At 34.6% G+C, this 229,002-nt stretch overlaps 31 protein-coding genes, 4 long non-coding RNA genes, 3 other non-coding genes and 3 pseudogenes across 75 annotated transcripts; 23 read left to right on the top strand and 18 right to left on the bottom strand.

The window, feature by feature from the left end:
• The first annotated feature begins 3,734 nt into the window (after positions 1–3,734).
• Positions 3,735–7,096, top strand: LOC140817112 (BEL1-like homeodomain protein 1). 4 transcript variants are annotated; one of them, XM_073176708.1, is made up of 6 exons: positions 3,735–3,913; positions 4,133–4,208; positions 4,282–5,152; positions 5,533–5,906; positions 6,014–6,074; positions 6,159–7,096. In XM_073176708.1, exons 3-6 carry the CDS (start codon positions 4,286–4,288, stop codon positions 6,867–6,869), a joined length of 2,013 nt encoding a protein of 670 aa, XP_073032809.1. In that variant the 5' UTR covers positions 3,735–3,913; positions 4,133–4,208; positions 4,282–4,285; the 3' UTR covers positions 6,870–7,096. The 4 variants fall into 4 exon arrangements, with proteins under 4 accessions (XP_073032809.1, XP_073032832.1, XP_073032819.1 ...); XM_073176731.1 differs by having other exon boundaries at positions 3,736–3,899; XM_073176718.1 differs by lacking the exon at positions 3,735–3,913 and adding an exon at positions 4,001–4,045.
• Positions 7,097–11,205: 4,109 nt separating this feature from the next.
• LOC140817134 (E3 ubiquitin-protein ligase PUB23-like) lies at positions 11,206–12,677 on the top strand. The gene has a single exon (XM_073176743.1). It carries the CDS (start codon positions 11,293–11,295, stop codon positions 12,529–12,531), a length of 1,239 nt encoding a protein of 412 aa, XP_073032844.1. The 5' UTR covers positions 11,206–11,292; the 3' UTR covers positions 12,532–12,677.
• A 576-nt stretch (positions 12,678–13,253) lies between these two features.
• On the bottom strand, positions 13,254–14,648 carry LOC140817145 (syntaxin-121-like). Its single transcript, XM_073176756.1, has one exon. The coding sequence runs from the start codon at positions 14,430–14,432 to the stop codon at positions 13,518–13,520; it is 915 nt and encodes a 304-aa protein (XP_073032857.1). The 5' UTR covers positions 14,433–14,648; the 3' UTR covers positions 13,254–13,517.
• A 1,168-nt stretch (positions 14,649–15,816) lies between these two features.
• Positions 15,817–19,195, top strand: LOC140817151 (uncharacterized). 3 transcript variants are annotated; one of them, XM_073176769.1, is made up of 12 exons: positions 15,817–15,949; positions 16,040–16,060; positions 16,177–16,277; positions 16,683–16,740; positions 16,874–16,917; positions 17,021–17,101; positions 17,332–17,402; positions 17,742–17,852; positions 18,192–18,274; positions 18,397–18,613; positions 18,745–18,828; positions 18,965–19,195. In XM_073176769.1, the coding sequence occupies exons 1-12, from the start codon at positions 15,922–15,924 to the stop codon at positions 19,032–19,034; spliced, it is 969 nt and encodes a 322-aa protein (XP_073032870.1). In that variant the 5' UTR covers positions 15,817–15,921; the 3' UTR covers positions 19,035–19,195. The 3 variants fall into 3 exon arrangements, with proteins under 3 accessions (XP_073032870.1, XP_073032879.1, XP_073032886.1); XM_073176785.1 differs by having other exon boundaries at positions 15,862–15,949; positions 16,163–16,277; XM_073176778.1 differs by lacking the exon at positions 16,040–16,060 and having other exon boundaries at positions 15,836–15,970.
• Positions 19,196–19,541: 346 nt separating this feature from the next.
• LOC140824442 (transcription repressor OFP6-like) lies at positions 19,542–20,320 on the top strand. Its single transcript, XM_073186032.1, has one exon. The coding sequence runs from the start codon at positions 19,600–19,602 to the stop codon at positions 20,176–20,178; it is 579 nt and encodes a 192-aa protein (XP_073042133.1). The 5' UTR covers positions 19,542–19,599; the 3' UTR covers positions 20,179–20,320.
• Positions 20,321–25,030: 4,710 nt separating this feature from the next.
• Positions 25,031–26,220, bottom strand: LOC140824443 (transcription repressor OFP13-like). The gene has a single exon (XM_073186034.1). The coding sequence runs from the start codon at positions 26,114–26,116 to the stop codon at positions 25,340–25,342; it is 777 nt and encodes a 258-aa protein (XP_073042135.1). The 5' UTR covers positions 26,117–26,220; the 3' UTR covers positions 25,031–25,339.
• Positions 26,221–27,275: 1,055 nt separating this feature from the next.
• On the bottom strand, positions 27,276–29,931 carry LOC140817162 (ubiquitin-conjugating enzyme E2 variant 1C-like). Its single transcript, XM_073176796.1, has 4 exons — positions 29,770–29,931; positions 28,877–29,016; positions 28,132–28,257; positions 27,276–27,715 (listed from the first exon to the last, which is right to left on the bottom strand). Exons 1-4 carry the CDS (start codon positions 29,801–29,803, stop codon positions 27,575–27,577), a joined length of 441 nt encoding a protein of 146 aa, XP_073032897.1. The 5' UTR covers positions 29,804–29,931; the 3' UTR covers positions 27,276–27,574.
• A 644-nt stretch (positions 29,932–30,575) lies between these two features.
• Positions 30,576–32,656, bottom strand: LOC140817170 (ubiquitin-conjugating enzyme E2 variant 1D-like). 2 transcript variants are annotated; one of them, XM_073176807.1, is made up of 4 exons: positions 32,489–32,656; positions 31,412–31,551; positions 31,012–31,137; positions 30,576–30,896 (listed from the first exon to the last, which is right to left on the bottom strand). In XM_073176807.1, exons 1-4 carry the CDS (start codon positions 32,520–32,522, stop codon positions 30,756–30,758), a joined length of 441 nt encoding a protein of 146 aa, XP_073032908.1. In that variant the 5' UTR covers positions 32,523–32,656; the 3' UTR covers positions 30,576–30,755. The 2 variants fall into 2 exon arrangements, with proteins under 2 accessions (XP_073032908.1, XP_073032914.1); XM_073176813.1 differs by having other exon boundaries at positions 32,459–32,636.
• Positions 32,657–34,886: 2,230 nt separating this feature from the next.
• On the bottom strand, positions 34,887–35,556 carry LOC140824444 (uncharacterized). Its single transcript, XR_012116348.1, has 2 exons — positions 35,279–35,556; positions 34,887–35,114 (listed from the first exon to the last, which is right to left on the bottom strand). It is a non-coding gene; the product is annotated as an uncharacterized lncRNA (long non-coding RNA).
• Positions 35,557–43,169: 7,613 nt separating this feature from the next.
• On the bottom strand, positions 43,170–43,885 carry LOC140817185 (small ribosomal subunit protein eS17-like). The gene has a single exon (XM_073176823.1). It carries the CDS (start codon positions 43,795–43,797, stop codon positions 43,369–43,371), a length of 429 nt encoding a protein of 142 aa, XP_073032924.1. The 5' UTR covers positions 43,798–43,885; the 3' UTR covers positions 43,170–43,368.
• Positions 43,886–44,510: 625 nt separating this feature from the next.
• LOC140824445 (casparian strip membrane protein 1-like) lies at positions 44,511–45,721 on the bottom strand. The gene is made up of 3 exons (XM_073186035.1): positions 45,220–45,721; positions 45,006–45,129; positions 44,511–44,919 (listed from the first exon to the last, which is right to left on the bottom strand). The coding sequence occupies exons 1-3, from the start codon at positions 45,459–45,461 to the stop codon at positions 44,698–44,700; spliced, it is 588 nt and encodes a 195-aa protein (XP_073042136.1). The 5' UTR covers positions 45,462–45,721; the 3' UTR covers positions 44,511–44,697.
• Positions 45,722–46,205: 484 nt separating this feature from the next.
• On the bottom strand, positions 46,206–56,224 carry LOC140817195 (probable UDP-N-acetylglucosamine--peptide N-acetylglucosaminyltransferase SPINDLY). The gene is given in 18 exon segments (XM_073176834.1): positions 46,206–46,950; positions 47,063–47,190; positions 47,346–47,563; positions 47,687–47,822; positions 47,930–48,024; positions 48,416–48,610; positions 48,799–48,997; positions 49,452–49,516; positions 49,831–49,925; positions 53,071–53,152; positions 53,246–53,314; positions 53,398–53,517; positions 53,755–53,883; positions 54,383–54,458; positions 54,556–54,731; positions 54,833–54,994; positions 55,796–56,104; positions 56,106–56,224. Coding segments are annotated over 18 exon segments (2,802 nt in total). The 5' UTR covers positions 56,199–56,224; the 3' UTR covers positions 46,206–46,495.
• A 3,448-nt stretch (positions 56,225–59,672) lies between these two features.
• Positions 59,673–59,752, top strand: TRNAL-UAG (transfer RNA leucine (anticodon UAG)). Its single transcript has one exon. It is a non-coding gene; the product is annotated as a tRNA-Leu (tRNA).
• Positions 59,753–59,808: 56 nt separating this feature from the next.
• On the top strand, positions 59,809–62,171 carry LOC140817212 (uncharacterized). 4 transcript variants are annotated; one of them, XR_012114746.1, is made up of 4 exons: positions 59,809–60,868; positions 60,958–61,195; positions 61,353–61,782; positions 61,888–62,171. It is a non-coding gene; the product is annotated as an uncharacterized lncRNA (long non-coding RNA). The 4 variants fall into 4 exon arrangements; XR_012114745.1 differs by having other exon boundaries at positions 59,809–61,195; positions 61,353–61,485; positions 61,651–61,782; positions 61,888–62,028; XR_012114742.1 differs by having other exon boundaries at positions 59,809–60,097; positions 60,397–61,195; positions 61,888–62,028.
• Positions 62,172–64,311: 2,140 nt separating this feature from the next.
• On the top strand, positions 64,312–66,697 carry LOC140817202 (small ribosomal subunit protein uS11x-like). Its single transcript, XM_073176846.1, has 6 exons — positions 64,312–64,458; positions 65,239–65,358; positions 65,440–65,485; positions 65,935–66,020; positions 66,101–66,230; positions 66,432–66,697. Exons 1-6 carry the CDS (start codon positions 64,456–64,458, stop codon positions 66,497–66,499), a joined length of 453 nt encoding a protein of 150 aa, XP_073032947.1. The 5' UTR covers positions 64,312–64,455; the 3' UTR covers positions 66,500–66,697.
• Positions 66,698–67,642: 945 nt separating this feature from the next.
• LOC140823977 (kinesin-like protein KIN-5C) lies at positions 67,643–72,547 on the bottom strand (annotated as a pseudogene).
• A 2,283-nt stretch (positions 72,548–74,830) lies between these two features.
• On the top strand, positions 74,831–80,935 carry LOC140824446 (uncharacterized). Its single transcript, XM_073186036.1, has 3 exons — positions 74,831–75,722; positions 79,912–80,080; positions 80,226–80,935. Exons 1-3 carry the CDS (start codon positions 74,835–74,837, stop codon positions 80,672–80,674), a joined length of 1,506 nt encoding a protein of 501 aa, XP_073042137.1. The 5' UTR covers positions 74,831–74,834; the 3' UTR covers positions 80,675–80,935.
• A 5,039-nt stretch (positions 80,936–85,974) lies between these two features.
• Positions 85,975–89,135, top strand: LOC140817223 (rho GTPase-activating protein 5-like). The gene is made up of 5 exons (XM_073176869.1): positions 85,975–86,639; positions 87,390–87,510; positions 87,584–87,703; positions 87,958–88,188; positions 88,305–89,135. Exons 1-5 carry the CDS (start codon positions 86,242–86,244, stop codon positions 88,839–88,841), a joined length of 1,407 nt encoding a protein of 468 aa, XP_073032970.1. The 5' UTR covers positions 85,975–86,241; the 3' UTR covers positions 88,842–89,135.
• Positions 89,136–89,934: 799 nt separating this feature from the next.
• LOC140817232 (uncharacterized) lies at positions 89,935–91,943 on the top strand. 4 transcript variants are annotated; one of them, XM_073176882.1, is made up of 3 exons: positions 89,948–90,147; positions 90,745–90,826; positions 90,927–91,943. In XM_073176882.1, exon 3 carries the CDS (start codon positions 90,935–90,937, stop codon positions 91,676–91,678), a length of 744 nt encoding a protein of 247 aa, XP_073032983.1. In that variant the 5' UTR covers positions 89,948–90,147; positions 90,745–90,826; positions 90,927–90,934; the 3' UTR covers positions 91,679–91,943. The 4 variants fall into 4 exon arrangements, with proteins under 4 accessions (XP_073032979.1, XP_073032983.1, XP_073032975.1 ...); XM_073176889.1 differs by having other exon boundaries at positions 89,995–90,011; XM_073176878.1 differs by having other exon boundaries at positions 89,935–90,011; positions 90,745–91,943.
• Positions 91,944–92,578: 635 nt separating this feature from the next.
• Positions 92,579–95,811, bottom strand: LOC140817257 (F-box/kelch-repeat protein At1g57790-like). Its single transcript, XM_073176899.1, has 2 exons — positions 95,589–95,811; positions 92,579–93,888 (listed from the first exon to the last, which is right to left on the bottom strand). Exons 1-2 carry the CDS (start codon positions 95,615–95,617, stop codon positions 92,769–92,771), a joined length of 1,149 nt encoding a protein of 382 aa, XP_073033000.1. The 5' UTR covers positions 95,618–95,811; the 3' UTR covers positions 92,579–92,768.
• Positions 95,812–98,956: 3,145 nt separating this feature from the next.
• On the top strand, positions 98,957–101,350 carry LOC140824447 (uncharacterized). 2 transcript variants are annotated; one of them, XR_012116350.1, is made up of 4 exons: positions 98,957–99,205; positions 99,960–100,617; positions 100,706–100,815; positions 101,008–101,350. It is a non-coding gene; the product is annotated as an uncharacterized lncRNA (long non-coding RNA). The 2 variants fall into 2 exon arrangements; XR_012116349.1 differs by having other exon boundaries at positions 99,960–100,815; positions 101,008–101,349.
• A 755-nt stretch (positions 101,351–102,105) lies between these two features.
• LOC140824448 (uncharacterized) lies at positions 102,106–103,193 on the top strand. Its single transcript, XM_073186037.1, has one exon. It carries the CDS (start codon positions 102,175–102,177, stop codon positions 102,826–102,828), a length of 654 nt encoding a protein of 217 aa, XP_073042138.1. The 5' UTR covers positions 102,106–102,174; the 3' UTR covers positions 102,829–103,193.
• Positions 103,194–106,476: 3,283 nt separating this feature from the next.
• On the bottom strand, positions 106,477–111,979 carry LOC140817266 (cell division protein FtsZ homolog 2-2, chloroplastic-like). Of its 4 annotated transcripts, XM_073176913.1 has the most exons (9): positions 111,788–111,979; positions 110,675–111,404; positions 109,709–110,008; positions 109,113–109,203; positions 108,318–108,442; positions 107,661–107,753; positions 107,254–107,319; positions 107,007–107,166; positions 106,477–106,733 (listed from the first exon to the last, which is right to left on the bottom strand). In XM_073176913.1, exons 2-8 carry the CDS (start codon positions 111,302–111,304, stop codon positions 107,053–107,055), a joined length of 1,419 nt encoding a protein of 472 aa, XP_073033014.1. In that variant the 5' UTR covers positions 111,305–111,404; positions 111,788–111,979; the 3' UTR covers positions 106,477–106,733; positions 107,007–107,052. The 4 variants fall into 4 exon arrangements, with proteins under 4 accessions (XP_073033014.1, XP_073033021.1, XP_073033028.1 ...); XM_073176920.1 differs by lacking the exon at positions 106,477–106,733 and having other exon boundaries at positions 106,834–107,166; positions 110,675–111,420; XM_073176927.1 differs by lacking the exon at positions 106,477–106,733 and having other exon boundaries at positions 106,834–107,166; positions 110,675–111,435.
• A 1,813-nt stretch (positions 111,980–113,792) lies between these two features.
• On the bottom strand, positions 113,793–115,607 carry LOC140817292 (protein ABSCISIC ACID-INSENSITIVE 5-like). Its single transcript, XM_073176938.1, has 4 exons — positions 114,426–115,607; positions 114,273–114,344; positions 114,146–114,181; positions 113,793–113,939 (listed from the first exon to the last, which is right to left on the bottom strand). The coding sequence occupies exons 1-4, from the start codon at positions 115,422–115,424 to the stop codon at positions 113,832–113,834; spliced, it is 1,215 nt and encodes a 404-aa protein (XP_073033039.1). The 5' UTR covers positions 115,425–115,607; the 3' UTR covers positions 113,793–113,831.
• A 1,414-nt stretch (positions 115,608–117,021) lies between these two features.
• On the bottom strand, positions 117,022–118,197 carry LOC140823978 (uncharacterized). The gene has a single exon (XM_073185582.1). The coding sequence runs from the start codon at positions 118,195–118,197 to the stop codon at positions 117,022–117,024; it is 1,176 nt and encodes a 391-aa protein (XP_073041683.1).
• A 1,297-nt stretch (positions 118,198–119,494) lies between these two features.
• LOC140817300 (transcription initiation factor TFIID subunit 12) lies at positions 119,495–124,612 on the top strand. The gene is made up of 9 exons (XM_073176945.1): positions 119,495–119,910; positions 120,342–120,506; positions 121,223–121,738; positions 122,317–122,391; positions 123,124–123,202; positions 123,277–123,341; positions 123,487–123,522; positions 123,729–123,879; positions 124,252–124,612. The coding sequence occupies exons 1-8, from the start codon at positions 119,575–119,577 to the stop codon at positions 123,843–123,845; spliced, it is 1,389 nt and encodes a 462-aa protein (XP_073033046.1). The 5' UTR covers positions 119,495–119,574; the 3' UTR covers positions 123,846–123,879; positions 124,252–124,612.
• A 604-nt stretch (positions 124,613–125,216) lies between these two features.
• On the top strand, positions 125,217–126,207 carry LOC140817359 (uncharacterized). The gene is made up of 2 exons (XR_012114752.1): positions 125,217–125,424; positions 125,543–126,207. It is a non-coding gene; the product is annotated as an uncharacterized lncRNA (long non-coding RNA).
• Positions 125,848–129,931, bottom strand: LOC140817311 (uncharacterized). 11 transcript variants are annotated; one of them, XR_012114750.1, is made up of 8 exons: positions 129,657–129,930; positions 128,525–128,683; positions 128,375–128,452; positions 127,149–127,214; positions 126,953–127,048; positions 126,244–126,878; positions 126,117–126,175; positions 125,848–126,031 (listed from the first exon to the last, which is right to left on the bottom strand). XR_012114750.1 is itself a non-coding variant. In XM_073176981.1 (7 exons), exons 2-6 carry the CDS (start codon positions 128,621–128,623, stop codon positions 126,246–126,248), a joined length of 972 nt encoding a protein of 323 aa, XP_073033082.1. In that variant the 5' UTR covers positions 128,624–128,683; positions 129,657–129,930; the 3' UTR covers positions 125,848–126,031; positions 126,244–126,245. The 11 variants fall into 11 exon arrangements, 9 of the variants coding, with proteins under 9 accessions (XP_073033082.1, XP_073033058.1, XP_073033071.1 ...); XR_012114748.1 differs by having other exon boundaries at positions 126,117–126,878; positions 129,657–129,929; XM_073176981.1 differs by lacking the exon at positions 126,117–126,175.
• A 741-nt stretch (positions 129,932–130,672) lies between these two features.
• Positions 130,673–135,038, bottom strand: LOC140817364 (monodehydroascorbate reductase). The gene is made up of 10 exons (XM_073177020.1): positions 134,860–135,038; positions 134,298–134,369; positions 133,573–133,624; positions 133,109–133,189; positions 132,890–133,008; positions 132,570–132,789; positions 132,331–132,449; positions 132,108–132,233; positions 131,229–131,369; positions 130,673–131,126 (listed from the first exon to the last, which is right to left on the bottom strand). The coding sequence occupies exons 1-10, from the start codon at positions 134,908–134,910 to the stop codon at positions 130,803–130,805; spliced, it is 1,305 nt and encodes a 434-aa protein (XP_073033121.1). The 5' UTR covers positions 134,911–135,038; the 3' UTR covers positions 130,673–130,802.
• An 8,185-nt stretch (positions 135,039–143,223) lies between these two features.
• On the top strand, positions 143,224–150,947 carry LOC140817373 (double-strand break repair protein MRE11). 4 transcript variants are annotated; one of them, XM_073177028.1, is made up of 23 exons: positions 143,224–143,360; positions 143,559–143,629; positions 143,758–143,893; positions 144,233–144,390; positions 144,745–144,835; positions 145,287–145,406; positions 145,499–145,567; positions 145,655–145,746; positions 145,885–145,987; positions 146,072–146,179; positions 146,302–146,364; positions 146,434–146,505; positions 146,665–146,742; positions 146,859–146,921; positions 147,005–147,065; positions 147,928–148,010; positions 148,305–148,418; positions 148,575–148,652; positions 148,963–149,034; positions 149,132–149,391; positions 149,510–149,630; positions 149,721–149,921; positions 150,624–150,945. In XM_073177028.1, exons 2-23 carry the CDS (start codon positions 143,613–143,615, stop codon positions 150,654–150,656), a joined length of 2,193 nt encoding a protein of 730 aa, XP_073033129.1. In that variant the 5' UTR covers positions 143,224–143,360; positions 143,559–143,612; the 3' UTR covers positions 150,657–150,945. The 4 variants fall into 4 exon arrangements, with proteins under 4 accessions (XP_073033129.1, XP_073033136.1, XP_073033146.1 ...); XM_073177035.1 differs by lacking the exon at positions 148,575–148,652 and having other exon boundaries at positions 150,624–150,947; XM_073177045.1 differs by lacking the exons at positions 149,510–149,630; positions 149,721–149,921; positions 150,624–150,945 and having other exon boundaries at positions 149,160–149,382.
• Positions 150,948–151,385: 438 nt separating this feature from the next.
• Positions 151,386–153,011, top strand: LOC140817395 (protein BUD31 homolog 2). The gene is made up of 4 exons (XM_073177057.1): positions 151,386–151,558; positions 151,938–152,039; positions 152,204–152,391; positions 152,708–153,011. The coding sequence occupies exons 2-4, from the start codon at positions 151,946–151,948 to the stop codon at positions 152,861–152,863; spliced, it is 438 nt and encodes a 145-aa protein (XP_073033158.1). The 5' UTR covers positions 151,386–151,558; positions 151,938–151,945; the 3' UTR covers positions 152,864–153,011.
• A 423-nt stretch (positions 153,012–153,434) lies between these two features.
• Positions 153,435–158,300, bottom strand: LOC140817401 (dnaJ protein ERDJ2-like; annotated as a pseudogene).
• A 279-nt stretch (positions 158,301–158,579) lies between these two features.
• LOC140817409 (1,4-alpha-glucan-branching enzyme 2-2, chloroplastic/amyloplastic-like) lies at positions 158,580–176,578 on the top strand. 9 transcript variants are annotated; one of them, XR_012114761.1, is made up of 26 exons: positions 158,580–158,766; positions 158,907–159,071; positions 159,352–159,396; positions 159,495–159,649; positions 160,350–160,798; positions 161,000–161,098; positions 161,222–161,264; positions 161,869–161,928; positions 162,252–162,332; positions 163,276–163,392; positions 163,824–163,907; positions 165,745–165,866; positions 166,028–166,147; positions 167,378–167,507; positions 167,605–167,715; positions 168,708–168,836; positions 169,145–169,248; positions 169,777–169,921; positions 170,547–170,694; positions 170,814–170,914; positions 171,809–171,886; positions 172,298–172,453; positions 172,949–173,023; positions 173,184–173,323; positions 173,467–173,543; positions 176,435–176,578. XR_012114761.1 is itself a non-coding variant. In XM_073177089.1 (25 exons), the coding sequence occupies exons 1-24, from the start codon at positions 158,706–158,708 to the stop codon at positions 173,289–173,291; spliced, it is 2,886 nt and encodes a 961-aa protein (XP_073033190.1). In that variant the 5' UTR covers positions 158,580–158,705; the 3' UTR covers positions 173,292–173,323; positions 173,467–173,567. The 9 variants fall into 9 exon arrangements, 7 of the variants coding, with proteins under 7 accessions (XP_073033190.1, XP_073033182.1, XP_073033199.1 ...); XR_012114758.1 differs by having other exon boundaries at positions 173,184–173,543; XM_073177089.1 differs by lacking the exon at positions 176,435–176,578 and having other exon boundaries at positions 173,467–173,567.
• Positions 176,579–176,598: 20 nt separating this feature from the next.
• On the top strand, positions 176,599–179,544 carry LOC140817459 (uncharacterized). The gene is made up of 4 exons (XM_073177155.1): positions 176,599–176,842; positions 178,814–178,924; positions 179,034–179,114; positions 179,232–179,544. Exons 1-4 carry the CDS (start codon positions 176,600–176,602, stop codon positions 179,310–179,312), a joined length of 516 nt encoding a protein of 171 aa, XP_073033256.1. The 5' UTR covers position 176,599; the 3' UTR covers positions 179,313–179,544.
• A 3,061-nt stretch (positions 179,545–182,605) lies between these two features.
• Positions 182,606–185,612, bottom strand: LOC140817452 (protein PSK SIMULATOR 1-like). Its single transcript, XM_073177144.1, has 2 exons — positions 185,349–185,612; positions 182,606–184,738 (listed from the first exon to the last, which is right to left on the bottom strand). Exon 2 carries the CDS (start codon positions 184,674–184,676, stop codon positions 182,976–182,978), a length of 1,701 nt encoding a protein of 566 aa, XP_073033245.1. The 5' UTR covers positions 184,677–184,738; positions 185,349–185,612; the 3' UTR covers positions 182,606–182,975.
• Positions 185,613–193,190: 7,578 nt separating this feature from the next.
• On the top strand, positions 193,191–193,263 carry TRNAA-AGC (transfer RNA alanine (anticodon AGC)). The gene has a single exon. It is a non-coding gene; the product is annotated as a tRNA-Ala (tRNA).
• Positions 193,264–199,923: 6,660 nt separating this feature from the next.
• LOC140817465 (glucomannan 4-beta-mannosyltransferase 9) lies at positions 199,924–204,776 on the top strand. Its single transcript, XM_073177168.1, has 9 exons — positions 199,924–200,673; positions 200,765–200,863; positions 200,958–201,210; positions 202,320–202,430; positions 202,856–202,992; positions 203,133–203,246; positions 203,339–203,538; positions 203,874–204,068; positions 204,227–204,776. Exons 1-9 carry the CDS (start codon positions 200,353–200,355, stop codon positions 204,390–204,392), a joined length of 1,596 nt encoding a protein of 531 aa, XP_073033269.1. The 5' UTR covers positions 199,924–200,352; the 3' UTR covers positions 204,393–204,776.
• A 4,106-nt stretch (positions 204,777–208,882) lies between these two features.
• LOC140817472 (serine/threonine-protein kinase CTR1-like) lies at positions 208,883–218,267 on the top strand. Its single transcript, XM_073177181.1, has 16 exons — positions 208,883–209,660; positions 210,835–211,136; positions 211,221–211,365; positions 211,719–211,822; positions 212,021–212,229; positions 213,689–214,117; positions 214,207–214,247; positions 214,440–214,508; positions 214,607–214,707; positions 214,779–214,863; positions 214,995–215,093; positions 215,790–215,858; positions 215,948–216,079; positions 216,606–216,700; positions 217,170–217,365; positions 218,015–218,267. Exons 1-15 carry the CDS (start codon positions 209,034–209,036, stop codon positions 217,279–217,281), a joined length of 2,619 nt encoding a protein of 872 aa, XP_073033282.1. The 5' UTR covers positions 208,883–209,033; the 3' UTR covers positions 217,282–217,365; positions 218,015–218,267.
• A 1,383-nt stretch (positions 218,268–219,650) lies between these two features.
• Positions 219,651–219,731, top strand: TRNAL-AAG (transfer RNA leucine (anticodon AAG)). Its single transcript has one exon. It is a non-coding gene; the product is annotated as a tRNA-Leu (tRNA).
• A 1,380-nt stretch (positions 219,732–221,111) lies between these two features.
• On the top strand, positions 221,112–222,335 carry LOC140824449 (uncharacterized). The gene has a single exon (XM_073186038.1). It carries the CDS (start codon positions 221,322–221,324, stop codon positions 222,219–222,221), a length of 900 nt encoding a protein of 299 aa, XP_073042139.1. The 5' UTR covers positions 221,112–221,321; the 3' UTR covers positions 222,222–222,335.
• A 1,624-nt stretch (positions 222,336–223,959) lies between these two features.
• Positions 223,960–226,832, bottom strand: LOC140817479 (trihelix transcription factor PTL-like; annotated as a pseudogene).
• Between the last annotated feature and the right edge of the window lie 2,170 nt (positions 226,833–229,002).

Raw genomic sequence — 229,002 nt, forward strand, 5'->3', positions numbered from 1 at the left:
CACAAATACTTAATGAACAAATATAGAGTTGCTTCTGAGTTCTGATTGAAAGTGTAACAAAAGTTTCTATTCTCCATTCCAATCCAAGATCTCGATTATTAAGAAAAATAGTACTATTTATCCGCGAACCAACGAGCTTAATTAACTGATTGTGAAGGGCCAAAAAATAATTATCAATGTGGTAGATAGCACCTTTAAGCGAATAATTTGTTGGCAAAAGCTTGTGTGAGATAATCTCACATGTCGTATTTTATGAGACGTATCTCTTATTTGGGTCATCCATGAAAAAATATTACATTTTATTGTGAATATCAGTAGGGTTGACATGTCTTATAGATAAAAATTTGTGAGACCGTCTCAAAAAAAAACCTACTCCAATTTGTTTAACCCGTTTTAAATATATCATATTTTTTCTAAAAATCCCGAGTAACACAATTTTTAACATGACACATGTTTATAAGTAATTCTACATTTCTCATGGTGTATTTTTTGTTAAAGATGTTTGCGATATGTCGATTCAAAACAATTATATGAATTATGACACATCATTACTTTTGTTTTCAAATGAGATGTTTTCGCAAACATCTTATACAAATACGTTAAAAGTGTCTATCCCTGATTTTTTTATTTTTTGAAAAAAAAAAGCCAAGTATATATCCTCTAATTTCAAGTAAAAATATAACAATTAAATTAATAATAAGCTAGTTATTCTCACATGTTTTATACGTGTGGAGTATCATTAGTGAGAAAAACGATAAGGAATTGGAATCCATTAAATTAGGAGGATAAAAGTTGAGCGATTTAATCTCTATGGGTGTGTTTGGTTGAGTGGATTAAATAAGGATAGATTAATAGTCAAATATTTATCGTTAAAATTTTAAGTTGTTTTAATAATCATTTTGATCCGGTTTAAGATCCAATTTTATGGGTAACTATTTGATTAATAAATTTGGATATTAAACCGGGTCAAAATGATTATTAAAACATCTTAAAATTTTAAAGATAAATATTTGACAATTAATCTATCCTTATTTAATCCACTCAACCAAACACACTCTATGCGGATGAGATTGTGGCAAAAGAAAGAATCCCATGATATATAGAGTCAATAGCCACTCTAAATGATCGAGGAAAAAAAAGGAGAGGACCCACATGAAACTTCGTGAATCCTTACAAAAAGGATCTCACTAGATCAATCATAAAAATAGCATCCGAAAAAATATTATGAACAGTCTGATTCGTTGATCTTTTTGAAAAATAAAATTATGTTTTAATTTCTACCGATATTATATTGTAGAGTATGGAGATAAAATATTAGTTAGTTCACAAAGCATTAATTAATGAAATGAAGATCATAGTGAGGTGATTATAATTATAGTACAGAAAAACTCATGTCAGACAGTCTCGCATATCAATTTTATGAGACAAATATTTTATTTGAGTCACGTGTGCAAAATATTATTTTTCATTATAAATATAGGATATGATTGAACTGTGTATTGCATATAAAGATATATGAGATCATTTTATAAGAGACTTAACGATTATATTGGCCATATTGACAGGAGAATCTAATGAAGTGAGGGGTCATTTTGAAATAAAACAAATTAAACGTGATTTTGATTTAATAGGAGGACGACAGGTGACAAAGCAAAGCCAACATCAATAACCTTTAAATAAAGTTCTTATTAAACATAACATATATGTATATATTTTTTGCGTTAAAACAATTTATATACCTGGTGATTTAATTATATATAAGTTTATATTAAATTACTAAAATTTTACCATTAGATTGAATGTAGTTTAGAAAATCATGTTTTTATGCAAATGATCTTCATGGAATCTATGGATTTGAAAACATAAAATATTAATTAATTTTATTATATATTGGAAATGATTTTATAAGAAAAAAATTAATTAAATAACTAGATGAAAAGATATTTCATCCATATTTTAAGTCCAAAAATTCATCACGTGTATACGTCAATAATTTTCCCAAATACTTGAAAGTTATGTATATTAATAAAATCTTTTTCATTATACTTTTAGGTGCTATTTTTATCGATTACAATATTTAATATTTCAAATGATTTATCCTAACTTTTTCCTTTGTAATATTATATTAATTTATTATGTAATAGAATCATCGTAAGAATATTAAAACAATTTTTTGAAATAAAGAATATTAAAAAATTATATATAGGACAAATTTTATTTGTAAGTATGAAAATGGGCGAAACCTAACAAACCAAAGGTTGCTTGTGCAATTTCGTCTCTTTATTGGTATTTTTGAAGGACCATTATTCCCTTATTTAAAGTCATTGACCAATGAACAAGGAAATGGGGTCCTCCAATTATGGTTTTCTTTTTAAACTTTTTGGCGAAACCTAAAGTCTAAAATTACAAATTATCATAATTAAATTCATTAAATTTAAAATAGCCTGCCTTTTCCCATTATATTTTCTTGCATCTCCTTGTTATTTTTCAATTAATCAACCATATACATACAATAAATTAATTAGTCTATCACAACCAATGACTTGATGCGAACGTTATTAGACAAATATTCTATTTTATGAGACAAATATTCTATTTTCATCACCAATGAAAATATATTACACTTTTTATACCAAAAATATTACTTTTTATTGTAAATATAGACACAGTGTCTCGTCTCACAGATAAATATATGTTAAACTGTTTCATAATAGACATAATCTTAAATTAAAGTATAGAATATATATTAATGATATAACCTTGTGCATTCTGCCGTAAAATTACATTATAAATTTATAATCCAGTTACATATGGACAGATGAAATGCAAATATACATCTTGGAAGACAAGATTGTTGAATTTTTTTTTTAGGGAAGGGAATGAAATTATCAACTAATTAATTGGCACTTTCCACACAATCTTCTAACTGCATCCTCACACATCACGTTAATTTATTGGAATATTTTCCATGTCTGGGTCTGATATATTAATTGAAGTATCGAAATTCTGTGTTGTTCAGAGACTATCCACGCTTGACAATCGACACCAATGGAAAAGGAGACATGCATGCTCTGCGTCAAATCAACGAACTAAAGTTCCATTTAGTACTCGATCGATTGAATCAACAAATAAAAAAGAAATGTAAATCGAAATGAATCACCTCTACCCGTGTATACTCAATCTGTCCCAATTAAGTATATTTCATTGTTCTTTTGTTGTTTTAAATATATAGTTCAGTTTATATTTTTAGTACCATATTTTTTTAATAGTCCTAGTATATTCATATAAATTAAATATTGAGAAATGTGCAACAATTTTTTAAAATTATAAAATATTGAAGTAAGGTCATAAAAAATAAAAAGAATATGTTTGCCCTTGCTCTCTGGCTACGTACGAAAGATAATAAATGTGTGGATAAATGAGTGAATTATAAATGTGAGCATCTTTTTTTCAACCATGCTTTTTCAGAGATATTTGGGAGAATAATTTTTGACAGACTTCATTTTAAAATATGACTTCAAATACAATGTTTTTTTTTTAAAAAAAATATATATTTTGACCAATGTTAACTACACCACTTTTCCATATATCTCTCGTGAAAAGGAAACGAGAGTTTGAGAGTTAAATGGTTTCATATCAACAAATTATTTAAAGGAAGCACCCACTTGTAAATCACTATTTTAATTTATATAAACAAAATCACTTATATATATATATAATTATATTATATATAAGCTCTGTGGAAGCCTGCCTGTTTCTGTTTTATGATATGATGTGTGCCTTCTATCTTTTTCATGTAACTTAATATTCTCACACACTGCTGCTTGCTCATGATAATTTCTCCCAAGTTTGAAGATCACTTTCAATATTGATCTGCAGATGACGATGAAGAAGCACGTGTACGCTCTGATTGGTACATATATCACCAATGATACTATATATATATATAAAGAAGTAATTTATTATTTATTTTAATAGTGTTTATAGGATTCTTGGTTTTCCTGATAGAAGGTAGCAGCTCCAAGGGGTTGCAGAAAAGTAGATTGTACAGTGTGTTGGGCTTTTTGGTAGAAGGGTTCTTTAAAGGAATAATAATTTATTCATTGTTGTTATTATTTTCTGAAATTTTCAGGGTTCATCCCGCCGTTGCACTGATTTCGTCTTTACTCAATTTTCATAGATTTCAGGAACAGAAATTTCATCAACAGGTACGCGCGAGTTTTATATATTTTTCATGTAAATTCGCAGTTGTAATGAACAGTGTTTATATTCTTCTCCAAGATTGATGGCTACGTACTTTCATGGGAATTCGGAGATCCTAGGAAGTGGCGATGGATTACAGACCCTTATTTTCATGAATCCTGCCTACGTTGGATTCTCTGACAACCAACCGCCAGTAGATGAAAAAAGCAGCAACTTCGTATTCCTCAACCCCAACTCATCGGGGAACTCGCTCCCTTTTTCACACGCGCCGCCGTCACATACTCAACATTTTGTCGGCATCCCCATCCAGAGCTCCGATTCAACCGCCGTAGCTGCCATGTCAACCCAACAGCAGTCTCAACAGCCGAATGTGTCGGCGCTCCACGGACTCCTTCCGGGAGTCCACTACAATCTTTACAACCAGCATATCGACCTACAGGAGGCGCGTGAGGTTTCGCGCTCTAATCAAGGACTTTCTTTGAGCCTGTCTTCCCAGCAGCAGCAGCATCCGCCGCCGATGGTGTATGGTTCTTTCGAGCAGGAAAGAGAGGTTCCCACTCAAGCAGTCGTGACCACCGTTTCTACTCCACGTGGCGGTGATTTTAAGGGTGCTTCCGGAAGATCGCCATCCTCAACTTCCGGCGTTTTCGCCGGCGTGAATGGGGCGCAGAGTGTACTGTGGAGTTCCAAGTATCTGAAAGTGGTGCAGGAGCTTCTTGATGAAGTTGCTAATGTTGGGAAAGGAGAAAAGAGTAGAAATGAATCCGACAAGGGGATAAATGGGCAGCTAGAGACTAATGGAAAATCAAAGGCTGCGGCGGCCGATGCGGCGAATGAAGATGGGCTAAGTGGGGGAGAGAGCAGTGCAAAACGTGGGTCTGAGCTTAGTACAGTAGAGAGACAGGAAATTTCGATGAAGAAAGGGAAACTTGTTAACATGCTGGACGAGGTAGACATATTATATTTCTGTTTTCGGTTGTGTAAGAATATATGATAAGGAGGCTTTTAAAATTTGAAGTTGAATCTAAAAAATTAAAGGGTTACCATCATCTGATTTTCATGTCAGGTGTGTTCTTTTCCAACAGTTCTGTTTTCATTATTACAAGAAAACTTGATTGCGATTTCTATTTCTTTTATTGAGGCCTGCCAAAAAGAAATAGTACTTTCCACTGCAATTCCGTATTCAAGAACATGAAATCTGTTCAGTCAGAAACCAAATTTCTTCTTTTTTAAGTGTTTTGAATACTGTCTTCTTTCATTCAGCATATAATTATCGATATTAATCACATCAAACTTCTAAAGTTAACCATGCAAACATGTGTTCTAAAGGTTGAGCAGAGGTACAGGCAATACCATCACCAGATGCAGATTGTAATTTCTTGGTTCGAACATGCAGCTGGAATTGGCTCTGCAAAGGTTTACACAGCCGTCGCTCTTCAAACAATCTCGAAACAATTTCGGTGCCTAAAAGACTCAATCTTGGGCCAAATCAAATCTGCAAGCAAAAGTTTAGGTGAAGAAGACAGATTCGGAGTCAAGATGGAAGGTTCGAGACTCAAATATGTTGATAATCAGATTCGGCAGCAAAGGGCTTTGCAGCAACTGGGAATGATCCAGGAAAACGCTTGGAGACCCCAGAGAGGACTGCCAGAAAGATCTGTTTCTGTACTACGCGCCTGGCTTTTCGAACATTTCCTCCATCCGTAAGTTGTTTCGAGATTTCTTGAAGTACCTCCTCTATACTTTTCTGCAAGGTTTATGAGTTTTCTCCCATTGAATTTGACTGAATTTGATTGCCGTTGGTGTGTAGTTATCCGAAGGATTCAGATAAGATCATGCTTGCTAAACAGACAGGACTCACCAGGAGTCAGGTACAAGTTTATTCATTCCGTAAGATTCTTGATCATTTCTTTACTTTATTTTTGTATTTGTATATAATCTATGTCATTTTACAGGTGTCTAATTGGTTCATAAATGCTCGGGTTCGGCTGTGGAAGCCGATGGTGGAGGAGATGTATTTGGAAGAAGTTAAAGAAAATGAGAAAAATGGATCCGAGGATAAACATCGCAAAAGAGAACAAATCGATGAATCGGTCTCTAAATCTCCAGAAACGATCCCAGGCACCAAGAAACCGAACAAAAGCATCATCTCAAGTCAAGAAACACACCAACCATTAAACCATAAAACTGCTTCAACAATGGCAATACCTACAAATTCTACGTCCCAAAGTGGAGCAAACATCAGAAACCAACCAGTTTTCAACCTCGTTGCATCGTCCGAAAGGGAAAGAATCAACCAACCGAGTCCCAAGAAACCAAGGAATCCTGAAATAATAGACTTTGCCTCCAAGACAACCGATACCGGGCTGATGTCCCTAAAATTTGGCACCGAAAGGCAAACCAGAGATGGTTTCACATTTATGGGGGCTCCCACGAATTTCATTGGAGGGTTTGGCTCGTATCCAATGGGTGAACTGGAGAGATTCGGGTCTGAGTCATTCCAAGCTCCATATTCCGGAAATGGCGTTTCACTCACCCTGGGCCTCCCCCACTGCGAAAGCCTTCCCATTACGGGATCACATTCAACATATCTCCCAAATCAAAGCATACAAATAGGAAGGGGAGTTGAAATCGGTGAAGCAAACTTCATAACTTCTGAATATTAAGTTCCTTTTACACTGGTATGGAGAAGGAAGTAGATTCATATAGAATAGTATATATATACATTTCGAGTTCTTACAGATAGGCTAGGATCTTCAAAAGGGATATATATGGGTGGTGATTGTACATTAATTTTGCTGCTGCAGATAAGTAGATGATTGTGATACTGAATATGTAGACGCCTGCAATATTGGGTGGTATAGAAGAATAAAGGGTGAAACTTTTATATATATATATATATATATATATGGATCATTTCATCATGTAAAAAACAATCGGAAATCGTGTATAAAGATGCAATATTTTTCTGATTTGTTCAGTTGATTATGTGTTTTTTGCTCAATTGGCAATTGGGCATGCTTTTCCATGTCCAGATTCTTCTTTGTTCCATTTCAGGGAGACCGATATATTAGCAGAAGCGAGAAGCTAAAATGATAAATAAGACCCTTTAAAAAAAAAAATCAATCTAACAAGTACGATCGAAAGAGATCCATTCATGATCATGATATCCATGGGAAAAGTGGTTCAATCTTACAAGTAATTTCCTAGCAAAAAATCAAAGTTTATACATTAATTTGATTTTTTTTTTTTTTTTTTTGCGTTCGCTAATTTTATAATCACGTCCTTGTCCATTTTGTAGAAAATGAATTGGGAATGAAAAAAAAAAGGTCTATGGCACAATGAAAGTTACACACGGGATTATAAAGTGTATTTGAAATGACAAAACTATTTTAAATTTACCAAATAAAATAATTTTGTAACATAATTTGTAACCGACATTGTATATAACATTTTCTTAAAAACATAGACTACAAGTTCAAGACAATATATATTGATTCTTTGCATACTGAATAGAACGACAAATGTTTCTGCGAATAAAAAATCCCAAAAAAGAATGGCTGCTTGTATGAGCGGGAGATTTACTAGACTAACTTTACAGCTTTATCATTTTTAATCGAATTCCTGCGCACCACAGGAGAGTGAAGACCTTATCTTGTAGAGTTTGCTCCAATGTATGTGGTAAAGAGAGAACATTAGAAAAATGAAAAGAAAATAGCCTTTTGGTCCCAATAAAAGATTATAAGATGGCTAGAAGTTCCTTGAAAGATCAGTCAAAACGGCTGCCTTTCTTCAACACGATAATTCTTGAAAAAACCATGCCGTATATCAGACTTTATATATTACTAGCTAGTTAGGTCTGATCAGTATTAAATATCTTGCATCTGTGTTCATATTAACTCAAATTATTAAACAAATGATGTATGAATCATATGGAAATACATTGTCTTTATACGTACGATCCGACTGTCCCAACATAATCGAGGCTCGTGTTTAGTTATGTCGACCCTATGACCCAGGAATCGGCCGGCCTTCGCTTTCCGGATCGATAAGGAGTAAGGACATTATTGAAACAACCACGAACATGCCAATAGCATCATCTGGAAGAATTTGACATCGTTTTGAGATAGTGTTTTTCTCTTATTCTGAATATAAGTCCACGAACGAGTTTATATTATATCACGAGTTCTATTTCCGATGTGTTTGTATAAGATGTTCGTGCGAACACTTCACGGTAAAGTAAGAAATACTGATAAACCCTACATTTTTTTTTTTTGTTTTTGTCGAGATATTCATCTAAATATCTTGTACAAAAACAAAAACAAAAACAAAAGAAACTGAGATAGCTACTCCTGAGAGAGCATACGCTCACTCATACATTGTTTAGACGTTATGGAATCGGCTCTATTTTTATGTGGTCGAGTCCTTCGGTCTTAATAATACTGTTGGGCCTCCTAACGCATATTATTACCCGAGCAATATTCTAAGAAGCCCACTGTTTTAGTGGAGGCCCAATGTTAAGTCAGTTTAAATTCCGATCCCGACACGAAACGGACTTTCTCTTTATTAAAAAACAAAAAATTTGAACCTGCTACCGTTATTTTTGTTATGATTTGAGTAAATTCAAAAGATCAATACAATATTATGCAAACAACGATTATAATATAAATTACACACGTACAGATCCTATACAACAGACTCAAAGATGAGATAACAGAGTTAAGAAAAAATTGAACTTCTAACATAGAAACTCACCGTGCTATACCATCCAAGGTACTTTGGACGAGGGCAAAAACTTATGTGAGACGGTCTCACGGATCGTATTTGTGAGACGATCTCTTATTTAGGTCACCCATGAAGAAGTATTACTTTTTATGCTAAGAGTATTACTTTTTATTGTGAATATGGATGTGATTGATCCGTCTCACAGATTATGATTCGTGAGACGTCTCACATGAGACTCACTCTTGGGCGAGACTAAATTGACTATTGAACCGAGCAAAGCAGGATTTATACTGAAATAAAATAATGATACATTATTGTAAAACACTTGTCATAATGGTTGCTAATATGGGTTCATATTTTTTTCGAGCAAGTTAATATTTTTGATATAGATATTTACATTTTATACATTATGAGTTGAGGTAGAAAAACTGAAAAAATAAAAATAAACGGAGAAGGTGAGTAATTCTTCACGAAAACTCGCATGAGATCTCAAGGATTAAGTGTGAGATGAATATTTTATTTGGGTCATGAATGAAAAAGTACTACTTTTTTGTATAAAAAATATTGCTTTTTACTCTAAAATATAAAACGGGTAAAGATCTTTGAAGCTGTCTAAACCTACTCATAATTCTTATGGTCTAGATTTATTCATACATGATCAATTTGTACGACATTATCATAAGGTTGAATCATAAGATAACATTAATAAAGCAGGGTTTTTGTGAAACGGTCTCACGAATATTTATCCGTGAGACGAGTCAACCTCATCGATATTCACAATAAAAATTAATACTATTATCATAAAAAATAATATGTTTTCACGGATGACCAAAATAAGAGATCTGTCTCGCAAAATACGACCTGTGAGACCGTCTCACACAAATTTTTACTTTTAATAAATCGAGATAAGCCAGGTTGAAGAAGATTTTATTAATGTGGATGTTAATTAATAATTATACAGTCTATTTTTTTTTCTTTTTTTCCCCAATTTAAACGTGATGTTGTCATATCGACCCATCAATTCTCTTGATCAATTTGACTTATTTAAAAACACAAAATTGGCCAAGTTGATGTAAAAAAATAGTCAAATAAATAAAAGTAAATGAAAATTAAGCTATTGCAAATTGCGTGTGCTTCGTGCCACATGCGTATAGGGTTGACCAGGAGGGCCCAGACAGTGAAGGTTTAAGCAGCCAAGTACGAAGTAAGTTGTTTGACATAGCAAGAATTTAAAAATACATAATAATAAGATTTGTTTGACGAATGAGTCTCATGTGAGACCGTCTCACGGGTCATAATCCGTGAGACGGGTCAACCCTACCCATATTTATAATAAAAAATAATAATTTTAGCATAAAAAGTTATACTTTTTCATGAGTGATCCAAATAAGAGATCCGTCTCACAAATACGACCCATGAGACCGTCTCACATAAGTTTTTGCCTTGTTTGACATAGTAAGAATTTAAAAATACATAATAATAAGAGATAGCAAGCAACAATTAAGCGAAGATATGCCGATGATGATGGATTTTTATTAATAAAACTGTCTTTTCTTTAAAAAAATATTTAGTCCGAAAAGATAAAAGTAAGCATAATGATGATGAGATGCTAAGGGGAATATGAGTAGGTCTCTTGTGAGACGGTCTCACAAATCTTTATATATGAAACATGTCAACTCTACCGATATTCACAATAGAAGGCAATACTCTTAGTATAAAATAATATTTTCTTATGGACAAACCAAATAAGAGATTCGTCTCACAAAATACGATCTGTTAGATTGTCTCACATAAATTTTTGTCTGAGAACATAGTTTCTTAACCTAAAGGAGTTGTTTCTTGATATTTAATTTCGACCCATGTAAACTTTTGTTATATTGAATTTTATATTACAATAATTAAAAGTCAAAAAGGAAGTTGCTTACAATTAATCTACGAATCTAAAAGTTATTAGTACACACAATAATTGAATATATAAAAGGGTGTGTGATTAAATGCACAAATGCTCTTTGACCTTTCTTTCTTGGATAATTTAAGATAAAGTCAAAGCGTCGGTGGCAGACAACCCATTCCAGCGCATAAAAATTTCCACAAATTTATTACACATGACAAATTAGAAAAGTCTAAGTCCAAATCCCCAAAATATTTAAAAATTTAAAAAATCCTTATAACTTAATTCACACAAACTACACACAATTGCGTGTGTTGACTTTTGAGAATTTTGACTTCCCACATATAAAACCGATTCTCCAATACCTGAATTTGCAAAACAAAAGCAAATCAACGATTACAAGATTCCATATTCTCCCGAGTCCTAAAGCGAAAGTTCGATAATTCTTGATATATAATTTTCAGAAGAAATCAATGGCGGAAGTTGAAATTCCTCCATATTATCTGTGTCCCATTACTCTAGACATGATGAAAGATCCGGTGACGATCTCTACCGGCATCACATTCGACAGGGATAGTATCGAAGAATGGATCTTCACTCACGAGAACAACAAATGTCCGGTCACAAAGCAGCTCCTTTCCGACTCGGAATTGACCCCAAACATCACCCTCAGGCGCCTGATCCAATCCTGGTGCACCATCCACGCCTCGCATGGCTTCGAAAGACTCCCCACACCGAGATCTCCAGTCAGTAAGTCTGAGGTTCTGAAGCTACTCAACGATGCCGAGTCTCCACAAATGCAGATGGATTGCTTACGAAGACTTAAATCCATCGCTTCACAGAATCTGACCAATAAAAGATGCATGGAAGCAGTCGGAACCGCAGAGTTCCTGGCGTCGTTGATTGTAAATAAAACCCTGGAAGCTTATCGCGCTGATAACGACTCTGCAGATAAATCGGAATCGAAATTGATATGTGAGGAGGCTTTGAGCATTCTTTGCAGTCTCCATCTGTCAGAATCGTGGTTGGAATCAGTTAGCAACCAAGAATTAGTCGAATCCTTGACCAAAATTATGCAATTTGGTAGCTACGAATCACGGGCTTATGCTGTCATGCTACTAAAGTCAATTCTTGAAGTAGCCGATCCAGCTAGAATCATCATCAACCTAAGTTCCGAATTCTTTATTCAATGTGCACTAATCTTGAATGAAGAGTTCTCGAAAAAGGCTACAAAAGCCACGCTCAAAGCGCTGATCAACGTATGTCCGTGGGGGAGGAACAGGATCAAAGCAGTGGAAGCAGGCGCGGTTGCTTTATTGATCGATCTTTTACTCGATTCGTCGGATAAAAGGGCTAGTGAAATGATGCTAGTGGTGCTGGACATACTGTGCCAGTGCGCGGAGGGGAGAGCCGAGCTGCTGAATCACAGCGCTGGAATAGCCGTTGTTTCGAAGAAAATACTTCGGATCTCTCAGGTGGCAAGTGAGCGGGGTGTGAGGATTTTGCATTCGATTTCAAAATTTTCGTCTACTCCCGGAGTTTTGCAGGAAATGTTGCAGATTGGCGTGGCGTCCAAATTGTGCCTAGTTCTTCAAGTGGATTGTGGGAGTAAGTTAAAGGAGAGAGCAAGAGAAATTCTTCGATTGCATGCTAGGGCTTGGAGGAATCCTTCATGCATACCTCCGAATTTGATTTGTGCGTACCCATCTTGATCCGATGGGAATTAATGCATTTTTAGAATATACAATAATTAGTCGGCCGGAAATTTTTATTTTAGCTAGAAAAATACAAGGTCAACCAGAATATTGGAGCCCTTATAGAACAATATTTTCTTAAAAAGATTTAGTTTGCATTTAAATTTTGAAGTTTCCGAACTTATTGTTGGTGTCACTCCATATATACGTCAATATAAATCATGTGTTTGCTACATTAAATTAAACAAGTCGAGTATAACAAAAATTGGAATCTAAACAATATGCGAATTATATGTACAATTGATTGGCCACAATCCAATTCTAAGATGTCAATGTAACATATACTGCCAGCCTTCGGAGACCCTATATTCGATCCTTACATTCAAATGAGTTTTCAATTTTCTACGGGCTCTTAATTATACCTCTAACTACTATTTTTTAAATTTTCATATTTAAATTTTGTATCGTTAAATCTCACACAAGTAATTTCCATCTCTATCCCACATCTCCTCTCTCTATATAGATAGAGCTCAGCTAGCTTTGCACGTTCCATATCTTTTTCTAGGCAGACCAAAACCCTTTGTTAATTAATTAAAGTTTAATTATCTGTCTTTTTTTGACTGGCCACAATCTTGCCCGCAAGATACTTTTAGTCTTTATTTATTTGTTTTTTTTTTGTCTAGCTAAATGGAATCACTGGTTTGGTACATATAAAAACAAAGGACGTTTTAATCGTGGCATAAAAATTATCTTATTGTTTGTATCGGAACAATTACTTCGAAGTTTGAACAAAATTCGACAAATAATGAGTTACAGATTAACATAAATATAAGAAACCATCCGAGAGATTAAATCAGGCTTTTCCTGATTCAAAATCTCGAATGAATAGCTAATTTCCCAGAATGAACAAAAACAAATATTCAAGCAAATACAACAAAGAAAAAGGTAATGATGGTCTAACAAAGATAACTTGTCAAGATTGAAACTCAATGATCTGTAATTGATTACTTCCATGGCCGAATGGATAGAACAATGATCAAGATGATAATCAGCAGCAGAATAATACCATAACAAGCCCATTTCCTTGAACTCTTCTGATGTTTCCTAGCAACCTCGAGTTGCTGAGTCCCACCTCTCACAAAAGAACTAGCCCTATTCACCTGGCTCTCGATATCATCAAGCTGTTCCCCCTGGCTCTGCACCAGAACCGCCATGTCCAAGAAAACCTGATGCAATTCCCGCAGATTCTTCTCTATTTCCTTCACCGCATCGTGCCTCTCTTGAATCTCCATTATAGTATCCATCACCTGTCCTCTACCCTGCTGCTCTATCGCCTTTTGTAGAAAGCTCTCGCTCTCTCCTGTTTCTATCAACTGATCCAAAACTCTCTCATCCGGATTTTCACCGGTCACCGTGTAGTATCTCCGCTGAACAGTTTCCCTGTACTCGGATCCAATCTTCTGTCTCAGGTCGTTGAATCGGGCCATGGTTTCCTGGAGCTTCTTTCTCAGGCCGTTGACCACGGATGTTCGAGTCCGGTCGGAGGAGCTTCCTGGGCCGCAGCCGTGGATGCTCCGGTTGGCGGCGTTGGATCGATCCAGTGCTTCTAATCTGACTTTGATGATTTTGGCTTTCTTCAGAGAGGCGGAGATATTAGCCTCCATTCGTGATCGGAGATCTTTAATGGCTTTTGCGTTGTGCATAGTCTTGGTTTGCTCGTGCGATGCCTGGAGCTGGGCGAACAGAGATTCCAAGTCTTGGAGCTCGTCTTTGATGGCTTCCACATCCTCGAAAAACTTGTCGAGATTGACTCCGCCTGTGGAGCCGGAGTTAGTCATCTCGATTGAATGTGAATTTGGTGGCGGGGATTGATCTTGCTCCCGGAAACGAGAGAAGGATCCTGAGAAAAGATCGTTCATTTCGTAGAATCTGTGTGAATGAAAAATAGAGTTTCTGATCAATTTTGTACTGCAAATTTATGACATTCAGGAGTGGGGAACTGGTTCTGTTTCAAAACAATGGAGTGATGGATTGGCGACGAGAGAAGGAGGTTTAGAGTTTGATGCATGGGCAAATGTACCAAGAAATGGAAAATTTGGTGAGATAAGATGAAGAGGAAGATAAGAGTTGACCAGGTATTTTGTCCATTCAATACATTTTATGTAAATTGAGTCAATTTTTAGATAGTACTTTTTAAAATAATAATACGAAGACCAGAAAAAATTACTTAAAAAAAATAATAATTACAAAAGCACATTTTCACTATATATCCAAACATACATTACTTATATATACATAGAGTGGGTCTCATGTGAGACCGTCTCACGGATCTTAATGTGTGAGACGGGTCAACCCTACCCATATTCACAATAAAAAGTAATACTCTTAGCATAAAAAGTAATATATTTTCATGGATGACTCAAATAGGAGATCCGTCTCACAAATATGATCCGTGAGACCGTCTCACACAAGTTTTTGCCATATACATAACACTGTTACATAAAATATTTTTCTTAAAATCAACTTTAGATCATATGTAAGATAACAAAAACTTATGTGAGACGATCTCACGTGTCATATTTATAAGACGAATTTCTTATTTAGATAATCAATGAAAAAATATTATTTTTATGCTAAGAATATTGTTTTAATTGTGAATATCGATAGAATTTATCCGTCTTATAAATAAAAATTTATGAAATCATCTCGTTTAAGATAACATAATATATACTTTATCTAGCAATATACTATTGAATTTAAAATGAGAGATGAGTACACGAGACCGGTCATCATGGAGGCGGGCTGGTTCCTTGCACCACTGTCCCCACCCAAGTCAACGAAAGCTAAAGATTTACAAGATGTAAATTACATATACATTTAATTTGACATATATAAAACATTAGTAAGAATCAAATGAATGATCTTGGCCAAAAATTTCTTTGATCCAGTGAGATCATATATTCATCCATTTTTATTGTATTAGAAAAAATAGAGATTTGTTAATATATACGACTTTTATACAAATCTAAGGAAAAAACGAAGAGGAATATCTAATTATTTCAAATGTAAAAACTTGTGTGAGACGATCTCATAGATCGTATTTTGTGAGACATAATAAGGATTATTTATAAAAAAATATTATTTTTTATTGTGAATGTTAATTTATTTTATTTATTTTTATATAGATGGCAAAAAGCGTTTCGCCATGAAGAAATTATGAGACTGGGAAAAATAAATATTTCGTTTTGTGGATTACTTTATAAAACGTGTACTTAAAATAGAAAACACGACTTAGACGACTTCTTCAGGAATTATTTTTTTTAAAAGAAGAAAAATCGCTGATTACTTCCGTTCAACCTGTCCTTTCACGGACATTTTCACAGACACTTCTCTCTGAACATATTGGTCATGACAAGCAGCAGCATGAAGATGATAGGCACGTAATTTCACCTTTTCTGTTCTTCTATTTTTGTTCACGACCGTTTTTTAATCCAATTCGCTGTTTTTCTGCTTGTTTCGATTACAGATATAGCCGTCAATTTCACAGGTATAAATGTGCGATTTCGTTTTTCTTTTCTTGTCTTTCTCTCTCTTTTTCTAATAAATCTCTGTAAGCAGTCTTGATTTTTTTTAGTAATAAAATTTATAGAAGAATAAATGCAGATGGTATGTTCAGAGGAATGTATAATGGGAAGCATTATCATGTAGCTGATATTTCCACCGTGCTCAGCAGGGCTTGGAACGCTGGTGTCAATCGGATTATTGTATATTTTTCAGCCTATTATTTTATTTTATGGATTTTTTTCTGTAATTGGTTTTGTTGCGGAAGAGCGTTAAATGTCAAATGAATCGTCGAAATCAAGTTCTTCGGGGATAAATTTGGCATTTAAACGGTTTGAGTGGTTGCCAAGAGAAATGTTGAGCGAACGAAGGTTGAGAAATGAAAATCTTTGGCTTAATTATAATCTGTGGTGGTATGAATATCTATAAATCAAAGTTTCTGCGACGTTAATGCTGACACTTCAAAATATTTTTGTCATGTTCAACTGCATTTTCTGTTTGAGAAGTGATTTTTAAATTTTAGAGTTGAATCAGGTGAGCTAACGACAAGTCTTGTGTTTTCATCTTGGATTTTCTGAAAATGTATGATTCTATGATTGCTGATTCAGGTCACTGGAGGATCCCTTGAGGAGTCAAAGGAAGCTCTTGCTATCGCCGAAACTGATGGTCAGCTCTTCATATTCTACTTTATAACTTTACACTATATAAGTGCGGTGTTGCTGATTTTTGCTATTGTCGACTAGTTTTCCTCTTCGTTATACTATGCTTGCTTATATTGTGAATATGCATGTCTTTACAGCAAGACTTTTCTGCACTGTTGGTGTGCATCCAACAAGATGTAATGTGAGATTCTATACCCGCATTTATGTGTCAACACAAACCAAATATTCATAATCATAAGATTTTATCTTCCTGAGATTATTTAATCTTTGATTCCTCCCATTAGGAATTTGACGACAGCGGTGATGCAGAGAAGCATTTTGAGGCTCTTTTGTCTTTGGCAAAAGAAGGAGTTGAGAAAGGCAAAGTATGTTTATGCGAGCACTGTGAATAGATTTTCATTCCTAGCTTTCACAAAATAAAAATAAAAATCACGCCTTTAATTAAATTACTAGTTTGAGGTAGCCTATGATCTTTATTGCAACTGGTGCTACATTATTTGATCAGCACTGTGAGTCATTCCTATTTTTAAATCATGTCATGATTAATGAAGAAGTTGTTGGTCATTTCTTTGCTGTCAACTTAATTTCAAGCAAGGTGGTGGCAGTTGGAGAATGTGGATTGGATTATGATAGGCTTCACTTTTGCCCGCCTGAAATTCAAAAGAAGTATGTGCCTTCCTCTGCTCTTGCATTTGGATTTCTATTTTCGAACAACTTGCTTATTATTGTTTTTTTTTAGTTCCTTCCTCTGCTCTTGCATTTGGATGTCTAATTTTCGAACAACTTGCTTATTATTGTTTTTTTTAAGTTTTTTTTCTAATGTTGTTCTTTTTCTTCCTCTGATCTTGCATTAGGAGGTCTGAGTTGAAAGAAGTGGTAGTGAATCTCTGGGAGTTTTATTTGTGCATGTGATATATAATCTTATTGTTTCTTAAATCTCTATTTTGTACATATCATTCTTTTTCTAGTGGCAAATCTTTCTGTTTTTGAAATAGTAAAATTCAGGTACTTTGAGAAGCAATTTCAATTAGCATATGCCACAAAGTTACCAATGTTTCTCCACATGCGAGCTGCTGCTGAAGATTTCTGTGGCATTCTTGAGCAAAACAAACATAGGTAAGATTTAAAACTGACTGCAACGTGTTAATAGCCATTTCCGCCGCTAATAATACAGTAAATGCAAATAATGATGCCTCAGTGTCATGGTAATCATTAAAAGGTGTCTGTTGAGATATTTTTTTCATTTACTTGTTGAGAAACCTCGAAAAAACTCTCATATTTAGAATACCTTATCCTCTATCTCTTGGTGTCAATCAATCTTCTAATGTTTTTCATGTTGCTATAATAAAAAGTATGAAAATGCCAAGCAGTTGCTGCATTTTAATTTTTAATGCCAAATCCAGATCTGTAGTTCATCCATTTTGTCTTTTTAAAAAAAAAAAAAATTCCTGGCAGTTTCTGCTCTGGGGTTGCTCATTCTTTTACAGGCAGTGCAGAAGATCGTGATCAGCTTCTTTCATTTGACAATCTATTTCTAGGTGAATTCCATATTGATTCCGCATTGGTTGAATTTTGATATGTCCCTCGGCATCTTTTAATGTATTGAGTATCGATTTTTTTAAGAATTATTTTTTATCTTATTTGATTCTTTCTTTTGAAGGTGTAAATGGATGCTCTTTGAAGACTACTGAGAATCTCAATGTTGTAAAGGGGATTCCTCTTGAAAGAATGATGATCGAAACAGATTCTCCTTACTGTGAAATCAAGAATACACACGCTGGAATTAATTTTGTGAAATCTTTATGGCCTTCAAAGAAAAAGGAGAAGTATGATCCCGAGTGTGTTGTCAAAGGTCGCAACGAACCATGTTTAGTACGGTGAGTGGAAAGACATTGAAATACCCATGCATTTGATTCTGTTCTTATCCCGTTTGTACAAGAGACTTATTTTTCCCTCAACAGTCTCTATGTAATCGCACAATGTCGAATAATACTGTTAACTTTTCCAGGCAGGTGCTTGAGGTGGTTGCTGGCGTTAAAGGTGTTTCGGACATTGATCAAGTGAGCAAAACCTTGTACCACAACACTTGCAGGTCGCATACTTTCTCGTTTTCCTCTGTAAACGAGTATAATAAATTGCTAAACATTTTCATCATAGTATTGGCTGATCATGATGCTGCTGCTGCTCCGTTCTGAAAGCATAATGTGTACGGACTGGTTAATGTGCAGGGTGTTTTTCCCCCAAGACCTGGACTCAGTAGCTGATGCGCTTCTCGCTAGTGGCCCAAGGACCGATTGAAGCCCAAACAAATTGGACAGCATATATCGTTGCCAAGAATTGTAACCTTATATGTATTAGCATTTTTAAGATTAAAATGTGATTTCGTAATTCATGAAAATCATCATATCCTATGTCTAATTAATAAATCGTAGCTAAACTTTACTTGAGTGTGCATTTGGATATAAAAAGTTATTTTTATCAAAAATATCTTTTAAAAAAGGTATTTATGGAGAAATAAAAAAGTACTGCTTTGATGCAAAAGTTGGTTAAAAGGCTGCTTAAGCAAACACGAGTTTCGAATTTGTCTTTTAGGCTTCCGCTTCCATTTTGTAAAAAAAAAAACCCATATATTGTATCAAATTTCGGATGGAAAAATGGAAGAAGTCTTTTCAATTAATATATATATATATATATATATATATATATATATATATATATTCCTATGTGGTACAAAATCAAATAATTGTGTCCAAGAGGATAATCAATAAAGTTTGCTACAAATAGGCCCTCACATATATATAATATTCACACAGACAACAAAAAAACCATATTTTATTTTCTTCCGCCTCTGTTCATATCTGCAATGTCTAAAATCAAGAAAAACTTCATTCTCAATTCAGTCACCGTAGATTTAGGCTGCATCAGCACCTGCAGAAGGCCCAAAATCTCCTCCATACTCCACCAAAACCCAAAAATCTGTAGACCAAAGAACTCCTCCTCCTGCTCCGGCGCTTCCCCCAGCTCATGGAGCACCACCACCACAACCTTCTCCTCCGTCTTCAACACCCCTCGGTCACTCTACTCCTCACCCTCCGACACCGCCTCAGAAATCAAGAGCCTGAAGGCTGTTCAGGGCTTCGGCAGAATCGGCGGGGAGAGTGTTGCGGTGGAGAAAGATTCCGACGACCCATATCTTGATTTCCGCCACTCCATGCTGCAGATGATCCTGGAGAAGCAGATTTACGCTAAAGATGACCTGAAAGAGCTTCTGAACTGCTTCTTGCAGCTGAACTCTCCGTACTATCACGGGATAATTGTTAGAGCTTTCACAGAGATCTGGAATGGGGTTTACTCTATTAGGCCGAATGCCTCTTCGTCTCCAAACTTGCCCGGGACGTGGAAGTCACGTGATACCCCGGAATTTCGATTTCGACTAGATTAATTATCTATGAAAGATTCTCATGCATGCACGATGAAATCGTCTAAATTATTTAGAATCTAGAATTATTGCAGACTATCTGTAACTGTGTTTGATGTATATTGCTATGTATCAGTTGCTCCTTACGAACTGATTTTATAATTATAATTATCCCTAATATTATTATAAACTCACTCCTTTTAATTTAATTTAAAGACTGTTCATATTTTCTCACAAGTTCACTGAATAAAACAACAAATTTATGCAAAGAATCCCTAATTATGTAATTTGAAATCAATTATTCTATTTTTTTAAAGAAGATATACATGTCTAAACATCGGAATATGAAAATTTAATTTAGGGTTTGAAAATGTACTTGTTGCTTATTCAAATTCAAAAAAAAAAAAAGTAGTGTAGTTGCTGTACATTTTAATGCAATTTAATAAGGCAATCAATTAATTAGTCCTATTGATACGACTCGTATGTCCAACTTATTAATTGTCCTTTCTCTTATCCGTGATATCTTTGATTGTTCTTGGTAATTTAATTTTATATTAAATCAAGTTGATATAAATTTTCAAATATTTAATAATACGTCTCTTGTGAGATTGTCTCACGGATCTTTATATTTGAGATTGGTCAATCCTATTGATATTCAAAATAAAAGTAATATTCTTAACATAAAAAACAATAATTTTTCATGGATGACCCAAACAAGAGATTCGTCTAACAAATACAACTCGTAAGACCGTCTCACACAAATTTTTGTCATATTTAATAATACGCGCATGTATATTTATTGTCTTGTGATATTATATATATATTCTTTAAATATATGAAATTTCTGATCAAAATCTACTTTGGTGTTAAAAATAAAACCATATATCGATCGATCGATCTCAATTAACTGATCTTTTGGGATTATGAATTTTTTTAAAAAAAACAAATTCTCAAGTGTAGGTTTTGTAAAGAAATTACTATGTACTTTAGTTTTTAATTAATGGGAAGTGAAATTGATTGAGGCGATGTGATATATAGGTGTAACAGTGGCTGATCATTAAATTACTGATCGATCCTCATTTCATAAGAAAAGAAATTGTCCATTCTGCAGCAGTCTGAGTAGTACTTCACTCACAACCCCAAAAATTGCGTGCCAATTAATTAATTATCGATAAGTTCATTAATTATATAACTCAGCTATAGCCTTGGACAGGCAAATACGGAATTTATTTTAAATGCGTGAAATTATTACCTCTTCTTTTTTATACGTTACTTATTCTTTGTTCCTTACTTTATATGCACGTTTTCGGAGAGACTTGCTCACTCGCGCCAATTGATTATCAGGCATTGACGGACGTGATTTCAGTCGATGTTCACGTAGATTTGCAAGATGAGTGTTCATCGTATCAAATTATCATGGTTCCTGATCGGATACAACTTTGTCTTCCTGTTGATGTTGTCATATTAAGATTGAGACTTGTACTTAACTCAATCCCAAAAGTTAGCTCAAGAGAAAGAATGATTGTCTAAGTTCATACATATATAGTCTCAAAAATTTGATCTAATTGACGTAAGACAACTACCAATTAAAGATCATAGATTTAGGCAATATTGATAATGATTCGATGTTGAAAATATTTAATTGCTACGCAAAAATTGGGCTGAGTCTACTGTTTAGATCTTGTCCAATATCAAGGGCAAAATATATTTTTCTTCCTGCCTTGCAATGTTGCTTCTGTCCAAAGAACACTAATTAAATGCTTGGCAGGGTTTAACTTTTATAACACTCGATCAGCTTCTTATATTTTCGAATCCAAGAAATAAACTATAAATCGCCTATCCTTCAAATATTTCATCAAAAATATAATTCGTAAATCGAACATTATAAAAAAAAAATGGTCGATTTTGTGGCGGAGGAGCAAGTTCTTTGTGCTCCACAATATTAATAATTCATGATTTCAAGAATGTGGCCATTTTCAGCTCCTTTCTCGAACTAGAATTGTGTTATTACATTAAAAAGGTTGAAGTTAGGTTGAGGTTGAGACAGAAAAGACCGAAACCATGTGAACAATTTTAGAGTATTGTCTCAGTGGGAGACATCTTTTTATATGTTACGAAAGAAAACACCGAACAATTGCATAGCAGAATTATGATCAGCATTATTATATCATGGGACCGATTTTTGTTACAAAAGGATCAATAGTTTTCTAACAAATAAAAACTATATTTTTCAGAAATAGGCTAAAAATTAGATTTATTACTATTATTATAATCAATATTCGTTATGTATATATATTATAAGAAATATAAATAGTACAAATTCCTTGCCAAAACGTGCTTCTTAACGATATATTGTATGGTTGTTTAGTGTCATTTTATGTACTAAATGATGGGTTCTTATCACATCGATATCTTTTATCTTAAAATTAGATTAGGGGAAATGCTAATCTTGTTGGCCAAAAATTGGACATAAAACACAGATTCTTGAAAATCAAACGATTAGTAAAATCAAGGGACCGAAGCAACTTTTTTTTTTCTCCCAATGAGTTGAAATGTTTTGATTTAAAGCATCAAAATTTGAGGCCTCCATTGAGTTGTAAAACCTTTTGATCTGTCAACTCTTGTCAAACACCAAAAATCACTTAAATTTATCACTGCTCGCTTAGATACGGGAACAAGCGACCCCCATTGCTCCAACCTTTTCCACATACAAAAGGACTTGCCTCATAGAAAAATTTTCTCGCTTTTTTTTTAAAATTGTAACCCTATTTTATACATAATTTATGATAACTAAAAATTAAATTTGTTCGTTCGAAATATATATTCAAATAATCGATGTTTTTTTCTAGTTAATATTCTTGAGCTCATGCAATTGAATTTGTTCAAAAGTAACTACACCTAACTTTTGTAATGCAATTATTGTCTCTTTGTAATGCTTTCAACTCAAGATTATTTAATCTGTCGTTGTCACATTAATTCTTGTGCAATAGTCTTAATTTGTGATATCTCACACTTAAATGTAACTCTTATATATATATATATATATATGAAAAGATGTGGACTGAAATCAAAGTACGTATGGACAATTCATGATTAAAGTTTAAAATCAATGGACTTTGGAGAAAAAGACATCCACACACTTTATCGTAAGTTTTTCTAAAAGATTAATTTATATGTTGGGGATATTTCGAATTCGAGAATTATATTTTAAATTTAGAATCGGCTCGTTTTTAGTCATTCAACATGATTTTTAGTTATTTCCAATCGAGATTGTAGAAACTGTTACGTTGCCAAATAATATTATAATAAAAAATTAATTAAATATTTTAAGTCATACTACAACTTAAACTTGTTGATTTGACTGTTGCTCCTAATAATTTTTCTTTTTCGAAATTTTTTTATCAACTTGCAATTCATCTAATAACAAATGCTGACATTTATAATAATAAATAAATTATTTGTGATATGGAACGTGTCGGTATATAGGGAATTCATAAATATATTCCTCAAACATGCGTTTTGTGTTTGAAAATTACATTTAAATGTTAACATAAACATTTTTTTGGGGGTTAAATTATTAGAGACTTTGGAATACTTCATACTGAAGGTGTCAATTTGAGTGGGTTGGATCATATTGAGCATTAATACTATTAAAAAATTATTCAACTTGAACCCAACCCGAATCCGAGTCAACCCGAAAACTCTCAATCCGAATCCGAACCCGAACCCGAATCAACCCGATTTTGAATTTTTTTAAAAGAAAATTAAATAAAATAATAAAATTAATTTAAACACATGATTTAAATTTGAAAATCTAATTGTAGAAAAATAAAATATATGTACTAAATCAAAATCAAATAAACAATTGTTTTAAAATCAAAATAAATATTAAATTATGAAAATTTATTATATAAATATACAATAGATATTTTTTTCATATAGACAATATATAAAAATGTAGACAATATTTATTAATTATATATATATTTTTTAAAAAAATTAAAATTTTCGGGTCAATCTCAACCCGGGTTGACCTAAACTCAACCCAATCCAATCCAACCCAACCCAAATCAATCCGATCATTTTTTTCGGGTCAGTTATTAGATTCAAGCCTATCTGATCCGAACCCTAAAACCTCAAACTCAAACCTGATTTTTTTCAGATTTAATCGTGTGGAGTTGATGAAACATTGATTTAACACCCTTACTTTAGACACCCATTGTGACTGGGCCTTGGCCCATTATTAAATGCTACCAATGACCTATAAAAAAACCTTGGGAAATGATGTTTTCACTTAATTTTCTATACTAAAAATAAACCAGGCAACACAAGAAAAAGTACGCATTACTCAATGTACCATCACTTGAACGATATTAGAATGGGTGTAAATTGTAATAGATAAATTTTTGATCAATAATCAAGAGTTCGTTCATCTGCTAAATTGGTTTATCAGAATAATATGATTTACATAATATTACATTATACGAAATTTACTCAATATACATCGAAAAATCAAAATGTAACAGCTGTGATTCTAACCTCATAAAAAATGAAAAGATTCGCTGGAATTGGTTTGTACAAAAACGGTAGCTAAGCCCGACTAACATATATAATTGAAATATACGAAATCTTTACGTGTGATTAAGAGGTACATGCATGCACATGTAGTTTTTCATAGACTCCAAATCTTATAATCCCAATAACTATAATCTAAAAAAATTTATATAGCTCATCCATTCGTCTTAAATTTTCAGTTATTTTGTTAATATTAAACGCTTATCACAATAAAAAGTAGGCAAAAAGTAATACTCTTAGCATAAAAAATAATATTTTTTCATGAATGACCCAAATAAAAGATCCGTCTCACAAAATACGACCCATGAAACCGTCTCACACGAGTATTTACCTTCACAATAAGCTAGTTAAATAAAGATATCATTAATTTATGGCAAACCGGCGAAATTTCAACTGTCTTCTTCATCGTCATATTTCATATACGCCGACGAGCAAGTTCCTCCAATCACCTTTTCTACAGTACTGTTAACTCCGATGCCAGACCAAACACGAGGGTTAACAAAATAAACTGCCACTAATTTTCTGAAACTAAATATTTTAAGTATATTTTTTCTCCTAATATAATCGATATACCTAATGATTTAAACATTTTTTTGCCCTGAATATTAATCTAATCTTCATTTTCCAGGGAAGACAAACATGGGCTGGCTGATGAAGAAGTGGAAGAAGGAACCGACATATGAGAAGTGAAAGAACAGTACTGAGTAGCATTTGAAGAAAATGAGCAGCGTTTATCGATGATTGCAGGATTTGAAGAAACTCTAGCTGAAACAGCAAGATTTTGAAGATGGAGCAGCAAATCCACAAACGCTCTGATGATATAACCATGATTACTTCTGCAATTTACTCTCAGATAGTAAGCCAAGAGCTCCTCCAAGCAATCCCAATCATCTTTCAAGCCACAAACTTCCACCATTTCCTCCATTGAAACCCTGAAATCTGTGAAAGGGTCCCTGGAATCCATAGCCAAGATTTTTACACTTTTCATACGTGGGAAGACGCGGGTTTTGGCTTCTTCCAGGATGGAACTCGTCTCTCCAGGTTTGAAGAACAGCCTGTTTGACTTCAAACCTTGAACCACCGCAGTAGCTGCAGATGCATCATTGCCGTTCGGATTCTGCTGACCAATGATTGAAATTTCTGAGTTAAAATAGGCAGTGGCGCTGAAAAATGAATCCGGGACGTTGTCGATAAATTCAATGTTATTCCTATCATGGTCTTCGAAATAGCTGGTTGAATTCGTAATCTTGTAACTGCTTTCGTTGGAGTTGGAACGGAAAGAGTGGGTTCTGGGGTTGTTTACACAGGTTGGCCATAACCAAGGAGAGGCGGCGGCGGCGTTTTCTGTGGGTTTGAGCGTAAATGGCAGCTTCATTTTCTTGCTCATTTGGGCTGGTTTTCTACCAAGTTTTGTGACAGCCAGGAGAGAAATCTGGTTGGGAGGATTGGTGTAACGTTTTTTTTTTTCAAGTTTTATTAGTACGATGCATTAAAAGCTTGGACAGGGTTGGTTCAACGCCAACGGGAGATTTTGACATCAATATTCGATTGTAAAATGTATTAAAAAATAAATATTTTACACAATAATTACAAAATTAGGTTCCAGAGAATTAATGCAATTTGATATGTATATGATCGCAACGAAACTAAAGGGCATTGATTTCAATACGAGTTCTTTCCTTGCTATGCTTAAAATTAAATAAATGCTAAACATCGAAGCACACGCATATATGATCTATACTTTTAATTGCTGGAGGCTCTACTCCAGAGGTTTGGTATGGATACAGGACCATATATATATATATATATTATTAATTTTCTATTTTTTTTATCTTTATTTAATCTTCACCTAATTAAATTGTCTGATCACCAGACCATTTAATACTGGTAGAAGTAGAATGAACGAACTTGTTGAGGAATTTGAAGACGTTATTTATTAAAATCTGTGTCCCATCACATCGACCTAACAGTGGTCCAGTTTAATTATATCAATTTTTCATGATTTTTTTGTTTGTTTAGGTGGGATTATATGACATTTAATGACTAAAAACTATTGTAAAGGCTAGACTACTGTCTAAAAAGCAAAGGGTTGTATCGATACCCGACTCATGAATAAATATTATTTTTTTATATCAAAATATTATTTTTCATTTCAAGTACGATTCAGATACTGACCAACTCACAAAATGCTTACTTTAAGTTTACTAATTCAGTTTATTTAAAATTGGATTTTTACCCTGTCAACGTTGATTAGTAGAGTGCCCGCTAATTAAGTTTACTTCTTTATCATCACATATTAATATCTAAATTACGTGTTAGCGATTTTTGACAAGTGATATATGTATGTATATTAAATTTAAATTTTATGTGAAATATTTTTTTAGAATATAATAATACTGGTATAATTTTTTCTTTATCTAAAATTTTATTTGCAAATGGCATGACAGTGTATTACGACATACAAAGCATAGTCCGTAATGTGAAAATAGCTTGAATATTACCATTAAGCCAAACAATTAAAAGGCACCTTAAGGCTATGATCGCGGTAACAACAAACAAGAGAATTGATATTATTACTACTTTTGGAATTCTAAGGCATTAACCTTCGACCTAACCTCAACGGATCAAGTCCCAAGTTGAAATGTTGATACAAATTACATTTGATCATCTTAAGCAGAAATTCCATTAACCAAACATACCAACAACACAGTTTCCCAAATGGGGTGCAGCAGCGGCAGCAGCAGAAGAATAAATCATGAATCCATGAGAGTTGATGAAATCCCCTTGACATCTTAATCCAATTACTACACACAGATATTATGGAGCCTGATTCGGTATCTTTACACTAGAAATAGGTACCTTCGGGGGGCTGGACCAGCTTACGGTTATGAGGGGCAGCCATCTCTTTCTTCAACTGAGTCAGTAAGTCTTCCATGGTGTACTCCCTTTGCCAATTTGATAGAAGTCCAAACTTTTTTGCTTCCACCTATATGGTAGAGATCACACATCAATAATTCCACTTGTATATGCTTTGACAGAGCTAGGAGTTGCAAAAATACGCTTAACTTGATGAGAATTTAATAAAATGGTGTTTCGTGGAAAAATCAACATAAAACCCAGGGGAAAAAAAGGTTTCAAGATAGTTTAGAGCTCAAAAGATGAGATTTTATCCCCATATAGATTGAAGTGACATTAAAAAACAAGAAAAATCATTAACTCCATCTTACACCTAGGCTTGTCTGTATGCGAATAACTATGATACAAGCCTTGATGCAAGTATAAGGCAGAATAAAATTTAAACAAACTAGTCTATTTCTATATTCACAATCTTAAAACGATACAGTGACAAGGTCTCTCTATGACAAATGTATTGAGATAGATATGAGATAATTGTGTTCGTACCGCTCCATTTTCATGGTTTACGCATGTCATGTTAATCCGAGAATGGAAACGGACTGCAGGAGGCTTCTCTGGATAATCTTTGTCGCAAATGAGCTTCAACTGGTATATTCGCCCGTCATGTACAGACTAACAGGAAAAAGATTTCAACGCATTCAAGTTATTGGGACGGATTAGGTGAAAAATATTTAGCAAACTACAGTCAGCTACTAAGCTCAACATTTAATGGGGGCAATATGCATTAGAAAATTTATATTCTCTCGAGAAATGAAAGCACACTTGCTGAAATTAGAGCCATTCTACTGAAACATGATCACAATCTACAACTAAAGTAATTACAGTGCAAAATATTTATAAGGAGTCTATAAAAGTTTGTAAGATGAACGTCAAGTACTACCGCAGCGCTGTCATCTAATGTAGCATTAAAATTTTAATGGGATTCATCCCAACACAAAAGGATAAATTCATATCCACTGAACAATCGCCACAGGCAATGGCTTCTAGCATTACTAACTAACATAACTTAAACCTACAAACAATTCCACTTAACATAGATGAAGCAATTCGGAAACCTTGTATCCTTAATCCTCACACGGTAAAAGATATATTTATTATAGTGTCTATGGAGTACTAATCATCTATGAATTCTCTTGTAAAAGATAAAATGTATAATGTACCGATGCACAAGAAAAGGTTTGAATTCACATCACTGCCCATCAAATGAGATGACATGCAAGAAGATGCTCACATTGTGAGGACCTATTATGGTACCAGTCCAGGATCGCATATAAATGTCATCTCCATCATCCATTCCATAGCTTACAGCTCCATCTCCAATTCCCTTTTCTCCACGTTCGAGTTCCTCAAGCAACCTGAAGTTTCGAGGGACTACAAAAAAGTATTAAGTTTTCAGATGTTAAATTACAAACATATCACGCAAACACTTAAACGCCAAAAGGAGTAAGTTCAATAAAACCAAGTACATGTTTCCTGAGCTTATAACTGGAGATTTGGTTCCCATGATATTCATGAAATGAAAAATCTAAATGAAACCATCTCAATCTTTTCCTCACTAGTCACTACTACTCGAAGAAGCAGTAATAACTGTGACATTTCGCATATAAAGTAAACATTGTTAATAAACACAGTGCCGTCGATAACACGCAGAAACAATCAAGCGATTGAGAAGAAATCAAAATTCTAGCGCGCCTACAAATATTCACAGGATGATAAATTATCCAACAAGTCATCCATTAAAAGTAAAGAAATCAAATAGAAGCTAGATTAATCAACTCCATCACAAAATACGCGTTTCTTTCAATAACAATTTTCCGAAGATACCAACACAAAAGGGTTTAGATAATCAACAGAAGCATAAATTAATATCCATAGGCACAATCTGATCAATCAACTCAAAAAGAACTACCAGCACATTTAAAAAAAATCCAGCATTTTCACTCTTATACCAATTGTTCAATATAGTGCGCGCCAGCGCACTATTACTATTTTTCACAAAATAAAACAACCATTTTGCAGGTTAACCATGAAAAATCGACAAAAAAAAAATTCAGAGAAAACAAGAGATTGAAAAATTAAATAATTTCAAAAAACTTTTTCTTCGTGAACGGAGAGAGAGCTGACCCACGATGCTGGATCCTCCCGAACAGGGGGTCATGGCGTCTATACGAGAATCAGGATATGAAAAGAGATCGAAGCTAATCGCAGCAAGAAAGATATTTTGGAGAAGACGGGTTGATATAATCTTTTGAGATTTTAAGAGAGATTAATATCTGATGGGGACTTAAAGGAGTGAAATCTTACAAAGAATGAGGATGTAATGGATTTGAATTTTTTAAAACAATAAAAATATTTTTATTATTACATTTATATAACTTATTTATAAATTTTAAATTTTTTTAAAATTTTCTATTATTATCAATTCACACTATTATACATACATATACATATATATATATATATATATATATATATATATATATATATATTTGAGAAAATCAAATAAATTTTTGTATATTTAAAAAAATGTATAAATTTTTTTTTAACTGATAACTTCATTTTTAATTTTATCCCGATAAACTTTATATTTTTCATTTATTAAAAAAGATATTTAATAAAAATACTTGTTATATATGAGTATTTATAGAAATATTATTAATAAAAAAATAATTTTCAAAATAACCAGTACACTCATCAGCTACTGTTGTTCAATTTAAATTATTTAACGTAATATAAAATGAATTTGAAACTCAATTAAATTTAGTCAATCCAAATAAGTCTTAAGATTTGAAAACAAATCCATCATCAGTCCAAGCGAAACATAAAACCTTCACTATCCAAGACAAACTTACACGAAATACAGCTATAACCAATAGAGAAATCACACGCCGTGAAAGATCAGAGGAAAAGAAACCGAAAAACAGCACTCGTCAACAGAAAGGTTTATATAATAATGTCATACTTGTAATTCACAATAAGAAATCTCAAGGACGAAAAAGGGAGTTGCAGCAGAGAGAAGGAATCCAAGAGAGTTGATAGGAAAAAGCCTTCATGGACTTTTCCTTTTACATTTTAATGCCGAACTACCCTATGTTTTGTAATCCATTACATTAAAAATACGTCCCTTCAGGAGGCTGGACAAGCTTGCGATTATGAGGAGCAGCCATCTCTTTTTTCAACTGTGTCAGTATGTCCTCCATTGTGTACTCTCGCTGCCAATTAGCTAGAAGTCCAAATTTCTTGGGTTCCACCTGGACCATAAACAAATAAGATGGTCACTATAATATCCTCACTCGACCATAGTTGCATATTCTTGATAAAAAATCATAATATGAAAATAGACAAAAGAGATAATCGTGTTCATACCACTCCACTATCATGGTTTACAGAAGTCATGTTGATCCGAGAATGGAAACGAACACTGGGAGGCTTTTCCGGATAATCTTTATCACAGAATAGCTTCAACTGGTAAATACGCCCTTCATGTACGGACTGAAATTGGAGAAAAAATTCATTCAAGTATTTTTCATCGACATGGCAAATGTTCAATGAGCAAAACTGAATGTACATGGAGTACAAATAAAATAAACAAGGGATAAAGCCAACATGTTTCAGTTGTATCACTTCTACAATAATTTCACGACCATAGTACTCAGATCAAAACACTCCATGAGAGTACAAACACTTGATCTTGAAACAGAGGAATGAGGTGTGTGTCTGTGTAACTGAACAATGAGGTTAGATGAAATAAAAACAGGATACTCACATTGTGAGGACCTATAATAGTACCAGTCCAGGATCGCATGTAAATATCATCTCCATCATCCATTCCATAGCTTACGCTGCCATCCCCAATTCCCTTTTCTCCACGTTCAAGTTCCTCCAACAATCTGAAATTTCGAGGGACTGCACAAAACTAGAGATCTTGAGATGCTAAAACTTTCCATAATAATCAAGCTACGACAATTAAAAAAGCAGAGACTCTGGCAACTAGAGTTCCATTTATCATAACTGACTAATGCCAAGTGTTAAGAGAACTGAGCAACAAAAATGTAAATAATTTGCATTTACTCAAAGAAAAAGGAATATCATATAGGAAGTGAAGTCCATACTGCATGATATAACTCGAACTTGATTTACCAACCACCAAGCCAACATAAGTCATGGGAATAAATTCAAAATCATGCCACTAAACACCATTTTCAAGATTTTTTCTTGACTTCCTAGAACAAACATATATTTAATAAAAATCACTATCTATGAATTTTTAAGTCCTTTTGAACTTCTAATAACAATAAATACATAACACAAGTACACAAGGAAATACTACTTTTCCTTCTGAGTGCCAATCAATAATCTCAATGGTGGACCAGTTCAAGATTTAGGTTAGTCTTTAAACGAGGAAATATTTAGCTTCATAAAACACAACACTCGGATTGAACAAAAGAACAAGCAGTATATGAAATAATCCGTTCACCCTACAAATAAATAATCAAATTATTCACCTAAACTTTTTAAATCAAGGTATTCCGTCAATTCATACCAAAGACAACAGTAAACACATTCAATCAACATCTCCCTTAATTTCTAGTCGATATAGAAAACCACGGATTCAAGCATGAAACTTGAATTACAACCTGAACCGTATAATTGTGATATTCAACTTAACAAGAACAACACGCAGTTAGTATCCAAGAATTGACTCTTAAACCACGAAATCCAACAACCCATTCGCGGATTTGCCTTTAGAATAACTGAAATCGATCAAAATATAAGAAATCACAAGATTGAACGAAACAATAACACTGGAAACCTTCTTTCCAAGAGATGAATTAGTATTTACCCACGACGCTGGATCCTCCTGAACCGAGGGTCATGCTTCGATATATGTATCGGGTTTCGGAGCAGATATCGATTCGATGGAGGATGAAAATTTGGTTGAAGGCGATGCGATGGCCGCAGATTCTGAACGCAGACAGGAAAGGATAAATTATTTAGTGAAAAAGCCGAATAAAGCAGATACGAAATAAATTATTGGAAGATATTTTTTTTAAAAAAATTATAATAAAAATTACTGTCACTTCAATGTATAAAGCAATTTTTTTTTAATTAGTTGGGTCACTTAATTTTTTTTAATAAAAAATAAATTAATAGAATCTGTATTTGAACTATAAAAGATAAAAACTAATTGAGTTGTATCAAAGAATATATTTTCTAAGTTGCTGAAATGGAGTACATGGAGCCATGTTTTTGCCAAACTTGTGGGATAATGCTTCATCAATCCATTGATCAAATAGCTTTATATCATTAAGAGCACTGCGAAACCAAATTTTTTCACAGGGTACATTTCCATCAATTATTTGATGAGTGCATTGATGAGATATCTTGTTAAGCGGTTCGTGCTTGCATCAAGAAATCAAAAGCCATTGCAACGAAAGAATCTCGAAGATTTATAGTCGACTTTTTCGTTTCAATCCAGTGATATACATGCGCACGTCTTGGAACACCAATATTTGGATGGGCAACACCGGCACTATGCTTTTCATTTTTGCTGCTTAAACAGATGGCAGAGGATTCTTTGTTGATGAATTTACAAGTCAAGAGGTGGATAAGGATTATGAAAGCTTCTGTCTGCCATTTCCCATCCTATTTAACATTACCTTAGACTCATCTTGGAAATTTATATGAGGTTCGTCAGTTTCGTAGTTGTGCCTATGTTGTATGAGTGCAGCTGCTGCTGAGGTTCATCGGTTTTGTAGTTGAGTTGGTAAATAAAAGTATCCCGTCATATATTTACAATCGTGGAAATAAGAACAAATTCACCTTATTTCATGATTTCGTTCTATATGAGAAAAATTTATTATTTAGTTTAAATTTGGCCATATCAAATGAGAAATAAATTTGTATCTCGACCCGATTTCAAACCGTATATCGTTTTTAGTTTACTTGAACAACTCGAATGTAAGATCGAACGTTTACCATTTTACAAAAAGTTATAACTAATAATGACGGTGTAACTCAACTCTTTTAAACCGTATAACATCTCAAGATCTCAAGTATCACGGTTCGATCAATCTCATGACAAGTACAACTCTTATAACAAAGACAATTATTTTATCTAAACGTAAAAATATATTAATTTTCTTGATAGATTTAAGCCAGGGAATCGAAAATAATAGCTGATTTATAATAGTGGAATTTGGAGTGATTTGTAATGGAGGAAAAACTGAAGATTGCTTTTAGTGCCAATTGGCGCAAAAACAATATAAAAAGTAGGTGAAGATGAGCATTGAATGGGAAAGATAAGGAAAAAATAGTTTCCATTGAATTCAAGTTTGTATTTTTAGCATATGATGTAATAGCTTCATTTTTCCCAACGGTCTCAATTACACTTGCATTTATTTGGTATTAATGGTTCTCAATCTAATACGCCACACTTTTCTCCTATTGTGCAATTACAAAATCATCCTTCCTCTGAATGGATTAAATTGACAGAATTCGTGTTAAACTAGTAAACGTTGCGGTGAATGAACTTTTAGAAACACAAGCTAGGTTAATGTTATTGCATCGATTGATATAGCTTTGCATTCAAGTTAGGTATCACATCAAGCAATTTTAAGGGGGCTTAATTTTTCTCATTTTGATATACTTGTTCTTGAAAACGGATCGGTGCTTGGACTTTTTTTTGGCTTGTGTGATGCTGTGATTCGGTGAAGAACTCAAGCATGTCTTGAAATGAAAGGCTTTAAAAAATGAGGACCAGAAATCACACAACATTTTGATAAGAAAAACTTTGGTCATGAACATTGTATTAAGTAAGAGATCATTAACACCACTGCTCGACCGGAACAACTTCCTCGACTGCTTGAAAAAGGAGAGAAACATAAGCAAGGGAATCGAAGAAAGCAGCACCATAAAGGCTCCACTCTTTTTTCCTTTTTTTTTTGCGCATACTGAACTGGAAATGGAGCATCAATGATGCTACTTTCTGTATACTTGAAGGTGGGGGAGAACTACCTAGTAATTATACTAATGACAGAATTTCAAGATTTTGATCATTCTTTGGATTTCTAACTATTATGTCTTGTTGGTGGTGAGTTTCTTATCATGGATTATGTCGAGTAAAACAGTGCTCTTGCATTTGGGGCATCGAGGATCCTCCTCTGCCAGCATAATATACATGAGGCACCTCGGGCACCCTGCCAGCATCATGGATGTCGCTTCTGGGCTGGTGGAGTATAGGAGGCCCTCTTCTTGCTGGTTTGTCTCCAACGACAAGCATGAGCGAGTTGGAGAAGCCGGGGATGATTGGCTTGGGGACTGGACTCGAGGACTGCTCACTTTTGGTGGGGACAAATTCAACTTCAGATCGAGTTTCGGCCCATTCCTTTGACTCATGGCTTCCAAGATTGTTGATATGAACGTAACCCTTTTTCTTCTCTTTGAAATAGTATATTCCAGCTGCACAACTTATTACAACAAAAGAAGAAACTGGTGAGAAAAAGATGTCTGAATTACAACTGAGTTCTAATATTAACTTTTCTGATCAGACTGAGGAATAGGATTGATTAGCTCATGTATTTGCATATCATATTTGAATAAGGCTGTAATTGCACCAGCAACATGAACTTACTTGCTGAAATATAAGTCTTACTTTGTTGGTTTTGGACCTCAAAGAGCCATTATATATACACACACACACACACACACGAGAGGGTTGAAGAGAGGAGAGATGGGATTTGCTTTAAAGTGTATATAATTATGATGAGAGGTGGAAGGTGTAGAAAAAACAATTGTGTGTCAAAAAAGTTATTGAATGGAGTTGGAAGAATGGTGGGTAAATTGGCTGTGGCACTCCTTTTGTTATTTTAAATTGGTTTGCTAAATCTATGTGCTTAAAAACCCTACTTGTTTTCTATATTGATAGCTATACTCCATGTGTTTATATATATATTTTTGTGTTTTGTCTGCGATAATTATTTGTATTTATACATTAAACCAACTCCAAATCAGGATTCTCAAAATTGAAAATATCCATATGAATATCATCAACCATTTCTCGTTTTCAGATAGATTTATGGTCATAAATTTTTCATCTTGGCACAAGAATTCATTTCGAGGGGAAAAATTGGCATGCAAGCATTTGGCATCCATTTGACATGTTGCCCTGAATGCTATGGTCGCATGTTAATTCAATAAATACACGTAGGATGAGTATCATCTCGAATTTGTTTGATGTTAGATGAGTTATGAATCATCGACTATTTGTTTTTTTTTCCACACATATAATTGTTAGTTGTTTCTATTTTTCTAATGCAGTGTGTATCCTACGTGAGCATTTAAACTTTCAAGATTTCTTAAATAATTTAACTGTATTGTTGATTTGTTTGTTCTAAAGTCATGATTTTCATCAGTGTCATTTATTGTTAGTTAATGTGTAAGTTGAATTACGAAATATTTTTGGAGGAAGTCAATTTGTTTAAAATGCGGTCTCAGTAGGTAGTTAGTTACTTATGAAAATAAGTTATGTGCATCGCAATTGTCGAATTTAATAAGATGATGTCACGAGTCGTTAGTTAAATGGGAATTTTTAGAAAATATATGTTGTAAAATCATTGAAAATTTTTTTTATTGAAACATATAAAACAATTTTTTCATCTTCGTCTTACGATCGATCGATTATAATGAGTGATACCCCATAGATGAGTTCGTTAGGGTTAAACCTAAACCGGATGGGGGACTCCTGGCCCATCCTCAACTAAAGTGGAAGGTCTGTCAAGGGCCTAGGTACCCTCCTATAAATATTAGGTTTGAGTGTTCAGTTGATTCATTTAATATGTTATTTTTTAGCATAACCCTTAGCTACTCCCCCTTATATCTTTAAAGTCTGACTTGAGCGTCGGAGGGACTACGTCAGGACACCCTCCAGGCCTTCTTCTAACCGGTCTTCTTCGTGATTTCAGGCTCATGACAAATTCGAAATTTGTGTCTGGACTGGTGACACTTGCTGGAATCGGACTCTAAATTTCCCGTGAATATCAATGACGATAAAAAAATCATCATTACTTCAAAAAAAAAAAAATTATATACATGTACACCATGTAGAGCTGGTAAATAAATAGGTTAGGTTCATCCCGTTACATAAAATAAGTGAGTTTGAAATGTCAATTTTCAAAACCATCAAATGTAAACCAACTCACCTAATCTTATAGTTAAAACTCTCGAAATAGATTAAGCTTATCCCGTTTTATAAAATACGGGGTTTATGTATGTAATTTCCGACCACCAAAATGGCGAGACGGCCCACCTCGTAGGCATGTTCCGACAGTAGTGACAGCAAAAAAAAATTATGTACTAACATCAATATTTGAATGGTCGTAAATTTTTATGATTTTTCGGAATTTAAAATCCGTCGTCGCTATTAAGCATAGGAATAACGATCGAGTGGAAAGGTTTGAAACTAATTCTCAATTTTGAATTATCTCACAAGTGTGTGTGTATACCAATATATTTAAATAAACTTCAATTTTGACGTGCATGCACTAAAGAAATTATCATGTCAAAACGAGGGCAAGGCTTAATTATGGCATGCTTGGTCCAATAATACCTGAATTTTTTTTTTAAAACATGGTCAATATTTGGAAGTGGAGGTTTCTTATTATTAACGGTACATCCGTGCACGCAAGTTCGTGCAAGCGTTGCGTGCATATATAATTTTTTTTCAATTAATTTTAAAATAAGAGTCATATCATAATTGTAAAAATTAATTGGAGATTATAATATAATTTGAGAAAATTAATATTACAAATAAGTTACATTGATTTTTTTGGAAAAAATTTTTTATTATAAAGATAATTTGAGAACAAAATGTTGGTATCTTTTTCGTCGACATATTCATTATATATAGTATAGATTATTATTATTTAATCCAATTATTGTAATATATTGTTTTGGGATTAATCTCAAGATAATTTCGTTGACTTTGAATGTTGATGACATTAATACATCATTAAATCATGTCCACCACAATAACTGCCGATATTAGTGAGCTAAATTTTAAATAAAAACTAAATTAATTAGGGGATAATTGGGGAAAAAACAGAAACTAAAAGATTGACCTTTAAAATAATGTTCAATAATTTTAAAAGTGGTATGATTTCAGCTCAATAGAACTTTTATTTAATAGTCAAATAAATTTTTGAATTTTTTTTAATTACAAAATAAAAAGAAATTAGTTTTTTTTCCAGTTAATAGTTTTGAAATTATGAATTCATATAAAAAGAAGAAAACAAAGTGAATTCAAAGTACAATAAAAATTTGTAGTTTGCTGTCCCAACCAAACCGCAACACAAGCTGGTCAAATTAAAGAAGAACAATCAAGTTAGATCGTGGTCACCAGTTTCTTCATGTGACATTCATTTAAGTTTCTATGAAAGGGAAACCAAAAAATGCTAGTTTTTTTTTTTTTAAAAATAAATAATAAAAAATATTTGTTTTTAGAGCAAGCCGATCTGCAATTAATTTCTTGTTGCATTTTCCTATGAGTGCTTTTATTATATGTTGATCATGCGAGGTGGTCCAACTAACATGTAAATGAGTCGAGTCAAATAGTATCAGGTTTTAGCTTAGTTTGTTTAAAATATGTATATGTTCGAGCTCGATTAGAGCTTTTATCATGAGACTCGAGCTTGAATCATTTTAAAATAATTAAGTTCGCAAATGACTCGATCTCGACTCGTTAATAGTTCATTTATCATGTTTAACGAGTCTGACTCAGGCTCGACTCGTTAAGATGGTTGGTTTTTAAACTCGTTAAACAAGATCATTTTAATATGATGGCTTGTATTCGAGGTGGTCCATCGTTGTCTAGATCTAAATTTCTAAATATTTCATCGGCTAGGGTTTGCCTAGTGCGGTGTGTGGTTTATCCGATTAATATAATTTTCAGATTATTATATTAAGCTCGAAAGTTTTTCTGATGCACACTCAAAAAGTAACTATCGTGAATTCTCCGTCTAAAAAATGAGATATAACATAACATATATATATATATATATATACACACACACGCGTTATATCTCAATTTTTAGACGGAGTACACACACACACACACACACACACACACACACACACACATATATATATATATATATATATATATATATATATATATATATATATATATATATATATATGCGTGTGTGTGTGTGCGCGCGCGCAATTTTTCTATATTTCATCACATCTAATGAGTGAGTGACACCTCATCGGTGCTCACATAGGTGTGCACGGTAGGTGTCCATATATATATATATATATATTGATTAAAGAACGTACATTTAGTTGGATTGAATAATAGAATCCATTGTCCGGATTACATGTACATCAAAATTTGGTTGACTGAATTTATATTTTCATCCAGTTCTGGTGGATATATTTATTTTATAATGTGTAGAATTTTTTAAAGCTGTTTGAATAATTACAAATCAAGTTTAAAAAAATAATTTGTAGCATACAACATGCTATCACAAAATAAATAAACTCATTAAGTGCAACCAGTACAGTCAAGCTTCTTAATGAGTAGACAACTCTTAATTAAAAACTATAAAATGATCTCGAAACTAAACATCCAATAATTCACACTAATTGCACGTTTTTCCTTGCATTTTATGCTTGATCAAGTCAAAACCATTTTTAAAACGTAACTATATATATTTATCTTCACTCGCTCATATCAAAATTTTTAAATTCGGTGCTTCGATTTTGAAATTAAACCTATGGTTCGATGGTAATCGACTTGAGCCAACTAATCAGACTCATGAACCCGTTCGACTCAACTTGGACATCCATAGATTACATCTTATATAAGTTGTATCTGGTTGGTTATATGGATAACTTGTGATGCGACAGTTGAAATAAATTTGATATGTAAAAATACTAACGTGATGATTTAAAACTGTCAAAACGGACAAGTGAGGGGAGTCTGATCGGAACCCACCATCTCGCCCACTATTTGAGTAGGGTGGAAGAATTACTCAACCAAACTAATCCATTTTCACTTATCTCCGTTTGTTAAAACAAATATTATGCAGTGGATCGTAATACGTTTTTTTGGTCAAATAAAAGTACTTTATTTTAAAGATTAAAGAAAACTTTTTGATGGGCTCATATTTGCCATTATCGGACCAATAGCTTGCGACGTTTAAACTTTGCAACTCGTGACTGTGAACAACGTAGTCCATGGGCCAATATGTTTTACCGGCCCGTCTGATCCAAATTAGATGCTCCAAAAATCTGGATCCATACATGAATTGGGCCATGCTTCATTTAATAAACCAGAAAATGGCAAATTGGAAGTAACCAGGAGTTTGGAGAAATGGGCAAAATTCTGGATCATTGTCTTCCGCCACTGAACACCGTTTTGCTTACGCTTCCAGGTTTCCTTCTTCTCGAATTCCAAAATTTTTTCGTTGCATAGCTCCCTCTTTTGTGTGCTTATCTGTATTTGATTGATATGTTAGTCCCCTTAAGTTGATTATAAGAGCGTTTACTCATAGGGAATTGGAGGACTTGAGATCGTTCTTTGACTCACTCGTGCGTGCCCAGTCACAAAGCAATGGAAACTACGTTTCTCCTCCAGCTCTAAAGGTGCATTTTGTTCTTCTTATGCTTACAGTAAGCTGATCTTTTAGCACGTGATATATAGGAACACACACAGGCCTATATTGGGATTGATGGGCTTCTCGGGGATAGAGTATTTTACTTAGTTTCGAAGAAGTGGAGGGAACAAAAGCTTACTTTTGAGGACCTGGTTATTGCTAAGGGAAATTTAAAGCATTTTCATTTATCTGCTAACATTCCTGTTTATTGTTGCATATCAATGAACAATGGATCATCAGCTACTGTTTCAAGGAAAAAAGAAAGATTTAGTTCTGCTGCTTTTTGCCACTTTGGTTTTAAGCAATTTTTCGAAGCTTACATGAGTGGATATGGTTATGATTCGATGCAGAATACTTAAAGAAAGCATGATTAAGTTAAAACTCAGTGAAGATTTCGGTTCTTGTGGTTTACATTGACTTTGGAGATGGATCTTTAGTGCTACCGTATGTGGAAAGTGATAGTAGTTGAAGATTTCAGAAAACGGTGTGCCTTTCTGCCATCAGTCTGGAAATTTCTCTGCAGTTTGCTGATGCTATTCGATTTAGGTATCTGGTTTTGTTTCCCCTTTTTTTATTATTAATTATCTATTTTATCAAATATGACAATCATGTAACCTTGACTGACTACTGGTTGTGGAGTTTCTCGCATGTTACTTCTTCTTGGTAGGTTCTCAAATTCCACAACTACTGCATCAGGATCACATTGATCCTAGTTTGATAGTGTTGAAGAAGGGATATGCTTGGCACTTTGGAGGAGCACTGCCCCCATATGAACTGGAAGAATGGAAGCTTTTGTATCAAAGTGTTGTTCATGGTTTAAGTTACAGTTTGGTAATACACCACGAGTATCTACGATGAAAGTAAATTTGCTTTCTTTATGAGCACGTTTGTTATGTTTGTCATCTGGATGTCATTTTAGGGCTTGAGATTCTTCATTTACATGTGCTTGATTTGTGTGAATACGAGCTTGTGATGTGAGAGTTTGTCACACTGTATTTTTGTTCATAGGAGTAAATTTTGTGAGATCGGATGATCCGTGGGCCAAAATATAATTGAGATGACTAATTTCTTGCCAGTACACACGCGCTGACATTGTTTCTTTCATATACTTGTTTCTGTAAGATCAGATTCATGGTGTAGTCTTTCTTTTAGTCATTCCCAAATTCACTAGTGCCTCCGTGTACTTTAGTATACTTACTGATTTGTCTATGCTAGCCGTTGCAGATAGGAATATTTAGGCATATCTGTTTTTCGTTTGTGAATCCTGTAATTTTTTTTCCCAGATTTCGGTTGCTGCTACTTTCTTTTAATAAGGCGGAATGGGTAATTGTTCAAATTGAACTGCAGACATGATGGACCAACTCTGTGGATCATTAAAGACTAAGAAGGTTACACCTACGGAGGCTATGCTTCTCAGCCACGGGAAATACGCGGTGATTTTTTTGGGGATATGAAATATTTTATTTTTCAACTGCACCCAAAGGCTTCAATTTTCCAACTGCAGCAAATAACAACATACAATGGGAAAGTCGTAAAAAGCAAAATCCAGTTCTAGTAGAAACATATTGTTTTATGGTCATCATAATCTTAAAATCCTTGCATTGGCAGTGTGCTGTGAATTTCAGTTCGGACAGAGGGCGTGTAAATCATTTTGGATTGTTCATCTCTGCAAGCTTCGATCAAGGCCATACCTTTCCCTGCACCACATTTGACAGTCTATGTCTATCCAAAACCAATCGTGTATACCCCAGAAGTGATAGAATGCTGGGGAGTGATTCCAAGAAGGGCAGATCAAGATAGGCCCGAGCTGTTGAAAAGGTACAGTTTTTATGCATACGCATTTTGTTTTGTTTGAAACACAGTATCACTCTTAGAAATTTTCACGACTTAATAAATTTGTGTCCTCATTAATAAGAGCCTAAAAATAACTTACTTTTGTCAAAGACACTTGTTTATGCAAAACATATAAATGTACGTATTATTTAATGAAACAGTGCCTATATTTCTTGACTACTGAAACAGTTGTTACAGCGATTATGCGTCAACATCTGAAGTTGACCGCCGGTTTCAATGGATTAAACATAACGCATTGTGAGTTTGGTCGAGGAAGTTCAAAGCAAAATAACGAGGTTTTTTGGGTTAAAGAAAGTGTTGGAAATCTTGTACGGATTGAAATACAGAGTGGATCCTGAAACAAGATTTCCAAGAATTTCAACAGTCAAGGAGGAATTCATAGTGACTCGAATTAACAAGTTTTCGCATAATCCCGAACAAAATAATAAATAAACAAGAATAGAAACAAGATGTGGAATAGACAACAGAATTACAAATTCAACACAGTAGTGAGAAGAAACCTATTATTTTGAGCAAAAACAGCACATTACAAACACATACACCGTAACCATGAACCATTACAGGCACACAAAGGATCCGAGTCCCCTATCTTGCAGTTGTAAATGAAGTCCCTTACTGGACAATAATTAAGTAATGATTTTCCTTTCAAAAGACTAATCAATTCGAAGTTATCTCTTAAACATGAATTGATCCTGGATCAAAACAGAGCTGACACACACACAAAACAAAACACGAGAACAAGAATTATCAACTCCAAACTCAATGGGTAATAATACTCCAAACTCAATGGGTAAATAATCAACTCCAAACTCAATGGGTAAATAATCAACAACTCCGAACTCGATAGGTTCCAGCAGGATAATTAGCATAGATGCACGTAAAACAATATCAAGATTCCGGCTTCCAGACAAAAATTTTCGCAGTGTTGCAGAATAACAAGCAATCAATGTCACTATTGAACAAAACATATGAAAGTTCAAAGCTACCGGATATATTTTGAATTAAAAAAACATCTCCAAGCAATATGAGAAACTTAATTATAGAAAATATAAAAGGTAAAATATCAAACACACACCAAAACACTAGTTTCAAATTCCCAGAATGCATAGTCTGAAAGTAAATGTCTTACACAATTTCGCAAAATTAACTGTAACCCATCACCGAATAACAATTAACATAAAAGAAACCTCCAAGAAAAGACTTTTTCTTCCTCTCAGTATCTCCTTCCACCACCACGGCCGTAGTTCACAGGTGGCGCAACATTGATGGGCCCCTGATCCTCCCTGAGCACAACACCTGGGAGCTCCTTCATCCCCATGGACTCCAACAAATCAACAGTTTCCTGATCAACCTCAATGCGGTCAAGCTTAATTGCTGATTCTTCGGGCACGAAATCCATTCGACGCTCGCGCTCCTCCTCCTGAAGCTTCAGCGAGATACCACGAACGGATCCCTTCTGGATACGCTTCATCAAATGGGTGGAGAAACCAGCTATCTTATTGCGTAGGCGCTTCGAGGGGATGATGGCGACCTCCTCCAGAATCTTCTTGTTGGTGTGGAAATCGAGGGTCATCTTCGAATAGTACCTCTCGATCACTTGCCGTGACGACTTCTTCACTGTCTTCGTACGAACACGACCCATTTTCGACGATGTACTGCTGTTGAGAGTTACCGCCGCCGAGGGTCGAGAAAGGTTTAGGGTTTGTCCAAAGGTACCAGGAAAGTGTGGATCCAACTATATATCACGGGGAAAAGGGCAACGTTAGGGTTTAATGACGGTAATTTACAGATACACCCTCGTAGGTTTTTTATTCGTTTTTAACCCCTTGTCTTTATAATCTTTTCAAAGGTTATTGTCCTGTTACTGTAACCTTTTTAAACTAATAAAAAACTATCTATAATCACCCCCTTAAAATCTAAAATTTGATTACTCCAAAAAAAAAAATTCTAAAATTTGATGATTTTACATGAACTGCGTAGTATCAATGCCGAAAAATAGCATAAATTATTCAACATAATTTGATATGTTGTGAAGTTGCTAGCTATGTCACTCCCCTAACAAGGCAAGATAGGAGTTGGAAACATACTGGGAAGTCAACTTTAAGCGAAACAATTTCGATATTTAATGTATTTGAAGATATAATGGCTTAATTTCAAGTTACTCATTACTATCTTAACAACTAGATGATAATCTAATAATTCATATTTTGTCAAATTATTAACATTAAGTCGACATCGAATCATTGAAAATCATAGAAGTTCATGCACAAATTTTGTTGATTCACACGTTATGCAGTCGCCAAGTATCTATAATATGTACCTAAATGAAATCCAAATAAATATAACATTTTGAAATGTACAAATGAATTTTACAATTGCTTCATTCATTATATATTTCCCGCGAACAAGAAAATAAAAAGCAACCACTACCAACCAATTATGCCACCAAATAATATTTGAAACGTAAACGAAACACCACCTTAATCGGTGCATCAATTCATGGTGGCGATAAAAAAAAAATCAGTCACGATCAGCAACTTGTTTAATTTTTCCTGAGAGCCAGAGCAGATAGCATCACCAAGAAAAGTATCAGAACTACCGCAACGAAAGCCGCTACCATCGCTCCGCTGGCCCTCTGGCAGAAATCGCTGAATTGCGGGCATACCGCCAGCCAGTTGGCTTCCGAGTTCCCAGTGTGAGCCAGGTACACTATCGCTGCGGAGGCGGAGGCGGAGGCGGCGGAAATAGCCAATGTAACTGTCAGCTGCAAAGAATTTGACACAATTACAACCGAAATAATCAATGTTAATCAAAAAAATATTTACATTTTAATTAGAGATTAAAACTCACTGTATCGCAAACGATTAACAGGACCCTTGGTGCAGTAGCGAGAGGCCGTGCGACGCATACTACAGCGAAAGGGACGGATAAAACCAGATATCCGGTGACTATGGACATAGCTATTACAAAGAAGCTGCAAAAATCAAGAATCTTCTTCCATCACGTACTTGAACTTGAAAATAATAATCACTAGTAGAAACAAAATAATAAAAAAATTACGTACGTGAAAGCGGGAAGATCATCATAACTGGCTTGAAACTGGAAGAACTGGGTGAAGAATGGAAGGGTCTGCTCTGTAGTTCCCATGGTGATGGTGGCCGCCAAAGCCGCAGTGGCCGCGCTTATACGGAGGACAACATCGAATATTCCTATAGCCCTTTTATATGATACTCCCCTTGAATTCCCCACAAAGGGTGCTTTCCCTTTGCTCACCCTCTTTGTTTCTCCAATCTCCATCTTCTCCATGTATACGGATCTCTCTCTCTTTGATAAACGTGATCAATCGGGCTTGTGATATTATGAGAAAAAACGATCATCAAAAGGGAAGAGGCTCACGAGTTAAATAGCGATCAAGCAAGATTTGATGAATTCCAGTTCGAAATTAAATATGAGATGATGGAGTAAGAATAGTTGTTGCATAGTTGATTCAATGTTTTATGAATCGATCACTTCTTTTTTTTTTGTTGTATATAAGAGTTCCTTTCGAGAATTAACGTTGTTGGGGCAGTTAGGCATGGAGATTGGATCAATTCTGGTGAATTAAAATATACTAAATAAGTCATGTTTCTTGGATTAATTCTCCTGCGCCGCACCTAAACACGACACTTCCACCTCTGGAGTCTGGCCCGCTCATGATGGGTCAACGGGATAATCATAAAATGATGGGTCAACTAGAATCATCATAGAGAAATTAAAGTATATCATAAGTACTAATATTATTTATGAGTATTTTTACATGATCATTCAACTAATAAAGTGTAATGTGTTGAGTCTATTTTCTGATCCGATCCACTAGTAAAGTGGAGCAGTGCATTTATAATTGGTTTTTGTGAACAATTCATAAGGCTGAGACTTAATTTAATTTCCACATTACTTTTAAAAAAAGAAGACATTTAGCATAATTGGTAAATATAAAACAGACGAATGAGAAAATAAAACAGAAATTGGTGAGCACAAAAGACGTTCAAAATGCAGAAACCAGACATCACAACCCAATGTTGTGACTTAAATAATTTTTAAAAAATAAAAGCACAGCTTTATACATTACAGAAACCGGCAGAATTGCAATAATATATCCCAGTAGAAGCCCTTAGCTCTAAAACTTTCATGTTCCTGCACTAAATTTATATCTTGACCAAATACAAATATCTACTTGAGTAATTCCTATCAATCCCTCAAAGCAATTTCAGCCCAAATTCTACCACATCACCATCCGAGATATGGTGCGTTCATAATTCACAGGTCATCTTCAATTCAAGGAATTATCGAACATTTGAAGGTCAGCTCAACTTGCCTGGGTTACTGGTTGTTTTTCTAGACAACACATTTTCTTCTCGATTTGAAGTGCTGAAGGAGGAAGATGGCTCCATGTTAAATCCATTGGCCTTGATGGGTTGTGTAAGGGGATCATTTCCAGAATTATTTATCTTCACTGGGTCGGTGAATCTGACATCTGGATCTCCCCAAACATCTTCTTGTGTATGGATGTGCTGTTTCTGTTGCATCATATCCATTCGCCTCAAAGATGGCACGTCGCCCTTGCAGTATCTCTGCCACATGCACCGGTAGGCTGACTCTAGGCCTTTTGTAAATTTTGATCCATCACATAAAGGAGATTTGAGCATGAGATTTCGGAGACTCATTCTCAAGCTTGAGAGGGACTGTATATCAGAGGATAACTGTAGAGCCAGTTTTACGTATTCCCCTTCATTCTTGGCGACTAAATTGCTCAATCCTGAAAGTATTAATCAACACACAACCTGATTTATCCAACCAATTACAACATTTTCAAAGGGTGCTAGCCTGCTAGGGCTTGCATAATCATGTTCGAGTGGAGAAATACGTACCAACTGTGTTGAGGAGACTTACACCAACATTATGAGCATGTACATCACCTGCCATTGCAATACATGGAACTCCCATGTATAGAGACTCGCATGTGGTAGTTGTCCCCGCATAAGGAAAGGTATCCAAGCTAGAAATAGAAAGAGTTTGTCACTAACATCAAGAAAAATGTGCAATTCATTGGAAAAAAATCTAGCAATAGAAGCTAGAGTAGCAAGGAGTAAGAAGCAAAACTGCAAACTTAATTATCACCGCTATCATATGGCAGGAAAAAAAAGATGATACCTGATGTCCATTAAAGAGTATGCTTGCATATGATCATGGTTGAGAAGAATTAAAGGCAGAAGATCAACCCGTTGTGATTCCAGACCTAACTTTTCCAACAATGAAAGAAATTGAAGCCTCACGCTTTCGGAGCAAAAGGGCTTGCACTTCACAATAAGCCGTGAATTTGGAACTGCACATAAAATCCTTGCCCAGACTTGAAGCACTCTAGGTGTTATCTGGTGTATTTGAAAATTTTTGAAAAATGAAAAGAGAGAGAAGACGTGATTTAACGAATAAATGTGAAAATGTGTATTCCACTTTTACCAATAGTGAAACACTTGCTCCAGTTTTATCAATACCTTCGCAAGATTGTTGAAGCTACCAAAAGTAACAAAGCCATTGGATTGGGCAGGAGTTGGACACACTGGCCCTGCTTCTAGTGAAGGAGTGTAACAAAGGAAGGACTCTTGTAATCGAACTAACTCTTCAACATGTCTGGCATCCATGGAAGAATCGCACAGAATTTTAATTCAACTAAAACAAGGATTCGACTTCGGAACCAATAAACAGAAAATCAAAAAAAAGTTGACAAAGCCAGTTACTTTTGTTTTGTATCAGGGGGGTCAGCAAGACCATCAGTGATTCTATAATCAATGGAAGGCAAACCAGTTGTATTCGGGTAGCCAATCCAAGTCACCTAAAGAGCCAAGGAATTCAGAATCAGAGAGTCAGAGTAAATAGAAGGGAATAAAAATAAATCATGTCAAAACCTAATAGTTGGTCATGTTATACTGGTCACTAACTTTCATCACGCTAAGATTGCTATATGAACATCTTTAAAAAGTCAGAAGCACGATGCATTTAGTAGAAGGGACTGAAAAAGTTAAGGAACTACAGCATTCACCAACTTCTGACTTAAACAGGTCTAACAGAAAAATTTTCATTGATTATGATTCTCAAAATGTATGAAAAACTTATTCCCATCCATGAAAAATCATATTACCTAAAGTTCTCAAACTCAATTTTGAATAAAAGTTCCCCAAAACCATAAAAGCAGAAAAATGGAGTCAGCAATTGCTCAGAGATACCTGCACAGGCGCAGGTCGGCAAGCCATCATCCCCAACTTGTTGTTTGCAGTATGGCCAGTAAGTTCCACCAAGATATCAATTTCATCTTCCCTAACCAAACTCGCAACTTTTTTCTCATCGATACCATAAATGTCTCTCCACTTCCCTCCATGCTTTAGGACTCTGTCTCTGAACCTGTTAGTTTTTGCGTCTGCCTGCATCTCAACAAAGGAATATCTCAAAAGTAAGAAACGTAACTGAGAATCTAGATTTGCATTTGAACTGTTAGTACATAAACAGAAACTAATTGACCATCGGAAAAAACCAACACACTACTCTATTCGGCAAAAATGACCAGAAACTCGGATATTTTGAATTAGGGAGTAAGGTGAAGTAGCTATACCTTTACAACTGCAGAGTAAACAACCACCTTGTAGTTCACGTAGTCATGATAAATCAGTGGTGCTTCAATGAAATATGACACAGAATGGGTAAAATAATCAGGAGACACATATCCAATCACAATTGGCCTTTCTGGATCCTTAGGGTTGTCCCATGATGTATACTGTGGAAACAATCTCATAAAGCGCATACCCCAATCCCTGCAATTGCACATTTCAAATCAGAGTACCCCAAAAATAAAAATTGTCCATGCTACCAAACACCAAAAGGATAATCCAACCTATCACGGTGTTATCTAGAGATATATGTCCACTCTCATGTAAAAACGGTATCCATACAGCAAAAATGCATACATCCACACATGTGTGCCAACTACACTTGAATAAACACAAAGGTACACATCAATGCAAGGTCATGGTACAAATGATTGAAAATTGCTGAGAATCAGAAAAGACCGCTGTAATTAAATTATTATGCATCTATCATCAAATCAAAGATTAAATAGTTCTTACTACATCGTCACTGAATTAATACACACCCCACAAAAAATGAGATACTGAAAGATTAACCATTTTTTCTGCGACCACCATTATTTCTACAAATACTGTACACCAGTGCGAACATAAATTATAAAATTATGGTCAGATGTTTTACCTGTGAGCTTCATATAACGTGTCATCGCTACTCTCATTTATGTAGTTCATGGCAAGCAGCCGATTCTGAAAGATATGTGTAAAGGTGATGTTAGGAATTCGATTGGCTGAAGCAATAATAGATCAATCGCAAATGTAACCCAAGCAAGCAGTAATTAACAACTATTTTGAATGGTCAGTGTAGAAAGAACACAATCCAAGTACCCAATAACAAGTCAAAACAAGAAACAATCAGAACAGTAGTATACGGACCACCAGACAAAAAGAGCCACATCTGATGCTAGAAAAAAAGATAAAAAGAGCATAAATTGACCCATGACGATCACATGCAAAGGCTCACCACATGATTTTACTAATTACTAACAACCTAACAGAATAACCTGTCCAGCATTCCGTGAATCAGGATCTATTTTGAGGCAATGCTCATATGCTTCAATTGCCAGAGATATGTTCCCAGCATCTCTGTAGAGAACCCCTGCAGAATAAAATTACAAATTTAATGCCACGCAGCAGTATGGCTAATAAGAAAGGGATTCCAAAATTCCCAAAAGGAAGGTAATAGATTCCATACATGAATGAGTCTGATGACCAACTAGATAATTCAAAGCATGATTCTGTTTATAGCTCTCTCTCTTGAATATGAAAAATGCTAGGTGAATACCAACCAGGCATATCTAAGCACTATTGTATGAGTAGGTTCTTTTTTCCCAATATCCACTGACGCAAATACATAACAAACAATGACAGTACACTGTTATGTTCGCCTGAATGGAACCGAACAATTAGGAAATATCATAAAAGGGAAATAACAACTCTTGTTACAACCACTTTCTCTCACACTAACAAACTGTTAGTGACTCACTCAATCTTTATCACTGAATGCCCTTCTAGTTTCCCCCCCTCCTCTCTTTATACATTTTCCTCTCGTATCCCCCCCTTCCCCCTTCTAACGTATACATTTATAATCTTGGGCCTAGACTTATTTATCTCTTCTACCAATGGGCTGGTTAATCCAGTAGCCTTTGGGCCCAATGTGTTTGGGTCCATAACATGCCCAGCTTCTTCAAGATTCGCCTTGTCCTCAAGGCGAAACTCTGGAAATTGTGCTGTGAAATCTTCTTTGTCTTCCCAGGTTGCCTCTTCACTGGTTCTTCCTTTCCATTTTACTAATATCTGTTGGCACCACTGTCCCTTTTTGTTTTTCGTTCTTTCGGCTAAAACTCCCTCGGGTTCAAAAGTGAGGAACAAGTCATCGTCCACCTCTCTTGGCAATTTCACTTCATTCGATCCCTTTTCATCTGAATCCACTTCACAGTTACTGTATTTGATCCATTTTTCATGGATTCTTGCTTCTAGGAGTTCCTTGATTGGATCCCCCTTTAGTACCACTGTTTGATAACCACAGCTAAAGCTCATCTCCATCTTCCTCCAATTTAACAGAACATCACCTAGAGTTCGCAGCCAATCAACTCCCAAAATAAGATCAATCCCTCCTAATTCAAACAAGTACCCTTCGATCTTAATCTGACATTGTCCCATGTCCACCTCCAACCCCCTGCATACCCCTTGACATGACACCCGACAGCCATCCCCTAGACACACTCCAAAAAACACCCTCCTATCACATGCAAGTCCCAATTCAGCAATCAATTTTTTTGAGACGAAGTTGTGGCTCGCCCCACTGTCAACCATGGCTACCACTTCTCTGCTCGCCACCTTTGCCCTCATTTTCAAGGTTTGCGGATGGTTGATGCCATTAACAGAATATAATGGCAGTTCTAAAGTGTTATATTCAACGTGGGGTTCTCCTTCATCCCCTGTTTCCCGTGCCGCCTCGTCCTTGTGCTCCTCTAACTCGACCTGTTCCCACTCACCATCTTCTCCTTCCTCCTCCGCCAAGATCGTCACCCGCAAACTTTTGTTGACACATCGGTGCATTGGATGGTAAGGTTCCCCACACTTAAAGCACAATCCCTTTTCTCGCCGGTGTAAGAACTCTTGATGAGATACCACTCTACCATCTCGATTTTTTTGATATGGCGGTACCCTCACTGCCCCGCCACCGCGATCACCTCCACCACTTCCTCCGGCGACACCTCGCGACCCACTACCGTAAGATTGCTGTGTAAATGGGCTGCACATCCGTTGTTCGCCTGGATTAACAGCCCCTGTGTTAACGTTGGGCTGTGAGAAATTTTGTGAGAAATTTTTAGTGCGGTCCCGATCATGCACTGGGCTTTGATTGGCCCAGCCCATGTTAGTCACCGCCTTCTGTGTATATCCCAGGCCCGATCCAATCCTATTTTTTCCCCTATCCACCGTCGTCCCATACAATTCCTTCTCCAATCCCCTTGCCAGCATCATTGCACGATCCACCGTCCGGGGGGCATGGACGATCATCCTCCGCCTTATCTCCTCCCTCAACCCACTCATGAAATAGCCCAAACACTGATCCTCCTGGACATCTCCCAGCTGTGCTACCAACATCTCAAAACGCTCGATGTAAGCGTCAATCGTCTGTTGGCCTTGGTTTAACGACGCAATGAGTTCGAAAGGATTTGCGTCGTATCCGCTATAACGCTTGATCAGCTCCTCCGCGAACCTATCCCAATTCAAGTTCGGGATTCGCACCTTCATCCACCGGAACCAGTGCACCGTGGTCCCTTGCATACAGATGTAAGCCAATTTGAGCTTACACTCCACGGGTGTTTCATGGACTTCAAAATACTGTTCTATCCTCCCCAACCATCCCAACGGGTCCTCTCCTTCAAACCCAGGTAACTCAATTTTTTTCAATGCTACCTTCACTTCTTCCGCCACTTCCTCCCGTCCCCCTACCTGGCGCGCCACACTCTCATCCTTCCCTGGCATCTCACTTCCTGCCGCATGCTGCTCGCCACCTTCGTCACTCATTGCCGCCGCTCTGCCTTGTGCCTTGATAATATGTTCCATCATCTCCTTCAGGCTCAATAATCCTTCCACAGCCTTGTCGATTTTTTCCAATCGGCCATGCACTTGCGTCATGTTGTCTTGCATCCCTGTCAATGTTTTTTCCATGCTATCTATCCTTGCTTCAGAACGTGTGCTGGCCATGTATTCTTCCTCTCTATCGGATCCGGCAGGTCGGACCAATTGTTATGTTCGCCTGAATGGAACCGAACAATTAGGAAATATCATAAAAGGGAAATAACAACTCTTGTTACAACCACTTTCTCTCACACTAACAAACTGTTAGTGACTCACTCAATCTTTATCACTGAATGCCCTTCTAGTTTCCCCCCCTCCTCTCTTTATACATTTTCCTCTCGTATCCCCCCCTTCCCCCTTCTAACGTATACATTTATAATCTTGGGCCTAGACTTATTTATCTCTTCTACCAATGGGCTGGTTAATCCAGTAGCCTTTGGGCCCAATGTGTTTGGGTCCATAACATACACATCGCCCATACAAATCCAAATTCTTATTTCCCTTTCATGGGCGGTATAATTCTAGAAGTGTCAATTTTTCGGTGATATCATCAAGCTCCCAAAATAAGCAACAGACTTAATACGATGGCACAGTTAACCAAACAAAAAATTATGCACTTCATTCAAGTAGAAGAAGTGAAGATGGAAAGGGACCTAAATTATTATATGCTTCTGCATAAGTAGGATTTGCAACAATAGCTTTCTCAATCATGCTCGCAGCAGCATCCATTTTGCCCTGAATATAGTCATAGAGGTACAGTTTTACCAACCAGGCATGTTCTCCATTAAAAAAAAAGAAAAAAAATGAAGAGAACTACAGATACAGAACCTGGACAGTATACACTACTCCAAGATTGTTTAATGACTGGGAAAAGTTCGGTTTGATTGACAATGCCATCTGTAAATACATGTGTATTAGACCAATAAAAGGTAAGCATGTGAGATATTTCATGAAGAAAAAAATGCAGGAGCCAAACTTGCCTCATAACACTCTACTGCTTTATCAAGGTTATCTCGATCTTTGTATATCACTCCTAAATTGTTACATGCCTCTGCACAATGGGGATTGAAGTGGAAAGCAAGTTCATAAAATACAATGGCCTGCATAACAAGGATGTTTTACTTATAAACATAAACGATAATCAGAAGATACACCACTCATTATAAATCAAAAAGCTAAAACAACAATGCTCAAACAACAAATATAAAAAAAATCCAAGAGATGTGTCTTATAACTTATTCAAGATTATCATCTAAAATTAGCTGCCAGTGTTACAAGAACAATCGTCTGTCGGCATTAAAAGGGTAAACTTGTCCATGTATTTTATTTTCTATTACCATGTCAAACTTCAGCATTTCTCCATATGCAACTCCAAGATTGTACATGGCATCAGCATAATGCCAGTTGTAATAGAGAGCTTTCTTATATAATGCCACACCATGACTGATGTCACCCTCCAATTTAACCTGCAAAGTAGCAACCTCCAAATAATCAGAACAAATGTTCTTAAGGATCTTTGCTGAATTCATAAATAGTATAGTATGTTTAACTGATATGCTAGCTCTAAAGTGCTCAACCAGATAGTATCAGTTAATATGCGGCCATAACAGCTTAATTCAAAGACTCCATTTGATTTAGAGATACATAACAGGAACTGAAAAACAGCCTTGTGAGACCCGACTCCCGAGGCCCTAAATGAGAAAATATTTTAACATAAACAGCAAATCATGACACATAATGCCAAATGGAATCAAAAAAGTTTCAGTTGGCCAGAATTTTGACATCAAATATTGAGGAAATATAAGATCATCATGCTTCAGTTAAGTGCTCAAGAGATGGAAAAAGAAAAAAACAATCATTTAGGATGAAAGGATGATGAAAAAGACCGACTAATTATTTAAATTTGTAAAATATTTGTTGGACTTGATTAAAGATGTAAATGAGTAAAAAATATCTAGAAATCACCTTTGTGCCTAAATCAGTTAATGCAATAGCCATGTTGTTTTTTGCAATCTCAAAGTTTGGGGAGACAGCCAGGCACCTGTATACAAATTAAGAAATAGAATTCAGTGCATCATTTGGAGGAAAGTAAAATTCAGCAAATAAATAAAAAAAGATGATAATAACAATCTGCGAACCTCTCATAACAAGCAATAGCTGACTCCAGATCCCCTCGATTTTTGTAGATAACACCCATATTGCAATATGCTTCAGCATACATGGGTCTCTCAATCGCAGATTTTTCATAACAGCTGAGGGCTGTGTCATATTGCATCATTTCTGAATAGACTACACCCAGATTATAATAAGCTGGCTACACATGAAAAGGGGGCAGAGTTAATATTCGAATGCCCGTGCAGAAAGATCGAAATTCATTAGAAATCACAAAATGGAAAACATGAAACATGGAATTACAGCATAGTGTGGATCAATTTTGATAGCTTCATAATACTTTTGTATTCCCGCCTGAGTGTTACCAGCCAGCTTCAAGCTTGTTCCAAGATCTGTTAGTACGATTGCCAAGCATTCTGTGGCTAGCTTGAAGGAAGGGTCAGCCTTTAGAGCTTTCTGATGCATCTGTATCGCAGACAGCTTATAAATATGAAACAAGCCTACTTATTCACAGCTTGAGGCAAGCTCCAATTGCAAAGACAATGACTACAGGCTTTTCAAAGTAATGCTACAAACATCTAGTAGTTATCAGGAGCTTCCCAACTACAACTCAAAAAGAACATAATTATGCAGTTACACATGATCGAGAATGATGTTCCTAGGGAATAAATTGGGAGAAAATTAATTTTCAATTGAGATAAAGATACGAAATCCATTTGAGTGCATTTATTATTAATCACAAAGAGAGTAGAGAACATAAAGTATAAGGTTCTAAAGAATAAAATTATAATAAATGTTTGTATACTGGAAGTGACTGAAAACAGGTGGATTCGACCCAAGAGGGCAACAAGGACATTGATCCCACCAATTGGGAAGAAGAAATGCCAACTGGTTCCAAACGCCCATGAAAAATAAAATACTTGGGAGGAGAAGCAACTGAAACATGGTCTCAACGTGGGACAAAGATCAAGATTGGGGAATAAACATTGGGTCACAAGTTAGCATAAATCACAAGTTTTTACTGTGCCTATCTCATAATTTGAAAATATAACGATTCAATTTTTTTAGAACTAATCCATGTTTACACTGAGAATAAATTCTCTCTTACACCAATTAACCAACATGTCTACCAAAGATAGAAAATTTTAACACAAGTTTAAGATTTAAGCAAGATCAGCATCGACATTTAATATGGGCAGCCAAAACAAAATTGGAGAAGTGATATGTTGCAACAGTCAAGTAGCACCAACAGTTGAGATTTCATACCTCAGCAGCCTCCACCAGTCTACCCTCGTCTTTAAACAAAATCCCACAATGTGTGAGAGCAAATGCATTTTGGGGTTCCAATCGAATTGCTTCGGCAAAACTTTCATGTGCAAGGCTACCCAAGTTCTGCATCTGCAGGCAAATTCCTTTGCCTATGTGAGCTTCAACATTTTCAATGTCCTTTTCCAACACACTCTCATAAACAGCAAGTGCATCCACAAACTTATTCCTAGAGCGGAGAATGTCTGCAAAAGATAATGCATTTTCCCCTTCGATACTTTTTCTGACAGGGCCGTTGCCCAGAGGGCATTCTGATTTCAGGAAAAGGCTGCGGTGGAGAAACCTGGCCATTAAGTGGTTCTTTACTTTTTTCCTCGCCAACATCCTTTTCAGTTGACCCCATTCAAGTAAATAAACAACTTCAGACTCCTAAAACAAGACACTGAACAGTAAGAAACGGACAAGGCTATGACAAACCATTACAAAAGCTATGTTTCCTAGATACAAACTCAAAAAATATTCCTCCCGCCGACGCCTGAAACCTGCAACTGGTAGGTAAGCACTCGGTTAATAAACTTAAATCTGATGAGTAATTTTAAAAAGTCGGTAGCTTTTGCACCAAAATAGATTTGATAGCCTCCTCAGTAAACAAGAGACATCGGATTTCATGCAGTTCAGTAGAGAGGGTGAGGGCCGTCGAAAATTAAATTATATTTTCTCAACACAATCATACATCATTTTTTTAGTCGCGCCACCCATCTCACTTGGTCGGCGTAGAGTTTCACCAACGAAAACAACTTCTACTGAGCATTAAAAATCGAGCACTTTCTCCTTACCTAAATTAATAGTGCCCAAAGTAGGTTTCCCCTTCACTTCCCAACACAATGAGTGCCCATTGGCTGCATAATTGGGTGGAAGGGGGAAGGCGGCATAGCAAGAAGTGATTAAGGTTGGTTCAGAGGACGTAAACTTTCCTTCAGAAAATTGATATCCCAAAGCAATCACTCCATACCATCACAAGCGGTTGCTTCCATTTTATTCACAGACAAAAGGGCTGCGCATAAATCAGACTCGGAAGCAAAGGGTTTCGTCCCCGGAACAGCCAAGATTTTACTTTTGTGGATCAGACCTCTCGAGTATGACAAATATTTGTTCCCGTACCTGACCAATACAAGAAAAGGGGGGAAAATATACAGAGAATGTAGCTCAACCGGAAACCATAAGATTTTCACTCAATAATTGGAGAAACCCGATTTTCACTCAATAATTGGAGAAAACCCCATGGAAGAAGCTGCAAGGTTTGTGCCAATTTATATGCATGATATTATTATTTTACTGAAAACCGTCCGACGGGTTTTGTAGTTGGCCCATGTGATAGCGGCAAATGGGCCTATCGTGTACCGAAGATCGGATTTGGGAGTCAAAATTGGTGACGGGATTGTAAATGTAAAATCCTTTTTGATAAACATAGGTAGTATATTTGAACTCACATAAGATTTCAAATCCATTGTAATAAATCTAAAATGGACGTGTGTTTTCCGGTATATGATATCCTACTTATATGAGCACTGTCACTTACCTCATTTCAACTAGTAAGACCTTGCTACATATACAATTTCAAAAAAAAAAGTTTGTCCTATATATGTGGGCAAATCTTGATCATCCATCTTATGATTGGGACAATACCTACATGAATGGATGAAATAAACCATGTTTTCCATTCATTTCTCTCACATATTAAATACATCCAAGCAAAACAAATCCTTACCTTCACATCGAAACCACAATACCACCAATCACTAAAGCCCACTAAATTCTAACAATATTGGGCCTTTCTCGGGCTAATCAGGCCCACATATTCGACCTAAAACTCAGTCTATATAACAAAACCACTTCCTCTTCTCACATCGCCACACTCATCAATCCCTGGAAATTAGGGTTTTCATTTCTCAGGTTCAATTATCTTCAATTTTACAGTAAGCGCAGCCCTTAAGATCGCCTTCCACTGTATCCCATGGAAGCGTTTTGAGTCATAGCCGCGCTATATCAAACATCTACGCGCCCATGCGCATGAAATACGCACGTTTTGTTCGTACGAGTGTGCTTGTGCGTTTTTGTATGGCGTTCTTTCAAGGGTTTTCCTTCTTCAGAATTCCATTTTACCACATCCTGTTTTTTAACGAAGCTATTCATTTCTTTCGGATCTCTATTCCTCTCTGAAATTTCGATCCCCCGGGATAAATAGTTATGCCGGTGCCTCGAATTACATGATTTTTATTGATCCGAAGTGGTTCTATCCTGAATGCTTCTGATCTACAGGCTGGTGACATGAATTGTTTGCCAAAATTGTTTCAATATTATTATTTCTGTGGCAAGAATGACGAGAAAATTAGATGTATGAGAGGTGAAATGAATCACCTCTTTGAGCTGAAATACGAGGCTTATTGATATGCTGACTTGCCCTTTTGAATCAATTTTTTTGTGCTTTTTGAGTATATTGAATCTTATTTTGTTGTATTTTGATTTTCATTAATATTTTTACTTAATATGTGACTCGGTTTTTTTACTCTGACTTGTGGTCCGATGTTAATCAATCGGACCTCGTCGAGAATTTATCATTTATGCTTCAAAATTCTCAAAATATTTTTAAAAATTGGAAGAAATAAACAGCTCGTGAATTTTATTGTCTATTTGAAACTATCTAAATATACTAGCTCTACAAAAAAAATTCTATTTAGCGACTGAGCTACAGAACTTAAAACAGTAAAACCGTGAAGTCACCGTGTGATGGGTTTTCGAAACTGTCGTTAATTAACGACGCAATTGGTTTTAACTAGCGATGGTTTTTGTTATATTGTCATATAATTTTTTTTATATAAAAAATATGTTTTGTCATTTTATAAAAAAAATTACAAGTTAATAAATTCCATGAATAGTAACCAACATTCAGAAATTTATCAGTTAAAGTATTGACTGAAATTGTCTAAATTTATAGAAAATTTGCAATGGTCTTTTTAAAAACCATTTTTAATTATATTTATCAAGAATTGAAGCTAAAGTATTGACTGAAAATGTCTAAATTTATAGAAAATTTGCAATGGTTTTGTTAATTATAGCGACGGTATGTTGTTAATAATACTTGAAAATGCATCTGCGACGAATGTGAGGTTTAATCCGGCATATTTGGAAACACGTTTTGGCACCAAATTCTTGATTGCAGCATTTCCACACCTCAGAAAGATCTGTAATGCTGGTTTTATGGTGGATGAAAAAGGCAAGAACTCGTATATACACCCTGAGAGAATGGCATCCTCGACCCTTTATAAATCCCGTGGACGGTGGTCCATACTTGTAATACCCGAAACCTCATTTCTCGCTAATAATAATATATTAAGTTTCACCTTGCCACAGAGATGAAAGATTGGTAGTAGAAGGATCCGGCCATTCTGATATCTTGATTGGCCCTCAGTGTAAAAGTTTTTTCCATACATCGTAAACCATATCAGATTGGAGGAAAAGGAAAAGAAAATGATTTTTCCAATTCCGAACATATGTAATATGGATGTAGTCATAGCTGCCTACTTCATTCGTTGTAAAAAGATGATGCAGTACATTGTGGTTGCCTGTACATTTCATCTTATAAATAGCAAATAATATGTGAAGTATAATTGCTTTCCGAGTAATTCCTTTTTCATTAATTTTTTTTTTTTTTTTTCATATGACCATTTTATAAGGATGATCCAATATATGGACGTTTTTCAAATATAAATTTGATATAATTTATAGAATAAAAATAGTTAACACAGGTTGGAATTGTTGTGTACTGTAATCTTTATATAGTTATAAATAAATTAATTCACAAAAAAGGTCCACAGCAGACAGTTTGGCCGAGTGGTCTAAGGCGCCAGATTTAGGCTCTGGTCCGAAAGGGCGTGGGTTCAAATCCCACAGCTGTCACATTCATATATCCCTTAAAATTTTATTTTAAAACATAAATTTGTATTTTCTTTCTATCTTCCAATCACCGTTAATTCCAAAATCCAGCGGAATCAGCGAGTAGAAAATGTGGGGAACAATAGCCATAACCGTTTTTACTCGCCTTGTTCACCTGTTGATCGCCGCTCCGGCACTGGTCCGCGACCACTGCCCTTGAGGAATTCAAACCCTAGTCTTTGAAGAGATCAAAGCCACCCCCGGAGAAACCACACCAGTACGCGGCGTTGATACTTCACGGCCTCCCCGGATCCGGTCGAAACTGGCGTTCTTTCTCACGCTCCCTTGCTGCGTCCCTAGCCCCCGCCCGTATGTCCATATTTTAACTTCGATCCTCATCTTTTACATACTATTCTGGCCGAAGCTTCATGCAGATCTATAATTTTTTTTTGGCTCTCGTTTTTATTACCTCGAACATAAAAAAAAAACTCATCAATCACTTGAAATAGAAGGCTTATTAAATTTTATTACGAGAACTTAATTACTTTCTGCGCAAATATATGTTGTTAGAATCTTATATCCAAAGGTTATGGGTATGATGCCTTACAATGCTGCTCAAGCATTTGTATCAAAGTTTCTTATCATTTATTGTGATTTTTAAATTGTAGGGTAGTTTAGTACCAGAATCATGAGTGCACTTGTGGTATTGTGACAAGATATGTCATTGCTCAATAAAACAATTTGAACCAATCTGCATGATTACAAATTCACGCGATTGAATACACCATTGAATGGTTTCTCAGGCCTTTATCATATCCCGAAGACAATAGGATTGGGAGGAAACAATTAGTCAATGAGTTTTGACGTGTTGTTGAGTTTTGACGTGTTGTTAGTAGTGTCAATTGAATCATTATTTTTTGTGAGACGGTGTAAATAATAAATGAACTTAAAAGATAATCCAGGGGTTTTTGGCATGTCTTCACCCTGACTACATTTTCAATTCAAAACAGTTCTCAATGATGTATCATGAATTGATGATGCTCTCACTTTTGAATGCATTGGTTATGTATATACTTGTCAAGGACTTATGCATTACATGACTGTGGTGTAAATTTTGGAGCATGTGGATAACCCAAGAAGGCAAGAACAGAGGAAATAATCCGCATTCTCAGAAATGGTTGTTCATTTAGTTTCTACATTTATGAATTAATAGCTAGTGATATGAACAGAATGGAGAACGGTGCTTGATGATTTGACGAACCATGGGAAGTCAGCTGAACTAGATGGATTTTTGCCCCCATACAATTTGGAAATGCGGCAAAAGATCTGGCCAATTTGGTGAGATCTCAGGTCTGGGATTGGCCCGATGTTGTTGTCGGTCATTCAATGGGTGGAAAGGTAGCTTTGCAGTTCGCTCAAAGTTGTGCAAATGGAGATTACGGGGACATTGATGGCTTGCTCAAACAGGTAATTCCTTCTATGGACGCAGTAAGTTTTGCATTGTGGAGTATCTTACCCAAAAAAAACATTTTTTTCTTACTTACGTTTTGTATATTTTAAAATCTTGATTTTCTGGATAACTCTGAATTTTATATTGGCTAACTGTTGTGTGAAACTGTTGCAGAATAGCTGTGGGTATTAAACTCTTTGCCTGGTCAAGTAAGCCGAGAGAACAATGATGGTGAGGTGGAGAGAGTATGGCGAACTTTGCAGAGTCTACCTTGCTGGGAAACCTTAAGTTTTTCATGGTTGAGAAGGTGATTTGTTTTAGTTTTTCTTTCTGTAGGTGAAGAAGGTGGGTTGAGTTGGCGTTACTGATATCAAGTCTCACTTCTGTCAAATAATTTTTTGAATATTTTAACAATCTATATATCTTCCCCCACGTGCTGTGGTCATGAAATTGGACGTGTTCCTGGTTTAAGGTGGCTGGTAGATCACATGCTCCAGCTTGGGTCTTCGTCGCATTGGATTGAAAGCAACCTTAAAACATCAGGAAAAGAAGTTACTTGGGCTTTTAATCTCAGGGGAGCTGTCCAGATGTTTCATTCTTACGGGTATAAAATCAAAATCGAGTCTTGCTGAATATCTTTAACTTGTTTAATGTTGATACAAAACGTACCTTTTTCTATGTACAATGTTTTTTCTATGTACAATGTTAGAGAAATGAATTACTTGGCCCTACTGGAGAATACACCCTAAGGTATGGAGATAGCCATTGTGTGTGCAAAAAAGTGCGACAGATGGAATGCATAAGTTATAAAGCAACTAAATAATCTTTCTTCTAAAAGGATAAACGAAACAGGAGGGAAAGTCTCGGCTCATGTTCTTCCGATTGGGTTCAAGTTGATAATGCCAAGGGACTTCTCGAGATTGTTGCCCCCAAAGTTGCATCGTTTGTTTAGCCACCGCTTCTTCATAGTTCAGAAGCCGGTTCGAGAAATGACCTTCATTCTTATTATTTTTTTTTACAGCTGAAATCTTGTAATTTATTAAGAAGAAGGTAGGTCCGCAATTTACAAGTTTAATCAACAACAAAGGAAAAGATCCATGCTCCCAAACAAAATGAGAGGAGGATGAAAAAGCAAAAGCATCAATCGAGTGAGCCACCTGGTTAGCCGATCTTTTGACATGAAAAAGATGAGGGCTCTCGAGTGCCTCCATAAGTATGCTAATATCCGTAGCAATAAAACCCATATAACTAAGATCCTCTTCTGGCATTGTGACTGTTTGCACTGCAAGAAGAGAGTCCGAGGTGATTTGATGAATTTGAATGTTGTGCGGCCTAGCGACTTTCAAGCCAACCTGGATGGCAAGAAGCTCGGCCATTGTAACAGATTGGGCCTTGTCAATCAATTCTCCGAAAGACAAAATTGGTTGTCACTCGTGATCACGAATAACTCCACCAACTGTGCAACTAGGATATCCCTCTTTATAAGCTGCATCCACATCCAACCGGAATTGGTGAACTAACGGGGCAGACCAAGAGCTTTGAGAGCTGATCAAAGTTGACGTTGTGCCGCTCATAACTGAATCACGTGCCGCACGAAATTCCCGGAGCAGATTTTCACACCAATCGGCATCCAATTCTCGAGCCTTGCCATTACATTCATGAAGATAGCGAAGCCTCTCATTCCAAGTGGCCCAAGTACGCATGATACACAGTTCGAAATCAGGTTTACTCAGTTTCTCCTTCATCCCTAGAAATATAACAAATATGTCTAAGTAGCGAAGCTGCTTAAGAGACGACCAAATCCAGCTTCTTTTCCAACAAGATTTCACAGCCGGGCAAGAAAATAGGGCATGACTGGTAGTATCCCAGTTAAATTGACACAATGGACACCTTCCAGTAACCGGAACATGATGTGTAAGTAGGTTTTGTTCCGTTGGGATAATATTATCAAGCTCTCCACCAGAATATTCTCACTTTTGGAGGAATCGAAAATTTATTAAGAAGAAGGTAGGTCCGCAATTACAAGTTTAATCAACCACAAAAGAAAAGATCCATGCTCTCAAACAAAATGAGAGGAGGATGAAAAAGCAAAAGCAGCAACCGACTGAGCCACCCGGTTAGCCATCTCTTGACATGAAAAAGATGAGGGCTCTCGAGTGCCTCCATAAGTATGCTAATATTCATAGCAATAGAACCCACATAACTAAGATCCTATTCTGGCATTGTGACTGCTTGCACTGGAAGAAGAGAGTCCGAGATGATTTGATGAATTTGAATGTTGTGCTGCCTAGCGACTTTCAAGCCAACCTGGATGGCAAGAAGCTCGGCCATTGTAACAGATTGGGCCTTGTCAATCAATTCTCCGAAAGCCAAAATCGGTTGTCCCTCGTGATCACGAATAACTCTACCGACTGCGCATCTAGGATATCCCTCCTTATAAGTTGCATCCACATCCAACCGGAATTGGTGAACTAACGGGGCAGACCATGAGCTTTGGGAGCTGATCAAAGTTGACTCTGTGCCGCACGAAATTTCCGGAGCAGATTTTCACACCAATCGGCATCCAATTCTCGAGCCTTGCCATTACATTCATGAAGATAGCGAAGCCTCTCATTCCAAGTGGCCCAAGTACGCATGATAAACAGTTCGAAATCAGGTTTACTCAGTTTCTCCTTCATCACTAGAAATATATCAAACACGTCTAAGTGGCGAAGCTGCTTAAAAGACGACCAAATCCAGCTTCTTTTCCAACAAGATTTCACAGCCGGGCAAGAAAATAGGACATGACTGGTAGTATCCCAGTTAAATTGACACAATGGACAACTTCCAGTAATCGGAACATGATGTGTAAGTAGGTTTTGTTCTGTTGGGATAATATTATCAAGCTCTCCACCAGAATATTCTCACTTTTGAAAGAATCGATAATGATCATAAGAACTTCCACCAGCCCTTTTGGAGAGAGGCCGAGCACGACCCTCATTCTTATTATTAAATTAATATATGTCTAAGTAAAATATATACCTTTTTCGAATTTTTAATTTCAGCTTGTATTAAGTAAATATCATTTAAAATAAGAAAAAAATGGTATCAAAACTAGATCGTTTAGGTAGGTTTGGCAATTCAAAGAAAGTCAGGGGTATTTACGGTATAGCACGTCTATATGTCCTCCCAACCCTAAATATAAAAATGAATCACTCAGTTGCCGCCTCTCGCCATCAGGGTTTTTGTGAGTATCAGAAGCGGCGTAGCCCCGTCATCCTCCTCCATCACCACTGCAATGGTAAGCTTCTCTTTTTGCTCCAAACGAACCACACACAAGAACGCAGGTTGATGTGAGGCGAATTGGCTATCCACTCATATGATTTTGTTTTTTTTGGTCTTTAAAGATTTCCGCGGTGCTGTTTATTCTATTTTTGCACATTGGATTGCAGAGTGCGTATATCATCGTCGAATTAGTCTTGTTTCTTTTTCTTTTCTTTTCTTTTTTTAATTTATGATGCTTTATTTTTTAACGTTATTTATTGTAGCCCGACTTAGAAATTTCTGCCATGTATTTGTTGGATTCATAGTGAATTAATGAAGTTGCAAAATTGCTCTTTCGACGGCTGAGATTGTGTATTTGGGCAATACTTTCTAATCGGTGTTTTTTGTGAAAGTATTCTGGAAATTTCTTCGTCGGTAATTTTTTTATCCCGTGGATTGATATATGGAACTTCAGCTTCTTCATTTATTTCCTTCACAGGAAAAACTTTACTTCCCAGTTGAATTTTCTGGTTGTAATTGTTGTCAAAATAGCTATCTAAAAATATGTTTCTTCATTTATTTCCTTCACAGGAAAAACTTTACTACCCAGTTGAATTTTCTGGTTGTAATTGTTGTCAAAATAGCTATCTAAAAGTATGTTCTTGTCTTATTATCTTATGCTTGTGGGTTTGATTATCTCTTTAGGCATGAGAAACCTTGGATTTTAATTTTGTGATCTTCTGCTAATATCTGGTCTCTGGCTTATTTATTTTGCAATTACCGCATTTCATTCACAATCTTCACTTTGGGTTGACAGTCGAAAAGAAGGAACAGAGAGCCCAAAGAAGAGAACGTAACTCTTGGACCTGCCACCAGGGATGGAGAAATAGTGTTCGGTGTGGCGCACATCTTTGCCTCATTCAATGATACCTTCATCGTGAGTATATCGGCGAACTGCCATTTTATGCTTTTTTTGTTGTTTCGAGTGCTTCTACTTGATCGATGTTTTTCCTTGCAGCACGTGACGGATTTATCTGGAAGGGAAACATTGGTTCGAATTACAGGTAACAGTAACTTTTGGTTTTCTTGTCTGTTTTATTCTTTTATCAAATTATTTCTCGAAATTCTTCCTATATTATTTGAAGTCACTGTTAAATTTTATGATCTTGTTTCTGTTCATTGTTTTCCGTTCAATATAATGCTTCTAAATGTAACTTTGGTGGTCACGATTCTGCTTGGTAGGGTAAATGTGATACAATGTATTTTGTTATACAAATCTCTCAAGATCGGTGCTTTACACTCGAGGTCTGTGTAATGAAACAAATGCTATAACTTATAAGTAGCTTCTTAGGAAAACTTCAATATTAGAGTTTTTATGCTGAAAATCTGACGATTTCATGTGCAGTCACTTTTATAAATAGATAGATGAACTAAGTTACTGATGCACTTTCATTGATAATATTTGTCCTAGTTTACGATGCTACTGAGAATTACTTGTGACTGCCTATTACAGGTGGTATGAAGGTGAAGGCTGATAGGGATGAGTCCTCTCCTTATGCAGCCATGCTTGCAGCACAAGATGTTTCTCAACGATGCAAGGTTTTAGAATTTTATACCATTGTCATGCAATTGTTGTTTATGCTGGGTTATTGTCAGTTACTGATGCTTTTAATCCTCAGGAACTGGGAATCAATGCTCTTCATATTAAGCTTCGTGCTACTGGAGGCAACAAGACTAAGACTCCTGGACCTGGTGCTCAATCTGCTCTTAGAGCTCTTGCTCGCTCTGGCATGAAGATTGGTCGGATAGGTAAATATTATTTCCTTAGATTCAGTAAAGACTGGGTTACTTTTTGCATTTTATGGTTTGATCTCTTCACAGTCACGGTGCATACCTATTCCATGCTTGATGTTGATTAGTATGTCTGCTTCTCATTGTCCATGATAAATTGTTCCTTTCTGTTACTTCTTCCATCTTCTGTCTATTGAATAATTTTACTTTTTGTATCAGAGGATGTGACTCCAATTCCCACCGACAGCACCCGAAGAAAGGGTGGTAGAAGAGGAAGGAGGCTGTAATGTGTCATATGTCGCTTCACTTCTTCCAGCTATTTTGGGATCTTTTTGCTAAATTACAAGTTTCAATCTTTTTTATTTAATGTTTGAGCTATTTGTAGTTTGAACATGAGTTATTTCAACGTTTAACTTTTACCCTTTCAAGCTTTGGAGACGGTGGCACAGTGATTTTGTGGATTATTGCCATATTACCAACAACTATTTCTGTTTGCTTTCTTTTATCAATTCCTCGGTTGTTTTGCTTGTAATTTTTTTGTTTTTAGTTGCATGACTAGTTATAAGACTAAATTGTCATTTTCTTACACCGTAGTATTTTTACGAGATTTCTCGGGTCATGGGAAGATTAATGTTTGCCTCTGTTGCCTATGGAATGCTAAAGAGGATTTAATACTTCCCTATATAGATTGCCATTCTTCTACTTTGTCAGCTGCTTTTCATTTCTTGCAGTTGATTTTCATGGCTGGTACAAGCTGTTTTTGCTTTTCATTATTGTGATTTGATAAATCGTTAAATCTTTCAAGGTTCGTAAGTTAGGAAGTTTAATTTTGTAAGTTAAAAATTCTATAAACAGAAAAAATTGAACGCAATTGAATAAAAACGTGTTTAAATCTCCTTTTATTTCTCAACGGTGTATAAGCATTTTTGACCAATAAAATTAAATCGTAGCAAAATTACAATGCGAGAATTTTTAAATCTGAAACAATGTGAGAATTTTTAAAAATCCCCGACAGGGATTGCTCAAAACTGTATTATCTTTATAAATTCACCTATTGAATTTACAACCTATAAACCAACTTCGAATTCGAATATTGATCCGACGTCGGGTAGATGCACGTATGACGACTACAAATACAATGAAATAGATAAAATCGGGGTACTACATCGCAATTACTAGTTAATCTGTGAAAGAGGGGCCCGAGGAATCAGAGATGTCTTTATTTCCTTTACGTGGAATGATTCGAACGTATTGTTCTCCCGAAATTCTTCTTGAAGAACTTCCATTGGCATGGCTCGAAGGGACTCGATGGTGCCGTTTTGGGGAATGTTAGGCTCACTTCGAATTGGAGTCGTCCCGGTCGGCTCATAATCCTGACATCGGAAAATAAATTGAATTACATTGCGAAGGGGTGTATCCACCAACAGTTACTACACATCCGAGTCAGAATTCAACATACCAGTATATTTCTGCCTGAAAGTATCAGCAGCATGTTGTTCAATACATGATGATTGCTGGGAATGATCTCTCTGAAGATTTTCAAGTGTTTTTGAATGAGATTCAGAAGTAATCAGAATTTCAGAAACAGATGTTCTCTCCTGCTCTTATAAACCTGTAATTAAAGAAATACAGCTTGAAAATAAGACAAAAGCGCCTCATTAAATACACACACATCATCAAAACATGTCTGGATCTCCTTGGCCATGACTGAGAACCTTCAACACGACTACACGAGTGCGAGTAATTAAAACAGGAAGCTGTTGAAGCAATGCACAACTAACCATCAAAATATTGAATTATATCTTCACTATTTGTTTTGATATCTTCTTCAACAGTCATTCTCTGCAGCTTCGATTTCATCATTATGTCGTTCATTACCCTCACATATGTTCCTGAAACATGTGTTTTAAAATATAAAAATGTATTTTAGCTTCGATCACTCCTAATAAGATTAAAAAAAGAGCATCCGTCAATGAACATCTGAGCTATATATCTTCCTTCCAGGTAGTTAAGTTAGCATATGGCACTCATAATTTTAACACTCAGCCAGACTGGAGAACAAAGGCTCCTCAGAGAACAAGCAATTAGGTGGTTGCACGTTTGTATACGATGGCCAGTGGGAATCACAATTGGACAAGGCCAACAGAAATCAACAAACCTAACATTTCCCGCAATTACTAAGGCGTGTTGGCTTCCCATATCGCATAATGATTCTTGTGTTTTTTGCCACCGCTTCAAAGCAGAGTCAGCATTGTTGAAGCTGAAAATTAAGAGGAACAAATTCAGGAGTTTAAAAATCAGGAGTAAAGATGCAAATAATGCTCAAAATTGAACAACGCTGTTTATCATATTGACACAATTAAAATAACCGCATTAAAAGTTTTTCTGACCATTTCTGTAGAAGCAACTCCATACTACAATGCTTGGCTGCAGAAAAGTCGGCATTGTCCTTAAAGTTGGTCTCTGCCTGTGTAAAAGAATCCTGCCATTTCCTTTTTAAATCTGTTGTAATGACATCCATTGTTGAAACATGTCCTTCCAAAAACAACTTGTTTCCGATTACAGTTTCTTTTAGATCACAAAGCCTCGCATCCACCTATCAGCAATCCATTAAGGTATTTACATAAGCTTACAAAGAGAAAAATACAAATAATGTAGCATCTAAGAGCAAACCATCTCTTTCTGATGGACGCATGCAATCAGAAACAAGAGTAGGTCACATCAGTAATGAGCTTCTCCGTAGCTGATCTTGATTGATCCTGCAAACTCAACAAAAATTCCATGTAAAACCAAAAAAAATTCAATGTAAAACTAAAATAAATAGGAGTTTGAAATTGACATAGAATTTGACTTGTAAACCTCGTAGGATTTCTGAAATTAACATAGAATTTGACAAAGATGCAGCAAGCAAGTTGCCAAGAGACCCCAGCTGCTTAGCAAGTTCAGCTTGAAAACTATTCACAATAGACCTGTTATATGAATTTAGTTTGTCCTCTCTGGCTGTGAAAGTAAAAATTAAAAGCAATGAGTTGCACCCTTCATGGTTAATTGTGTTGAAAATAATAAATGCCAGAAGAGATACCGACCCATTTTGAGGAATAGCGAGGAGTTATCCTTGTGGGATTTTTCCAAGTCAGCACGCAAAGCACATGCTTGATGAGCCAGCGCATTTTCTGTTTTCACTCCAACATAAATTAGGTACCACCAGAAAGGTAAAAAATCTTGTACCATAGAAGCGATACAATACCAGATTTTTTTTGTTCCAATATGATGAAATCTCTCTCCTTAAGAGAATACTGGCATTGACGTAATTCATCCTCAGTGCTTTCCAACATCGTGCAAGTATGGTTCATAACTTTCTGCAAACAACTCCGAGTATCGAGTAAGAACTTGCAAATCAACTCATTATGAGTACACCATATATTGAAGATAACTTGCCTGTGTCTCCTCGAGTTTGTTGCTCAAGTCAGAGCATTGTTGGACCAGACCATTATATTTGCTATCTAATTCCTCGAATTTCTGTGTAACATGACCAAACAGATTCATCATTTGTACATAGGCATGCCTACATTTTACTTTTTCTTTTTCTTGTACAGAGCCTCTCTTGAACTGACCTTCTGTTGATTCTCGATTGTTAATACCAGTTGTTCAATTTGATCAGCCATAGCCTGAATGGAGCAAATTATTAAGATAAGAGGAAATTGAATGCTAGTTTTTAGATAATGAAAAACAATGCATCTAAAAGCACGCCATCACTACTCTAAGTCCTGTGAAGAAGTCATTTGACATATGAAATCAAGAGTTAAGAAATCGATATTAGACCCAAGGTTTAATATGTGGCTAGTACCTTTCTCTCTGTCTCCTCATGATAATATCGCTCTTTGGGAATGTAGACTCCATTTTTCTCTCTTGCGGCATAAACCTCTACATGGGAAGAGAATGAGACACACAGAGACTCAAGATGCGAGAAGCTCAACTTTTGAAGGCCTATTGATAAGTCCAGATACACATCCCATCATAACCAGAAAACCATTACCTCCCTTAAGCCGCTCAATTTCACCATATAGATCTTTAATCAGAGTTGATTTCATCATCTTCTGAATTCTGATTCACCTACAATTTCAAAGAAAATATCTTAAAAATTCTGAAGTTCAAAACTGCATATGTTTTGGGAACCAACGCAAGGACAACCACCATTTGAATCAATCTTTACATTTATGAGATTGATCAAATAGACTTATTGATCACATTCCATCAATTAATCATCATAAATGATGGCGATGTCTGACAAGAAAATAAAATAGTGAAGAAAGGTGCATGAAGAAAACAAATTTAGGAAACATTCAACAGCAAATAAATATGTAAAGGACTTCAATAGAACCTCTGGCTTATTCTTTATATTCTTAGCCCTGTGAGCATAATCTAAAGTACTAAGGGTCTCCTCGAGACGATGAACTGCAGGTGACACAGTGGCAATGATGCAGGTCTTGGTTCTTCCCCCCAATGAATCACGAAGTAATCGTGTGAGCTTGCTGTCCCTATCAAAGGAATTAGCAGAGAGGATCAAGAGATCAATATTGCACAACCAAAGATATTTGAAAGAAAAACTAAATTTAATAAGTCGAAATTTAACCTGTATGGAACATGTCCAAGATGCTCGACAAGTGCATTTATTACCCTTCCTAGTGTAAGCAAACTTTTATTTATTTCTCCAGCTTCCCTTGCCCTACCCTGCACGTATTCAAAAGATATTAGGAAAATTATAAATTACAATGACAAAGACAAATTTCAAAACCAGGAAACCTACTTTATGCAGAAGCCAAACTAACCTCCCTAGCACCAGAACGGAGACGTTCTCTGAACCAGCTAAATCAACCAGATTCAACTTGCCACATTTAATTAGTTCTTCACCTTCTGGTGTAGCTTCCTTTATATGTATTGTTATGGAAAACAGAGAATGCGATCGACTGAAATTAAAAAGGAATTGCAAAAAATATTTTTTTGAGAGTTTCGAAACTCTATCACACTAGAAGCAGAGAAATAACAGTAACCTTGATTGCTTGTTCAGTAAGGTTTCAGCAGTTCGGCGTTTAGCAGATCCCCGTTCAAGTAAAGTGAAAATCTCAAATGCACTAGCTACGATCTCCTCTTCTAGTCCTCTAACAAGAACGCCCCCTTTCCCATCTTCCATGAGTGGCAATAGCTTTTTCTGCTTGTCCTCCATGGTAACTCTAGGTATATCATCTGGTGCTAACAAGTCTGTTATTTCTTCATTATACAGCTCCAAGAAAGTGACTTTCACAGTGTATTCTGCGTTTTGACTCTCTAAAGTGTCAAATATTTGCTTTACTGCACGCTGTATAACTCCTGCTTCTGGAGGCAATTCTCCATTTGGGTCACTCTTCAATCTAAAGAAACATTGTAAGTTAAATTCAAGAATAGTCCAAGTGGTTCAATAAAACCCAATGTTGATCGGTAAAATGATAACAAAATACAGTACCTTTGACCTCTTACATTCACCCTCCATAGTATAAGTTTTTCCTGTGCCAGTCTGTCCGTAGGCAAAGATTGTACAGTTAAACCCTTCCAAAACCTCGTTAACTATGGGGACAACTGCTTGTTGATAAAGATCACTTTGTTGGGCATTGGGACCGAATACCTGAACAACAAAAATATATCAAATTGTCCAGTTAAATGCATCTTAAAAAAGCGCTTATTGTATGCAATGATTTTTATGCAGTAAAATTCAACACTCTAAATAGTGAATTAACTTAAAAACAGTTTCTCTACCCACACACACACAGCAGTTTTCAATGTAAACAAGAAGTCTAAATCACCATCACTACAAAAATATTACGTGTTTATGAATCCGCACAACCCATATTAATATAAATGTTTAAAGAAGCACTGATGAGAAACTTCATATCCAGAAACTAAACACAAAATCACCTTATCAAAAGTAAAAACCCTATCCATGTGTTTCTCAGCGATATTCTGCGAAACTGAGACATCTCTTAAGAAGTCATTGCAAGTCACCACCTGCGGCGCGTTATTCCGCAACTCCTCCTCACTGAAAGGCCTATTAAATACACCAAAAACCAACACAAAACTAACACTAATACATAAAAATTAATACGAAAAGTAATAAATTCAAAAACTATTGCATCAAATCAACAACACATTACCTGCAGCGAAGCAGCACCTGAACATTTACGCTCTTTTCTTTCTCGTGACGATTCGACATCCTAGAGCGTATGCCTGTGAATGGAGAGGAGCGGGGTGTATTGGGGGAATGAAATTTGAAATTTTGAGGAGCCGTTTCGGAGAGCCAGCTGTTTATATTTGACCCGACGATGAAATTTGGATCTTGAATGCCACAATTCCATGGGCTTGTTTAATCTACCCATATTTGTTGGGACACCTGGTGGGCCCTTTTTGGCCCAAACCAATAGAATTGAAATTAAGTTATTAGCCCAATTTCAATCAAAAACTTAAATTCTAGTAATAAGAAACTCATCTAAATATGATGAAGTATATTAAAATTATATATTTAATAGATAATTATCACAATATTGGTGGGCACAAAAAGATATATATGTATTTTTTAATTCGAGACATCATCCAAAATTTGTGATTTTAGTATCAGATATATTACAAGTAATCAATCGTGAGTTAAGCGTTTTTCTTTTTAAGGAATGAAGCCGTACTTGTGTTCGATCGGGCCTGAAGTGAAATTTTAAAAAATGGTCCTCTTGTTATGATAAATAGTGCAAAAATTAAGTTAGAAATAATAAATACAATAAATAATACATAAATACACAAGAAACAATATATTACATAAAAAAAATCAATAACTATTTGAAATAATTACATAATACTGATCTAGCTCTTTATTATATATATCAAATTTTTATAATCTAGTTTTCGGATCATTTCTTTGTCGATAAAAAATATGATTAACTTATTTAATCTATCTTGGCATATTATTAATCGAAATAAATTTTTATTAACTTCAACTCAATAAATTTATTTATGCTTAAACAACTGTTACTGGTATGATTAAAAAATATCTTATTGGCAATACAATTATCTGAAAATAAATTATTCAGTTTTTTCAAACATTTTAGCATATTCAAAAATGTTGAAATTCTATACAATACTGCACAAGCGAGTTAAATGACTAATTCTTTAACTTCTCCAAACTCAAGAAATACCCTAAAGTTTATTGATATAAATTATTCAAACCGAACTTTAAGAAATATCGAGTTTGATCAATTATTATAAACAAAAAAAAATCAAATTAATCTTTTTTATTTAATATTAGACCAATGTTTTTTTTTTTCTTTCGATAGGCCATCAACTCAAAATATAGATGTTGGGCTCTTTCCAATATCGAGCCCTGAGGCAAGAGTCTCTTTGGCCTCATAGAAGGTAAGAGAATAGTTTTGCATTTGTTTAAGAAGTGGGAAAGCAAGTTTTTTGAAAGAAAACCAAGATATATAACCCAAGTTATACGTAACCAAGAACGTGGGCATCATCTAGAGTTTTTTCACATGATTTGGCAACCAATTAAGCAACAATGCTCGTTAATCGACTATCGTCGAGTTGAAATAGATGTCTAATCATATCTTTTTAAATTAATATACAAATAAAAAGTTGATGTAAACATAACATATGTAATTAGACATATTATATTATTTAGGAGCATTGTTATAAGAAATGGTAGGCGTGCGGCCACCCATCGCTTACCGCTTATGTACTTCTCACTTACACCATTTTTTAACTTAAATACATACAAAAAAATTAACTATGTATTTCTCCAAAACTCGTCTACAATATATTCAAACTCAAAATCAAAGACATATTTTTTCTTTATACGTCGTAAATTGATCGAGAAATATGTCAAACAATTTTTTTAATTATATATTATATCAGAGAGCTTCTAAAAATCAAGACGACAAGCAACCGTCTATCCACGTAGACGATATTTGCGATTTGCGAGGTTACAGGCAAGATATTTTTGACCACATATTGCTGAAGCTGGTCCCATTCCAAAACAAATTTTGGTACATATACTTTTCTTCTTCTTCTTTTTTATTCCGTTTTCCAAAACAATGTCGACGCGTACAACTATTGTATGTTTAGGTATAATTTATAAATTTGATGCTTGTGGGGCTTTAGGATTATGTCGTCGAATTAGAATCATTTCGGACTAGACAGTTCATATGTCTCATTTATTAAAATCGTTTACTTGCAACGTTTTTCTTGTATCAGTCGAACATGGGCGACCTGATTTATCGTACTTTAACTCTGACTTTTAATCCATGTTATTCATGCACCGACGACCCATGCATGCACCATAGCTGTCCGACAACAGTACGTAGAATGAAATTTCGGTAAATCCGATGGTGTACATAGAGGAATCATTGAACTTCCTTTAACAAATTCTATACAGAATCGTCAACGTTGTATAATCCTCTAAAACATTATATACACAGGATCTTGAAAATGATAATGAACCAATATTTAATCTCTCACGCGATATTTATTTTTTGCATTATTATAAGCAAAACAACAATATTTATAGACATAGCGCATGCCTGGTTTCTCCTCCCATTACACATGCACCAGCATAGATCTTATCATCTTCCTCAGTACTCCTCAAAATGCCCACAGCCGCCGATCGTCGCCGACTTTTACAAGCTAGCTAAAATGGCCGGCCTCAACTATGACAACACAGAAAAGATTAATCCAAAATCCCGAAGTCTCAGCGACACCGAGTACACTTGGTGCCGCGCAGTATCCTCGGGCACAGGCAATACTGTGTTAGCACTTCAGATCGCTGATAGATCACCCTCAGAAATCGCATCCCTACACAAAACAATCCACGAACTTCAGATTTCTCACCCTCTTCTCCGCTCCAAACTACACTTCGATCCCAGTAGAAAAGAGTACTCGTTCCACATACCAAGTAGTCCCCATGTTCAGATCAATTTTCACGACTATTCATCGACTTCACAGATCATACGAACCCTGAAGACACATCAAAACTCCGGAATTTCCGATTTTCATTTAATATTCGAACACGAATTGAACAACAACAGATGGGTTGATCCTTATTCATTCCCATGCAACGGGATTGAAGTGTTCTTCTCTAGCGTGTACATGTTGTCCGAAACAAAGGCAATGGTCGTGCTGAAGCTTCACGCCGTGGTGTGCGACCGGACCACTGGGGTGTCGTTTCTCAGAGCGATGATGGAGGAGAGTCGAGAGGCTGGAGGGGTAGAGAAGGGAATAATGAATTACGGGGAGGGTGATTTGGGGATCGAAAGTCTTGTTCCGAATGGGACGGGAAAAAAGACGATTTGGGCTCGTGGGAAGACAATGTTTGGGTATTCGTTAAATTCATTGAGACTGACGAATTTGGAGTTCGTAAATGCTAAGAAGCCCCGATTTTCCGAGGTTGTGAGACTTCATCTTAGTTCAGAAGATACCACCCGGATTATTGACGTAAGTGGATTTGGTTTTTTTTTTTCCCACCTCGTAAAAGTTTTGTTCCTATATATATTATTAAACCAAGCATCGGACATTAATTATTTTCAATAATTTCAAATGAATGATAAAAGAAAAGAAAAATACTCTTGTGATCTTCACTTGATAATATATATATATATATATATATATACTAGAAGATATGTACGTGCGTTGCACGTGTGGGACTTATAACAACCGTAATTTTTGAAGTTCTCATGATATATTTTGAATTTATAAAGATCTATACATAAATCGCGTCATTGAAAAAATTAGCTACAAGTTATATTGTATTCATCGAAAGAAATTTGATAGGACATAAAGCATGAAGATATTGTAATATTTTTAGAACTTTTTTTTTTGAGCAAAAAAAATATTTAAAAACATCAGTAAAATATTACAAATCATTTTAAGTAATTATAGATGTAAGAATAATTTGTTTCACATAAAAAGGATTTGAATAAGTTAAAATATTAATCTTTCACTGTTATTTAGTTTTGTTGGGTTAAGCATGCACGAGTGAGAGTAGTACATAGATGAATGAAGTCTTAGGAAGTTCTTGTGCGTACTGCTGATATTGTGTCGCTTACTTTAAATTTCATTAAAGATATAATATTTTTTAAAAACAATTGACTATAATCTTATTCCAAAATAAAATTTCAGTTTTCTTTAATTTATTGTAAAATTAATCAATACATGCAAAACAAAAAAACATGTATTTATTAATACTATTTAACGAAAATAAGGGCATGCATGTAAATTCACAAAATTTACGTTATTCATGGATGTTAATTTGCTCAAAATAAAAATTAAATTGTCGCAGAAACTCATATGAAGATGTTTCGTGGGTCAATTTTGTGAAACATGTCTCCAATCCGACCTGAATCATGAAGAAAAATATTGATATATTATGATATATATCAATGAAACTGTTTCACAGAAGACCTGCTCGAAAATTGGAGAATTATAAAATTTTGAAGAATATTGTAAACTTCATCTTTTTTCGATTTATTTTAAAATGCATTAACATTATTCAATAAAAAATGTCGACTCGTTTTAGAGATATATCTACTTGATACTGTCTTACAGAAGACTTACTCAAAAATTGGATAAATATAAAATTTTGAACAAAAACGTAAACTTCATTTTTATTCTATTTATTTTAAAAATTATTAATTATTGATTAATGAAAAATTTTAAATCAAACAAAAGGACATCCTAAAAATAGAGTTACAGTTCACAAATCACACAAAAAAGGAGAGATACATAAAATAAAAATAAATATTTTTAAAATAAGAATATAGTTCATTTAAAAAAATGAACGTAAATTTCATTATTCTTCGATTTATTTTAAATTTAATTAAAGATATTGTTTTTTTAAAGAAAAAACATGGAGTGTAAATTTCATTCTAACACGTGGTGACTGAAATTTATTTTTCTTCAATTTATTTTAGAATTCACTAATAGATGTGAGAACAAACCAAAAAATGTATTTATTATTAAGATTATTTTAAATTTTATTAAAGATACATATATTTAAAAAAATTGAGTGCAAATTTCATTCCAAAAAATGAAAGATAAATTTAAATTTCATTCTAAAAAATGGTAGATAAATTTTTCATTTAAAAAAAACAATAGTTAAAATTCATTTTTCTTCAATTTATTTTAGAACTCATTAATGGATAAGGAAAAAACAAACAAAAAACATATATTTATTATTGTTATCAATGTGAATTTCATTAAAGATATAATTTTCAAAAAAAATGGAGTGAAAATTTCATCACAAAAAATGGAGGTTAAATTTTATTTTTCTTCAATTTAATTTAAATTTTATTAATTAATACATAAAAAAACAAATAAAGTGACATGTATTAATGAATATTATTTCATCAATATAAGAACATAGATGTAAATTCACAATTTAAAGTCATATATTTTCAGTCGTAACAATAATAATAGTAGTAGCTAGGAAAAAACATACAAAAAATTATTTTTATTATTGTTATCATTTTGAATTTCATTAAAGATATAATTTTTTTAAAAAAATGGATTATTACTATTATTTAAAATTTTATTAAAGATATATTTTAAAAAAAATGGAGTGCAAATGTCGTTCCAAAAAAATATAAGATAAATTTAAATGCCACTCTGAAAAATGGTAGCTAAATTTTATTTTTTTTCAATTTATTTTAAAAGTCATTAATAATTATGAAAAAACAAATTAAAATATATATTTATTATTTTTATCATTTTGAAATTCATTATATATATAAGTTTTTTAAAAAAACGGATTGCAAATTTCATCACAAAAAATGGATGCAAAATTTTGTTTTTCTTCAATTTAGTTTAGATTTTATTAATTGATAAATGAAAACAAAATAACCAAAGAGACACGTATTAATGGATATTATTTAATGAAGATAAGGACATAGATGTAAATTCATATATGGATGAAGTCTTAGGAAGTTTTTGTGCGTACTGCTGACATTGTATCGCTTACTTTAAATTTCATTAAAGATATAATTTTTTTATATAAAAAAAAAATTGACTATAAATCTTATTCCAAAATAAAATTTCAGTTTTCTTTAATTTATTGTAAAATTAATCAATACCTACAAAACAAAAAAACATGTATTTATTAATACTATTTAACGAAAATAAGGACATACATGTAAATTCACAGAATTTACGTTATTCATGGATGTTAATTTGCTCAAATTAAAAATAAAATTGTCGCAGAAACTCATATGAAACTGTTTCATGGGTCAATTTTGTGAAACATGTCTAATCCGACTTGAATCATGAATAAAAATATTGATATGGAAAATTATAAAATTTTGTATTAATGGATATTATTTAATGAAGATAAGGATATAGATGTAAATTCACAATTCAACTCATATATTTATAATAGTAATAAAATAATAGACTATTTAACGAAAATAAGGACATACATGTAAATTCATAGAATTTACGTTATTCATGGATGTTAATTTGCTCAAATTAAAAATAAAATTGTCGCAGAAACTCATATGAAACTGTTTCGTGGGTCAATTTTGTGAAATATGTCTCTAATCCGACTTGAATCATGAATAAAAATATTGATATATTAGGATATATATCAATGAAACTGTTTCACAGAAAAACTGCTCCGACTTGAATCATGAATAAAAATATTGATATATTAGGATATATATATATCAATGATGTAAATTCACAATTCAACTCATATATTTATAATAGTAATAATAGATAATAGATATCATTTTGAAATTCATTATTTATATAAGTTTTTTAAAAAAATGGATTGCAAATTTCATAAAAAAAAAAAATGAATGCAAAATTTTGTTTTGCTTCAATTTAATTTAGATTTAGATTACATTAATTGATAAATGAAAACAAAATAACCAAAGAGCCATGTATTAATGAATATTATTTAATGAAGATAAGGACATAGATGTAAATTCACAATTCAACTCATATATTTATATATATATATATATATATATATATATATATATATATATATATATATATATATATATTGTGAGTTTTTGGATTGATTTTACACCAAAATAATTTAATTAAAATAAAACGTCATTTGCTGTGCGCTGACGAATTCTGTCTTTTCCGATTAAAATTATTTTGATCATGCCGAAGTTATAGCTGCACGATGATTGAGAAAAACTAAATGTTTAAAAAACATTAACATAAATTTAAGGAATGCAGATACATGGTAAAACTTCATTTTGAGTGTGGGAATAATTAGATATATATAATTGCTTTAAAAAATTTAAATATAAAATCTGATGAATTACACATGAAATTTTGGAAATTTGATCTTTTGATCAATAAATTAAATATTTTTATGAAAATTAATTTAAATTTCAAAATTAAAGAAAATATTGTTAGGTAAGGCGCCGGATTGGAGTACAAGCATGGAACTAATATGGCAGTGACTACATATGATATTTTCCCCGTTTCTACTCGTTTAGTATTTAGTTTTGTCAATGGACACTACAAGAAAAGACTATACTTCCCAAATAGTGAAATTTGCACTTGCCAAACTCAAAAGAGGATAAAGCAAACCTTAATGTATATATCACCATCAGTTATAATTCCTGTGGAAACTGCTTCATTGTATTGAACTTGTATAAAATCTGTGCAGGGCTGCAAATCTAGGAGGATTAAACTGTGTGGAGCCCTTGCGGCCGCTGGATTAATCGCCGCACATTCTACTGAATTTCAATATGATCAGCTAAAGAAGAAATATGGAGTGGTTACTCTGGTTGATTGCCGCTGCAGTCTTGAACCAGCTCTTTCGACTCATCATTTTGGTAAACATACATCACACGTTAAATTAACCTGACCTTAAGCATTAAATATACGCAAGTTAATTAAGGGTATGCTTATTGTTTACCAAAAAATGTAGCTAGGATATCATAGATAAGATTCTTGTCTAAATCCTGTTAAACAATCCAGGGTTCTACCAATCTGCAATCCTTGACGTACAAACCGTAAAAGGGAACGAAAATTTCTGGGATTTGGCCCAAAGTATCTACTCCAACTTCGCTGATCACAAGAAGTGCAATAAACATTTGACAGACTTATCTGATATAAATTATCTTATGTGCAAAGCCATGGAAAACCCGAGCCTGACCTCGTCATCTTCACTCAGAACTTCTTTCATTTCAGTATTTGAGGATCCTGTGTTTGATGATTCCGGTAAATTGAAGCAAGATCTTGGAGTGGAGTGCTACATGGGGTGTGCTTCTGCACATGGAGTTGGCCCTTCTGTCGCTATATTTGACACTATTCGTGATGGAGAGTTGGACTGTGCTTGTGTTTATCCATCACCATTGCATTCGAGGGCACAGATGAATGAGCTTGTTGATCGTATGAGAAGAGTGCTGATTGAAGAGAGTGATTAAGATGCAAGAATCAAGAACGCTTGACACCAAGATTAGCGGATTGAACGTCTTTGTTCATGTGCTATGATATTATTATTAATGCTTAAGAAAATTGATTATGGATTTTTCTTTTACGAAATTTTACAAATTTGTAAAGAAAAAGTGATCCATAATTTTAACCATTTGAAAACTCTACCTATAATTTTATACATATACACTAGTACTTGTGGCACACACATTATATTTTGATAACTGCTTAAATAAAGAATAAAAATTTTATTTTGGCTAATATTTTAATTTTGTAAGATCTCTTTGATATAATTGAGAATTTATACACAGGAAAGAAGTTTGGGAAAATTAAATAACATATATATGTTTGATTCTTAAAAGTGAAAAAGTAAAATTATAATTTTTTAATTGATTGAATTTTGAAATAAGAAAATGCAATATTTGGAAAATAAGATGTTATTTTAGAAAAGCTACATTTGGTGAATATGGATCGGATGGAAAATGGATAATAACATAAAATAAAAAAGAAACAAGGATTGTTTTGTTCTCGTATATGATTCAAATATGGTTAGACAGGATATGGGCTTATAATTAAATGGTCTCATCCCTAACCAGATTAGCCATATCCCCAGGTTCGATCTCCACTCTTTGCGTGTGTTTTAATAAAAAATATGGTTAGACAGAACTAATGTTTTCACATATCTTATGATAAAAACAGGCGCTGAATATATAGATATTTCTTAAAAAATACATATAGAATATTTCTTCAATATTCAACATAAACACAATATAAACAGGAAGATCGAAAGCTTCGTTGATGAATTAGATATCTAACATTACAGTATTCATTTATAACAGAATCATTTTCAATAAATGAATGATAGTTTGATCATCCCAATATTAAATTACATCATGAGAAATGAAAATTAATTTATTTGAGATCAAGTACAGATTAGTTGATTTTTGTTGCTCTTCCAATTGGGCACTCCGGGCAGAAGACCTCTTGTCCAACCACTCGACAACGTCCGAGAACACGGTGTCAAGATTTTCCGGTAGCATTCCATATGTCAAGGCAACTTGAAGGCCTTGTCCACTGCACGAGCCGACTCATACAAGACTTTGTTTACGGATGGATCGGTCATCATATATATCATCTTCTCCGTGCAGAATTAAGAATGGCAATGAAACCTGCATGTTAAAGGTGAAACCGGAAACACTTTAGCCTAAGAAATACGTTTTGGTATAGGATATGGTAATTTGAAAATAACTTTTTGGTACATGAAACCATTTTTTATGCACTGTAAATTTGTATTTAGCAACCTTTTCGAGTCTTTTCTCCAAATCCAGGCGGACTGTATATAGTTGGTAACCAGACGTCTGTGTACCGATTGGCTCTGACCTGTCATGGGTGCCAAATTTCATAAGTTTAAAAGCCATAGTACTCAAGTTGTCATAATTATTCCATGGAAAAACAGCAAAGATTGAGTTGTCTAGCTAAATGCACGCAACAACTTTGGAAAACTGATATAAAAAATTATTTTAAAAAATTGAGAAAGAAGCGTAATCTACATAATTTTTTTCTTCACACGTGAGAATTTAAAACAGTAATATTTTTTCATGGACCAATTCGAATAAGAGATTCATATTATAAAATTGATCCGCAAGACCGCATCATAAGGTTTGTTTTGAGTAGGTCTCTTATGATACGATATCATAGGACTATATCTTTGAGATGGATCAACTCGGTCTATATTTAGATAAAAGAAATATTTGTGGCAAAAAAATAAAAAATTCATGACATGTGTGCTGAGTGTTGAATCATTGTCACTCATCTATACATCATGGTTAAATGAATAATTATAACTTATCCACTTAATACATATATACGGAGTAGATAAAGACACTACTCGTATGAATAACACGAAGATAACCAAAAGATTTATCTTGATAACCACATGATTTTGTTTTATGTCATCTGCCATCTATTTTATTTAAATTCATCGTAAGGCAAAGTCATTTATTGTCGAGTAATTAACAAATTATTATTCCAAGAAGTCGAATATACACGCAATGAATCAATGATTGTAATCGAGCGTTACTACTAGTACTATCACTTTTGAAAATATAATTTCTCCTTACAAGTTTAAAATATAATAAAAATGTAAATTTTAGACCGATATATATTTTTAAAACGAGAAAAAAATTGTTACAGTTGGATCTTAAATCGAAATCTTATTTTAAATGTAGATTATTAGTGTTAGATTAACTATAATTCCTCCAATCACTTGTCTTTCGCAATTACACAGCCATACTCAAGACCATTCCAACAATCCTGGAGTCTTGTTAGATTAATAAATTTTTCGAAGTTAATAAATTTTTCGAAGTTTAATTTCCTCCCCCACCTTGGCGATCAAAACGGCACCGTCCCAAAATTCTTGCTTCTTCCCATCATGTAGACGTAGAGCCGTGGCCTCTCCCGTAAGTCTCGTTCAAGTCCCGAACTTTTGAATCGATTATTTCCTGTCACGACTTGAAGGATGTCGAGCTTACTGTTTTGTAGGTTAGCGTTGAAGCTCTTGAGCAGCAGGTTGTCCGAACACAATCTTTGGAAAGTACTAAGTCGATCTTCATTGTCGCGCTGTAGATCTTCGATGCAGAAACTGTGGTGATCTTTATGTTCTATATATGTATCGTTCTTGCAACTGGCGGGTAGCTTGTTTACAGATTTGTTATACCTTGCGGTATGTATTGAGAAGGTAGCTGAAAATAAACTACTAAAAACATCAATACAGTAAAATAATCGACTCTATGTTAACGTTGTACATCGTAAAGCTAGTGATAAGATTTGCATAGAATTCATCTTTTTTATTGTTGGGATTTAATTTTTTTTAAATGTATGAATGGGATTGATTCATTTTTACGTCGTGGAAAGAAACCAATATACATGTCTTTTTGGGCTATTTTTGCTTTACTTTGTCGTTAAAAAAAAAAAGGAAATAGTCGTTGTAAAGATAAACAAACACGTCTTTTTATCACACCTTAGTTGATAAATTATCAAAGCGTCATATAAAAAGTTTGCTATATAGTAAAAATGTTAAAATAACCCAATGTCATATATATTTTTTTCTTCTTCTTCTTCTTCTTTCTTCTTCTTCTTCTTTTTTCTTCATAATTTAAATATAATCAAAATCTCATTTTTTTTTTAGTTTTAGGTGTATTCTGGAGTTTGACCATTGATTAATTGCTGTTGGTTATTACTTTGAATTCATACATGCATCACAATTTCTAGTGTTTTAAATATCTACAATATATATTTTATTTGGCAAAATTAATAAAACGATTCGTAAAACTTTTAACTGATTCAATGCATGTATATATTAATTAAGCTGATTCGCACGTAAATTCACTTTAAGAAATTATTATAAATAAAGTGTACATGTTATGTGCTTATGTTGTTACAGATTCTCATTATTCTTTTTATACGTACAAACAAACAGCACATCATCATAAAATAAGTTTTTTTTTTGGTGCATTTCGCAACCGATAAACTTCCACGTTTACTAGATAAACTCACTAGTTAATATAATAAGATTTTAAATCATGCTAATTAGATAAACCGTCTTGTATGACAAACTCGTCCAAAAATGTGATAGTAAGAAAAATCGAACATCTAACTATTTATCAACCACTCATGTACTCCATCAACTCTAACAAATCTTTGAAACTAAAATATTTTGTTTTTTAATTGCACGTGAAGTAGGCCGCAAACATAATTTTTTAATGAGAATGTATATTATATGAACGTTTTTTCACAACACGAACTGATACTTTTTTAACATGCCAGATAGAATATAACATGAAAATATGTGTTTAGACGAAAAAATAGAATATAGAAAATTTATAAATATGTAATCCATATATAGTAAAACATTAAGGTGCAAATAATATTATACATATAAATGCAAAATCTCGAGTCGGAGGCTTATCTTTATAAGTAAATTAGGGAGGCAATAATATTTGTCCGTATCATTATTCTTTCTTTTTGAAAATTAAAAAATAACTCATTAGTATTTGTTGTATAATTACTGGCTAGCACTGATTGATGGGTTTCAACTACTCCATTTTCAAGAGATGTACAATTACACACACATATACCCAATTGATATTTGTCAATAGCCCAACAACTCCAACGAGTTAATCTCATCTGGATAAAATATGTTCGGCAAAAACTTATCTGAAACGATTTTACGGATCGTATTTTATGAGACAAATTTCTTATTTAAGTCATTTATGAAAAAATATTACTTTTTATGCTAAGAATATTATTTTTTATTGTAAATATCGGTAGAGTTGACTCGTCTCACAGATAAAGATTGATGAGATCGTTTCACAATAGACCTAACTCAATATGTTTATATCATACGTACATGTACAGCTACTTTAGCGCATTGTGTGTTTTTTTGGACAAATATACATAAATCTTTACATATATAAATTCTACAATCATGTCAAATTTAAGTAAATTTAAATCATGGTGATTGAATTATATGGTTCCATATAAATTATTGTTATGCATGGAAAATTGTTATGTTTCAATTATGAACATTCTATGGTGCATCATCTAAGAATCGTGTCCAATTTTAAGACAAATCTTTGCACAAAGAAAGGTATACATGCTGTCCTTAGATTAAGCGAAAGCTTACACATCCTAAATTACTGATATCACGCGCATTTCAAGAAGGGTCCCCCAGCACACTAACTTATGCTCAAAAAATGAAGACAAATTACTCGTTTTTTTAGTAAGAGTGCGATGATACTCGAGCTAATTCTGGATTTTAGGGTGGAAATTTCATGAGCTGACTCTCTTTTAATTATTACTGCTATTAAGTATAATAAATATATATTTTCAAATATCACGTCAATAAAAATTATTTGAAGATATAAATATGAAAAATAACCCTGCTGATATTTTCAAATATCACGTCAATAAAAATTATTTGAAGATATAAATATGAAAAATAACCCTGCTGATATAATGATCTAAAGTAACTAATCCCTTAATTTAGCTTTAAGTGGATTATTTTATAGTTAAATGTTAGGATTTGGATTATACGTCAACTTTCATAAAAATGTACGAAAAAAAAATCTCAATAGAGTAATAGTTTTTTGTTAAATAGAAGATCAAGAACATTGCAAGAATATTTGCCAATACTGATTACCAATTATGTGGTAAGATTTACGGAATATTGAAGCTAAGTTTGCCTTGAGAATACCGAAAGTATGAGAAATGGAGATATATTAAACAAATGAAGGAAAAGGAGAGATGATGATGTATGATTCTCACCTTCCACGGATCTTTACTTGAATCCGACTCCACTCTTAACCAAATTCTCAAGCATTCACATCCTATACCAAGAAACCCCCCATTAATTATCGTCTTTCTCCTCGTCCACCAACCGATCCCACACTAAAGACAATACCAGGAACCCCTACACCTAACGAATCCATTCCATTTCACCCCTTGAAAATATAATCTTGTAACACACTGTACACGAGGTTGCTATTGAAAAAGGTTAAAAATGACAGTAATATTGCCTTCACACTCAAGCTCCATTACATGTGTAGCACCTATAAACAATGATGCTTTGCCCCAACAAACTTTTCTTAACCCTGTAGCTTTGTACAGGAGAAGTATTTGTGACGAGGATAACTATAATACTGGTACACAAATACTCGGAATAGAAGGAGAAGAGAAAGGGAATCAGCTCTCTGTTCTGGCAGTTCTGGTTACTGTTTTCAGGAAATCTTTGGTGGGTTGTCGAAGTACAAGCTGTGAGCTTGAAGAACAGATAATGGAGATTGGGGTGCCTACCAATGTAAGGCATGTTGCCCATGTTACTTTTGATAGGTTTGATGGGTTTCTTGGTCTCCCGGTTGAGTTTGAACCTGAAGTTTCGAGAAGGCCACCTAGTGCTAGGTCAGTCTTTTTCCATTTTCTCTTTGTATATTGATTTTTTATTTTCTTGAAATTCATGTTTTGGTTTTTTCATGCGTGCCATTTGTTCTACAAGATGGGGTTTCGTTAATTTTTATCTATGTTCTGTGTGGCAGAATATACACGTAATGTAAATCACTGCATTTTTATCTCTCTTTTTGGGAAATTATATTGGTGAATTGGGCAAGTTTTAAATGCTCATCTGCATGTTCTTTCCTTGTATTTGTTACAACTGGTTGTTGATTACTTTTTTCTTGCAGTTAATGTACAAAGCATTGAAATTATAGAATATTTCAGTATTTGGTCTGAATGGTTCAATAACGGGTCATAGTATTACCATTTCCCAAAGTTTAGACTTTGAAAAAAATTTCTTCATAAATTTTGCAAGGCCTGCTGTAATTTAGGTGAGCCGTCTTATAACATCGTGACTACCCTCTTTTTTTTTTTAGTTAAATGGGACATCCGAATTGAGTAACTGGAAATCAAACTCTATAGTATCGTTTGAAAAGTTCTGGTTTCTTATTGTTTCCTTCATTAATATAGTTGTTTTCCAAAGAAAATAGCAACAAAGGAGACTGTGGACTATTTTCTACGCTTGTCCCTGAATGTATTCTGATAGTATATTGTACAAATGATGGGATTCATAAATTATATGAACAAGACAAGAGAAAAGAAGAAAGTACCTATGATTATTCCATCAGATTGACTACAATTTGATATCACTGTGTACAGTACAAGGGTTTTTGGAGTTTCGACGGAGTCGATGCAGCTTTCTTTTGACTGCAGAGGTAATTGTGTTCCAACTATACTCTTGATGATGCAAAGACGCTTGTATTCACAAGGTGGCTTGCAGGTATTTTGTTTCCCTCTGTAGTACACATGGAAAACCGGAGAAAGTGTTATATTATTTATTCCAATTTTCGCAGTCAGAAGGAATCTTCAGGATTAATGCAGAGAATGGTCAGGAAGAGTGTGTTCGGGAACAACTAAATAATGGAATGATTCCAGAAAACATTGATGTGCATTGCTTGGCAGGCCTGATCAAGGTACCAATCCTTCATTTTGTTTGCTTTTACGTTCGGTTTTGGAAATTTTTAAACGAGCTCGAGCTTAATCAAATCCCCAACTTTAAATACCCATGCATCCGGGATTTGCACTTTTCTTTCTTCTTTCTTTTTGCCATGTCTGCCCATTTCTCTCTTTATTTTTGTGTTTAAATCTGTTCCTTTATGTATTTATGAAAATATTGAGTTTGTATTTAATTGGATGTCATTAATTCTTTGCGGTTTTTGCTATTTAGGCTTGGTTTAGAGAACTCCCTAGAGCGGTATTGGATTCCTTTTCGCCAGAAACTGTAATGCTGGCTCAATCAGAAGATGATTGCGCTCATCTTGTTAGTCTCCTTCCTCCAACAGAAGCAGCACTACTGGACTGGGCAATTAACCTTATGGCTGATGTTGCTCAGCTAGAATATCTCAACAAAATGAGTGCACGGAACATTGCCATGGTTTTTGCACCCAATATGACTCATGTAAGCAAGAAAAATTGATGGATGGGCTATTTATGTTTTGCATTATTTGTCCATCTTAACTGGTGCACTTTATATAGTACTGGGATCCAAACCTGACAGTTATATGCCACCTACAGATGTCTGATCCAATGACAGCATTGATGTATGTTGTCCAAGTTATGAATTTCCTCAAAACACTCGTCATGAAAACGTTGAGAGAAAGGGAAGATTCGGTACCAGATGGTGGTTGTGCACTGCATTTGAAGCCTCCAGATGAAGATGCCCATCATGGCTCGTTGGGGCATGTATTTCTTGAAGCCGAAGAAGTGAGTGATCAGGATGAACAAATCCGCGTTGGAAAAGAACCATTGTCAGAAAACTACAATGCTAACTCTACGTCCCCAACCAAGCCAGAAACTAGCAATTCAACCAATTGTTTCCTTGGTTCTGTCGAGAGCATTCTAACTGATGGGTCTGATAACCTTTCTGCAAACAGACTTGAATGTGAAAAAGCTGCTGTTGGGAATGGAAGAACACAGCAAAAGAATTGGAGCACCGAAAGAAAATCTAATAATGTGAAGAAAGAGTCCCGAAAACCTGCTACAAAAAGCAAGGAATTAAGCATTACTAGCCGGTTAAATTCACAAGCTGAAAGGGAGGAATCCTGGAGGTGAAGTTCTTGAAATCATTATATTTAGGCAGACAAAAAAAGAGAATCACATGCTTTGTATTTAATTTTTATTTGGAGGAAAGCATTGTTCATCTTTGTATTTAAATATCAGACACGTTCTTGCCTATATTAAAATTTTGAAAATGTTCAAAAACAAATTCAAGTTGAATACAACTTGACTCAGGGAACGAGTTCAGTAGAGTAGGATGAGCTTGATCCTTGATCAAACTATATTGGGGATCTTACAATTGTGGTTGGGAATTGAAAAGCAAGTCAGTTGAGTCGAGATCCTTAATTTTGGATGCACTTGTATCACAGAGTAACTTGTGATTTGGATAAGCATTCCATAACTCCCAAATTTGTAGTGTAAAAGATATGTACTTTATCCACTCCCATGCAAAACAGAACATAAAATCAACACAAACTATAACTGAGTACTGAAAGTTGATCTCAAAGATACAAAGAAAAACTTGAATTCAGATTTGAATAATGATACAGAGAAATCTAATAATGATACAAGATTTGAATAAGATACAGAGAAAAATTTGAATCCAGATTTGAATAATGATATAAGTTCAGAGGGATTTCCAGCTGCTGATACAGAGAAAAACTTGAATTGAGATTTGAATAATGATTTTCAGGTGGATCGTATATCTTCAGACCTCGCAACGTGAATCAAGGTAAACCGGTTTTGATTAGATCAAACCAAAAAGATGTAGGAAATTCGCCCCTGTTTCTGAACAAAATCTTCAGGAGCAGTGGCTGGTGCAATCTTGGCCATAACCAGAAAATGAGACAGAAATGAGGACCGGATTATGTTGGTTCACATTTATAATTTATACTGTATTTTTTTTAAAAAAAATATTAAATCTCATTAACTCACTTTCTTAAAATCTAATAATAAAAATATTTTACAATATCACATCTTTTTGGTAACCATCTTGATAAAAAGATTTTATAAAATTTTAAAATAATACTTCACAATTATAAGCTAATGAAACAGTTCATAAGACATAATATTTATAAATATTTTAAATAAGTTCTTTAAAAAGGAAATTATTTTATAAATATTTGATTTAATGATTTTAAACCAACTCCCAAATTTACATTGAACATGTAGTTAGACATCAAAGATTCAAAGTCTTGGAAATGTTTGCGCGCAGTCTCACTCGAGGTAAATACAAATTCGATTCGTCTCCAAATTCCGTTCGGCGATATACTCTTCGCCACCAATGAGTCCTAAAAATATTGTCTTCCTCTGATCTATTCAGTCAATCTGCATCTTTTACCCAATTATCACTCAAGATCAGGTTTTTCTCTTTTATTTTTTTGTCCAGTCTTACAGTTAGTAATGATTTTGGCTTGTTATTGCTGGTGGGTTTTTGCTGTATGTCGGTAATTTTTAGTTTAAGGCGGCATTTATGCCTGCTGTTTGAAGAATTGAGGAAATTTGAGGGCCAAATTAGGGGGTTTTTTTTTAATGCATTTCTTCACTTTATATTATTCTAACTAAGTTTTAACGGTTGTACTTTCCCTGAAATGTAAAATGCAGTAGATTTGACCTCTGTTGTTTTGTTTGCTTCTGTACAATTAACCCATTGATTGGCGGAAATCCATAAGTTTCGCGTTCACGACTCTGGAGTCACAAAATTAATCTTCTGTTAGAAATCTTGGTCATGCCAATGCAAGTACAGTACAGAGTGAGCTATTGTATCAATGGATTTTGCACTGTGGTTTATGTTATTTGCAAAATGCTATATCATACTTAAGTTTCGATGCTACTCCTTTACCAGTGTGTTGTAGTTCAGCATCTTTTGTTTCTTCTGTCAAAAGGTGTCTCTTTCTGCGTTTTATCCTGTGTGTGGAAGAAATGTGAATGTCAAATCTTATCTTTAAACTCAACGCAGAAGGAAAATTTATCAGACGCCAATGAGTGGTGCTTCGACATCTAGTAGTGTACGAGCCGCTTTATCCTATTGTGTTCAACAAGTACGAACTTATGATTACCATCACTATCTTTGCCTTCTCGAACTTCCACCTTATATGCGAAAATCAGCTTTCACTCTGCGTGCATTTAATATCGAAACAGCAAAAGCTATGGATGTCGCTTCTGATCCTAGAATTGGTCTGATGCGTCTATTATGGTGGCAAGAGGCCATTGACAAGATATTTTCAAATAAGCTAATCGAGCATCCAGTAGCTCAGGCACTTGCTTCGGTTTTACATGATCACAGAATTAGCAAGATTTGGTTGAGACGTTCTGTGGAAGCTCGGATCAATGATGCCAAGAGAGATGTTACTGATATCCCAAAAACTGTGGGAGAGTTGGAGCAATATGCTGAGGATACTATCTCAACCATTTTTTACTCGACACTTCAAGCTGGTGGTATTAAGTCTACAGTAGCAGACCATGCTGCATCTCATATTGGCAAGGCTAGTGGTCTTCTATTGCTTCTGAAGTCCCTGCCTTACCATGCAAACCGAAACTGCCATTTTCGTTATATACCCATCAAGGTGGCAGAAAAACATGGACTGTTGGTAAATGAAGGCGGGCAGCTGGCCGTTCAGATTGATTCTCGTGAGGGACTGCGTGATGCGGTATTTGAAATGGCTTCTGTTGCCAACTCACATCTGCAAAAGGCTCGCGAATTGGCTGGAACAGTCCCTGCTGAGGCTCGCCCGGTGCTGCTGCCAGCTGTGCCGACGCAGGTCATTCTGGACACCTTAAATCGTGTTCAGTTTGATGTGTTTGATCCAAAACTGACACGAGGTGTTTTAGGGGTTCCACCGTTGTGGTTTCAGTTGAAACTAAAGTGGCATTCGTGGCGAGGGAAATACTGAAACTCAGGTAGCATTAGTGTGACTGCATTTGCCCGAAGGATACACAGTATTGAGCAATGGCAGTATTGAGCAATGGATTGAGTTAGGAAAAATAAGACTCAAGGGACACGAGGACATCCATGTTCTCTAATTTTTACTTTCCCAATATCCTTCGAATACAAATATCGTACTTCTTTTTTGTTTGAAAGGAACGCTTCAACCTATGTATTTGTCCCTTTAAACTTTCAGAGATGAAATAATGGAAACAAATGTTTTAAATAATTAAGACAGTGTAGTTGTTTTTTTTTATTATTATTAAAACTGGATTAACCGAATTAAATACTAATCAAATTGAAATATGTAAGAGAAAAAGAGTTTTTCGCTCTGCGTTTGGTTTTATGCAGTTTTGATTTGGAAAAATGAATAAAAAATAATAATCTTACCCATTCACTATTGTGGGCATCTATTGTTCTAATCCAATATTTATATCTGTAAGCAAAATTGTCTCTTTAACCCAAAAAAAAAACGTGGATAAATAAGAATCGGAATATTTAGTATAAAAAAATGAAATCATATTTTAATAATTTGATTTTCGATAAAATAAGTAAATAACAAGTATAATAGCAATTGGAAGCCATAGTGTCATGTTTGGACACTACGTATAATTTGTTTCGAACTTGAACAAGAATCAAGAAATTGCTCATAGTCAAATTGGAAAATACTTGAAAATAACTGTTTGGTTCTTATGTGTCGTTGTTCATCGAAATATCAATTAAATGTGTTTAAATGTTGACTTTATTCATAAACTTAGTTGTGCATCTATGTGCAACAGGTGTGCATTCCACGTGCATTTTCCGAGTATAACCTAAAATATGGAAAAATTATGTCCGAAAACAAATGAATTTGGATGTTTAGACCAAACATACCATATAGAAGAATTATTTTTTAAAAGTTAAATGAAGAAAGTCAAGCTGCTCCTAAAAAGGCAGAAATCAGTTCCAGATGTAATATAGAGACCACAGATCACCACATTGTAGAATAACTCCTTGTTTTACAACTAAGCAGAACAGATGAAGAAAGGGTGACATTGTAGTCCAACAATTTACATGCATCAAGTGATAATACCTGTGTCACCCCGTTCATACAAGAACGATAGGTCTCCCGGGGCTTCAATCCAAATCCGATTAAAGGTGTCGTTTTCCTCCCAATCATTAAGCTTCTTTCGGGGGAAGAATCTCTCTTCAGCCAGAGAATATTGGACGCACCGCTTGCCATAGTAGAGAACCTTAGGGAAATAGACACTATTCCTCATCGTTCCAAGAAGATCCATCACAGCATGGGATGAAAAGAAACTCACAAAGAGCGACATGTTTCCTAGAGTTTGAATTCTGATCCATGCCATATTTGTCTCGTCTAACTTGAATATGAGCGGGTCATCATGAGAGCTACTGTTTACAAGGTAGACATCTCCAGCATGCTCTGCCATGAACTTTCTGCTATACCAAGATTTTGAAGATGAATTCAGGGGCCTCTCAGGTAGGGGTACATGATGAACAGTCCAAGAACTTCTGCTGGGATTATAAAGCCCAAGAAAGCTGCTATTGCACAAACAACAGAAATTGCCCTTGGAGAAAACAATCTTATCAAACATACCGCAGTCAAATGACGGATGGCTTTCGTAATTAATAGTTGTCCATTCTTTATCACCAGGACGACATGTCCTAATTTCAACGATTGAGCCTACAACTCGCCTAACTGTGAAAAGAATGCAGCTAGGAGATGTTGGCGCAGCCGAAAAAGCAATCATGTGAAGTGCTAACCGTCGCAGAACAGGCAATTTTATCACCTCTCTCGTATAAGGGCAAAAAAAGAACATGTTTAGAGGTCTAGGGGTCATCATCAGCAACCAACCATCCTTGGCATAGCAAAGTCTAGAGTCTTGCAACTCCGGAAACTTAAGCCCATATTTCTTGCGCTCAGAGGGATCATAGAATTCATACAAATCCCCATGTTTTGGCATATACATTAACCAGGGAGGCTTATTGGCTTGTCGGACAGAGATTGCAACAGCTAACCATCTCTTGCAAACTGCAGATGCACGGATGTTGTCTTTTAAGTTTAATTGGGAAAGAAATTGTTCCAAAAGCTCAATTGGAAGCGCGGACCATGTCTGTTCCTCATCCGAATCCACACTTGAATCTCTGCCCTCTTTTTTTATTGTATCAGCCAACCTACAAGAACAAAAACCGAGGGAAAGAACAACAATATCAAATCGAGAAATGCTATTGCCGTAGTTGCACTTCTTCACTGTTGGTTAAGAATGCTGCTTGAAAATAAACAAATAGAACAAATATCATATGCAGAAACTATAATGGTCGATTCGTAAATCAGTAAAGAAATTCACATGTGCTTAAATGCAGTAGAAAAATTCTCAGAAGTATAGCCATTCAAGATGCTTATTTAATGTGACAATTCAGCATGAGCAAAGATCAGCAATGAGACTGTACAAACTTGCAATAGAGAACTTTGGTTATTCTTATTTGATTTACCGTGGTCAGACCAGAATGCATTTATATCACTGTTTTTTTACAACTAGTTATCTGAATCATCTTGCTCTAGGATCTAAGAATTTGAATGAGATGTAGCCAACCGATTATGCACTCAAATTTAAATTGCAACCTCTTAATTCGGTCCACATCCTATTCTTCCCAATGCCACTTTACGGAAGGCTTTTTGGGGGTTGTACTGAAATTCATGAAATTCAAATAATATCACCAGAATTATATTCCAACCTTTTGGCTTATTATACACAAAGTAACAATCACACATGCATACTTATTAATGATGATCTCAAAAATTAAGTAAGGAAACTACGTCGTTTAGATCAAACACAGGCAGCAAAAAAACAGGCCACGGGTTTGAGAATACGTGTCAGCAGCAAGGCCGTTAATTAATTATTGTTTTAAGAATATATTGATCATAACTGCATACATAAAGAAACAAACTCAAACGCTTAATTATTAGTGATGATTCGGAAACAACCAAAACTACTAATGAAGGGGGTGCCATTGCAATTAAAGAATTGCAAAATTGAAACATGCCACGCCTTTTGCAACATGTGTACGCGGCAAGGTCGTTGTTTTCACAATTGAAATACACCACGCCTCTTGCAACACGTGTAAGAGGCAAGAACATTGTTTAATGATTGTTTCTGAACAAACCAAACTGAACAACTGAATCATTCCAGCAGTCATCAAATGCTTAGTTTTCTTTAGTGATTGGTTTCTAAATAAACCAATCCCGTACAACTGAATCTTTCCGATCGTTATCAAACCATTGGTTTTCATTCTACACGATGGAATCTTTCATAAAAAAATATTGTCATTACAAATTATGAAATCACCCTTGGCTCCCATTTTTCTTTCCTTGGATTCGATCATATATATATATATATATATATATATATATATATATATATCGACGCAGCAGATGCAATCACAGGTATACATCCTTAAATTCCCAACTTAGTTTGTGCTAGTCCCAAATCCCAATAATGTTGATTTCAAAAAAGTTCGAAGGGAGAACTTTGTTAAATTCTAAGCCTACCCAGATTTGATAAACCAGGGAGTAAATAAAACAGTTTCGCTCACGGCTTACAACCAATCATACTTTCTTGGATCCCTCATCATTCGCTAGTCATTTTCTTCGGAACCTTAAAACTGAATGAATGCCACAAATTTCCATTTCTTTCGCTAATTCAGCATAAAAGACTAAACCTTTACTTGTCTACAAACAATAAATCTCAATCTATGTAAAGCAAGAACATAAAGCATAACACAAAACCCACAAATCTAGTGAAACGGAATCCCAAGAAATGCGCAACAACATGTAAATTGCTAAATGTAGTATACACGGGCTACAGAAAACTCACAACTTCATCCTTTTCCTCCCCCTGGCCATAATTGAGAAAACTCAGATGGGTTTGCACGGGAAATTTTGTAGGGAAAATTTCTTTTTGTAAGAGTGCGAACTCTCAAGTGAAGCGGCGAAGGGAATAAGAACTGCTGTTCAGGTGACCTGTTTGCATGACACGTGAAGATTCGGGGTGTATGCCCGATGGCCATTTTTCTTCACCAGAGTAAAGCCAATAGATAATTGCCACGTCTACATTATTAGGGTACAATAGTAATTTGATATTAATTACCATTTTTTCAGTTTTCCCCATCAAATTTACTCGGAATATTTTATTAAAACGAAGCCAAGTTTGTTGAAAATTGAAACAAACTATTTATGGTTATAGTGACGCTACATGTAAAATTATATGGAATATCAATTTCATTTTTAAATACTTTAATATATCGGATTTTTTAAGCAATTTATAGGTCTACCGTCTATGAAAATTGAGTACGTTTATAATTTTATTTGTGTATTGTTGTTGAGGGAAAAATAAGCAAGAAAATATATCATGAGATGATAATATATCTTTGTTATATAGCTGCAACTATGTCTTGTAAACAAGAAGATGAACACGTGAATAAGCAACGGAGAGGTGTTCGGCGTGACTACTCTGATACTTAAGTCAGCAGGAGAAAAATGAAGAAGACACATGTAGCTTCTTCCGAGAAATAAAATGCTACTGGTGTGTATAGGTGTGTATATTTGTAATTTGTGAATGAATTAAATGCAAAGCAAACATGTTATTTATAGGAAGGAAGATCGTGATTTTTTCTTGTTTTCAATCTCTACTTACCACTTACAGTCACGTACATAAAGTTCATGTCACGTCGTCTTGAATTTTCAATTATGTCCAATCAGTAGGATTCTTGTCAGACACACTTATCGAGATAAGATATCATATGCTCCCGCAATCGAATGCGATACTTTTATCGAGACATCCCGGGTGGAGAATCATCACCCGGGAATACACCCGAGAACTCGGGCCTCTGGATGCCCCAATAAATGACGTCCCGAACACTCTTCTTACCATGATCCGGTTTGTTCATTTACTATCCTAGGTCATCCATAACTCGAGCTTTCTCGAGAGTATCACCAAGGAGCATAACACACACGGTATTAAAATTCTCACAATATATCGAATAAATCACTATATAATAATTATAAATATTGATATAATGATATGTAGAAGTAAAACACAAGTACGTACGTGTAGCATATGTGTCTATTCTAGATTTGTATCATACCAGGAAGACGTGATTCTGTCAATCAAGGTCCGAATACCAGATAAACAAGTAGATTTGGATTTCGACCACAGATTCACAAAAATTCACTCAAATTCAAAATACATGGTTTGAAACTAAAAGCCACATTAACCAACCGAATAGCCCAGTTTGACACGACTCACTTGACACCAAAATAACCTACCCACTAGCTCAAAAAGCAAAAAATTAAAAATTAAAATAAAAATCCATACCTATGTATAAATTAGTCATGTAAAATAATAATAGTCATGTAAAAATCATCGCTAAAAATTATTATTATATATAAAAAGTTCTAAATAATTTATATATTAATTGATTTAACTTCAAAATTATTATATATTAAGAAGTGTGACCGATATAAAAATAATATTTAATATTCTCTCATAAACACAAATAATAATAGTTGTGACGCATTCAATTCAATTCGTAAAAGAGATCATTGTTTTTTTTTTTTGGTTCATTTCATATATATTTTGTTCATTTCTATCATTTTAATTAATTTAGTGGTTTTTTGGTACCTTTTCAATTTATTTCAAGTTTTATCTCTTTATTCTCATTTATTTATTGTGAATGCACTGTTTGCGAAAAAACGAGAACTAATGAACAAGATCGTGAACGAATAATCGCGTCATTTTTAATTGAGTTCGGTTTAATAATTCATTGCACGAATATTTAAATTTGTATATATTTAATGGTTGAGAATGAAAAAATAGAGAATTTTATAATAATTAAAGAATATGTCTCGTAGAAGATTTTTTGAAATAAAGAATAAAAATATCTATTTGAAGAATAGATGACGGAAAAATGGAGATACCCTCCCTAAAGGCTATGTAGTATGAAAGCAATATGACAATTGTGTGTGACAAAATAAACAATGATCAATTGTTTTCAATCAAATCAATTAAATGATTAATCATCCCTTTTGAAATGATTCTATTTATATACAGAAGAAAAAAACTCATTGAGTAGTAACCCAAATTCGAACGAAACAATTCGTCAAAAGAATCAATCGTATGTTTACCATGAACCCACGAGTAGTTGAATGAATTCTTTAACGTTATTTTTCAATGCATGGTGAGTAAATTGTCGAATTGACGTAATAGTCTGCAAATCATCGTGTTAATCAAGTAAACAAGATAGACTCCTCCGTAAACACGTTTGGTAGGACAACTGATTTATTGTATAATCTTATTTATATTTTATGTAATTTGCATGAATGAATCAAGATATGATTTGATATCAGTATGTTGGACTTGATCATCTACTCATCAATCACAATTAGGGACTGGTCTGTATTAATTTGTGGAAACATAATCATTTCGAAAAATAAAAATTAAATTTAATTAATAGAAGTGGATGAAATTAGGAAGGGTAAAAATGCAAAGCTAATAAAAAGCAAGCAACCCCCTTCTTCACTTGTCATACCAGAAGCGCATCGCATGTAAAAAATTATAGATTTCATTTATTAATGAATATATGGATTAAGATACAAAATCAGATTCTTCAGTATATGTATTTAAATGGACGAAGAATCCGAATGAATTTAATAAATATACTCCAAAATTTATATATCTAAATAAATTAAATTAATATAAAAGATGACAAAAATTTATGTGAGATGATCTCAAGGTTGTATTTTGTAATATAGATCTCTTCTTTGGGTCCTCCATGAAAAAAATATTACTTTTTATGCTAAGAGTATTACTTTTGATTATGAATATCGGTAGGATTGATCCGTCTGACGAGGATCCAATCAATTTGTAGATTGTCATAAGCAAGAACTAATAGCTTGTTAGCTCGATTATTGATTTGTTGGGTTGTGGAAAACTAGGTTACATCATAAATTATTGAGACATTATTTTAGACAAAATTGTTGAAGGTCACACGCCATTATTGAGCAAGTATTTTATCACTTTCTGGGACCCCCAAAAACTGAAAGTGTAGAAGATTTTATATATAAATATCTCTACTATTTTATTAAATGTGAGAGGCTTATAAAAACTACCCTGCGGACACCAATTTTTCTTCCCCTTTTGCCCTTTTGCTTCAACCCGGTAATATATATATCTCTCAAAATATTTCCAAATCTCCAGCAAAACCGTTCCATAAAATTACTCCGCACGATTCTCTCATCCTCAACGATTCTCTCTGCATCATCTTCATAAATTAACCTTCCCTCACACCGACTCTGCACAATTCTCTCAGATATTGTTGCTTCACCTTCGTAGAGTCCGCTTTCGTCTGCACTATCTCCTTCAACAGATAAATTGTTTTCCTATCTGCCGGGTCAATATCAATTTTATGGACAAGAAAACATAGGTTCCCTCTGGTAAGTTCGCAAATATCTTCCTCCCTTCATCCTCTTCAGATTATAGGGCGTAAAATGTCTTTATCCTAGGTTGCGCTTTGTTGTCTTTGTTAGTTTTTACGTTATTATTTCTCTGATTTTGGTTTTTTTGTGAATTGTTATTTGGTTTTTGATATCTGTAATAAAATGCTCCTTTATTGTGTTGTATGAATCTCGGCTGTGAAACAGGCCTCGAGGCATAGGCACTACATTTGGGGATGAGGGTTGTCCTCATCTTTCATGTTTGTTGTTAATGTTTCGTCGATCACAAGGGTCTAAAATGTGCGTCTAAATTGTGTGTTTGGTGAGATTTATCTTTATCGGATCCAGTACTTGAACTTCAGTTGGCTTGAATCATGTTTTTTTAAATAATTACTTTGAATGAGGCTTGCGAATTATGGCATAGTTTCATCAGATGTTGTTTTATTACTGTTATTGAAAGTTTCACTTATGTTGTTGCTTCAAACTATCTTTGAATTATGCATGAGCCACCAAAAGTTATTTTTATCAAGACGTCCTGTGTGCCTCTTTAATTGATGGTTCTGTTGGATATTGTGAATTGAAGGCTCTGGATCATGGCTTTTAATGAATAATTTTGGGTTGATGAAACATGTATAGGAAAAGCGAGGCAAATATTGGTGTAGTTGCTTAATTAGTTAAAGCATTTGCATATAACTCTTTGAAATAATTCGTTGGAAATCTCTTAAAAGTTCTACGATTTTGTGAATCTTATTAGTATCGAGTACTGGCCACACCCACAGCTTGGAATCAAGGAGGCTTACAGAGTTCTTCGACTCGGTGAGACAGCTTGCATAATTGGTCCTGTGAATCCTACATTTTGGTTGTCTCGCTTCTTTGCAGATGTTTGGTTGCTTTTTCGAAAAGAGGAAGAATACATTGAGTTTTTCAAAAAATCAGGATTTAAGGATGTCCCACTGAAGAGGATTGGTCCAAAATGGTATCGTGGGGTTCGCAGACATGGGCTTATCATGGGATGTTATGTTGCATTCAACATTAAATTAAGGTTTGCCTTATTATTTCTTTATTCTATCCACCGAGTTACTCATCCGGAAGGCCAACAATCCAGGTAATAATCGGCTATACATGTTTGATTTTATTATCGTTTGCTTCTATGTGCGTGATATTCGGTTTCTTTGTTGTGCTCGAAACATTTAACGAAATACACTGGTTCGATATTCGGTTATTTTGGAATGGATTTAATTTTGGGTTTTCTCCATTTCAGACGTACTGTTCTTTCCATGTTTCAGAAACCATCTTCACAGCCTATTTTCAAATGAAACCTTTTCAAATTTCAATTGTATTCATTACCTACTATTCCATGGGTTATTTAGTCTGAGTATAATTGTCGTGTATCCTTTGCACTTTGCTTCTATGTGAGTCAAACACTTTATAGTTGTACAATATTTGTATTCTTTTGGTAATCAATTGTCTAATTTATGTTATGCTCCATCACATTCACAGTCGATGCCTTAACCTTGGCTCCCGGTACAAGCCCCGGCCAGGTTGTATTCTATGATGTCCGTGGAAAGCCACAACCAATAACTATTATTTTTGCACATGGGAGTTCTGAGGTATTTCTCATTTTATAACACATGTTTGAAATTTGTCTTATTCATGCATCTGTTTAGTACCTTTATGTATGCATTCACTAAATTAATCATCATCATGTTGTGTTAGGAGCAGTCGCTACAATGAATATGGTCTATATTGAAAGCTGGAGGTTGGAAAAGGATTGATTTAATGTTGACTTTATATTTGGGCAGGCCTGAGGAGATCTATCATGTTACTGTTATGCCATGTTATGACAAAAAATTCGAGGCTTCTCGTGATGGTTTTGTGTTACAATTGGACTCCAATGGTGAAAGAATTGCGGAATTTGATTTCGTATTGGCTACCAGAAAAGTTTTATATTTAATTATGGTTTGCTTTTGGTTGTTGCATTATGATTTCTTCATTCTATCTACTCTATATGTTCATTGAATAATTTATTGTGTCATTGTTGCAGTTGGGATCTATTAATTTAACATATTTATTTAAGCTTTGAAATTCATTGTCTTTCATGAATATATGCATGATAACTAATATTTCGGTGTCATGGTGTTGTAATGTCATGAATGTTTAATATATTATGCTCACTTATTTATGACACACGCAACGCGTGTGCCTCGGTGACTAGTATAAATTAAAACAGCTACAAGAATGTCAAGTTTTTTACGTTTAAAATATTATTTTTTAATAAAACATATATTTTTCGTTAGTTATGATATGAAAACATTTATAAAATAAATGTGATTTGAGAGAAAAATTTATTTTTATGTCATAAATATAACTTTATAGATATAGAGTAAGTTGCACATGACACGTACTATTGAAATATTTATTTACTTTTTATGATTCATCACATCAAATTGTGATAATTATAATAACCACTTATTTGATAATATAAATAAATAAAACTAATTAAAAAAATTAATTATTAACCTAGAAAAATTATACAAATTTGCTCACATGTAGAACAAGTATTAATAAAAGGAGCACATAAAAAATTTGAAACATAATTTTTTATATTCTTTTCCTTTATTTTTCAAGGTAGTTATGATTAATATTTTTTAAAAGAATTAGTCTTTGAAGAATAATTTTCATATCTCCCGCACATATTATTTTATTTATAATAATAAATGAAATCAACAGTCAATAAGTTGGAAATTGAAATAGGAAACTCCAGACAAAATCAACCACTAATAATAATAATAATAATAATAATAAAATGTGGACGCAATTATTATTTTAATATTAGTTTTTTTATATATATAAAAAAATTGTTGTCGTGGACTTAAAAAATTTCCCTTTATATTATTCTCTTCCACTCCCACGATCAGTTAACCTGTTATACCAAAATGGCATTTGCCCTATAAAGATTATCTCCTCTTATGCCTCAAGTCGATCTTGTCAGCGCTTGCGCCGGTGGAGGAAATGACCGGAAAATAGTCTGCGAAACTTTGGCAGATGATAATTCGCCAGAAAATGAATTCATTCCCGACGAAGAAGACACCGACTTCCCGCCGGAGTCTTTCTGGCTGTCGAAGGATGCTGAATATGATTGGTTCGATCGCAACGCCTTTTTCGAGAGAAGAGATTCCACCAAAGGCAACGCCAACTCTGCGAGTTTGAACCATAATTCTAACCACAGTTCTCAGAGGTTTTCATTTACCTTGAAATCCAAGGCTTCCATTATAGGACTGCCAAAGACTCAGAAGAACTCTTTCGTGGATTCAAGCAGAAGGACATGTAGATCGGTGAACGTAAGGCTGTTCCCCAAGCGCTCCACGTCGGTGAGAAAATCGACTATTGCTATAATTGATCCCGGGTCCCCGAAGGTTTCTTGTATCGGGAGAGTCCGCTCGAAGCGCGGCCGACGGAACTCGAATTCGTCAAAGAGAACCGAGAAACCGCCGGAGACCAGCCGTGAGAAGCTGGTGCAGAAACCAAAAACCGGAGCTGAGAAAAAAGAAGAAGAAGAAGAAGAAGAAAAAAGGCGGGTTTTATTCCAAGTTAATAAGCGTATTCCGGTCCAAGAAGGCTGATAAGAATCCAGACAGGTCAAGCAGCCATAAGATTGTGGAAGTCGCGGAAGAAAAACCGGCGGCGGTTGAAGCGCGGTGGAGGAGCTTGAGTCAAAAGGCTGCGAGCGAGCCACCGACTTTGGGAGGGCTCACTCGTTTCGCTTCGGGGAGGCGATCCGGGTCTTGGGCCGCGGAGGATTTCAATCAAGTGGTTTCGGAGTCCCTGGAATTGGATCGGGGCGCGCGTGTCATGGCAGAAGCTGAGTATTAGTTATTCCAATGACGTGGCTATAAGTTCCTGTAAAGAGATACGGGATTTGTGTACATTAATGTACTTCAAATTTTAGATTAGTGTGCGAGTAATAAAAGTTTTGAGATTCTTTCCACATAATGATCTTACACAACAAAATATCAATATTTATTAGTTAACTTTTGTTGAATAATATGCATCTATATGGCTTTGCTCATAAGTCAGGCGATCTTACGGGTCAAAAAATATAATTTTTTATACTAAAAATATTATTTTTTATTGTAAATATGAATAATGTTGATCCATCTCACGAAAAAATATATGTGAGACTGTCTCACAAAATATCTACTCATAAACCAATAAGTTTACGTCACAGTAAGACCAGCTATGCTTTGTAGTCTATCAACTGAAACACACTCATTCAATTACATATAAAAATAAATATAAACTTTTTTTTACAATATTTAGATCAAGAGCTAGGACAGTAGGAACAAATATGTGAAGTTGAGTATGTATCATTTTCTCTTCTTTTTTTTTGTATGATTAGATTCAACCCTCAATTTTTGCTTTGTGCCGTCAAATAAGAACGAACTTGTGAGGTCTAATCTGTCCCGCAATGCATTGCTTTCACGTTCGTCGGATTTGGAAAATATGTACATAATATATACACACAGAGAGTAAATTTAAATTATTATATGTTCTATCAGTTTAAAATCTGGTAATTAATTAGATGGGGTATGTAATATTTTAGAAATCAATAATATTGTTTTGAGACATTTTAAAGTTTGTATGCTCAAATTCCATCATTCAATAAAGTTTGTTTATTATTATAATTATAATAATTTAATGAAATTAGGAGAACTTTGTTGACTTAAGAGTTACTTTTAGCCTTAATTTCATGGAGAACGTCTTTGAAGATAATCAATGATGACTGTCGCTATGTTGAAAATGTATTTAATCAAATAAATGCGATACTGAAATAGGGAGCCCCCATCTTTGACTCTGATTTAGTTGTAATATATATAGTTTTGATATCCCACGCACCTACCGTACACACGTATATGAGCACCGATGAGATGTTACTCACCTATTGAATGTGATGAAATAGAAAAATTACGCATCCAATAGATGAGTGACACCTCATCGGTATTCACATAAATGTTCACGATATGTGTGCAGCATATCAAAATTATATATATATATATATATATATATATATATATATATATATATATATATATATATAGTATGTATGTATATAGTGCATCCAATTCTAAAAACACTTGCCGATACAATTGCTTTTATTTGGAAACAAGGGTTTGTAAATTTTATTTCTGTTATTTTTTTAATAATAAATATGCCTTTTTTTTCCTCCAAATAAAGAATACATATATCTCCTCGAGAGACAATAAATATTTGATTAAAAATATAAATATAAATAAACGTGTATTTGAAAGGAGTAGCAAAAAATAAATTATTGTTGATTGATTTTTTTTCATCCTTATAACCATATATTCAATTTGGAAGCAAATGTACGTACCATCTTCTTGAAACCACATTTCTCATAAAGAAAGGCTCCTGTTCTAAAAATATATTTTGGATCGATTGTGTTATATCTTCTTCTTCTTCTTCTTTTTTGAGCGATTATTTCATCAAAATAAATGAATGGTTTTTTTTTTAAAATAAATCAGAAATGCAAATTGTACATCCATTTCATTTGTTCATGTATTTTGCTACCTCAAGTTCAAGATCTACTTCAACATGTCAAATATATATTTGTTATCAATAAAACTTATAATAATAAGAAAAGTAAACTACCACAAATTACCCTTAATCAAATATTGCATGAATTAATTTCATAATTATATGTATTTTCTTTTCTTGGAGTTTGCATTCTTTGCCTTCATGAATGAATTCGAAATAAGAAACTGAAGCTTATTATTCTTATTATTATTATTATGGTGCATGAAGAGAAATTAACTCCAAGTCAGTCAGACGGGCAGAAAATAAAATGATAACTACCGTTCTGTGATTTTATGAAAAAGAAAAATAATTCACCAATAAATTTGAGTTTTACAGAATCAACAGCTGTTCTCTGGTGGAACTAGCTCTCCTCCCTTCTTCCACCAGCGATTCTCGCGCCGACATGATGCTGCTGCCAACCAAACTCGAGTCAAAATCCGAGCACTCAAATCCAATCCTTGAGCAAATCCTCCTGCCCCCAAATATCCGGGATCCAGATCCCACCCGCCACGTCCACCCGGTGAAATCAAGGAAGAGGAATGAATGGGAGAGTGTGGATGCTCGAATGGTAGACGAGTGTTTCGTGTTGTCTTCTTGTTTTTTTAGATTTTGGATTTTATTCAGTGTGGTTTAATTTTCCGCAGCCTTTTGGTAAATCATTGTAGCCAATCGTATGCAATCGCTTTACACGAAGTTACGTACCCTCGATAAAAATTTATTATTATTCAGTATCATTTATATAATAGAGTATGTAAAGACGAAGGAGATTATCATATTCTATCAATTAAATGTTTGATGTAAAATAATATTTAATGTATGGAGGAGAATAGCAAAGGGGATATTTTAAGGTAATGGCAGTGAGAGAATGACATGTTCCTTCCACGTAAGGGATTTTTTGTGTGGATACGTGAGGCCGATGTTGATTTGATTATTTATTTGAGTTTCTAATCTTTTTGGCCATGGAGAAATCGATACGCGTTTGACCGACGATGTGATTTGTCTCGAATAAGCTCCACGAAATTATCTCAAGTGTTGCAGCGTGGAATACTAATCTAACAACAACTAAATTTTTTCTAGCATTCTCACTGTTTCAGCATTGTTAAGTTCTGTTTTATGAGTCATGTGATTTTAATTTTTTTTTTTTATAACGTGAAATTTTTATGTATAATAATCTTCTTGTACCTTTATGATGGAATAAAAATATTCGAAATTTAATTTATTTTATTTTAGTAGTAAAATGCAGTATTATCATCTAATTATATATTTTATTTTTAAATAAATACAATAGTAAAAAAAAAAAAAAGCGAAGCCATGCCATAAAAAAAATGTTTCTAAATAAGATTATATTCGAAATATTCAAAAAGAAAAAAGAAAAAAAGCTCATCCATTTAGCTAATTGGACTTTACTATAATTAAGTTTTTTTAAAGTTCCGAAAGTTCCCTCTCACACGGCTCATAGCCAAAAATAGGGCCACTCGTTGTAGGGTCCTCGACATTTCTCTTTTTTTGTTCCTTTTTTCTTTTTGTTTTTTGTCTTCTCCTTCTGAATCTCTGATCTATTTTCCCAATCTACCTTTCTAAAATTCATTTATTTGTTCTAAACCCAGTTTACAAATCTTTACACTAAATTCTCTGCCTGTTTGTTTCACTAATCATATGCATAGGCAAAATAACCATTACTATTTTCATCTTTTAACTTTTTCAAAAAAAAAATATAGATATAAAATACACGTTGCATAAATTTTAGGTTTTTCACTGCACTAGGCACAACAGTGTATTCAGATTTGTTCATGCTACCGTAAGGGTAACACCTCTAGTGTTAATCCAAAGGCTACAACCCATTTATGCTTTTTTTTCCATGCAAAGGAGTATTGTGGACTTGTGAAAATACATGTAGCCAGCCTCCTTGCAGGCCCTTAGATCAAGATATGAGCTGCATCGAACCACCCCAGTGCACTTCAGGATTTTTCTTCCACGTGTTTAGGAGAACGTAAATGTTATGTGCAAAACAAGATTTTGTGCGGGGGCTCTGATAGGGAAAACTACTATGCTTACTATAGTTTTTAGGTGCTCCGACTCAAATACATAGATTTATCATGTTTAGTAAAAGGAAAAACCTACGTCTCCGTGGCTTGTCAAACTTAAGATTCATATTTTGTATGAAAGCCAAAAACCTGTACAGATGATAATCAAGTCAAAGACTTACTTCAAGGCCAAGAAATATGTAACAGTGGAATGGAACGAGAGTGTTTTCAAGCTCGGGGATAGCGGGAACGTCCTTTCTTCCTCAGGAACTCGGGAATCTCCACTCTGCCATCTAAAAACGATGATGGCTGTCTGTTCTCGGCCTGGGACAGCTGATTTGCCTGTATTTTAGTATGGTACAACAAGTTGTCAGGATCAAGTGAAAAGTCGAGCAGGCGTAGCATAATTAGAAGCACTGGATGATATACCTGTAGGTTTCTCCCATCGCTTTCCTCTTGACGTTTAAAACCGGTTGCGATCAATGTTATACTGACCTGAATTCAGTAGCATATATATATATATATATATATATATATATATATATATATATATATATGGGTCAACCTTTTATCATATTTTGAGCTTCAGAACTGGTATTTAATAGAGAAGAGAGAATTCATAGTTTTTATAACATTGCAATATTATTGCTTTCACCAGTCCCAAATTTGGTTAAGCAGCTCAGTTTCTGTCCCTGTGCTAACACTTCGAGCTTCAGGAATTTAAAATGTCGAGTTCAATGATCATTATTGCAAAGTTTGAGGATGTATGCTAGAAATGGCGGTAGCGATTGTAGTCAGTTTTGTCAATAAAAGGAATCTTAAAAAGATAAACTTACTTGACCACTTAGCGAAGGGTCTATCACAGCACCAAATATTAGGTTGGCGCTTGGATCGACAAGATCGTATATGACCTCTGCTGCGGCGTTTACCTATGGTCACAGATTGAAAAAACACAGTTTCTGAATAACATGAATAAGAGGGAAATCATGAAGAACAAAGTATACAGAAGATAGATACACGATATCACCAATAAATATCACACGTAGCAGGGTTTATTGCAAAAGAAAATCTCTCTTCCTTCTCCCTCCCTCCCTCTCACAAATAAAATGCTTATTTTTTATTGACCTAGCTACAATGCAAAAATCATCGCAGGAGGATTCCTTAAAATTCATTAAACCCTGTAGCTGGGAGCTGAAAGAAGAAATGGTTCAATCAACATCTAAGTTGAAAATAAATTATGGGAGGACAAGAAGAGTGGATTGAAAGCAAGGCAACACAATCAATATCACAGAGAGGAAACCGTAGTGAAGTAAATACAGAAAGTTTCACTCGATCCTTTTTTCCCCATAATAGACGTGAACGTCACATCAAAATTAATAATTCACACTTCTAGATGTTAAAAGATGTAAATAGAAACAAATGTCACAAAAAATATACTAATATAAAAACTACACGTTTAAACCAAAAAAAGTGGGGAATAGCCCCTAGTTCACCTCAAACAATGTCAGATCACAGCCACCAGTTATATTCCACACAATTCCGGTGGCTCTCTCTATCCCGATATCCAGCAAAGGTGACTGAATTGCATTCAATGCAGCATCTCTGGCCCTGGTTTTCCCTGCACACGGCAATATTTAGACCAAACTATATGGTAGAACGTTTTTGTAAAAAGTTTTTTGATCAGAACAGTGCATTTTGTATTTTTGTCCACACCCATTATAGTAAAAACTAAAATGATGTTTAATATAAATAAAACTATAAAGATATTTAAGGAACATTCTGAAACTGATTCACACTGTGAGCAATTTGTTGGCTTCTTTTTCTTTATGCTCACTAGATATTTTCCATAAGATTTCTGATTTTTCATGTCACCTCTTATGTTTGGACCAAAAATAAAGGAGCACAGAAAATATTCATTCGTTACAGAACATTACATTTTTCTCCCAGGGTATAACCAATATAGCACTTTACTAGGGTGGAAAAAGCCCCGATATATGCAAAATGCATACATATCTAACCCCAAAGAAAGTATTAGTCCCTCATAATATATCCATAGCGATTGCTCATTTTAATTTTATTTCCCAAAAACATATGTAGAGTCAGAAGCAACAAGTATCTATCTCCATGCTTGAAATTCTTGAAAAATGGGGCGAAAAGCTAAATATCTGGTATTATTGTGAAGAGTAAACACAAGAGATTGGTTCACAAATGACGAGAACGTAGGAAAAACGGAAATTGAAATTCATACAGGAAGCAACGCATGAAACCAAATGGTTTATTTGCAATACCTGTTGCAGTTCCTATTCCCATTAATGAAGAGCCTGCATTAGCCATAATAGCTCGCACATCAGCAAAATCTACATTGACTAGCCCGGGTATCTGCAAGTAATGACACTGACAATTAATTTCCTTCGAAAACAGGAGTGGTAAGCAACTGATTCTCCAAAACTAAACAAGCATGTTTATAACATGCACACACAACTGAACACAACACCATCTAGAACTTCAGATATGGATGATACTTAAGAAGATTGTGTCCATGATTCAAACAACATCAATCTCTGTAGTCTTTACTTACTAAGATCGACTCCAAAAACAGAAAAAAGTGTAACTTCGTAAAGCGAATCCAATCTCATCTTCACTTTGGTGTATAGTAATTTGAGTTAACCTAAATAATAGCCAGATTTCCTGACACTCAGTAATGAAGTTAAATATTAACAAACAAGAAAGCAATTCAAAACATATATAAAAATAAAAACAACACTAAAAGCTTTCCGCTGAAGAATAGTTGCATGAATAACAACATAAACCCATCAAGAGAAATTTTAAATATAATCAACCATAATTATTAGAACAATAGCATTTGACTTATACAGGTACATACCGTAATTATATCAGAGATACCACGAACTCCTTGCCGAAGAATATCATCAGCGAGATTAAATGCTTCTGTTACTGGGGTAGATGCAGAAACAGCAGTCAGCAGTTTATCATTTGGAATCACTATTAACGTGTCAACATTTTCTCTCAAAGCCGCAATTCCTTCTTGGGCTTGGACAGCTCTTCTTCGTCCCTCAAAAGCAAATGGAGTCGTAACAATACCAACAGTCAAAATACCCATTGATTTTGCAATTCCAGCAATCACAGGAGCTCCACCAGTGCCTGTTCCTCCACCCATTCCAGCCTGCACATAACACAAGATGAGAGAATGAAGAAAACAGAAGCAACAATTTATGTCCGCAGAAGATGAGAGAATGAAGAAAGCAGAAGCAACAATTTATGTCCGCGACAACACTAGTTTCTTGCCAGTTAAATGCTGACCCAGACAAAAACATCGTTATTTCATTAAATGTAGATTTTACACTACAATAATTGGAAATGAACCCACTATAATGCTTATTGCTTGGTTTCACTTTCAAATCATTCAAAGGCATTCCATTTGCTCATCATATGTATGAGTGGACTGGCAAGAAAAGCATTTATCTAAGTAACGGTATATAGAAACAACATGATGGCATTAGACAGCACCCCAGTTGGTTACATTTCAACTAAAATAAGACTTTTCACAAGTGACTAGGATATGAAATTAAGATTTCTATAAGCAAAAAAAGTTACAAAAATAAAATCACAAGTATTTCTAGAGAGTAGTAATCTCTATGGATCCAATCAAATCATGATTGAGACAGAGAAAAAAATCAGAATAAGGCTCTGGCTTATTATAGCCTAAATTATTGCTGCTAAAAATAGCTGCACTCCGAGGTTTTATTAATTTAAACATAATTGAATTTATGAGTGACAAATATTAAAGACGACATGGCTTAATATTTTATCGACGACAAGCTAAACTTACCGTAACAAAGACCATGTCTGATCCATACACTGCATCCTCTATAGATTCTTTGCTCTCGGTAGCAGCATTCATCCCAATATCAGGGTTTCCACCAGCCCCAAGTCCTCTAGTCAGCTCCTGACCAATCTGCAGCCGATTCTCTGGAAAGACGGGAGACATCCTCATCGCTTGGACATCAGTGTTAACGATCCAGAACTCAACACCTTTCATTGAGCTCTCTATCATCCGATTAACGGCATTTGAGCCACCACCTCCAACGCCGATGACCTTTATCTTGGCCTCGTTATAACTGTTCAAACTTGACGAATCTTTCAAGCTCTCGGAGACACTTCCGCTCAAACTATCCTGCCTAGGATCTGTAATTGTAGGGTTTGTGTCACCCCTAAGCATCGAGATCTCCGGATGTAGATTCAGAAACGAGTCCTTGCTCTGAAACTGATTGACACTATGAGAGTTTGCGGTGCATTTTAGCTGGAGGAAACTCAAGCCACCTTTATTACTAATGCTTGGATATAAATTCTTTTCTTCGAACACTTTGAAGGGGGAAATTCTTGGACCAGGAAAATTCCTCGACCTTACCGACCTTTGAGTATTCGGAGGAGTGAAGTAAGGGGATGTGCACGTGACCATTGCGGAAAAAATATGAACCAAGAAGAATTGCGTTTCAGCCCAAAATATGCAGACACAATCAACTAAATCCCGATTTTTTGCCTACTTTTCTTCTCACAATCTGTCATTAATTAAATCTCCAAATAATGAGACTGCCAATTTAAAGTAACGCCAATGTGCAAAAGAGGAAACACATTACAGGCTTACAGTTGTAGCTGAATATTGAGAAAACAATTGCATATCACAGGACTAACTCGCGCACAATTATAAACGGCCAAGTAAAGCAATAGCAAACGAAGATAGAACAAAACAGAAAGCGGCAACTAAAACCCAGAGAGAAAACCCCATTCCACACTTCCAAATGTAAGGGTTTTAAAAAAGCTCGTATCAATCTCCTTCATCAATAATTTTCAAACACAAAAGAAAAAGATGTTCCAAAAATAGCATTAAACAGCGAATACAGCGAGAAGAACCAATTAAACTCCAAAAAATGAAGGTGCTCACCTCAGCCAACAAGCAGCGTCAAAGCGACAAAGAAGACTTCAATCGAAACGTGTGCTGCAATCTAGGAAATGGAGAATTTCCGCTAGCAAATGGTGGTGTCAAATTGCCGGCGGAGGATGAAAAAAAGTAATCACGAAAGATCTCCAGGGTTCACAAATCACACGAGTCAACTTCAACAAAACTATCTTTTCGACAAACTAAATTTATAAATATAAAATTTTGAAATATCTCGTAATAAATTTATGTAGTAGCCACCAACACATGCCTTGCTCGTCCATAAAAATTTTGTATATAAAATAATATACATTTATCCATAATCTTTTATCCGTATACGATCAACTTAATTTTACCGGAAGAAAGATAATATGAAAATAAAAATATTTATTATTTTAGATAAAAAAAAAATTAGAAAATCGCATACATGGATGATTTTTCAACGATCAGTTTCAGACGATCTCACAAATCTTTATCTGTGAGACGAATCCTACCGATATTCACAATAAAAATAATATTTTTTAATTAATTATCTAAATAGAAATCAATATCACAAAATACGTGAGATCGTTTTACACAAATTTTTATCTTTTTCTATTATTTTTCCAAACGTGAATAGGGTTTTAAATCTACATATGTAGCCCAAATTCTTGTTCGTATTCTTCCGAAAACGGATTGTTCAGTCAACTTTTTCAACTGTATATATGTCATTTTTTTTAATTTGAAAATCCAATCTTACTTTTTTTGAAGTTCCAATTCCAACCCACTCACCAATTAATAAAAAATATTATTTTTTATAGCAAAATATTACTTATCATTATATTATAAATATAAACAAAATTAACCCGTATATCTTTCACAAGATTCTTACTACAAAACCAATGGCATGCATATATTTTTCCCATACGAGCATGTACCCCTTGTGTACACTGTCCCGTTTAATTGGACGAGCATTTTAGATGAGTCCGCAATGAATATAACATCTTTTTTCAGAAAAAGTATCCCCAAAGATGCAATTACATGAACGAGGAGAAAAAGAATACATTAATTCCAAGAGAATGTCTAAATAGTGATCCGCATATTACATTTTCATATATACAAGATATCAAACTGCGCCACCAAACACGCACATGTAAAGTGCATGATTATCGCAAATGTAACTCTAAGGCTACGTTTGGTTGGAGGATAGAGTAAACTAATGATTAGTACGTAAATGATAAAGAAAATGATTGTGATAGGATTGTAATATATGGTGTAAAATAATATTATGTTTGGTACGATTTTTAAGTGTAGGATAATTTTGAATTTTTTGATGAAAAGACCAATTTGCCCTTCCCCTTTTTTTGAGCCACCGGCGCCGATCTTGTTTAGATCGGCGACAATTTCTTACAAACCGTCGCTATCAGCGACGGATTTGTACAAACCGTCGTTATTTTGCGACGGATTTTTATAGCAACGGTTTTTGAGAAACCGTCGCCGATCTTGTTTAGATCGGCGACAGTTTCTTGCAAACTGTCGCTATTAGCGACGGTTTATGAAAAAACTGTCGCTATTAGCGACGGATTTTTTTACAAACCGTCGCTAACCGGTTGCCAGCGGTCCGTCGGTGGTCGGCCGTAGGCGGTCGTGGCGGTAAGTGGTGGTGAGTTTGAATTTAAGAGAAGGGTAAAATTGGAAAAATAGGAGATATTAAGAGTGGGATAAGTTATCACACCTAAATTATCAGTATTATTTGTTCAACAAATTGTAGCTACAGTGCGGGCTTCTTCCTATTATCACGGGCCCTCTGATTTGATAAAAATCCAACCAAACAGGTGATTAGTCGGGATAAAATAATCTATCCCGGCTAATCACCCGAACCAAACGCAGCCTAAATATACTAGTTCCAAAAAAATTAAACTATTTTATGAGACTTTCCAAAGCCAAGGAATGCAGTTCTTGCTTCCTTTTGGGCAAGAGACCGATCCCAGATCATACCACCGATTGGAACGTGACTGCAGCTTAGCCGGAATCATAATTAATATGTGGCGGCCTGCAACCACACGTTTGATCAATATGGACAACTAAAGCTCCTCCTCCTAGTTCTCAACTTCTCCTTGGCTTTTGGAGCCATGTATTGCTTCTTCCCTTTTGCTTCCTCACATCTAAAGTCACATGGCTCGCACTAGAACAGGTGAATTAACGTATAATTAAATTATATACTTACCATCATGCCTACCAATATAAGAACAACGTTTAGAGGGAGACATACATGTGGCTAGTTAGCATGTCTAAATTCACACTTGGGGAATTTTAGTGACATGACTTTTGTCATATGGGTGTGGATTGCATGAGAGAAGTTGGATTGTGGGCCAAAAAATTTACCTGCCGTTTCCGTTTCCGTTTCCTCTCTAACTCAGCCTGCAGAAGGATCAAGAAATAAAGCTTGTTTTGAGTAGAAATTTTTTTGAATCATGACATGTCGATGGATAGTGATTTTCCGAGTAATTACCAAAGCTTGTTTCAAGAGTTCGTTCTCTTCTTTTAACTGGTTCAATTCAGCTTCAAGTTCAACTGTATAAGCCTGCGAATTTAATCGATACATCAAACTTGAATCATCGATTTTGATCTAATGTCTGAAATCATTAAGCCACTGATCAAGTACCTGCTTTCTCGCTCTTGATCGGGCAGCGGATTCTCTATTCTTGATCATCCTTCGTTGCCGCCTTTCCACCACCCTTTCCCCCGGCCCATCTACGATCCTCTTTTGTCCCCCACTCACCCCGTCCATTCCATACTGATTACCAGTACTATCAACTTGATTCGTGCACAATCCATCCGAGGACACTGGACTTGCTGGAGATCCAATCCCTATACCTGCCTGCCCCTGCCCATATCCTACTCCACAGCCATTCCCCATTCTACCAACAAAATTACCGGCACTTGGCTGCTGTGTGTACTCGATGCTGCCCCTTTTCGCCCCACTAGAATAACTAGACACCTCTCCGACGCCACTCTGCGGAAGCGGCTGATAAGTTCCAATCACAGGCCTAGCAACAAAATCGGGACCCATTTCTGGATGGTTGTAGTTTTGGTACATTCCATACGAAGGTGGCTGCTGACATGGTGCGGAGTGGTGATCTTGTTGATGTACAATGCCAGCCCGAACCAAGAAATCTTCCAGCGTCATTTCTTCAAATGTACGTTCTCTTTGAGCAGGATTCGGATTTTGAGCATGGCTTCGACCATCTCCACTTCTGTGAATTTCGGACCACACTTCATCCACCGTTTTACGACACAGCGGCTCCGGGATACTAAGAGAACCTTGTCTTGGTAAGCTAGATTGCTTGGCCATGCCCTTATACGCAGTTTCGCAATGGGGAAACTGCACTGCATTAGCGGCGTTCATTGTCATTTGAATTTGAGATTGAGCCTGATTCTCTTCAGCAGTCCATATGCTATTGAGGAATTCATCCATGTTCATAGACCCGAAATTCTTTCCACCCTCACACACACTGTTCTGAAACTCGTCCAGTGTTAGCGAGTATACTGATGATTGTCTGCCTAATGATTGGAACGGCTGGTTCTTGTAGTGTTGCTGCTTCGACTGTGACGAGGACTCGACTTCTCCCGGGGATTTGGTATCAGTATCGGTAGTAACCATTTTGGTCTATGTAGTACGAGTCTTTCCCTGATTTCGCACACAAATCTACTTAATTTAATATGCTCAAACGCTACGGATATGGAAAAATATAAAGCAACGGCACACACCACATCAGTGCAAAACCAAATAAACAGGAGAAAAACCATAAATAGGCCACAAAACATATACCATGTCGATTGAAGATTGCCTATCTCTGTCGTCTCCACTATCTCTACTATATTACGGATCGTCATTGGAATGACCTATTACACTTTTTTTCCCCATTTTACCCCAATCTCATATTAGATATTTGGACTCCATTTGGTAGACTTAATTTTAACATTTATATCAATCGTTGACTCCAGTAGTCTGAAAACTGAAGAGAACCATACAGGCAAGGAACCAAGAACTGGAAAATATACCTTTCCTTTACCAGATTAAAGCTATATAGTCAGCACTTCGCAGAAATTTATGCATCTCCAAGTACCGAACTATACACATCAAAAGAAAATCCTGCTGCGGAAAAAAATATAAGTTCCCAGTCGACGAAACCTCTAGCATCACATGCACTTCAATTCGCACGTCGGCTTATATGTGTGCGTATATATATATATTAAATCCATCGAGAGAGAATTGACGAGAATACGAAAAGGGTTTACTTGCAGGAGCAGCAAGTTTGCCGGATGGCAGAAAAATGGAGGGGTTGCCAAATTAGGACTTTGCCCAGAACCAAACAAAATAGCTGCTGCATGTCTGAGGACACGTGTTGGACATGTGTCTTCGATACAGTTCCGGATTCGGAGCCCTGGTTTGCCTATGTCTACACGTATCCATTGCTGCCGTTTTTCCCAAGCTGATGATCTCTCAGGCCATGAGTGGCTTTATTTTCTAAAATCATCATCTTGAATTTTACTGTTTTCTTTTCTTATTTTTTCCTAAAATCTAATTGGTAGATTGGGTCGGACTAGCCTGAGCTCAACCAGCCCAAACAAAAAGATTGGGCCGACCCGAATATGGTGGGAGTCGATCTCATGAGATGGAATTAAATATAGAGCTTGGGTTAAACAGGCGAAGTTTTTCTATTAAAGCCCGACCCAATCTACATAGATTTATTTCATCTTTAAATAACAACCACAAGGGCATCCGCATATCAAAAATCGTGGGGTCCACATGTCACATACACATTATATTAACACATCTATTCTCTCACATTCATTTTAAAATTCACACTCATTATTTGTAGGTCCCGCTATCCAATCATTCATCTTATTCTTATTTTACATTAAATATATTCACTTTCAAATTTTTTAAGAAATTTGAATTATTGTTATTTGATATTAATAATAATATGTTTTTATATATTTAGTACGTAAAATAATTTAATTTTATGAGTGTCATTTATTTAAAATTAAAAACTTATTATAAACCTAAAATAAAACGGTACAACATAAAATAATAAATAGCACTTGCATAAAAATATTAGAAAATAAATTAAACTTAAGAGAAAATGCAAAATACTAATTGCTCGGAGAGTTACATTAACGAAAATGAAAATTAGCATGAATGAAAATTATAACAAATGAAAATTACAATAATTGAAAATTACAATAACTGGAAATTAAATATTCCATCTCCCCGTAATCTCTTGACATAGACGATTGTGGATGATAAGTTGTTCATATGTCATTTGCGAAGTATCCTTCGAAAGAATTGCATATTCCTTAAGTTGAACTTTGGTCATAGCAGCTTTTGCTTTCATCTCCTCTACTTCGAGTTGTTTTTGTTTCATTTCAACTTCAACTTTTTTCATGCTTGTATATTCAGTAAACTTTGCAAACATATTGTCCAAGTTTGTTGTCATACACTCCATGTCCGATCTCCTTTTACCTTTTCCCTTTCTTTTTGCTACCTTCTGACCCATTGGACGATTTTCTTCTTCGAGGTCTACATGTAGACTCGCATCTTGATTGGATGAGGTGTTGCTTGCTCCCGACTCCGAGGTCCTTGCCTTCTTCGTGCTAACAAGGTGATCAACGGACTGTGGAGTAAACATTGGACGGTCTTTTACGATCCTCCACACATGCTCAAGATTAAATGCGATGCCGTTATTTTCCTCACGATATTTTTCATACGCAAGTCGTAGTATATCCTCATCACTATGGCCGCTACGATATGCACTATAAATACTATTGTAATTTGCATTGAAGCGATATACTTTTTTTTGGATGGTATTGTGCCAGTGCGATCGTATGACACTTGTACTTCTATTGGGTGTACCTGCGGGACGATTGTCATTGTAGTAGCTTGCAACACGTCCCCAGAAAGCTTCCGCCTTTTGATCATTGCCGATGATTGGGTCATCGCTGATAGTGACAAACGATCTCGCTAAGACTTCGTCTTCAACCTTTCTCCAGGTTGACCGTTTTTTTCTACCCTCAGCGCCAGAATCCACATTCTCCAAATTTACGACTTCAATTGGGGATTCACGATCGGACAATTGAGTCTCTGGGACGAAAGTCGAAGTGGCCGATTCATTTTCCGTCGGAGAAATAAATGGCATACTGGTTGCATGTGGATTAGATGGATAGTGTGGTGGATATGGATTATATGGATAATTTGGTGGATATGGATTGTAAGGATAACTTGGTAGATATGGATTATGTGGATAATTTGGTGGGTATGGAAAATATGGATTTTTTGGTGGAATTTCCGAATTTTGGGAAGAAGTATTTTCTTCCGGATTTTTTGAATAACTCACGAAATTTCTAAAAAACTCTCGGTTATTTTCATCCATTTCGGAAGAAAGTAGGACTTAAGAAATTGGTATGCTTGATAGAATGAAGAATTTTGTAGTACAAGGTGTCTATTTATATTGAAATTTGCAACGGCTATATTTCAACGTCTATATTCACCAACGGATACTTTAAACTAAAAGTAACAACGTTTAGCAACGGTTTTTGAAAATCCGTCGCAAATAGCGACGGTATTTTCAAAACCGTCGCTAAATGTCCAATTTTTTTGACCGTTCATTAAATATAAAATATAATTAAAATAATTCAAAACATGTGGGGTCCGCGTGACAGTAAATCGGCGACAGTTTCGATAAAGCCGTTGCTAATAGCGACGGTTTTTGAAAAAACCGTCGCTAAATGTGCAATTTTTTAAAAAAAATAAACTGCCACACGGGCGTTCATACAGATGAGCGCCCAACCCTCTATCTCCTGTGAGTGGGCGTTACAACCCCCACTCACATTGGAGAGTGGTTGTTAAAGGGGTTAACACCCCTTTAACAACCAATGTAGATGCTCTAAGAGTAGGTCTTTTGTGAGACGATCTCACGAATTTTTTTTTGTTAGACGGGTAAACCTTACCGATATTTACAATAAGAGGTAATACTCTTAGTATAAAAAGTAATATTTTTTCATGGATGACACAAATAAGATATTCGTCTAAAGAAATACGACATGTGTGATCGTTTCATTCAAGTTTTTGTCTAATAATAATACGATGTTACAATTTTTAATGGTTGAAAAGAAAAATAATAATATGTTTGGATCCGTTAAACTTACATGTATTATTTTCAAATTTATATGCATGTATATATATTTGCCCTCTTAATAAACAGAAAAAATAGCAAAATGGTCCTCTATATTTTTCATTTGTTCTAACTTCTAGAGTACCCTAATATTTATGTATTTTGAAGTTTATTAGGGTTGAAAAACAAATTTTTTGAGTTGTCGAGAATATTATTGTTATTGTCATAATGTTTTTTTTTATATTTAATATATTATTTCTAGCTTATCTATACTATATTATTAAGTGTGAGGACTCTATAGTAACTACCTAGAGAGGACACCAACTTTTTTTCTACTTTTACCCTTATATGATACTAATATTACACTTTTGTTTTTTGTTTTTTTTTTTAATTTCAACACACACTTTTATTTTTATTATTTTATTTCAAACATTAAATTTAAATTTAATCCCTCTAAAATTTGTTAAATTTCACTTGATAATAATAAAAAAAATTGTAAACACACACAACGCGCATCGTGTGCATAGTAACTAGTTATAATTATTATCCTTAATCTGCAGTACATTAAGAAGAAATCAATTAATCGGTCGACGTTCTTGTGCAACAGACGAAATCTACCCGTTGTTTCATTCTCCGATGGAATCGACGCCTTCTACTCCACAATCCACCGATCAGCAGCCTCCCCCGCAAAATCCCCAGCCACCCTCCCCTGCCGCCGCTTCCCTTCCAATACCCACCACCACCACTGTTTCTTCTCCAAATCCGAACCCCTCTAACCCACAATCCACCGCTTCCCAAACAAGGCCGACGTTTAACACCAGACCATGGCAGCAACCCACCTCGCCGTATGCCCATTTCTCTCTGCCGTCGCCTCCCTCGCTTTCTTCTTCGTCTGCGTCGACCTCTTCGATTACTGCCCCGCCCCCATCTTTTTCCTCGCTCACACCCCCTTCTTTCGCTCAACAATCCCAGGTATATGTATATCCCCCGCCCCCGGGAATTTTTTTGCTCTTATACGCAGTCTAGCCACAACTCAGGACCTATATCTCTATTCACATATTCAGTTTTAACCACCTTGTAATGTATTGTTTAACATTTCTAGATACTATTAAATTTATTCAGAAAACAATTTGGATAAATTTTAGGTTTTTGCCTTTGAATTCAAAGGAATTAAGAAGTAAATGGTGATGGATTTGGCGTGAAGAATAGCACACCCTATTTATATGTCGATTCAAAATGAGTACTTTTAATTGGATTGGTATAGTTCTAGAATCAGTTGTTGTGGAATTTTTGTAAATTGGTTGTGATCGTGTCCGTGTGTTACAAAAAATTACTATTTCTGCTTGTGTTTTTGCATTTATGGAACTTGTTTTTTTGGTTTTATGTCACTCTCTGGGGTTTAGGTAAGGCAGCCAATTCAGGGGATGCAAGGAATAGGAATGACTGGATCACTGGGCACAACAACATCAATAAGACCGTCCGCCGGGGTTCCTACCCAGCAGTTTAGACCTTCTCAGTCACCTCAAAGGCCACAGATGATTCCAAGTAGCCAATCTCCAGCATCACAGGTTGGTTCATCGATAAAATTGTAAAATATTATGTGGCTGTAAACTGCTGAGATCGTTTCATTTTGATTCTTTTAACTTTGGGTGGTGCCATTTTGTCATCAAGTACTTATCCATCATCGAGTTTTGTTGAGGTATCTATCATCGGGAGATCTTTGAAAATCTGTTTCTGCCCATTATTGCTGGAAACTTTTACCTGTTTTTCCCCCCTAAACATGTCTTATATGTAGGTTCTGAAGGTTCTTAGCATTTAATGAAGTTTTTTTACATACTTGAAGACTTACTAAGCCGTGACAGTATCTTTTAAGTTCCATGAGAAGACTTACACATATTTAGTGTGTCGTTACTCCAGCTGCCACTCTCTACAAAGGCGTGATGGCACATGAATAGTCTGGCACTTGTTTTCATTTGAAAGAGTCGAGTCCTGGAGGCCTAACATTCTCAGTAGAATATGATGACTTTTGTATGCTCTACCTTTTACTTTATTAACTGTTTAACTATTGCTTGTGCCTTTTGTCAAATTAAAAAATTGCTAGTATTGATAGGTGAGTGAAATTTGTATTGCGTTGATTGATTGTATTTATCCAAGAGTGGATGTCTTGGAGAGTTAGGCTGCGATTGAATGATGGCTAAAGTTTCTCTATATTTATGAAATGACGTGCTTGCTGATTGAGAATTGAGTTATTTTTAGTGTAACGTCAAATTGTTTTCCGATTCAGAATTTTCAAGGGCATAGTATGCTGAGAGCTTCTTCTTTGGGATCTTCTGTATCACAGTCCCCCACCAGTGCTCAAGGTACTCAGACCCAAAATCAGCCATGGTTGTCATCTGGAACCCCAGGAAAACCCCCTCTACCATCCTCCTCCATTCGACCTCAACCAACCCCTCAATCATTTCAGCAAAGACCTCACATAACTCAGCAACATCATAACATTCCTACCACCTCTCATAAACAGACGATTAATTCAGGCCAACAAGTGGCACAACCCCCAGCCTCAGGTCAGCAACAAGAGCATCATGGCCAACAACTTCCATCTTCAAGGATTCAACCACCCTCATCTCATCAGCTACAGCTCACCAAGAGTCCAGGATTGGGAGGCCAAAGACCACCTCTGGGCATGACACAGTCTGGTGCACTCCAGTCTGCAGCGCTACTTAAAACAGCCACTTTGGAGACTGAAGAAGTTCCTAACAGGGTTGTAAGCAAGCGGAGCATTCAGGAGCTTGTAAACCAGGTGTGTTCCACTCTCTTTTCTATGTTTGACTTTGTTTGAGTTTTGACTTGACTTAACTTGAAGTTTGGTGTCCATTGGCTCTTTCTAAGCGAGAATTGAAACCAAATTTGACGAAGATTTTACTCTCTTGGATGAATTTGATCAGATTTTTGTTTTGGCTGCTGCTTTTTTTATGGTTTCTGCCACTTTTATTCTTTTACACTGGTGGGAGAGCACTGTTCATTTTAATAATGTTTTTGTGGTTTCCAGCTTGTGATAACCACCTACCCTTTTGGACTTGCATGCTCAACAAAATCTGTTTTGAAACTTAAAACCTCGTTAAGTTATGAAAGCTGATTAGCCGAAGCACATGTTTTCAACCAATCAAATAATGAACAAAACTTGAAAGATTGGGACTTTCTCCGGCCGCCAGTGGTGGATTAGTCTCTTCTTTTTGTTCATGTAGCATCCTCTCGCATTATTCTTTTAAGGAAGTTTTTTGTAATAAAATTAGTTTATTATGTTCTTGTACAATGTACTAAATTCTGAGTATTTGTTTTAATTAAAATATGACTTATGTGCCACATGCACTTTTACAGATTGATCCGTCAGAGAAGTTGGATCCCGAAGTTGAAGACATTTTGGTGGATCTTGCAGAGGATTTTGTCGAAACGGTAAGTGTGATATTTCAAAATTTTAAGCCTTACCTGAACATTAAGGACTATTTTGTTTCATCATCATTATCATAGCGCATTCCTGCTAGATGCGAGATCGGCTACTTGTATATTAGTTCTCAAAACTAAGCCAGTGTCCCACTTGTAAACTCTTAAACCAAAATTTAAGATATCCTCCTCGACCAATTTTATCCAAGTTTTTCATTAACCTGTCAATCTAAGATATATCGGATTGGGGCCGTGTTTGGTCTTTTCTTCACATAACCAAACCATGTTAGACATATTTTCCTAATCTTATCTTTTATGAGGCTACACTTAAGTAGCTCATAATCTTTTCATTCATAATTTTATACTTGTGCTTTTTTCCATATATCCAGCTTAACATATGCATATCTGCTATCGCCATCATGCATATATAGTCCTGTTTGTTTTAAAAATTTATTTCTCTGGTGTATTTTGTCGAGTTTTTCATATGTTTAGTTTGAAATTCGAAATATGAAAATACGCTGTCACATTTCAAAGGTAGCGCATCGGTTTCTTGAATGCTTAAACTATCTTATTCTGATTAAAATCTGGTTGAAAACTGTTCTATTTTCTGAATGAGTCTCTGGTTGCATGCTCTACACGTTTTCTGTACTCTGTAACCATCTGATTACTGTCGTTTGCCTTTCTTCATTATTCTCCCATACATTGAAAAGCTCATCAACTTTCCCGTCGATTTTGCTGTACCAGATCACGACATTTGGTTGTTCATTGGCCAAACATCGAAAATCCACCACTTTAGAGGCTAAGGACATACTCCTACATCTTGGTTAGTTTCTCTGTGTTGCTATAATTTTGATGAAAATATGTGTGTTAAAACTTGTTCCCAATTTTTTTTCCCAGAAAGGAACTGGCATATGAATATTCCTGGATTTGGTGGAGATGAGATCAGGATTTACAAAAAACCGGTAAAATTTTCTTTGCTTATTATTTAGCCGGAAGGGCTACTTATAAAATTTTAAATCTTTTGAAGGCTCTTCTATTCCTGCATATAAGCATGTCCAACATTTCAAATATGTTACTTCTACTGATCCATTTCATATGGTTTTCCAGTTTATCAGTGATGTTCACAGGGAGCGGCTTGCAACGGTGAGTGATTCTTATTTGTTTCCCCTTCTCTCTCTTAAGTCATCGTTTTCACTATGCATGGAGTGCTAGCTTGTTTTGATTGGTTGAAGATAATTGGATACTTGTGAATTTTCTTGTCATCTGTAAATTCTGTGGATTATTAGTTCAACTCTATTTATATGCCTTTATCTGAATTGAATTTCTTTGATTCTTCCTTATCTTGGCAGATAAAAAAGTCAACCGTGGCCCCAGCTGCACAAACTGGTGGGAAAAGTCACATGGCAAGGGCACCTTCCAATATCATTGGTTCTCCTCCTAAACCCAAAATACGAGAAGCTGCATGAGACACCACATGAAGCTGGAAAATTTATTTTTCTGGTATTTGATAATTGATACTTTTTTTGCATTCAGAAGTATATCTCTAGAATGATTGTTGAAATCACGAAAAAGCACGATTCATCTTTTAAGTATTACTTCCAAAGTTTGGTTTACTCGATTCTTTGCTTGTACAATATATCCGATGAGTGAAGTGTTGAAAATTGAAATCATTTATTCTACCCGTTGCCTTCTCAATATCATTACATCATTTTTTGTGGAAGTTGGTCACGAACCTGCCTGTGGACAAGCTGTTGGCATTATAAGTAAGAGTGGATCATGTTGTCACTGGGTTCAATTCTAGAGCAGAGTGCTTACCATTTTATCGTTCACCATTATTGTGCGGCTTATCGATTCTTTTCTTCTTTGATGCAGGTCGATTCTCGGAAGTAAACGAGGGCAGATCTTTTGAGCGACTTCTTGTTCTCACGCATTGCGTATAGCAAACAGCAGTGGCTGACCTGGGGATAGGCAGGATCGTCTCTTCTAACTCTTCAGTTTAAAGTAATACTCGAATCATGAAATGTGTAATTTGGATTTAGTATCACTGATTTTTTTTAAAAAAAATATATTAGATTCCCCCTCCCTTCTCAATTATTCTTTTTCCATCACTGATAGAATATTGGAACGTTTGGCACTACTATTTCATGGGCAATCCCAAGTTGATATTTGGTGAATTGTAAGGGATATGACATTAGTTTGAAAATTAGAGAACTTGTTTAAATTATTTGCGTTTTAAATATATTACTTTAATATTTTGTATTATGCAATGTGTATTTCGGCATATCGTATGGTGGTGTATAGATTATAGGAATGTGACGAACGAAATATGAAAATTTAAACACTTGAAATAGATATATACTTGAGTTCGAGTTGGACCTAAACCAGAAAGTTTTAGTATTATTTGATAGAGTTTGACTCGAAATATTGGTGAGTTATTTGAAAATAAATATTAAATTAATAAAATATTAAATTTCACGGGTTTGTGGATAGCAAAAACAAATTAATTTAGGTTCGAGTACGATTCAAAAAATATAAGATGTTTGAGTTGTGTTCAAATTCGATAATTTTTCAATATTGATCAATTATCGATAATTTTCAAATAAATTTATCGATTTCCATATTGTATACACATGCAAGTGTTTCGCGAATAATCGAACATTCCGAATAAATAAAAGACATTTTGTATTAAAATTGCATAATTTCTCATTTATCAAATATAAAAGCTCATCTCCAACTTATAATATATTTCAATTTTTTTTTTAAAAAAACAAATCTTCTTTTTATATTATAAATTTATTGATGCGAGAACATTTTAGGTTATCTTTCAGCAAAACTTATCCTTTTCATCATGCTACAAATATCTGATGGAAAAGAGCGTACTGCGTCACGGCCCGTGGTTTGGTGTATGACGTGATGAAATGATACTCTCGATTTGGCCCTAGCTATGCCTCTGGGACCGAACACTCCGCTGCAGTGTTCATGCTTCACCTGTACAACTCATTCGCAGCTGCTATATTGAACAAAATAGAACGTATCCGGATTCAGGTACGAGATTTCCCCGTGTTGGTTGTTACTTTCCGTTTCGAGTCTATTGATGCACTGTGCAGTGGATGTGTGGATCGTGATTAAGGCATGAGATTTTGTATACGGTGTCATTTTTCAGGGATTCGTCGCATCCCACGCTGAAGGAAGTTGAAACATATAATCATGAACAATTGTTCATAGGTTTCTTTGCACCCTTACATGTGATCATTTTTCATTTATACAACTGACAACGAGACATGTGTCAATTACGTGCAATTTCACTAATTTGTAGAAACCGATTTCCGACTCTCCCGCGGCCGATTATCATCTAATTACACTGCAATGTTACTATAGCTTCTGTCGTCCATACATATGTTCGCCAAGTAATCCAGAACATTTAAGTATCGAAATTAAGCAAGCATCCTTGATATTATTCAGGCCATGTACAGGTAAGGTGCGAATTTACTGACTTACAGAAAATGTTGAATTACCACTCAACTACTTAAAATATACACAACATTACAAGTTTTAAACAAAAACACACTGCAGAAACAGCAAGCTTCCTAGACTCTATCTTGAGTTAGCAGCACAAATCCACATGGTATGACCGATAATGGTGGGAGAGCACCTAAAGAATCCAGATGAATTTACAAAATGCATTAGCCTCATAATTCCAAAGGACTCTTCAAAATTAGAACCATAACTCTCTAAACCTATTATGGCGCTGTCTTATTTGTCATATCCCTTAATCTCGATCATCTTCAACATTTACCTGAAACCAACTTCCGTGGGAAAAAATAATAATTTATAGAGGTTATGTCTTCTCTATACCTCGCTTACCATTATTGTGTGCGTGAATTATCGCCATGTCGATTCTTTAATGTCATCAACTCCTTCCTCTTTATCCTTGCCTCACTTGCTGCAATGGCATTCTTTAATTTTCTTGAAGCAGACATCAATGGTCGCCCTCGATTCTTCTCCAAGAAAACATGCCTAAAAGAATCCGCCCTCACGTTTCGGTTTGATGACAACTGGTGGTTATCTTCTTGGATATGAGCGACAGAAGATGAACAAGTGCGACACTGGTGAACGCGTGAAGCCTCATCTTTTGGTTTAACCCCGGGATGAGATCTGGGGGTACCAACTTGAGTAAGAAAAGGAAGTAACAAAGGTACAGGTAACAAGACTAAGGGTGTTCCTGGTTCAGTGCTAATACCTACTGGGCCATTTTGTCCTTGATCTGAACAGGGTTTCTCCCAAGTAGGCATCATGCCATCAGGATTAGTAACGTGTTGAGAACTGAAAATATCAGAAGATGGGACAACAGGGGGCCAGATGAAGGGAACGAAAGATGGGTGGTTATACAAGAAAAATGGAGGGTTGGTGACAGTAGCTGCAGTAGATATCTCTGCATGGGATGAATTTGATTGATCTTCTCGCCTTTCTCCTGCTTCGGTCGGCTTTCTTTTAGCCATCTGCAAAAGCAGAAACATGGTGATTTATGATAACAAATTTCAAGAATCGATGCATTCATCTTCCTATGATTTACCTCTGCTTTCAGAAATTCGTTTTTGTCTTTCAAATAATTATATTTCTTCATTACCAGCTCTTTTTCCTGCTCACAAGAATTATTAATGGCGACAAACTGCATTCAAGTATACTATTCAATGTGAACAATGATGAAAATTTAGTCAACTGTGTTCCTTGAGGACTGAACTAAGATTAAGAAAAGAAATGACATGCACCTTCTTCAAATACATATTCTCCTCCAACATATTAGCAGCTTTCCCCGTTAACTCCAGATACATGGTCTGGAAGTAAATTAAAATTTAGAATGTTTAATAGGGAAAAAAAACTTTAACAGTCAAACCATAGCAAAGAGAGTGAGATTGTGATTGGCCGATTCCTGCCTTCTGAAGAGAGGATGCAAACTCAAAAAATATCAACCCTCTTAAACAGTTTATTGATACAAATGTGTCCACAAGAAGTTATAAAGGGGTAAAATCGATGAACGGGCAACGCTAGTAATATTCATGTTTTCTTAAAAAAAACAAGATCTGCAGTGTCAACAATAATGCCATTGCCTGAAAGGCAACCTGTTTTCTATGGTTCACTTTCTAATATCTGGGATCCATGAACCTCGCATCAATGGTAAAATTCTAAAAATTCCAGACCAAGACAGGCATAGCTGGAGGTCAATTTGAAACCAAGAAGTTAAAACAATCAAGTAATGGTCTCAAGTGTATAAAAGCTCACCCCTTTTCACCTACTTAGTCAATGTAGGACTTTATCTCAAATATGAACCGATCAAGCTGAACTGAACAAAACAATCCAAAACTCTCCAAATTAATTCGGTAAACATTACTTCCCCATGTTGACAATATAATATGAAAAAGTAAGAATGTAGAGGGGAGACCAATTTCCCTTCAAGGTAAAATTCGTTATTGAAATCTTGCTGGTGTAAATAAATCCTTCAAAATACACTGCATTGGCTAAAGTATGTACTTACGCAATGCATAACTCTTACAACAAATAATGTTACAATCCCCTATTTTGCGTATTTAAGTTGACTTCTGATATTAACAACATATAGTATTATGTTATTATGTAGACAGAAAACACGTGTCAATCACCAAATTATGGGACATGAAATTGGATAAGAAATCTGAAGTTGATTCTTTTATGCCTCAGTTGCTGTTGGCCACACCTCTTTCCTTCACAAAACTCCATCTGAAGGCTCAAATTAAAAGTACATTCATCTGTCTCTTTCTTCCAATGTATAAACCTCCTTTTCCTTCTTTTCCTTGTTACAACCACATTCAAATTGAATTTATGATGCTTATCATACAAAATGTAAAAGAATTTTTGTACTGAACCAGAAGCCAGGTAGAGAGGTGAAGGAAAATATGATGAAGCATATTTACGAATCATATACATTAATAAAAGTCTTTCAAACATAGATGAAACGTACTTGTCTGCGTCTAATTGTCCGTCTAGCGGACTCTCTATTTGCTAGAACACGGCTAAGCCTCTGTGCTTCCTTCTCAGCCTAAATCGCAGATAATTAATTGACAAGAACACCACCACCAGATCGATGAAGAAGTGATCCAAGTTTATGTACCTCTGTCAAATTTTGCTTCGGTGTTCTGCAAACTTTTGACCGGCCACTTTTACAACATGTTTGACCGACTGCAGCCTCAACACTTTTTGCATTGTTCATGGGATCAGCAACTGTGGCAGACGTATTACCGGATAACTGTTGAACATCTATTCCTTGGTCCTGATACACGCATACAAAAGTGTTCTAAGAACAAGGTTTTTGCCATAAACCGCAGGGTAGGCTGAATGCTGGACTCAATTTTCCATGCTTACAAATATATGTTAGAAATACACATAGGCCCAAAAAATACAAAGCCTCGTCACCACTCTGAATGTTAAAATAACTACCTCAAACTAGTTCTGGCATGTAATTGCCAAGGCCTTAAGGCCCTAGCAATGTAACAAGCATGCTAAGATGGACCATCTCTACTGTCGAGTAAATTTTTTATGGTAATTTACGGAATTTAAGATTCCATTTTGCGCACAAGTTGGAATTCCATTGCTCCAGTCATATTCAATTTCTGGCATCGTATGCATAAATTTTTTATCACATCAGCTTTTCTCAGAAAGTAAGGTTCTTACTTTATAACACCAGTTCGTTTCAAGGAGAAAGGAATCATATTAAATATTGCAAGAGTATAACTAGTCGCTTCAACTCCAACCCCACCAAAAAAAAAACAGGAACGACTAGAAAGAATATGAAGAAAATAAACTAAAAACACGAGAATATTTTCCCTTCCTCTTTATAAAATAATCTTATCTTTCTAACAAAATATTCGGTCGCTTTTATCCTTTCTATCTAGGTCAAAGCGAAATGCCACTTACCTTCATCATCGGCAAAAAAAATTTACCCCAAACATGAGATTTTACTCACAATCCATCAATTCAAAGTGCAACCCATACAATTTCCAAACCTAACCCCATTGTCAAGATCTTTTCTAGGGTTGGATAAATCTGTATAATCCACAGTAAAACCCAACCCAATACTCGGAAAAATAAGTATCTTCGCGCAAGATGAAAATTCCAACTAGGATCGACGACCAAAAGAACTGAGTGGCTGATCTACAAACATAACCCTCTTGAAAACCTGAGGAGGTACTTCCCCCGACCAAGTACGAAATATTAGGCACAAAAATCGATACACTTAAAAAAACCTGAGATTCGGACAAGATTTGCTGAGTGGGCCGCCGTTCCCCCTTACCGTGGACGGCGGAGTAAGCTGGACAGCCCTGCCAGAGCTTCCGCGGCTTCCAGCTCAAACGTCAGCATCCGACCGTCCTCCACCTCCCCACGCGCCTCCTTTCCCCTTCTCACAAATTCCATAACCCAGATGGGAATCTCCTCACCTCTCTCTCTCTCTCTCTCTCTGGTTCTCCAGATTCTAAGCAGCTGACACTATGCCTAGATAGTTGATATGAACCTTTGCAGGCAAAAAAAAAAAAAAAAGCAAGGGATAGAAAACAAAGGAGCGGTGGTTGATGGACACGTGGTATGCCAATTCACGGTGGATACTATCTCTCGATTCCATGCGTTCCGATCTGCCACGTGTCAGTGCATCACGTGACGTGTGAGATGGAACAGATGAAATTTTAGTTATTAGTAATATAAAAGTAATTGGCGTAAATGCGGATAGACGTGAGTGTAATTCCCAAAAGGGAGAGTTGCGCATAATAAAAGCTGCTTCCCAACATTTGACTACGCGGTACAAGCGTGGGAAAATAAGGACCTTGGATATCGCATAGTGTATAATTGTGGGGTGAATATTTATATGTAAAATTTCTTCACAACTTAAATGTAGATTAAAATTTTTTATATTTTGATCATTAGTTTTTCGAACAGAAAAAGAAATTCGGAAAAACTTGAAAACATTTAATGCACAAACCATGGGGGTTTTCATGAAGGTTGGGTACAGTGTGTATCAAGTCTGCAGTCATATCTTCATTGCAAGGCTCCATAATTTCTATATTGACAAATCCTTTTCCAAAACCAAAATTCGTTTATCTTCAGCTCGATCCGTTGTAATATAATCTTGTCATGAACTATAGTATGATTTCGAATTTTTTCAAGGACATATTTATTTATAATTTTTAATATCTTTCGACGTCTCTGTTTACGTGCAAAGGCGTGAAATATATCTCACTAATCATTGGATTATTTGCAGTGAACGCAGTAAGAATAAAAGATGTCTTATACTAAACAGTCTTGGATGAACAAATCAATGTTCATAACAAATTGATCACCGCGGTGCATAGAAATACAGAGAAAATAAGCCGTTGACTTTCACCCGTACAAAAAATCACTCATATTTTACTGGCAAAGATTAGACCTTCTGTGGCTAGTTGATCCAAGCTGTCGACTGAAGGCTGGATACGCGCAACTCTAGCAATCGCCTTGTTTTCTTCAGGAGTGCCACTCTCTAAAAATGCACCAATTACTTTTCCATCTTTGATCCAATAGGATCCAAACTTGTGAGTGGGAGACGTTGGGTTGTTGTCACCAAAGAGCACAGTGTCGCCCACATTGTCGCCGTAGAACTGCCATGACAGGTCGAATGCCCGGGAATAGAAATATGGGAGGTAGTCATATTCGTCAATTGATTTTCCTTGCTCATCAGCGAAAATTGACTGCATAATAACATGTGAGTTTGGACTAGGTTAAAAACTCTGAGTTGCATTGTTAATAAAAAAAAAAAGGCATGATTATGAACATACGAAAATACAACATACCTTTACAGCATGTTCAGCAGATTTACGAGAGTGGTCAACGTGTTCGACTCTTCTGATGTCATTATACAGTTTCATGGGGAAAGTAGCAACATCACCCACAGCATATACACCGAGAGCACTCGTTTTGAAGAAAGCATCAGTCTACAGACAAAAGGTTAGACTATGTTCAAACTAAAGTCTCAGTTTCAACGATACAATACAATACAAAATGCTGGTGAAGATCATTATAAGCTCGGTAAGAGGCGATCTTTCATCAGTTCTGTTCTAGAAACTGGAGCTATACTGCACTTTAAGTTTCCTACTACGCATGGAGAGGATAAAACTTTTTATGCGCTATTTTCTCATGAAGGGTATTTCAATACTATTGCGAATACTTTGTTGGTGATTAAAATTATTACAGAATTTTCAAAACAGGGGGAAATATTTCTTTCCAGACTGTTGAAATCCTAAATATCTATGCTATTTATTAAAGATGCGTCGTTTACTACTAATGTCTAACTAAAGTGATTGTTTTATCCGCTTAAAAATAAAATACAATAAAATCAAAGCTCAATAACAATATTTTAAAAAAATACGACTAAATATATAGAAGTTTAATATTTAATTAGATTTATATTAACATTGAATGCGTGCAAAAAGACAGTGGTATATATAATGAATATGTTCCAAGAAAAACTCATTCTCACAAAATTTCAGGGTCTGAAACCTTCTTGGTGCTGCTTGTTACATATAGTGTTCCATTAAACCCACAAATCTCTACAGAAGCCTTAATAAAACATCAATTTCAAAGATAAACTAATCAAGTAAGAAAGCATATCAAAACGCTGGCAAGAAAGTAAGGTTCCTTTACTGAGAAAATGAAAGTTTGAAACTTCTCACCTTAATGCCACCCTTTTCCTCCTCAACCTGGCCCTTGAATAAGGATGTAATTGGCCTTCCACCTACGCCAACAACAACAATATCAGCATCCAGCACTCTGCCATCCTTAAGTTTTACATCTGTAACCTGAAAGATGACGAAAGAATTTACAGTCTTGATATTTGAAATTTAGTCAAGATCACTGGTCCCGCGATGGTGGAGTTTTATACTCGAGAGAATTTACCTCCCCAGTTTCATTGGTGCCAAACCCCACAGCAACTGTGCCCTTGATGATATTGACTCCCTTGTTAGCATAGTAATCTTCATAAAAAGCAGCTATACCAGCAGTGAATAACCTAGGCACTGTAAAATCAAGTTTTAGAGTCAGTAGAAGCTGATCGTATATGTATTTAGTTGGATGCCTTCATGCCAACAATTATTCAAACTACTTAAAAAATGGAACCAAAAGCAAAGTAAACTTACTACACCAAGGTTCTGGATAAACCATAGTGACATCAATATGATTGATTCTCAGAGCAGCGCTTAGCTCAAGACCTATGTATCCTCCGCCAACAACGACCGCCTTTCCATTTTTCTTTTCTTTGATTGCTTCAACAAGTTTATCAGCATCATCAATTTCTCTCAGATACAAAATGTTTTTGGCATCAGCCCCTTGCACGCCAAAGTCAGTCAAGCGAAGAACCTGAATGAAAGGAACTTAAAAAGTTTGAACCGCGGCCAATGACATGAAATCAGACAAAAAAAAAATCCACGAGAATCATTCTCAAGGAAAGATGCCTAACAGTTGATCCGGTTGCTATAACAAGAGTTTGATACTTGAAAATATCACCAGCAGCACTGATGAGCGTATTTGATGAAAGATCTGCTTTAGTTATCTCTGTGCTAAGAATCAAAGATATCCCTGACAAGATTCAGAGAGACGCTTGTGTGAATGGTGCATAAGTTGACAAATGATGTACAGCATTTACTGTAACGAAATGTGATACAGAAGAAGGTATCACCTTTCTCAGTGTACCATTCAGGAAGGAGCCTCTCTCCTCCACTTCCAACACAGACATGAAAACCTGGAAGTCTAGCGGTTCCTGAAGGAAAAAAAAAAGCTGAATAAAATCAGCTATATATCTGATGAGACTGCAGATACTTGGATTAGAAGAAAGGGAAAGCTTGGTCATGTGAACATCAAACCGCTAAGAAAATATGAAAAATAACAATTGTTGTTTATCATGAAAGACATTACTAGTTTTTAATTATGAGAATCGTGTATTGAAGAAGTAACATACTGTTGAAGTTCAATTCTTTAGTGCACAGGAGTGACATGACAACATTCTTACTCATGGTATATCACATTTGTACAGGTCTATAAGGACATAGTCTCCTCCCAGTACGTGAGCTAAAGAGCAACCAGGTATATTTTGATACCTGGTGCTTCGTTATTGACAGGAAAACTGAACATAAATCAACCTACCCTCAGGAAATAGGTATGCCTTGCTAAGTGCTGGACGTTCATAAGGAGCCACCTGAAACAATCATTTATTATGTGTTTTGATATTCAGTATAAGGAAACAAATTAGGAGCCACCAGAAACAATCATTAGTACATGCTTTGACACTCAGTACAAAGAACAACTCATTTTCGTACATGGCAGTCTTCAAAATACTTCAATGTACATAAAAATCATACAGAAAAACTTCAGGCAAGAGTAGATGAGAAGCGCATTTCAACATTGACCAATAAAGCATTGCTTGAATCAAAATCCAAAAGTAAGTTAGAAATCTTTCCCATCGCCAAGAATCTGGTAACAAATAAAATTCTTGAAGTTTACTACAGCTGAGTTTATCATCACAGTCACAGGTAGGCAAAGAGAAGATAAAAATCTTGTACGGTCAACTTACATGGAAATCAATCTAAACATGCGAAAATAAAAAAAGGAATATGATGTTCAAACAGTTAAGAAGGATGTCAGAAACAAAAAAAGTACAGAACTGGGAAACAGCATCCAGGATATACAAAAGTAAACTTTTTACTCTCTAAATAAATGATGGAAAATGAAAAAACCAAGTAAAAACCTAACACATATCTTATCAACCAAGTTCAACATTTGGCAGTATAAGGTAGCCAATTTTGTCACACCATGTTCAAGGTCATCGAGGGATAACCAGCAAGTCCCAGCTCATATAATTAAACTCATACCTCCTCTTTGGAAATGATAGCCAATTCACCAGGTTGCACACCCTGCTTGGCGAATTCCCTGGCAGCATATCCCTGAAAGCATGAAGAAAGTTCAATCCGTCGGATCTTTACAAACATGACCGATATAAAAATACACTATTCTTAGGCCTAGTTAGATTGGTGTGGTGGCGTTTTAATTGGTGCAATCAAAAATAAAACGTCAGTACACAACGATTGTAGTCATTAACTTCTTTAAGCCAAACGAAGTAATTATAGACCACCACAATTCTCTACAAGCAAAGACTTCTCCCTTAAGTATAAGACCGCGACATCAAGCAGCAACCGAGAAAACAAACAAAGCCTCTGCAGGTAAATATTTATATAAATTCCAGTAAATCTACTGACAAAACAGTTTATGAAATTACAGTAAAAGAATTGCTTCCTCTTTCCAATTGAATTATTCTGAAAAAAAAAAGAATTAACAAACAATCTCATGCCCACGTGATAAAACATTTACACACAATACATCATCAACAAAGCTAAGCTACGGGAAAAAAAATATATACAAGGAATGAACGCTCACAGCTGAAACACCACCGCCGAGGATCACGTACTTGAACGACTTCTCGGCCATAGAATCGAATCAAAATTCAACTGATCGATCGGTCGTCTGTACTCTGTAGGATTAAAAGTCACAGGAGCTGGAGTAGATTCACCGTTTGGGGTTGGTGAGGACCGAGATAACGAAAAACATTATTCAGATGGGATAAAATGGGCGATTGTGATTTGACGATAGACACGCTGTTGAAATCAATTATGTGCATCCACGTGTCGTCATTCTGGGCCCCGAAACTGCCAAAATTAATATTTAATTTTGGGCTTTTGGAAACAAATCCAAATCAAGGATTTCGGGCTTAGTGAAGGCCTCAGTTTCTAAATAACGGTTCGAATTATTTTATTTATTTACATTCTTTTTTTTTTTTTGAAAAATTTATTTACATTCTGTTTTATATATAATATGAATATAAAGTGGGGTGAATTTTGAAATATTATATCATTTGACATTTTTGTCCATAAATTATTATTTAACAATAATTATTTTTAGTATTATTTATGGAACTCGATATTGGTGTAACCAAGTCGGATCAAAATAGTTTAGATGACATGTTAAATTTTGTTATATAGTAAAGATATATTCACTTTTTCAAATTAAATAAAACACACTTATGATACGTTTCAAAGTTAATATAATGGATGTATATTATAAATGCTTAAACTATCAATATAATTAATTAAATCTTATAATTAGTAATATGTGCACGCTCATGATATTCATGAGACGTGTCACATTTATTAAAAAAATTGATGAATTGGCTAACAAAAATAATAAAAATATGATATCATGGAATAAAAATGATGAAACATTTGTTAAAAGAATTAAAGGGTTTACATGCCCTATATTATGGGATTTATAAAAATGCGCATTCCCATTGGAATAGTCATTAAATTATAGGAATTGTCAGTTCCTTTTAATAATATTAACAATTATTTTAAATAAACATGATTATAATAATGACCCCGAATAATCAAAGATTATAATAACAAATATACCAACAATAATAATGATAATAACTATCAGTACTTTACCGAAAGCAAGAATTAATTATCGCCTTCTGGAAAATATTTTTTTCTTAAATAACTTTGACATCTTAACATTGATTTTTAAGAAAAATATTTAAAAAATAAAAAAGCACTTTTCAAATTTTTTTAATTTAAAACAAAGTCTTAATTTATGCCTAAAAAATATAAAAAACTGTTTTATATGGTCGATAATGGCTGAACAAGATTTTACACCTTCATTAAAGTGAATTAGTTATATAAATAGAAGGACATATTCACGCTCGATCGTCATTCCTTAATCTACATACATACATATATATATATATATATATATATATATATATATATATATATATATAGGTGAGTGACACTCCATCGGTGCTCATAAAAATGTGCACGGTAGGTGTGCAGGATATCAAAAATGTATATATATAAAGTAAATTGTATGTTTACTCGAAAACTTCTCACGTTATCTTGTCGCTATCTTATATATTATCCTGACATGAAAACAAAAATTATAATTAAATTAAATTTTGAAAATAACTTGTAGATCAAATACATATACGTATAATCGTGTACTAATATAATACAACAACGAAGCCTCTTGTTCTATCAATAAATGTTAAGCATGTGCAAACGGAAAGAGACACGAAACATGCACAAATATCGTTTTCGATGCGTTTATATCACTCACCCAGATATTTTATAATTGAATATATCCAGTTGTTTGAGTCACAATTAATTTAATAATTTAATAACTTTATAAATATGTGAATTGGGTCCAGCCAACTTCTCAATTGTTGGTGAGTTGGTTTCTTGTTCTATAATCTTTAATCTCATATATTATTATTATTATTATTTCTCATTTTTTCATGTCACACCAATCCCTGAAGTAACACAACAAATATTTTCGGATTCGTCGTCGTTTTACGAAAATCGTTAATTTGATTTGCTATTGGAGACTCTTCTAATACCTAATAAACAATTTTAAATAATCAATCTTTCTCTAAGTTAGGCAAGGGTGTCGCATTTCAAATTGGAAAATTAATATTTATAAAATGAGTGTGTCTCATGTGAGACCGTCTCACGGATCTTAATCTATGAGATGGGTCAACCCTACCCATATTCACAATGAAAAGTAATACTCTTAGCTTAAAAGATAATACTTTTTTTCATGGATAATCCATTTAAGAGATTCGTCTCACAAATATGACCCGTGAGACCGTCTCACACAATTTTTGTCTTATAAAATTGGATGGGATATGTACTTTGAACTTTAATTTTAATGCTACATTTCAAATTAATAAATATTATGTTCATATATTATGATTTTCAAAAACAAAAATGGTAAAAACTTATGTGAGACGATCTCACATGTCGTATTTTGTTAGACGGATATCTTATTTGGCTTATCAATGAAAAAATATTATTTTTTATGCTAAGAATATTACTTTTTATTGTGAATATCGGTAGAGTTGACTCGTCTTACAGATAAAGATTCGTGAGACCGTCTCACAAGAAACCTACTCAATAAAAATAGGATAAGTTGCTACTCTATCCTAATCTAAAGTACCAGGACATTTATACATAATAACAATATTTTAATTTTATAATTTATAATAAAATTGACGAAGATTAAACTCAGCCGCAGCTAGCTAGGGTGGGGATGTCCATGCATGATCCATAATAATGAACAGTGAATATATATGGTGAGTAGTGAGTACCATTATTAAGACCTAATAATAAACCTACCTTCTTCATTCACAATCCATTATATAGATCTACCAACGCAACCGGTAAATCAATCGACAATCAAGATCGGCCGCGCCACCTCCCGCGGCCACTCCCGTGATCAATCGTGCATCATACCTCTACTTTGTCCAGGAAAATGTGTTCCGATTTTTTTTTGGAGATAGATCAGGGGAGAAAGATTTCCAAGGAAAGGAGAGTGGTGACTTACGAGGAGTGTCAGAAGAATCACGCGGCGAGAATAGGCAAGTACGCCGTGGACGGCTGCTGCGAGTTCATGCCAACGGGTGGAGAAGGGAGCGGCTCGGCTTTCAGGTGCGCTGCATGCGGCTGTCACCGGAATTTTCACAGGAAGGTGGTGCACGATGTGGGGATAAACTATGATTCTTGGTCCAAATCCTCCACTCCCAAATGACAGTATTCATATATATGCGATTGTATCACGTCACCTGATTAATTTTTTTTTTTTTGTTTTATTTTCCCTTTTGATTTTTATTGCTTCGTGGGTTTTATTGGAAATTATAAATTTAGGATTTTCATTGTATTTTGACCTTTTCTGTAATTTAATATTTTTCGAGTTACCAAAGTTTCATTGTTGAAATCGATCTCCTCCGAGAAGCTTTCAAGATAGTATCGGATCGATTGATTTCCATTTGTTTTCTGAGTACTAATTACGTACAAATAATTAAGTTTGTAAATAAAATACCCTTCACTATAATACATAATCATTGTGCATTGTTTTCGAAAAATAAAATTTTAAAAAATTGTAGTAGCAAAATAATGAACAAATTTTAATACGGCGCTTTTACTCAGCAGAAGTATTTGTTTTCTACAAACATGGAAAACTATAATTTGTATTTGTGAATTGAGACAATAATCAATCATTAAAAATTATAGTTTCGATGCTCATAGATATATTATTTGATTCAAACTTAAATGTTATCGAATTCAAACAAGCTTGAATTGAGAGAGCAAAATGATTTGGCCAAAAAAATTAAGCAAAATTCACTTTTTCTTTCCAAAAAACTTACTTGACCATAAACATTTGACTATCTTGATTATTCACGATTTTATTTTATAGCACCTAAAATTTCCTTGCAACAAAAAACAAGAAAAAAAATGTCAACATTTGTATATTTTGGCAAATAATATGATTCGAAACGAACCAGATAAGATTTTTTTTTGAATGGAGATAATAGAGTATTATATGAGAAGGATGTGAATGTGTCCATGAACAAAACTATAACCAATCTATATTTTTCTTGTGGCAAAAACTTATATGAGACGGTCTCACGGATCGTATTTGTGAGACGGATCTCTTATCTGGGTCACCCATGAAAAAGTACTACTTTTTATGCTAAAAGTATTACTTTTTATTGTGAATATGGGTAGGATTGACCCGTCTCACAGATTATGATCCGTGAGACGGTGTCACATGACACTCACTCTTTTCTTGTTGATTCTCCTTCTTAAGTATTTTGCTTCAAATATTATGTTTAATCCCGCTGTTCTCTTAGATAAAGCTTTGATAAACTAATATATATGCCTCAGTTTTTATTTATATTTTTCATCGATATATATATATATATATATATATATATATATATATATATATATATATATTTATATATATATATATATATCACGTGAATTAGAGTGGAATAAGATCATTATTGTGCTTTTAAGGCATATTTCTCAGTAAAAGACACATTAACACGAATCAAACCATAGAATAATACAATAAAAAAACCGTTTATTATTTGGTTAGTGGTTCATTGATGACTAATTATATTTCGGGAAATGATAATTAACTTTGTTTCTGTAACTTGTATATTTTGTATTTTTGGTACAATCTTATAATATGTCCACTAACTTGTACTTTTTTTTTTTTAATTTTAGTCATATTTCATTAGAGCATGGATATAACATAGATACATTAACAATGTATGTCGTTATGCTAGCAATTTTTTATCGCACGTCATTATTTTTCAATGTCACGTCAACATTTTAATTAAAAAACATTGTGAGTGAGTCTCATGTGAGACCGTCTCACGGATCATAATCTGTGAGACGGGTCAACCCTATCCATATTCACAATAAAAAGTAATACTCTTAGCATAAAAAGTGATACTTTTTCATGAGTGACCCAAATAAGAGATCCGTCTCACAAATAAGATCCGTGAGACCGTCTCACACAAGTTTTTGCCAAACATTATAATATAAAAACTTTAAGGGTGTGTTTGGTTGAGTGGATTAAATAAAAATAGATTAATAGTCCAATATTTATCGTTAAAATTTTAAGTTGTTTTAATAAACATTTTAATCCGGTTTAAGATCTAATTTTATTAATCAAATAGTTATCTATAAAATTGGATCTTAAACCGGGTCAAAATGATTATTAAAACAACTTAAAATTTTAACGATAAATATTTGACTATTAATCTATCTCGGGTTCTAATTAAATGGATCCACTCCACCTGCTGTTCATTGGATCAGTCCACGTTGCGACTTGCCCGTCACTGTTCCATTTATTTTTCAACTATGTCTATTAAAAGCTAATTTACGTAAGCTGTCACGTTATCTCCTAGCTAGCTATAGGCATTCATTCACCTCATTCAATTTCTATGTGCGTTTGAAAATGCTATATGTAGGTTTAAGTAAAAATTTGTATGAGACGATTTCACTGATTGTATTTTGTGAGAGTCATTCATAAAAAAAATATTATTTTTTATTGTGAATATCGGTAGAGTTGACATGTCTTACTGATAAAAAATTGTGAGATCGTCTCATAAGAGACATATTTCTATGTTTATGGGCATTGACTTGATCAGTTAATTGAGATGTTGATTTTAGTTTAGTAACACAATCAAGTATCAAATATTTTATATCTTTTATTTTCATCGAGTCTTGTACATTTTATTGTAGTTTTTATCCATTTAAATTGAGTTGTAATTTACATTTATGTTTTTTTTTTCTCTGATCAAAATATGGTTATTGGTTTTGAAAACTTTTCAGGGTAATTTTTTTCGAGGTATATTTATTAAATTTTTTGAAATTATATATCATTGAATTTTGTCCCTCAACTGCATTTCTGGCTTTGGCCTTGTTTGAACTCAACCGATAAGATCATATTGCATTGTCATTTGCAAATCTTATATACATAACATCATTATGTGGTATATGGATTTATTTTTATATTATATTGTGTATTAAAGTTGGGACAAAATAATGTCATTGTTTGTTTTTTAAAATTACAAAAATATTTAATCCTTTATCCAATAAAATAAGCTCAACCACGTTAGCATCGTCAACTCAAGATCCGTATTTTTTGGATAAAAAACTTAATATTTGTTCCAATTTTAATTTCTAATTTTTTTCAAACAATTGTACTTATAAATATAAAATTGAATATTGTGTGCATATGAACACTAATTATGTAATACGTTGAAACTAATGAAATTGCTTTTCTACCTTAACGTATATGTATGTATATATATTTTGACTTTTAATTCTTAACATTCGCGTTTTAATTTTGCACACATCTTGTACTTTAACATAATAATCTAAATTTGATTTCTATTTTTTAAAATTTATGTTATAATAAGAATACTTATAAAAAATAATCGGCTAGCTAGATATGTACACGACGTCAAAAAATATGAATAAGAATTACATATATGAACAAATGTAATACCAAGAAAGAAATTTCGTTTTTTATCCAGTAAGAACAACATAGTGCTGTTTCAAAAGAAGATGCAGCTCGACTAGATAGTTGGTTCGGCACGATAGGGGATGTCCCCCGCCTATAATTTTTTTGTACAGAAAAGGAGGGAGATGACCTTGGAAGCCTCTGTTGTGTAGAAGTTATGTCACCCCAAAACATTGATTTGTACTACGGTTATTTGCACGTAAAAATATTTTCTCCCGTGACAAATTGACATTTGTGATTGATAAAAGTTGTTTTCTTTGCAATGCTGCAGACGAGTCTCTTCTTCATCTTTTTTCAGGTGCAATGTCACGAAGAGCATATGGAACAAGATTCGGGAATGGCTTGGAATGAAGAAGACCATATATAGCAACTCCCACGGCAATTCTGAATGTGTTTCGTAACATCTACAGGGAAATTCAATGATTACGAGAATGAGACTTGCATGGCTTGTGGCTATGATATATCAGAATTTACGGAATCAAGTCATTTTTTAGAACGAAAACCGAATGTTGATGAAACTATCAAGAAGATTCGGATTCATATTTTTCGTTGTATTCCTAATTCAAGTTATGTTATTGATGTACTAGTGTAATTTGTTGATCCGAGTAATAGTCGTTCTTAAATCTCCTGTGGATACTTGTAAACTGTATTTTTTTATCTTTTAATGAATGTTAAATTCTTAAGAAAAAAGAAGAAGAAGAAGCATATATAAAAAAAATTGGTAATTTAGCTCAAATTTATTGAAATATTTAACCAATGTTCTATAAGTCAATCACATGAGGCAAAAACTTGTGTAAGATGGTCTCACTGATCGTATTTTGTGAGACAGATTTTTTATTTGGATCATCCATGAAAAAATATTATTTTTTTATGCTAATAATATTACTTTTTATTGTGAATATCGATAGGGTTGGCCGATCTCACGGATAAAGATTCGTGAGACTGTCTCACAAGAGACATACTCAATACACAAATCACAGTTGATATCCTAATTTGAAAATCGAACAGATAAATCCAACGAAAATTATAATTGTTTGTAATTTATTTGATATCAAAATTTCATATTTGAGACGAGACATTCGATTCGAGACTCATTTATAAAAAAATTTTGTGTACTAAAAAAAGAGCTTCATTTTTCAAATATTAATTTTTTTTCGAATAACTTTGTTTTCAGTCACGATCAGTTATATGTAATTGTATCTAGAGATACGAATTCCAATGATAATTTTTTGCATGTGATTGTGATAACAATCCGAAAAATTCTACAACAGATGTTGTATGCAAATAAGTTTTTCAAAATTTATAAATTATTTTTTTCATAATTGCACTATCTATAATCAATTTATTTTATTTTTATTTTAATTATTTTTTTTCAAATATTCATATTTATTAATATTAATAATTAATTATATGAAACAACATATCTTATGTCGCAAAAATAATATTTTATCAGTAAAAGATGCACACACGTTGCATGTGTTATTGTTGTTTTTAATTTTATCAAACAATGCTAAACAATTAACACGAAATTAATTTCAATTTTGAAAAATTTTTCTATTTAAAATAGAAATTTTGTTAAAATTTTTTTATATATAAATATGGAGTGACTTGAGAAAGTATAAAAAATAAAATGACTTGAAAAAAGTTTTCAGTAAAATAAAAATAAAAATTTTAAAATTAAATATTTGGACGTCTTTTAATATAGATATATCTTACTAATGAATACTAGTTGAAAAAAAAAAAGAAAAAGGAAAAGAAATAAAAATCCAGACGTTTTGCAATCTGTCCGATACCAATGTCCGAGACGAAGTATCCTTTCTGTGACAATTATAAAAGTAAATTCACCTAAAAAAAGAGTTTGGTTTTACCAATCACGAGTGAAAAAATTCTAATTGCATTTCTTATTTTAAAAGTTCCCCGCCACCGAGCTGCGCTGCTCTCGCGCCGTCAACTCCGCTCTCATGTCTCCACTTCACCTCCTCCCACTCGACGCTTTGAAGTAAACTGTATGTTCTTTATTCAATTAATCATGCACTGCAATTTTATTCGTTACGCGGTCGCTGAATTTTCATTTTTTGGCCATCTCATTGCTAGGGTTTTGTACAATCATTGCATTTTTAGTTGTTCTGGACGAATGATCGTGTTTCATTAGCTGTTTGAAGTCGACATTTTTTTTTTAAATCTCGTTTACTGTTACGTTTTAGGTGATTTATATTGACAATAGTAGGCTTCAGCCGGGGAAACTCTGCTAACGCGGAATGGCTGAATCTTCGAGGTGAAACATGAAAAGAAGCACTTACATGTTTTTTTTACCGTTTCTGAAATATCATGTATCATAATTCAGAAATTGATAAAGTCTTCTAAATAAGCAAAAAAATAATATTCTTTCTAAGTGAATTTCAGGGAAGATAAGAGTGACATGCTTCGGATATTAGTGGCCACGGATTGTCATCTTGGTTATATGGAGAAGGATGAAATCCGGAGGCATGATTCCTTTCAGGCATTTGAGGAAATTTGCTCAATCGCTGAGCAAAAAGAGGTTTATATATTCTAATTTAACAGTGTTCTCACATTTTTCTATACAGCTAGTACTAAAAAATATCAATCAAACTTTATAGGAGGCATTCCCTTGTGCCCAGATGGTTCTGTAGCAATGCTTGATACTTGTGTTGATATTATTTGTCAGTTCTTCAAATATTCTTTTTCCATATCCATCATGCAAGAGTTTCAAAATCCTGAAAGCCATCACCTGTTACAATTTTTCTTTTTTTTTTTGGGCCCATTTTCTTCTTCTTCTTCTTCTCTCCAATACTCGTGCTTGTAGTTTACAAACTTTTATTTACATATGCATCAATTGAGATTTCTTATTTTTTTTTAGGTAGATCTCATACTTCTGGGCGGTGATCTTTTTCATGAGAACAAGCCTTCACGGTCTACCTTAGTGAAAGCCATTGAAATCCTCCGTCGTCACTGTCTCAATGATCGTCCAGTTCAGTTTCAAGTCGTCAGTGACCAGACTGTGAATTTCGCAAATTCGTAATCTTCTATACGTTTCATTCAATTTTCTACAAGAAAAAGTTTGGACTTTTTGTTTTCCACCTTTTTTGACTAAGATTGATGCAATGCATTTTCAGGTTCAAGACTTCAATGGTACCATTATTTGCATCTCTTTGTCTACGAAGCTTAATCTATAATTAACAACCTTACAAAAATCGAATTTGATAGAAATACTTGTAGACTTGGGTCACACTAACACCAATTTTGAAAGTATCTGTTAATTAAGAATCTTGTAGACTTTGTCCACACTGTAATATTTCAAATATGTTACTTTAATTGTTCTAGGTGATGTCATCACTCAATTTGTAATTTTGCTATATTCTCTATATGTAGCTTCGGCCATGTAAACTATGAAGATCCTCATTTCAATGTTGGATTGCCCGTGTTCAGCATTCATGGAAATCACGATGATCCTGCTGGAGTGGTATGGATTCTATGGTAAATTCATTGCATGTTTCTCTCTTCAAAATCATGTTTTATGGATGCATAATATAGAAAATTTCTCGATTAAGTTCTTTGATTCTGAAATCCTTACCTCTGAGTCAGAACAAATATTGTAACTGGAACAGAAAAGTTTCAATTGAATTAATGATTTTAAGACCTTTTTTCATGCCAACGAGGAAGTATTATCCGATATAGTTTCTTTTCATTAAGAAATTTTTATCGGATTCTATCCACATCTATCATTCTCTGAATTTCATTCTTGACATATTTGCATCTGAACTCTGATTATGATATTGGTGAAAATTTCTGATCCACATGAGTTTATTTTCGTTTTCTCTCTTTTATACACTTTTTATGCGGCAATATGAGAAAAGTCTGCTATATCTCAGACAATTTTTTTTCTGGGCATCCTTGTCTGCTATTGTCTCCAGGACAATCTTTCTGCTGTTGATATTCTTTCGGCGTGTAATCTTGTGAACTATTTTGGAAAAATGGTTCTCGAAGGTTCTGGTGTTGGGCAGATCACTCTTTGTCCTATTCTTATGAGAAAGGTATGGGCCACAATACCTTGTGTGAAAACTGGTTCGGTTGCATTTGCATCTATTAAATTTCTGTCCTATGGCTTCTATGTCATGAATTTTAGGGTTCAACATCCGTAGCTCTTTATGGCCTAGGGAATATCAGAGATGAACGACTTAATCGAATGTTTCAGGTGTCTTTTTTATGATTCTATGTATTTTCAGTCAGTGTCTTAACTGACAACTAGGTTCTCTAATTATGATTCTTTTATGTGCATTAGACACCTCATGCTGTGCAATGGATGAGACCTGAAGCTCAAGAAGGTTGTCAGGTTTCGGACTGGTTCAACATGCTTGTACTTCATCAAAATAGGTACCAATAGATGTTTATGTTTTATTGGAACTGATGTGGAACAATTGAATTGACTCAAACATGTAATCGGGCTATAAGATATTGAGTTTAATATTTCAGTAGTTTGTTTAAGTAATAACTTCTGGATTTTGCTTACAGAGTGAAAGCAAATCCTAAAAATGCTATAAACGAGCACTTTCTGCCTCGATTTTTGGACTTTATTGTATGGGGACATGAGCATGAATGCCTTGTTGATCCTCAGGTTCTGAACTCTTGAGGCATTTTCATTGGTTTTACCTGTTGCTACTTGGTTACAGAATCCGATTGAGTGTGTTTTTTATGATAGGAAGTCCCGGGCATGGGTTTCCACATTACTCAACCTGGTTCATCTGTAGCAACTTCGCTCATTGACGGTGAATCAAAACCAAAGCATGTCCTTCTTCTAGAGGTTAAGGTAGTTATCGACCTGAGTTTTTTCTTCTCATTAAATATTTTTGCGCGTGCTTGCTTTTATATTCCCTACTTTTGTTTTTTATTTTTTCAGTTTTGATTTTGTAAATTTGATTTCATTACCAGGGGAATCAATATCGACCAACCAAGATACCTCTAAATTCAGTGAGGCCTTTTGAATATACAGAGGTAGAGACATTTTTATGTGTTCCACAAGTGGATGAATTTCCATTGAGGTACTCAATTATTAACATACAGGTAGTATTAAAGGATGAACCCGATATTGATGCGAACGATCAGAATTCTATCCTAGAATATTTGGATAACGTGGTAAGGGCTTCACATTTATCCATGTTCTTTTTATCCTATCAGATAAACAAAATCAGACAAGTTGCCTCTTCTGCATTTGTTGCATTGTTGGTTCATCGATACCATGCTACCTTTTTCATTGAGGCCTTTTTATTCTTTTGAGATTGTTTATTTCTGCAGGTCAGAAATCTGATCGATAAATCTAGTCAAAAGGCTATCAACAAAGCAGAGCTCAAGCTTCCTTTAGTTAGAGTAAAGGTGAAATATTGTATTCTTTTTGGATTTTTTTGGCCTTTTCCGCATGGTCCATCCTTTCCTAATTGTTGGTCTAGACAACATTTGTATTTTTTCAAACCTTTCTTGTGATTGTGTAGGTAGACTACTCTGGGTTCATGACGATAAACCCACAAAGATTTGGTCAAAAATATGTCGGGAAGGTGTGTATAACATTTAGCCAACCCACCACACACCCAAAATGTTACATGAATGATGAATTGTATGGCTTTTTTACGATATATAGGTTGCAAATCCTCAAGATATCCTTATATTTTCCAAAGCATCAAGAAGAGGTCGAGCTGAAGGTAAATGATATGTCTCATTAAACTCTTTGATGTTTTCATTTTTATTCAGCTGCAAGGCTGTTTTCTAGTTTCCTTATGGAAAATTTGTTCTCATATTGCAGCATAACATTTACTAATTCCTAAAGAAAGATTGTTTCGCATAAAAACACCCCTAATGAAAATTATATCATTCAATTTGCTCAAAGCTCTTTGTTTTTTTTATCCCCTTGAATTGAGCTTGATAGATTGCAAAGGTTCATTGCTTTGATCATTGGCCTATGAGAAGTGTCACTACACGAATTAAGCATGTTTGTTAATATGTTATTATCGATCTTTAGATCAAATTCAATTATTAAGGTAAAAAGTAAATTCAGATTGTTCATCCACTTCCATAACACAAAAAACCACCAATGGTGACCACTTCCAATGATCCCTCCGTTCGGTCAATATGCTGCTTGTATGTGCCACAAATCGGCTGTTGAAGCTAACATAATTCTCTATTGAAGTTATATTAAAGACATGACTGGTTTTTGTGATTGATGACATGATTGATTGGTTGGAAGGGAGATAAGAGGAATTGGATGAATAAAGAGATTCAGAAAAAGATTTCAGTGAATAGACAAGAGCTCTAATATCATGTAGAGTGTAGAAATCTGATACTTATAATTGTGTTTTGAAAAATTTAGACACTTCAGTTATATGGACATTTATCATCTAAAAAAAGTAGCAAAATATTTTAACCAAATATACAACTCAACCCGGTTTCCATTTTTAAATTAATTTTTTACAAGAGCTGGAAAATCTAGTTTTTCCTTTTGATTTATACCCGCCTTGTTCTTTGAACTATTTTGATAAATGGTAACTATGTAATGCTGTGCCCTAGATAAAATTGATGATTCTGAACGGCTTCGACCAGAAGAGCTGAATCAACAGAACATTGAAGCCTTAGTTGCCGAGAGTAATCTGGTAATAGATTGAATCTTATCCTTTTTTTTTTAATACTTTCGAATCAAATCCTCAGTTGGATCCAGAACATTGAAACCAAACTTGATCCAATGATTACTGTCAAAAGTTTTTATACTTGAAAAGGGTTTTTTAAAAATTAAGATTAAGGATATGGCTCGGCTCCAACACCATTTGTGTTTATTTCCATTCGCTCCCATTTAATACAATGACAGTAAATATATTACTCTTGGTGTTTATGTTATGTGCTTTTTTTGGTCTTTTATCTGGACCCACTTTCACCATATACTTTTTCAGAAAATGGAGATACTCCCTGTCAGTGACTTGGACGTCGCATTACACAATTTTGTCAACAAAGATGATAAAATGGCCTTTTATTCCTGTTTGCAATATAACCTTGAAGAAACTCGCGTAAGTGCTGTATCTTTATTCTCAATTTGTCTGGTGACATTCCTGCTTGTTGTGTAGCAGTACAATTATTATCATTTCCATCAATTTTGGTTGTTTGATTAGTAGTTGTTTTAATCACAACAACTAACTAATGATGTAAAATTTTGCCTTTGACAGAATAGAATTGCCGGGGATTCGGATATTCATAAGTTTGAAGAGGAAGACATAATTGTCAAAGTTGGAGAATGTTTAGAGGCAAGAATATTATTTACTTATCCCCTTACATTTTTCTTGTCAGCTCTTGGTTCCAGCAATTCTTATCACCATGTCCTTGAATTTGCATCCCTCTCTGAAAATGTGTGCAAGCACATATGTAATATAATCAAAGCCCACATGATAGAGCATAGGCCGGTAAACTCTTGTTTAGAGTATAATATAGGTTCTTTTATTTTTCCACACACTACATTCCCTCCATTGTGCTACTACAAATGTTATGACACCTTTTGAATTGTAATTATTCTCTAGTTGAACTGGGTCCTTCTCATTTGGACACGATTATTTGCAGGAACGTGTGAAAGAAAGAGCCTCAAAAACAGAAGGCCAACAACAGTTCACATTTAGCGGCCAATCGTCTGAGGTATGCTTGTATCCTATTGCCTAGTGCGAAATAAGATTCTTATAAGATGTATGCTTGGCTATCTATTTATATTTTGTTACTTGGTCGATTCCATCAGAACATTACAAACACAAAGAGTAATGTAGGACGTGAAGCTTCCTTCAGCGATGACGAGGATGCCGCTTTATTTGCTGGCACAAAGTCTACCAGGAAAGGAAAGAAAGATCTGTCACAAACTTTTAGGACCTCTCACGACTCATCAGAAGCTGGTAAAACTATTGCCAGAGGAAGGGGAAGAGGTAGAGGTAGAGGCAGGGCTTCCAGTACATTAAAGCAAACAACATTAGACGCAGCCCTGAGTTTACGTCCTTCGCGAAGGTCAGTTTTATGTTCTAGAGTCTAGAGGCTGCCTTTTGATATGTTCTGTTTTAATCATGAAAATGCTTTCAACTTTTCATTTCTGTGAGGAATTTCTACATGATATTTATTTCCCTAGATCTGCATCAACTGTTACATCAGCTTCAGTTCAGAGTTTGGCTGATGATGAGGACATCGTGGACTCAGATTCAAATGACGAAACTGAGAAATTTGACTCAAAAGATATTGATGGTAGTTCGGTATGGACAAACTCTCAAGTTATTTCTCTAACTGTAAGTTTTAGCTTTTACTTTTTGTTTGATTCTGGGTCATAATTTGTATGTTTGAAGGATGATGCTCTACCTCTCCAAGGCAAGGGAAGAAAAAGAGCTGCTTCAAGGGGAAGGGGTAGAGGATCTGCCACAGCCTCTAAGAGGGGAAGAAAATCAGATAGCTCTTCTGCTTCTCTTCAAAGATTGCTTACTAGTAGAGAAGAAGACGACGACGACGATGACGAAATAGTGAAGAAACTTAGTGCACCTCAACCTCGGGTAATTGATATATACTACTTTAAATGGAACACTTGTGTTTCTCAATTTCTTTGCTCATGTTTCTGTACTATGGTTTACAAGTCGAAAAAATGGAAACTAGAGCTATTCCAAGTATGACATGCCCGCGTTCCTCTGCCCTCTTAGATATGTGTATTTATTATAGATCACACACCAAGGATCAGTGTTCTCTCGTCAATAAGGAACTCAAACAAAATTTTGTAATTAGCTTTGATTGTTTAACTAAGATTGTGCTTGAATTGATGAATTTCATTTGGAGGGAGGAGAGATTTGATTTGGGAAAATATTTTTAGGATGAGTTTCAAGTGTGACTTATCACACAATTGAAATTGCATGAGTTTGATATGGAGTTTACTTTGAATTTCACTTTATACTTTATTCATCAAAACAAGATAAGAAATTTGAAATTCATAATTTCAAATCAAATCCATCGAAGCACACCTTGAGAAAGAGTTCAACCGGTGATGACTCAAAAGAAACAAGTGCACTAAATCTTTGTCTTTTGGGAAACCTGGCACCCCGAAATGGAATCCCACGAGTCATTTCTTGGAGTTTAACCCCAGTGTGACTGACTCTGCACTTCTGATTTTTTCCAACATGTATATGTGGATCATATAGAAAATTATAAAATTAAACCTTCGGAGTTTTATTATTATTGCTATAACTTTTTTTTTGTGTGTATAGGTGACAAGAAACTACGGCGCTTTAAGAAGGTAGCTAACTTCCCTGAAATATCCCAGATGGACGCAACGACAAGAATCCATGTGAGTCGAGAATCATTACAATGAGCTGGCGTAGCTTTAATGTAATATTGGTGTAAATGATCGTGGTTCAAAATTCAAACGGCACTCTTTCCTATATATCTATTGCAACAATTACTGTTTTGTGTATTACTTGGAATTTTTTTGGAGGTTATCGCTACTCGTTTTTGTATGATGATCAAAGTACGACTCGCAGATTCTGTTACCGACTTACTTTATATAGTTTAATTTATTTAAGTAAGATGTGAGGATTGTGACAGTCATTGTCTGAGTTAGTATTGTCATTTCCCGCGACTGGAATTTGAAAGTAATGTATTAGATTTAAAAGTAAATTCGAAGGATCCCATATTGTACTATTAAATTTCAAAACAATTTGATATTTTCATCCAAACAATTTATGAGGTAAAAAATGTTAATAAGTTATATTTGGATGTATGAACTTGGAGTTAAGAGTTTCAAGTTTACAATGACAATCTATTGTTTTGTTTGGATAATTTTATTTCAAATCTTGATTAAATATTTTTTGAATGATTGTAATTTCAAATTTATATTATTATAGAGATATTTTAGATTATTTTGAATATTTTTTAAAATTTAAATTATCTCATTCGAACAAAACCCATATTTGGGTAAAGGTGTGTACGTGCACTATTTAACCCATATTTAATTTACACAAAGGGGTGCATATTATTTAACTAGTGTGGGCATATATATCCGAGTTGAACCCGCATATATTAACCTGCAGGTTTTACCAGCCACGTCCTCTTTCGGGTCTGAGTGGTGGTTAATCTCGTAATCGCGTCGGTCGCTGGAGGCAAACGGTGGACACCCCGTACCTTTGGAATAGCTCAATATCAGGTAGACATCAACAGCTACAATCATTAAATATTAATTATTTTAGAACGAATTATGAGGTTCGAGGTTGATGCAGCGTTTAAATTGCTGTTTTTCGTTGCATTTCAAAAAAGAATTTTGTTTTTTTAGTAATCTAGGGTTGAATTGAGTATGAACAAGTTTTCTTCAGATTTTAGAAGATTTAAACCTACGTAAATTGTAAAGTCCCAAATAGCGGCTGGTAGTCCAACCCTAGAAAAGTTTCGTATTTCGTGTGTAATTTACCTGAGCGAAAAGTAGTTCTCAAGTACCGTGGGTGTGCGAAAATGGATATCTAACCATGTAGTACACCTATTCATTCTTTCAATAGAATTTTGATTTTTTTGGTTAATGGTTCTGGCAGAGGAAATCATGCCGAAGGTTAAGACGAACAGGGTGAAGTACCCAGAGGGTTGGGAGTTGATTGAACCTACTCTACGCGAACTGCAGGCAAAAATGAGAGAAGGTTTTTTATACCAATCTTACTCGAGTTTTTCCCTTTACAGATTCGTTGTTTCCCAATTTTGTATGCGTTGCATGTCGCGGGTGGTTTTTTTTCCCTGGAAGCAATACTTTTGCGCATACTCATAGTGCTTTCATTTCCTTTTATTATCATCTTTTCTTCTTCAGCGGAGAATGATCCACATGATGGTAAAAGAAAATGTGAAGCCTTGTGGCCTATATTTAAAATTGCCCACCAGAAGAGTCGATACATATTTGACCTTTATATCAGGAGGAAAGAAATTTCCAAGGAATTGTATGAGTTCTGCTTGGATCAAGGATATGCTGATCGTAATCTAATTGCAAAGTGGAAAAAGGTTAGCTGATCAAGTCTCGATTTTCTGTAATCTTCCTCGAAATTTCCTCAAATTTATACATGTCTTGGCCGTTGCCATGTGCTCAAAATATGCTGTATATCTATTTTTGCACACTGAATTTTACAATGGTCCCGAACACCATATTTGTAGGCGTGTGGAACCTACTCTAGATTGGCACTGTTGAATAATCAGTTTAAATTCCTGACATTTTCAAAGGCGTAACTCTTGCGTTTTCAGTTTTTATGTTAATAGCCCCTGAATGAACTATATCTGCTTTCCCATACTGCATTACTCATTGTTGCTGTGTGAATCGCAGCCCGGCTATGAAAGGCTTTGCTGTTTGAAGTGTATCCAACCCCGTGATCATAACTTTCAAACTACGTGTGTCTGCCGAGTCCCAAAGCATTTACGAGAGGAGAAGGTTATAGAATGTGCGCATTGTGGCTGTAGGGGGTGCGCAAGTGGAGATTAAAGCTGATGGATAAAATCAAACTGCATTTAAGCTGTAATGCTGTTAAACTAATGTGAGAGAGTTGGGAGAGTTTATCTCTGGTATTTAGGATTGTGTTTTGTGTACTCTGTTATGCGCGTCTGATTATCAAAAACGTTCAAGACCTGAATTGACTTTCGCCTACATTGCTATTGCACTCTGATCAATACGGCATTTCACTTCGAGAGAGCTGCAACAGTTTCACCAACTTCCTAGGTGGAAAAATCGTTATCTACAGAAAAGTCTTCTAAACGTGGCTTTCATAATTTTTGCATACAACAAGTAAAGATATCTGACACTTGGTTTTGCTTTTGCACTCTGAAATTTATCATCTCAGTAGCAGCAGCAGAAAACCAACGCAAACCACATAACGCGACTTCCTGCTTGCCAATCTATTAATGGCCTTAGGCTACCTGAGTCTTATAGAATTCGGGTTGAAAATGGAAAAAAACTTCGGTGTTTTTTAGAACAGTAATTGTTGGAGGATCTTCGTCTTTACTTCCACTTCACCTACCATCCTTTTGATTGTTCCAAAATTTGCCGAGGTACGAAATATTTTCAACCATGATGGAATTAGATAAAATAATATAAAAAAAACCATCTTTATTTTTTCCCTCATCTTGGTAAAACCAAATTACGATGAAAAATCTAATGAATGAACATTGAGCGCAGGTTTAAAATAGTATAAATTTAATCATTTTTTGAATCATCTGAACTTGAGTCATCGACCCGAGCGTGGGCTGAACCATTCACCGTGGTTCCTTTTGAATCCTTGCCTTTAATATCTTCATCATCTTCGCTGTATTCACTCTCATAATCTTCATCATAGTCATCCTCTCCTTTCTCTTCTTCCTCTTCAACCCCATCCTCTAAAGATGGCACCTCATCCGCAGCAGCAATACCCCTTGTCCCTGCACGGCTTCTTTTCAAAATCTTCAACCTGATATTACACTTAGCATCACAACCAATCCATGAGTCACACAAACAGTATGATGTAAGATTGTAATTTCCCTCGGGAGGGGCTTGGAACTTGCCCATCACGAGCCTAGAACCAGATTTCACTCTGTCAATTGCTTCTTTCACAGCTGTGCTTATTTCTCTCGTGTTAGCGCCAGAGCCCTCCTTTAACTCCTGTATTGCTTTTGATGCAGCTATTATTGCTGTTGCCTCGTCCATAAAATTAACCTTCTGTGACATCCACACATCATTCATGGAATCTGCAAGAAGTAACCAGAAACTTTCTTCTTTCTCGTATGGGAAGTGGGGAGCATGTGGAAGGGCGCCAATCAAGCCATTTCCACGGTGGAGAGTAATCCATGCTTGCATTGTTACAATATCACCCTCTTGTATCCCTTCTTCACCTTCTGTCTCGCATGTTAAGTCGATTGAAATGGAAGGCATCATATCGAGAACCATTTCTACATCTTGAGATTCCTCAGCAGAAAAGTCAGCAGTCTGAGCCAACAGCTCTGCACGTTCTTGTTGTTTCATGTCACGGAAATCTTGGAATGTTCGTACTTTCTGTCAGAAGAACAAATGACTGTAAATCGTTAAAAATTTAAAGACGGTCAAAGGAAAGCAAAGCAAACAAAAAAATCAACACATCAAGGTGTAATAGGTAACCGAAATCATCAAATTTTCTTCAAATCCACAGATTAATGAAAGTTAATCAGTAGCATTGTGCAAGTATCTAGCAGTGTCGACATGCAAAGTAACTGAATTATATTTATATACAACAAAATAGAATGAGAATTGGATCATTCTACCGACAACAATACACAAGACATACTCCTAATTGTCAAATAGAATACTAAAAATAGGTTAATGTTATCAATTGCTGGAGGATGTGATCTCTATCCATAGCTGAACATCAGCTTAGAAACAGGAGACACATTTATACTGTACAGGCAAAGAGATAATAATATATATAGATATAGACGTGTGTATCTATGTACGCATTGGATGGATGGAGGGAGAGACCTTTCTAGGCAATCTTTTTGACGACACTCTCACTGAAGTGCGGTAGCTGGAGAAACGGACCATATCCTTCGCTTGATGCCCCAGAGGATTTTCTGGCACTGAGGGGTACAGCCTGAATCAAGAATGGCAAATTCAATTAATCGGGCACATCAGTGAAATTCATCTTTCTAAAAATATTCAGTACAAGATACTGGTTGAATATGAGTAGGACCAGCAATTAGATCAGATGACTCGTAGCTTAATTTGAAATTGAAATGTTTCATATGGGGAATTCGAAGAACACCTGAATTATGCTCTGGGACAGATCAACCACTCCAATTGCAGGTCTAAGCCATCCATGCCCTTGCTGTGTGCGTGGTATAATTGCCATCTGCACAAATTGTAAACTTCATACCATTTAGTCATCTAGAAAATGTAAGTTGATGGACAAACTTTGGTAAAATGAAATCAGAGGTGAGAATGAAATAACGTTGAGGACCACAGTGCAGAGAGTTGCAAGTTTAGTTAAAAATTGGGAAATTGACTAGATAGCCTTTTAAGAAATGTCTATCTACTTGAATGATCATTCACATTACTTAATGTGGGTAAAAATAAAATAGAACTTACTAACAATAATACATAAAGTCGCGATTTCATTTGGAAGTGAAACAGATCACAGATCTAACCGACTAACAATACCTTCATTAGCTCTTCCAGAAGACGAGGTGCAAGGGAAAGCATTTTTTTAAGATCCTGATGCAAAGATGGAGATAATGCTGCTGTTTCACGAGTCAAATGAGCTTGCATCAATAGTTCAGACTGCAAGCAAAAAACTAATAAATTAAGAAGAAAAACTCTGGCAAAGCTCTCAAACTTGTCAACAGTTAGCACATCACCTTAACTAAAGCAGGGTGTTGCTTCCAAAATTTAGCTTGTTCCTGCCGTATATTTCTAAGATCCAGATTCAATTCACTCCGGACTAACAAAAATAATTTCTGGAGGGATTCATCATCGGTTCGACGAACTGGTATTTCCATGTATTCAGCAGCATGTATGAAAGCATCAGTGACCTTGCTGTTAGATAAAAGAATAATAATTAGCAAAAGGTAGAGAAATTATATTTTATGGAAAAACAGTGCTTATACATTGTCTAGTACAAGTTAAGCTAGGAAAAGTTCTCATACATTGTTCAGTACAAAAATCTAGGCACCAAGGCACTATTACAGTAATAATAATTATAATTATAAAAGGACAAAAATAACAGGAATTGAAGACCGCATATCCCAAATAAATTATAAGAACTATACCTAAAGCGTGTGCACGTGACATTCTACAAATCCAAGAAATATAATTAAGTACCACAATAAAACAAGCTTATGTCCAAAATACAAATAGAGATTCAAAATGTCACCGTTCCAAACTTTTGCATAGGTTCTAGTCTGAACTTGCACAAGGTTTCAAGATTCTGTACAATACCAAGTCTAATATAAAATTATATGTACCTCGGAGCTAATGAAGGCTTCATGAGATGGAAATACGCATACATCGTGTGATGCATAACATAATTCCCAGTGTACTTTGATGACCTGGACAGATATATAACAGTAATTGTCAAGGGAAGAACAATACAAACTCCCACAATTCCAAGCAATAAAATTCCACCAGATGGTCCATCAATGTTCAGGAGAAACTGAGGAAGAGCGATCCCCATTTTAAGCCCCTACATGGAAGAGAATTAAAATACTTAAATGTACACTTTCTCAAATAGAATATCACCTTTCAGAAAAGTAAGGAAGCAAGCAGACACTCTCTGCACCACTGTTAAGGACATGTCTACCTGCCGGCCATCAGGATGACCATATTTCTCGAAGTTCTCCCGCGATACTGGATCTGTTAGAGCCTGATAAGCCTTTGAGATAAAGTCTATGAAATATTTGTGAGCCTCTACATAAAAAAATTACAAATCAATAAGTGAAACTTGTGGATTTCAATTGAAAAACTGTAACTCCAATGATCCGTCAACCTGGGTCCGGATTTTTATCAGGGTGGTATAAAATGGATAGTCTCCTATATGCTTTTTTTATTTCTCCATCTGAAGCTCCAGATTCCAATCCAAGTATACTGAATGGCTCAAAAATTTGGATCTGAGAAAAAAACACAACCAGTCAGATAAATTAAACAATTAAAATTGTTGGATAAACTGAAATGTTAATTGTTTAGTGTTTGGAAATAGCTAACACTCTCGTCAGGACACATATCATAGCACTTCACTACATATTCTGCCTCCACTGACATAAAATATTTCCCAAGTGATAGATCCATCAAACAAAAGCGGAGATCATGTCAACAATACAATTGGAATAAACGATACTCATAGATTACACAAGAGATATGAACAAAAGCAAACCATAAACATATAACATTCAGAGCATATGGCATACTAGCTAACAGCCAAATGTCGAAGAAACAGAAGCAGCAAAGTACCTCGGTGTTGATCTGATTGATGTAGAATATCAAGATTGCCATCAGAACCCATAGCAACACTATAGTCAAGTTACTATAAGTCGAGAAGTTAGAAATCTGAAAATTCAACCAAAAACAGAATATACATTACAACTACAGATGCAAACTAAAGAGCAAAGCCACATCAAGTTATGATTCTCACATAATGTTCAGAAATAACTCACACGTTTAAATAAAGATTTCCGATACTTTCCAGAGTGGAAGCAAACTGAACAGCGGCAAGTAATATCTTTGGCCTTCTTTGTGAATGTGTGATATAAGTTAAATACGGTGTAGGGAACAAGGGGCAGTGCTATCATCGTCAATACAAAAATGGGAAATAGCCCGCTGTTCTCCTCCTTTGCAGCCATAAGAAACTTCTAACTTCTCTTATCCGGATTATAGGTATAGGGTGATGAAGGAGAATCCCCACTTGATATTCCTATTTAACTGCAACAAGAGAAAATATTAGAACAATAACCACCAGAAGAAGCCACGTATACACACGATCATTTTTTTTAATCTTCACCTCTCTTTCCTCATATCCATCATTTCCATGATGCAGCAGGCTCAAAATTCATTAACTCGTAAATACTTTACGAAAAATCGCCAAAATTTAAAGTTAGAACCTCTATTTCCAATTTAGATTAGATGCGCTACATAAAGTTAAAACTAACAATAAATTGAACAAATGACCATCATAAATTAGACACTTGATAAGACAAATCTAAGTGAAACCTTGCCAAAATTCGCTATCCTCTCTACGGAGAATTCCCAAGCCGAGCTCCGTGATTAGAAAGAGAATCGCGGGTAAGCTCAATTCCACACTCTGCACAATAATGTGCCCTAGATTTTGCTTAGCTTCGAAGGCGACGAATTTAAGTTCAACGGCAAGAAAATATCGTCATCGGCAGTGCAAGGAACTTTGATATCAAGAAAGTGGTCCATTATTGAAAACGAAGCCCAAGAAATATGGGCCTTGTACTGTTGGGAAACGGGCACGTGGGGTTTTTAAATAAATAAAATATTACTATTAATTATAAAATAATTATTATATTATGGAAAAAATACATTGTTATTAGTAAGTTTTAAATTTGGAAGTTTATTTTGTTACCACAATTGGAATTTATACAATTATTAGAGATTATAAAAGGAAGGTGAAGAATTTCTGTTACCATAATTATAGATTATAAAAGGAAGGTGAAGAATCGGTACAACGGTACAATTATATTATAGATTATAAAAGGAAGGTGAAGAATCGGAGGCCACAAATATATAAAGCTGTTAGCATAATCTTTATGGAGTAATCTGTAGCCGATGGCAAAGTCTCGAGAATTTCAAGATTTTTCCTTTTTTTTCCCCGATGCAGGGAATTACGGTAGACCCCACTGAACCTGATATTGACACGACTCCCATATTAACACGTAACTTCTTCTCCTTGGAGTTATCTACTGATGACGATTTTCACGGATTTCTTGGCACCTAAAACTCTGCGCTGATTACTTTCTTGACAGTGGGTATTTCCGTATTTTCTTGATTCTTATTATTATTTTTTGTTGAAAAGGGGAAGTTAAGGTGATTTGTTGGGGGGAAATGGTGTTCGCGATGTATGGAGTGTGGTTGCCTACTGTGCTATCAGTGCCGAAGGTCGGGAGTAATGGATCGAGGCTTTATGCTCTTCGGAGAAATGCCCATGTCAATTTTGTCTTTAAAAGCCACTCTCATTCATGTAACTTCACGTCTTTTTTTCGTTATTTGATTTTCTCTTCTTGTTTACGTCTGACTGTCTGAGTATGGGTGTTTATTAGTGAATGTGTTGTATGGCGAGGAATCTGTAGAAAAGCGAAGGTGGTGGTGTTTTGGACGTGATTCTTGATCATTTTCTTGATTTGGGTGACGGAGATTTTTATTTTTTTTACGAATTGTGTGTTATTGGCGAAAATTGGTTGTGTAGATTGCACCTCTATTATATAAATCTTTAACAAAATACGTTTTTTTTCCCAACTTAGTGCGACTGCATTATCGCCGCAGAGATCCAATATATTTCCACACAGGTTTATTTGGGTAAACTAGATCGCATGTTTTAAAATTCCCTCCCTCTGTTGAAGATTACAGTCTAGTTGATACAAACATCTACTATGATTGGTTGCAGGGAAAATTTTTGCTGGAAAGTCTTCAGATTCCTTATTCCAATCCTCTACAGCTACTGCATCAGATAAGGTCCTCGTTCCAGGCACTGAGAATGAAGAAACCTTATTCTCGACAGAGGAATCAGAGGTTGCTGAGATACTTTCAGATGATTCCCAGGCATGTCAGCTCCGTCCGTCTGCAAACCACAACCCCTTCCTCTCCATCCAGTTAACAAATTCCAAAAAGAGAGACATAGCGTAAAAGTTTAAAGTTTATGAAAAATAAATAAAACACAACTTAGAGGCAAAGTAGAAAGAGTTGCTGGAAGTCCTCTTTTATGGTTAAAAATTGGCCACTTTAATGGCAGAATACTGTAGCTTTACTGATGTATACAGGAATTAAACATTTAGGTCACAAAAGCTTCTTCTTGGTCACGGGGGGATATAATGATCGATTGATTAAATACTTCTAAGTAATAATGAGTAGCTATTGTTATCTGAAAATGTAAGTTCTCTCCAAATTCTTGCTGCTGCATCTTTTAGAAGAACTTGTAATCTTTTTATCTGCTTGGATTATATTATGGGCTTATGCTATGCGTATCCCTGCACCTGGATTTAGAATCTTTCTTAAACATCAATGGCAAATTTTTGTCTATTAATCAGTAATGTGCACTCTTGCCAGTTTTGTTTCCATTCCTGTCATCATATTTAAATCTCGTCCTTTTGTACTCAATGTCTATGCTTTAATTCTTTATTGTTATCGCTGTCGGTTTACCTCTTTAGTCTTTGATCTTTACTATGTGTGAGAAGTCTAATACATCAAGCAGATGTATTATTCAGTACCCTTGATTGCCCTTTCCTTGTGCTCTTCTTCATAGATGTCAGGTGATGTAGAAAGTTCAGAAATGGGACATGGTACCAAATTTGATGCTCGAGACAATGATATTATTGAGCAAAGTGGTAGTGAAGTTATTGCTGGGGAAGTTTCTGCATCTGATGTGGAAACGACCTCAAGTGCATCATATGAATCAATAAGTGGTGGAGATGTAGAAAGTTCAGAACTGGATGGATTATATGTTGATGCTTCAGGCCATGCTTTTGATCAAAGCCGTGGTGACGCCATCATAGGGAATGCTTCTTCGTCTGTGGCGCTTCTTGATGGAGATGCTCAGGTAGAAGTGGAAAAACTCTCAACTATATTATATGAAACGATAAGTGATGAATCCAGAAGGGTCAGAAATCGCGTTGTTCCTCCACCTGGAATTGGTCAGAATATTTATGAGATAGATTCAACATTGAGCAATTACCGTGTACATCTTGACTATCGGTGAGATTATATTCTAGATCTTCGAAGTTCGATGTTGATGTGTAAAATCTTGAATTTGATACCTAAATGTTGATGTTCTATCGGTCTGGCATGAAATAGGATTCTTCTTCTTGCTCTGCCAAAAAACAGTGTTGCCAAAGAGTAGATCTCGGAACTGCTTTTGATAGTTTATGTACTTATATTGCATAATTTATCTTTCAGATATGAGCAGTATAAAAGAAAAAGGGAAGAAATTGACAAGTATGAGGGTGGGTTGGAACAGTTTTCACGTGGTCATGAGAAATTTGGTTTTACTCGCAGGTATATCAACCCTTTGAACATTGTAGATGTTGTTTTCTTAAAGGATCCTCAGATGAGAATGTTTCTAATCGTAATTGAGTTATTTCGATGTTAATTTCCTCTCTATATGTTTTGTATGGCCAGTGAGACTGGTGTCACTTACAGGGAGTGGGCACCTGGAGCTAAGGTTAGTTCTTTTATACATCTATGTATGGGCTGATCTTATTTCTGTCACCCACCTACTAATGAACATATTATAAAAAGCTTTTTTTCCATAAACCACCGATACTTTTAAACGGATTCTCTAAGCTGTTCAGTCGTCTTCTTTTGTGGTTAATCAAAATTAATGACTCTAAAGTGACATTTGACCAAAGAATTCAATTTGTTAGCCTAGATTTTCATTGATGAACATCACAATCAAATAATTTTTTTTATGACTAACTGGGAAGTGATTCCTGTCATAAGTAGCATTTTTTAGTTTTATTATATCAAATCACTCCTCTTATTACTTTTAAAATACACCAGTTTGATGGATTATGTTTCTGTGCTTCATGAACATGTGTGATACAAGTGTGTGGAAATATTGTAACCTATAAAGACTACGTTGGCTGTTTATGACCTGGATGCTATAGAACATCAAAAATAAAACCCGAACCATTTAATTTTCATCGCCATAAGATGGCAATCACATTTCAGAGATGAGGAATACTTGAAGCATCACTGTGTCAAATGAAAATTGAGATGATTTCTTGTGAGCCTAGTATTCTTTGGACTATTCTTTCTGCGTGCAGTCTGCTACACTAATTGGAGACTTCAACAACTGGAATCCAGAAGCTGGTGTTATGTCTTGTGTGAGTATTGTTTTCCTTAACAAATATCATTTTATTATCTTTGTTATCATATATTAGTCAGCTTCTTTAAATGCCGGAGGTGATTTCAAACTCTGTTAAAATATTCAAGGCCCTGAATTTTTGACTAGATACTGATACTAACCCGAAGATTCACTTCTAAATAAAACATTAAAGAGGATTATTGCAATGACGCAAGAACACAACGGAAATTTTTTATCAATCAAATCAATAAACTTTGCAACATATATGACAGAATTCCTACAAGAGAGAATGGTCCCAGAACAGCTTACCAAATTTCTTATTACTACTTTCCTTTTTACTAGAACGAATTTGGTGTCTGGGAGATCTTTTTGCCTAATGGTGCAGATGGTTCTCCGGCTATTCCTCATGGTTCCCGAGTGAAGGTAATGACGCTTGATATGCTAAAGTAGTGATCTGTGAAAATCACATAAAGTAGGCCTATTTTCTTGTTTGTGTATATGAACCATTCCATGGTGAGATGACATAAAAAGTACTGCTATTAGAAAAATTTAAGCTCATTATGGCATCGCGTTCTGAATGGAACTCTGACAAGCCAAAGGATGTCATTTTACTTTTATTGTGTCTTGGTTCTTTATGCTTAACGCTAATTAAACTTGATGTTTTAGACTAATGAGCCCTTTTTTACTGTGTAATATGTATCAGAAATGACCACTTATTTACTGCTTGTTTATATTATGTATGACCGTATGAGCTTCTTCATTTAATCTATGAGCTGCAAAGTAAAAAATATTACAGTGGTGTTCCACAATTTATCGTAGCTTTGTGGATGTAATCTTGTAAGCGTCTGCGATTCGTTTGATTCTTTCTTATCTTCAGTTTAATTGTTCCGTATGTTGTTTCATTGCAAGTATTTCCTTCAATTACAAATTTAGTTCCTTTCCAAGTAGTTGTTTTAGATGTATCTGAAAATTGCATCATACTCTTTGTGAATCTGTACTTTATTGGCTGTGCTGTTTAAGATGTATCTCAAAATCATGCCAAATTCCTTTTGATGAATCTATACTTATTGGGCATGCACCCCTCTTTTTGAGGAGGTGATTTAAGATTTTCATCTTGCTTCATTTCTCTTCATTTCTTAGGTAAACACATCAAGGCCAAGAAATAAAGCTAATTCTTTTCTCATCCCAAATTATTATTGTTGGTAACTAAGGAACACACTTCTGACAAAAAGAGCATGCATATATTATTCTAACTGTGTAATGTAGACATTTGTGGTTGCTGACGTGTTCAATCATAAGCATTAAAGTAGATGGTATGCTTACAAGTCACTTGAGTTTCTCTGTGATGTATGTGTGTGAAATCCAGATTCGTATGGAAACTCCATCTGGCATTAAAGACTCTATTCCAGCTTGGATCAAGTTCTCAATTCAGGCTCCTAGAGAAATTCCGTATAATGGAATATATTATGATCCTCCTGAAGAGGTATTTTAGTTTCCTTGAATGTTCTTTTTTTATCTACGTCGCTGATGTTAGGATGAAATCATGAATAATAGTGGATGATCATGCAAATTGGGTAGAGAATTGTGGGATTGATTCTCTGTACCCAAGAGCTTTGACAAATACGGTTCTAGATATGAATATAAAATACATTTCATGTTATATATTGGAAGCTTCCTATTCTTCCTTTCTGCAATGGGCTCATGCTATATAGCAGTATTAGCTGATCATCACTTGTGAAATTTAAATTTTGTGGGTTACAGAATAACTATTCGCTCCTTTTTAAAAAATAAACTATTCCTCTTGTAAAGTCATTTTTTTCTCGGTCCTATCAAGTCCCAGTAGTGGGTTTATCTAGCTATTATTGATTTTCTACTCTCCTCAGGCTAATGATGTTCATCTTGATGACTTTGCAGGAAAAGTTTATTTTCACTCATCCTCGACCAAAGAAGCCCAAATCCCTCAGAATATATGAGTCTCATATTGGGATGAGTAGTAAGGTGTGCATCTCCTCTCCCTAAAGATAAGTTAAATTTTGTTATTATTATTTTTCTTTTGATAACGTTAGATTTTGTTATTTTAATTATGATTAAATTCATTGTCCCAAGGATAAGGCTCTTAGAACATGATGAATGCACATTTTTGATCGGAAATTTTTTGGATGGAGTTGATGATAAAAGTGTTTTGTTTATATATATGAGTTAAATATAACACATTAAGAATACTGTGTGTGGGCAGTGTTAGGTAGCTTCTTTAAAGGTGAGGGGCATTAAATAAGAACAAAAATTGTGTAGAATGCATCCACAAATCGTTTCATGAGCTGACTCTGATATGAAACCTACCTAGGAGTTTAAACTAATTTAAGGTGATGATATTATATAATGTAGAACTCGTCTGATAACGTACTTCAGTTTCCTCTATGATGTGACAATCAGGATTTAATGTTTTACACAAATTTTGTCATGATTTTTCCATAAATCGGACACCTTAACAGAACAGAGCTCATATATTTATTTAACATATACATATTCTGATACAGTAATGCATATTTCCAAAATTTTGTGCATGTTATCAAACACATTATGTCTAAAGCAAGAAAACACATGTTCAGGCCATTTTAGGTCCATGGGCTGGTCAAATCAAAATACACATGACATCGATATTAATAGTCATCATAGATATATTGTAACTGCTATAACTTCCAAAGTTCAATGTCTTCAATTCAAACTTGACTCCACATCTCCCTTCTACCGCTGAGGACCTTCCTCCTCTGACGTGTTATCTGGAATTAATCAATACAGCTACAGCTATCTTGGACCGTGTAGGTTCTATCAATATCGCACAAACCTTAATATTCGAATTTCCTTTGTGTGAATTTAATTCTAAAAATGCTGAAGAAACACCTCACTCGTGCTTCTATATCACCTAGCACGTGGCCCCAAAATTTCAGATTTCTATGACAAACAGACTCGCGACATTCAAACTTCTGGACGGATGAGACAGACAAGAAGCTGTATGGGGAGCTTTGTCTGTTCAAGCCATAGCTAGACTTCATAATTCATGGTTGGATGGATGGGATGGTGAAGCTGGCGTCTCATCAATTGTGCCTAACATCTTTTCAATGTTTTTTTTTATTTCGGTTCATTTCTACCCTCTCTCACATCATAAAAACACATTCTAAACATTTCTAAATACATCCGTAATAATAACTGAAAATATTCTCAGATTTACTCTTATCAATTTTTTTCTGGGATTACAGAATGAAGAGTTATTATGGGATAAACTGTTCCTACCATTGTGTGATCATTACCTGTCAGCACGGGAAATCAACCAATATTATTAACTCAAACATAATGTGTTTGTGTTGGTGAAGTGACTCTCCATCTAGTTAACCGTATTCAAGGAGCTAAGATTCTTTCTTTTTGCTGTTGGCCAATTGTTAGCCTTCCGTCTTAATGGGATGACCAATCGGTGAGTGGATATATGTGCAAAAAGATACCATTGATTCTAAATTAGCAATGGGAAAAAATCTGCATAACCCTGCCTAAGAAAAGCTACAAGTAGTGTAAAGGTTCACATTTTATTTCTAAACCAATCTAATTTTTAGGCAGGACATTATGGTCATTGACATATACAAATTGTGGAATGTTAATTTATGGATCTCTTCATTTCACATTGTCCACAAAAGTAACTGCTGAAACAATCTAAAGCTCTCAATGATGGGCAGACGTTTTCTCAGCAATTGTACTTTATTTCTGTGTTGTTGGTCAAATTTTTAGCAGTTGACTAATCATTGACTTCAGATAAGTCTCATTATACTCTTGACCTTTAATGCAGGAGCCTGTTATCAACACCTATGCTAACTTTAGAGATGAAGTGCTTCCTCGAATCAAAAGGCTTGGTTATAATGCTGTTCAGATAATGGCAATTCAAGAGCACTCATATTATGCCAGCTTTGGGTAATCCATTTTGCCTTTGTTATTATACTCTAAAGCTAATGCATTAAAACAAAATGGTTTTGTACCTGAAAAGTTTTGTACATTCCTTTCTAGTTTACAATTCCTTTTTTTCCTCTCTTTTATGCTTTTGAAAAAATGATGTTTTATTCGTTTTGCATCAGTTACCACGTCACAAATTTCTTTGCACCAAGCAGCCGTTTTGGCACTCCGGAGGATCTCAAATCATTAATAGATAAAGCTCATGAGTTAGGTCTCGTAGTTCTCATGGACATTGTTCACAGGTACTGTTCAATTTTTAGTGCAAAATTTACTTATCTGGCCTGTGTTGGTATGCAGTCAAAACTTGTAGTGTTTTGTTTGTCTGAGAGTTCTGTTTAACGTGGAACTCATTTCATGAAAAATTCGTTGGATATGGTTATAAATTTTAGCAGTCCAGATATCTCTTCCTTTTGTGTGCATGCTAATGTGTATCTGAACCATGCTACTTTTTTAGGTTACCTGCAATAGTCATATTATAATTATTTCTTACTACCCTTTTTTCTCCTTTTCATCATTCTCTGATTTTTTTCTTTCCTTTTGATCTGAAGTCTTCTAGTTAAACAAAATATGGTGATTGAGAGAATTATGTAGCTTAAGGGCATATCCACTATGGATATGGCTATCTTGTGACTTATAAATCAATTAAGAAGTGACAATTTTTTTTGTCAGTTCAGTTGGTACTGGAGAATGATCGCCGTTAATTTTATCTGAGATTGCATTCTGATATCAGATATATGGAATAATTTGAGTGTTATTTTTGGATCTTGAATAGCTTATATATGAACACGGCATTGCACCGCGTACTACTACCAGAAGATACCAAGTTATCAAGTACTTGTTCATTTGAGATAATGGCCAAATATTGTAAGTAAGTACAGATTTACTATGGTGTACATCTGGACAGGGAGCCTAAGTTTATTAATTGGTAAAAAAAACCATGTAAGCAAGATAGCAGCAGATGATATGCAGCCCAAGCATCATTTTAATATTTTATGTAAAATTGTCTTGAGATCTAGCATAATCTCATTGTCTCCCATGTGCCAACAAGGTTATTGTTCTCTGTTGTAGCTGAAAAATGATGTCTCTTGCTTTTATTACATCTTGACTGGTTCGAAATAGATATGAGTTCGTCCTCGAATAATTTAACATTTAAAAGAGAGTGACCGGGTGAGTATAATTAATTTGGAAATGGGTTGATTTATCTAGATCGAGCAGTGTGCAGGTCATCTGGGATTATGAATGAAGCTGTGTGATGGTTGACGGACGTTTGTTTGTGTTAATAGTTTTTATGCTAGTTTTACAGCTATTGTAACTTTTTATTTACTATAAAAATGCAAGCTCTATTATTTCCCCCGTGGTATGGCTATCGACATTGCTATTTACCTAACCTGAGTGTAAATTTGTAATGTAGATAGAAATCCACTTTGATATCAATTAAATAACGGGTTACCTTCAAATATCCTATTATGCAGCCATGCATCAAATAACACTTTGGATGGACTAAACATGTTTGATGGTACTGATGCCTGTTATTTCCACTCTGGAGCGAGGGGTTATCATTGGATGTGGGACTCTCGACTTTTTAATTATGGACACTGGGAAGTAAGTAGTTTCTTGACATCCAGAATATAGATTTTATCTTTCCATTTTGAGTTTGTCCTTTTTGTTGTATCAACTATTCCTATTCTTTTGCTGGTAGGTGCTGAGGTTTCTTCTTTCCAATGCAAGATGGTGGTTGGATGAGTACAAGTTCGATGGTTTCAGATTCGATGGTGTAACCTCAATGATGTACACTCACCACGGCTTGCAGGTACTATCTTGGCTAGGGCAACCACGTCTACACAGTTGTCAAATGCACAAAAAATGTGTCGCATTCTGCCTTTGATCAGGCATGATACTCCTCTTCACATGGGTGATAAATTGGCTGAACCTTAGGTTTCTTTTTGAAATGTGAGGGCCTCTAGAAAGGAGTGCCTCCTATGAGGGTAGCATACAATTTTCTTAGAGGGAAAATTGTGGTTGTGATAGTGAATCTCCTGTCACTCATCTTCTCGAGATCCATTTCAGTTTCTAGTGGTCTATGCTGCAATACCCGTGTTATTTCTTCTCCCATCTCATCCTTTTCCTTCTCTATTGTTTTTCTTTCCTATTTTCTTCCCTTCTTCCCTTCATTCTTGCTTTTCCTTGCTAGCCAGACTCACATGTGGATTCCACTAGGGTACATGGGATTGTCTTTCACCTCTGGTTTATCTTCTTGTGAAAGAATGTGTTATTTCAAATTTTGAGTTCCAAATTCTTTACATGATGCTTTGTAACTCTATTTTTAGTTTAGTTTTATTAATAAATTTTATTTGACAATGGAGTTGGCTCTTTAGTGCTAAATTTACTGGAAATCAAACTTATATTTTTTCTATATTTAATTTAAATTAAATTTACCAGGTACAGGAACATGCACATCTATTTGAATCCTTTAAAAATGTTGGTGCCTCACCTTCTGCCTTAGTTCCCAGATACCCGTGCACCTCGAGCCTTTATTATATATGATGGATGATAAGTATGTGGAGCAGGTTTTTTGCTTCCCAAATGCATCATTCAATTTCAATCCTTCTAGGTTTAAATTCTTGTTACTGATTGGGCATGAGACAACCAAGTACACAGCAATTGTGATTCCACTCATTTCATGATTGATTGTGCTACCCTTAGCTGATTTGGATCTGGTTCAATTTGTCCTGATTAGAATTTTATCCTTTCACATGATGTATCAGATATCCTCCTCTTACAATTATATTTATTTTCTAATAGGTTACATTCACCGGGAACTACAATGAATACTTTGGCTTTTCAACTGATGTTGATGCAATGGTTTATTTGATGCTGGTTAATGATCTCATTCATGCACTATTCCCTGAAGCTATAACCATTGGTGAAGATGTAAGTACGCTGCACCAACTAAAAATTGTTCACTATGCATGAAAATTGCAGGTGGACCGTAGATCTTGAAATATATGGAAAAAGTAAAGTGCTAAAAGAGAAGGGAAGGCACTAGATTTATAGTAGTTTTGCTACAATAAGCCTATGTTCCCTGCCCTAGCTCTCGGCTCGGTTGGGAGATGACACCCATTACTTTTGAGATTTGCACGAACCCTTGCTGTAGTGCTTAGAGATCTTCCGTTTTAATATAGGAAAAATGTAAGTATAATTTGCCAAACCGTCTTTAAAGAAAATTTAATGGCTTTCAGGTCAGTGGCATGCCAACTTTCTGTATTCCTGTTCAAGATGGAGGTGTTGGATTTGACTATCGTCTTCATATGGCAGTTGCTGATAAATGGATTGAGATTCTCAAGTATGTGACCATTAATCTCCATTTATTTACTATCTAAAGTATAGAATTGGCTGAAGTTTTTGGAAATAATGTTTGTTTTTTAAAAGACTAGATATCCATGGCATACTCTTTTGTATCTTTTAATTTTATCTGATCAAGAGAGAGTTGAGTTAGTGGATGGTGTGGGAGTGATTCTCAACTTTGCTTACCAAGTAAATCAGGAATGTTGTCGGGATAATTTTTTAGATCTAAGACGATAATGTTTTAACAATAAGTTGAGAAAAATGTCAATTTTATTAGAAGTTCCTATAAAAATGTTCGCAGAAGCATAGGAAACTAGAAGCTAAACCATGCCAATTTCAGTTTTCTTCTAAATTTGGCTCTGAGTGTATTTCAACTTCATCTTTGTGCGATGTGTAACTTTATATGTTTAGGTGAATGCATCAGTGCATCTTATGTCCTTGTTAAATAGCAGTTGATCTGGAAACTTATTATGTGTTAGTCATCATGTTGGTAATTTATTAAGTTACATCTTTTGATGCGATGCAGGAAACGGGACGAGGATTGGCAAATGGGTGATATAGTGTACAGTCTCACTAATCGAAGATGGAAAGAAAAGTGTATTGTCTATGCAGAAAGTCATGACCAAGCTCTGGTCGGTGATAAAACTATAGCCTTCTGGTTGATGGATAAGGTAATGGGTTCCCCTAACTTATTCTCCTGCCGCCAAAGAGGCGGACTTAATGTGTAAAATGTGAATAATAGTCAATTCAAACTAGTTACAAAATCTAGACAACTTTTTCTGCAATTTACAGGACTTTAATTAGTAGTATTGATATAACATTTTAGTAAGACTTTTCTTTGGCCTAGGGATGACCTCAAACCTACAAGGCAGCCTCATGGCCTTCACCCTCAACAATTCTTTATTAGTAACCATGCTACAGAAAAAGTGATAGGCCATCCCTTTTGTATTTGCGGAAACTCCGTCTTTTCCACTTGTGTAAGAGAAGCTCTGATTAGATTATGCTACTTGCTTTGTCAATTTTCATCATTTTACTTTTCAATAAACCATTGAAATATTTTGAGTAGAAGACTATCATAAGGAAATAATGCAAAAACTGTATAAACAGTAAATATCACACAAGGGCTTTGATTATTAGATTGTTCATGCTTTTCCTTCGTATTTACACTGATGACAAATGGAAGGAAACATTTCATTTCTCAAATTTATGATCTAAATGAGAATATAGTTAATACTATGCAAGTCATTGGAATATTCACTTTAAGCTTATTATTATTTTTTTCCATCTAAATCTCAGGATATGTATGACTTCATGGCTTTAGATAGACCATCCACTCCTTTGATCGATCGTGGACTGGCATTACACAAGATGATCAGATTAATCACGATGGGATTGGGTGGAGAAGGATATCTGAATTTCATGGGGAATGAATTTGGACATCCTGGTATATTTATGTGATTTCTTGTATAGAGATGCCATTTCAAGTTTTAGCTATTTAACATAATCACACCTGTAAATAACACTCAAGCATGCCATCATGCCATTCTTTTCTCCTTTTATCAGAGTGGATAGATTTTCCAAGAGGAGAACAAAACCTTCCTGATGGCCGAATAATTCCCGGAAATAATTATAGTTACGACAAGTGTCGCCGTAGATTCGATCTGGTAAGTTTTTGCTTCGGCTTATGATTTTTAATTTGGGGAGGGATATCCTGATGCACCGGCCCTCCTTTTGTATGTTCCTTTATCATTAGACGGGTGTTACACTGGTTTCAATGAAAATTATTAAAGCAGAATTTGTAGACCTTTAGAAATAGATTTCAGAGGTGAAATATATTGTATGAATGGAGTTTTCACTTTTCCAAGAGAAATTCTCTGTTAATTTGCCCTTGCTAGTGCTAGTGCACCAACAAAGAAAATATTTCAGTATAACTAACTCATGTCCTCTCTTTCCTCTAATATTCCTTCTTCCCCCCTTGCCCCACGTGATCTCCTATTGAACCTTGGGCCTTCTAGTGTATACAAATTTTATATTGGGCCTGGAATTATCATCAAGGTCCCTAACAACAGGTGCTTAAAGGAATGACATTCTGCTGGATACTAACTAATGTAAAAAGGTGGTTGAGCTGAATCATGAATAATACTAGACATTCTGGATGACATCCTGCTGAATACTAACTAATGTAAAGTTATTTGTTCTATCATTTAATAGTTGATAAATAATGGTAGAGTAGTATTTTGGACAGATGGAAATTCTTCTTTACCAATTTATCTGTCCATCACTGGGTTCTTCTTTACCAATTTAGCTGTCCATCACGGGTCGGTTAGATAAAGTTGGAAACATTTTGTGACTTGATTTTAAGTGAACTACTGATTCAATAAAATGACAAAGAATTGTTAAAGCCTAAGCTGTATTATTATTTTACTTTGGCCACATTCTTCCTGCAGCAAAAATTTGTTGGGTGGATACTAGAATATTTACTCTGATGACTCTGGAAATCATATTGAGTGATTTTTTAAATTGTGTAATTATATCTCATCTGCAAAATGCGTGTCTAGGGTGATGCTGATTACTTGAGATATCATGGACTACAAGAATTTGACCAGGCAATGCAGCATGTTGAAGAAAAATATGGAGTATGTATTTTATTTACTTATCTTCTGACTTATTATGATCTGACTGAAACTAATACTTAATATATTGCATGAAAAATTTCGGTGAGAGAGGGGGCATTTTATGATTTGGGATATTGCAGTACTAAGTTATATGCCAATAATTTTCCTATACATGTCATAGCAAGCCTCAACTACATGAGTTCTGTTAGTCTCTGTCCTCCAATATTCATTGGTTTTGTTCTCCTAGTTGAAGCCTTAATTTTAAATGCATGCATCATCTAGTTGAACTGAACTATCGAGTCATTGACATATTTGGACAATTGAAAAGAACTTGTGGTTCAACTTGAGCATTGAGCACTCTGCATTTGTGTAGATCGATAAATTATTCCTATATAATCGCAGTGAAAATAAAATTGTTATATGATTCTGCAGTTCATGACTTCAGAGCATCAGTATATTTCACGAAAGGATGAAGGAGATAAAATAATTGTATTTGAAAGGGGGGACTTGGTCTTTGTTTTTAACTTCCATTGGAACAGCAGTTATTCTGACTATCGGGTTGGCTGCTTAAAGGAAGGGAAATATAAGGTACATTAGTGTGATTCTTTTTCCTTTGATGCTGGGGAAAAATTGCCTTGATAAAGTAGTAATGTGGTTTACAATTAATCTATAGCATATGCCTCCGCAAAAGCAAGGCAAGTGATACCAGACTTTTAAATGAGTAAAAAATCTGTGTTATTCAGCTTATACAAAATCGGTATGGTCTTTTTTCTACCGGACTCAAATTTGGGAAGGTCTATTTGGCTTCTCAAATTGGTCTTTGTCAAGATACTGGAGTCTTCTTGGAACCCATCGTTTTGACTAGTTCGATTCTTCATTTATACAAGAAATGTCAGAGTTGACCCGTGAAAGAGTTGTGTCGTGTGTATTTTGCTATGATCTCTTAATATTTGTATAAACATTTGATTGGTGGTTGATGACTTGATGTTCTGGTTTTTGAATGTTGTCTTTATATATCTTTCTGTATCTTTTTGCTGGAAATTGGTACATTTATTTTATAAAACCACTTCGGCCATTTTGCAGGTAGTTTTGGATACCGACGATCCACTTTTTGGAGGCTACGGCAGAATTAGTCACGAGGCCGAGCATTTTACCACTGTAAGTTCATAAATTAAAGATATATCATCAAGGTATCAGTATTTTTAAGTGTATCTTTTACAGTGGCTTCATCTCAGTAGTTGGAGTTGGCTACATAATAAATTTAAACCCCACGTTCCACAATAAAAGAAATAAATTTAATTGTTTGCTGATATAACAGGAACGATTGTACGACGGACGACCACATTCATTTTTGGTCTATGCACCTTGTAGAACTGCAGTGGTTTATGCCCTAGTTGATAGTGGGATGGAAACAAGTGTCGGATGAATGAATAAAAGATGCAATGGACATAGAGAGAGGTGGTAAGATGTGGTAGTCGGTGTCATTTTATTGTTTTTATGTTTGTTAGCATAGGACGCCAGACGGGTAGATTCTTGTTATTTCTATTTACAATTAATGATGCTTTCGCTGAAACGTTGACCGGTAATCTGTATCTGTACAGAACTCAATCTATGCGAATCAATTATGCATATTGTGCGTGCAGTATGCAAAATGGACTTGAGACTTTAAATCCCATGAGTAAGCACTTCTTTTCCTTGTGAAGTTTTGTTCTTTTTTCCCATTTAGATTAGATAGAAATGAATTTTCCGAGTTCTATTGTTTTGGTTCTTTTTTATTATTAGTTTAGTTTAAAAAAAGTTGCCTAATGTTCACTTGTGAAATTCATTAAAAATGCTAATTTTTTTGTTTAAAAATGCTTTTTCTTAGATGATTCTTTAAAAATTTACTTTAACATCATTGCATTTCACTCAAAAAGAAAGTACTAAATATAAAATTATATTTCATTTTAAAATTGAATACATGTGCAGTATCGCCAGCTAAAGATCTGCTAGCAATTAGCATGTTTTAATATATATATGGGCAACGTGGTTAATGTCATATTTAGGGTTGACAAAATCTTTCAAAATCCTGACTCATCCTAAATTCCGTCATTTTCTTATCTCGAAAATATCTCTATTGGTAATTTTCTCGACCAAAATTTTCGAGATTTTTTCCATCCTGATCAATGTCGGTAGAGGGAGATGGCATATATAATTCAAATAAAATTACATTTGATGAGCAATTTATTGATGTCAAATAGTTTTTATTCATAAAATATTATTTGTTTATGTTTTTATATTTAAAATCTAAACATTTTTAGACTAAGAGAATAATGATTGATGTCAAAGAGATCTTGAAAATATTATGTGGGGAACGATTTAATTTAGTATGCTAATTTTTTGTTGGACTTGTTTGGATTAACAATAAGCTGGTTTAGTTTATTTATAATGTATCAGGAAGATGATTTAATTTTTCATTGTTACGTACATTGTTTGTGTTCATCGAAACTTAAAAATTGATATGTTTTATCTAGATTTAACAGGTTAAAAATATTTTTATCATGGAATTTTCTCCTTACCCGAGTTCCCCTCGGGACCTCGAATATTCAGGATCCCGAAAATTCTGGTTCTGACACTTGTCGAGTATGATATCGAAATAACAATAGATTCTCAATTTTTATCTTCGATAGGAGGATTACGGGACGAGTCATGCTCGATCTCTCAAATCACAATTCCAACAGTTATATTAACGTATACTTGGTCAAGTTCTGGACTTGACTCTGTTTCCCATTTGATTCTCCGAGGCGATCCGTTCTCTCTTTCAGCTTTATATCCACTTTTCAATTACTTTATGGAGGATAAACCATCATTACTTATGAATTTAAATTAAATAAAATCTCAAATATTTTCCACTTTAACACGTCTGGTGACTGTCGGCAGTCTTGTTCACACAAACGTCTATATTTATACCAATATCTTTAAACTAGAATGTTGTATTAATTTTTTTCTTTTTTGTAAACATGTTTATTTTTATCAATTACAAATACAAATAAATTTTATATAATATTTATTTGAAGATATTTTAGGTATTTGGCATAAGTTGATATAGTCTTTATATTATTTATATGTGTTATATTCATCGTTGTATAATTATCACGTAAATTATTCTAGAGATTTAATTAATTTTTCAAATAATATATTTTTGTGAATTTTATAGATTTTTATTGACTTTCATAAAATCTCACTGATTTGCAAACTGAATTACACGGGCTCAGACAGAAAATACTTTTGTCAATACATATCCAAAATTGTGTTCGGGCTCGAAATATATGTGTCGGAATTTCGACTTTCGAGTTTTTTTTGAGCTCAAGTATATTGATATATACACAAGTTGAGTTCGATATGGATTACTCAATCGAGCTCAAGTAAACGAAATTTTTAAATCGAATGGAGTTAAATTATTACGATACTCGAACTCGACTCGAATCGTTTGTAGCTTCATAGTGAATCACTGTAAATTTTGTATATTATTGTGTGTACTTTTCTTCAACTTTTATTTAATTAAAACTGATGATAATTCTTAGCATCACCCTCTAGTATATATGATTACAATTTACAACGTCCTCTAACTATCATATATTAAAAAGTGATTACTTGTAATTCACGAAATTTTTACTAGATCATTTATGGATCAATCTTGTGATATAAAAATATTTTATTTTTTATATCGAAATATTCTTTTTTATTTTAAATATAGATGAGATCGAAATATCTAAATACATATGTCTTACATTAGACATATTTCTTGTAATAATTTTATTCACTTAGGCATAGTTTGGTACATGAGATAAGGGAGGGATTGATAAATAATCTTCATTATCCCATGTTTGGTATATTTTTAAAAAGCTCATGATAATATCATGTGCCCTTGATAAATAATTTTTTAGAAGGATAAAATATCCCTTCTATTAGGTGTGATAATTTTTATTTAAGGATAAATTACACTACAAATGACTTAATTACCCTCAATTTATAAACGATTTTTATAAATATATGCTAGTAGGTAGAAATTAAAATCAAATAAATATTTTTATTTATTTTTATATATTATATAATATGATATTTATATAAATGAATTCGAGATAATTATATAAATAATTTTTATAAATCTTAATAAAATGATTAGTATCACCTGATTAACATTAAAAATTGATATTTTACTTGACTCACAAAATCAAGGGCTCAATTATCATATTATATAATATATAAAATTAGGTAAAAATAAATAAATCATACAAGCACTATTGGCGTATGAGTAAATAAAAATATAAAATCAAACAACTAACTTTGAAATTATAAATTTTATTATGATAATGTTAATTTTGTCATTATAATCTAATATATAAATTTAATCACTCTTATTAAAATCATATCAAATATTAAATATAATATCTTACATCTTATTTATCCTTATATTATATATCATATGTTTATCTTATCATATATACCAAGCGATGCCTTGATCGAGTTTTAGACTAAATTCATTTTTCTATTCGATAATTTATCTAATTATTTTGCATGAGCTGATAGAAATTGGAAGCGAAGGGGAACCCCGAATCATAATTCCTTGAGCGAAAACAGAAGAGAGAGAAAAAGAAGCCCACCTAGAAAATCAAGCATAAAGAGGAAGAAAGGAGAAGAAATCAAGAAAGAAGAAGTTTTCAGTGCAAGAAAATCATCAGAGATAGAACAAAGATGCAGACTCCAAGAACGCTAGAAAACCAGTTGTCTGTGACCCAGTCAGGGCCGAACTCGGGAAACCTGAGTTTCAGCGGCACTTCCGCAAGAGAAGACGAGGAAATGTCGATTTCCGCCCTATCTACTTTCAGGGCTAAGGAGGAAGAGATTGAGAAGAGGAAGATGGAGGTTAAGGAGAAAGTCCAGGCTCAGCTTGGCCGTATTGAAGAAGAAACAAGGCGTCTGGCTACTATTCGTGAGGTATGTTTCTTGATTCTTGTCGGGGTCTGTTGCGACTTTTAAGTATCGGATTTATAACCAAGAAAATTGGTGTTTGATTTAGATTTCTGTTTTGATTTTTGTCTTCTTTCTTTTCACGAGTGGTAGAATTTCTCTCTGTGAATTTAAGGTTGTCGATCTTCTAAGGGGAAGCCAATTTCTCATTACATTTTACTCCCATTTTCACGGGTTTCTGTCTCATTGGCGTGAAAAGGTCGTTGTTTGGTGTCATCCAATATTAGGACTAGGGTTTTGTGGAATTCAGTGACCTAGTTAATTATTTTATTTTCATATCTAATCTTGTCTATGGAATTGATCGAGTTCGGGGATCGGAATTAAAATTTACTCACGGGAAAGCTCGATTTCTGCTGTACTTTTCTTGATTTTGTTTAAGTTTGTGTAAATTAATGTGATTATGGTTATGAATTGTATCAAGTTAATCATTATTATTTTTCTGTAAAGACTCCCTCTTCTATCTCCTCTTACATTCTTCTTCTTTCCCTTCCATCCTACCTCCATGCTCCTGTTTTTTTCCCGACCAACAATAAATTCATGTAACAATATTCATTTCTAATACCCTAGACCATTACATTTAACATCAGATAGGTGTTATACGATGTCTATTCAACGCTGTCTCTCGTCGAAACAAACAATTGTTTAGCCAATGATGGATTGCGCGCCACGGAATGGATCAAAGAACTGAAGACGTTTCCAATACCGACAGCAGCTCCCGCTAAAGCAATTGTAGCAGCTCCGGCACCCATTGATTTTGCACCTTGAAAGCTTCAGGAATGAAATACTTAATACCTCACAACTGGATCAATGGCTGGCCTTAGGACTCTCTTTCTGAGTTATTCCAGCTTCTTTATGATTTCGTGCCGCGGTGAACAAAAAAAGAGGGCCGTCTCGGCGCTGGCTGTAATGGACTCTTGGATTGCCAATTTGTACAAATCTTTCCATTTTCCAAGTCGATACGATGCATAACTCAACGGTGTTCTTACAGTCATCCATGGAACAACCAAAGAAAGAAAGCCATTTCTAACCCAAATTAGTTGGTCAGCAAACCAGTAAATATTTTGATAATATGAAATCACCATTACCCCCACCCTTTGAATATTGAAGGTGGCCTCAAGAATTTGGTAGTAGGTAATTGGTTTCCAATTCTGCCGAATTACTTCCATATCTGACGAAGGAAATTTGGAATGTTGGCTGGAAGTGCAGAGAGGAGGGGCAGTTGATACGTAGATGTAGTTCAATTTCATCACATATTCATCTAAAGATTTAATTGCTGCCAGATATTTCATATCTAGATACATCGACAAAAAAGAACTCAAATGTGTTAACTAGGCTTTTAATTCGTTTTATCCCTGGTAGAATGGAAGATTCATATGTGCAACTTCGATTATTACTGCTCAAGTGTTGATTCTTACATGATAATTGGCCATAGAAGCTCTTTTATGAGGGTTCAGAAGATGCAACATTGCATAAGTACTTCGATAGTCACATAATTTTCAAGTTTTCTGATTTATAAACATGCAACACCGATACTCTGAAGTTGATCATGAACGCAGATGCTCACAAATTTTCTCATATTCATGTCTTTTCTCCCTCTCTTTTGATCTGTATTATACTTTTCTTTCTCCCCCTTCAAAATTTTCTGCATTTTTTCTATATTTTTTGATTACTTACTCGGATGTATCATGGGAATTTCCACTCCCAATACTGTGTTGTACCTTCACCACAGTGTTGTTTCACATGGCGTGTCTTTTGAATTCTAATAGTGGAATTTGTCAGTTTATCCTTGTTTAACATTAGCTTAGAGTTACGTAAATATAGGGCAACATCAAAAAAATTATTTTTAGGAACATTCACGTGCCATGTATAGCAGAATCGAAAGTTGAAATATGCATGAATGTTCCATCTCATTCTGAACCAAAGTGTGTGGATTGTCAGGAGTTAGATGGACTGGCGGATCCAATGAGGAAGGAAATCTCATTTGTTCGCAAGAAAATCGATGCAATCGACAAGGAGCTAAAACCACTTGGGCAGACTTGCCAAAAGAAGGTGAAAGCAACATCAATCTTTTAATCCTCAAGAATACTACTTGGGGAAAATGATATGCGAGAACTTATTTAGCATTCTAAAAACAAAGGGGGTTATCAATTTTTTTCAGGAGAAAGAGTACAAAGAAGCTCTTGAAGCCGTCAATGAAAAGAACAAAGAAAAAGTACAGCTCATTACAAGATTGATGGAGGTAAGAACAAGCTGAATTTGGGAACTGAAGATTTATCATTGTTTCGGTTTTCAACTTAAGTTAACATTTAATCGAAGAATATTGTATTCATGTAAACTTTTGTCAATAATAACACAGCTGGTAGGCGAAAGCGAGAAGTCGAGGATGAAGAAATTGGAAGAGCTGAACAAGAACGTAGAAACGATGAACATAGCTTAATTTCAATGTCTGATTAGGTCGCTTAGGTTGATGTCAGCATCTTAGTAGTCCCCTCTGATGTATTTAAGGACGATGTTTTCCATTACATATCAAGTTGTTTGGGGTTTGTTTATCTGTGTTATGTGGTTTGTCATGTTGTGAATTAGTGTTCGATGAATTGAACTTTCTGATTGAGGAAATTTCCTCAAGACATGTTTGTATCGAGAACGAGTCTATTTTAAGTTTCAAATCTTTTTTTAGGCATTAAATGGATGACTTTCTATTGTGCCAACTTGTTTTATAATATGATATGATGGGTGGCAGAATAGCGCATGTTGAACCAAATGTGTTGTAGGATTTGTGCTGATCAAAATGACAGTAAATTTTTACCCCTTTACTCCATATTCTGTTAGTTATGCTGTCTGAATTAATTTGTTAGGAAGGTAGCTTAGCATTGGATTCCGATAAAGAATGCCCTTTTTTCTTTGAACTGGCATCCAAAGTTAAGTATCTTGTGCACCTTTTGTTTTAGTCTCACTTTCTGACCTTTTATTGTGCTCCAGATTATGTTTCTTCTTCTTCTTCTTTTTCGTTTGCCTTCAATTATTAAATCATTTGATTCGTTTATTGAAAAACAATCAAGTGAGTACAAACAATGGAGAGAAAAATGATCATGTTCCATTTCTTTGTTTAATTAATTAATTGTCATGACAGTCTATCTACCTCATTGAACTTGAAATGAAAGGTCAACCACCGATCATTGGTGACTTACCCACCCCCATATGAAAAATTAAATGGAATGTCAAATACTCCATCCGCCTACAATATATAGGCTTCTTGTTTTCACACAAATTTTTAAAAAAATCTGCTTTGAGACCTTCAATTTTTTCCTATCTCCGTCGGCACACAAATTTTCTAATGTTACTAAGTAAGAATAAAAATTATGGTATTTTTAGTAAAATTAAATTCAGCGTCAAACTCATAAATTGAAGATTTTTTTGAGTTTTTTTTTTTTTTTTTACCATTTAAATATACTAGGGAAAGCCCATGCGGTTAATAACATCCTACATCCCTTGATACTTCATACGTTAACGACATGTATTGTTTTGTCGCTTTTCTAACACAAATATTGGATTTGTTTTCTTCAAGTTTTGTTGGTTCCTGCCAACATTACCCGTGGTAATTTTTTTTCTCCGTTTAGTATACCTTTCTACGTGATCAATAAATAAAAATTAATGGGTGGTATGGTGTGAGTGACATTAATAACTTAATGCGTTTTGATTTTCTTACAAAAAATGTTGAAAATAGAAATCAATAGTTATGTAGAATTTCATATTTTTAAGAAAATTCCACATATGAAGAAATACTATTTATAGTTTTTCGACATTGTCTTTTAGGAAATAATTTTGGTTCATAAAAAGAATTGTAAATCGTTGTTAATAATTTTTTAAAAAAAAAACAGGTTTTATATAATTTAGTACACACCATAAAACAAAATAAAATCAAGGTATCCTATGTGATGGAGGTGGTCGCCGACCTAAAATTAGTAAATTCCCGACGAGCTCTGAGTATGCGCTATTAAGAGCACCTCCAATGGGAGGTTTATTCTTATATATATCTTCATTTTTCAACCATAAAAAAAAAATTTGAACCCACTACCTCGGGTTCATGGTACGTCAAAAATAAGAATTTGGTTGTTTTTTAAATGAAGGTGAGAGGAGAGGTGTGATTGGATAGTGAGATCAAGAAAAAGTTGTTTTTGGGGGATTTATGATTATGGGTGCAGAATTTTAAAAATAGTGGATTTTTAACTTTTGATCGGACGAAATGTGACAAAAATGGACCCATTTTTTGAACTAGAGATGCCTTAATAGGCCTCCACACAATAATACAATTAATCATCTACAAAATTTTTAACAAAGCACATATACAAGTAACTTGATTTAGTATTAGCCAACAAAGATTAAAAATATCAATATGAGTAATGCTAAATGTATTACCAAATTTGCACAAAAAAATTTACAACACAAATATTTCGTTTATAAAAATATCATGATAAATACAATATTAAAAAATTTTAGAAAATTTTCACGATATATTTGTTGTAAATATCGATGTACGATATATTAGTTGTACTTTTAATATTACTCAACTAATCTAATGGATACATCAAACATTTATTTATTCCAAATATTTGAGCTCATATAAAAACAATAAAATCACTAGTTTTAGAATTTAATAATCAAGGTCTTGTTTTGATTGCAAATCCTTTGGTTTGGTATTAAAAATGTGTACTTCTATTCACCGCTTTATTATGGCAAAATCCTACCATCCTCGTATGGCCAGATGTCGGATTTTTGTACTCCGGTGGCTTCTCCCAGTCGCCACCCAGAAAAGGTTTTCCCTTCTCTCTACAACATCACATTACTTCTATTGTGGGTATCCGAACATCCCGCCATTTTGCAACACCATTCATATATCATCGTGTGATTATGAATTTATCTCTATATACTTTAATAGGAGAATGAAAATTAAGACAAAAAAGTTTCAAAGAAAGGAGAAAAAGAAGAAAAGGAACAAGATAGTCTGCTATCAGTACTAGAGCCTTCCTTTGAAGACTCCAAAGATTCGCAAAACTTGCAGAATTGGATCCAAACGAACTTGAGAGACAGTAGCTAGAAGAATCTGACAATAATAATGGTGACAACTACCAAGGAGAAACGGAAGATTGGTTGGATGAAGTGCCATTGTCAATGTACAGAGAGAACCATAGCCCTACCAACTCGACCTGTGAACAATCTACCAAGCTTTCTGCTGACACAAAGAAGTTAACTGTAGAAGAAAAGAATGTAATGATACGGGATACTTGCAGTAAGTTGGATTCTAGGAAATATATAAAATTTGAAGTGATCTATAGAATAATTGAATCAGATATCAACAAGAATTTTGATGGACGGAAAGAATACATAAAAGAGGTATACAAAATCGCGGCTGAAACGGAGATTGAAATCTTTGAGCTGTTAATGGAACAGTTGCTGGAGGAAGTCCAAAACTGCACCGGGACATCATTCAAAGTTATGCACCACATATAGAAATGAAAATTTGAGTGCGCAACAGGTTTTAATCATTTGCAAGTGTTTCGGAATGAGGAACTTATCTTGTGTCTCGACTGGTGACAATGTTCAAATAAAAATTAGCTTTTAAATTCAAATAAAAAGGGTCGTCATGCCTTGGTACCAACGTGTAAGTTTCTATTCGAACCCAAGAAAAATCATGCCTTAACTATCTTAAATGAGGAAAAATAATAGCCAGGATAAAAAGATTCAGAGTCGAATAATTTTCAACCCACCAGTTGATAGAGATATAATACAAGAACTAATGGATTTCATCACACGTTCAAGAACTTGAATTCAATCAAGTAAAATCCCAATTAGAAACTACATATTATAACTACTACATTGATCAAAACCATATCCAAGAGGTTGAAATTTAATTGAGCATACAAAACATGTGTTTACACCTGCACTAACCAAAACAATATCATTGATTTCTTGAAGGATAACTCTGTAGAAACAAGAAGTCCATGAACACTTGAAAGGACATACCTTTGACCAAGCAGCAAGAAAGGTTTTTTGGGACCCACCTTGGATCACAGACAAACGAGAAATTTTTCACAATATATGATCAAATATCAATCATGTCATAAGAAATGTTATCCTGGGGTAACATGTAACCATCGTATGCCCTACTGCATGTAGACATTCGAAAAGGCCTTTCTTCGATTTCCCTGCCGAATCTGGAAAGGTAATTTAGGCCCATGAGAAGCTCCACAATCGCTGCCTCGGTCTCTACTTGGTTAGCAAAATAAAGGGTCTGGACAAGAAGAACATTCGATCCATAAATTAACCTCCGCCGATCAATGTTCCTCTCAGATTGCCATTTAATCATGTTGTGAGCAAGAGGAGATAACCATTCCAATATCCTTGTAAGTGCTAAGCTCCACTCTGCTGCAAAGGCATCATCATAGAAAAACGAAGATGAAGTTCTGGAAAAATTCTTTAGCTTTGCCCTCAGACAGCTTTTGATAGTAGCTGGTAACATATTGTAGAGGTCATCTCGAGCATCAAGGCTGATCAGGTGAGGAGAAGAAGCTAGCTTTTCGGTTAAGATGATAACATTTGCAAAATGGAGAGCCAAAGCAGCATACCCAAGAGTAGATGGAGGAGGACTTAATACTTGATGCCTGAAATTAAAAATAGATACTCTAGTGGGTGTTACAACACTGGATAAAATGGGAACTTTCCGGGCATCCTTTTCAGAAGAATTGGCAAACGTGGAAGACCCTCTAAATGATGATGTATATCTCTGTGCAATCGGTGAATCAGTGCCAGTCATGCAACCAGCCAAGCCAGCTGGAGCAAATCCTCTGCCTTTGACTTGAAGTGGCTTCCCACCACGAATCGTTGACTGTGAACGAAAAAGCAATTTCTTGTTCTTTAATTTACTCTTGCCATCACCCGGGTCCAAATTTGAGAGAGTCCTGCCTAAAAACCTGGATGAGTTGTTCTCAGAAGGATAAACTGATGTTTGCAGGAGAGCGTTGATGGAATTAGTATGGAGAAGGCAATCAGATGGTATGTGTTTATCATTATCTGGCCCCTCAACATGTCCACGATGATTAACGTGATAGACATACTTGATCCTCTCCGCAATTGTAAACAAAGATCTCAGAAGAAGCCTGACTATATAATCATATGTTCTAATCCAGGGAGACATCTCTTGGAGATTCTTTACTTCCTGGCGTTGCCACACTACCTTCTGCTGAAATTCAAGCAATTTCACCTGGCCTACATCAGCACCAGCTCTCATTCGCCTCAAAGTCTGCTCAAGCTCCGCTAACACATCAAGCTCTTGATATAGCTGCTCTGTTGCCGCTATAAATCTGTCCATTTTCTTGACTTTTCTCTCAATCTTCTTGAGCCTATATTGCCATCCATACCATTTGGGATCAATCTCATCTAGGTCATCAAAAACTTTGTCAAGATTGTGGTATTTTGGTTCTGCGCATTTCTTACCGAGTACAGCTACTGACTGTGACACACTTCTCAAATTCGCAATCATCTCAGCAAGAGCAAGATCCATAAGATTGTACTCATCCTGGGAAACAAGCTTCCGAATGCCAACTGAATTTATAATCTTTTCTCTTAACCTAACAATCTGTCCATCAGAAAGAGACCGCCATAAATTAACAACTTTCGACATCAATCTCGATATTTCAAATGACAAAATTCCCATCACTGGTCTCTCAGGCTCCCATGAAATACTCTTGCGCGAACTCTTCCAAATATTATTGAACCAGGTCTCGGTCCCAGTTTCTCCCACCATCCCTTGAAATAAATGATTACTACCCACCAAAGCAAGAAGAACCTCAAGCAATTTCACATTTCCTGTATCAACATCCAACCATATAGGACATTTTAAGGAAAATCTACCAGAGTCGAACTAGTAAAAGAAACCAAACTACTTCAAAGTTGAAATTATAACTTAATTAAGCTCATCCAACGGCAAACAATCAGAAATCAAAATCTTGATAACCATTTGAGTTTTGGATCAGGCAGGGATAACCAACATCATTTTCTTCATTTAATTCAAATATAACACACAAATACAAGGGTGAAAAACAAGAATAAGAACATGTGAGACAACAAATAAAGTCAAATCCAAAACAAAATACATGTTACGCTTCCTCTCGTATTGTTCGTTAAGAGAACATCATGAAGTATATTCCACACTAAAGTAGAAGGAGAAATCGCCACTTCACCAAAAATGCCCCAGAAACAATGGAAAAACAAAATTTCATCAAATCAAAACCAAGCAAAATAAACAAAGAATCCACTCAAATCACAGTTAAGGAATAAAATTCCAATCCCGCACCTCACTTCAGTATCCTCGGAAACCAAAATCAAAGCAGAACAATACCAATGCAGCAGCTAAATAAAGTTAAAAAAAAATAAATACAATCGACCAAAAGAATAACTAAAAGGTCACGGTATACACGAAGAACAGTGCGCGCAGTATGAGTTCCGAAGCAACATTTTTCACAGCCGTGATCCGAATAATTGCACAGAAGAAGAGGAGACGATGGAGAATTTTGGTTATTGTGACTCTTGAGTTTGGGGGGAATAAAGTCGAAAAGCTTGCTACAGCGGAGGAGCCAATTTGTTTGGGGAAAATGGGGGCGTACGTATATGAGGTAGTAACGACCCCTTTGACCGTAGTCGGCAGAGAAGTGGCATCGTGCGCCAAAGGACTCGATGTGGCCTAGGTAAAGTTATTCGTTTGTGCTTTCGCATATTATTGCCTTCTTTGGTGGGCTGTCACTTATCGATTTCTCATATTCCGACCGGAATATGACTAATAATTATTATTAAAATATTGTGCTATTCATGTTTTAAATTAATTCTATACATTTTTATATTGACAAAACTCGTGTGACACAGTCTCATAGATCGTATTTTGTAAGACGGATTTCTTATTTGGGTCGTCCATGAAAAAATATTATTTTTTATGCTAATAGTATTACTTTTATTGTGAATATCGGTAGGGTTGATCCGTCTCACAAATACAGATTCGTAAAATCGTCTCACAAGAGACCTACTCTTGTGACATTTATATAAGTTTCAAGTAATACTTAATAATCAAGAATTCCACTGTTAGACGGAAAATATTTCGGTAAACAAACAAATTACGAATCATTGTGCTCTAGATAAAATAAGGAATATGCCTTGTTTACACAATAAGAATTAGTTATTAAAAATAATAAAAAAAATGAAACGACGTCGTAGTTGTGTTTGTCTTGGCTCTAGATGCATTGTGAAATGAGAGGATATAGAGGATCTAAATGGGAACCAAACAAAGATATTATCAATGCTAGTAAAAACTCGGGCTTGTGACTTTTAACTTATATTTTAAATGTGAGAAAATTAAGAAATAGTATTTTAAATAAGTTAGGTTTTGGGTTGTTTGTTTTATTATCTCTAGTCGTTTGGTGCTAGTTATTTTCATAATAAAAAATATTGATTGTTTGGTTCACGTCTTCCCTTTTCATAGAAACTAAAAGGCATCGGGTTCACTCTAATATCCAACTGTTTACATAAGCTGTTAGAAATCAAAATCGTAAGTTCGAAGGCTTGTCTTGATTTATTTGAAACAGTGGGTTGAAATATTCGATCTGATTGGATTGATTATTTCAAATGGATTTCAAATATAGCAAATCCATAATCATATTCTTCATTTTTAACCAAGTTCATCAAATTTATGGAGAGGGAGGCATTTGTCTTGACTTTAAATGTCACATTATTGCTTTCATTCGGAGAGGACACCTACTAGAGAGAATGAAATGGACATTCTTTTCTTTCCTTTTTTTGAGAATTGAAATTGACATTCTTGGTGACCAACAAAACAAGAAATCGATCACAACCAACCTATAGGTATTTTTTTTCTTTCTGAAATATGCACGAGGAACGAGTACGTGTGATTCTTTTGTTTGTCTTGTTCAAATAATTTTAAGTGCTAACCTAAACTTCATCTACTTGTAATTGGCAATTACATTTGTATCTAACATTATTTTTCAAGTTTAGGAATTGGCATTATCTATGTTGTCCGTTTTAACAATTTGACGATTCACATTCAACTTAATGCACTTATTTCGCCACTAATTAATTAGAGTAAAATTAATTAAATATAGGTAATTAGTCAATTCTAGGAAAATCATATTTATAAGGGTAGAACCATTTACGTTTTCATTCGTGTAGATTAATATAAAATTTTGCAATCAAAATTCAACTATAAGTTTTAAGAAAATCGAGAAAATTTAAAGTTGTGTTTAGATTGATGTGACGAAGAATGATTTTGAGTGATGCATTTCGAGTTACATGAATCATATGTCATATGAAATTGATCGACCCAAACACAACTTTGATTTGACGCGTAGCTTTCGGCATAAAATTATTGTGACGATCATGGCAGTTGGCTGTTGTTTCCTGTGTTCATGTGGTTGTGCAAGACTAGCTGGAGTGGACCCTATTAATCAAATGGGGATCGATCGGATTTTTCATGCAATTAAATTAAAAATACCATCCATCTGTTAATTGGGTTGGGCCTAGTCCAGAAGGGAAACTACAAATTCATGAATTTGGTTGCAGATAAGATTTCAGTATTCGAACAATTTACCGTAAATAGCATTAAAATCAGAAATACAAGCCCATTTCTTTTATTTTTTTTAAAAAAAATTAGTTTGTTACAAGTGTATAATGGGTCTTTTTTCTACGCTAAAATCTGAAGATTATGCTGGGAATCGGACTGATATATCACTCAACTCAACCGTGAGCTCACAAACTAATTGGGGATCTTCACTTCATCGTATTAGTTTTAACGATGATAATATATCGGGAAAAACTTGTGCGAGATAGTCTTACAGGTCGTATTTTGTGAGACGGATATCTTATTTGGGTCATCCATTAAAAAATATTACTTTTTATTATGAATATCGGTAACATTGACATATCTCACAGATAAAGATTCGTAAGACGGTCTCATAAGAGACCTACTCTAATATATTTGAACTATTGGATTAGATGATAGGTTATTAAAATAGAAAAGTGTAACGTAAGACAGTCTCACGTATTCATATTTGGATTTAAAAAATAATATTTTTAACATAAAAATAATATTTTTTTATTGGTCGGATAAGATATACGTATCATAAAATTGTCTAACGAGACGATCTCATAAAAACAGAGATTACAATGGGTCAGGTTTGGGTAGGATTTCATATCATCCTCCACGTCTACGTTTATTATATTCATTCTCATCTTCATCTTCATCGGGTATTCTATTTCATCTTCATCCTCATACTCATGGCCAATTCTATCCTACTCCGGGAGATTTACTCCATGTCACTAAATAATATATATGTCTAACATTTAAAAATAGCTACAATAATTTTATTAGCGTTTATAAATGGGTAGAACACAGAATTTCTTATAATAATTAAATTTTAAAATATTGATTTTTTACAATTTATATGATTCTAGTACAAAAATAAAAATAATAGAAATAAAAATCTCAAACCTCAAACGTAAAAATTTTACTATCAAATAAAAATTTCACGTAATTTTTAAATATAAATATTAAGTTTTAAAATTTGAGAATAATAATAATAATAATATAACACATGTTATATACATGAAACGAAATTAGTTTGGTTGATTTTTGGTTAAAGTAGTGTGAAATTTAATAATAATAATTAAAAAAAAGACATGTGTAAGAAAAAAAGTAAAAGAGAGTACATCTCCCGGAGTAGGATAGAATTGGCCCATACTCATAGTATGATTGAATATTCTTATTATATCCAAAAATCTCATTACCATTTATAATTATATTTTCTCAAATCTGAATCATTTAGATAAGCTATGAATAATTTAATAAATTGTTAAGAACAATAAAAAAAAATTATATATAAAAATTAACAAATTAAAAATTATAGAAGAAACAACAAAATATTAAAAATAATTTATCTATAAAATTAACATAAATGGTATATTTATATATATATATTCATCCAATTAATATTATTAAAAAAGAATATTATAAAATATTATTTGCATTCCAAAATTTTTACTTTAATTGTGAATATAAACCTAATCAACATGTCTTATTGATACTTGTCGTGAGCAACCCATAAAAGACATTTACTCTTATTTTTGTGATTATATATTGGAATACTTTATTCCCCTTTCTAATCTCCTTTGGCTTCGACCAAATTTTCTTTTCAATTGATTTTTTTTTTTCACACAAAGGATTAAAGGAACTTGGTTTATTAAAATAACTAGATTTTCTTTTTTAAACAAGTTAATAGTTGTCAAACCAGTAGTTCCAAACATTTAGAATTAGACGAATGTTTGAGATTATAAATTCCACCAAGGAAACATCGGTTGGCCATGATACCAAACTTCACACAAGCAAAGAAAACATATTCCCAAACCACATCCATATACATACAAGCACCTTATATATTTTTCATATAACTTATAAGTTCTACCCATCAGAAGAACTTTCAGCAACACTAAGTTGTCTGACTATTTTAGCATAATATTTCCAATCTGGATGCGACGACGATATGGCAGGCTGCCCGATTGGATGATCTTTGACATAAGAAGGAACGTCGCCTGCATTGGAAAGACCGTCTAAGAATTTTCTCAGCTCGCCATTCGGACCTGAATAAATTTGATATTGAATTAGGTTTGTAAAATCCAAACTTTTAATGGTGCATGGATGACTGATGAACAAGTTAGCCTTGGAATAAGGTTTAGGAGGTCAATATTTACCTAAAAATGCATCAGCCGTGCCACTTATCTTGAATGGAACTGGGAAAATGGCTGTGTTAGGCTGCAAACAAGAGTAAAACATGCATCGATCAACTACTTACGGAAAAGCTTCTTATAAATCTTGATTTGAAATAATAATGGTTAAACAAAATACCGGATTGATCAGAAGACAGGTGTGAGGCTCGTCATCGATGAGCAAAGTGTTCGAGGATGAATACTGTCCTCTAGTAATGTATTTCTTTTATCACAGATTTTTGAGATTTTTCAGAAACAGAGGCTTTTCTCGTTTGTTCATGCAGTAAAATCCAGAATCGGTGCATTCTTCTTGACTCTGCAACACAAAACAATTTCGACTTAACTGCATATTACGACCAATGATGTATTTCAGCATTTCTTGAAAATAAACTTACCCAGACTGATTTCTAATTTTTATTTTAGTTGAAAATTTAATAACTCCATTCAAAATATTCTTTATAAAATAAAACACCATACTGGGTAAAAAATTACAGAAGTCCGTCATTTTCATTCAATCTCATGTATGGCTCGCGTTCTGTGACTTGAAACACACGACTATATAATTCTAAATATTATAGAAATTAATAGGAGTTACATGTTAAGATTGAGGCTTAACATAACTCGAACTCAAAAGTCAGTTCAAATAGAGAGGAATGTTCGAGTATATATATATCATTCTCAATAACTCTGTTCAAATCTACGTTGAACATATTAACATTACATTTAAGGGAATAAAGTGAATTTCAGAAATCTTATTTGTTTATGAGTCAAAGTCACAATATAATTATTTTAACTAAAGAAGAAAACATAGTGGATAAGCCACGGTTAACGATAAACGGGAGGGCTTCATCGAGTAAGCATGATCATTAGTAAACGAAGGACATGTCTGATATGCATGTATATATATATACATGAAGTCAAGTGAGAATCGAATCCCCTGTGGAATCAAATGTGTAGGAATGAATGACTTACATAAAAGAATAGTCAAACGAACCGTCTCGCCTGTCCCGTCTTGGCCCACTGTCAAGTGGACAGACTCGGCCGTCAACTTGACCGGTTGTGAAAACCCCAACCTTACCGACGCAGATTGTGGCTTAAACTTTGATTTGTAGAGGTTCAGCGGTGCAGGGTTTGTTAGAGTAGATGTCCTACAAGTCAACTGTTGACTAGAGATTTAATTGACTCGGTTGTAAAGAACAATATTTATTTTAATATAATTCATTATTTCATGGTTCGTTATACTTTATCTGTATACCCATACAAGCAGCATAGATAAAGTCCTTGATTATGCTTTAATACAAATGAATCGTAATTCGATATTGAAACTCATTTGTAAACACTGCATATTCTAAATTCGTTCCTAGTCGATTCAGCCGCCTAAAACAGGGATAAAGGTCGCTTGAGCTCGAGACTAGCGTCTGTGATGTTGTGTACTGCGTTTCTTGGTAAGGGCATAGAGATGTCCAAACATACAGATGGGTAGTCATATGATGATTATACCGAACAACCCTCCCTCGGACTTTCCAAGTGGTTCTCATACATCGAGAGGATAAGTCCGTGGTTATGATTGTATATCATTAGTCCTTATGACCCGAGACAACTCTGAGGCTATATATGCTAGGGCTGTGCTTTGACTCGTTTGCCGGCTCCAGGAGAGTCATCAGGTGGCGAGGTTGGGTACAGTCGCGACACATATAGGAGCCAGTGCATTGTAGTCGGGGATTCACCGCTCACCTATGGGTGTGGATATCCTATGTGATCTGATGTAATAATAGTGCATGGAATCTCTGACCAGAGTATGAGATGTACGTTGGAGAAGGAGTTCTCCAATAGTACATGCGATGCCACTATTATATGTAACACATAGTTATCGAATTAATATGCAACCCTCGATGAGCCAATGGTGGTTGCAGATTCGATCGGGATATATGAGATGAAGGGACCGTACTGTACGTTAATCATAATCGACTGGTTCTTGCAGGCACTATCAGTGATACCTAGGGGATCATGGGGCGATGCTACTAGACGCTCCTACCATGATCCGATGGGTGCAATCAGAAATGAGTTCTGACATTCTTGATCAAGGTGTTGATGAATAGAATGGGGCTAACTAGGTAAGCCCGAATAAGAATAAATGTTATTCTGAATCACAAGGAGTTGTGAACCCACGGCCAGCTGTATCCCTGAACCATTGAGGGTCACACAAGTACTGGATTATTTGTTCCGTAGAGAGAATAAATTCAAGAAGTTGAATTTATATTATATAGTAAATTCAAGGAGTTGAATTTATGATAAATAAATTTTGAGAGAATAAATTCAAGTAGTTGAATTTATAAAATGTGATAATTTAATTTATTAAACTCAAATGTTGGGTTTATTAAATATTAAATTTTGGAGGTGATGTAAATTCAAGTAGTTGAATTTATAATTTAAATAATAAATTCAAATGTTGAATTTATAATGTATTTAATTTATTAAGCTCAAAAGTTGAGTTGATTAATTAATAAATTAAATATGGTGGATAATATTTTTAATGGGCTTGTAGGGGTACAAGTCCAACATATTAAATAATTAAAGTTTTAATGGACTTTGATTAAATTAATTAAACTAGTTGGACTAGCCCAATTAATTAAATCAAGCCCATTAATAGTTAATTATGTAATTAAGGGTTTATTTTAATTATAAAAACCACATGCAAACAAGTCAACCCTAGCCACCACCTCACAACCTCACGTGAGCCTCCATTCCAAAGAAAGAATTCGGCCACCTTGATTTATTTTAGGGTTTGAGCCGTCTCTCGATTATTTCTCTCCTACGTAAAATCTCTTCTACTTTTCTAGTGCAAATTAGAAGAGGATCAAGCAATCTAGTCGTGGACTTGATAGGAGGATCAAACAAGGAGATTATTGAAGAAAGTTTGTAGAGAATCATCAAGAACTAGATCTGTTTATATCGGATCAGTTGGAGCCAAGTGATCTATTCACAAAGGTATAAATTTCTAACACCCTATGAATGTTTTGTTAAATCATACGAACGTCCAAAGCAATATTATTTTGTTTTTCAAAATAAAATAAAAATTTTAAATCTTCCAGCTGCGTTTGGGCGTGTAGAAAACCGGATCCAACAGCGTTTACATGGACTTCACTCTTTGGGACAAATTAATGCATCTTCGCTGGAAGCCTAACTGATAACAGGGGATTCTAGGCATTCCAAATGCCTATTCTAAAAATATGATTTGGGCTAGCATGAAAAATATGCGTTTTTGTTAAAAATGTTAATATGCTATGCAATTTAATTCGCTGCACTTATCATTTATTAGATGTTTTTAAAGAATTTATACCGTGAGAGTCGATAATTGCATGTAATTTCTTGTTATTTTCACTTAATAAATTTGAGTGCATATGGAGTGTAAATATCAATTCTTTTCATTAATAAATATATTAAAAAAACATTTAATTCTGTAAAATATGTTAAACTTAAACGAAGCAGCAACAACGGGGATGTAGCTCAGATGGTAGAGCGCTCGCTTAGCATGCGAGAGGTACGGGGATCGATACCCCGCATCTCCATTTATTTTTATCAGGCATTTTGCATGTTATATCTCAAAATTGTATTCGTCTGACAATCTAATTTCTCTACAAACTAGGTGTGGGCATAAAACCGAAAAAACCGACCGAACCGAATAATTCGGTTTAAATGGTTCGGTTTATCGGTTTTTCGGCCGGTTATGGTTTTAAAATATATAAAGTTCGGTTTTTCGGTTCGGTTTTCGGTTTTAAGCCCCAAAAAAACCGAAAAACCGAACCGGCCATATTTTTGTTAAATATAAAGTTTTTATGTATAATGGGTCATATTATTTTTAAATATAAGTCTTTTTATATATAATGAGCCTATTAAGATTTAGGAACTTAATATCATTAACACTCAATTTTTCAATCCGATCGTTTTCTCTTATTTCTCACCACTCATCAGTCGACGTTCTCTTTTTTTCTGTATATATTTCTTTAATATTTCGTAAGATTATTTGTGTTCCATTCGAGCTGGTTGACACCTTGTTATCATTCCTATTACTAAATATTCCGTTGGATTCATGCATTTTCCGTGTTTACATGGTTAATTAGTTATATATAGTTATTATATTCGTATGACATTTTTATACACAACACAGGTTATGATATATATATATATATATAAATGATCAAGTCTCACAAGTTAAATACTTGAAAAATACAATGATTTATATTTTAAAGACATAAATTGACATATAATTTTATCTCTCAACAAATTTTAGCCAACTGTATATAACCGGCCGTAAAAACCGAACCGTATTACAAAAAAAACCGAACCGAACCGTAATAAAATGGTTTGGTTTTGGACTAGAGATATTCAAAACCGAAAACCGAAAAACCGAACCGTTGTAGACTAAAACCGAACCAAACCGACCGTTGCCCACCCCTACTACAAACAAATTATACCATGGACTTGTAATAAATATCTCACGCCACATCAGAAATACAGATTGTGATACAATTACTACTCATGATAATTTAACAAATTATATATATATACACACACACACACACACACGTGTCGGTGGATAAATTTAAATTAATCTTTTAAATAATTTTTTTGTGAGGAGCCAATTACATTCTGATTATGTCAAATTAGAATTTTCTTTTTTAAAAAATATTTTAAATGGAGTTGTGTAATTCATCCATCCTATTCACAAAAGATATATGCTACGAATAATGAATATTAATGCTTAGTTCTTCTCTGTCAACCGACTCCGACCCAACCATATCAAATTACAAAATAATATTTTCAATTAAAATGACTACATATTATTTTTTACACGGAGTTAGTAAAAAAAAAAAAAAAAAAAAACGCATGCAGACATTTAAGCGATACTGTAAAATAGTTTAGTCCATGTTGTCTATGTATATGTAAATAATAGTAAGCCTCTTGTGCAACAGTAAACACATATATAATATATAATAAACTTGATCTCTTCGATCTGTTGTTATTTAAATAACAAGGATACATATTTTATAATTAATATTACTCTAAAAAAAATAGTTGTACATATTATACAAAAATTTATTATAAAAATAAATTTTTTTGATATTTTAATCCATCACGTTTCGAAGTATTGGATATAATCTAAATATTATATATTATTATTATACTAAAAACTTAAATAATTTCACAGCTATACTCTAATAAAATACACACACACACACACACATTTAGTTACATGATTGGGCCTGCTATGTTTAAAATACACGAGAATTTGACCATAGACAATATTGGTTGGAAAGGAGTTTTGGCAAATTTTCTTCTGGTAAGGTTAGAGCTTGGAGCTCGGACAAACAAGATTCATGGTCATAGCTGAGTTTTTTTTTCATTCTTTTATTTCTGCATTTTCATGAATTCAAACATTAGATGTTGGAATTATTTTATTAATCACATGATTTATAGATTTATTTTATTAAACCTCCAACATTAGATCCTTAGCCATCAAGACGAAAATTAGTTTTATCGTTTTCTGAGATTTTGCTCGTAAAGATGAACACTTTTCACTAAAAGGTCCGAGGTGGTCGTACCCGTGTAATTTTTTGCAATTCTTCAATTATTGGTGCAAAAGGTTCGTGCTTTTTTTTTATATAGTTTTTCTCTGGTATTTTTTCATTATTTTCCCTTCTTTCTTGAGCTGGTTCTAACATGGCGTTGCAAAAGTTGGACTTTATTTTTTTTAAAACATTTTCTCCTTTTAGTCAAACCTACGAATAATATTGAAAAAAATGATTTAAACGAAAAACAAGAAATAAAACGTTGAATAAGCACAAATACAACAAAATAGAGTCTTATATTTACGGTAGAACATGCGTTTATCAATGATCAAATTTTTAATTTAAATAGAACAATAACAAAAAATAAAGGAGTAGGTCTTATGTGAGACCGTCTCACGGATCTTAATCTGTGAGACGGGTCAATCTTACTCATATTCACAATAAAAAGTAATACTCTTAGCATAAAAAATAATACTTTTTTATGGATAACCCAAATAAGATATCCGTCTCACAAATACGACCCGTGAGACCGTCTCACACAAGTTTTTGCCAAAATAAAGATATGTCTATGTAGCACTATCCCAATTAATTTTGGAATCGCCGATTGAGTAATTGTGATTAGAGATATCAATGGGGCTAAGTTTGGCTAAACTCAATATCCGCCTCATGAAGAAAACTTTGACACATTACCCATCTCACCACGGTTAAATATTCTTCGAACTCACCTCACCCCAAATACGAAATGGGGTCGGGTAGACCTGCGAGACCCGTGAGACCTGATATTTTTTTTAAATGAAAACAAGTAATCTTCTTATTACATGACTGGACTATGAAACAAGCAAGCCTCTAAATACAACACAATAGGAAACTAATTCATGTCCTTTACCATTAATAATAACAAATCAAAAATATTTTCACGACATAATGAATTACATAAAAAAAAGAGTTAAAATCAGCGAGTAAGTAATAGTTCGAACATATTCTTCACGATCATCTTCCCCTTCATCAAGAATGGTGGGATAAGTTTGTAAATTACTTGAAGAGTTAAATACAAACCACACAACCATCTTTACGAGCAACATCAATTTATAGTCACATATATGAGATGGGTATGATGTGGGTATTATAGGACCCATGACCCAAGACCCGCCCATGACCCATTTAGTATGCCCAAACACGCCCCAAATGGGACGGGTCCATTGCGGGTCCGGGTTTGACATCCTTGATTGTGATCGTGATACATAGTATTTTTTTTCCCTTAAAAGTATCATCAGAAACATGTCAACAACAATTAGTATAATTGTTTAGGGAAAATTTTAAGGTAAGTCGGAGCAGATATCATTTTCGAGGGATCGATTAAGGTTGAATAGTCATGCTCTCCACCAATAAATTAAACTTTTGTCACACGTTTCTGTTAAAAACTTGTAATTAAATTATACAATGACGCATTAACAGATCGGTTTAGTATTAATGCCAAAATAACATTCGAGTTTAAGGCTAGCATAAGGATTTATGTCAGATCCAATGACCTCGATACGTTTGGGGTCGCGAGATCTCTTGTACTGAGACCGTTGAATCTAACATAAGATTACATTTGGACGAATGAATTTGAAATCTATGAATTTCGATTATATTTTTACTGTTAACAATTAAACAGTAGATGAAATATTAAATCAGTACATTATTTATTTACATAATTATAACAGTATATTAAATTTCAAATGCATCTATTATTCAGTTAACTTGAAATTCATCGTAATTTACATAAAATATTATATAAATATGGAAGACGTTGACTTGAAGTTCATGATTTTCTTTCTCTAAAATAAAAAAATACGTTTAAATATATTTGAAATATATTTCAATTTATCTAACTAACGTTGCCTCCGGAAAAGTTTTTAGGTGATCTTATCACGTAGAAACACTCTATGCTTTGTAACTACAATTGCATACTTTAAGTTCCAATTTTTCGGTTTACGAGACTTGGAGCATGTTACATTTGAGTCCAAATGACAATCTAACATGGGGCTGACCATAACAGGTAAACCAAATAAGGATGTAAACTAATCAAATCGTTTGTGAGCTATTCGAAGCTCGATTCGATAAAACAAATCAAACTCAAGCTTTACAGTATTCGGCTCGTTAGCCTATGAACATTTTCGTTGATAAGTTCATGAATAAACTTTTAGATGGAAAATATTATAATAAAAATCTATTAAATTTATTTATTATAATAAATTTACAAATTTTAATAAGAATAATATATATTTTTTAAATATATAATTTATTTTTTCAATTAATTTAATAAAATTTAAATATATAATTCATATATATTAAGTTTGTTTAGGCTCGATAAAGACTTGAATAAGCTCGTGAGCCATGCATATATTCGTTAAATAAAGCTCGAGCTCGGCTCGATTATAAACGAACTCAGCTCAAACATTCAAGAATTCGGCTCGACTCGACTCGATTACATCCCTACAACCAAAGTAATACGCCAACAAACTCTAACTTGAATTGGTATTACATTAGATGATATCACATATTTATATCAATAAAATATGTTAATTCGAGGCATATTTAGAATAAAAATAAAAAATTGACATAAAAAACAACATTTTTTTATAGATCAAGTCAGATAGAATATATGTCTCATAAAATTAATTTGAGACGAATTCACCTGAGAGTAGGGTACTATGATAGGAAGTTGATCATAGATTACCAATAAGCCTGAAATTGATTCTTCTTTGGTCGATGCCCAAGTGGTTAATGCCATCTCACGTATGTTTTTGTTCCAGAATTTTATAATAATAGTGACTCGTTAGTGGTTAATTTAATACTACCAAGAATATCTAACTTAATGTCGTATTATACATCTCCTTAAATTTTATATGTATTTTCAATTCAGATATATTTAAATAAAAGAGTCACGATCTCTATGAACCGACATAAACTGACACATTTTTAATGAATATGTTAATTAAATAAAAGACTATTTGCGAAGAGCCCCGACTAGAAGCTAAAAGGGTCCATTTTTTATTTTTAAATTAAAAATACTATATCAATTCATCTCATTCTAATATACATAAATTTGTTTATTTTTTCACATAAAAATATGATTAGAAAAACAAATTTAAAAACAAATTTATAATTATTTAATTTATTAAAAAATAATTGTATATTTTCAAAACTTAGTTAATAAAAGTAGATTAATTAAAAATGTTATTAAATATAAAAATGAGACTATATATTTAGAACAACCGAAATATTCGAAACGATAAAGTTTTTTTTCCCCCATCTACTCTAATCTAATTAAATTAAAAATAGAATTTTAGTAACTTAAATACTCTAGCTAGTTTATTTCCTAAATATTCGTGGTCAAAGCTGATTCAATGTTAGAATATCACAATTTATTTGCATCTGATCAATAAAATGATAATCGAGTAGTGTTTTCCGTGGATGTAGATCGAATTGGATCGAACTACGTAAGTCCACGTAATAAATAATTACTCCAACATTAAAATGAGAGTATATCTATTTTATTTCAATCGTCTTCTAAACAATCTGTTAAAAATTTGCTCCATAATGAAAATATTTGAATGATCACTGTCATTATGACAAATTAATATTTTTTTCTCGGACATAAGAATGTCGATACTAGTAAACAATCTAAAAGTTGGTGGAAAAATCAAGTTTCAGACTAAGATATTATAATATACTAGTAAAAGATGTACACGCATTTTATGTGTTATTATTATTTTTAAATTTGATCATATAATACTAAATAATTAACACGAAATTATTTTCATTTAGAAGAGTATAATCTTAATTCAAATATTTTAAATATGACATTTTTATTGCTCTATACAGTAAAGATAATTATTGCACCCAACAATCTCACCTTAATAATTGTATTTCTTGTAATAAATAAGAAACACATATGTGACATTGACTCTGATATAAATTATATGACTCAACGCTTGTCGATTTGCCAAAAAATATGTAATTGATGATAACGATGTCACTCAAATATTTTAAATTTTACAACAGTTCAAATATTATATTCTGATCGTTATATCCAACAAAAACAATCATCGCACCAAACAAATGCAAAATCCATCCGTCGTTGGGGTATAGGATCTACATGGAATGAGCTATGAGTCAAAGTAGTTATACTTAAAAGATATCTTAAGGAGGCTTTATATGACTCACTGGGGATTCTAAAAGAGTTTATAAGAAGCTAGAAAATCTGCCTCCAACAAGACGAAGACGCCTAAAAGTAAGCCGTGACAATCGTCGACTTCTCAGAGATGATCAATAAAATAAATATTATCACCCAAGCTCCAAAAAATAAATATATTCAGTTAACAAATATTGAAGTATTATTGGTTAATTATGTTGATTTTGGGTTTTACTTTCCAAACAGTACACTATATCAATATATCATGATGCACCTAATATTTTGGCCGGAAATATCCAAGATTTTAACCGGCGGGCGGCGGGGGCATTGGATGTTGAAAAGTTCTTGTCATGCTAGTCTGTAAATCGCATGTCGTTTATTTTGTAGTTGGAAACTTATGTGGGAAAAATAAAAAATAAAAAGTTAATTGGAAAATAACCCCAAATTTGAGCTTCTATAAAAGGGAGATCTTCTCTCTTCTCACTGCACCTCTCACCCTTGTCTCTCATTATTGCTCTATTATTTTTCCTTTCTATATTGATACTAGAAGCTACATTGTCCTGACTGTGATCGAGTGGGCAGAAAAGCTTATTTTTTCTTTTGTTCATTTTCTTGGTGAAAAACACCAAAGCTAGGAGAAACAATGGAATAAGAACTGTGTTTCTTTGTCTGTGTTAAGTTTCTTGTGTGTAATCTTTTGGGGTTGGAATTTTGAGCAAGTGTTTTCTGACATTCCAGCTCTGTTTCTTATGATTTTGCGTCGCGCATAAGCAAAATCAAAAGAACTATTCTTGCACTTTTCGCAAAGGAGAAACACAGAAAAGAAAGGGTATTTATACCCCCAACATCTCCTCATTTTTTTCCTGCACTGTTTTTTCCCCTGAAACAGAGCAAGTAAAAGGCTTGAAATGGACAAGCTTTCCTCCACAGCTCTTCTGCCCGAAACATTTTCAGGTGCAAGAGACGAACAATTGATGATAATATGGGGACAGATCAAGGCGCCATTGATCGTTCCTCTGCTCAAAATAGCTGTTTTCTTGTGCTTAACAATGTCTGTCATGTTGTTCATCGAGAGAGTGTATATGGCAGTCGTCATCACTTTTGTGAAACTGTTTGGTAGAAAACCTGAGAAACGCTACAAATGGGAGCCATTAAAGGAAGATTTGGAGCTTGGGAACTCAGCTTACCCCATGGTTCTTATTCAAATACCAATGTACAATGAAAAAGAGGTCATTTTTCTTCTCATTTACGTGCAAAACAATACTGCATTGATTTATTTCAACTTATACAGAGTAATTTGATTGCATGTTACTTTCACAGGTGTACCAGCTCTCCATCGGAGCTGCATGTGGGCTTTCTTGGCCGTCGGATCGTATCATAGTCCAAGTCCTTGATGATTCAACTGACCCCATTATCAAAGTAAACTCAACTCATTTCATTTCAAGCACTAATAAACTTGATCTCATTTTCGTTCCATTTTTTCTCTGGTTTTGTGTGCTTGAATATTGGACAGAACATGGTGGAAATGGAGTGCCAAAGATGGGCAAGCAAAGGGGTCAACGTTAAATACGAGATTCGAGACAACAGGAATGGGTACAAAGCTGGAGCATTGAAACAGGGGCTTGAGCATTCCTACGTGAAAGATTGCGATTTCGTGGCAATCTTTGATGCTGATTTCCAACCGGAACCAGATTTTCTCTGGAGGACAATCCCTTATCTTGTTCACAACCCTGAACTAGCTCTGGTTCAGTCCCGCTGGAAGTTTGGTATTGAATCCACTCATCACTAAAACTTCTACTTCGATCTTAATTGTTCGATTACTTAATCATAGATTGCGCGGCCTTTTACCTTTGCTTCATATATAATCGTGTTTCAAGAATTCAGTTAATGGCTTTGATCATAATATCATATGTTTGCTACCCACCAATATTATCTGAATGGTACAATACCCAAATATATGTCTCGATTAAATTGTTGGGTTGTTGGGTATGCAGTGCATTTACTGTTGTTTAATGCACAACGAAATCATTTATGTTTTGATTACTAATAGTATCTACCTCAAATTCTTTTTCTTGAAAAGCTTTTGGTCATTACTTGCTAATTGAGTTAGTAATAAAGACTATAAACTGTCGGTGAAATGCAATTAACAAGGGATCTTCGTATCTACTTCAGGTCCACCTACAGCTACATCCCTCTAGCTTTGGATGGCCAACCAGATTGACACGTGTATCTAATTTTCATGTCATGTCATGTCATGTAATGCCATAAAATTTTTAGGGGACGATCTTGAAAAAAAAAACCCAGGGCCAAAATTTATACTGCCCCAGATTTAGGCCTAGACTAGAAATAACATTTGTCATTTTCAATTAGAAACATTAAAAAGATGTTAAATTGTTTGTATCAGATGAATCTATATACATCGTGCAATACGAATAAAAGTCTGAAATTTTCTTGATGGGCACTTTCATGACTGGTGGATGGACATAAATAACCCCACTACACCTTTTGTTTTCCCCTTGGAAAAGCTGTATAGTCTCTTCGAATTGTTACTCATGGGAAGTGCTCTGTTTTGGGTCCATACCAGTGTACTTCTTCAATTTTGTTTCTTAGGTCAATAATGATAACTTCGAGGGTAGTAAAGTAATTTCGATGGTATTCGGCAGCAATTCCATGTGCTGCAAGAATGGGTGGACCTGATCCCCCTCCTTTACTCAACCGACAGTGGTCATTTTTACTCATTTATTTCCATGATTTGTTTTAATTTAATTATTTTTTTAAAAAAATCATATACACGTAATTATGTTTCGTAATAAACACAAAATGAATTTATTTACATTAATATTTTAAAACATATGTTGTTTGTTCGGTGTGGCAGTGAATGCTGATGAATGCATGATGACTAGGATGCAAGAAATGTCACTGGACTACCATTTTACAGTGGAGCAAGAAGTGGGCTCGTCCACCTACGCTTTCTTTGGCTTCAATGGTAAGAAATATTAAGAGGGTATGTCATGTGAGACCGTTTCGCGGATCATAATCTGTGAGACGGGTCAACTCTACCATATTCAAAATAAAAAATAATACACTTAGCATAAAAAAATAATATTTTTTAATGGGTGACCAAATAAAAGATCCGTCTCACAAATACGACTCGTGAGACCGTCTCACAAATACGACTCGTGAGACCGTCTCACATAAGTTTTTGTAAAAGATTAATTGCTTATTCCAAAAAACAATCTGTGTAATTTTAAGCAATGTGATAAGAATTTACTTTTTTAATATTGGTTGTGACAGTTAACCAATTTGCACAAATTAAGTGGAGCTGTTATGTTTTCTTTAGAGTTATTTATGGCAAGAACGTGCTAATCTTGTATTTTTTCGTTTTGGGGTAAAAAAATAAATTATTCATAGGAACTGCTGGTGTGTGGAGACTTAAAGCAATCGATGAGGCTGGAGGATGGAAGGACAGAACGACGGTTGAAGATATGGACTTGGCTGTTAGGGCCAGTCTTAAAGGGTGGAAGTTTTTGTATCTTGGTGCCTTGAAGGTATTTTATTTATATCTTTATGTTTTTTGGGAGATTTAAAAACCTTAAAATTTGATATTTCGTATCGAACTTGGGAATCCCTTTAAGCGTGAAGATCATATTTAACCTCTATATATATAACTTGTTACATGCATTTACAGGTAAAAAATGAATTGCCAAGCACTTTCAAAGCATATCGCTATCAACAACACCGTTGGTCATGTGGCCCTGCAAATCTTTTCAGAAAAATGCTACTTGACATTATAAGAAACAAGGTTAATTTTTTCTAAACACGCTTGATTTCTGGTTTTAAAATCAAGGATTTGGAATAATTAAAGCTGCGAATTTGTGGCTATTTTGCATGCAGAAAGTTTCAACGTGGAAGAAAGTTCATGTAATATATAGTTTCTTCTTCATAAGAAAGATAGTAGCCCATCTTGTCACCTTCATATTCTACTGCGTTGTACTTCCTGCTACTGTGTTAGTGCCTGAAGTTCAGATTCCAAAGTGGGGTGCGATATACATACCTTCCATCATCACCATACTCAATGCTGTTGGAACTCCAAGGTTTGGAATTTCTGCATTTCCCGTGATGATTTCGTTAAGATGCTCCTTTCGTAGGAACACGTTTTCAACCTAAGCAGACTTTAGGATTAAGTTCGATATACGATGTTGGCGTGTTGGAGATCAAGTCGTGCACCGAAAACTAATAATAAACGAGTGAAAAAATGTTAAAAAGTAGAAGATCCGGAATGCATGCAGACTGGTACTAACACAATTTGCTTTCTGATAATATAAATAATTAGGCGCCCACGATAAATTAGTGTAAATCTTGGATATGAGTTTCACATTCGCTCAAATGCTTGACGTATTTACTCGTTAGCTTCATTCAATTGTTTTAGGTCTCTCCATTTGTTAGTGTTTTGGATCCTTTTTGAGAATGTAATGTCACTGCACCGGACGAAGGCTACCTTCATTGGTTTGTTAGAGACCGGGAGGGTGAACGAATGGGTCGTCACAGAGAAACTTGGGGATGCTCTCAAGTTCAAATCTGCATTGAAAGCTTTTAGACGCCCTCGGTTTAAAATTGGTGAAAGGTGCAAATTTTCAGCACTAAACTATGTTAAATTCATATTATACTGGGGAAAAAATATACTCCTCAAAGACCAACTCGATTGTCGACCGTAAATTGATCTATCTTATCTGAAACTATATATGTTATTCTTCAACTGATATCGAGATTTGTGATCGCCAGAATCCATCTGTTAGAGCTAACGACCGGAGTTTACCTCTTCTTTTGTGGTTGCTTCGACGTTGCATTCGGGAAAAACCACTACTTCATCTACCTCTTTGTTCAAGCAATCGCGTTCTTCATCATGGGATTCGGTTACGTCGGCACCTTTGTCGCCACTTTTGCATGAAATAAACAAGACATCCACTCATGAATTGTTTTGTTCTCATCGTCCCTCTCCGGCCTCTTCACGACATGGAATTGGGATTCGTATGCAACATGGATTTCAAGAAGTTCTTTTCATTCCACTGCTAGTATTTTTCCTCAGACACTGTTGTGTTTACAATTACTTTACATGTAGAGAGGGTGGTATTCTTTCAGATTGAGCATAAAAGGTTCGAGCTATGGCTCGAATGTACTGCTTTGTTTTGTCATGTATATTTCTAAATTTATCATAGAAACACATATGAAATGTTACTTTGATTATGCTGTAATTGATGAAGGTGAGGAGACAGTGTCAAAGAAAAGAGAGAACCATGTGGTTTGGCAATAAATATGTCTCAAGTTGTATATTTCTTCCTCTTCAAATCTGTCAGAGTCTTAATTTACTGATTTCACCAACTCTATTAATCACCAACTATATTATTAATGAAAGAATTGCCCGCACAAACACACACACATATACCTGTGGACACGCTATTTATCCGGATTGACAGCCGTGTATTTTCAATTATGATCAACTGTAAGCAATTATATGCAATTCAATGCAATTGCAGAAACAGCATATTGAGTTATATATGTTGCAGGATGGCACATGCTACAAGTTGGACACCTCAGGCTAAAAGGCTGTATTTGTGTTTATTTACCCATATCATTTGTACATCTTTTTTTTTACTTTCATAAAATTAATATGACCCGTTTTGCTGAAGACCATGAATTTGATTTGGATAGATGAACTTGGATTCATTTTGAATTTGATGAATATATTTCAGATGATATGTTTGTTTGAAATTCACTGCAATTATTACTCTTAGATTGTAAAACTTTGTAAGGAGTTAATCTTAATATCTCTTCAATTTTATGCAGCTAAAAAGTCAAGTGACTTGAAATCAATATATTTGAAGAGTGATTTTATTCACAGGTTGTCTATGAGACATGTCGATTTCATTGATATTACGGACATAGTCAGATTGGATAATAATATTACAAAATTGACCTATAGAATAGTATCATAAAAATTTTGAAATACGTCGATTAATCAAAAACTAAATTACATGTGATGTGTTTACTTTTGGTTGTAGAATACTCGCCTTTTCTTTCTCATGGTTGGTTGCTTATACTGAACATCTGGTTGTACAAATGAAAGCTCATTTGAAATGGCCAATAAATTCAAGCTCTTTCCCTACTCCATACCATTCTGTCCCCGACACTCGTTTGTAACTCAGGTTTCCCTTTTCCATCCGACATGTGGATTTAAGGTCAACCTTTCTCACATACAATCTCATTATATTCCTATTTCCTAGGCTATAAATTTTTTTTTCCTTAGCTTCCACGCCACGAAGCGCAAGATGTATGCTACCACTAGCTATAAGATTTTTCACCATAGGATTTTTACTGCGTTTCGCCACTAGGAGATGGATTCTAGAGAGAATGACATTGCTCCAGAATTGAAAGATGTCCAAATTTTGAGGATGAAGTACCTAGCCACCAAATGTTTTCACCGGTAAGTGATATAGTTATGAATATTTCCTATAGTTAAGGACTTCTGATATGTAAATGTTATCATCCACGTTGCTCTCTGAATGATGATTTCAGAAATTATTTCCTACGCGGTTACAGCTAAGATTGAATGATGGTATCGTCCATCATTCGCAACACAACTTGCATCTCCTAGAGTCTCGTCCGTCCATCATTCGCTTTACAATCTCACAATCGCCTGTGGTTTCCGTAACATCACTGGTTACGCATTACCTTAGACAAAAAAAGAGATACCGATGAAATTTCACCTACTGTGTTTGTATTTGAAAACTGATCGAGATCAAGAACATCGGTTTACGTATTTTCTTCCCATGGATATATTAGAATTTGGCGTGAAACTTGTGGTAGATCGTGTTTGTGTTCGGAGTGAGATTTGGAAGATGTTGCAGTTTGTGGCTTATGGCCTTCTCTCTTTTGGATTCCGTTTTCAAATGCGCGCCGCTCGGCGGGTTAGAAATTGCGTGCGGGGTAACAAAATGGGCCGGAGATTTATATTTAGGGCTCTCTTGAGGCCCACTGAAACTTGCTTTATTTTCTTTTCTTTTTTTTTTTCCGTAAGGTCCATTTTTGTATGGACCTTATCCTCTTTCAATTGACATATGTCTACAGGTAGATCACCTCATTTTTCAAACTCAATTGTCAGATATTTGTATATTTAAAAAACCTACATGGGCCGTCACAACTTTCAGTCACGTAAATTTCTTTATTTTTATGTATAACCAATTTAAATATTGTCTAATTCGTGACTATTTTCCTCTTGCTCGTCTCTTTTTCCAGTCGAATGTTTATTGCACGCATAGAGAAACATGTGCACACATCAATTACTTCATATAAAATAGCTGCATCATTAATATCGTAAACTTGCACTGAAAAACTGAGCAGGTCACTCACATAAACACATGAGATAGAAGTAATTAAGATTGAGTTGAACTCGAGTATTTTAAATTTTTTTCGAGTTGAGCTCGACTAGTGTAACATTCGGGCTCGACTCGACGGTAGTCGGGTCCTTGTTAATATATCGGCTCTCTTTCTTGTATGCCTTCAAACTTGGTATATATCATTGATAATATATTGTATGTCCATTTGCAAATACGAAAAGCCGCCGCCGTCGAATCCAAGCATGTTACCTCAGTAATTTTGTCTTTGTGCGTATCGGCCTTCACGATATTTGAACCTTCACAGACCCACTAGTTTGGGGAATTTCGTATCTTCCCCAATGACGACTATTATTATAATCGCATTTTACCCACTTGCGAAGGAATAAGAAGTGGATAGTGATGGCTCGAGAAATCGCAAAGTTCCTAGTGCAACTATGCCAACTAACATAGATAATCTCTCGCATTACACGCTATCAACTATCAGGTAATAAGCATCTGGAATGGAGAAACAATAACTTTCATTCGAGCTAAATTTTATGTAAAAATTTATTTACTAAAGATCTCAATGGGTCGAGAGTCGAGACACATAATTATTGAAAATTATTATTCAAAATCAAGTGTTTGAATCAGAGACATTAAAACTCGTCAAGAAGATGTCAGATCTAGTCGAGCTCGAGTCAAACTTGGACAACCACTCCCAAACTGTTCACCGAGAATTTGGTTGCCTTGCACGGTTAACCACTGAACTGTCATATTTGTTGATAGAAAGCAACATGTCTCAAATGCAGAGTAGCAATTATAGTGGTAGCTCTAGAGGCTAAAATAATTTAAGCATACATTTATAATTTCAAAGATAATATAGGATACCAAAGGAGGGATTTAAACTGAAAATAAAACCCCATTTCTTTAAATTTCACCCCTTGTGCTCGGTCCAACCTTTTGTTTTGACGAAATGAAAGATATTATTATACACTACGAATCCATTTTTTTTTTTTATCGATATTTCCAAAAAAATTGGAATTAAGATGAATGAATTTATGCTACAATTAAAGTAACATCGCCCTTACATTTTAAAATAATATTTTCCTGTTTAATTTGATTACCTTATGGATTCTATATATTCATATTTTGAATTTAGAAGATGAATTGAAGATATTATATTAAAAGTTAAAAAAGAAGTACCATTCTGATCTATCATAGATTGGCCACCCAATTAGATCAAGAACACCGGATATTAGATTTTAAAAAACTTCTAAAATTGAGAGAATTTTTATATATAATACATTTTTTGTGAAACGATTTCATGGAATATTTGAAACAAATCAATTTAATTCATAATTATCATGAAGAGTAACACTTTTGAGATTAAAATAATATTTTTTTTTATGAGTTGAGGCAGGTTGTAATTCATCTAACAAAATTGACGGACGATTTCACAAGAATTTTGTTTGTTTTCTAAATCATTATGATTAAGTGAGAGTATTAGACTAAATTCAGGAAAAAAATATCAATAATTTTCTTTATAAATCTGAATCAAATAGAATCAAATAAAATAAGTTGAATTCAGAATTATAATATATTAATAAGCCTTTTTTAAGATTGAGGTTGAGACAATTTTCTCTTTAACCTTACATTAGGTCCGACTACGAGAACAAGAAAGAACATTACAAAGAACATTAATATAATTGACACTCTGATATATGTCGCCCGCATTCCCATTCCATTTAATGAACAAAATTATTCAGATTTTCCTATAAAATGAACTATAAATAGTAAATAATGGAGTAGAAATGATATTGTCTTTTTTAAAAAAGCCAAAATAGTTTATTTATGGATAGGAAATCTCATATTCATCCAATACCAAAATATACATTGATAAACTTTATATTAATTTATATATATCAACTTTATCGATATTCATAATAAAAAATAATACTCTTAATATAAAAATAAATATTTTTTCATAGATGATTCAAATAAAAGATCCGTTAAGTTAAATAAAAATGAGACATTCTCACACAAATTTTTGTTGGTTTAGGCCAAAAACATCAAACCAAAAATGAAACGAAGAAGAGAGACAAAGTGGAGTCAACACAATATATAGTGTAGAGAGAGAGAGAGAGCGCGTTAAAACCATGCCATGGCGGTTTTTCGAAATCCCTGATTCGATTTCGTTTTTCATTCTGTAGAAATCCATGGGAATGCCTGGCAGACGATCGAATTATACCTTGGTAAGCTTAATTCCCGACGAAACACTGCACCAGCCGCCTATATCAGCCGCAGGCGGTGGAGTAATGGTGCAGCAACCGTCTTACTACGAGCCTCAATCTGGAGATAACAATAAACTGAAGATGGATATGACTTCATTTGATTGGGATCCGATTGATCAGAGAATGATTCAAGCGCAGCCTCAGCAAAATCGGATCGGAACGACTGCGTTTCCTTCGTCTTTTGGGTTGCAGAGGCAGTCTAGCGGGAGTAGCTTTGGTGAGAGCTCTATTTCTGGCGAATTTTATCTGCCTTATCTGTCGAACCCCGAGGTGACGTTGGGTGGCTTGAATGATGGCGGCGGCGAGTTGCGGGTAAAGGCAGCGGAGCCGGAGGTATCCGGTGGTGGTGGTGGTGGAGAGTCGTCATCTTCGAAGAGCTGGGCGCAGCAGACGGAGGAGAGTTACCAATTGCAACTGGTTCTAGCTCTTCGTCTCTCCTCAGAAGCTACCTGCGCTGATGACCCTAATTTATTGGATTCTATTCCTGACGAATCCGCATCACGCGCTTCCTCTTTCTTCGCATCCGCTGAGGCCATTTCCCATCGGTTTTGGGTAAATGAAACAACTTTGCATGCTTTGCTTTGATGAGTTATTTTTCTCCCCAACTATTTATGGAAGTGCTTTCTTTTCTTGGCGGATGAATTATACAAGGATAATGTACTCGACAAAGAATGGTTTGATTGGTCATTGGGTGACAAAGTGGTTGTATGCTCAAAAGTGTGTCACGCCAGTAGCACGAGTACCCAAAGTCATTTAACATATTTGTCTCCTCTAAAGATGAAAATCTAGACTTTTTATTGAATTCTACGACATTTATATAGTTTAAGATTTAAGAATATTATATTGATCTCTGTAAGACAGTTGAGTTCAATTTGCTGCATGCGATATGGGTAGAAAATGAAACAAAGATTGCAATGTTTTTCAGCTCCTCGAAGTATACCACTTGTCTGAGCCCCGTGATAGTTCTTCATACTCAAATAAGTTTTAGTACGCAACACAAATTGTCCGGGACTTGGAGAATTAGGTTGGTGGCTACTTTGATGGGTGTTCGATATTGAGTAAAAAGTAAGATTTGACAGATAGAATTGAAGCTATGATCTAATTCATTTGAGTTAACTGTAAGAACATTTGTTATCACCGTCTAGAATCTAGGCATGGAGGATATAATTGCTAAAAGATTGATTTTTGGGCAACAGAGGATTAACAAGCTGTCTTGTGTGTCGGGAGATTATATAAATACGTGCTTGTAATCAATAAATCGGTGCATGAATATCCTTGTGTCCATGAATAGATTGATTGCTAAAATATTGAGGCACTGAGGCACACCATTCTTACTCTTTTTCTTTATAAAATATTAATAAATTGGCACATGAATATCCATATGTCCATGACGTGGTGGTCAGATTCAGACACAAGAATTCTCCCTTGGTTTGGAGCTCTGAATCCAGATTGAATAAACACTCCAATCAAAAGAATAGGCTGTTAAGAAGTTGGGGTTCTTATTAGTTCTTATGTGGGAACATAGGTTAAACGAGTAATAAATTTGCAACGAGATTCATATATTAAAGAATCTCAAGGGTTTGTCTTAGTGATAACTTGATCACATTGGATTTGTTTTGGTGCATTACGATATTAAATAAAATTTCTCTATCGAATTTCGGTTTTAGGTTCTGCTATATTTTCTACAATTAAAACACTTGTTTTCATTCAATTGCTTTAATTTCAGGTAAATGGCTGTTTATCATACTTTGATAAAGTTCCTGATGGATTTTACTCTATTCGTGGGATGGATCCCTATGTTTGGGCAGTGTGCTGTGATCTTCAGGAAAGTGGCCGTATGCCATCTCTTGAATCACTAAAATCTATTGATTCTGACATTGTCTCTTCAGTTGAAGTGATTTCAGTTGATCGAAGAGGTGATCCCAGCTTAAGAGAGTTACGAAATCGGATTCATAACATGTCATCTAGTAGCATCACCACCAAGGAAGTTGTTGACCATATTTCAAAGCTAGTTTGCAATCATTTGGGGTGAGCATAATTCCATTGAGGATTCCAGCAAACACCTTTATCTTTTATATTGCATTGACAATTACATTTTGTTGTCTTCATTAGCGGTGCTACTTCTAATGGCGAAGATGACTTAATTTCCATATGGAAAGAGAGCAGTGATGACTTAATAGATTGCTTGGGGTCAATCGTGCTCCCCATTGGTAGCCTGTCTATTGGGCTATGTAGACATCGTGCGCTGCTATTCAAGGTAAGTTTTGATTACGTATATTCATCAATTATTTTGTCTATTGTTGCTGCATAGTCTGTAAGTGCAATTTTTTGGTGGCATCAAAATACCAGCAGCATGCTGTTTACATGCGACGCTCAATCTGTCATTGTTTCATTCTTGTGTTTTCGCCATTTTCTATCCAATAACATTTCTCGGATTTCCTGAGATTCTGTCTACTTTTGAGATTATTTTCCAGCCTCCACTTTTAATGTATTGACTCATGCAATTCTTCTGTCATATTATTCTGTTGTGAGCTGTTTTCTTTGTTCATTTATTGTTCTGTAGAGAATTAGAATTGCAACCAATACGTTATCATTCTATCATACTGACAGGTTTTAGCTGATATTATTGGCATACCATGCCGAATTGCAAAAGGATGTAAGTATTGTACCAGAGAAGATGCTTCGTCGTGTCTCGTACGATTTGGTCTTGATAGGTATACTTACTACTTTGAATGCAATTACTATGCTTTTTAACTTTAGTCATTCTCATTAATCTTTAGTTATTTTTATTCATGAGGTTGTTATTTTAGCTACTTTGTTGGTAGAAGATGTCTTGTATCTTGTCTCATGTGTTACAAATAGAGGTTTGCAATTGCTATGACAATATAACCATATTGACTTTGCCACCACAGGGAATATCTTATTGATTTGGTTGAGAAACCAGGATGCTTATCTGAGCCTGATTCCCTGGTAAATGGGCCTTCCTCTATCTCAATTTCTTCACCATTGCGCTTTCCGAGATTCAGACAGGTGGAGCCAACAATTGATTTCAGGTCACTGGCAAAACAGTATTTCTCAGACTTCCAGTCCCTTAATCTTGTGTTTGATGATTCTTTATCAGGTGACCATCTTTTTAGTACAGTTTTCATGTCTGATCTAACTTATTATTTGATGTTTTATGGTGAATCTTTGCAACCCGCCTTCGATGTATCTTATCCATAAGCTTCCTTCTGGTTTTTTGAAATTCATTGACCTTCTCATCGTTTGCTACTTTACTTGTTTACATATCATGAACTTCTAGAGTTTAGCTGCTTTATCTGATGTTACCACGCTATCATATCTTATAATGTGTGAAAGGAAAGAACGTCTTATTTGCCTATTCTTGCCATATAGCCCATATTCTTTCATATTCTTAGCAAATAACCTCATAGGATAATCACTTGGCTACAAAGAAGTATGTATTCAAAATTCATTCTTTCATATTTCAAACTTCACTTCATAGCCAAATGCATTCCTGTCCTTATTTAACGAAGGGGATTGCCATCCCCAATCATATGATGAAACATATCGTGACATTGCTAACTAGATAGAGACTATTACCAACTATGAAACAAAATGAAAATGGCAAGCCTGTAATTCAGAGAGTACAAAAAATAATTAGAAATTTCTGACTTGCACCAAATCAGTCAAAATAGAAAAATGATTTACTAGTGTAATACCCTTGTCTTCTGATTGTTCAACTGTCTTGGACTGAGAATCAGTCACATGACTGTGAACGAGAAGTCCTTTGAATGATCAATATAAGCACTGTTCTGTGTTGCCATATGCGGTACAGCCACTTGGTTGTCACCTATGAGCTATGGAATTATCCTGTGCACCACTGCAACAGAATATAATTTGAAAGACCTAAACTCCTCTATGATTGTTCATCCTCTTTACCCCTGAGTGATATCTTCTGTCCACTCTGCCGAACAAGTTGGTTTAGCGTAGATGGAATACTTTTTCTACTTTTTTTCCTTCTGCTCTGCCCTCACAGGAACAAGGAAGCCCGATTCGCACTAGCACCACCCACAATAATCACAACAAAAACTATAGCAGATGCAGTCCCGTGAAATTATTTCCTTTCACTGCGACCTTAATTTTCTGCTCCAAAACAACTCTTGTGACTCTTTGAAGACCTCCCTTGCATACCAGGCATTAAAGTAATATAATCCTTGCAACCACTCTCAATTTTGATTTTTTTTTTCCGTCTTTCGTCCTTGTTTCATATTCGACTTCCAGTCTTCCACTAATTCATCACGTGGCTTTGTCAACTATCTTCCAGTTGGCAGTTGTTGATTGGATCTAAAATCGAATTCTCAGCACCATCTTCTTCCATCAAGAGACTGGCTGGCATATGTATTGATTATCTTGGCTATAGTTTGATCAACGTGTGTTCGTTGCAGAACTTCATTTTATTTGTTTCTACTCTATTACTCTGTTTTTCACTTATCTATGATGTAGATATTTGTGCTTTGGCTGATACACTAAAACTGTTGGCCTGAATCACGACTTTTAAAAATTTTCCATTTTTCAAACAGCTGGAACTGTTGTTGATGGAGGCCACGGTGATTCCAGGTATCCCAAGCACTCGGACAGATCTCATACTGATAGAAACAGCTTTTCTCCCAGCTCAAGTAATCGTGATTTGCCACCATTTCCTGCAAATTCGTGGATTAAGATCCGTGACAAAGAACAATTGCTTTCCAAACCATCTGATGCTCATAATGTGTTGAGCTCCATGGACACTGTCAAAGACTCGATCCCTTTCCAGAACATCGGTCTATTGGGGAAGAGAGATGGTCATCAATTTACTGGTTTGATGAATGCAAGAATAAGTAAAACTAAGGAAGCGGGGTTTGTTGAAGCACAGGTACTTCCAACAATATCTATTGGCGACTTCCCATTTGACACTGAAGATCTGAACATTCCCTGGAGTGATCTTGTTCTAAAGGAGACCATTGGGGCAGGTCTTTTTTCCCCTGCTCGTGAACATTTCAATGTCCAACAATTCTTTTGATTTGTATGCCTAATTGTTGTGATTGGTTTGCATTCTCAGGTTCGTTTGGTGTAGTTCACCGTGCTGATTGGAATGATTCAGTAAGATATCCATCTTTTATTGTTAATAAGTAGTGATTCTCACGTCTCCTTGAATTTGTTGTCCATTTATTGTTTTCTCCTTTTTGTTTGCAATCCTAAAATTATCATTTTTATTTGTACTATTTTTAAAATTTTTCTTCACTGTTTTTATACTGGACTTCAACATCAATTATTTAAATCTTAATCTTTCAGGAAGTTGCCGTGAAAATTCTCATGGAACAAGACTTCCATACAGAGAGATTCAAGGATTTTTTACGAGAGGTTGGTACTGTCTCTCTCTAATCAACTCTGGATGTTATATTGTTGTTTGTCCTTTAACCTCTCTCTCTCTCTCTCTGTGTTTGTGTCTATTGAGCTAGGTGGCAATAATGAAAAGATTGCGCCATCCAAATATTGTGCTTTTTATGGGTGCTGTAACTGAGCGCCCAAACTTATCCATAGTGACAGAATATTTATCAAGGTAAATGTAAGTCATTATAGTTGAACTGCACTGTTAATTTATTTTAAGTGTCTATATACCTTTCATTTCAGAGGTAGTTTATACAAACTTTTGCATAAACCTGGTGCAAGAGAAGCGTTGGATGAGAAACGGCGATTGAGCATGGCTTTTGATGTGGTATGCCTTTTAATAAAAATTTTGATTTCCTCGTACAAAATACAAATGAAGCCTTTGATCCGATTTCATCCCTCTCTCCCTTTCCCCATAGCCTGTGCTTTTTCATGGATTAACCATGGTCATTTATACAGGCAAAAGGGATGAATTATCTTCATAAACGCAATCCTCCCATTGTTCATCGAGACCTGAAATCTCCTAATCTTTTAGTTGACAAAAAGTATACGGTGAAGGTAAAACTTAGGGCATCTTCTGCTAGTGTATTGCTGCATCTTGTATGTTTATTGATAAGGTAGATTGCTGTTTTAATAAGCTAATTCTTTCAGTAAAATAAGAATATGGTGATGTAGGAGTTAGATAGTCTCTTATGTGGATATCCTAATTAACTATGTTGATGTTTAAGCTGTGTATGGGAATGGCTTTTAGAATAAAAAAATCTGTCTTTCTTGTGCTTGGCAGAAGAGACCTAGCTACACCTTGTTTTGTGAATGTCAATAAAGGAGAAAAAAAGTAGTGTTTATTTTTCTTTGTTAACCTACTAATAAATTTCCTTCACCTTGAGCGCATTCTATATTTCTTATGTAAATATTTGAAAACTCTATGTTCATTCCTCTGTCATATTTGGTGGAATAGTCTTCAACACACCGTTTTTAACCTTCCGTTGCTACCCTTATTCTGTACATCCAAGCATCTTACCCTAATTGGTTATCAGTTCAAAGGAAGTCAGATTTGTTTCATGCTTTTGCTATACATGAATTCTTTCGTACTAAATGGGTGGAGGCTATGCTCAACCCCATCCAAGGGCCGAGGCTGCTTTAGGTGTATCATATCACTTGATGCAGATAGCATTTTCCTACTTAACATATGCTAAAAATCTCAAGCTATACTTTGTTTGCATAAGAACTTTACTTTCCGAATGTCTTTATTAGGTCTGTGATTTTGGTCTTTCACGTCTAAAAGCAAATACATTTCTTTCGTCAAAATCTGCTGCTGGAACTGTAAGTCATCTACTTTAATGCAATACGATCCTTTAGTTTTAGCTGATTGGGAATTTATTGAATAAGAAATATCTTTCCTTCTCTGGTAGCCTGAGTGGATGGCACCTGAAGTTCTCCGTGATGAGCCATCAAATGAAAAATCAGATGTATACAGTTTTGGTGTGATCCTATGGGAGCTGGCAACATTGCAGCAACCCTGGGGCCATTTGAATCCAGCACAGGTGGGTGAATGGGCTTTGCTATCCTTTGATTAAATATTGGAAACTGTCATAGTTTTTGTTGTGCAGGCAAAATATTTTTGTCAAAGTTGGGTGTCAGACGTTAGAGAGGTTATGGAACAGTTAAATTTGAAAAAGAAGATCAATCTGATCTGGATCTGTTAATTAGTTATTGAATAAAATGTCACGGAGTAATATATCAGCGGCATTTGAGTGTAATACATCACATTGTAATATTACACTGGGAACATAAATTCAACTGCTAGGATAGCTTCTGTTAAATTATTTTGAAGTTGAATTGGGCTTCAAGCTTTTATACACTGGGATATGTAAAAGGTGGCCAATATAATTACTAGGTGGCAATTGGTTTTTTAGATTTAGGCTCTAAATTCGAGTCTAAACCGATGCGTAAGTGTGTTAAAAAACTGAGATATGTAAGATAGGCGACTAAATGTTATGTTGTTTCTTTTGGTTATTTCTTGAGTGGTTTTTAAAAGTGAGATTTAACCCTATTTCTTGAACCTGCAAGGTTGTTGCAGCTGTTGCTTTCAAGTCAAAAAGGCTTGAAATTCCACGTGATATAAATCCTCAAGTAGCAGCTATAATTGAAGCCTGCTGGAGCAAGTGAGTGAAATATGTAGTTTGCTTGTATGTTTTGGGAAGCATAAGATTGGCTTAAGTTGGTATACTTATTTATGTTATATATGATAATTTGGTAGCTGCACTGAACTGGTGAATAATTTTGGTTCTCCTTAATTTGACTCTAAATTAGCTTCACTTGTGTCTCAGTCTATGTACTTTATTTTACTTGATTTAACTTTTTCTTTCTGCTTTTAGTGGGTCTCTATTTTCACTCTCTTTTTAGACACATGGACATATTTCCACATGCTGTCAACTAAGATTTCTCATATTTTGCTAGTTCAAAATTAAGAATTTTACGTAACTTATGATGTTTTTCAACTGCTTGATATCTATGTGTTAATTGATTTGTACCATATTTTATAGTACCAAAGATATTTTGGGGTAAAGTTTACGTACCTCTGAGTTCAGAATTGGATGTTATTTTTTCTCACTTTAATTTATAATACTGCAGTGAGCCATGGAAGCGCCCCTCTTTTTCCAATATCATGGAATCTTTGAGACTATTGATCAAGTGTCCCACAACTACACAACCTGGTCGTGCAGAAATGCCGTTGCCTTCATGAACGTTTTTGTTGGGAGAGCACATAATATTCATGTGCTCAACACTATTCGGATCTATTTTCAGGCTGGAAGACTGCTTGGATCGTGTAAGTTTTGAGCTTGACTTTTGCCGCCTGAACAATTATGCCTTATTTGTTCACTGATAGTTTAAGGTTAAAGTTGGTGAAGTAACAGGTTGAAAAAGTAATTTTTGCCCCCTCCTTGTCTAAATGATAGACATCCAGAACACGCTCGGACAAAACTGGAAGTGAGAATTATATATCATTATTCTACTAGCTTGCATTTGGATAGAGATGTATTTTGATCTGGTCGGTGGAATTTGATCTCATAAAGGATTTCAAACATATATTTTAAATAACTCCTATCTTGGCTAGATTTGAAATTTGTCACGCTTGCTGATACATGTGTATCAATAAAAATATTTCAACCAAATCAAACATATTTGAAAACATGATATAAAGTATCTCACAATTCAAAAGCTATCTTAGTATCCTCCTACATGGTTATGTTATGTGCGTTGTCACAATTTCTTTGGGTGGGCGTGCAAATGGCAATCTTCATATGACAGTATTCTTCGACCTACTAACCACTCATAGCTGTTGAAATCTTCCACCATGTAAGTCGCCTTGGTGATCTGTTGTTTACAGCTAGATTGAGATATATTATGGGTTGCCAAAATAGACTAGTTACCATATTTGACTTGGAAATCTAACCCATCTCTTGATGTTTATGCAGGTGTACCCGTGTACATTGTAGTCCGTATTAGCTTTTGAGAACACAAGAAACAGTAATTATTTAGAAGGAACCATTGAAATTGTTAATCTATTAAACCATGTCCACTCTAGGATGAAAGATGTATGTACTGCAGGCAAAAACTTGTTCATAGGAAAGATATTATGGTCACACACCATCATTCTTGGTCTGTTTGTGCCTGCACAGCGTTGTGTCAATTGTTCAAGGGGTAATATGAATCCATTTCTCTTTTTCAGTTAGTATATCTTACTTGTTTGTAGATAATCCAGATTCGGGATTCTCTCTCCGTAGGCGTATTGTAAAACACTAACGAACGCAAGCAATTATTATCAGCAGTAAAGTTTAAAAATTAAAATGTTCTATATCTTTTTATAAATTAAAAATAATAATGATGAAGAAATATTTTAGAAATTTTAAAATTTTTGAAAAGTGGATGTAAATGTAAATTCAAAGATTTCGAGAAGGCGAAATAAATATTTTTAGTAAATTTAAAAATTTTGGATGAGGCGAAGACCAATAATTTTCATAACCAAGATAATGATTGAAATATGATTTTGATTGTTACATGACTTAAACTAATTATTTGAATAAGTTTCATTTGAGATTATTTTGTAGATTTATATTCGTGAGATATGTTGACTCGAGTCATATTTATAAACAAATATAATATTTTTAGCACAAAAAATAATGATTTTTCATAAATCGGATCGGATAATCTTGAGACGATCTCATGAGTTTTTGAGACGATTTCATGAATTTTTGTATATATATTTTGAACAAAAACGTAGAATTGTTATTAGAGTTTATCACGTGTTTGATTCACATAGATTGTTAGATAGTAATTATACATGTTTATGATAGCGATCTAATTCACATAGTTTGTTAGAAAGTAATTATTACATTTTATGATATCGATCTAATCGTGACTTTTAGTAATTATTACATTTTAATGATATCGATCTAATCGTGACTTTTGAGATACCACAAGTTTAAAAAAATATAAGTGTATTTTTGCTATCGGAGTCAAGTTCACGTGTTGGTAATCAGTAATTTCCCTATCTCCATTGGAATGTTGACAAACGCTAATTAACGTCTTTGATTTTGTTTACATTATATTTGTTGAATTTTTTTTTAAAAAAAGGTTTCAAGTAAGTTTTTGGGAAATGATATTTACATTCCACGAATTGTTAAATACGCTCCATTTTGTAATAAAAACGGACAAATGTTTCTTTTTTAGTGCTTTGAAAGTGTTTGTTTTATGGTGGAACTAAAATAAACATCTGGGTAATTTTGTACATAATTTTCAGTTCAAAAAATCAAAATTAAAGGTATTTAACAGAGTAATGTAGCGTTGCATTCTATTTGACTAATATATCGATGCTATACAATATTTTTTTTATAATTCATTTGATTTTATATTTAAATGAGAATCAAAATGTAATTATAAGAAATGGAAATGGATTACCCTACAATTTTGATGAATTTGTCCATAATGAAGGGCAAAAATAGATATATATATATATATTTTGGTGTCCTTCGCCGTTTCTATCAAGTTTTTAACATTAATAAAATAGAATAATTATATTTTAAAATACTAACACACACAACTGACACCAATGTTGAGATGGCCGAGTTGGTCTAAGGCGCCAGATTAAGGTTCTGGTCCGAAAGGGCGTGGGTTCAAATCCCACTCTCAACATAACATCATAAATTTTTCCATAGTGCCCCATTTTTAATATCCGACCCAACTACCCAAAGAATCAAAAGTTAGGCCCATCCAGCGTGGCCCAAATAATAGTTATCGACGTGGTGGAGTAAATACCCACATCTAGTCGTGGCCTAGACTCGATGCAAATACCAATGAGTGCAAGCATACATTTTCAAATCGCTTTTGTCTCAAGAAAAAATAAATTAAGGAGAATCAATTTCTTTTGAATATAGCAGTAAATAAATTTAGTCGGTTTGCGAATTTTTCGAATCGCTTCGATAAATATTTGATTTGTATTAAAATTTATTGAACTAGAATCGAACACGGGTAGCTTACAACACTGTTGGTTAGGAAAACTACACTGGACAAAGTATATGTGGCAAGCTTCTCCGAAAATGTTGGAAGAGCAGAGCAATCTATCAAACTTTTAATCAGGAGACAAACATTCACTTATTCAATTCAGAAACATCGTCAGCTATATGTTCACCAGAGTAAGGTATATTCATGTTATTCAGCAATTTTTCTTCAATCCCATCAGAAGAATTTGTTTATGGGAAAATTCACACATGCAATCATAAGTAATTCCATATCAAAAATATCTAATTTATGTAACCAATAAAATAAAATTTATATTCCATAAAAGTCGACTCTTTTTTTGTAGTAAAAGAGACAAAAGATGAACTTACATAAGAAAGTTGGATCTTGTCCTTTGGTGAAGACAACTCTCGACATAAAAAATTCATAAATTCCTTTTCTATCGCCAGAAGTCTTCCTAGTTACTTTTGCAATGGAAATTCATTTTTAGGCAAAAACTTGTGTGAGACGGTCTCACGAGTTATATCTGTGAGACAGATCTCTTATTTGGATCACCCATGAAAAAATATTACTTTTTATGCTAAGAGTATTACTTTTTATTGTGAATATGGATATGGTTGACTCGTCTCACAGATTATGATCCGTGAGACGGTCTCACATAAGACCTACTCTCATTTTTAAGTCATTATGTTTGTCCTGTTGTTATTTTCATTCGTTCTATAATCCAAATTGTAGTATAAATCTTGTAAATTATTATTATTATTTTTTTTTTTGCAATTTTGGTCGGAAAAACCAACGTTCGACGATGTTTATCTATGTAGCTTAAAAATTGAGGATATTTCAAAATGGTGAGAAATTAAAACATATGTGTGTGTGGCTCAAACATTTTTTTTATAATTATTCAAATCAAGAATCTTATAATTTGTGTAATCTTAGATGAAATATATATGAAACGAAAACATGGAACCCGGAAACGGCAAATGTTAATTAAGTATGATTATTATGATGATAAGTATTAAAGTAAGAGATCGAAACCTAATTAATGCGATAATTAATACTATTGCATCTTTTTCTTCTCTCCTTGTTATTTTTCATTCAGTTACAAGAAAAGAACATACAAATTCAATCTTTTGCTACCCATTTCCTTCCTCCAAAGGCAAAGGATCACCGATCCCCATCTAATTCAACCAAACCAAGATTGCTTTAATTGTTTTCTTCCCCGGAAGTTCGTTCAATTCCATTCGTTTGCTTGATTTTTTTCAAGCTATGAAAAATATATCGATTTGTTACAGTGAACATGCCATAAAAGTATCGAACTCATACTGTTCGGGCTCTTCAAACAAGGATTTTATTTCATCGATCTTAACCCACTCGATTCAAACCGCGGTGACATGCATTTACAGAGTCAAGGCCTCGAATCAGAGAGAGTTTTTTGTCAGGTTAAGATGGTTGGATCGGTTAAACAATAAAGGCTTCGCTTTTGGCATATGTGATCACCCTTTATCTTTAGATAGGATCAGTAAGAATTCAAGAATCTTACGCAAATCCCGAGGGACGGAAGCTTTCAAATCCTGCGATTCTGCAATAGAAATCTACTGGGATTTTTCTCAGGCAAAGTTCGAATCTGGACCCGAGCCGATCAACCGTTTTTACTTGGTGACTATACTGGACTCGGAGGTAGGCCTGATTCTTGGAGACATGGAGCAAGAAATACTGGGAATCAAAGAACGTGTTTCCCCTACAAAAATCGGGGAATCCGCACTTGTTTCACGCAGCGAGAGCTTCTCAGGCGATGCAGTGTACTCCACCAGGGCTAAATTCTGCGAAACCGGGACGTGGCATGACGTTTTGATCAAATGTTTCGGGGACGACGGGGTGACTCTGAGGAAGAATCCGGCGCTGTACGTTTACATGGACAAGAAGATGGTGATTGAAGTGAAGAGATTGAGGTGGAACTTCAGAGGGAATCAGACGATTTTCTTGGATGGATTATTGGTGGATTTGATGTGGGATGTTCATGACTGGATATTTAGGCCGTGTTTGGGATGTGGGGTTTTCATGTTTAGGACAAGGAGTGAATTGGACAGCAGATTGTGGTTGGAGGAGAAGAGTTTCGAACAGAACGGGTTTTCGTTGCTGATTTCTGTGTGTAAGAATCCAGATTAAGTGTGTTATTTTCGAAGATTACACGTTTACTTTTTTTTTGTTGTGTGTGCGTTTTATTGTGTTTTGGTCTGTAAACGGTTGGATTGTACATTCAAATGTTGTTTTCTGCTGTCAGTCCGTTGAAATATACTAGAAATTGACGGGTATGACATTTACCCGCTAGAAAAACCGAAATAAGACGAGTTTGCTGACTAAATTTTGGATTGAGGATTTTTTTGAATAATGATATAGTTCGAGGCGGATATATAGATACTTTTCTCATTCTCGAACCCATCTTGATCCCCATGAGATGTAAAATGAGGACGAAAATATAATTAGACGAGGATGACAAACTCAGCTGTCCGTTGTCATCCCTAGATATTGACTATGTTATGGGCCGAATATTAGATTGGACAAAACCGAATAATCAAAGTAAAAAGGCCACTGCGTCTTACATTGAACTGGGCCCAACAATACAAGCATATCTTTTGATGGCCCAAACAATATCAGTACGCTAAAAAATAAATTTTCCTGGCATATGGGCCCAATACTTTGTTCTTCAGTCAGTGTTCGCATGTTTTTCCGAAATCGGTATAGAAAATGAATTTTTTTTTTTCCTTTTGTTAACAGAGAAAAATACAAAGAAAAGACGAGACACGCAAAACCAAAACTGTGACCCTAATTTGTCGCATGAGTTTGCAAGCACACGAGAATAGGAGCTTCTCCATTCTCCACGTACAAACCTTGAGAAACACACACACACAAACCCAAAAAATTCCAGAATTCGGAAATGGAATGACAAGTTTTCAGATGTGTCAGTATGAAGTCTATATCAAAAAAAATTTCAAAATTTCCAAGTTACCGCTGCTGCGAATTTAATCCCATTTTTCACTGTAACATCTAATCGTTACAATGTAGTTAACAACATCCACTAATCCACAGGTTATTTTATACTCCACTTATAATAAAAAAAATTTACGTTTCAATATCGACTATCTAATATTTTAATAGAATTTGACATCACATATAGGTGATTGAAAGATTTTATTTTCACCACATCAGCAGAGAAAAACAACCATTTCTACGTGCAATCCGTAATCAAGTGTCTGCTTAAGCCGGAAACCCTTCCTTTGATTAGGTTGTTTGCAAAATTATGATACCAAAAGCAGCAAAAGTTATGTGTTAATTTATCATATTATCAGATCACAGCAACAAACTAGCTAATAATGCCAAAATGGCAAGGGGTTATCCTGTGTATATGATTGAGCCCTTTTGCTTGGTTTTCGGTTTTTGCGAAGATTCTCTGTAGGTAGAAGTAATTTATGAGTAGAGCAGTGGGCAACCTCTGCAACACAAGAAGATTTTCACTGTGTGGAATTTATATACTCTCTCTTTTTATTCTATATATTTATATATATATATATCACACAATTAAACTGTGTTTGATCGAATAATAATGATCCCTGCACTAAATATCTGACGAAAAGTTTTGATATGGATGGATGGATTGTGTGAGTGACAATATGAAACTTAATGCAAAATGGATTGTATCAAGGAAAAATAAAATAGAGTGGATTTGCAAAAAGCTTAGTTTTGTTAGAAGTTTTTCATACTGCGTTGTTACCAATGAATTTCAAAAGATACTCTTTAAGTTTTTTTTATTCGTCACGTCAATGTAAAATCTCAGTGATTTATACTCAACTGGATAAAAACATAAAGATAGTTAATATTTATAATCAGATTTTTAAAACACTAAATAAACCTAAGTTACCAAATATTACCATAAGATACAAACTTGTACAACACATCGTCCAAGCAACAGTGTTCACCACTAGTCAGATTAAACACAATCACAACTTCAAACTCTAACAGTAAATTAAATCTCCAAATTCCACAAGAAAAATTCGATCTAATATAGTAATCAGAAGAAACAATATGTTTGCTGCAAGTTATCCTCGATTAATATGATCCCAAGTAGAATTTTAATCCATAATTCTCCCATAACCATCCCCCATAAAGTACCTAAAGCAACTATCACTCGTCGTAATATTTCCTTCAGTTATAGTTATTATATGGAGAGTTCCCGTTACCATTTAGGCTGACAGGATTATCAATCCCTTGTTCGCTTGTATCACTGCACGCTCCTCCTGTTTGATTGCAGATAGATTCATTATTCTGATAATTATAACCACAGATTCTTGAATTCTCCTTCCTTTTCTTGTTCATTATATAATTATTGACGCTATCCCACTTGTTTCTGCACATCAATCCGGTCCTATTATGACCAAAACAAGCCATTTTGTGCGATATCTCATCCCAGAGAACCTCCTCTCTGATCCCACTTTGCCGAAACTTCACTTCCATGCCACTTCTCAAATGAATCAGTCTAGTGATCTCGGATTCGGGCCAAACATCGCCGCGTTTAGCAGAATTAGTTCTCGTTTCACTACTATCGTCGTTTTGATTTTCGCTCCGGCCGGTGAAATCTTCATGCGGACAAGCCCGGCATTCTTTTCCTGCCAATTTTTGTAAAGCATTCATTAAAGTGGCATCACGGGATTCCATCCATGCTCTTTCACTGGCCCAAAACTTATGCTCCCTCTCTATTCTTGCTGCATCTTGTTTCCTCCATTCCTCTTCTCGAGTCATTCTCTCTTGCTCCTTATGCTCAATCGTCCTCAACATTTTCTCCATCCAGGCTTCTTGTTTATCCATCAGTTTCTTCATCTTTGAATCAATGAAATCTTTGATCTTGACCTTCCAACTGTTCTTACCCTTTCTCTTCTTCTTCTTTGGCGTATCATCATCATAATCATGACCATTGTTTCTATTAATCCTTACATTTATACCAGTATCATCTGATAAATCTGTATCAGAATCAGAAGAATTTGAGAGACCGAGGCTAGTAGTTTCTGATAGCTTCAAACCCGGATAAGATTCTTGATTATAAGCTGGGAGAGTGTTCTTATTTGGGAAACTGTATTGAAAACTTTCACCATTGAAATGGGTTTCTGACACTGAAGCTGAGTTGTTATTTTCTCCATAGAGAGCTTCAAGTTGCCTAAAGAACCTGTAATGCTTCCCATCTTGCCTTCCAGCTTTGCCATCTTTTGTCTTTTTGTAATACTTGTACAAATTCTCGAACTTCTCTCTGCATTTCTTGCCACTCCTCTGATATCCATATTCTTCAGACATTATCCTAAAATTCAATTTAAGGAAAAAAAGAAGAAGAAACAAAAAAAATATTTACTAAGCACTGTAATATAAAAGACGAAGATCTCGCAGTATAAAGTAACCCTAGTTTCATGTAATATAACTGGCCCAAAATTTAAGTGATAATGACATTTGCTAAGAATGGGCAAACTCATGTGAATTCTAAGATAAGTTGTGAAGACAAAACTCATCTGGGAAAATGACTATTCAAAATTTTGCAGAAGCTGTCAGTGAGAATAGGTGATGTTGCTACTCATGATTCACGACTTTTAATGAAAGCAAAAAACAGAAAAAAGAAAATGTTTACTACAGCACCCAAAAGATTGGCATTTTTTGCAGCATTAAATTAATATTAGTTCTTGTCCAAAAAAATAATCGCAGAGTGATTGTGATTTAGTATTAGTTCTTGTCCAATAAAAGTAACACTCAGATTCCCAATCTGGACTTAAATAATGTTACTTGTAATTTAATTTCTTGAATGCAAAAAACAAAAACGAAATAAGAGTAGCTATTAATGAATGCAAAGAAACTTTTCTAAGTAGACATTTTAGTCAAGAAAAATAGAAAAAACAAAAAATAATCAGCAGAAAAAATGGGAATAATAGAAACGTGAAAATTAACACCTGAAAAAATATGATCCTTTATGAAAATATTTTTAAAGTTTAATGAAGTGCAAGAGTGTGGTAATATAGCCAGCAAAATCGTGGATAAATACATAAACTCCCAACTGGGATTTGATTTCAAGGTCTTGAGGAGTGAATTGCTGATAACTATGAACTTAGAAATTAGGTAAATTACATGTGCATAATACCTCGAAACCTCGTCCCACAACGGAGCCTTTTGATTTGCCTCCTTAAACTTAGGATCAAGCCGCGATCTGATCTCAAGAAGAGTAAGGGTCTCTTGTCTTGGCCACCTCGCCGTACAACTATCTCCTCCTCCTCCTGATGCTGCTGATGCTGCCCCTCCTCCAATCTGTACAGCAGTTGCCTCGATCTCAAACCCACTAAACCCGGCAGCAGTGTCACAATCAGTACTGTTTGTAGAATCAGAAGGAAACTCGTGATGCATCCCTCTTTGAACCATGAGCGTGTCATAATGTTGAGATGGGTTCAAAGTACTCCTGTGGGCAGGTAGTAATTCCGGAGGCGGCGGAACCGGCGGTGGAAAGAAAGGTCTATCGCTGATGAAATGGCGCAAATCAACCATCCCATATTGATCCTCCATACCCTGTGCACGATTTATTTTCGAGTAGCAATATTTATCAACGAAAGGGAAAAGCGGTTTAAGTGAAGCGATTGCGAAAGTAGCGGCAAACTCGGATCATGTTCTTACAGAGAAAGAGAAGCTTTAAATTCATGAGAGTACAATGGAGCCCTTTATGTGTTTCTTCTGACTGTAAATTACGGTGTCTCTCTTCTGTATCTATCTGTATGTGTGTATTGTACGTGTAGGGTTAGGGTAGCATACATTGTTGGTGCAGCTTTCCAGATACACGAATTTAGGGTGCGGGGTTGTGGACAAATACTTTTAACACATAAACTCGTATCTCACGGATCAATTTTGTGAAATAAATATTTTATATATGTCAAATATATTAGTTTTAATTGTAAATATGAACAAAATTGATTCGTTTCAAGAATAAACATCTATGAGATGTTCTTATGAAAGACATAATTGTATTTTAAAACGTTTGTGTTTTAAAATTAAATTTCAGTGTAAAAAATATTTTTATAAAATCGTTAATAAGTACTTTTTCGACATAACCTAATAGATTACTATTTTTGAACAAAGCATTGAGAAACTTCAATAAACAATGTATTTGTTGTATAGTTGTTACGTACTTTTGTTAGTGTCGGGCTAAAAAGATCATTACAATCTTTTTATAAAAATTCCAACAATGTAATATTTAAAACAGAAATAAAATCTATTTTAACTCAATATTTTTAAATGAGAATTTATTGATATACACGAAACATAATAATATTAATTAATGTTAATTTGTGTGCCTCTTTGCTATGGCAGGGTAGGGGTACTTTCAGAGAAACTCTTTAAATGAGAATCGATCAACGTTACACGAACGCTTAACAAATAATAATGTATTCCTCCTTAGAAAATTTGTACATTTCTAAGCTATAATAATTAATTAAAAATGTTTAATATGTGAATCGAATCAGTAAGAACTAAATGCTACATGATTTAATGTTCTGTTCAGTTCAAATATTAATTATCTTCTTAAATATTTCTTTTTTTTTACCATATCAAATCGAAAAATTTACGCTCGTTGATCGGATTTTTTAAAAAAAATAATAAATTATTTATTTATCGATTAATTAATAAAATCACATTGTCTCAACATTTCTAATTTATACAGATTTTATTATAGTGTTCTCGAAATTTTTAAATTGAATAAGTAGCTTCGTTTACTATGTTTCATAATATGCATATAATTTATTTGATGAATTTAAATTTTTTTAAATAATTTGTTGTTCCCTGAATTGGTCCCATCCATGACCACTGAACAATAAATTCCATATCAATTATGTCCGTACTATCTAATTTTTTGCCTACGATTATAATACTAAATAAATAAATAGACAAAAAAGCATGAATAATGTTCACATGTATCTACAATTATCCTTTTCATTCTACAAAAAAATAAATAAATAAATAAATATATATATATATATATATATATATATATATATATATATATATATATATATATATATGCGTGTATATACATCTCAACCCATGCATCAGCATCACAACATTAAATTTAAAATTTCGTTAATAACTAGTTAAAATCACAGTTATTCTAACATTATGAAATATACGTAGGCTTAGTTAAACTCGTGTAAAAAAAAAAAAAAATTTCTCCTAGAATCCGCTGGTAGGATATCGAGATGGCACCCTTAACATGCATAACACATGATTAACCTTGTTACGAATGAGATTGAACATAATTAAATCCTAAAATTCAGTTCAATAATTTATTTTTTCAAATCCATACACACAACTCGATCTCAATAACTTAATCCAATCGATTTGTTTACATTTAATAAACCTAACATGATACATTTTGTAACGTAAAGATATTAGAATAATGTGTTTTTTAAAAAAAAAAATTAGAATAAGAATTTTGCTTAGAAAGAGGGGACTAGAGCTGTATTTAAATAGAATAAGCATTGAATTGGATGGAAACAAAAAAAAATGTCTTGAATCTGATCAGTTTGCCGACTGCACACTCAGTTCAGACTCTGCCGGTCTTTACTGACGTTTGCTTATGTACAGGTCTTTATATTTTCCTGTTGAGGAAACCGAATGGACCCTTCGCTCTATCATATTCATTGATCATTTGTGCTTTATAATTACTTTCTATTTACATTCTTAAATTAATGAAATTTAAATTATAATATTTTTAAATATGTATACATACATACTGATACGGAGTTTTAAGTGAAAATTGGAAGGGGAAAAAATAAGTTTTGAGCAAGGTTCTAAAAAACGTGAAGACGTCCCGAAGAGCGGATGTCGAGCTCCAAGCTTTTCAAGCTTAAGCGAGATTAGCAAATGCTTAAGCGTGAAG

The sequence above is a fragment of the Primulina eburnea genome, chromosome 2 (genome assembly GCF_022965805.1).
Source record: "Primulina eburnea isolate SZY01 chromosome 2, ASM2296580v1, whole genome shotgun sequence".
NCBI classification, from domain to species: Eukaryota; Viridiplantae; Streptophyta; class Magnoliopsida; order Lamiales; family Gesneriaceae; genus Primulina; species Primulina eburnea.

What these genes read in the sequence shown, in the direction of transcription:
- LOC140817112 (XM_073176708.1), top strand. Translation starts at nt 4,286, where the DNA reads ATGGCTACGTACTTTCATGGGAATTCGGAGATCCTAGGAAGTGGCGAT. An exon ending in TTGTTAACATGCTGGACGAG is followed by an intron (nt 5,153 to 5,532) that starts GTAGACATATTA and finishes TGTGTTCTAAAG; the next exon opens with GTTGAGCAGAGGTACAGGCA. An exon ending in CAGGACTCACCAGGAGTCAG is followed by an intron (nt 6,075 to 6,158) that starts GTACAAGTTTAT and finishes GTCATTTTACAG; the next exon opens with GTGTCTAATTGGTTCATAAA.
- LOC140817134 (XM_073176743.1), top strand. Translation starts at nt 11,293, where the DNA reads ATGGCGGAAGTTGAAATTCCTCCATATTATCTGTGTCCCATTACTCTA.
- LOC140817145 (XM_073176756.1), bottom strand. Translation starts at nt 14,432, where the DNA reads ATGAACGATCTTTTCTCAGGATCCTTCTCTCGTTTCCGGGAGCAAGAT.
- LOC140817151 (XM_073176769.1), top strand. Translation starts at nt 15,922, where the DNA reads ATGACAAGCAGCAGCATGAAGATGATAG. An exon ending in CAGCAGCATGAAGATGATAG is followed by an intron (nt 15,950 to 16,039) that starts GCACGTAATTTC and finishes TTTCGATTACAG; the next exon opens with ATATAGCCGTCAATTTCACA. An exon ending in ATTTGACAATCTATTTCTAG is followed by an intron (nt 18,275 to 18,396) that starts GTGAATTCCATA and finishes TTTCTTTTGAAG; the next exon opens with GTGTAAATGGATGCTCTTTG.
- LOC140824442 (XM_073186032.1), top strand. Translation starts at nt 19,600, where the DNA reads ATGTCTAAAATCAAGAAAAACTTCATTCTCAATTCAGTCACCGTAGAT.
- LOC140824443 (XM_073186034.1), bottom strand. Translation starts at nt 26,116, where the DNA reads ATGAGCAAGAAAATGAAGCTGCCATTTACGCTCAAACCCACAGAAAAC.
- LOC140817162 (XM_073176796.1), bottom strand. Translation starts at nt 29,803, where the DNA reads ATGACCCCCTGTTCGGGAGGATCCAGCATCGTGG. An exon ending in GGGAGGATCCAGCATCGTGG is followed by an intron (nt 29,017 to 29,769) that starts GTCAGCTCTCTC and finishes ACTTTTTTGTAG; the next exon opens with TCCCTCGAAACTTCAGGTTG. An exon ending in CCATAATAGGTCCTCACAAT is followed by an intron (nt 28,258 to 28,876) that starts GTGAGCATCTTC and finishes TTTTCCTGTTAG; the next exon opens with TCTGTACATGACGGGCGAAT.
- LOC140817170 (XM_073176807.1), bottom strand. Translation starts at nt 32,522, where the DNA reads ATGACCCTCGGTTCAGGAGGATCCAGCGTCGTGG. An exon ending in AGGAGGATCCAGCGTCGTGG is followed by an intron (nt 31,552 to 32,488) that starts GTAAATACTAAT and finishes AGTTTTGTGCAG; the next exon opens with TCCCTCGAAATTTCAGATTG. An exon ending in TAAACCATGATAGTGGAGTG is followed by an intron (nt 30,897 to 31,011) that starts GTATGAACACGA and finishes TTTATGGTCCAG; the next exon opens with GTGGAACCCAAGAAATTTGG.
- LOC140817185 (XM_073176823.1), bottom strand. Translation starts at nt 43,797, where the DNA reads ATGGGTCGTGTTCGTACGAAGACAGTGAAGAAGTCGTCACGGCAAGTG.
- LOC140824445 (XM_073186035.1), bottom strand. Translation starts at nt 45,461, where the DNA reads ATGGAGAAGATGGAGATTGGAGAAACAAAGAGGGTGAGCAAAGGGAAA. An exon ending in GATGATCTTCCCGCTTTCAC is followed by an intron (nt 45,130 to 45,219) that starts GTACGTAATTTT and finishes TGATTTTTGCAG; the next exon opens with CTTCTTTGTAATAGCTATGT. An exon ending in TGTTAATCGTTTGCGATACA is followed by an intron (nt 44,920 to 45,005) that starts GTGAGTTTTAAT and finishes AATTCTTTGCAG; the next exon opens with CTGACAGTTACATTGGCTAT.
- LOC140817202 (XM_073176846.1), top strand. An exon ending in CATTCAATGATACCTTCATC is followed by an intron (nt 65,359 to 65,439) that starts GTGAGTATATCG and finishes TTTTCCTTGCAG; the next exon opens with CACGTGACGGATTTATCTGG. An exon ending in ATGTTTCTCAACGATGCAAG is followed by an intron (nt 66,021 to 66,100) that starts GTTTTAGAATTT and finishes TTTAATCCTCAG; the next exon opens with GAACTGGGAATCAATGCTCT.
- LOC140824446 (XM_073186036.1), top strand. Translation starts at nt 74,835, where the DNA reads ATGCACCAGCATAGATCTTATCATCTTCCTCAGTACTCCTCAAAATGC. An exon ending in ATACCACCCGGATTATTGAC is followed by an intron (nt 75,723 to 79,911) that starts GTAAGTGGATTT and finishes AAATCTGTGCAG; the next exon opens with GGCTGCAAATCTAGGAGGAT. An exon ending in TCTTTCGACTCATCATTTTG is followed by an intron (nt 80,081 to 80,225) that starts GTAAACATACAT and finishes TAAACAATCCAG; the next exon opens with GGTTCTACCAATCTGCAATC.
- LOC140817223 (XM_073176869.1), top strand. Translation starts at nt 86,242, where the DNA reads ATGACAGTAATATTGCCTTCACACTCAAGCTCCATTACATGTGTAGCA. An exon ending in GCTTGGCAGGCCTGATCAAG is followed by an intron (nt 87,704 to 87,957) that starts GTACCAATCCTT and finishes TTTGCTATTTAG; the next exon opens with GCTTGGTTTAGAGAACTCCC. An exon ending in TTGCACCCAATATGACTCAT is followed by an intron (nt 88,189 to 88,304) that starts GTAAGCAAGAAA and finishes TGCCACCTACAG; the next exon opens with ATGTCTGATCCAATGACAGC.
- LOC140817232 (XM_073176878.1), top strand. Translation starts at nt 90,767, where the DNA reads ATGAGTGGTGCTTCGACATCTAGTAGTGTACGAGCCGCTTTATCCTAT.
- LOC140817257 (XM_073176899.1), bottom strand. Translation starts at nt 95,617, where the DNA reads ATGGCCAGGGGGAGGAAAAGGATGAAGTT. An exon ending in GGGAGGAAAAGGATGAAGTT is followed by an intron (nt 93,889 to 95,588) that starts GTGAGTTTTCTG and finishes TTGTTCTTGTAG; the next exon opens with GTTGGCTGATACAATAAAAA.
- LOC140824448 (XM_073186037.1), top strand. Translation starts at nt 102,175, where the DNA reads ATGCCTCAAGTCGATCTTGTCAGCGCTTGCGCCGGTGGAGGAAATGAC.
- LOC140817266 (XM_073176913.1), bottom strand. Translation starts at nt 111,304, where the DNA reads ATGGTCACGTGCACATCCCCTTACTTCACTCCTCCGAATACTCAAAGG. An exon ending in ACCCTTCGCTAAGTGGTCAA is followed by an intron (nt 107,320 to 107,660) that starts GTAAGTTTATCT and finishes TACTGAATTCAG; the next exon opens with GTCAGTATAACATTGATCGC. An exon ending in GCGATGGGAGAAACCTACAG is followed by an intron (nt 107,167 to 107,253) that starts GTATATCATCCA and finishes ACTAAAATACAG; the next exon opens with GCAAATCAGCTGTCCCAGGC.
- LOC140817292 (XM_073176938.1), bottom strand. Translation starts at nt 115,424, where the DNA reads ATGGTTACTACCGATACTGATACCAAATCCCCGGGAGAAGTCGAGTCC. An exon ending in GATCAAGAGCGAGAAAGCAG is followed by an intron (nt 114,345 to 114,425) that starts GTACTTGATCAG and finishes TTAAATTCGCAG; the next exon opens with GCTTATACAGTTGAACTTGA. An exon ending in AACTCTTGAAACAAGCTTTG is followed by an intron (nt 114,182 to 114,272) that starts GTAATTACTCGG and finishes ATCCTTCTGCAG; the next exon opens with GCTGAGTTAGAGAGGAAACG.
- LOC140823978 (XM_073185582.1), bottom strand. Translation starts at nt 118,197, where the DNA reads ATGGATGAAAATAACCGAGAGTTTTTTAGAAATTTCGTGAGTTATTCA.
- LOC140817300 (XM_073176945.1), top strand. Translation starts at nt 119,575, where the DNA reads ATGGAATCGACGCCTTCTACTCCACAATCCACCGATCAGCAGCCTCCC. An exon ending in GCCAATCTCCAGCATCACAG is followed by an intron (nt 120,507 to 121,222) that starts GTTGGTTCATCG and finishes TTTCCGATTCAG; the next exon opens with AATTTTCAAGGGCATAGTAT. An exon ending in CAGAGGATTTTGTCGAAACG is followed by an intron (nt 122,392 to 123,123) that starts GTAAGTGTGATA and finishes TTGCTGTACCAG; the next exon opens with ATCACGACATTTGGTTGTTC.
- LOC140817311 (XM_073176970.1), bottom strand. Translation starts at nt 128,623, where the DNA reads ATGAACAATGCAAAAAGTGTTGAGGCTGCAGTCGGTCAAACATGTTGT. An exon ending in GGACAATTAGACGCAGACAA is followed by an intron (nt 127,215 to 128,374) that starts GTACGTTTCATC and finishes ATTTACTTCCAG; the next exon opens with ACCATGTATCTGGAGTTAAC. An exon ending in AGAATATGTATTTGAAGAAG is followed by an intron (nt 127,049 to 127,148) that starts GTGCATGTCATT and finishes ACTTGAATGCAG; the next exon opens with TTTGTCGCCATTAATAATTC.
- LOC140817364 (XM_073177020.1), bottom strand. Translation starts at nt 134,910, where the DNA reads ATGGCCGAGAAGTCGTTCAAGTACGTGATCCTCGGCGGTGGTGTTTCA. An exon ending in AGGAAAAGGGTGGCATTAAG is followed by an intron (nt 131,370 to 132,107) that starts GTGAGAAGTTTC and finishes TTTTGTCTGTAG; the next exon opens with ACTGATGCTTTCTTCAAAAC. An exon ending in CTGCTGAACATGCTGTAAAG is followed by an intron (nt 131,127 to 131,228) that starts GTATGTTGTATT and finishes GTTATTATGCAG; the next exon opens with TCAATTTTCGCTGATGAGCA.
- LOC140817373 (XM_073177028.1), top strand. An exon ending in CAATCGCTGAGCAAAAAGAG is followed by an intron (nt 143,894 to 144,232) that starts GTTTATATATTC and finishes ATTTTTTTTTAG; the next exon opens with GTAGATCTCATACTTCTGGG. An exon ending in ATAACCTTGAAGAAACTCGC is followed by an intron (nt 148,419 to 148,574) that starts GTAAGTGCTGTA and finishes TGCCTTTGACAG; the next exon opens with AATAGAATTGCCGGGGATTC.
- LOC140817395 (XM_073177057.1), top strand. Translation starts at nt 151,946, where the DNA reads ATGCCGAAGGTTAAGACGAACAGGGTGAAGTACCCAGAGGGTTGGGAG. An exon ending in GCAGGCAAAAATGAGAGAAG is followed by an intron (nt 152,040 to 152,203) that starts GTTTTTTATACC and finishes TTTCTTCTTCAG; the next exon opens with CGGAGAATGATCCACATGAT. An exon ending in TAATTGCAAAGTGGAAAAAG is followed by an intron (nt 152,392 to 152,707) that starts GTTAGCTGATCA and finishes TGTGAATCGCAG; the next exon opens with CCCGGCTATGAAAGGCTTTG.
- LOC140817409 (XM_073177081.1), top strand. Translation starts at nt 158,706, where the DNA reads ATGCAGGGAATTACGGTAGACCCCACTGAACCTGATATTGACACGACT. An exon ending in TCCAATATATTTCCACACAG is followed by an intron (nt 159,397 to 159,494) that starts GTTTATTTGGGT and finishes GATTGGTTGCAG; the next exon opens with GGAAAATTTTTGCTGGAAAG. An exon ending in AAATGGATTGAGATTCTCAA is followed by an intron (nt 169,249 to 169,776) that starts GTATGTGACCAT and finishes GATGCGATGCAG; the next exon opens with GAAACGGGACGAGGATTGGC.
- LOC140817459 (XM_073177155.1), top strand. Translation starts at nt 176,600, where the DNA reads ATGCAGACTCCAAGAACGCTAGAAAACCAGTTGTCTGTGACCCAGTCA. An exon ending in GTCTGGCTACTATTCGTGAG is followed by an intron (nt 176,843 to 178,813) that starts GTATGTTTCTTG and finishes GTGGATTGTCAG; the next exon opens with GAGTTAGATGGACTGGCGGA. An exon ending in GGCAGACTTGCCAAAAGAAG is followed by an intron (nt 178,925 to 179,033) that starts GTGAAAGCAACA and finishes AATTTTTTTCAG; the next exon opens with GAGAAAGAGTACAAAGAAGC.
- LOC140817452 (XM_073177144.1), bottom strand. Translation starts at nt 184,676, where the DNA reads ATGGTGGGAGAAACTGGGACCGAGACCTGGTTCAATAATATTTGGAAG.
- LOC140817465 (XM_073177168.1), top strand. Translation starts at nt 200,353, where the DNA reads ATGGACAAGCTTTCCTCCACAGCTCTTCTGCCCGAAACATTTTCAGGT. An exon ending in TTGACATTATAAGAAACAAG is followed by an intron (nt 203,247 to 203,338) that starts GTTAATTTTTTC and finishes TTTTGCATGCAG; the next exon opens with AAAGTTTCAACGTGGAAGAA. An exon ending in AATGCTGTTGGAACTCCAAG is followed by an intron (nt 203,539 to 203,873) that starts GTTTGGAATTTC and finishes CAATTGTTTTAG; the next exon opens with GTCTCTCCATTTGTTAGTGT.
- LOC140817472 (XM_073177181.1), top strand. Translation starts at nt 209,034, where the DNA reads ATGGGAATGCCTGGCAGACGATCGAATTATACCTTGGTAAGCTTAATT. An exon ending in CCATTTCCCATCGGTTTTGG is followed by an intron (nt 209,661 to 210,834) that starts GTAAATGAAACA and finishes CTTTAATTTCAG; the next exon opens with GTAAATGGCTGTTTATCATA. An exon ending in TCAAGGATTTTTTACGAGAG is followed by an intron (nt 214,509 to 214,606) that starts GTTGGTACTGTC and finishes CTATTGAGCTAG; the next exon opens with GTGGCAATAATGAAAAGATT.
- LOC140824449 (XM_073186038.1), top strand. Translation starts at nt 221,322, where the DNA reads ATGAAAAATATATCGATTTGTTACAGTGAACATGCCATAAAAGTATCG.